This window comes from Delphinapterus leucas, chromosome 4 (assembly GCF_059928025.1).
Source record: "Delphinapterus leucas isolate spDelLeu-1000000601 "Yukka" chromosome 4, BTC_Dleu_Yukka2, whole genome shotgun sequence".
In the NCBI taxonomy this organism is placed as follows: Eukaryota; Metazoa; Chordata; class Mammalia; order Artiodactyla; family Monodontidae; genus Delphinapterus; species Delphinapterus leucas.
Genome location: NC_143132.1, coordinates 52,470,273 through 52,758,630, shown reverse-complemented (window position 1 = coordinate 52,758,630; position 288,358 = coordinate 52,470,273). Strand labels below are relative to the sequence as shown.

The following is a 288,358-nucleotide window of genomic DNA, read 5'->3' as shown; positions in this document are numbered from 1 at the left end:
ACCTGAATAGGTCTATACTGAGACGCATTACAATTAAATTGTCAAAAGTCAAAGACAAAGAAAGAATTTTAAAAGCAGCAAAAGAGAAAAATTGCACACAAGTGAACCTCTACAAGACTAGAAGCAGAGTTTTCAACAGAAACATTTCAGGCCAGGAGATAATGGGATGACATATTCAAAATATTGAAAGAAAAAAACTGTCAACCAAGAATATTACACCTGGTGAAGCTGTCCTTTGAAATGAAGGACAGATAAAGACTTTTCTGAACAAACAAAAGCTGAGGGAGTTCATTACCACTAGACCTGCCTTAGAAGAAATGCTAAGGGGAGTTATTTGAGTAAAAGTAAAAGGACACCAATTAACATAATAAAAACAGGAAAAGGTAGTGTAAAATTCACTGGTAATGGTAAAAATAGAGTCAATGTGAGTCTCTGTAAATTGGTAATGGTGGAGCATAATTAACTTACAACTCTAGTTTAAAAGTTAAGAAAATAAATGTAAAAATAACCATAACAACAATAATCTTATTACACAACATAAAAATATGAATATTGTAATAATAGAAGTAACCTAAAATATGAGGAGGATGAGAAGAAGTAAAAGTGTAAAGTTTAGGAATTCTATTGAAGTTAAGTTTTTTTCAGCTTAAAATAGTGTTATAATTTTAAGATATTTTATGTAAGTCTCATGGTAACCACAGGGGGAAAACCTGTAGCAACTACACAAGAGAATGTGTTAAAGAAGTCAAAGCACTCCAGTACCAAAAGACATCAAAAAAAAAAAAAAAAAGAACTGCAGGATAAGAAATACGGAATAATGGGAACTTCCCTGGTGGTCCAATGGTTAAGACTCCACGCTCCCAGTGCAGGCGGGTCTGGGTTCAATCCCTGGTCAAGGAACTAGATCCTGCATGCTGCAAGTAAAGGAGCCTGATTGCTGCAACTAAAGATCCCACATGCCACACCTAAGATCTGGCACAAATAAATACATATATAAATATTAAAAAAATAAGGAATAATGGATCTACAAAACAACCAGAAAACAATTAACAAAATGGCAGTAATAAGTCCTTATCTATAAATAATTACTTTAAATATAAACAGGTTAAATTCTCCAATCAAAAGACATAGAATGGCTGAATGGATAAAAAGATCCAATGATATGCTACCTACAAAAGAGATTCACGTTAGTCTTAATGACATAAACACACTGAGAGTGAAGGGATGGAAAAAGTCACTTCAAGCAAATGGTAACCAAAAAAAGCAGGAGTAGCTGTACTTATAATCAGACAAAATAGACTTTAAACTAAAACTAGTAAAAAGAGACAAAGAGGTCATTACATAATGATAAAGGTGTCAGTCCATCAAGAAGATTTAACAATGTAAATGTTTATGTGTTCAACATCAAAACACCTAAATATACATAGCAAAAGCTAACAGAGCTAAAAGGAGAAAAAAATAGTAATACAGTATTAGTTGGGGAACTTTAATACCCACTCTTAACAATGGACAGATCACCAGACAGAGAATCAGTAAGGAAACAGTAGATTTGAATAACACTATAGACCAAATGGATCTAATGGACTAAACATAATCAGAACATTCTATCCCACTTCTGAAGTACACATGGAACATTTTCTAGAATAGATCATATTTTAGGCCACAAAACAAGTCTTAGCAAATTCAAGAAAATTGAAATCATACCAAGTATCTTCTCTGACCACAGCAGCATGAAACCAAGAATCAGTAACAAGAATAAAACTGGGAAAACCATGAACACATGGAAATTAACACTCTCCTGACCAACCAATGGATCAAAGGAGAAATTAAAGGGGGAATTCTAAAGTTTCTTGAGACAAACAAAACACGCCAGAACTTGTGGGATACAGCCAAAGGCAATACTGAGAGGGAAGTTCAGAGAAATAAACATCTATAGTAAGAAGAAAATTCCCAAATAAACAACCTAACTCTATGCCCTAAGGAACTAGATAAAGAAGAACAAACTGAGCCCAAAGTTAGCAAAATAAAGGAAACACTACAGATTAGAGTAGAAGTAAGTGAAATAGAGAACAGAAGAACAATAAATAAGATTAATTAAGAGTTGAGTTATTTGAAGCCAGGACATAGAAGCAACCTAAATGTCCATCAACAGAGGAATGGACAAAGATGTGGCATATATATACAATGGAATATTACTCAGCCATAAGAAGGAAAGAAATTGTGCCATCTGCAGAGACGTGTATGGACTTAGAGACTGTCATACAGAGTGAAGTCAGAAAGAGAAAAATATCGTATAATATCTCTTATATGTGGAATCTAGAAAAATGATACATAGGAACTTATTTGCAAAGCAGAAATAGAGACACAGACATAGAGAAGAAATGTATGGATAACAAGAGGGGAAAGGGGGGGATGAATTGGGAGATTGGGATTGACATATATACACTACTATGTATAAGACGGATAACTCATGACAACCTAATGTACAGCACAGGGAACTCTACTCAATGCTCTGTGGTGACCAAAACGGGAAGCAAATCCCAAAAAGAGAGAATATATGTATACATATAGCTGATTCACTTTGCTGTACAGCAGAAACTAACACAACATTGTAAAGCAACTATACTCCAATAAAAAAATGTTTTAAAAAGAGTTGATTATTCAAAAAGAAATGAAATTGACAAACCCTTAGCTATACTAACCAAGGGAAAAAGAAAACACAAATCAACAAAATTATGGTTGAAAAAAGATACAACTGATACCAAAGAAGTGCAAAGAATCACAGGAGGTCATTATGAATGACTATACTACAAAAAACTGGACAACTTAGAATAAATGGAAAAATTCTTAGAAACATACAGTTTAGTAAGATTGAATGAAGATGAAATTAAAAACCTGAATATACCAATTAATAGTAAGGAGATTGAATCACTAATCAAAAATCTCCTAACAAAGAAAAGCCCAGGACCAGATGGCTTCACTGGTGAATTTTACAAAACACTTAAAGAGGAACTAACACCAATCCTTCTCAAACTCTTCCAAAATATCTAAGAGGAGGGAATGCTTATTTTATGAGGCCAGCACTGTCCTGATACCAAAACCAAAAAGGACACTACTAGAAAAGAAAACTACAGGCCAATATTCCTGATAATACAGATGCAAAAATCCTCAACAAAATACTAGCAAACCAAATTCAGCAGCACGTTGAAAGAATCATTCACCATGATCAAGTGGGACTTAATCCCTGAAATGCAAAGATGGTTTGATATATGTAAAATCAATTAATATGATACATCACATTAGTAAAAGAAAATAATCATATGATCATCTCAACAGATGCAGAAAAAGCATTTGAATTTTTCAAATTCAACATTCATTCATGACAAAAACTCTTCACAAATTAGGCATATATTAGACATATATTTCAACATAATAAAGGCCATAAATGACAAACCAAGCCCACAGCTAACATCATACTCAATGGTGAAAGGTTGCAAGCTTTTCCTTTAAGATCACAAACAAGACAAGGGTGCCCACTCTCACCACTTCTATTCATCATAGTACTGGAAGTCCTAGCTGGAGCAATTAGGGAAAAAAATAAAATAAAAAGAATTAAAAAGTTGTAAAAGGCATCAGAATTGCAGAAGGCATAATTTTATATATAGAAAATCCCCAAAACTCAACCAGAAAACTGTTAGATCTAATCAATGAATTCACTAAAGTTTCAGGATAAAATTAACATCCAAAAATCAGTAGTGTTTCTATACACTACCAACAGATTTTCTGAAAAATAAAGAAATTGATCCAACTTACAATAGCATCAAAAACAATAAAATACTTAGGAATAAATTTAACCAAGGAGGTGAAAGATATCTACTCTGAAAACACAAGACATTGATAAAAGAAACTGAGGATGACAGAAACAAATGAAAAGTTATCCCCTATTCATTGACATTGTTAAAATATCAATACTATCAAAAGCTATCTATAGATTCCATGAAATCCCTATCAAGATTCCAATGGCATTTTTTTTTAACAGAAGTAGAAAAAACACTTCTAAAATTTATATGGAATCGAAAAGACCTTGAATAACCAAAGAAATCCTGAAAGAACAAAGCTAGAGGCATCACACTTCCTAATTTCAAGCTATACTATAAAGCTACAGTCATCAAAACAGTAGACCAATGAAACAGATTTGAGGGCCAAAATATAAAACCAAGCATAGAGAGTCAACAGATATTTGACAAAGGAGCGAAGAGTACTCAATGAAGAAAATAGTCTCTTCAATAAATGGTACTGGGATAGTTGGATATTCACATGTAAAAGAATGAAACTGTACCCCTATCTTAACCACGCACCACAATTAACTTAAAATGGACTAAAGACTTAAATGTAAGACCTAAAACCATAAAACCCCTGGAAGAAAACATAGGAATAAAGCTCCTCAATATGGGTCTTGGTAATGATTTTTTTGGATATGACACAAAGCACAAACAACAAAATCAAATATAAACAAGTGGGACTACATCAAACTAAAAAGCTTCTGTACAAAAAGGGAAATAATCAACGAAGTGAGAAGACAACCTACAGAATGAGAAAAAAATATTTGCAAACTATATATCCAATAAGGGGCTAATATTCAAAATATATTTCAAAACTCACATAACTCAATAACAAAAAAAAAGCAAAAAACAAACAACCCAACTTAAAAATGGGCAAAGGACCTGAATAGACATTTTTCCAAAGAAGACATAAAAATGGCAAACAGGTACATTAAAAGATGCTCAACATCCCTAGTTACTAGGGAAATGCACATTAAAACCACCACACCTGTTAGAATGGCCATCATCAAAAAGACAAAGATAGCAAATGGTGGCGTGAATGTGGAGAAAAGGGAACCCTGTGTATCACTGGTGGGAATATAAATTGGTACAGCCACTATGGAAAATAATATGAAGGATTCTCAAAAATGCCTAAACATAAATACTGTATAATTTAGCAATTCCACTTCTGGGTATATATCCAAAGAAAACAAAAACACTAACGTGAAAATATCTGCACCCCTCTGTTCGTAGCAGCATTATATTTACAATAGGCAAGACATGAAAACTACCTAAGTATCCACCAATGGATGAATGGATAAAGTAGTTATAGATATACATAATGGAATATAAAAATGAGGACATCCTATCATTTGTTACAGTGTGGACAGACCGTGATGACATTATGCTAAGTGGAATAAATCAGAGAAAGAATACAAATAGTGTATGAACGCATATACAGAATCTTAAAAACATAAAAAAACAAAACAAACTCATAGAAAAAGAGGTCAGACTTGGCATTACCAGAGGCTGAGGGTTGGGGGAGGGGAGTTGGAGGAAGGTGGTCAAAAGGTAAACGTCCAGTTATAAGAAAAATAAGTACTAGGAATTTAATGTACAACATGATGACTATAGTTAACACTGCTGTATGATATAATACAGGAAGTTGTTAAGAGAGTCATCCTAACAATTATCACAGGAGAATTTTTTTTTCTTTATTCTTTCTCTTCTTTTTATTGTATCTCCTTGAGATGACAGATGTTAGCTGAATCTATTGTGGTAATCATTTCACAATATATGTAAATCAAACCATGATGCCATGAACCTGGAACTTGTACAGTGGTGTGTGTCAATTAATTCTTAATAAAACTGGGGTAAAAAAGAACAAAACTGAGGTGTCCCTGAGTTAGAAGAAATTCCATCTATGGGCTGCAGTTAGCTCCTGCTTGAGAGTTGCCAGCCTGCTGGCCTGCCCTGCAGATCTCAGACTTTCCAGCCCTCCAATCATGGAAGCCAATTCCTTGATATCTCTCTCTCCCACCGGTTCAGGCAGAAAGAGGGACAAATGACAGCACCAGAATCAGTAAGCATGGCCGCTGTAATAGAAATCAAGTCCAGATTATTAATCAAAATCTTTTGATAATTAGGAATCATCCTCAGTGGCTTAAAATATTTGGGTAGAATATTGCTGCCAAACAGATTTTTGTATGAACCACTGTAAGGCCAGCAGGTCCGGGGAAGGGCCCAGGGAGTCAGACGGAACCCCCGCCAGGGTGGTTGATGCAGCCGAACCCACGAGGGGCATCAGCCCGGGACTTTCCACCTGCTCAGGAAACAGACCCGGGACTTTCCACTCGGTCCCGGTCTTCCCTCTCCCCGAGGGGCGGAACCAACGGCTCTGAGGCTGATGCAACCAACACCTGACATTGCCACAACACCCGAAAGATTACCAAAAAAGGGGGCTGCTTCACACAGCAAGCGCCTCCCCGCATCCACCCCTATAAATTTTGTTCGCGCCCACACCTGGGCGTGACTTCTCTGGCCCCTTTCTCTCGGACCAGTGAACCTGGCCCGGGAGCGTTCCCAAATAAAGCTTGGTTAAGCTCTTCTCCGTTTTTGGTGCCATTCCTTACATTTGGTGCCGAAACCCGGGAGGGGTACCCAGCCCCACAAATTACCGCGGGGCCACCCCTCCCCACCCCCAGGGGTCGACTAGGGACCTCTGCTCACCCACCCGATCCGGCAGAAGCGGGGTAAGTTCCTCCTTCGTTCCCCTCGACCCCCGGGGTCCCTACCCACCGGACTCCCTGTCCTTAACCGCGGCCGCGTCAGGGACTCCTCCATCCTCCCTCCGAGCCTCGGGCGATTGTGGAGACGTCCCAACCGCCTGACTGCTCTCCGATCCGCCGTGACCGACCAGAGACGTCTCTCTCTTTCTCTGTTCCCCCGGGGACAGACCAGAGGTCATGGGGACTTCAGAATCCAAACCAGATTCCAAGGCACCCCTGGGGTGTCTCCTGGCCAACTTGACAAAACTCGGCTTTTCTCAAGATCTCCGCCACAGGCGGCTCATAGTTTATTCCACCGAGGCCTGGCCACAGTACGCTCTAGACAATCAATCTAAATGGCCTCCTGAAGGGACTTTCGATTTCAACATCCTCTGGGATTTAGATAATTACTGCCGCAGGACAGGTGAATGGTCCGAGGTCCCCTACGTCCAGGCCTTCTGGTATTTACGCTCCCGCCCTTCCCTCTGCATCGATTGTTCCACTTCCCAGATCCTTCTTGCCAAACAGACATCTCCTATCTCCAAGCCCCTAATTTCGTTTGACGATGACCCCTCTCCACTAGCCGACCCACCCGAATCTCTCGCCTCTCCCCCCTCCAGAGCTCCTCTCCAACCCCCACCCTACCCTGGACCGGCCCCTCTCCCTCCTGAGCCCACCCCAGTGCCCCCCACCGCTGCCCCGCTTCCCCCGGCAACCTCTCCCTTGGCTTCCCCTTTCCCTGCTTCCTCCCCCTCCACCTCTCTCTCCTGCCCCTCTCCTCGCCTATCAGCTCACACACCCGCTCTCACCACCACGACTCCCAAGACCCAAACCTTCTCTGTCCCTTAAGAGAGGTGGCCGGAGCGGAAGGATTAGTTACGGTTCATGTTCCCTTTTCCCTCCAAGATCTCTCTCAAATAGAAAAGTGATTAGGCTCCTTTTCTGCCGACTCCTCCCGCTACATCAAAGAATTTCGCTACCTCTCTCAAGCTTACGATCTAACCTGGCACGACATCTTTGTGATCCTATCTTCTACTCTGACCCCCGACGAGAGGGAAAGAATTCAAACTGCTGCCCGAAACCACGCAAATCAGGTCCACCTCACTGATAACTCTACGCCCGTCGGAGCCACTGCCTTTCCTGGCACCGATCCGGGCTAGAGTTATCAGGACGGCCAAGACGGTCGCCGCAAACGCGATCTAATGATCCAATGCCTCCTGGCTGGTATGCAGGCTGCCTCCCACAAGATTGTCAACTTCAAAAAGCTAAAAGAGATAACCCAAGAGCCCAATGAAAATCCAGCCGTTTTCCTCAACTGCCTTACAGAGGCCCTAACTCTCTACACCCGCTTGGACCCTGACACCCCTGCAGGCGCAACGGTCTTGTCCACCCACTTTATCACCCAATCAGCCCCTGATACCAGAAAAAAACTTAAGCGGGCAGAGGACGGCCCCCAGACTCCCATCCGAGACCTGATAAAAATGGCCTTTAAAGTCTACAATGCCTGTGAAGATTTGGCAGAGTCCAGCCGACAGGCTCGGATGCACCAAAAGGGGGCCCTCCAGACCCAAGCCCTCGTAGCCGCCCTGCGGCCGGCCATCTCCCTTGGACAACATCCACGGGACCCGCCAAAGGCAACCCCACCAGGGGCCTGCTTCAAATGTGGAAAAGAAGGGCACTGGGCTTGCCAATGTCCCAATCCCCGGCCTCCTTCCAAGCCCTGCCCTGGCTGCGGGCTAACAGGCCATTGGAAGAGTGACTGCCCTATGGCCGGCCTTCCCTCAGCACCTCCACGTGGAGGGCGAACCGTCCCGACGGCTCTACCACTCGAACTCCTGGGATTGGCTGACGACTGACATCACCCGGACTCGAAGACTCCCATCACCCTCGCCGAGCCTAGGGTGACGCTACAGGTAGCGGGTAAGTCCATCTCATTCCTGCTGGACACAGGGGCTACCTATTCGGTCTTGCCTACATATTCTGGGCCAGTGTTTCCTTCCCAGATCTCGGTTATGGGCATCGACGGTAAGCCGTCCTTCCCGCTCCAGACCGGCCCCCTCTCATGTTACATCGAGAGGCTCCCTTTCACTCATTCTTTCTTAGTCATACCATCCTGCCTGGTTCCTCTGCTAGGTTGTGATGTTCTCTTCCAATTAGGGGCCTCTCTCCAACCTGCCAGACTTGATCCTAAGGCCTCCTCCTCTCAACTCCTGCTTCCCCTCCTCGGTCTGGCAGCAGAGCCCTCTCCCTCCTCTCTTCCTCCTCCCATCTCCCCCAACCGGATAGACCCCCAGGTCTGTGATACATCAAAACCCATAATTGCGACACACCACCCCGCTGTCCTAATCCGTCTAAAAGACCCCTCCAAGTTTCCATCCAGGCCCCAATTCCCCATCTCTGAGACTCATCTAAGGGGCTTACAGCCTATTATCACCAGACTCTTAGACCAGGGGCTCCTCGTCCCCACGGACTCTCCCTGCAACACCCCCATCCTGCCTGTCCACAAGGCCTCAGGAGATTACCGCCTGGTCCAGGACCTCCGACTGATCAATGAGGCAATAATTCCCCTCCACCCAGTTGTGCCAAACCCATACACTTTGCTCTCCCATATTCCCCCGTCCACCACCCATTTTATGGTCCTAGATCTCAAAGACGCCTTCTTTTCTATCCCTCTACACCCTGATTCCTACTTCCTTTTTGCTTTCACCTGGACAGATCCGGATACCAAGGCTTCCCGCCAGCTTACCTAGACGGTTCTTCCCCAGGGCTTCCGCAACAGCCCCCACCTCTTTGGCCAGGCTCTGGCGCGGGACCTCGCTTCCTGCCCTCTCACCCCCAGTATAGTCCTCCAATAACGTGGATGACCTCCTCCTCTGTAGCCTATCAGCCTCTCAAAACAACACACTGCTGACCTCCTCAATTATCTCGGCTCTCGCGGCTATCGGGTCTCTCCAACCAAGGCCCAACTGTCTACACCCTCAGTAACCTACCTGGGAGTCCACCTTACCCCCACAACAAAGAGCCTGACAGCCGACCGCACCCAGGCCATCCGCGACCTCCAACCTCCAGAGACAGCTGACCAGATTCTCTCCTTTCTGGGCCTAATAGGATTTTTCCGACACTGGATCCCTAACTTTGCTCTTCTTGCTAAACCCCTATATTTAGCTGCTAAAGAAACCCCCCAAGGACCCCTTACCTCTCCCTCCACTGTTCAACGGGCCTTTCTCACCCTCAGAGACACCCTGATATCCTCCCCTCCCCTTTCTCTGCCTAACCCCAACTGTCCTTTCCACCTCTTTGTAGATGAATGGACTGGAATAGCTACTGGACTCCTTGCCCAACCCGTAGGGCCTTCCTATCGCTCCGTGGCCTACCTCTCTAAACAACTTGACCCAACCATTCAGGGATGGCAACCATGCCTCTGAGCTTTGGCAGCAGCAGCCGAGCTGACCAAACAAACACTCAAGCTGACCCTGGTCCGCCCGCTGACTGTATTTTCCTCCCACCGACTGGCCAACCGCTTCGGCCATAAGTCTCTCTCTCGGGCCCCTCCTGCATCCAGGAATTCCACCTGCTATTCATTGAAAACCCTGCTATCTCCCTCGACCTCTCCCCGCCACCCCACCCCCCCACCCCCCACCCCACCCCCGCCTAAACCCGGCCTCCCTCTTGCCTATCTCCGATACCGGGACCTCCCCTTCCCACTCCTGCCCCCAAGTCATAGAGGCCCTCAGTCCGCCGAGGGAGGGACTCTTTGATACGCCACTGTTAAACCCGGACCGCACCCTCTTCGTAGATGGCAGCTCAATACTCGGCCCCGACGGACGCCACTGGGGTGCCTACGCGGTAGTAACCATCTCAACCATTATCAAGGCCAACAGCCTCCCAGAATGGACAACCTCTCAAAGGGCTGAACTGATTGCACTCACATGGGCCCTCAATCTCTCAAGGGCCGAAGGGTCAATATCTATACAGATTCTAAATACGCCTTCCTGATTGCGCACAGCCATTCAACTCTTTGGAGGGAGCGCGGATTTTTGACCAAGGGTTCCCCGGTGGTCAATGCTTCCCTCATTGCAAAACTCCTGGATGCCCTCCAGCTGCCTGAGGTGGCAGTCATCCACTGCAGGGGCCACCAGTCTCCCTCTAACCCAATAGCACAAGGTAACTCAAAGGCCAACTCCGTGGCCCGTGAGCTCACCAAAGAGGCCCCTCCAGCTCCGATCTTGTTCCTCACCACCTCAATCCGACCCGCATACGACCCCCATGAAGAGACAGCTCTACTATCCAAAGGGGGCCACAAGGCCAAAAAAGGATGGATTTTTATGGACAACAAAGTTGCCCTCCCTTCAGCCCAAGCGGCCAGCCTCCTATCAGACGTCCACAAGTCCCTACACATTGGCCCGAAGGCGATGTTCCGTTTCCTAGATCCCCTGTTTTACATGCCTGGACTCAGAGATGCCATCTCAAAAACTCACGTGGCTTGCCAGACTTGCGCGTCCGTCTCTCCACAAGGAGGCCTACGGCCCCGAATCCCTACTCACCAGATGGGCAGACACCAACCTGGCGAGGACTGGCAGATTGACTTCACCCACATGCCCCGCTGTAAACGCTTCCGATATTTGCTCACTCTCGTTGACACCTTTCCAGGTTGGATCGAGGCCTTCCCAGTGGCCTGAGAAACGGCGGATACGGTCGCCACCATCCTTCTCCAACATATCATCCCCTGATTTGGCCTGCCGATCTCCATCCAGTAGGACAACGGACCCGCCTTCGTCTCTCAGGTGGTTCAACAGGTATCCGAGGCTCTTCAGATCACCTGCAGACTCCACATCCCCTACCACCCCCCGTCATCCAGTAAGATTGAGCGTGCCAACGTAATCTTGAAAGACCACCTCACCAAGCTGTCCCTTGAGGTCCGTATCTCATGGCCCAACCTGCTCCCCCTTGCCCTCACCCAAATCCAAGCCTCACCTCGGACCCCTACTGGTCTCAGTCCATTCGAACTGCTCCACGGCCGCCCTTTTCTCCTCCATAACCTACCAACGCAAAACCCACCCCCAGCTTCCTACCTCCCCTACCTGTCTCTGCTTCGCCACCTTCTCCGTGAACATGCTGACCACAACCTGCCGACGGTCACTGCCTCTGAAACTTCCTCTCTCCTTCTACAACCCGGCGATAGCATCCTCCTCAAAGAATTACACCCCCAATCTCTCAAGCCACGGTAGACAGGCCCCCATATGGTGATCCTCACCACTCCCACGGCAGCTAAACTCTTGGGACACCCCTCCTGGTACCATGTCTCCCGCCTTAAAATGGCCCCAACTTCAGAGACTTGGACGGCCCTACCGCTGGGTCCCACGAGACTACGGCTTGCCTGTCACCCTGTCTCTCCTCCTGCTGCTCCTCCTGCCACCCAGGACTCACCAGATGTCCCTATGGCACTTCCATGTCCACGGGACATGGCAAGCTAAAGGTCGGACCCACGCCCGAGTCCTGGGCACGGGAGACTGCCAACCAGATGGGTGCCAGGCCCTGGTAACAGTCCAGATCCCCATCTCTAACACAGAAGGTGTTCCCCTGGGATGGTCCACCCCCACTGTCTGCTTCACTTAAGATCAGACCCGAGACTATTGTCAATGGTGGGATGAGACCTATGGGGGGTGCCCCTATCACTCATGTAACATCCATGTGGCAAAACTAGATACCAGGAGCTCACTCCGACAATCCCACCTGCTCACCACAAATGGCAAGGGTCAATTATTCATCAACATCAAAGATCCCTGGGACACAAGATGGTAAAAGGGGTACAAGGAAAAATTTACCAGTGGGCAACTGATGCCTACCCCGTGGGCTCTATCAGGGTCTTCCGCCCATACGTCAGAGTGATCCCTGAAATTATCCAGCACTTGAGTGAGCAGGCCACCATGGTCCAGGAGATGGAACAGGCCCTAGAATGCCAACTACCCCACCCTGACCACAAGACGGACCCTTTTTCTTGGTTGGCCCTCATCTGCCAGGGGGTGCAAATGCTTAATCACACCAGGATAGGCAACATCTCTGACTGCTTTCTATGTGCCTCACTTGGCAGACCACCATTAACTGCTGTCCCACTCGACCAGCCCTTCACCTCTACCCTCCTCAATTCCTCCCAAAACTTACCTTTTCCCCCTTTAAGAGTCCCCATATTTCTTGATTTAGAAAAAAAGAACCTCACAATTTGCTATGGCAGCCACCCAAACTTAACTAATGATGCACTCCCTTGCAATTCATCCCTCCCTGTAACTATGCCAATGGGGGCCCCACCAGGCTTGTTCTTTTGGTGTAATGGCTCCCTTACAAAAGAGGTCAACTCTTCCTCCCCCTTCCCATGTATCCCCGTCACCCTTGTTCCACAACTCACGTTATATGGCCAAGCCGAATTTCTCTCACTTACCACACAACTTTTTGGCTGACAAAAAAGGGCCATCTTTCTCCCTATGGTCGCAGTCATTTCCCTCACCTCCTCTCCCATTGCTGCGGGCATCGGGGGAGGAGCCCTAACACACAGTGTCTCAACATCCCGCGACCTAGAACAGAAACTCCAGCTAGCCATCGAGGCTTCTGCCGCGTCCATCACCTCCCTCTAATGCCAGATCACCTCAGTAGCCCGAGTTGCCCTCCAAAATCGACGTGCCCTGGACCTTCTGACAGCCGACAAAGGAGGTACCTGCCTCTTCCTACAGGAAGAGTGCTGCTACTACATAAATGAGACAGGGGTCGTTGAAGACAATGTAGATGCTCTCCGATGCTTAAAAGAAGAACTCCAACGCAGGCAGCGACAATCCACCTCCCCCATCCCCGACTGGTGGCGGTCCACCCTCTATACCTGGCTGACACCAATCCTAGGCCCCTTCATCCTTATCTGCATCCTATTCATGCTTGCCCCGTTTCCTCAGGTTTCTCCGCAGCCGTATACAAGAAGTCTCTCGGGTGGCGGTGAATCAGATGCTCCTCCACCCATATACCTTACTACCCACAGAAACCCCCGCTGCCGCCCTCCCCTAACCTCCAGACCGTTGGCCACCCGACTCCCTTCCAGCGACCCCGTACAGCAGGAAGTAGCCAGAGGCCAAACGTCGCCCCGTTACACCAAAGAAGTCGGGATGTAAGGCCAGCAGGTCCGGGGAAGGGCCCAGGGAGTCAGACGGAACCCCCACCAGGGTGGTTGATGCGGCCAAACCCACGAGTGGCATCAGCCCGGGACTTTCCACCTGCTCAGGAAACAGACCCGGGACTTTCCACTCGGCCCCGGTCTTCCCTCTCCCCGAGGGGCGGAACCAACGGCTCTGAGGCTGATGCAACCGACCGCTCCCCGAGGGGCGGAACCAGCGGCTCTGAGGCTGATGCAAGCGACACCTGACATTGCCATGACACCTGAAAGATTATCAAAAAAGGGGGCTGCTTCACACAGCAAGTGCCTCCCCTGCGTCCACCCCTATAAATTTTGTTCGCGCCGCACCCGGGTACGACTTCTCTGGCCCCTTTCTCTCGGACAAGTGAACCTCGCCCGGGAGCGTTCCCAAATAAAGCTTGTTTAAGCTCTCCTCCGTTTTTGGTGCTGTTCCTTACAACCACCACCAAAAAACCTATCAAACTATAGGTCTGACCTGTGTACACCTAACTTGAATCACTATCATTATAATGAAGTGTCACTGCCTCTCACCCACTTCCCAGACCTGTTTTATCTAGACTGGCCTATCTAAGGCCTTTGACTCAAGAGATAATGTGTCCCTTTTGACACCTACTTGTCACAAGGATGTAATATGAGGTTTCTTCGGCCTCCCTCCAAAGGTGCTGCACCTCTTTACTAGAGTTACAGTCAACTAGGAAAGGGCACTGGTTCTGGGAGTCTGAACACCAGGATGAGACAAGACAGGCTGAGGGCACGGGATCAGAATTTCATTAGATGAAATTAGAATTTCATTCTAAGTCCATATCAGAATAGGCTTAGTGAGTTTGCAGATACACTCTGAGGTTATTTTCCTTGTTTCTGAATGCACTGTTGGTATATACATAAACTGCAACTACATGCAACCCCACTATTGGCTCCCTGACCAATGGAGTGAAGGCTGCTAAAATAGAAAGGGCATATTTGAAACCTCTGAAGTAATCCTTACCCATAAAACACAAGACTGAATCTTTGGAGAAATTTCAGAAATGAGTACCAACGTCAAGTCTTGAGAAGATACTGGGGTGCTGTTATGGGTTAAATTGTGTTCCCCTCCAAAAGTTATGTTGCCATCCCGGCCCTCAGTATCTCAGAATGTGACCTTATTTGGGAATAGGGTTGCTGCAGAGGTAATTAGTTAAATTGAGATGAGATCAGACTGGTGTAGGGTGGGTCCTTAATCCAATATGACTGGTGTCTTTATAAGAAGAGAAGAGAGACAGAGAAGAGAATGCCATGTTAAGACACAGCTACTCACAGAGGGATGTGATGAAGGGGTCAGGGACTGACATGATGTAGCTGCAAGCTAAGGAATGCCAAGGATTGATGGGCACCACCAGAAGCCAGGAAGAGGCAAAAAAGATTCTCCTCTGCAGGTATCTGAGGAAGCATTGTCCTCCAACAACTTGATTTTGGACTCCTAGCCACGAAGACTGTGAGACAATAAATTTTCTGTTGTTTTTAGACATGCAGTTTATGGTACTTTGTTACAGCAGCCCTAGGAAACTCATATAGACGTTATCTGTTTCCCATCTTCATTTAACTTCCGTTTCATCACTGAAAAAGTTAGATGGGTGTTGAAGAATGACATCGCAATATGTTAATAGATCAGGTGGTAACCTTAATCAGAACTGACTAATCAGATACGCCTTGACTGAAGAAAATCAACAAAGCCTCTAGTAATTGGTATGAAGTTATTGAGAAGGCAGAAGATTTTTTTGAGTAATAATAAACCAAGTCTATCAGAATCAATTTTCTTTCACTTGGCAGAGCCGACAGTATTTTTTACAATCTTAGTTCATCTCTATGTTACCTTTCTAATTCTCTATCATATCTAGGTCCATAGGGATTTTCATCATCTCACATTTCCACAGAACATTACCTGTCCACTACATTAAAGACATCATATCTACTGGACCTGATGAGGATAATTGACATAATATCAGGAAGAAAAATGCATGCAAGGTAATGGGCAATAAACCCCAAGAAAATTCAAGGACATGCCAGTTCAGGAAAATTTCTGGATGTCTGTTTTTCAGGCATGTTACAGCCTTAAAGGAATGACAATTGCTGCACTTTGTCCTACGAACCACAGAGAAAAAGTTAAACATTTAGTGAGCCTCTTTGATTTTTGGATGCAACATAAATCATATTTGGATGTGCTGCTCTGACCATTTACCAAATAACCTGTACATCTTTAAATATAACCTAGAGAAGGCTCCGCAGCTGTTCGAGGTTGCGTTACAAGAGCTCTATCACCTGAGCCTTCACACCCAGCTGATCTAATGGTGCTTAAATTTCCCATGGGCTAGTTGAATGCTAAAGGGAGCCTGCCACAAACCTCCATGAGTGTTTCAGAGTTCTGAGCAATAAAATTCTCCCTTCAGCAACTACTCTCCATTTGAGACATAGCTCTGGATTGTTGTGGGTTCTAGTAGAGACTGAAGAAGTCAGTCACCATAGAGCCAGTAACCAGGAACTTGAACTACCCCTCTTACACTGAGCGTCATCCACTCCCCTAAGCCATATCTGGGCATGTGCAGCAGCACTGCACTAGCCACTGGAAGGGGTATATATGAGACTGGGCTTGAGTAGCTCCTAATGGCCCAAGAAATTTGCATAAGCAGGTGATTGATATAGCACACTTCAACCTAATGCATTGATTTCTCTCCCTCAACCCACATTTTTGGTTTCATGAGAAAGCTCCCTGTGACAGGTTGACTGAAGAATAAAGTGGCACCTGCTTTACTGATGTTCTCTTAAAAGATCTGGAAGATTTGTCCCTTTATTGTGATTTCCCCTGGCGGAGTTGTCCTGGCACGTGAGTTGTTTATGTTTGAAATACAGCAGAATCCCTTCTTTTTTTTTTAAACCTGTATTTTTTTTTAATCTTTATTGGAGTATAATTGCTTTACAATGGTGTATTAGTTTCTGCTTTATAACAAATTGAATCAGCTATACATATACATATATCCCCATATCTCCTCCCTCTTGCCTCTCCCTCCCACCCTCCCTAGAGCTCTAATTTGAGCCATAAAACACGCGTATTAACTGACTGGTAATTAACTTCTGCTCTAAAGATATTTTGATTTTGTTTTATTTCTTTAATCAAAGATGGGATAGCTGAAGTGGTGGTGCTGGGATTTGACAAATTCACAGGCAACTCTCAAGGCTGAAGGAGTCAGAGCCACATGGGAGAATACCAAGCTAAAAATAAAAGTCTAAAATCAAAGTGTGAAATTAAAATCATTAATAGAAAATAGAGAAGGATGCAGAAGTCAAGATAAGTGCCACAGATGTTCTAACACATAAGGTCAGCAGAGCAGATTTGTAGTTGTCTTGAGGGTACAATAAAGGGAGCTTTATGACAAGTAAAGTAGGTAGAATTAATTGGGGGAGGGAGGGGGATATATGGAAAGAACCTATCAGGGAGATTTTTCAGAAGAGACCAGGCAGACAAGTATTTGAAATTTGGGGTTAGGTTGGATGTTATTGACTATGTTTTATCTAGTAAAGAGAATACACACACTAAGTATTTAAACCTTCACTAAACAACCGAGCTTTTAAACATTTTCTTTAAAAACTAGGAATTCTTATTTGGAATTCTAATATTTAAAATATATAAAAGCAAAGACACTGATTGGATGGGAGACATGCTGGAAGCTGACAGTTCCCTCGCCTTGGTCTCCTTCCTACCGTTAAGCTGCCACTGGTTTAAAAACCATCAGTGTTTATGCAAGTTTTTACTGAGAACAAAATCACTGCTGCACTTTTTTTAAAAATAGCAATTAATTAAAATGGAAGACAACCTAAGTTTTCCCCCAAAATGTATTTGAAAGTTATAAAAATGGTAGCTATAAATTCTTGTCCTATATCTTTGACAACTTTTACATTTATAGAAGTCTCATTTTCTTGCAGTCTCAAAAAAGTCTCAGTGTGATTCTAGAAGCACAGAGTAATGTAAATGCTTGAAATAGGGATAAAATATTTGTTTACCAATTGTGTCTGGGCCCCATGGGGACTTAACAGTCTTATCCTACACCTACCTTGAAGTGGGAATTAACATTTCAGTAAAACCTATAGTAGTTTCTAAGGCTTTGTGAAAACAAATTTGCTTTGGGGGATTCAATAAAGATTTTGTAGAAAAAAGGAGGAGAGCGTTGTATTTGCATGCCACACAAAAATACTCAATATAATTCCCTTAGACATCTGAGTTCTATCTCCAAAGTTCTAATGCATCTAAAGTCATGTCATTTCCCTCTCACCATTCCAGAACCCAATGTTCGCAGCTCTCTTCGCTTTGGTTTTTCCCCACCACTCCTATCCTCAGGTCTTGCTATAATCCTTCCCTTACTTCTTCCCCTAGGTACAGAGCAATTGAACAGCATTCCCAGCCTCACCATTTGCTCAGCAAAGAATACAATCTCCCCATACTCCATTCCTCTGAGAAGTCAGTAAATAGCTGATTATTTTTCTGTCATTTTTTCTTTCATATTTTTAACTCACTTAGCTTCAGATAACTGGTGGAGTAAATCCCCCCCCCCGACAACCAGTTATATATTTTTCCTATCTCCTTCATTAATTCTATATTTCCTAGCTCTACCTCTACCTAGGGCCTCTCCATGGCATATTATGGCAAACTCTCTAATATTGTATAGGCTAGATTAAGTTGTAGTAACAAAGAAATCCAAAATCTTGGTGACAGAAAAAAAAATCTAAATATATGTCTTGCTCTTTCTATTTACCTATTGTGCCTTTCCACCACACTCCAGAACCTAGTCTGATGAAGCAAACACCATCTCAAACATTGCTGGTCACAGTGACAGAGGGAAAGAGAGCTCTGGCGGGCAGGTGGCGGGTGGGAGGGGATGGTCTCGCAGCAATAATTGAATGCATAGGCTAAGATGGGATCTATTTCTTATAACTCATGGCCCACCCAACAAAGGAGCCAAAAAGCACGTTATTCTATACACCCAGAAGGTGGGAAGCCAGAAATAATTGCAGTCGTCACTAGTGATTACCACACTGTGTTAATAACATCTCAACCCACCTCTCATTTTTCTACCCCACAAATGCAGAGGTATAGTTCTAAGGTTTTGACACTATTTGTGCCCTGCCCACTTATTTTATTTCTTGCAAAAACAGCTCATTCTACTCTGCCATCTGTACTGCCTTTTTCTCTTTTTAATCTCCACTTTCCTTTTTCTAAGTATTCTCAACAAAATATTTTGTCCATGCTATAGAGGAGCTGGAGGATGAAATGTGGAATTTTGCCAAATTCACTCTAAAATGTGGTTTGAAAGCTTTCCTGCATGAGAACTGTCAGAAAATAATCAGCAGATTCTCAGTCTCTTCAATTATCCCAAGAAATGATAAAAGCTAGCCATAGATTTGTGGTGGATAGAAACCAAAATTAATTTTTGTCACTTGCATCATTTTAGTCTATATGTGAGGGGGCAGCAGTAATTCACGACTGGGTTATAACTGATTCTTAAAATTTTCTCCTATTTAGATTTGAGGTGATTTGTGGCTGGTATTATAATTTATTCTTTTTCATCAGAATATCCAATACTGATTTGCACATAGTAGGTGGTTCCAAACTGTTACTTATATTGTACAATAAGACCCTGATTCCTGCTTAGAAATGTTTAAATAGGCCAGTAGAAGCAAGGACCACTTTTCTTCCTGCAAAGACCCCTTATTGATTATAATTACTGTTAATACTCTATATAATCCACTTTCATATACAATTTTACACTTAATTCTCACAACAATTTTACAAGTATCCATTATCTTCCCAAATTTGAAAGCGGAGGAACACGTTCTCAGAAAGATTAAATTACTTTCCCAGTTGTAAGTGACAACTTAGTCGTCAGGGAAATCTGCAACAGAAACTCATATTTTCTGAATATAAATCCAGGTTTTTTTCCATTGATAATCTATTATAACTCTTGAAGCCAGATGTATTAGTTAGGATCAGGTCTGGCTGCATATACCAACAACAACAGAACGAGACCGAAGTTCTTTTCCTTTTGCCTCTACGTGGAGGTGGGCAGACTAGAGCCGCTGTGGTGACCCTATGGAATCATCAGGGACCAGGCTTCAGTCTTTCTTCCTCACCGCCTAGCACATGGCTGCCACCCTCAGTATCAGTTTATGTTCCAAGAGGACAGTTGGTTTCCAGGGTTTCCAGCCATCACCTCCCTGTTGAGGGTTATGCAGAGAATTGCAGACAGTGCTAAAAATGAGTGTTTCCCAAACGAGTCAGCTCTTTTTAAGCAATGTTCTCTGAAGTCCCACACAAAACTTCCATCTACGTGTCATTGGCCGGGACATAGCATATGACCACATCTCACTCTAAGGGTGGCTGGGAAATATGGGGAATATAGTCTTTAGTTCTGAGAGGCAATGAACTCAAGGTAAAACTCAGGGATCTGTCACCAAGGAGAAGGGGAAGAATGGATATTGTATAGGACAATGGCAATCTCAGCCAGTTCGGTACCTGATTTCAATCTGAATTATCTCTCCATCTCCAACCTCCAGTAAATAACTAACCAAGAGACTTACCATGAAATTGATAGTACTGTATTTTATCATTGTGAGGTGTACTCTTCCACCAACACCTTTTCACATGATGTGACTTACTATAAATAGAATCAATAAAATCAGTGAGAATTTTGATTACCATTACTTGTCACCTGTCCTAACAGCCAGATTCTGTTTGCCTTAGTTTGTCATAGATGCTGCAGAGATGCTGCCTACATGTAGGCTTGCAAGAGTCCCAGGACCTGAGCCTCTCCTGAGGAAGGACAGTGCTCCATGCCCTGCCATGCTTGGACTCAACACATTTATTCATTAAGTTATTATTCTTTCATTTACTCAATAATTCAAAAATATTTCTTGAGTACCTAAAGCCAAGTACTGTACTGGGCCCTGAGGACACACCAGAGAACCATGCCTTTGTTTTAATGGGTATTGCACTCTTCTGGGGACAATGTGACAGAGACAACAAATTATACAAAAATATATATACAAGAAGTGCTAAGTGCAAAGAAAAATAGAACAGGGTATGGGATAAGGGGTGTGTCTGTGGGGAGTGGGGGACATTTTAGAATTTATAGTCAAAGAAAGTCCATGATAGGTGATATTTGAGTGGCTACTTAATTGAAGCAGAGTGCCGATGTGCATACCCAGAGGAAGGACATGCCAGGCAGTGTGGGATTTAGGATTAAGCTACTCTCTCAGACCCCATATTTGATCCAGTGACCCTGTGATTAAAAAAAAAAAAAAAAGAGCTATCAGACCATGAAAATACATGGAAGAAACTTACATGCATATAGCTAAGTAGCCAGTCTGAAAAGGCTATCCAATGTGTGATTTCAATATATGACGTTCTAGAGAAGGTAAAACTACAGACAGTAAAAGATCAATGGATAGATAACAGGGGTCTGTGAGGAAGGACGGATGAATGAGTGGAACACAGGGGATTTTTAGGGCAGTGAAACCATTCTGTATGATACTGAAATGGTGAACACATAGTATTATGGATTTATCAAAACCCACAGAATGTACAACAGAATGAACCCTAATGTGAACTATGGACTTCAGGTAATAACAATGTGTTGATATTGGTTCATCAATTGTAACATACCACACTAATGCAAGATGTTAATAATAGGAGTGTGTGTGCATGCAAGATAGAGAGGGAGAGAGAGGCGGGTGGGAGAAAGGGAGTATATGGGGAATCTGTTCTTTCTGCAGTTTTTCTGTAAATTCAAAATTCTCTAACAAATAGTGTCTTTTTTAAAAAGGGAAGAATGCATAACGGGACGAGAAGAATTTGTGACTGCTTTTGCAATCTACCACAGCATCAAAGACCATCTGCCAAACCTTACCCTCCAGATTCACTTCCTAATTCATCTACCCAGCCTCCTGGTCCAATGACCTACCAACCCCCAACCCAGTCCCTGATACAACTGCATTTCTATACCCAGGTGCATTTTCTGATGTTCTTCTCTTAGCTGGGGGGGGGCTCTGAACTCCTCTTCTCTGTGTATTAAAGTTCTGTTCATTTCTTAACCAGACTCTCTTACTTTCTCCATGAATCTTGTCAGTATCCTTTAGTCAAAAAGAATCCCTTCTTCCTTTGCATTCCAGCAACACCCTGCAAGTACCTTATTACTGATCCTGGTTGGCCTTATATTATGCTGTTTTTTATCTGTTTTCCTTGAAGGCCAGTTCCTTGTCTTAAGTTTCTTTGATTCAACTATAATGCTAAACACAGTGCAAGGCACATAACTGGAATGGAGTGTATGTTGACTGGAAACTGTAATTAAATGTAGAAGAGATGTGATAATTTAGTCATGAAGGTCCTGTTTTCTTGGCTTTTTTCTTAGTTTGGATTTCCTGGTCCTCTTTCACTGCTAATGACCCAAATGCCATTTTATTTGTAAAATATAAAGAATGGTATGGAGAGAAAGTTATTAAATCACACAAATGATAATAATAGCAAATGATTTCATGTAAAGTATGTGGTGGAAAGGGAAATTGGATCTATTGCATATAAAGAATATCACATTTAACTTATGGGCTGTGGTGAAGGAAAATACATATAAATTATTAGCTATTACAGCCAGTAGATTCCTACTGTAATTGACAATGCTAACATTATAAACATAGACAGAGTTTCACAAGAATGAATTTGGTATTCAATACTGTACCATTTGGGGGTACATTTTTCTTTATTACTTTGACAATCGGAAACAACAGGAATTTGAGTTGCTGATTTTAATTGATAAGCAGATTGCCTTTTGCCAACTATTGAGCTCTAATGGCCCAAGGTCTGTTCATTTTTTCAACATCATTTCTGTGCAACTGAAATAAAATGATCAATTAGTCTTTTAAGCACAGCATCTGTGTTTCGAGGGCAAGTTGAGAATGGAAGTAAAAATTGATTTTGTGGACGAGTCTCAGAGGGGTACTGGCTCTTTCCCTTCAGGAAAGTTCCCATCTCTGAGCAGAAGGCAGCTGCTAGAATTAGGGCACAAGTGGCAGATATGGGTAGGTTTAGTACACAACCTATGGAGCAGCTTTAAACTGGTAACAACTGACATAAGTGAGAGCTAATCTAATGCTACATTAGCTGAGAAAAACAAGTGAGCAATACTTACTCAGTGTTACACACCTGGAAGGGAAAGAAGACCATGACCCGAACTATACGTGGGCTCTACCGCTGCCACTATGAGGGACAGGTAGGGCTGGGATAGGAACCAAGGAGGGAGAATCTCCATTGATGGGAAACTCTATCTTCTCCAAAACTAGATAATGGCTTCACATAATTCCCTAGGTTTTGTAATGTACACTTATCAATACAAATGCTTGCATGGATGTGCTTAGTGAGTGCTGTTTATTTAGAAAATGGTGCTCAGAAATGTATGTATTCTAAAGTGTATATGTAGGACTTAGATAACACCAGAAGAAATAATCTGTAGTAGTCAGAAAGAATCTTAGGTTAATGCATGTAGCCCAGAATGTAGGGGAAAAAAGAGCAAGACCATGATATGCATAAACCCAACTGACCATCAATATCCTACATGACAAGCAAGACATGCCTAGTTGGAAAAGCTCCATAGATTCACCGACACCCCAAATTTTGATTAAAAAGATAGCCTCCTGTTGTTTAGTTTTCAGTGATGGAGCCTAGAGTTCATCAGATCCATTCCAGTGCTTTGAACACTAGCCTGAGCAGTCATCTCTATCCCTCCCCCTTCCAACACACACACACACACACACACACCCTTCAGACTCAAAGGGGAGGAATGACAAAGTTCATTTATCAACTCATAATAAAAAATATTTAACTCATTTGGATGTTTTGATTATTAAATGAGCCAAACTTTATAAAATGCCTTGCACATGGAAATCTCATAAAAATTGCTACTGCTGTTACTACTGCTGCTGCTACTGTCTGGCTCTGAGGCAACACATAATCTAGGTATTAACAATTATGCATAATGAGTCAGTTGTGATATAATGTAAAGAGCTGATCTTGGAATCACATCAGCCTGGCTTTGAAACCACTTACTAACAACCGAGAGTTTGGCTTATTTACTCAACTTCCCTGAATCTCCACTTCTTCCCCTGTAAACGGAGCAGTAACATTTACCTCAGGATTGTTGTAAGGAATTAATGTATAATAACTAGGAAGCAGGTGGTGATTGATAAATGTCAACGTCTTCTGAGATTTCCTCCTAAACATTTCCTGTGAGAGTCTCCACTCCAGACATGAGGATGCAGCACGGGAATACGTGGGTTGTACACCCGATATTCTTTCCGACACTAAGTGATTGATGGAAACCTGTTATCTCTTTCTGAGCAGCGGCTGCTGTTGACTGCCACACAAGTGCCCCCGGAAACATGCTGTTAGCAGACAGTGATGCTTTATTGCCCATAGTCAGCTGATCATTTCTCTGGAGGAGCGAAAATCCCAAATACAGTGTGTGAACCAATGTGGCCAAACTATTCAGAATTTGGTCCCGGATGGATACAAGAGTGATCACATCCTTAACTACCCCATTTCCAGCAACTTTGCATGCTTACAAAGCACTGAAAGCCCATTCATTATAAGTGCCCACCTACAATGCCCCAGTTTATATGTTTATCTTGAAAGCCAATTACATTCCTAAGTTTGTTTTGCAACTTTTCTCCCAGGAAATTTCTAGCCATTCTCTAGAGTTAAGCTGTTGTATGACTTTTTAATCTCCTTCCAGAATCCTTCCCCGCTCTATTTGGCACCTAGAAGTTGGCTATGAGATTCGAAGTGAATACTAATGTGACTCCTGTACTAGCCCTTCTGCAAAGAGGCAGAGTAAACTTGGAGGCAAGGGCTTTACAGTATGATACAATCCTTATTATCTCCCTGTATGGGACCTATATTAGTTAAGCCTCACTTCTCTCAATTGTGAAATGGAGAGAATGCATTCTGGTAAAGAATGGTTGATGCTTAAGTGAATGCATGAAAGGAAAATGCCTAGCAGGTAGTTGATACTCAACTTTTTAATGGGTCTTCCATTTTTATACAGATTTGTTCAATCTACCTTCTTAATCCCCCTTGTTAAAAACTTACTCTGAACCTCTTGCCCATTTCAACTCAGCCCTGTCACAACTTGAGAGAAGCAATCTGTGAGCAAGTAGCTGCAGCAATGCCTCAGTGCTTCAATCCCAAAGCTTCAGTGCTTGGTGATGGCTTGGGAAGGATGGTGCCTTCCTTGGAAGAAGTGACACTATGGTTCCACCTTCTGTGAGACAACAGGCAGCCTGACAGACAAGAACATTTCCTGGGCTCCCACTGGGCTCAAAGCACCTGATTGGGTTCAGTGAGGGATGACAAAGGAAGGAGAAGATGGGCCTCCTGCCTGGGTGCTCCCTCCACTAACTGCTTAGAAGCCTGAGAGAAGCCGGGGAGTCAAGGTTAGCTGGAAAATGTCACACCACAGTGCCCTCTACTCAAGGAGAGCTCATTTTGAGTTGGCAAGTATTCTATCTGTTAGCACAGAAAATATTCATTCCTGGCGTAAGGGAATTGGGAGTTAACCAGATCCAGGGCACCCAGGAGGCCTTGTAAATCACAGAGACGCTGAACAACCTCAAAACTCTGAGAACACTGAGACCATGTATTCCAGTCACAAAGGAGCACAGAAGCCTTTTGTAAACCAAGGGAAGGTAGATGCTGTGGGATTGCTTCGCAGAGAGGACAAAATCTAGGACAGCAGCTACAATAAAGCCACAGCTAAGCCACAGTCCTCCTGGTGTCTATCTTTACTCAGTCCTTCTTAAAATTTCTGATTTGTCTTTTGTGGATATTGCCTGATCAAAAGGAAAATCTCTTGTTTGACCAGAGAAAGGCTGGGAATGGCAGGGGAGGTGTGCAGAGGCCAGGCGGGGGCTTGTTTATCTCTATGGTGGATCTGTCCCTCCTTCGGAAGAGCAGGCTGTTCCACCCCGAGATAATGGGGAGCATAATGCCCCGCCGTCTCATTTCTGAAATTCAAACTTGCAAGGGCGGATTCATGTGTTTGCGTTTAGGAGAAAACCCAAGGCCTCCCACATAGTCGTGGGCTTTGTTCACACGGTTTTCTTCTGAGAGTTTCACTCTCCCCCGGGATAACTAGATTCTCATAGAAACTAAACTGAAGTGCAAGATTAATCCAGGTTGGTTACATGCCAGCTGTTTTCTACAAACCTTTGAAGGTGGATGTGTGACAGACATTTCTAATTATTTATAATGACACTTTTATTACTATGGCTCTTTTCTCCTAAGGACTTTGTGATTTCAGCATGCTCTAGAAGGCCAGAGTTATTCATCACAGCTTATTTATTTAAAAATTGAGGTGAGGTGAATATGGAAATAAGCAATCTAAAACTTTCTTTTAAAATATATTTTATACATCTTTCCATTATTAACAGCTTTATATTGCCAAGAGTGCTTACTTTCCTGTTCCAATTCAGTTATATATATATATTTTTTCAAGACAAATTTCAAAGTTGTAACTTAAAACAATTTAAAACAATCAAAGTCAATAATGCTTAAAAGCAACTTTAGTATAGGAGAAAAACTCCAGATTTGAGACAAAACACTATGTTTAGTTTAGCTGTACCACTTTAGAAAATGTTACTTAACCTTTCCAGCCTCAGTGTCTTTAGGTATAAAACAAGGATGAAGATGTCTACTTGACTGAAGTGTGGTTATGAGAGTTGAATGTGATTAAGTGCATGAAAGCTACCAGGTGAAAGAGTTTGATAATTAGTGTTTTCCTGGGTAATTATCATATAGAGACCAATGTTCACAGAACTGAAGAATAGCTTTGAACAGAGGTTCATATTTGAGGATCATGGATAAAGGTTCAAAGATGGGCTTCTTCAGGAAGCCCATGAATACCCTGAAAACAATGTGCACAACTTCTGGGCATCTGTGTATGTTAGGATTCTGGGCTGTGACAGAAACTGAACCCGTACCAGCTTATTTTATCAAGAAAGTACAGGTAGAAGCCTGGGTAGCTTGGGAACAGGTGGAATCAGGGCTTGGAATACAGCCAAGGTGCTCCACCTAGTGGCTCTCTTTCTTCTGCAGATGGGCATTATCTGTAAGCAGATAGGGTGAGGGATCCTGGAGAAAGACCACCAGGCATGACTTTCTTGACACAAGCCATTTTGGCCTAAACTGTTTTGTGATCTAAGCCTGGCCATTATGCTTGCCCTAGAACAGGTCTCAGTAACTAATGTTCTTAAGGGAAGTAAGGGAATGCAGGAACGAAAGAAGTAAAAGCAGTCAAGAAACTATAGTTCAGCAATAAAAAAGAGTCCTAGTTCCTCCTTAAGGGATCTACATAACAATCTGATACAAGTCTGAGCTCTGCAGGAACTAAGCCCCCCACCCAGCTGGAGGATGGAATGATGATGTTGACTCTCCTGACTTCAATCAACTAAAGCCTGGACTCTGGCAACGGCTGCCCCGATGTTACAGTGAATTCTTCTCTGCTCAAGCCCCTTCATGAGTATGCATGTTCCCTTAGCTTAGAACTTCCCCAATTTTGCAGTTCGGGGAGACACTGCTTTGGGAAAGACCCCTGGTGTTCTCCTTACTCGCTGCAGGTAATGATAAATCCTTCCTTCTCCCGACCTTTGGCTTGGTTTTGTCTTTCAGCTCAACATCCACCAAGAGGCGAACCTAGTTTTAACATATTCACTTTTACACAGGTGACCAGCTTCTTGAAAACACATTGAGGGGCATGGATTCAGACGATTACATCACCCATACTAGAGAAGAATTGGTTCTCTCTCTTCCCAAGTTAAGAAGTCTCAGGAAAGGACCTTGATCCTTCTGTCTTAATCGGAACATCACGGTGGCCAGGAGGCAGGGAATTTAAGATGCTAGTGGGGACCACTTGCATGACAGAGTAGAAAAAAAAAACATTTCCTAGGAGAAAAAGGGGCTTGAGTGTGGCTCCAGGGAGACAAAATTCACATAAATGGACTATTTTGTGGGACTTCTTTATCAGATTTTCAAATGTTTTCATTCACCGTAGGAGAACCACACATCTGCAGATTTGAGAGTTAAGAGGTTGTTTCCTTTTGTGGAAATATCTTGTGGCAGATATTTCTTAAAGAAACCCAATGTTTCTGTGAATATGTAAAAAGTTTTCACTTAACTGCAGTCCTATGATTTAAAAATTAATGCAAAGTTATTTATTCATAACCTTCACATAAATTAATATTCCACCTGAAGTGCACAGAAGACTCCAATTAAGTTTAATAATTCTCAGTGGGCATCTTAGGTTCCATAAAAATGGCTAATATCTGTAACTTGCTGTCAATTTAACTCAACAAATATTTGAATACTTATTATGCATAAGATTTGAGCTTAGATAATGTTAAAAGAGAGTTGACCACTTGAGGAAAACATCCTTAGTATCTGTGATGATTAATTTTACGTGTCAACTTGTCTAGGCTATGGTGTCCAACTGTTTATCAAACGCCAGTCTTGACGTTGCTGTGAAGGTATTTTTAGATGTGATGAACACTGAAATCAGTAGACGAGTAAAGCAGGTCAGTTTCCATACTGTGCGTGGAGACTAATCAGCTGAAGGCCTTAAAAGCAAAGACAGGTTTCCCAAAGTGGCAATTTGGCCTCAAGACCGCAGCATAATAACCTTGCCTAAGTTTCCAGCCAGCAGACTTCCAGACTGCAGATTTTGGACTGAACAATGTAACAACAGCGCTGCCTGGAATATCCAGCCTGCTCTACAGATTTCAGACTCGCAAGTCCCCACAATCATGTGAACCAATTCCTTAAACTAAGGCAGAGTCTCTCTCTCTCTCCTATTGGTTTTGCTTCTCGAGACTCTTGGCTAATACAATATCCCTAAAATATAAAGGGTATCTATAATTTAGAAGAAAAATCCAACAACCCAAGAATAAAATGAGCAGAAGAAGCAGACCTTCCGCAAGTTCACCTACCTTGGCGTGAACCTCGACCACCTGCTTGGCCAAGTCCTACCAGCAGCTCGGGCTGCGGGGCGGCGGGGCGGCGGGGTGGCGGGGTGGCGGGGCGGCGGGGCGGCGGGGCTGCGGGGCGGCGGGGCTGCGGGGCGGCGGGGCGGCGGGGCGGCGGAGGAAGCCTACTCCCGGCTAAAGCGGCTGCGCAAGACCAAGACCGAGGAGCCGCCCACGAGAAGCCGGACGTGGTAGCGCTGCACCTGAGGGTCATAATCGTCCTGCCTGAGATGGTGCGTAGCATGGGAGGGGCGTCTACAACCGCAAGAGCTTCAACCAGGTGGAAATCAAGCCTGAGATGATGGGCACCTACCTGAGCCAGTTCTCCACCACCCACAGGCCCGTGAAGTACAGTGGGCCCGGCATCAGGACCACCCACTTCCCGTGCTTCTTCCCCCTCAAGTAGCCTGACAGCCAATAAAGGAACAGCCTTCTTAAAAAAAAAAAAAAAAAAAGTGTTCTGTGAATGTTTCACATAAAAAGAAATACAAAAGATACTTAATGTTGCTCAAAATTAGGGATGTCACATTAACAGTAAGTTAAAATATCTATCTTACATATCAGAATGACAAAACGTCAAATACTTTAATTTCTTATTAAAAAACAAATGAACTCAATTGTTGATTATGTAACCACACAGAGATGAAAGTTATTTCAGGTTAAAAAAATAACTTCAAGTGATTACTTTTAGTAGTAAATACATCGTTATTTTAAAACTACAAAAGGTGTGTTTAAGATAAAACTAGGTACTTACATTAAGGTAGTTAAGGGAGTGGTTTTCATCATGAGAAAACGGAGAAAGCATACACAGGTAAAGTAAAACAAGTTAAATATAAACCTACAGTCTTAAATTTGAATTGGAAACATTTTTTTTCTCTTAAAAAAACCCCTACATTTCCTGACTCTGTCCACAGAAAAGGCCTAGTAGCAATGAGAAGTTGTGTGGTTTGTAAATAATTTTCCACTAAAATATTCTAGGACTCTTGGTGAAACAACTGTTTATAGCCAGACCTGGGGCAGACAGTGGGAAGATGAACCTGAGACATCTTATTGAAACAGGAAATAAGGAATTTATCTAGACCAATGTACTCATATCGAGAGAAAACAGAAACCAAACGGAAAGGACTCTCTCCCCAATGGTCTGAAATAAGATAATGTGAGCATCAAAAATAATAATAATAATGCCAACCATAGATTGAAACACACACAATATATAAAAACCCATTAGCTCATTAATAGTCTTAAGAAAAAAATATTCCTTGGTTACCATTTGGAGTTCATAAGACCCAATGTCATTTCTCTAAAAACTGACATCAGTTCTTCCTTTCCTGTACACACTTTATTTTAGGGTAACTAAGTAATTAATGTGTGAAGTTCTTTATAGAAGAATCTTTTCTAATATATACTGAAAGAATTAGAAAATCATTATTTGCAACCTCTAGGTTATCAGTGGAACTGGGAAAAGATCATTAATGGATATTCAACCATTTGCTAAAGGTTAATAGGGAACTTCATAAGAAGTACCCTGCATCCCCAACTCTAATCATCATTAAAGTGAGACTAACACTTAAGTGTTGGTGATGATGTGGAAAAGTTACTACCCTTGTGCACTACTGGTTGGCATGTAAAATGATACAACTGTTGTGGCAAACGGTGTGGCAGTTCCTCAAAAATTTAACAATAAAATTACCATATGGTGCAGTAATCCCACTTCTGGATATAAACCCCCCCAAAATTGAAATCAGGGTCTTGAAGAGATATCTGTACACCCATGTTCATAGCAGCATTATTCACAATAGCTAAAATGTGGAAGCAACTTAAGTGTCCACTGAAGGATGAATGGATGAGCAAATTGCAGTATACACACGCAATGGAATACTATTCATGCTTAAAAAGGAAGGAATTCTGCTACAAGACGGATAAAACTTGAGGATATAATGCTAAGTGAAATAATCCAGTCACAAAAAGACAAATATTGTATGATTCCTCTTGTACTTAGGATAGTCAAAATCATAAAGACAGAAAGTATAATGGTGGTAGCCAGGGGCTGGGGGAAGGGAGAGTGGGGAGTTATTTTTTAATAGTTTTAAAGTTTTAGTTTCACAAGATGAAAAAAGTTGCAGGGATGGATAGTGTTGATGGTTGCATAACAATGTAAATGAATAAATACTACTGAACTGTACACTTAAAAATGGTTGTGCTGGTACATTTTATGTTATGTGCATTTACCACAATTTTTTTTTTAAAGTGAGACTACCAGGTGCGTGCGTCCTGATGTGATACAAAAGGAACTATGTATTACAACCTATAAGAGATGTTTGCCTAGATAATTGCAACTAAATCTACTCAAGCATCCACATTTAACCACCTGCTTACAGGGAGTACAGAGTGACAAATGAGTTGAATTTGGAATGGTAAGCAGAACTTTGAAGTCTGACAGGAGGAGGGAGGGCTGAGAGGAAAGCATTAAAAGTAGGGATCAAACCACAGGAACAAAGGAGCAGCAAGCAGTTCCTGTGGGAAATAGGCATTGAGCTGCTTTCTGAAGACCTTGAATGTCTGACTGAGAAGTGAGAAGACACAAACAAATAAAAATAATGGCAGTCACTTGTGAATGCTTTCTAGGGACCAGACACTGGGCTTCTTGTGCTCATTTATTTCTCACCACAATCTTTTATGAGAGGCATTATTTTCATTGTTTTACAAATGAAGAACCTGGGGCTTATGAAAGGTTAAATAACTTGCCCAAGGACACCCAACACTTACAAAGAAGGGTTCAAAGGTTCAACATCATCGCTTTCTTGACTGTAGAATAGAAAATTCATTGAAGAAAGTATTGCTTATACCTCTCTAGCTAATGCAAATCACTCTTTGTGATTTGTCCTTGGCTTACTTATTTAGCACATACTATATTTAACTGATTCAAAATGCCATCAATTGCAAGACTCACAATTATTTCATGTACCCAGAAAAATGCCATCAATTAAAATAAAATACCGTGTTTTATCATTTAGAATTTTTATTTGCTACCTATTGAAGGAATCCCTATGGTATTATTTAGACATTTATTTTGAATCATATATCACTTTTATCATACATAAAATCAACAATATTAGCAAACTATGCTGGCTAAGAATTCCTAAAATTTCTTACCATTCATGACTTTTTCACATTGCTTTTCAATTCAGTCAGCAAGGTCTCTGTTCTTCCACATATTTTCCTTTGTGCCATCAAGACCCAAGATATAATCAAAGTCCACTGGTGTTGGGCTCTTAAGTCAGTTTTGCCATGATATAGAGGTAGTCTACTTTTGAGTTCCATTTGGAACTTAACCCATTTTTTTCATGTCCTTCCCACCTCCTCCTGCAATTGTTTATATCCTACGGGTTAAAAGAGTGTTTCTGATTTTCCTCCAATGTACTGAAATTTAATTTTGCAAGTTTTGAGGCTGAAATTTTCATATTTTCTTATAAAATGACAACTATGTCATGATTGGTGCCAGGCAAAATAAGGCGTTCATTGGGCATAGCTTGTATCTTGATTACAGAGGTGTTAAAATGTGACAAAGAAAAATGCAGGCCTTAGGATTGCTAAATATAGTAGTTAAAAATAACATATTTGCTTAAACATTATGAGATGTGGAGACAGAATTAGAGTAGCTAGCTGGGAGACTGCCTGGGTTTAAATTCTCTTCTTCAGTTACTTACTTCCTATGGGTCCAGGGGCAGCCTCCCTCTCTCCCTACCTTCTCCCCGTCTTCCCTTCCTTCTTTCTTGCTCGTATTTATTGAACGTCTGTCATGAACTAGATATTAGTATAGGTGCTTGGAAGTCATTAGAAAATAAAATAAGGATCACACCCTTATCCATTTTGATTCTAGTCTTAAGGAAGAGAAGTCTTAAGAAAAACATTTTAGATGTGGACTACCACAAGTAAGTCAACAAAGTCAAAATAAAAATGTGTTTTTTCCTACTATCAATTTAGACTCTTCAAAAATTACTTTTCTGATCTTCAAATTCTTTGTTTGCATATTACATGAATAAATTGTGTATGTGTGCATATTTGTATGTGTATGTTACTCTTTAAAATCAAAATACGGATGGGGCTATTTCTACAGAATGTCATGTATTCTTCAAGGTGAAGAAGAAAAACTTCTGCCTAAAATGATGATCAGTGAAACGCAAAAAAGGTAACAGCATGGAAAATGAAACATAAATGAGGTTTATAAAATTATCTTGGTTATATTTCTCTACGGTGTTGTCTGCAGCCCAGATGACCCTCTCATTTAGCACATGAGTTCTTGGTTAACTAAGTTACCTCTGGAGTTACTTTACTGTTGTTCATGTGTGTTATGAATTTTATTTTTCCTCCCTTAAATCCATGGAGAATATATATCATCCCAAATGCACACTGTCATTTTGAATTTGAAATATTTCCTTGGACTCTTCATATAGGAACAAATCTATTATTTTGTACAGGGAATATTTTTTCTTTGCTTGACATCACAGGCTAAAGAGCATATCATCTTCAGCAATTTAAATTTAAATGAATCAATGGGCTAACACTGATTTGCCTCTGTTCCTTCACAGCCACATACAGTAGTTTGCATTCATTAAATTAGTAATAAAGGAATTAAAATTGCTAGCTTCTAAGGGAGGGACATGTCAGTGGTATTAAATGTTGCACTTGGAATGATTGTCCTTGCATGTTAATTCTTTGCTGCCTGAGATGCAGAGGAAGTTCAAGGAAATGATACTCTAACCACGTGTTATCTTAATTTGGGAAAAGTTCCTTTAAAGGATGAATTGCATTGCAATGGATTTTCTAATCAGACCATGCACTAATTTAGAATCAATGACCTCTAATCCTTTAAATCCACTATCACTGGCAGTAATTGGGAGGCTTCTGTAAGGCTGTTTACAAGTTACCTATCTGGACACAACAAAAGATGGATTTGTTTACAAATTTGAATTTGTAATTGTGTGCGCTAGAAAGCTCATCTCTTTAGTTGCAGTGGTGATCAGATCATTTGTGGCATCGTGTTATTGGTGTGTGCGCAGCCTTGCGAAAGAGGAGAAAGAGGAAGAAAGAATAAGAAAGAAATGACCACTAATGTGGTTCTTATCAATTGCCTAATTTCTTTCGGCAGCCTAACCGCTGCCACTTTTGGACTGCACAGTGCAGATGACCATTTTTCCTTTGTTAAGCCTAGGTATACAAGCAATAATGGAGCAAGATTAGCAATTGTTTGGTTGCTGTAGCATCCATTCAATGACTTTCGGTCTAAAGAACAAGACACCTCAGCAGAAAAGTTTTCTTTCTGAGTTCCTTACCCCTGGTTGGAAACTTGGGCAGGACTCATGGCTTTTTGGTTCACTGAGAGATAATAGACAGTTTTGTAATTACTTGAAATCACAAAACACAGTCTCAATTCAATCTTCATTGTGAAGTAAGGCTTTCATTTTCCATTTTGCTCTAACTAAATCTTGACCACAGAAGTGCAGTGAGAATGCTTTTTTCCCCATTCTCACCACACCCTTGCTTTGTATCTGTAGCTTCGACTCTGGACCTGGAGTATGGGAAAGGAGGTGGGAAAAGGCTTAGGGAGGTAGGCTTCAAGGTCTCTGGCCTTGGAGGATATTTAAACCTGTGTCTTCTGATTATTTAATTTTTTTCCCTCCAACATAGCATAGTGGGTCACAGTTGCAATAGACTAAGAAACAAAGGAAGCAAGTAACTAACCTGATTGAATTGGAAGACTTGATGTCACCCCAAACTTCACTCCATCAATCTTAGCTATACTGGGTCACCTAAGTCCATGTGGCTGTAAACTGCAGTAGACAAGGACAAAGTAAGATGAACACACATACAACATCCAATATCTCCTATACAGCAGGTGCTGCAGTCCTTTTGACTATGTCAAACCTTGACATTGCCATCGAGCCTGCTGACAGCGGCACAGACCTGACTTGAAGCTAGAATGAGGACAGTTCTGTATGTGTGGAGACCATTTCCAAGAGTAACTACAAACAGGTAGGCCAGCGTTTGCCCAAGAGCTAATCTATTGGACCAGATACCACCAGCAAGTCAGCAGTTCTCAGAGACTTTGTTTTCCCAATGTGGGAAAAGATACTGCTCGTTGTTTTCATATTTAACAAACATATCTATTTCTTTGCTTACTGCCTCCATCTTTGTAACCTATACTTTGTTGAACTGGGCTTCCCTGCCCTGCAGAAATCTCCAATTTGCACTCAATAGTCCATGCGGAGTCATTTTCTTCTTAACATGTGCATTTTATTCTTTAAAGGACAACAGGCTCCAATGTAATTAGTATTCCTGACATTTTACAAAGGAGGCAACTGAGGCTCAGGGGTTTGGTGTTGTGCTCCAGGCCTTACTGCTAATAAGTTACAGATCCACAGATCCTACATTCATTTAGGAGTCCATTCAAGGTCTGCTTGTTTTTAAAGACTATAATTTTTCCATTAAGCCAATAAGTACATCTGTCCCTCAAGAATGCCCTGTGCCATTTGGGGAACACAAAAAGCAAAGTAACCATCTCTCCCTTCACACCATCGCCACCATAACTTCATCTAGGATGTGGTGGATAGTCAGGTCTGCTGGATCTGTGAAGGATTTGGTGAGGGTACGTACATATGTACATATGTATATGTAGGTCTGTTTAATAACGCCCTCCTAATTATTTGTTATGTATATAGTCCTATCCATATTTTCCTCTCCTTACATTGAACCTTCCTGCTGAGCAGTTTTATGTCTTCAGAACTTGTGCCTGAAATGTGAAAACACAAGGAAAAGGTTAATGAAAGCAGTGAGAAAACTTTTTGGATATCTTTCAGGATGTTGCCTGTGATCTTTTAGATTCATATTCCGATTTACTGCCTGGATACCTGAGTGCTTACTGATCAGTATGATTGTCCAAATGACCAATGACATGAATTAATGAAAACTTAATTAGGCCTTTTGAGCTAAGAATATTTTTTAAGAGACTCTGACATTTGGTGAGAAATGTGGTGTCAGCGGAATATCTAGCCTGAATATAATTTCTAATTTGGGGAAAAGTATTGGCATGTAATTATGTGAGCATATAGAGAGAGCAATTATATGAACCTGCCTTGAGTGCTGAACTTTGGAACAATGAAAAGGGACAAATGTGGGCCAGAGACAGACAGAACCCATAATGTGCCCAGTCTGCCCAGAAACTTGTATACAGGCTTAAAATTTATACGCTTAAGATCTCTAAATAGCTACCTGGCATTACTACAAATAATTCTTATGTGTTGATGCCAAAGAGTATTTAATACCATACAGAGGGATTCGAGGTCCTGGGGGAGGGGTGAATGTTGGTCCCAGAAAGGTCAGAGAAGAGGGAAGCATTTCAGAAGCACAAAAATCTAATCATTGGGGTTTTAATAAAATGTCTCTGATTTTTTGAGGAAGGAATCGTCTTGATATTATCCTGACCTAATAAGCCATCCAGGAACTCAGAGTTGCCTCTGAAGAGGTGTACCAGTTCGTTACTGTCACATAACAACAATCTCAAAGCTCAGTGGCTTAAAACAACCCTCATTTATTACTGTAACGCCTGTGTCTGTGGGTCACAGCTGATGTGGGCTGTGCTCAGGTGATCTTGTCTGGGCTTGCTCATGTGACTGTGGGCTGGGTAGGAGCTCTGCCCTGGCCTGGTCTTGTCTGAGGCACCTTACCTGGTGCAGATCTGCTCCATGGGTCCTCAACCTCCTCCTGGCATTAACAGGCTTGCCTTGGCTCATCCTTCTCATGGTGATGACAAGAGGGCAAGAAGAAACATGGTAGGCCACTTGAGAGCTAGACTCAGAGCTAGAAAATGGTCACTGGTCACTTCTACACAATCTCATGGGCCAAAGCAAACCATAGGGCTGAGTCTAGTGTCAAGGGGTGGGAAAATATGCTCTGACCCTTTTCTGGGAAGAGCTACAAAGTCACATGCAAGGGGTATGAAGACAGGGAAGGGTAAGTAATCAGGATAATGCATATTATAATATAATATGCATTATATATATAATATATAATGCATATAATGCATATTAGCTACTAATGCAACAGATGGACCATAAAAGAAACAGAAACAGGATGCTTGCAAAAGCATTTAATTTTAGGAAACGTCTTCTGAAACATACAAAGAGGGGAATGGAAGGAAAGGACTTATCCTACCGTATAGCTGTAGTTGCTTCTTCTAAGAAGAAAATATGAACCAAGGACAAGATCAAAGGCTGTACAAACTGTTGTGATATGCTTCATCACACAAAGTCATCTTTTAGAAAAAGATCAGTTAACTGCAATTATAAATACAAGTGCTTTAAATCTGGAAACTCGAGCTGATCGGGAAACCAAATCATAACTGAACGCTCCCTGTGCTCATCAAAGTTTCCAAACGTCTGCTGCTCTGTTCTTCTCTTCCATGTCTAAATTGGAATATAAATTATTTTGGTAAAGCCCATTTGACTTTGCTCCCAACCACATGGTTTCCCCATTGGATCAAATGTCCGGAAAAATCATTTTAAAGAAGAAACTGAGAAGTTGATTTCCACCCCAGCCTATACACATACATATCCTACTTCCACTAGTAAGAGTGGGGAATAATGGAGCCAACCCAACAAGAAGTGTCTACTGCCAGTTTCTCTTTGGTGCAATGCAAGAGTCACGGGGCAACGATGCTGAGGGGATCAATGTAAATTTCACTTCACTGATGTTGCAGAAACACCATAAATACTACAGCATTACTATTTTTAAATCTGTACAACCCTTTGAATTGAACACTAATTTCATATATTGCTTTGTCATCAGGACAACAAAAAATATAGTGAGTCCTTGGTGATAACTATAAAGTACGTATTTCATATTTTAATGACTTTATTTTATTATATTCAAGAAAAATTAAACTTAAAAAATGAAAGTAATCACTACACGCAACTTTTAAATTGCATTTCTCTGAAAACAGATTATCTGTTAGGAATATGGAGGAAGGTCTATTTGTTGTTTTTGTGGTGTTGCCAGTGTGACAAAAACCCATCATCTTTCAAGTAGCTTAATATGCAACTATTATATATGAAGAACAAAGCTCTCTAGATTAAGAAAAGTCACAGACGATTATTCCTGTAAATGAACCTGAAAATGTTTGAAAAAATCAACTTTCCTTTTGGAATCAGACTCAACAATAGGTAGTGTCTATTTGTCTGTCAATGCAAATACTATCTTAAAGCTTTTGGTGGCCATTCTAATCAAGGTAAGAAAAAGGAACTTAGTTGTTACTGCCAACAATGTAGAAGCCCAGAATTTCTGGGTAAATTGGGTTTTTACTAACAGTTTAGCATGTAAGGAACGACTCTGATGCTTAAACATAAAACTTTTCTTATCAGAACCATTCCATTTCCTTAATAAGCCATCCCAGGGAGAGTCCCATGAATCAATTTTCCAGCAGTAAATACATCTCATTTCACTAATAACATGTTTTTTTCACCGATGAGAATTCAAAGAATTATTCAGGGTTGCCCAAATTTCAACTATTATTTCTGTGGAAGTGAACATCTCGGTATATGAATCGAGCCATTAATTTAAACTTCTAACTGAAGCTCAATTTATGCTGGCCTAGCTGGGAAAACATAATCAGAAAGAAAATATGTATAGAAAAAGTTGAGATGACATTTTGATTATTTATCTCACAAATAGTCCAAATTGAGCTGCTGTCAGCTTCTGAAGGCATGTTTTGTCAAATGCTATACCTTCTGGAGACCATAGCCTGTGCTCTCTGATAATACACATTTTCTTAAAGAATATAATAATTTATGTTGAGCCTCTAGATGTTGAGGGCCTCATTTATTTCTTGGTAGTATAGAGTTTATGCAATTAGGTTTACTCATACAAATTTCATTGCAACTATTGAGTCTAACATGTGCTATTATACCTTTTGTTACAATTATGAATGCCTCCCATCAAAGTACCATGAATATTTTTACCCCGTAGCTGCTTCCTATTTGACAAATATTTTGTAGCTCTTCAAACAATTCCTTTTCTGATGAGCAAATCCTATATCCTCCCTTACAGGTTTATGGGGTAAAGTAGCCCATAATGTGTGTGTGTGTGTGTGTGTGTGTGTGTGTCTGTGTGTGCATGTGTATGCATGTGTGCGTGTAAACACCTATAAATGTAATTGAATATCTTTGAATTCACTCAGCTGCTTGGCCATCACAAGGTAAAACCTTTTGCTGAGCTAGCTAATAAAAAGAGACAAGACAGGTAACTTGAGAATGCCATCTGCCTTTGCAGTCTTATGCTTGTGTGTTCATTTTCCAATGAATATTTGTGCATTTGAGGAGCATTTATAAGAAAAAATGAGATGGATATTTGCTGAAGAAAAAGAAATTGGGTTGGAACAGGTAAAGAGGGGGAAAAAATGAACTCCAGTATTCTGACTTCATGTTTCTAGTGTTTTTAAAATACTTTTTATTCAGAAGCTTAGATAAGAAATATACATTCTACGTTTAACTGAAGTAATTTTTATTGTTAAAGTATGATACTTGTAAAGCCAAATCTACTGCATTTTTTAAAATAGTACACTTAATTCCTTAGACATGTAATAAAAAACTAACATTTATATAATAATTTATTGTTTTCAAAGCAGTTTTCACATATTTCTTATCATATTACTCTGAATATGAATGGCATTAGTTACTAGGGGGAACAAGTAGGTTATTCAATGCAAATCTATCTTTTGGCACTCTCCCCAAGCATAGATTTAGATGTATATTCAATACAACAGGGATGATAAACAATGTAGTGAATAGAATTTAAACTTGGTCATCTTGAGCACCGGTCCTAGGTTAGTCACTCCTGGTGTCTGTGATTGTAGACAAACTTATTTACATTGTCTTCATGTGTAAGATAGGGACAGCACCTCCTGTAGCAGAATGGTGGGTGGATTCAAACAAAGCAGTGTAAATAAAACACCAATATAGTCCAGGTCTCACAATAGGTAACTGGTATCTGAGAGCAGTATGTGTGTTTAATATGTAACGTGGTATATATATATATATATATATATATATATATATATATAGTGTATGTGTGTGTGTGTGTGAGATTTATATATATATATATATGTGGGGGAGGTATTTAAGTGTGATGTGATTGATATATATATGTCACATCACATTTTTAAATACAGAAGTGTTTTAATCATATATATAATGTCTAATACTCCAAATACAGTTAAAATATTATAATATTTGCCTATTAAGTGATTTGAATATCTTGGAATAATCCTTTATAGATGGTATAACCAGTTCATGTATCAATTAATGTTTTTCAATTTTACATATTCTAAAAAGGAAGATTTCTTTATTAAAGAAGTGTGGGAATTATAGTAGACTGGGGTGAGCATGACCTTTAGAATCAGATCGGTTTGATACCTGACTTATCTTCTTAGAAGCTAAACGTACTTGGGAGTTATGGAATCTCTCTAAACCTTAATTTTCTGCTGTGAAACGGGGGATATTTAATACGATTTATAACCGTTCAGGATTAAAAAAGATAACGTATAGATGGCCCAAGCACACAGTATGAGCTCAATAAATATTAATTACTTTCTCTGACGCACATAGCTGGCTTTACCTTACTTGGAGGGGGAAGCATTTCTAAGTTCATGCCTAGGTAACTCCAGATGGTACGCTGAACAGGCAAGGGTCCTCTTAAGTCAGTTCCCAGGACAGCCACGTGGGAGGCCCACAATAAGTGTGACTCTATGGCTGAAAAGGGAGATACACGCATTATAGAAATTACCCCTTGTGAAATCGGGGACTAGCTGAAGTGGCTTACCTGACATCATAGGAGGGCATGGACAATTTTATTTTGCTGAATTACTTCTCCAGGGAGATGGGGAGTCACAATGAGTTTTCCACTCTTTAATAAAGACAACTACTTTCTATGCATGAACATCCTAGTTTAGACAAGAGGCAGACAGCTGTGAGAGATATGTGAAGACATATTTCAGTTTTATTATCTTTTAGGCATAGACGGGTATGTTAATCCATTTCCACATACAAGTCCTGTAATCACAGATAGGGAGTGAACCTTGAACTGGCAAAACCTGTCTCCTGTTGCCAAAGAGTTAAGTTTGGAAAGATGAAACCTCAAAGGTTGAGGATTGTGCATTATATTCCTTCCCAGCCTTGCTGTGCTTATGGCTGCAGTTGCACACATAAGCTTTCCGTTTTATCCAGGCATTGATTCACTGGTAACAATGTTGTCTCTTTTTTCCCCAGGCAAACTTTCTGCTTTCAGTCCAAAGCTCAGAGTTTCCCATGTTCTGCTCTCTAGGTTCTGACAGCTGTTTTTGGACTTAGTTAACCATAGACGCCAAGAAATAATTGCAGTAAAAACCTCTCTTTCTATTGTTGCATTGCTTCTTTATGTAAATGTCTCTTAGGAATTAAACTTTGAACCTTTGATCTCTCACACCAAAAGATAAAAAGAAAAAATATTTATATGCAAATAAGTTCATTTTAGTGTTCATGGTTTATTGTGGAAAGCAGGTGTTTAAAAATTTTAGAATTTTTTTAACAAAATTCTAAAGATAAAAGAAAAAAAATCACAGTATTTACAGAGATAACAGAATGGCGTAGCCATGCAAAACAAATAACTTTGGTTTTTCCCCTTTCACTTTGGTTTAAATATTGACCAAGATTCAATTTTTTCCTGCCAAATAAAACTTCAATAAATCAAAGTTTAGAGGCAAAATAACATATTTTCTTTTTTCCCATAATATTTTATACAGCATCGAGTCTAATAGGATATTTTATGTATTTAATTCATACCAATACACTATAGGAAGCTTTTATTAAACTGAGTCACTATTGCTCAGACAGCAAATGGTTTACAAATGTACAACAACGTGTGTTTCTAAATAATGCAGAAGTGACAAAGTATTTATTCCTAATCTTCATCTGACTTTAATCTTCAATTTATTTTTCATTGCCTTCCTAATTTTTTATTGCATCATTCTAAAAAACGAACACCAGTTTTCCTTTCCTCCAAAAGAACACAGTTCTATACCTGGAAATCTGATGTTCATTTTTCTTCAATAAAGTTATGTAAATCCATGACAAAAATGGCCATGCCGTGTTCTCCCAGAAACCAGGCTTCTGCTTGAAAGAGCAAAGTTTAAAAGTCTAGTCCCAAGTAGCTATTGGCCCATATCTAGCCTACTTCAAAAAGTTTCCATTTACACTACCACCCTATAAATTTCCTCCAGCATAAAACATGTTTATAAAGTTACAAATTTGAATGTAACTAAAGGTATATAGACATTTTATTATTATACTTTTTGATGTACTGCTTGATAAATTATGTACCAGTTAAAAACACTAAATGATCTCAAGGTGCATTCAATATCTGTAGCGTAGTTAACAAAGACACACGAAAAAAATATATATTCTATATTCTGTGGAAAATAACACAGCTTTGATAATGATCACTGTTAAAAATCTCCAATTCTGACTGATATCTTGTTTTTTTTTAAAGGAAATAGGTATAATTTTAAGGCAGTGGATAACCCAAAGGATTTAATTCCAATTTTCAATTACAGTGATTTACATAGTGACCTATGAAAATGGGAATGTTATCCATGATATTTTCAAACTGTCTCTCATTCATTGATTTGTTTTCTTATTTTGACAGAAAATAATTTACTAGCAGGTGTCTCTAAAGGTAAATGCTACCCAAATTCTACGTGATGTTTTTTTCAGAATAGGCAAAATTGTCAGTTTGGGAGCACCATTATTATGTGTGTGTCCATACGTGCGTGTGATTTCCTTGAGAGTCAGCTGGTGGCACGTACACAGAAGTAGTTCATCTGGTGCTTATCAACCTCACTCTTTGCCTCCTCTTCCCTAGTAATAAAAATCAGTTTTTGATTAGGGCAACGTGTGTCCCCAATCTTCACAAGCTGCCACCTTTGGGATTTAGGTGCTTGTGAGAGAGTCTGGGGGCATTACTGATAGCAATCAGAATCAGAAATGTACCTGCTCAGATTATCCATATAAACAATTGAAATAAAAGCATCACATTATACACCAGATTAACAGCAACTCCCAGAACAAAGCTTACAGTGTATAAAAATAGCTACGTAAAAAATTTACATAAAAGGCAAACCAAAAAGGAATTCTCAGTGCAGACATTTACAGAAAAGAAAATCAAACCAACACAACATATGACCTATTATCATGGCTGCCAAAACTTGTTGTTATTGTTTGTAATTTCATTTCATTGTTTTATTTGAGATAATTCTCTAAAATCCTGTGACAGCTTGGTAGAATGAACTGCTTAACACTTGAACCATGAATTGCCGTCAATGTCTTTGTATATGTCTTAAATACAATCCACGTTCATGCTTCAATTGGTCTATATAGTTTTCTTTTCTCTGAAATGATGAAAAAAACCACAATTCAGATAAGTTACCATAGCAATCACTTTTCACAATCAACATATGCTTTGTACTGAAAGTGATACTTCATAAGAGCTTTTTTTTTTTTTCATAAGAGCTTTTTATAAAGCTCCACTGTCCCGGAACCTAACTGTTATCCCAGGTATTGCTGCAGCTCTTCAACTAATAATCTTTTTGAATTGTTGAAAGTATTTTTGTGAAAACTGCTTAATTCTTATGAAAATTATAAGGTTTTTCAGGAAAATATTTCATTCTGTTTCTCTTCAGGTTAACAAACTCACTTATCCCTTCAAATCACACTCCATTTTGTGGGCTTTGTCCTCAAGCTCAATTTTCCTTTGAGAATTTACTCTATCTGATTTTGAAGAAAAAAGACGGCAAACTCTACATTTACAGAGGATTGAGGAACGAATCCTAGAGAAGCAGAAATAAGAATCAGGTGGGAATGCTGTGTACTTGGTCTCCAGTGGAAGGCAGGATAAGGGAAGGAATTCAGATCTCACTCCTTTCACCCAATCATTTTGAGATTCTGGTTTCCAGATTATAAAAATGTCTTATTTCAATCATTCTTATTTTTCTTTCCTGTGTGCATTCTTCTAATTGCAATTCTTTCCCTTGCTCCCTATCTCCTCTATGGGATTAATTTAGGTGACCTACTCGAATCATAACTTGCAGTTTATTTATAATGAACCAAAGTTTTACTATGGCTGTTGGGGATTTTTATATATTTGAGTAAACTACAGTAACACTATTCTCAAGGACACAAAAAATAATTTGTCCAAATGGCTTCTCTGTTTGACTGGCTCAAGAGAACATAAATAAAAATAAAAAGTTCAAATTGAAAGTGGCAATACCATGGAAACATACCTCTTTTGGAGATTATCTTAAAAATCACACTCATATAGCTATTATATATTGATGTATTCAATATATATGCATGCATATATATTATATTGATATATACGTAATACACACATACATATATATGCACATATAGATACATACACACATATATAATATATACACTATTTGGAAAAGTGTGTGTGTGTACACACACACAAATTTGTTTGTTCATTAGAATGATTTGAGAGATGGCTGTATAAATATGCTGACACTTTTAAGTATATTAAATCCTTGGATTAAAATTTTTATATTTTAAAATTATTCTCATAATTGCTTTTAAAAATAAAGTATGAGAATTTCTTCTCATCTAATCAAAATATCAATTTATAAAATTAAGATTTTTGCACTCAGCAAAATTTTTGGCATTAGAATAAAAAATGCTCATTGAATGTTAAAATCTCAAAATTGATTTCAATTATTCTGAGGATAATGATTTTTATTCAGAGGATGGGGAATCCGTTGAGATTCCATACTTCTGAGAATACCTTTCTGAGTAACCAAAGTTTCCTTTTGAAAAACTCTCTCCTGTTTGAAAGCTGTAATTATAAGGTATCTTAATGTCAAGGCTTTCCCTTTCATCTCTAGGATGTTTCATACTTTCCTGGAATTATTTCTATAAACCTCAAACAGCCTACCCACCTGGACAACAAGTGGAACAGTTTCTCTCTTAGGCTTCTGTTTTGTGATTGTTTTCTTCTAACTTTTTGTTTTCTTCCAGATTACCAAGATCCTTGTTTACATGTTTTGATGCAGTCCTATGAGAGAATTAAACATTATCACATTGACACACACATATTTAATCTTTCTTATTTTTAATTTTAGGGTTCACATTAATGTATCTTTGAAAAGCAAATGTTATACATCTAATACAGGTAAGCCCCTAGGACAAACAATTCCACATCTGTGAGCCTTGACTGGTAACAGAACACATTCCACTGAAATTACCTTGGTTGTAGGGTTGCATTAAATGTATGCTAAGAGAAAAAGAAGCCAGTTATTTTGAACACAGACTATACATACCTAGTTGCATCATGTTTTTGGCTGGGTTGATTTTCTTTCTACTTTCCGGGAAGTAATTATTATCATTTGATAGTCAAAATTTTCATTCTGGGAAAATACGTCCTACAAAAATTTTCTGAAGAAGTTTCATTAGGGGTTTTCAGTTTCTGCATTCCCTATTATGCATCCATGTTGAATCAATGTCCTGTATCCTAGCAGAAGATAAGGCAGCTCCAGTGTGGTGGTTCTCAAACTGTGGCCCCAGACCAGCAGTATCAGCACCCCCTGGGAACGTGACAGAACTGAAAATTCTGAGGCCCCACCATAGAAGCATGTAAAAGAAACCTTGGGGATGGGGCCTGCAATCTATGATAAACAAGACCTCCTAGTGGTCCGGCTGCATGTAGTTTGAGAACCACAGCCCTAGTGGCTTCCAGGGTTACACACGACTACTAGATTCTCTCTTTTAAGAGCTGAAATCAGGTTTTCTTAAACACACAGCTAAATTCCTTGGTTTTGTGACCACTTGAGAGAAATCATAACTGTATTTCCAAGAGTGTACTATTTCCTTACCTCCTTCCTCCCTCCCTCCCCTCTCTCTTCCTTCCTTCCATTCCTCCTTTATTCCCTAACTCTCTCCTTGTTATAAGCACATCAGGGGAATCACAGTGATATGGTACTTCAAATTATTACTGCTATATAATTCCTAGTAATACTTCTACTTTTATATAAAAATTATATAGTACCAGACGTGTCTCTTGGTTAAGGAAGCTAGGGTAGAAAACTCCATTTTTCCCTAAAAGTATTTCTATGCTTTAAATAGAACTCCTTAACTCATTTGCTAAGAATCACAACTTAATAGTGCGATAGTGTTAAGAGTGTCATAGTGTTAATAGTGTGTAACTGTGTATGATTTATGTCCAAGTGAGATAAAGACATATGGCTCATTCATACTGAGACATTCATTATATTTAGCCTAAATTTAATTTAATTTGTGATTTTAAAATTCTTAATTTAGCTTAAACTACAGCCTTCTAAATTGATTCATAAGCAGGAGAGCAACCTCAAACTCTGCCAATATGATTGAGTCCTATAATATGTGACAGTATATATATATATATATATATATATATATATATATATATGAATTTACATGTAGAAAATAAAGGTATATATGCCATCTACATTATATATATCACATTATATATATATATATATATACATATTTACATACCACAGATCTTTTGAGGTCGTCTCTTTTGCTAATAAGTTACTTAACTAGTAACGAATAAAATCTTAGTAACCTCAATAATATCCACACAAGATAATGTACCTATCATAAGAGTACAGTTCAATGAATTTTCAAAAACTGGGTGCATGAATGTAACTAGTACCTAGTTCAAGAAATAAAATAGTTGCAGATGAAGAAATCCCCAATTATATTCCCTTCCAGTCACTTCTACTTCTCCAAAGGTTACTATAATCCTGATATCTCACAGAATGGTTTTACCTGGTTTTATAATTTGTTATAAATGGAATCATACCACATGTATTCATTTGTCTGCCTTTTATTTAAACTCAACTTTATGTTTGTGACATTCATATATAATGTTGCATGTGGTTGTAGGTTGTTTATTTTCATTGCTGTATAGCTTGTTATTGGGCTTATTTATCTATTTTACTGGTGACAGACATTCTTGCTCTGTATTCTTTCTGGGATTTCACTTATACATAAATTAGATCTTTTGTGTGTGTCCCACATGTCTCTCATTTTCTTGTGTATCTTATCTATTCTTTTTCCTCTCTGTGCTTCAACTTGGATGTTTCCTATTGATCTGTATTCCAGTTTACTTCTCTTATGTTCTGCTGTGGCCAGTCTGCTTTTAAATTTATCCACCAAAGACCTATTTTTTTTTTAAAAGGTCAAGTCTTTTATTTATATATTTATTTATGGCTGCATTGGGTCTTTGTTGCTGTGCACGGGCTTTCTCTAGCTGTGGCAAGCAGGGGCCACTCTTTGCTGCAGTGCACGGGCTCTAGGCGTGTGGGCCCCAGCAGCTGTGGCACGCAGGGGCTCAGTAGTTGTGGCTCGTGGGCTCTAGAATGCAGGCTCAGAAGCTGTGGCGCGTGGGCCCAGTTGCTCCGTGGCATGTGGGATGCTCCCAGACCAGGGCTCCAACCTGGCTCCCCTGCATTGGCAGGCAGATTCCTAACCACTGTGCCACCAGGGAAGTCCCCAAAGACCTATTTTTTAATATTATCTGAAGTCCCCATAGACCTAGTTTTTAATAGTATCTTTTTCAAGTCTAAAATGTCAATTTGATTTTTAAATATTTTAAAGTACATTTCTATTTTCTATTCCATTCATCTCCTTTGGCCATCTTTTCTTCCCCTTTCAATATCTTATTTATAGTTATTTTAATATCCTTGCCTGTTAACTACAATACCCAAATAATGCATAGATCTGCTTGTCTATTTTTCCTCTTGATTATTGATTATATTTTCTTGACTCTTTGCATATCTAGTCCTCTTATTTTTGCATGACACCATATATAAAATAACAGAAGAGACTACATATGATGCTATTTTCCATCACATAAGGTCCCCCCTTTACTGCAGATAGGTGAGCAGATAGGGTCTGAAGCTCAGTTGCAGTTTTAGTAAGACTCAGTCTACATCTGGTTTGTCCCTACTCCTAAGTCATGGACCTCTCAAGTTTCTGATTGAGACTCTGGCATGTTTTGCTTTCTTCAGATCTTAAACACAGAGAGATCCAGCTCTTCCATTCAGTGAGTCTCTACCCAGACCTCCAGCCATCTGTCCAATGACACTTCAAATGTGGCCAGTCTCTTTAGTCTCCCTGAGTTGAGTGTAAGCTCCTTGATAATAAGGACCATGTTTTATTATATCTTACTGTCTGATTATGGTAGGCATCCAAAAGATTTTTTTTTTCCTGCATTGAACTAACTGACTTTATTACAGTTTATATCTAATCCCTTTTACTGTTCCTGATGATATTAGTGTTCAGCAATATGAAGTCAATACTGACCCAGCTGCTTTTTTACAGATAGGTAAAATAGAGAAAATACTACATTGAAATGGCAGAACTTGAGTGACGTCTTACTCCAATGTTTTCAGGTAAAACTGAACAAAATTATATGCATAAACATGTACCTTGATTATTCTAATAGCACCTTGCTATATATTCTAATATATACTAATAACTATAATTTCTATAAATCAGTAAGATATTGTGGCAATCAAGGAAAACTACATGACTCTTGAAACCTTTTTCTTTTATTCTCCTTGCATCCTCTCACCTCCCTGACTTTTCCTTCATTCCTTTTCTCTCTACTTTTCTTTTCACTCCCTCTCTTTCTCTTTTATTCTTTCAAAATCACTTCATTAAATAATATTCTTTCCTCCAAAGTAAAAATTCCAACTTGCAGGGAGCCAGTAGAGAGAGAGACAAATAAAAGAGTCAATGTTGTATAAGTATAAAAATAAAATAAAATAAAATAAATTTAGCAATGTAATAAATCAATTTTGCAATTGTGGTTTTTTTCAACCTACTTTGACCAGTATGGGAAGAAGGAAGTTATAATAAGTTTGAGGATATAATATTTTCACAACTTAAAAATAAATCATGGACCAGTCCCTCCCATCAGGAAACTTGCACAAGCCTCTTAGATAGCCTTATCCACCAGAGGGCAGACAGCAGAAACAAGAACTACAATCCTGCAGCCTGTGGAACAAAAATGACATTCTCAGAAAGACAGACAAGATGAAAAGGCAGAGGGCTATTTACCAGATGAAGGAACAAGATAAAACCCCAGAAAAACAACTAAATGAAGTGGAGACAGGAAACTTTCCAGAAAAAGAATTCAGAATAATGATAGTGAAGATGATCCAGGACCTTGGAAAAAGAATGGAGGCAAAGATCAGGAAGATGCAAGAAATGCTTAACAAAGACCTAGAAGAATGAAAGAACAAACAAACAGAGATGAACAATACAATAAATGAAATGAAAACTACACTAGAAGGACTCAATAGCAGAATAACTGAAGCAGAAGAACAGATAAGTGACCTGGAAGACAGAATGGTAGAATTCACTGCTGTGGAACAGAATAAAGAAAACAGAATGAAAAGAAATAAAGACAGCCTAAGTGACCTCTGACACAACATTAAACGCAACAACATTCGCATTATAGGGGTCCCAGAAGGAGAAGAGAGAGAGAAAGGACCAGAGAAAATATTTGAAGAGATTATAGTCGAAAACTTCCCTAACATGGGAAGGAAATAGCGACCCAAGTCCAGGAAGCACAGAGAGTCCCATACAGGATAAACCCAAGGAGAAACACACCAAGACACATAGTAATCAAATTGGCAGAAATTAAAGACAAAAACAATTATTGAAAGCAGCAAGGGAAAAACAACAAATAACATACAAGGGAACTCCCATAAGGTTAACAGCTGATTTCTCAGCAGAAACTCTACAAGCCAGAAGGGAGTGGCATGATATACTTAAAGTGATGAAAGGGAAGAACCTACAACCATGATTACTCTACCCGGCAAGGATCTCATTCAGATTCGATGGAGAAACCAAAAGCTTTACAGACAAGCAAAAGCTAAGAGAATTCAGTACCACCAAAACAGCTCTATAACAAATGCTAAAGGAACTTCTCTAAGTGAGAAACACTAGAGAAGAAAAGGACCTACAAAAACAAACCCAAAACAATTAAGAAAATGGTCATAGGAACATACATATCGATAATTACCTTAAACGTGAATGGATTAAATGCTCCAAGCAAAAGACACAGGCTTGCTGCATGGACACAAAAACAAGACCCATATATATGCTGTCTACAAGAGACCCACTTCAGACCTAGGGGCACATACAGACTGAGAGCGAGGGGATGGAAAAAGATATTCCATGCAAATGGAAATCAAAAGAAAGCTGGAGTAGCAATACTCATATCAGATAAAATAGGCTTTAAAATAAAGAATGTTACAAGAGACAAGGAAGGGCACTACAAAATGATCAAGGGATCAATCCAACAAAAAGATATAACAATTATAAATATATATGCACCCAACATAGGAGCACCTCAATACATAAGGCAACTGCTAAGAGCTATAAAAGAGGAAATTGACAGTAACACAATAATAGTGGGGGACTTTAACACCTCACTTACACCAATGAACAGATCATCCAAAATGAAAATAAATAAGGAAACAGAAGGTTTAAGTGACACAATAGACCAGATAGATTTAATTGATATTTATAGGGCATTCCATCCAAAATAGCAGATTACATTTCCTTCTCAAGTGCGCACAGAACATTCTCCAGGATAGATCACATCTTGGGTCACAAATCAAGCCTCAGTAAATTTAAGAAAATTAAAATCATATCAAGCATATTTTCTGACCACAATGCTATGAGATTAGAAATGAATTACAGAGAAAACAACATAAAAAACACAAATACATGGAGGTTAAACAATACATTACTAAATAACAAAGAGATCACTGAAGAAATCAAAGAGGAACTCAAAATATACCTAGAGACAAAAGACAATGAAAACACAATGGTCCAAATCCTATGGAATGCAGCAAAAGCAGTTCTAAGAGGGAAGTTTATAGCTATAAGAGCATACCTCAAGAAACAAGAAAAATCTCGAATAAAATATCTAATCTTACACCTAAAGGAAGTACAGAAAGAAGAACAAACAAAACCCAAAGTTAGCAGAAGGAAAGAAATCATAAAGATCAGAGCAGAAATAAATGAAATAGAAACAAAGAAAGCAATAGGAAAGATCAATAAAACTAAAAGCTGTTTCTTTGAGAGGATAAACAAAAGTGATTAACCATTAGCCAGATGCATCAAGAAAAAGAGGGAGAGGACTTAAATCAATAAAATTAGAAATGAAAAAGGAGAAATTACAACAGACACTGCAGAAACACAAAGCATCCAAAGAGACTACTACAAGCAGCTCTATGCCAATAAAATGGACAACCTGGAAGAAATGGACAAATTCTTAGAAAGGTGTAACCTTCCAGACTGAACCAGGAGGAAATAGAAAATATGAACAGACCAATCACAAGTAATGAAATTGACACTGTCGTTAAAAATCTTCCAACAAACAGAAGTCCAGGACCAGATGGTTTCACAGGTGAATTCTATCAAACACTTAGTGAAGAGCTAACACCCATCCTTCTCAAACTCTTCCAAAAAATTGCAGAGGAAGGAAAATTCTCAAACTCATTCTATGAGGCCACCATCACCCTGATACCAAAACCAGACGAAGGTACTACAAAAAAAGAAAATTACAGACCAATATCACTGATGAATATAGATGGAAAAATTCTCAACAAAATACTAGAAAACAGAATCCAACAACACATTAAAAGGATCATACACCATGATCAAGTGGGATTTATCCCAGGGATGCAAGGATTCTTCAATATATGCATCTCAATCAATGTGATACACCATATTCACAGATTGAAGAATAAAAACCATATGATCACCTCAATAGATGCAGGAAAAGCTTTTGACAAAATTCAACACCCATTTGTGATAAACAGTCTCCAGAAAGTGGGCATAGAGGGAACCTACCTCAACATAATAAAGGCCATGTACGACAAACCCACAGCAAACGTCACTCTCAATGGTGAAAAATTGAAAGCATTTCCTCTAAGATCAGGAACAAGACAAGGATGTCCACTCTCACCACTATTATTCAACATAGTTTTGGAAGTCCTAGCCACGGCAATCAGAGAAGGAAAAGAAATAAAGTGAATAGGAATTGGAAAAGAAGAAGTAAAACTGTCACTGTTCACAGATGACATGATAATATACACAGAGAATCCTAAAGATGCCACCAGAAAAGTACTAGAGCTAATCAATGAAATTGGTAAAGTTGCAGGATACAAAATTAATGCACAGAAATCTCTTGCATTCCTATACACTAATGATGAAAAATCTGAAAGAGGAATTAAGGAAAAACTCCCATTTACCACTGCAACTAAAAGAATAAAATATCTAGGAATAAACCTACCCAGGGAGACAAAGACCTGTATGCAGAAAACTACAAGACACTGATGAAAGAAATTAAAGATGATACCAACAGACGGAGAGATATACCATATTCTTGGAGTGGAAGAATCAATATTGTGAAAGTGACTATACTACCCAAAGCAATCTACAGATTCAATGCAATCCATATCAAATTACCAATGGCATTTTTTATGGAACTAGAACAAATAATCTTAAAATTTGTATGGAAACACAAAAGACCCTGAATAGCCAAAGCAGTCTTGAGAGAAAAAAATGGAGCTGGAGAAATCAGACTCCCTGACTTCGGACTATAATACAAAGCTACAGTAATCAAGACAATATGGTACTGGCACAAAAACAGAAACATAGATCAATGGAACAAGATAGGAAGCCCACAGATAAACCCACGCACCTATGGCCAACTAATCTATGACAACGGAGGCAAGGATATACAATGGAGAAAAGACAGTCTCTTCAATAAGTGGTGCTGGGAAAACTGGACAGTTACATGTAAGAGAATGAAATTAGAACACTCCCTAACACCATACATAAAAAGAAACTCAAAATGGATTAGAGACCTAAATGTAAGACCAGACACTATAAAACTCTTAGAGGAAAACATAGGAAGAACACTCTTTGACATAAATCATGGCAAGATCTTTTTTGATCCACCTCCTAATGTAATGGAAATAAAAACAAAAATAAACAAATCGACATAATGAATCTTCAAAGCTTTTGCACAGCAAAGGAAACCATAAACGAGAAGAAAAGACAACCCTCAGAATGGGAGAAAATATTTGCAAATGAATCATCGGACAAAGGATTAATCTCCAAAATATATATATAGCTCATGCAGCTCAATATTAAAAAAACAGACAACCCAATCCAAAAATGGGCAGAAGACCTAAATAGATATTTTTCCAAAGAAGACATACAGACGGCCTAGAAGCACATGAAAAGCTGCTCAATGTCACCAATTATTAGAGAATTGCAAATCAAAACTACAATGAGGTATCACCTCACACCAGTTAGAATGGACATCATCAGAAAATCTACAAACAACAAATGCTGGAGAGGGTGTGGAGAAAAGAGAACCCTCTTGCACTGTTGGTGGGAATGTAAATTGATACAGTCACTAAGGAGAACAGTATGGAGGTTCCTTAATAATCTAGAAATAGAATCACCATATGACCCAGTAATGCCACTACTGGGCATATACCCAGAGAAAACCATAATTCAAAAAGACACATGCACCCCAAATATTCATTGCAGCAGTATTTACAATAGCCAGGTCATGGAAGCAACCTAAATGCCCACCTACAGACGAATGGATAAAGAAGATGTGGTACATATATACAATGGAATATTACTCAGCCATAAAAGGAACGAAATTGGGTCATTTGTTGAGACGTGGATGGATCTACAGACTGTCATACAGAGTGAAGTAAGTCAGAAAGAGAAAAACAAATACCGTATATTAGCGCATATATGTGGAACCTAGAGAAATGGTACAGATGAACCGGTTTGCAGGGCAGAAATTGAGACACAGATGTAGAGAACAAACCTATGGACACCAAGGGGGGAAAGTGGCATGGGGGTGGGGGTGGGGGTGTGATGAATTGGGTGATTGGGATTGTCATGTATACACTGATGTGTATAAAATTGATGACTAATAAGAACCTGCTGTATAAAAATAAATAAAACAAAATTCAAAAATTATAAACAAACAAATAAATAAAATAAAATAAAGCATGGACTATAAGAAGCTCTTGTGATAGTAATGATTAAAAAAGCAACCCACTTCTATTTTGTCAATCCTTACATTTATAACATTATAAACTCTCAGGAAAATACAGAATAAGCTATATGGCTATACTTGAGAGTAACAAGAAGAAATTAGAAACTGAAGGAAAGTTGACCCCTATACTGGGTGACCTCTACTTTTGCATAAGCTTTCCTCTGAGGGCATCTCCTATTTGCAGAGGCATAGGCTAACTAGAACTAAACCTTGAAATCAAGGGTAATAAAATCTCAAAAAAGGAGAGAGCCAAAGAGTGGTGAGGAGCCCAGATTTGCGTGTAAACTACAAAAATGATCTCTAAACTGCATGTGTGGAAGAAATTTCATGTAGCCCAGAAGAAAGCAACACCTGGAAAGCTTAAAAACCTGACATAGATTTTAGCTGTTACCCATACAGAGGAAACAGAGTTTGTAGTTGAACCTCACCAAGCCAGGAGTTATTGGCAATCATGTCAATCTTTCTATTGAAATCCCAGAAAAACTTAGTAAAGACTATGTGTCAAGATTCAGCATTCACCCTAAGACAGATGTGAAATATAAAATGTAACAGTAACTGTGACATGATCAAGGAAATCAGCCAGTAATCTAATTCTTTGCCAGGAAAAACAATCCATATCCTTTAGCCTATACAGTAGAACCTAGGATCTCTACAACATATCACCAAACAAAGAATAGTTATGAATAAGAAGTTACCACACATAAAAATGAAGAGTAAAATAATGTAACACAAAGTCCAGAGAATGTCCTTGGATAATAGAGACTGGAAATAACAGTTAAGAACTTTAAATCAGTATTACATAACATGTTCAATGACTTAAAGAAAAGTGTGGTAACAATGAGAGAACAGATAGAAATCTCAGTACTGAAAATGTAAACGAAAGTAATTCTACAACTTAAAACCACAATATTGGAAATTAACAATTCACTAAATTATCTTATCGCCAGATTGGTGGTGCAGAATAAAGACTCAGTGAACGTAAGGACAAAAAATATAAATTATATATTCTAAAAAATTGAGAGAAAAATAATAGAAATAAAAGAAGCAGATCCTCAGTGACCTGTGGGACAACAGTGAGCAATCTAACAAATGTGTAATTGGAGTCCCAGTAGGAGAAGCAAAAGAGAATTGCGGCATAAAATATATTTGAAGAAACAATGAAAAATATTCCTAGATTTGTTGATGTCCATTAACTTGCATCCAAAATGGTCAGCAGCTCCCAAGGAGGAATGATAAAAAGAAAAACACATCTAATTACATCATACTGAAAGTAATTGAAAGCAAATATAAAGACAATGATTTGAAAGTAGCCATAGAAAATTTGTTCAGGGGAACAATGACATGAAGAGCAGCTGATGTCTCATCAAGAAAACAATGCATAGCAAAGTTAATTCAACATCTTTAAAATGCTGGAAAAAAACCCTCAAACTAGAATTTTATATCTAGTAAAAATATATTTTAATCAAAAGCAAAATAAAGATGTTAAATTGAATAAAAGAAAACTGGGAAAAATTATCACTAGCAGACCTGTGCTAAAAGAAGTATTAAAGAAAGTTCTTTGGTTGAAGGAAAATGATACTAGATGGAAACCCAGATATATAAGAAAGAATGAATATAGATTGTATATGTGCTAAAATATAAAATACTATTAAAATTTTTTTACAAAGACAACCAACTATTTAATGCTATATATATAGTATTATATATGACCTTTGAAAAATTGTATTTTCATTTAACCTCTTCCATCTTTTTTGCTCTTGTTGTCATATCCATTACAACTGCATACATTATAAACCTCACACTACAATTATATGGAGGAGGATAAATGAAGTTATAATGTTTTGGGGTTTTAGACTATTACATAAGTTGACTGTTATAAACTGAGTTCTTATTGAAATTCCTAGAGCAACCACAATAAAAGAATACAAAGACAGAGAGTTAAAAGGCCAGTAGATAAATTAAAATGTAATACTAAAACTTATTGGAGTGTCTCAAAAGGCGGCAGGAAAAGAGAAACAGAGGACAACTAGAAAACAAATAGGGAGCTGGTGGTCTTAAATGTAAATATATCAATAATTAAGTAAAATGTGACTTGGCTAAATCCTCCAATTATAAAGTAAAAATTGTCAGACTATAATAAACAATCAAGACTCAACTACATGCTGTATACAAGGGGTTAAGATTTTTTCTGAAAGGTCCGGATAGTAAATATCTTAGTCTTGCAGGCCACATGGATTTGTTTCAACTCTTCTGGCTTTGCAGCATAAAACAACACAGGTAACATGTAAAGAAATGGGCACGGCTGTGCTACCATAAAACTTTATGAAATTAAGCAGCGGCCTGGGAGTCATAGTTTGATCAGTCTCTCTGTACATGAGATGCACTTTAAATATAAAGAGATAACTGAAAATAAAAGGGTAGAAAAAGATACACATGTACACTGTAAGCATATGAAAACAGTATGGCTATATTAATATCTGGCAATGTAAAATTCAACACAAGGAATATTACAACCATAATGAGAGACATTTAATAATTATAACAGGTTCAATACATAAGCAGGTCACAACAATTGTTAGTGTATGTTCCTAATGAAAGCCTAAAGCAAAAAGTGACAGAACTAAAGGGAGAAATAGCCAAATATACAATATTAGAGAATTTAACAGATCTTTCTCAGTAGCTGATAGGGTAAATGGACTAAAATTCAGTAAGCATGATCATAATGAAATAACTAGTACTGGGCTCGCTCTAGTACTGGAAGTGTATGCTTGTAACCTTCTTATCAATGCATTATATGTGAAGTGATTTCATATAATTTGAAAAAAATCTATAAGAATAAGAGAATTTAAACAAACTATTATCTACTTTAACATCATATACTATAGAACACTCTACCCATCAGCCACCATGTAAGTATTTTCAAGTGTTGAGTAGCATCCACCTGGAAATACTGCATGCCTGCATGCTAGGCCAAAAAAAACAAAAACAAAAACAAAAAAACCCTCAGTGCATTCAAAAGACTAAAAGCATACAGACTAGGCTGTCTGAACAAAACGGAATTAGATGAGAAATGTTTTGAAGTTAATAGAGTTCTAGTTACATGGCTCCAAAGTAGAAACCACAAGAGGAATATATTTTGAACTGAGTAAATATGAAAATATAACATACTGAAATTCGTGGAATGCAGCTAACCCATTGCTGAGAGGGAGATTAAAATTTTAAAAGCTTAAGTTATAAAAAAAGAAATGCTAACATCAGTGATCTAAATTTTTCATTTACTTCATGAAATTAGAGAAAGAAGAGCAAGTCAAACTCTAAATAACTAGAAGAAAGAAAATAGTAATGACAAGAGCAAAAAAAAGTTTAAATTGAAAATAAGCAATAGAAACAAAAACAAAGCAAAAAGTTAGTTATTTGAAATTATCAAGAAAATTGAAAGCTCCCTAAAAAGACGATACATGATATATGATATATGATAAAGGAACAAAACATAAATTAAGAAAATTACAGAACAATATTCCTCATGAATGTAGACAAAAAAATCCTTAATGAAACATTGGCAAATAGTATCCATCAATATATATATAAATTATGATACATCATAATAGAGTGGGATTTTTTCCAGGAATGCAAGATTGGCTTAACATTCAATCATCAATCAATGTAACTTACCATTGTATCAGAATAAAAAATATGAGAAAACAATATGATTATTTTTAGAAATAATGTAGATATAGATAGAATATAATATAGATGTAAATATAGAAATGGCATTTGAGAAAATTCAACAATGATTTGCGATAGAAACTCTTAGTAATCTAAGAATATTAAAAAATTTCTTCAACCTGTTAAAGGACATTGTGTTGGAAGGAATTTGGCCTTGCCCAAAGAGAGGTTTGGCCTTCGTGCTCAGTTCCTGGGAGATAACCTCTAAATAGTTAGAATTTTCTGAGTGATAGGAGTGGCTTTCTTATTTGTGGGGGGCTTCTTGGATCACACCTGATAGTTTATGCTGAGGAGATGTCTCAGGGCAGGGCCATCAACACCCAATCATCTTGGGGTGGAGACTGGCCACACCTGAAAGAACAATCATACAGTTTAGGATGGGGGCTTTGGGCCATTTGATATCAGCCTGACATCTGGGGAAGGGAGAGGCTGGAGATTGAGTTCAACCACATGGATAATTAATCAATCAATCATGCCCATGTAATGAAGTCTCAACAAAAACTTTGGACACCAAAGTTCAGGTGAGCTTCTCAGATCAGCAATACTCCATGCTTTTGCCACTCATTGAGGCCAGTAGAGTAACAGGTCCCTGAGGACAAAGGAAACTTCACATTTAGAATCCTCCCAGACTCTGCCCTGCATTTCTCTTCTCTTAGTCAATTTTAATGTATCCTTTACTTGTAATGAATATAACCATGAGTTCTGTGAGTATTCTAGCAAATTATCAAACCTCAGGGTGGTTTTGCAAAACCCCAAGCTTGAGTTGATAGCAGAAATGAGGGTAGTCTTATGTGAACTCTTCTCTCTAACTATGTATTTGGACCCTAACTCCTTGCAGCTGGAGTCAGAAGTCTTGGGCAGACATGGCAGTCTGGAGGACACTACCCTTAAGTAACTCTGAGTAGGCAAATATGAAAAACGTACAGCTAATATCATACATAATGGCAAATACTGAACAATTCAATCTCTAAGACTGAGAATATGTAAAGATGTCTGCTCTCCACATTTCTATTCAACATTGTATTGAAAGTCTCTATGAGGGCAAAAAAAATAAATAAATAAAAAGCATATAAAATGGAAGAAATGAAGTAACATTATTTCTATTTGCAGATAAAATGATTGTTTACATAGAAGTCTTAAGGAATTCACAGAACAACTGACAGAACAAGTGAATTTAGGAAGATGGTTGTATGCATCTCAACAGCAAAAATTAATTATATTTCTATATACTAATATAAAAATGGAAAATGAAACTCAGAATAATTGCATTTATAATAGCTACAAAGTACATAAAACATAAGAATGAACTTTATAAGACATATCAAATGTCTACATTAAAATTTATAAAATATTGCTAAGAAAAAAAGGAAAATATTTAAGTAAATAGAGATATATAGGATGGTCATGTTTGGAAGACTAGATATTTTTAAGATGTTAAGTATACCCAAGCTTATGTAGAAATTCAAAGCAACCATAGTCTCACGAAGCTTTAAAAATTGGTGGGGGGGGAGGTAGAAAGTAACAAGTTGCTCAAGTTTATATGGAAACACAAAGATATAAAATTACTAGCAGAAGCAGAACATCAAAGTTGAAGGACTATTATGATGATGAGGATGAAGATGAGGATGACAAATATGCCAAGGCCAAAAGGAAGTTTTTTTAACCAATGGTGCTAGAATGACTTGATATGCTATATATATATATAGCATAAAACAAGCAAATAAACGAACTTTATCTTGCACCACACACAAAATAGCAGATATATACTCAAATGTAAAACTATAAAATTTCTAGAAAAAGACATAGAAAAATATCTTTGCCACTTTGGAATAAGCAAAGATTTTGTAGAGTGGACACGAAAAGCAGTAAATATAATAGGAAAAAATTGGTAAGTTGTTATCCATCAAAATTAAAAACTGCTCGTCAAAAGACAGCATTAAGAAAGGAATAATCAAGCCACAGACTTCGACAACATATTTACAATATATAACAAAGGTTTTTGATATAGAATATGTAAAGAACCCTTACAGAGCAATTACATAAGACAAATAACAATAAAATCATAGGCAAAAGATTTGAATAGTCGCTGTACAAAAGAAGCTCACCAATAAGTACATGGAGCTTAAAATCATTAGGTCTCAGGGAAATGCAAGTTAAACCCAAAATTAGATATCATTTCACACCTCCTAGAATGGCTAAAATTAAACAGAACACCACCACCAAATTTATGCCAAGATGTAAAAGAACTGAAACTTTATATATTGCTGGTGGGGCTGCAAATAGGACAACTACTTTGAGAAAGCTATTTGGCAATTTCTCATGAACAAGTATCTACCCTACAGCCTAGCAGTTCCATTTCTAGGTATTTGCCCAAGGGAATGAAAACATATGCCCACGAAAAATGCTTATATAGAAAGTTGGTTTTAGCCATATTATTCATGACAGCCCATACTGGCTTGAAACTATCCAAGTGTCCATAGATAAGAGAATGGATTAAAATAATGTGATATATTCTAACAACGGACCACTACTCAGCAATTCTAAACAAGTAAATCATTAATACATGTATTGATATCTCAGAAACACTGTGTTAAAGGAGAGAAGCCAGATACGAATACATTCTGTATAGTTCCATTTATATTAGGTTCCAGATTAAGAAAATGTAATCTCTGGTGATAACAATCAGCATAGTGGTTGCCTAAGGGAAAAAGGATGGCAGGGCTGGACAGGAAGGAATTCCAAGGGAACTTTCTGAGGTGATGGGATGCTCTATATCGTGACTGGAGTAATGGTTACAAAGGTGTATAAATTTATCGAAATAGATTTAATTGCATATTTAATGTAAGCGAGTTTTACCTTAATATAAAAACATTATACCGCGAAAAGCTAAAGCATGATCCTTATGACCAGGGATTGAAAGAACCAGACAAAAAGTACAATGAGAATCTGGATACCTTTTCCATTTCCAATACTATTTACTTTCTAGGTGGATTTAGTATTTTTCTAGGGATGAAAAGTTGTTTCTGTGATTTTACCAAATTCTATGAAATAAAAGAAGGAGGTATTCAGAGGAAGGGAGTGACTAGAATTCCCTCGAAGGAATTCTGTGGTATTCAGGGCAAATCATAATATCTTTCTGCATATCTGTCAGGTAGAATCAGGCTAAGAATCACTGCTCTCAGACTGGCATTACAAAAAAGCGTTTGTTAAGAGCAACATGAAACATATTTGTAGAATAAGAGCTGAGTAACTTCAAACTGATATTTTTCTTATTTTAAAGTTACAAAACAAAAGTAAAAACAATCTCCCTTCTTTTCTTAATCTCACTCTCCAAAATCATAACTGCTAACACTCTTATAATGCCTTAATGTGCCAGGCACTGTTCTAAGTGCTGCATAGGTATTAAATTATTTTAGCCTTAGGATATCTCTGTTTTACATTGAGACTAATAAACTTGCTTGTGGTCAAAGAGCTAGTAAGTAGCAAAACCAGGATTCAAGCTCCAGCAGTCTGGCTTCCCAGCGGGTGTGCCGAGTTATACAAATAAGCTAAGTGTTAACCACTGTGAAATGTACTAAATAGGAATAAAGATAGTGTTGCTGCTGGAGGAAGGGGTATTCACTGAGTCTATGTATATAAGATTTACTTGGAATTTTTAATGAATTTCTCCATTTTTGTTACTGAGAGTCCACTCTCTCTTGCAGGGAAAAGCCTCTAAAAATTATTCTGATTACTTTTGGGCTCAGTTTTGAGATTGATGTGGTAAAAATAATATAATTTTATGGAAGTGTCCTTTTTAATTTGGGGAAATTTCAGAGATTTGAAAGCAGGTTAGATTTCCATCTACTACCGGAAGAGAACAAAAACTTATTTAAAACATTCCCTTTAGCAATATTTTCAGTCAACATTTTTTTTTTCAGTCGACTGATTTGAGGTTAAGGCATTTATAAAGAACGAGCACTTGGGTTAAAATAAAAATTGTTATAGTTATTTGCCTTAAATGTTCTCAATCAGTCAGCTTTTTTTATAACTTTAAAATGAGATAAAATTTAAATAATAGAATCACAACAAATTAATATTGGAAGACTCTCTAATTAGTGAGGCAGAGAGAAGAGTCTTGACCTTGGGGTCAGTGAGTATGGGTTCTCATCCTCATGTGTCAAGTCTTAGCTGCAAGTCCCTGGACAAGTCCCTCCTCTTAAGATGCTTGCTCTTCTGTAAATAGGGGACAATAGGATCTACTCACAGGGCTGGTGTGAGGATAAATGTATAGTGTATGTGAAAGCCCCCAGCAGGTGACAGGGACTCACAAAACTGATGGTGAGTAATGGACAGCTGCCCAGGCCACATAGCTACTGAGTGGCCAAAGGGAGTTCAGTCCTCCCTCTCAACTCCCCTTCTGTGTTATTTCTGTAAGTGCAGGGCTATTAAGGGTTCAAGTTGCTTTTAAATAACTTTTTAGAAGATTCTTAAACATTTTTGTGAGATTTTCCCCAGTACCATAAACTTGTTTCTAGATCTCCTTGAAAGGAAGTAGGGAACTAATCTAGTGATGTCTTCTAAGTGTGCCTTTATTTTTTTTTATTTTTTATTTTTATGCGGTACGCGGGCCTCTCACTGTTGTGGCCTCTCCCGTTACGGAGCACAGGCTCCGGACGTGCATGCTCAGCGGCCATGGCTCACGGGTCCAGCCGCTCCATGGCATGTGGGATCTTCCCGGACCAGGGCACAAACCCGTGTCCCCTGCATCGGCAGGCGGACTCTCAACCACTGCACCACCAGGGAAGCCCAGTGTGCCTTTATTGTAATGCTTCAGAGTTGCTAAGAGACTGGATGGAGGTGTTACTAATGCTACAGTAGAAATCATATTGCAATATATGAATGTATCAAATCAACATGTGGTACACCTTAGATTTATACATTGTTATACGTCAATTATATCTCAGCTAACAAATAGGTTAGAGGGGGATGAAGGAGATAGGAAAAGTGAAGGAGGATAGGAGTTGCACACATAACCAGTACATCACAATCTTGGAATGGGGTGTCATTTGAAAAGATACATAAAATGTTATAACAGAAATGTATATTTGGAAAATAAAAACAATACCCATGTAAAATAATTCACACATGAAAGAGTTCATAAGACTTTAGGTTTCCCAAGTGTAGGCATATGTATAACAAATTTGAAAACTCAGAGGCAACATGAGGAATTATTATCACTTCCTTGTTTAGAGGGGCCTTTTCTGTGATTTCTAATTTATAGCATGCCTGGGACACAGCACAGAAGGGCACCAGGACTATGGGTATTTAAGACTGGGACCCTGGCGGTGTGGAATTGCCACTTTCAGCAAACCGGTCGTTGATACCTGTGCAGGTAATTAGGGTCATACCCATGAGAATAGTTATTTTTCTTTCTTCCCTGGTCACAGCTCTCAGCAAAGTAAGTTGCCTCCTGGGCCAAGCTTAATAAAGAGCTACAGGAGGAGAGGAGGGCTCTAACCACTGCATCTTAGAAAGACAGTTGTCATCAATTTCTGGGTTTGAAGAAGGAAACAAAGAAGAATAAATAGTTGAACTTATTACAAGTTTCAATTTGATATCCTTAGCATTTCTAAGACTCTCCAAAGAAACTCTCCATTAAAATAGATTTCCTAATGTCCTCAGTGAAAAATAGAAAATGGCTTTCACTTGGGCAATAGTAAATATGGGAACCACCATTATGTAAAGTATCAGTAGATCAAAATAAATGTAACAGTACTGAATATGCATGAAAGCAGGATGCCACTGGCATGTATTCAGCATCATCATTCAAAGTGTTTCCTTTAGGTGGGTAATGTGCTAACACAGCCTGGGCAGAGGCAGATGCTTGAGGAACAGGATTTCCCTTCACCTTTGAAACAATAATTAAACCAAACACATGAAATTAAAAAAAAATAAAGTGAAATGCATACATACAGACAGGTAGAAGAGATAAAAATTGAAAACATTATGTTTTGATGCTATCTCTTTCCTCTGGAAATGTTTCAGTTCACATGTAGTAGGAGAGGGCAGGGCCATGAATGGTTCTGCCCTTTGGGTGGCCAATGACCTTGTGATTGACTAAAGGGGGACTCCAGCATTTCCACATTATCTTATTTCCCCTCTAGTCTCCCCTGTTATTTATGCTTTGATAGAATAATTTCTTCCTTCTTTTGGCTGCCTGCCAGGCTATGGGTAGGGAAGGAAAAAGAAACGAAAACTTGGATTAGCTTGACGTCTAATACAAGGTGAGAGGCCACATCAGCCCTGCACTTGAGAGCACACCCTTCCACCCCTAGCACTATATTAAATGCCAGCAGGCAATCAAAGTCAGAGACGAAGTTTCAATTCCAAAGAAGTCCTGGTGAGGCAGCAAAATATATTTCAAAGTTTATATGGTATATGGAATAAGATATCACATGTGTTATCTTAGGCAGATTACACTCACTGAGCCTTAGATAATATGAAATATGGTTACCTTATTAAATTTACCTCATTAAAATTTGAGGATTTGAGTAAAAGTACAAAAAGAGAAGAAGATGCTTACATAGTAATAAATGAGGAAAGTCACTCAAAATGTGCTATAAATGGTCCTTCAGCACTATATTTTCAACTGATTCAGCAGGGAGTCTGAATAAGTTCCCTCATGGGAACATATATTTGATTTTAGACAGAGTATTGATTGGAAATAGAATTCAGTTAAAATCAACTTTCTTGCAAGATCCTGTTCCATATATTAAGAGATACTAATAAGAAGGGTTTTAGAAAGCCTTAATTTAACAGTATTTCTTGAAGTTTGGGGGTTATAGGCAGTCTTCTTTAGTCTTTTGCCAATTTAGGACTGTCTTTTTTTTTTTTTTTTCCCTAAGACAGTAGTAGAATAGTAAAGCATTGTAAAAGGCAAAACTGACAAAAGATATTTGTGATTTTTAGACTTCCATATTGCCTACATATTGTACAAAAACTTCATGAAAATAGTCATGAGTTCCACAGTTGCAAAAGATAAATCTCTTGGTAAACTTCCAGTATTCACACAATGTGTATTTTGAGATTACAAATGTCTGGTTACTGCTTACTTCCAGTTTAGTGATAAGAAGTATGGTGGTGGTCAAGGGTCTCTTAAGTGCAACCAACCTGGAAATTATGGTTTTAATACAGTTCTGAATAAGTTTGTGGCTACATCATGCTACCTTACATTTTTCCTTTATCTTTGACTCTTTTAATTTTTCATTAGTTCTTGTAATATAAGATATGCAGGAGAGAATTTCGAACTCAAATAGTAACATTCAACTTCCTGCAGATATAAAAACAATGTTCAGAGAACAGGATGGAGAGAAAGGGAGTAAATAATTTAAAAAGTCATTGAATTATCTCTAGGTCTTTAATGTTTCCTATCTGTTAAACAACTAGATATGAACTGGGTTTAGTCAATTAATACCTTTTGCCTGGAACTGTCAGTTAATACCCTACATACACAGGAAATGATTGGAGTCATCCATTCTCACTATCAAAATATCTCAAATTAAAAAAAAAAATTCCAGTGAGAAGTTATATGAATCAAAACAGCAGAGGAATCATGAGCCCTTATTCTGCAATGAATATACCATATCACAGTGTCAAGCGCAACTGCTAAGCATATCCTTTCCATATTTAAAATAGATATAAAAATATGTATCTCATATTAATGGAATGGGGAGTGCATGTTATTTGAGTAGCCACTAGGTATGTTAACAAATGTATTCTTAAATTCTACTTGGGTATAAAAGATTGTTTCCCTCATTTCTCTCTCCACTGGCTTTTTAAATTGCAAATGCAAAGAACTAATATAATTGTGGCTCAAAGTTGTTTGCAATAATGGGTGACTCACTAAGATTGTTGATGGTATTATTTTGCAGGATGATAAACACAAGGGTATATTTCTTTAGGTATCTGCGGAAAAAGTATGGACCATATCTTTATTAAAAATCTCTCATATCCACGTAAAATGGTGATGAATTAAGCTAAGACAGAAATGAAACTCTCATATTGATTTGTAAAGGTGAAGTTATCTAGAAGAAAAAAAAAGAGAGTATAGTAGACCCAAAAATAGACTTAGCAATTCTTACCCTGAAGCACTTACTCTGGATACAGGTGTTAACAATAACTCATATAGCAAAAGTGCTTGCTTATCTCAGAGGGCAGTAGAAAGAATAACTAGTTAGAAATGTGAAGCACTTAGCAAATCTGAAAAGCTCTGCAAATTCTTAATAAAAACATTTTGATGCTTGGGGTAAGAATTGAAATTTATTATTTTGATTACCAATAATACTGACACTAGAAAAGTTGGTGCACTTTTCAATTAAATAACAGTTATTTAGACAAATGTTCGTGTCAGATGGTAAAATAAGCACTTAATTTAATGAAGTACTTTAAAGGAAATGCATGAAGTCTTAACCCTTAACCTAAAGACACTATGAAGCTAAATGTCCAGCATTTTTTTACCCATGATTTTAATTTTGGGTTACCGTATGGTAATGACAAATGACATAACAAAAAAAACAAAACACACACACACACACACACACACACAATTTTTTTCTATTCATAGAAGGACAAACAGGGTATGATGAGACATTGGCAATCAGAATAGGATGATTAAGGACGCTGGGGGAGCTCCAAGAACTTAACATTCATTTGAACATAATGTAGAGGACTGCTGTTTATTTTTCAGCTCAATTCCAGGATACAGAGAAATTTTATTTTCATTCTTTTAAGAAATAAAATTACTTTGGAGTGCTTCAGAAACCCTAAATAAATAAAACCAAAATACCCTAGAGGCCAAGCTGTTAGATTTGTGAGCACCTCACTGTGGATTATAAAGGTAGGATAAGATTTTGATAGTCAGGAAACACACACAGAAGGAGAATTTCTGTAAGATAGATACCACCTCTGGGCAACTGTTTGCACTTCCTTTCTTTTACGTAGTACAGGCAATCTTCTAAATTTTCCATGGAAATCATGGGCACAAAGCAACATGAAGTGTTTGTAGGTAAAATTTTCGCTGAGAAAAAACCCACATTTGTTATCAAGTGATAGTGCAGACTGTTCAAGATTGAGGACTGAAGTGCCAAGATTAGAACTGACTGTGCCCTAGTGTGAGTGGACATGTATATCAACTACAACACACAACAGCAATGTGTTTCTGCCTTATGTGACTGAAAAAGAGAAAAAGTAAAGCATAACAAGAGAAAATAAGAACTAGTAATTAAGCACAAAGATTCTAAAATATCACTGCCTTAAATCGAATATAATTATCCCTTACAACTGTATAATCTCAAGCAAGTCATTTAACCATTCTTTGCCTTAGTTCTTTCCAATGTAAAATATGTATAATAAGAGTACCTACTTCAGAGATGGATTGTGAGAACGAAATATAACTCAGTACATGCTCACATTACGTGACTTTAAAAATTCTGAGCCACTGCCTCCATTTGATGGCAGCTCCATTCAAATGTTACTTCACTGACATTTGTATCTTTACAGGGTGAGATCATGGATCTGATTGAGTCTGTTTTTTCTTTTGATTTTCTTTTAAGTTAACTTACCTGAGTTGTTGAAAGGGGTTATTATCAAGACATCAAGAAAATATAAAATAAAGTCTAAAGTTGCCACTAGCTATACATATCCCCTTGCAAAATTCAATTTCCTCATTTATTAGATACAGGAGTTTGAAACCCATGTTTGAAACCAGGGGTACACCACATAATCACCAATGGAACTTTTAAAAACTGCAATGCTAGAATTGCATCTCTGACCAGTTGCATCTGAACCTAGGGTCAGAGCTGGGGCAATGAGGAATACTAGGCATGTGTGTATGTTAAGAATCTTCATTGGTCAACCGGATTTTCATTATAAACCACTGTTAGATGATTTGTGAGGTTGATACCATATGTATTATTTCATGACTCTAATAATCTTTAAACATCATCTAAATCATTTTTAAAGTAATCTTGGTACTTTGTCTAATCATTGTTTTAAAACTCAAGACAACATAATGATGACTTTTTCCCTGAATTAGATTCTTCTATGGAACAAAGTGACCTAAGTAGCATAGAGAAGTAGTGACAACAAGATGGCTCTACCTCACCAACACTTGCACTGCTGGCCAGACCTGTCACTGCAAAGACACCCGGCTGTCCCTGCAGGATGTACTAACCGCTTTTACTTAATCTCCAGCAACCTCAGCCAAACTGTTTAGAATGGCTGACTTTTAGGCACTACGTGCCTTTTAAAAATCTACCTAAGCATTGAAAAAAAATCAGATAATTGAATTCAGGCTACTGACGGAGAAAAATAAGGGGACACAGGTGAAATCACTCCAAGCCATGTCCCCAGTCTTGGTAATATAGTCACAGTGAGCTGAAGACAAAACATGATCAGCCTGATTTGGGAGATATGTCTTTCCTATTATAGAAATTACATGCCCAGCTGAAATGAGCATAATGAACACACTATTTTCTCCCAGTGAAAGTCAATGAACAGCGAAGATCTTTTTTCTACAACTTACTTTGATTTCTTCATGTACAGCCAATAGACGACACCAGCAACTAGGGCAGCAAGGAGGAGACCAACAACGATTCCCACAATTAGTTTTGCCTGGTCATTCACCTTTTCTTTATTTTCATCTACAACAAAAAAGAAAAGCCCATGCAATTACAGACAATGCCAAGCATTTGTGAAAATACGTCAATCTAGTTATTATTTCTTATTAAAAATGACTGAGGCTCACTACTAAGAGTAACATGCAAACTTGTGCTTTTAAAGGATTAAAATTTTAGCATTCTTACTCTCTTGTCTCATTTGCTATTTTAATTCAAGTCAAAATTGTGACAGCTAAGAAAATTACTTATACAATGACACTTCATAAATCTTGAGCGGATAGTCAAGGAAGAAGAGTCGGCAGCATAGTACCTACCACTTATCTCGTCTGCCTCATCGTGTTCTGGAATACTTACTGAAATGAAAAATGTTAATATGAAATTAAAAACAAAATTTGTTGATATATGAAAGTCACCTTTACCATTATAGTATGATGTAAAAATACTCAAAGATAAAATATCTATTCTACAGCTAAGGGTAGAAAAAAATTTACACTTAATAGAGTGTGAACTTCCCTACAAAGAAATTCATCTTGTTTTAAAGAAAGGCGAGTAGTTAAAACTGCAAAGGTATTAATCTACCACAGATAACTTCACAACTGACAAGCTATAGTATTGATCTGAAATCCATATTAATTTCCCCACTATCTACCACCTTTTAATAGGACTTCTTTTTTTAAGAGAAACAAGTTGCAGTGTATGAAATCTTCAATGTAGTGTTTCTCAACTTTTTTCCAATTTTCTGACCTCAATGGAGGAGAATTCATTTTCATCCTCTAGCGTCAGGGATTTGCCACTAGAGACATTCTCAAAGTGGTAGGGGTGGAGGTTAAAACTGGGGACGTGGGCTTCCCTGGTGGCGCAGTGGTTGAGAGTCCACCTGCCGATGCAGGGGACACGGGTTCGTGCCCCGGTCTGGGAGGATCCCACATGTCGCGGAGCGGCTGGGCCCGTGAGCCATGGTCGCTGAGCCTGTGCGTCCGGAGCCTGTGCTCCACAACGGGATAGGCCACAACAGTGAGAGGCCCGTGTACCGCAAAAAAAAAAAAACACAAAAAAACAAAACTGGGGACGTCTCAGAGGTGAAGGGGCAATGTATGTGATGCTTGTAAAAGCCCTCCAAATGACTCTGATAGTGCCGTGCTCCTGGCCCATGTTAAGGATTGCCACTGTGGTGGATTATCATCTAATATTAGACTAAATAAATATCCTTCTATGCACATGGGCTTGCATCAGAACTTCCAGTGATGTTTGTTAAAATGCAGATTCCTAGACCCCTCCTCATACATACTATATTGGAATTTCTCGGTGCTCAGTGAACTTGAAAATGATGGTATTAGATGTTGATCAAACCACTGCAAGGTCTAGAAAACCACTATTCGATGGGTTAGAATAAAAAGAGAGACTTGTGTTCAGGAGGAAAGGATAAGTTCTCTTTGTAGGTAGGACAAATCAATACTCACTGAATTGAATTCAGAGAAGTCAGTACTCCTATTTTAGAGTTATGTTCGTTTGGTTCTTTTCTCCTGTCAATCCAAAAGGCTTTTAAATTCCAGTCATATTCTGTTAAGGACCATTATCTTTAGATAATTATTTTCTCCGAGCTCCAGCTAATTCCTAGCTAGTATATCTCTATCCTGCTAATGTCACATACAGGATTCCAACTGACTGAAGAATGAAGGTTTGGAGGGTCAGTTAGCATCTTGTCCAGAACTGAGCCTTATTCTAAGCCAGCCCTGATTTAAGACTGACATGGCAAAAAAAGAATTACAGAATTGAAGATGAGAGATAATTTCAAACTAAATAAAGAAGCTGCTACTGGTATGTTTCCATTACCTTGATTTCAGCATTGACAGATTTTTTTTGTCACTTTCTCTGAGATAATCTCATTTGTTTGTTTTTGTAACCTATGATTCAAATATGATATTCAAAAGCATCAATTTTTGAAACTAGATTTCAGGAATTCTGATATCAGTTTTACTACCAACTTGCTGAATGACTTTAAGCATATGGCATCCCTGTGCAAAATAAGAATAGGATAAATACTACAAAGAATTGAAATGCAAAATAATAGATTAAGGGGAATTAAAAAATTACCAAAATTAAAATTGTTACAGAAATGTTTTCAGATAATCTTTGAATTATCTGTACTCTGAACACAAAACATGGATTAAGAGCAACTTAATCCTTATCCTCTGTTGATCTTGGAAATATTCCTATACAAGATAAAGTCTCTGACCCATAAAACATGAAATGATTTAACTGTCAAGACAAGGATCGTACAAGAATGGATACCAGGAAAAAAGAAAAAAGAAGAACCTTATGATGATGATACCAAATGCAAAATAAATAAATAAAACTTACCATAATGCAGCACAGGAAGATGGAATTGAAGATTTTAAACTAATGAAGAATAACTTCAAATTTTCTTACATTTTTAATGCCAGAAAGGAAATACTCACTAGCAGAGACATTCAAGGAGTTTACTGTTCTCTCCAGCTGGTTTTCTGCTGTGCAAGTTAATGTAACATTCTCTTCAGGGGAAATGATAATTTTACTATAATACCTGCCATTGACATAAGGAGATTCCTCTGTCTGGAAAAAGAAAAGGAAAATGGATTTAGAAATGGAAATGAATTAAAAACATGAGAAAGAGTAATACTGAATGAAATGGGATAGGTGTGGTGTTCCGTCGTGTTATCTGGCATTCAAGGGTACATGTAAGGTCATAGATAAGACCAGTTTAGGTTTATAACCACAGCATGGAGGAAAAAGAGTAGCGAATCCATACCTGGATTTCTGTTTATGCTTCTATTATTAATTCTAATAAGTAAATCAATTAAACTCTTCTTTTTCAATAGATGCTCAGGTTAGTCATTATTTTGACATGATAGTACCTGTCTCAAAATAATTAGTTAGAGATTAACTCATCACCAATTTTCTCCTAATAAACATGAATTTAATTCTATTTGTAAACTATGTCATTGTTCTTCACTACAGGGGTGAATCCCTTTACCTTAAGCCATGATATCTAAGTGCATAGGTATGTATGGTTTTCTCATGGGAAGAAGACTATTTTTTTCCTCAATTTTCTTGAGCTAAATACAGAGGGTAGGTTATTTTTTCAGTGACTGGTAAGTTCATTTGGTTTTTGTGAGGTATTAATGAGGATCATCACCGCCATTTAATTCCTTCAAACATAAGAGAAAATTCACTTTAATCTCTTCCCCAGGACATGACTCCTAAGTCCAACTCCACTAAAGCAAGCATGTACTTGTATTCTTTTCTGAGACATATTATACACACCACATCCTGTATTGTTCTCTATGTGCTTTCTCCTCAACTACATCTTAAAGGCCTTGAGGACAGGAGAGAGCTTCATGCTTAGAGACATCATGGAGCCCCTGGGGTAGGGTTGGGGCACAAGTAACAGTAGTTGTAAAATAATAGATTCACCATGTGATTGAGGAGGGAACAAATAAAAAAATATGGATGTATCAGCACAAACCTAGGACAAGAAAAATAACATATCACCTAGTGGGCCAGAATCAGTCCTTCTTGACAATGAAGAATGGCATTATTATTTTTATCCTCATAGTAAGTTCACCTGCTTTTTTTCCATTTCCCACTAGTATTTTTCACATAACTTTCTCACTGAGTCTTTGTTTTTATTATGTTTATCTCTACAATACATTTGCTTATTTCTAGGATGGCCTTTTAAATCTTTGTATCTTTTTATTCATCAAATATTTACCAGATGCTTATTTTTCTATTTTCTTTGTTTGCATTACCCAGTACCAAAAGTTATTTTTGCTGTAATTATTACTAAATTGAACTAGAAAGAAAAAAGAATAGAAAAGAAACAGTCATTTTTTATGCCAAAAAATAGATGAGTACATTGTCAGCAATTCAGGTCTTTTTTCTGAAATCAAGAGCCTTTTTGTCCTCCTCAGGCATGTTCTCTTGCTTGTGTGTCCGCATCACACTTAACCAAATCAGGAGGCATTTGCTTGTGTCCACTCCTTTGGGGACCTTCCATACTTGAGCTATGCAAATTTATATCCATCACCCATAGGTGAAAGAGCCAAAATTCACCTTGCTCTGCAAAACTACATTGCATAAGCTGGACCAGCTGCCCAACTTCCCCAGACAGAGAAAGAATGGACATTTTAACTTTATATTGAAACTCTGGTTTATGCATGCCTTCTCAGATTTCAACTGGGTCTGAAGCTGGGAAGAAGGCAGCACAGAAGGTTCAAACAATCAAATGGCACATCTGGGTATTCCTGAAGAGTCTTTAGGTGGCTGCACTGAGAAGACGGACATGAAGACTGTCTTAAAGAAAATGGAATTAACAAGTATGTCAGTAACTCAAGCTGACTGGCAATTTAATGGAATTACAGCTCTGAACTGTTAGTGATAGACCATATTCTCATCTTTGTGTGTGTGTGTGTGTGTGTGTCAAAGAAAATTAATGGTAGTGTTCATAAGTTCTTAGCCCTTTACTACTACCAACTAAAATGGTGTGACAAAGGTACAAATATTACTGTTTATTTTATGAATACTTTATGAATATTTTTGTTCAGCAGGAACCAACCTAGACACTATATATTTAGCTAGCCTTACTCTGGCCCTGGCACACGCAAATCAGACCATATGTTCACAGTATACTATGTTCTTCACCACAACCCAGGGCCCAGTTTCAAGAAGAAATAACACTTAATGTATATAAGTAAGTAAACTATTAATGAGGCCACTTATACTCAGATGTGGAAGTTCATGATGCAGGAAAGCATATACGTTAGTGCTTTAATCACCCAAGTTTCAGGAATTAATGATCATGGAACAACACTTAATTTATTTCCTTTTAAAAACAGATATTGACCACAACAAAATGATTCTTCCATTCTCCATGGCCCTATGATTTTAAATTTCTCTTTGAGTTATGGTCTTCCTTTGGGAAGATTAAGAAGTTAGCAAAAGCTTCTTCTTAAAATATACTGCAAATTTCATGTTGATAACAAGCTAGCCTACAGTTTAGGTACCTAAATAAAACCCCACATTGGACCAAGTTCAGCACATAACAAGAAGACAAATACTTGCTTGATTTATGACGCTTCCACTGCCAGTAATTGTCCACTGTATAGCTGGCTTCGGAAAACCTTCCACATGGCAGATTATTGTTTTAGACAGTCCACTGGGATCAGTTTTCTTTGTCATTTTGATTTGAGGTTTTCCTAAAATGTCATTACACTTAAAATAAGATGTTGAACTGAGATCATAAAAGAAAGAGATATTAAATTCTCAAAGAAAAATTTAAATTGGTGCTCACGTATTTTATTACCTTCTACAATCAGAGTCAATGACTCTCTTTTCTTTAGTCCTTCAACCTCTTGCAGAGCAGTCTCACAGACATAGTTTCCAGCATCTTGATAATGGAGACTAGAAAATGATGGGCTAGATCGAAGCCTGATGTTATCCTGATTAAATAAAAAGTTAATTATGTCACATGGTACAATTATAACTCTCCATGTATTTATTACATAATAATGAAGCCCAAAATTATACTTCTGGGTCTAATGAAAATGAAAGCTTCTTTTTTTAACTTCAAATTCTTTCAAAAATAGATTTCCTTTTTCCTCTGTACTTTTAGAGTTAGACATATCAGAGTTTTATGTCAGACTCTTCTATTTACTGAATTTATAATTTGGAACAAGTTCATAAACTTCTGAGACTTGGTTTCCTTATTTGTAAAATGGGGTAGTAATCTTACCATATTGAATTGTTATGAGGACTTAATTATATGCATAATATAATGTGTTTACATTAAGGAGAATTCTCAGTTGATAGTAGCTACTCCTTATAGTAAATGTAGATGAATTTGAATTGACAGATATTGGAGACTTGTGCTACATAATCAATGATGGATATAAATACCTGAAAGTCATTTTATAGGAGACAGTTTTCAAGACAGGGGGTCCATTACACAGCCATGGCAGTTATGACAAAAATGATTTTTAAAGAAACCTTTAATAACAGATTACTATCCTAATTCCTATGAACAAAGGAAACGCAACATTTGATTTTGAAAATCATTTTATAGACAGAAAATAATGCTATTTACCAGAAATTGAAATGCTCCTAAGAAGACAACTAAACACAATCTTAAGATTATGTGGTATTTGTTCACTACGAATTTTTTTCCATTTCCATCAACTAACCAATGGCCAGGCAATATTGATTGGCACCACTGACACGAGGTATTTAATCAACAGCAGTGACTGCAGCTGATGTGGAAACTGGCTTAGCCAAGTAAACTTAGTTTCTCCAGTCCTGTAGTAAAACACACTATGAGTGTTCATATGCCTAGAACTTCTCTAGCCCTTTGACCATTAACTACTACAAATACCTCATGCTAAATATGCATTTTAACTATCTGAGTAAATAAGAAGTTGTGATGAGGTTGTGTTTAAAAGAAAGTGAAAGAAGAAACTGAGCTTTAAGAGTAAGATAAGAAGTAACAGAGGATCCAGCATGAAAAGAGATAAGAAAGCAATAGAAAATAATTAACATTTTCATCAAGAAGAAACTCTAGCAATAAATTTCCCACAATTTTTTTTACAAAGATAATTCTTGCCAACCCCTATTTTAAGTGGTTTGTATGTGTTTTGTCAACACATCACTGGTTAAGTGCTTCTGTTATATGCCATGTTCTAGTAATAAATGGACTGGGTGTTCAGATACACTAGCCAAGGATTCGAGTGGAGGGAACATAGTTACAACCTTTCCCTTTGGTGATAACCTTGTCTCAAATCACCAATTACCAATTCTACTTTCTCACTCTAAAAAGATAATACCAATGGTTGGGTCCCCAGGTAATGGCCTACATTTCAGACAATTACAAGAATATAAGTACTCAGGAAATACAGACAAAGCTCCTAGTATGTTCCAGGTGTTCTACTATGGCCCAGGGGTGAAAAGAGATCTCTGCCTTCAAGGAGCTACTAATTCATGGAACCCACATTCAGACACTTAAGGTCAGTTTCAGCAGAAAGGCAGAAGGTTATGTGACTAGAGTGCAGTATTTATGCTGGGTATGGCCTGAGCTCGTCTCCACTCTGTCACCTGTGGCTCTTTGATTTCTCCTCCCTCAACTTCTTTTGAATAATGTGGGGAAATAATCATTTTCCTACATATTTCACATGGTTGTTGTAAACACACTGTTTATAATGTTGTGGATTAAAACACATTGGAAGTTGTTAATCCCTAAAGTATATAACTGTATATGTGTGTGTAACCATGTGCATGTGTGTATGTGTATAATTACTCAGTAGATACACATAATTAAATTAATGCCCCAAACTAAGTTTCAGAGAATCAATTATGGATGCCATAGTGATGCTGAGTACCTCTAAAAAAGTTTATTGTGGTATGATTTGTATTATATAGAGAGAAACAGAGTATGAGTGTGGGTGTATAAACATATTGTATAAATATATGAGAAGCCTAAAAAGAAATCAGTTCAAACAGTGGAATATTACCAAGGAATATTACTTACTTTCATCCATACCACAGTTGCGTTCCTACTAGCAGATATTGTGCATGACACAGGCAGAGCATCGCCAATCTGCTTGGTCACTTCCCCACTTGGGTTTAAGGACAAATCCAAATCTGTGAAGCAGAAAATATGCTTGAAATGCAACTCCAGAAAGATAGTCAAAATATTTTTTGAGAAAAAAATAGATGAAAGAAAAAAAATCCTTCTAACTGCACTTGAAATTCAGAAGCGATTTATGTGACTGAAATAACTGAACTGTAGCATAATCAGTCTAGCTTTTCAAGCCAGCTTTGAGATCAGTTTGGACAAGTGAACGGTCAATCTAATTGATTATGCATTTATTTGCAGTTAACATGATTGATGTTTTGACTGCATGTAAGTGTTCACCTGGGGCCTATCACCTTTAGAAAAAAATTCTTAAATCACTTCTGGAAGAAAATAAAGAAAGATGATGACTAAGTAAATATTATAAAAAGAGTTGATAAGGCACACCATGGGAAAATCAAGTATATTTAGACAGCAGGTGATAAACTAAAAAACCATTAGGTGTCTACGTGTTTCTTCAGAGAGAATTGACTATAATGGTTAGATATTTTTCAAAAATGCTATCCCGTTTCTCATGCAGTTGAAATTTTAAATAAGATTTATTATTAGGTACACTGTCAGCAGATACCATTTTTTAAAAACAGAGTATAAATACATCTAAGGAAGTAAAATCTTTCAGATGGAAAGTAATTTCTATAAAAATCTTACTGTCATGGTATGATCTGTATGAGGAAAATCCAGTTCAAAAGAACATTTATTGTACAACTACTATGTTCCAAGCACTGACAGGAGATACTGAGATGAATAATGAGCTTACAATTTACAATTTGAGGTAGAGGTAATATGCACTCAAATATGTGATGACACTACACGGCAGCATGAAATCAGCACCTAGTGGCAAACGTGCTATAGATTAGGAGCTCAAGAAATATTTGCTGAAAAACTAGAGTAAGGGCTACAGACAGAGGTACAAGCGAAGACTTATGGGAGTGTGGAGAACAGAACCAACTTGGCTTTCAAAGCAGTAATAAAGGCATTGCATGGAGGCAGTATCTGTTTGTGGCCCCTGATGGTTGAGAAGGGCTTTGATAAGCAGAGATGTTGGGAAAACTTCTGCCACATAAGCAAAGGCAAAGAGGTGAGAGAGCTTGGCAGATTTCACAGTGGTGAGTAAACTGGTATGAATGGTTATAACACATGGAAGGTAAGCCTATACAAGTAATTAAGGCCAGACTAAGGACTGTGCTTGCCCATGCTAAGAGTTGGGACTTTATCCTATGGCAGTGGGATTTGCTATTGCATCCTGTGCTTCTCCTTGGTTTTACATGTTATAATTGTAATTTATTGACTGTTTACAGCATTATTTTCAACACTTGTTTCGCCTGCTAGGCTGTAAGCATCTTTGGGATAGGGACCATGACTTGAGTTGTCACTGTGTATCTACAGTGTCTGCCACATTGTAGGCCCTCAAAAACTATTGTTGAATGAATGAAGGGAAGAAGCATGTTTCTCATTAATATTAAAATAGGCATTATCACATAGAAAAGTGGAGTTTCCTCAGAATATTTGGTTGAATTATATTTAGATGAAAATTCAATTCAGGGCAAGTTAAAGCTTTTTCTTAGCTGGACAGTTAACTTGCCAGTGAGAAGATAAAAGAAGTGATTTTAAAGGATGATGATGGACTTTGAAAGCTTGGATGAAGAATCTATATGTGCGTGAATTGGCAGAGGACTAGTAAATGCTTCAACAGCAACTATAGATCTGTGGGCTAAAAGCCTGATGAGAGGTCTGTTCTGCTAATATGTGCAAGTACTGGTTGGTGCTTCTCTATCTACTCCCTTTAGTCATCTATGGAAAGGAAACAAATCTTTTTTGAAAGCAAACAATTTAGAATAAATGGGCAAAAATAAGATTTTTATGTTTTCATTTCATGTAATTTAGAGTAAAATCTTATTTACTTGCAATGCTATTTTAGCTTTTTCTTTTTAATAGATTTTATTGGAGTATAATTGCTTCACGATACTGTGCTAGTTTCTGCTGTACAACAACGTGAATCAGCCATATAAATACATATATTCCCATATCCCCTCCCTCTTGCGTCTCCCTCCCACTCTCCCTATCCCACCCCTCTAGGTCGTAGCAAAACACCGAGCTGTCCCTGTGCTATGCGGCTGCTTCCCACTAGCTATCTATTTTACACTTGGTAGTGTATATATGTTGATGCTACTCTCACTTCGCCCCAGCTTCCCATGTCCTACCCCTCCCACATTCCTTGTCCTCAAGTCCATTTTCTATGTCTACGTCTTTATTCCTGCCCTGCCACTAGGTTCATCAGTACCATTTTTTTTTTTTTTTTAGCTTCCATATATATATGTTAGCATATGGTATTTTAGCTTTTCAGAGCAACACAGGCCTTAAAGCCCAGTGTTAAAGCCTACCTTCCAAAACCAAAATGTATTTAAATCCAATTAAATGCACTGAAATTCAATTAAACTGTTATATGCTTTTGTTTACTTTCTTTTTAATCGCAGCTAATCATTGAGGTATTACGTAGCTGCAGCACAGCCTTTTGCCTAAACCTTCTGCCATCTATCCTTCTCTGCCTGATATACAGGTGATATAAACGAGAGTTCTCTTTCTTTAGCGTCCTGAGTAGCTAGCATCTCTTAAACATAAGCAGGGAGCTCCCCCGGTGGCACAGTGGTTGAGAGTCCGCCTGCCGATGCAGGGGGCGCGGGTTCGTGCCCCAGTCCGGGAAGATCCCACGTGCCGCGGAGCGGCTGGGCCCGTGAGCCATGGCCGCTGAGCCTGCGCGTCCGGAGCCTGTGCTCTGCAACGGGAGAGGCCACAACAGTGAGAGGCCCGCGTACCTCAAAAAAAAAAAAAAAAAAAAAAAAAAACCCAAAAAACATAAGCAGATTGTACCATCACTAAGCACTGGAGATTATTGGTTATTGGCCCAAAGATTTCATGAACAATGATATCAGAAAGTTATTCCACAGGCAATTTTATCTGCTGGTTATATTCCCTCACTTCACTTCTTTTCCCCTATGGAGAAAACTGGATAAATGTCCTCAGAGAAAAAGTAGCACAGTTGTTATCCTGACAGGTCACCGCTTTCTCTCTAACTAGCCCCTGATGGCAGACACACTCAGATATGTTCAACATGAAAATAGAGCAAACAGAGAAGTAGCTTAGCTGTGAATATTTCTTAACAGTCCACTGTAACCACAGGGCTCCCCAGGGTGTGCTCCCAACATCAGACACTCAAAAGCAACCATCTGGTTACTCTATTCCCCGATGTACCTCCTTCAAACTTCTAGCTCCTATCCTACGTGTTTTCCAAGCGTTATGGGTAGAGTAATAGATTTAGAACCATTTCCTCAGAACAGTTTCTAATATCTCTTTCAATTTTGAAACAAAGAAACACTCATATTCAGTGGGATTGTAGTGGATCATGTCTAGAGAAACCTTACTGTAATGGATCATGTCTAGGGGTGCTGTTGGGTACAAAGGACTTATTAGAAAATTTGGCTTATATTTCCAAGCAAGACTGACATTTGCCCAAAGCACTCTGTGTATTCTAGTGTCACCAGGGAGCAGTTCAAATTAGTTTCCCATTTCTACAATGCATAGGGTACATCAATAATACAGACTGTCAGGAATTACAAAATGAAGAACTCAAGTGAAGTACCTGTTTTGTATGCATATTTATTTTTTTCTATCTACTGGAGTAAATATAACTTTTGGAGTATCTGAAGTATAAAAGTGGGTTAAAAGTTCTTGGTGATTTCGAAGTGGTTCTGTTTCTAGAAAATTTCTGTTGCTTGGGCTTGGGTGTTAAGAGTACTCTGTAATTTAAAAAAGATACTTAACCTACACTTTTCTTGGCCAAATGCAAACCTTGTAAACTTCGAGAATATCCAAATATTTTCTTAAGATATAAAATAATTTATTTCTTTAAGATGCATGTGAATATTTTATTAATACCACACAATGAAGACATTTAGAAAGAAGATGGAGGTTTATCACTGCCAAAAGTTGCAATTATTAGATCCATTCAAGATTTCAATATTGTAGGGCAAATCTGGACCAAAGTTGGGCTCACGCCGATGCTCTTTAGTAAGTCTATTGAAACCACATTATTTAAGAAAAATATAGCCTGCAATTTATTTGAAGAGATAGCAAAGTTAGACTACGAGAGGCCTTTAAAGTGAAGCTGGTAATGAAGAATAAGGTGACTTACAGTGAACTGTGATGGCTGTTGAAGCAATCATGCTCTTTTTGTCTATCAGGGAGCATTTATAGTCTCCTGTTGCGTTGCGCCTCACATCTGCCAATGTGTAAGTATTTGAACTTCGTATTCCTTCGGGCTGTCCCTTTTGATAGAGGCAAAATGTCAGATGATTACCCTTGGTAGCTACAATAAGAGCAGTTATAGTTCTTGATTAAAATGACATTTTCTCAGATAAGAGAAAAAAGGAATGTATTTCTTCGATTGGACAAATGAGAGTAGAGTTTGTATTATCTGAATCCTGGAAAAATAATTGGTAATTTGGTTCTAAGGAAATTGAGAAGCTAATTTACATTGTATTGATGACATCTACTTTATTGGCAGCATGGCTTGTGTTTGTTAAGGCAGATTTTTAAAAAATGTCTAATATTTTATTTTTACATTTATCCCTCGCTTAATCTGACAAAAAGATGTGCAGCTTAAAAGAAAACATAACATATGATCCAAATTAGGAAGGAAGGAAGGGAGGGAGGGAGGGAGGAAGGAAGAAGGGGAGGGAGGAAGAAAGAAGGAGAGGGGGAAAAGAAATTTTAAAAAGAGAAAAGAAAAGAATTAATAACTAAGAATTTTAAAAATATATAGATGAATTAGGAGGATATAGTAACAAAAAAGATAATTGTTGTTAGAACTAAGACACAAATTTGGCTCTGTCATCCCTAAAAAATCAAGGTAGAAACATAATTAGTTTCAATTTTTCATTTGTGCTTTAGACAAAAACAATATGTCAGTTTATTAAGATAAACAGAATTTTCTGTCAACATTTAAGTAGAAAGGAAATCACTTATACTTGTCTTCTGAGTAATATAGTGGATGATACTCTTAAACATTACTGAACAATGCAGTGGGTGACATTTGTGAACAGATCCCTGCAGTAAATGCAGTACAGAGTTGTATATGGCTTCTCCCAGTGGAAGGTTATGTCAAACGCCAACTTGGGAAGGCTGTGGGAGAGCCAACAAGTGTCCTCAGACAGAGCTCTCTCCTAGTCTGGCTCCATAGCATCTAGAACACATCCAAATTATCCTCTAGACATCATTTCTTTCAGCTGTGATACTGATAAAAGTTGAGAAAATGGCTGTTTAAGACCACATACAATGGCAAGATATAGCCCATTGCTTTATTCTATCAAGCTAAATATAATGTGCAACAGAAGTGTCCCTATATCAGAAATTCAGGGACGTGTTCATGAATGCACTGTGTATAGATTTAGAATCCACATCAGACCATGTGCTGTCATCATTCTTCATTTTATATTTGTTTGCTTCTGAAGAGCAGATTCTTATAGTTTATTTGGATAATGAGACCTTGAGTTTCTACCATTACAGTTTCCTATGATCAGATTTTTTCCTCTTTGTCCCTGATTTCCCTTAACAGTGAATTAAAAAAAGGCAAGAGCACTGCCAGATGCCAAAAAAACTTTTAAAGGACATTCCACAGGTGTCCCTTGACTCCAAGAATAACATCCTTTCCTCACTCACGCTGCCCGAGAATATACAATTCTTAACGTCAGCCAGCTGCCAAACAACAGGACAGAATGATGGTGGTCTCATTCAAGTAATAATTCTGAAGCACTTACTGGTAAGTAAAACAAAAACTCCTCGGGAGGAGGGTTACCATTTCCCAAGCATTTAAGAGTGATGTTGTCCCCTTCTTTGATGGCATTTTTTGATGGAAGCACTTGTATTGTCACCTGCTCTGTAGGATCTGCAAGAGTCACAGACACAAGTTAACCATTTCATCAAGTACCAAATTACTCAGTACATACAATGAAAATGACTAAATTATACACAATTTTCTCAAGAAGCTAGTAATGGTAATTGCTTAAATGTATCTTTTTATAGAAGGATTGAAGTTAATAGCTACTTGACAAGTACTAATCTTGGTTAGAGCAAACTACAAAGAGACTCTGTTACATAAAAATCAATTTCTTCTTAGCAAAATGTCTTTACCTGAGGTAGGAATGACCATAATTATTTTATGTGTACAAGACCAGTAGGAACAATCTCACTGTATAATCTCATTATAAGGACATATAACTATATTATATGTATCTTACAGTTTGGAAAGACTGGAGCAGCTAGCAAAGGAGCTAAAACTATTAGCCCCTCCCCCACACTTATTACACAATAATACCTTATATTAAATAAAAAGGGACATGAGCCAAACAATACTAGCAAGATTTTTGGCATGCCGGAGAGTAGATCTGCTTTCAAAAAGATAAATCCATGAACTGAGGAAGGCCCTTAACACAATCAACAGAACTGTGAATGTATTGTAATTTTTTTCTGTTCATTGGAGCCAAGATGCAACTTTCATTCCATTTTGGTCATTTTTATGGTGAAAATAGGGCTAAAGCATATTCTTTAGTTGAAGCTACCGCTCAACAGTAGAATGCTAAAGAAATTAAAAGCTGAATACACAGTGGACCATATCCAGCTAATAGGAAAGAAAAGGAGGTGGTGTTGGCAGTTATAAATGACCCACTTTCTAATGTATCCAGTTTTTATGTAGCTGATGATACAATGAATTTTGAAATCATATAATGCAAAGGTTTATTTTAGAGAACCTCTTCCACAAGGCTTAATAACTACTGAGGCATGTGTCTATATTTCCAAACCGGCAGCACCAGAAATTATCTATGGAGACTTATTTTGCTATTAGCTAATAAAATGAGACGAATAAGTGGTAGATTTTGAGGCTTTTTTCTATCTCTTGCAGTCATTTACTTACCTTTCTAAGATTAAAGTGAAGCAAAAACAACCTAGAAGGATTGTTATAGATTGCTTCTCTGACTTTTTCCCATGCTTGGGCATCTCTGAATATTTGCCCAGAATGTTCTGAGTCTAATCAAAGATTGGTTTAATATACTTGTTCATTTTTCTGAATTTGCCTGAGGTAGTTCCCTGACCAGCAGTTCTCAGTTAAGTCAGAAAGTAAATAAAGTTTGTCCTCCACTGGCCTTCCATTTCTAGGCCTCCCTCACTCGTTTTCATGGCCCTTCTCTGACTAGCTTGGTCTGTAGCACGTCACTGCAGCACATCTCTGACCAAAGCTGATGCCAGAACAGCTAGGAATCATAATCGGTCTGACTTCATGCTTTATTTTAAAACCCCCCTTCTCTGTGTCCCCTTTGCAATAGGCTCTGCTCTGTACTAGAGAGTTGAAGAACTACACTGGGGTCAGAGGTTAATGTAACACATTTGAGTTTTAACAGTAGCCTTCTGGTTGCCCACTATTTTTGTTGCGTCCAACAAAACTAAAGATCTCTTGCTCTCCCTTTGACTTTCAGTTTGACTCTATCAGTAAATCATCAGTCTGCCAGTTGCTCTGGCTTTCTCCTTTGCCCTCTCTTATCCACTCAATCACCCATTCTTAATGATTAATCCTTATATTTTGCATCTGATTCTCCCCTTCTATTCCCACACTTCTCTAGCACAGGCTCTAATTAATCTACACCTGAAACATTGCCTTCAAATTCATTTGGTCCTTCACTGTGAGCCTTTCTCTTTTCTACATCTTTATATATATATATTTTTTCTCTAAATAAGTTTTTGAAGTAGTGCTTTGAATATTACAATGATATTTAAAATTCTTCACGCATTCCCAATATGTAAAAATTGAAATAAAAATGTCTTAAACTGGTATCCACAATTGCCTTGAACTTAGTTCAGGTAAGACTCTTATAGCTCACTACTCCATAAATACCCCTACATAATGATCAAAAGAGTCTACTCAATTTTTCTTTCTCCCTTCTCCCCATTTACCCTCTGTCCACTCATTTATTCACTCATTTGGGTAATATTTGTTTTGTGCAGGCACTAAGTGCAAGAGTTACAAAGTCAAAAACAGCAATTCCCTGCCCTCAATGAACTTTCAGTTTATTTATGATGACACCAAACTTATCAATTAAGACTGTAACAACACAAAAACTGCCTAAGATGCATAAGCATAGTAATCACTGGTAGCTTACAGATCCGCCAGACTGGGAAGCTTCCTGTAGGAATTGACCCTGGAGCTGGGTTTTGAAGAATAAGGAGGTGTTTGCTGGATAACAAAGGTAAGATAGTGACAGCATATGGATAGGAATGTACATAGTATTCTACAGGAGGAATCCGGAAAATAGAACAGACTACAGAAAGTAGTTAAATGATGAAGGTTGAGACATGTCAGGACCATGGCTATAGGCGACTCAAGGCATTTTGAAATTGGGAGTTTAAAGATTAACCTGAGAGATCTGGGGAGTCGCTGTAGAGTTTTAAGCACAGTAGTGACATGTTCACATTTGTGTTTTAGAAAGATATTTCTGGCAGGAGCTTGCAGGGCAGTTTGGCGTGAACAGACAGGAATACTATTTTAGAAGTTGTTACAAAAATACCAGCAATGAGGAATAGTGGCATAATCTTAGGCAGTGTCAGAAGGCAGAATCAGACACATACAAAGATGAAAGAGCTAGATTCTATAAAACTTCTGACTGGATTCTATAAAAATTACTGACTGGATAGGGTAAAGGAGTGGACCAGCGCGTCTTTCTCAGGCTTCCTCAAGATGAACTGATCAAATTTCTTTTTCTTGAATGTACTCTTCTGTACTTTCCATTTAGCTCCCCCTTCACTTCTCTAAAGTCACCCTAGAGCAGTGGCTCTCCAGCTGTGGTCCTCAGATGATTAGCATTAGCATCACCAAGGAACTTGTTAGAAATGCACAGTATTGGGCCCCTCTCCACAACTACTGGATGAGAAGCTATAAAGCCAGGTCCTGTAACTTGTTTACTAACAAGTCCTCCAGGTGATTCTGATGCACATCCTGAAGTTTTGGAATCACTGTCCTTGGGCACCTGAGCTTTCAGGACTATCCACTAAGTCCCTGTGGCACTTACCACTTGCAACTTTGCATTGACAATTTCCTTCTGATGTACATGTCTTACTTACCTATTGGAATAGTAAACCCCTTGAATGTCAGGACTATATATTAAACACTTTTGGGTCTTTGCCATGAAGCCCAGCACTGCATACATTGTGCCTTCTCAAAAGCTGTGCCCAGTGCTCCCCACACAGCCAGCCACAGTAAAATCATTTCCTTCTTCCTCATCCAAGGATTTTTCTGCCCATCTATCTGCCCATGCCTGACACTCACATACATTTCTGTTCTTTCTTAAGCCAATTTCCCAATCCTTTTCACTCATCTTGCTGTTCTTTCCTATCTTGTACTCCTGTACTTACACCAAGATAGTTTATTTCCAACTGAATATCTTTGAACAGAGTTCTGCTTCCACATACAGAAATAATAGTTTGATTTTAGATAAGCTGTACAGGATGAAATCCTTTCAATCCTTGCTTTTAAATCAAGTTGAAATTTATTTACAAAGTTTAAGGCAAAACAACCCATTATGTTTAGGGCATGTGGAACTTCAGTTCTGTTCTTCCATAAGGTTCTGCACTTCATGGAGCCAAAATAAAAATGTAGCTGAGATAAAACTCTTTGAAGGTTCAGTGGGCATTTCTACCCTTTCTCTCAAATAGACATAGAAGTACTAGGTTATTCTACAACATAAGGCAGTATTATGAGAATTTCTGATTCACTAAAAAGTAATAATAAAGTTTTCTTGCATCTTTCCCCAAAATCTATCTCTAGCCTATGCTTATGAAGTAATAATGATTATATCGTAATAATGATGATAGTATTTAATAATGAGCATTTAATGTGCTATATATTGTGCTGTTTTAGATTTTTGATTTTACTTAATCTCCATAATAACACCATGAGTTAAGTATTACATTAATATTTTTCCTATTTCAAAATAGGAAAACTGAGATCTAGAGTAGTTAAGCTTCTTTTCTAGAAATACAAACTAACAGCACTGGGACTGGATTGCCAGCATCTTTGCTCTTAATCATATTATCTTGGCTCCTGTCTTACAGGAAAGAGCACAGCATTGGAGAAAAGGATTCTAATCCACTTGCCACAGCTAAGTTAGGGCAAGTCTCTAGGTCTCACTTTACTGCTAGCTAAAATAATGGACTTACATCAGATGATCAAAAAAGTTCCTTTGTAGTCTAATATTCAAATCTATTAAGTTAACCAAAACATGTTGGAATTCAAAATCCTATTTAACTTTTATGCAATTGATCTCATTATTAAAATAAATTTCTTTATTAAAATGGAAATTCCATATTTAAAAAAACCAATCAGTCATAAGCTTCTATTCATCTGTCATTCATTCAGAAAACCATCAGATGGCATTCTGAACTCCTCCAAAATCCAAGGCTGTGCGTCAGGGCTGAGGACTACCAGAAGAAATCAGACTAAGTTAGAGATCTTGTGTTTAAGGAACTTAGTGTCTAGTGGAATACAGAAGAGATGATTATAAATAACAAAATAGAGAGTGAAAGATATCATAGATGGATAAGCATTTATTCTATAGGTCTTGCAAAGAGGAAGAGATTATTTGGGTACCATGGAATGGGGATGGGGGTTTGGAAGTAGATTCCAAAGAGCTTTTGGATTGGGACTTAAAATAGCATTGGAATATTTTTCCTAATACATAAAAATTGCATAATTTTATATTGAGTTACTTACAGTAAATATCAAAGACTGCTTGTTCAGAGTAAACTGTTTTCTGGCCAGATGGTCCATAATATGTCACAGAGCAGGTGAATGGCATTTGAATGTCAGCCTTGGTTGTCTTGTACTCCAGGGATGAAGTCATGGTATAGAGCTGAGTCACTGGGTCCATTTGCTTTTTAAAAATTATGACCACCGCTGAAGAAAATAAAGAACACTAATGGTAGGATCTTTCATCGGAAAATCACAGTCCTTAATTAACTGTCACAGCAACTTTGAGAAGTGGTTTTGTCCTTCTTACTGTATTTAACAGGAGGGAAAATTGACATGTAGTGAGGTAGATGTCTTTTCAAAAACATGAATCAGAGACATGGACAGAAATAGAATCCTGGAATTCTATCTCCCACTCACTTTAATTAACTTTTAGAACATGTCATATAGAGAAATAATTTTCTCTGCTCTTGATTCTTCTGCACAAGGCCTAAAATGATGTTTTAAAAATCCCTTCTGATTTAATGGATACTTAAAGTAACAAAGTATAGAGTCATAGATCAAAAGAGGGCAATGCATTTAGACTCAGGATAGTCTAAGGAATGCTTAGACAAGAGAAAGGCAAAACATGTCATCTGAATTTATTGCCCACTTCTTACCCACCTCCTTCAAGGGGTTGCAGAACTTTTCCATTCCTGTACCACGTGATGTTGCCATCCGGATAACTGTCTTTTGAAATGCACTCACCCAACTGCAAAATAAAGAGGAAATATTACAACCTTGGTTCCATCAGTGGTTGTCCATTTGAAAGCCCCTGACTCCTCAAGGGATGCAGAGTTACTCCAACGATTTCCTGACCCATTCATTTTCCAAGCCTTGACTAAGGACTGAATGAATGCACTCTTGTATAAAAACAATGTTTTGTGCTTAAAATTATGGTCTTGCCCATTTTAAAATGTGCAATAGATGCTGCCACCATTAATGAAATCACATTCATTTAAATGCATTACCCAATTCATTTTGACAGTATTCAGTTTTAACATTAACTAAATAACATAACTATATGAACATTGGCTATTACCATGGTTCATAGCTCTGTGTATTCAAGAATCATTAATGGTGTTAAAATGAGGCTGCCTCTCCAGCTTCATGCTACATTTATTTCAGATGACATATACTTACCACGATCTATAATCCCCACCACTTTATTTCACATGTGTTCTTAATATTTAGTGTTGTTTATGCAGTCAAATTCATTCTTATTCAAATAATTCTGAACTTGCTTTTTCCCCCAGCCAAGGAAAATTTGGCTATTTTAGTTAGTGAAAATGAGATTATGAATCAAGTGATGTGTTCATATTTGGAACTCCAGTTTTGTCCCTCCTTCAGTACAGACTTCCTTCAAACCTCTGCTACTGTGATTGTTTAAATCTGATCTTATCCCTTAACTTCAACTTTTCAATAGTTTAATTTGTCAATAAGATGGAGACCAAGCACTATACATGACAGAAGGCTTGTCATAATCCAGCTTGTCTTTAACTCTCGAGATTTATCTCTTGTTGCACTCTCTCGCCCACTGGCTAAGCACCCAAAATTCCAGCAACGCAAATAATGTGTTTCCCAAACACGCCGTTTTCTTTAACATGGTATTATTTCATATTGTTGGAAAGCCCTTTTTACCTTTGGTCTGGAGAAAATCTACTCATGTGTCGTTACTTCATTAAACATCCATTTCGTTCAAACAGGAAAGACTTATGCCTCTTTTTACTCTCATCTCCCTCTCCTCCCTTCAGAAATGACCACGCCTTCCTCTGTGTCTCCTCTCTACCTTGTGCAGACTTTCTGCCTGGCACCTGGAACACTGTCAGCTGTCAGCTCCACTGAGCAAAGTCTATCTTATTTGTCCTGGCATCTGAGGCCAGGAGAAGGCATTCAACACTAGGCTAAGGAAAGGCAATTAATCAAAAACAAGTTCTTACCTTTTTAAGCTGCTCTGTTTCAAGAAATGGGGCTTTGCTTACAATTTCGGGTTTAGATGGTTGCTCTAAAGTTAAGTAGAGAAAGATTTTAAGTGCATGTGGGAGAAGAAAATGAACTTTTGTGGTTTGGTTTATAGAAAAATAATTCATTTACTCAAAGTAGAAAAATAAGCAACAAAATAAAAAGTAGATTTCTCATATAATCTATAATTAAGAAATCTGGTTAATTTACCCCTTCCAAATATTTGCTTTATTATATTAAATATTATTTTAAGTGCTTATTATTCCTGTGAATAAAATATTGGTAATGTTTTCTGGATGCTTTATAAACAGTGAGTATGGTTTAGATTGTAAACAGAGGTTAATATACTAAAGAGGATATGTTATCTGCAATTGGTTACCATGTGCACTTTCTACTTAATAATTTCCATCTCCTTAGATGAAAACCTGAGCCCACATGAATCTAAATCACAGGGATGCCTATTTAAGATGCAGATTTCTGGGCTCTACCTGGCCAACTAAATCAGCGTATCTGGGGAAAATCCTATAAACCTACTTTTTAAACAAGTTCCATTGGGGATTCTTGGCCACAGTGGAGTTTAAGAATCACTGCTCTAAAATCATGGGAAATGCAAAGTGGCTAAGGGATGTAGAAGCCCAAGTTTCCTGTGTATCTCACACCTTATCTTTTAAATGAAGTTATATTATGAAACTATAAATGTGAGAAAATCTTTCAAATTTGGAACCTGAGATAATGGACAGAAGCGTTTTAAATATAGGAAGTTCTGTAAGCATAAATTCTAATAGAGGCTTCGGGAAAAATTGATTACAAATTGCAGCAAGAAGGTATTATTTAAACTTATTTTATTCTTAGCTATCAGTTATCTATCATTGATGGATTTTTAAACTTTTTAATTAGCTCTAACAATTAGTCTATAGAAAATGGATATTGTCTCATTGTCATTGATTTTTGTGAGTCTCATGGAGAACTAGCTATTCTATTTTCAAAGAAATAGACAAAAACAACTAGCTATTCTCTCTTCTATAGTCTTATTGTCTACCATCTCTATACTTTTAATTTTGATTACCAAACTAAACTAAATTGCTTTTGTATAATTATTACTCAATTTGGAATTCAGTTATCGACATGTTACCTACGCAGACCATTATAGAAAACAAGGATGAAGACAAAAAGTCTTTGGAACAGCAAGATGGGTATCACCAAGATTGTATGCAAAAATAATGTAGGCTTCTTCAGGTTAACATCCTGAGTTAATTTTCCCTTTGCAATTGTTTTATATTAGAAATTAGAATAATTAATAATAATAGTGAATCTGCCTATCTGTTGAGCTTACACTTTAATTATAAGAGGCTTATTTACTATTAATTCTAGAAGTATAATTCTCTTGATACAATTTTCTGAAGAGCGATTATCTATATTCTAAATGCACAGATTGGAAAGAAAATATAAGAAAGATAAAAAAATGGAAAAAAGAAACATAGAAAAATAGGAAAGCATAACAGACAATTATATTAACACAAACAAGAAGTGGCACCTGGCTACCTGATTGTTAGGAATGTGACCAAAAATATAAAAAACTGACAAAATATAAAAAACTGATCCAGCAATTTCACTCCTGGCATATATTCAAAGAAAAGAAAAACTCTAATTCATAAAGATTCATGTACTCCTATGTTTTTAGCAGCATTATTTACAATACACAAGATACGGGAGAAACCTAAGTGTCCATCACACATAAAGAAGATGTTACATGTGTGTATACACACACACACACACACACACACACACACACACACACCCCTAATGGAATACTAGTCAGCCATATAAAATACTGAAATTTTGCCATTTGCAACAACATGAATGGACCTGGAGGGTATTTATGTTTAGTGAAATAAGTCTGACAGAAAAAGACAAATACTGTATGTTATCACTAATATGTGGAATATAAAAAATAAAACAAATGAATGAAAATAACAAAACAGAAACACATTCACTGATATATAGAACAAACTAGTGGTTACCAGTGGGGAAAAGAAAAGGGGTAGGGACAAGATATGTGCAGGGGGTTAAGAGGTAAAAATCACCATGTATAAAATTAATAAGTAACAGGTATATATTGTGAAGCACAGGGAAATATAGCCATTATTTTGTAATAACTTTAAATGGAGTATAATCTATAAAAATATTGAATCACTATGTTGTACACCTGAAACTAATATAATATTGTAAATCAAGTATACTTCAATTTAAAAAATGTTTTCAATTAGAAAAAATAAATTATAAAAATCAAAACGACATAAATAGCAGTTCCTGGGAAACATGTGGTAGGGGATTAAAGCCTTCTCCAATACACATCAGTAAGTCTTGGTTTTACCATTATCTGAATGTAACATCATTAATGTTCATAATTACAACTCTGAGTTATTGATAAAACCTTAAATTATGTTCAGAATTCAATGTTTTATGGCAAATGTCTAATACCTTTGAGAGAGGGCTACATCCAAAATATTTAAACAGAACAAAAATCTTGGAGCTTGAGTAAATGTAAGTTCTCTGGGAACTAAAATCAGTTATTCAGTGACACCTCTCTGAAAGCTCAAGAGAGGTAAGATATTAAATTAATTTTTGTGGTTGATCAAGTGTCAAGATTAACAAGAAAAAAAGAGCAAATAGTTTTTTGTTTCCTCAGTACTATCTACGCCTGGAATATATAGAGAGATTTGAAAAAAATCCTCCAAAAAATTAGGCTCTTAATAGAAAATGAGGATGGGCAGTTTTGTTAAGTTGTACTAATTTCTAGTTCACCAAAATCAGATACCATTTCAGTTGGAACATACTTCCTCTAAAGTCAAATATATTCCTCTACTTTGACTTATAAACCCCATATAACCATAAATACTGATGTGTTACAATTGTTGGTCTTTTCCAACAATGGCCATGTGTGCTTTGTTTCCATAAACACTTTCTAAAATTTATTCTTATTTCAATAAAATAAAACTGCAGCAAACCCAGGAAAACCTGATGAAAGTATGCTTAAAATTTAGTCCTCTTTGTACTGTTATTCACTTTTCCATTTAGAAGACAGAGTCACAGTGGGTATTGAGAAAGTAATGGTAATACCTATTGCATTTCTCTGAGTTATTTTCTCAAACTTTTGTTTCAAACCCTCTATATTAAATACATATTTTGTATGTAACTTTCTCTTATATTAGCTTGTAACAATCGATGAGTATTAGTTAGAAGACCATAAAAGAGGAGGTGCACTATTTTAGCAAAATTGCATATTGATTCCAAAGTGTTTTAAAAAAACTTTATGTGAATTATGTCTTAATACGATTCAAGGATTCATAACTAAGTATAGAATTGAAAGGGAAAATCATACCACAAATTTATTTGCATTAGTAAAATAATTTTGTCAAGAGTTTCACAGCCAGGTGAGGATGGAGTGATGAATGCAAAACTGCTCTATATCACCCAGATGCATGAGTGTTATTCTCAATAACCTCACACAGAGGATGTGGCTCAATTGGATATGGGAGGAGAGCAAGAAAAGTCAGGTGCACTGGTTACATTGAGTCAAGGGTGCTTCTCTCAGTACTGTGTCAGCAATCAACTCTTGATGTACTTTAAGTAAATCACTGTGAGCATGAAATCATAGTTTATTTTCCTTATGAGATGGGAAAAGGTATTTTTTATATTTAAAGAATCAAAATGAAATATACAGTGTAGATCTCATTTGTTAAAAAGGTATCTTTTGCTTCCTTCATTCTGAAAAAATAAAAATGACTTGCAGTTGAAAGTTGAATAACTTTCACAGGGAGGGTGGGAGGAGGGATGCTCAGTTTTGATAAAACATTGAGAACAGTGTCCCAATGAAAGCTCAAATAACTGTGATGTCAACCATCACTAGAAGAGCTGGTTGGTCCAGGTGGAAGTCGCGGGAACAATCTTCCTTTTAATACCACACACACCAGTGCAGAAGATTAGGCTGGATTGTGGTTTTCAAATGCTTTTTAGTACACAAACCCTTCTCCCTTTTTTCCCCCTGAACAAAATATCATGAAAAAACTTCGAAATATTGAGTGGGCGAATTATAGCTAATCAAGTAGAAGCAGCTCCTCACCCACCTCAGCCCTCTTAGCACGTCAAGAGGATCCTAGGAACAGAGTGGGAAAACCACCGCCTAATCCAAAGTACTTATTTACTGATGATGAGGGAATCGAAGCCCCTGCCCTGACTGGTGAAGTCATTTGCCCAAGGTCAGAAATTAGCAGCACATCTAACAAAGCCAGATCTCCTGATGACCAGTTCAGTGATTTTTCCATTGTACCACCGACAGCCATTTGGCTCTCTGGGCAAGCATTCAACCTCTAAGATCTACTCTTCGTTTTATTACTACTCTTGGTTTTATTAACTTCAAATGTGCATTAAATGCAAACAGTTTGATTTTGATGCCATTCAACTACTAACCAACCAACCAAACAAAAATGCCTCATTAGTGGTGACAAAGCATGGGACTTACGTGGATCTGGTCTGCTTTATGGGCATGACTTCTTGCATCTGAGATATAGCTTAAAACCGAATAAACAAACTTACATCAGAAGTAATAAAGTCATCAGTCATGGCCTCTAGTTTGAATAAAAACAGTTTGTGCTCATCAGGAGGACACCGCAGCAAACTGATCTGGGATTAGCTCACGTTAACCACACTCATTGTGTGGTACACAGTGCATGTTGCTAGGTGCTAGGTGACTCGACAGAAGGAAACAGAGGACTGATTGATGAGCCTAGTAACTCTTAAGTGATTGCAATATATACATGTGTAGAATGAAAGCCTCCATGTCACAGCTGCTATTTGCTTCACAAATAATGATCCAGTGTAAATTCATTATTTTTAAAAAAGCAAAGCCCTTATATGCTCTTGCAAACTCTTTCTTTATCATGAGCTGTGCTGTTTATTTAATTGGACTCGGAGGGTCCCACAGTTTCTAGTATAAAACCCCATTTTCAAAAGTGTGTAACTTGTCTATTTAAATTCTCTCTGGCCCAGAGCCTGGAATGCAAATTCTGTTTCTGAGAATCACTTTGTTTTCAACAACATTCAAAAGAGAAGCGGGTAGGGGGAGCTGATGGTATGCAGGGTGTAAGTTTGTTTTTATAGCCATAGAAATCCTCTGTATTCCAAAACAGCTTACAAATTTTATCAAATTAGGCCAAATGAACTTTTATGGCATTTAAAAAATTATATTCTGAAAATTGTCACAAATGTTTCTTCGAAATGGAACAACCTGAATTTTCTCAACTTTCTTGTAGACTGTCTTGATATTTGGTAATTTTAACATAATAACAAAGAAACATGTCAATGACAAATCAATACACATACTTTAAAATGCTGTGACTTAATCTCTGTACCTACTGCAGTACATTCTTGTGTACTTATATTTACGATGTCATGGCCTAATAAAAAGATTTTGGTTGCTCTCTTTAGAAAAAGTGTTTTTAGCAGCACACCATCCATCTTCCTAATAACATCAAAGTGAAATAAAAGACAAGAAAGAAAAAATACATGGGACTTTGGCAAATACAGGATGGAGATTATCCGGGGTGTTTAATGGAAGGGGGCATAACTGGGAAACGCTTGGTACTTCGTTTGATCCATAAAATGATTGAGTTGAGTGGATGGTTTCTGGAAAGTACCTTCTAAGCTGAAAGGTAATAAACTGAAACATGTACCATGCTTTTACAAGGTTCTTCGGGAGAACAAAGGTCTCCTTGATAGTATAAGCACTCTTTGAATCCTTGTCATGAGTCCATAGGAGCACTGAAGTCCATATAAATGCTTAAGGGACAGTCCTACTTAGTTGTATAGGCTATTACGAGAGAAACAGGAAAAATCCACGGTTAATTGCTGTAGTAGCAAGGCCCTCTGGGTTTCTTTCTTCCCTGTTTATTTTAATAATTTCTAGGTGCTGTCAAGTTATCAGAAAGCAGAGGAAAAAACTGAAAAGTGAGACCTTCTTCCCTAATTAAAAAAGACTGGCATTCTGAAACTTTTGAGACCTATTTTTCTCCCTGTAATTTCTAAGATATTAGGATGTAATGAAGGTGGGATATTTTATTAGAATATTAAAAGATAAAAAGTTTTAATTAGAACTTCTCAAGTCATTCATTTGCATAGCTAGTTGTACACGCACATTAACTATATATTATCATGAGGAAAAGTAACCTCCAGTAATTATTCCAAGTTTCTTCTACAACCTTTTCTTGTTCCAACCCTCCTCTACTTTTTCCCCTTGGTGGATTCCATGTACACATTTAGAGTGGGGTGAACTTCTTTATTTTAGGGCAATTTTCTAAACCGCTTGAACAGTCTCAAGAAGTAAATCAACAAGCATTAAGCATTAAAGGTCAAAATGTGTGTGTGTACACACACATGTATATACATATATAGAAAACTTAGGTCTCCTGTTTGTATTTTATTGTTTTTACATATCAAATGGCAACTTTTATATGGTTTAGCCAAATGCATGTATATGTAAGCATGATATGCATGAATATGTGCATGTATTATATATCTATGTATCAATATTTATCACAGAACATTGATTTGTACGTCAGTGAAAGTAAAGGATCACATGTCAGTTTTCATTTAGCAGTACTTCATATCACAGAAAATTTTACCCAACAAAACAACAGAATATTCTTTTATTTCCTCATTGTAAAGCTCCTATTTGCATTTCAGGTTTTTTGTTTTCCTCACTGACAGCATGCACGAGCAGAATGAAGATCTCTAGAAGTCCTCTTACATAGATGCCTACTGTGGAGACACTACAGAGAGTTCAGTCTTCTTTCTAAAGAACATTTTCTAGTACCAGCCATCAAGCCCACTTAGCAGTTACACTGTAGACTACTTACTGAACACCTTGACTACTGTAGGTGCCTCAAACACGTTGTCCTCAGTTACGAGCATGCACACAAATCTCTTTTCATCACTGATCTTTGCGTTACTGATAGAGAGAGTGTAGTTTTCTGAGAGGTTCAGTCTGTCTTTGTATTCTGGTACATCGTCGTACTGCACACTTTTCTTTGTAGAGGACCTGAAGGCAATAAATACTGGGGAGCCATCAGGCTTTTCCTAAAAATTGAAATAACAATACATTTTTAAAAAACAGGCATATTTAGATGTTTCAGGATTACAGCCAGAACAACAAAATTTTCTTGGCCGTATTATTCCACCAAAATTTGTAGTTTGGTCCAAGAAGAATAATTTTAGGTAAGTGCCTCATATAAATCTTTGGTTATAGAAAATTACTCTTCATAAGAAGAGAAGCTGTTAAGTTCTTTTACAGGTATCAATTTAAATATACAAAAATGAAAGGACAGAACTTTAGGAATCCAAGCTTTTCTTGCATCTGGAGGACAGAATTAGTAACTGTTTTGAAAATGACAAGGGTTGGCCTTATGTCTAATGTAAAAGAAAAAATATAGATGAAAACAAATATATAAGTATTATGTTACGAAAGGATTTTCAGCTAACTATCAGAGCAAGCATACACTTGAGCTGCAAACACTCATTTAGAAATCCTGGGCATTTATCTTTAGATGTTCATTACTTTAATCCACATACTTTCTGTGTCCACACTTTTCAGTTTCAGCCAGAACTGGCATAGCTGACCTTTACACCTAACATAGCTCAATGAGTCTTCATAGAGGAACAGTATTTGCCCTTGTGAAATGATCATGTCCATTAAGCAATAGAATTAGATTAATCACTAAAACCCATAGTTTTGCTATCTGAATCTTAAAACTTAGCTCGAAGGGTTTTCATATAAAATCTGGCATATACAATTATGCCAAGAGCACTGAGACATAATTCATTTCTTTCTCTGCTCCCACAAACATTCTCTTACCTACTAACAATAATCTAAAATAAGGGCCAATCCCTCTTCTACTTACCTCACAAGGCCTTTGAGAAAATAAAATATGATAAAACATTCTAAAATGCATGACAAATTTCAAGGTGCTATAAGGAGTAACATTTTAAAAATTATTAATATTTACTAATGTTATGGACTAAATTTATATGCTTAAGCCCTAACCCCCAATGTGGGATTAGTGGAGGTGGGCCCCTGAGAGGTGTTGAAGTTTAGATGAGGTCATGGGGATGGTACCCTCATGATGGGATTAGTGCCCTTATAAGAAGAGGAAGAAACGTGAGAGCTCTCTCTCTCAATGAGAACACAAAGAAGAGGTTTTGTGAGCACATAGCAAGTGGCAGCTGTCAGCAAATCAGGAAGAGGGCCCTCCGCAAGAGGTGAATCAGCTGGCACCTTGATTTTGGACTGTCCAGCCTCCAGAACTGTGAGAAATAAAAGACTGTTGTTTAAACTATCCAGTCTGTGGTATTTTGTTATAACAGCCCAAGCTGACTAAGACAATTACTAAGCTAATCTTGGAGTCCAAAAGGTTTAGCTGGTTGAATATCTGAATACATCAGTAATATTCTCCTTAAATCTTTCAATTTTGCCACAGGTTTACAATGCAAATCCTTGTACTAAATCATTCCTTCATTAAGAAAAATATGTTAGACCAGTTAGACCAGTATCTTAAATTTCTATAATATATTTGTTCACTTATGCAAGAAATAATAGTTATTGAATTTCGAGCACTTAACTGTATGCCAGTGTACTTTCTTTGGGCTTTCCATGCATTAATGGATTTAATATTCATAACAACCCTGTAAATTACACATAATATTGTCTTCATTTTTAGACAATGGAGACAGAGATTGGTTAAATAACTGGTCCATTGCCCCAGCCAGTGTATCTCAGCAGGGCCAAGACTGGAGCTCCACAGCCTGGCTCCATTATAACTACACTATATCATTCTCGACAGCCGTTAGATGCCTCTTCTGTACCAGGCACAGAGGCAGATGCTGGTGAAGAGGTGGTGGGAGTAAGGTAGGGCGGGGTGCACAGGGAGCTATGATCTCCATTCACAGGGAGATTATGGTGCAGTAAGAGAGAAACTAATCCATCTTTCCTCTGTGTTTGCTCCCTTTCACTCTTTCCAAATCTGCTCTTTGTCTTTCAGGTTACATTAAATTAGAGGTTGTATAGTATGTCTGCGAATCAGGACTGCTTTTAGAGCATATGGTACTTCAAATGTATCTCATCAGTTTATTACTGAAGGTTTTTGTTTCATTAACAATTAGAAAATTGCCATTATTATTTGTTTTCATTGCTACTGTGCCAGTTACATTTAGGTGAAAATTATTTCCTGGGCATCAGAAATGTCTATAATCACAGAAGTTTTCACCACTGTATTCCATTTATTTTAGCATTAAGTTTGACTCAATGGTGAATGAGGTGGTAGTCTCCCAGACCCTTGGAATTTTAGGGGTGCTAATAGACTTTGTCCTCATAGGCCTTAACTTCATATTTCCATTTTTATAGGGAGCCAGAAATAGTTAAAAATTACCCAGTGTGAGCTGGATAACAGGAGGAGGGATCAGGGAAGTGCTATGCTGCCTCACCTCCTTCTTTTGCCTTCACCTGACCTTCACACAGTGTGTTTAGAGCTTAGTAGCCCCACACTCATAACAACTTACACTTTTCGTGCAATTACCATGTGCCAAGTACTAGGTAAGTATTCTGATATGAGTTACTTCATGTAACCTTCACAACACTATAAGGAATATTATTATTATTTCATTTTTTTTCTATGAGAAAATGGGGATTAATTCACTCATCCAGAATCCCACAGCCAACACATGGTAGAACATGTCAGTCTGACTTCACAACCATATTTTAAAAGATTGTGTTATACTACCCCTGGGGTGCAACTTACGTACATTTCTATTCTGCACAACATTTGTTCTTGCAGATATCTGAGAGGAAAATTTGTGTGGTTCAATAAACTTAAGAAATGAATGAACTCAGACAATTCATCATGTATCTTAATATAGGAAAGGCTCTGAGAAGTACTGCAGTAAAAAAACTTTTCAAAAATTACTGGACCATCACAAGAACTAAAGTAATATAGAAGTGTGATTGGATTTGAAGTAATTCAGAAGCGTAAGATGCTTTCAGGAATATATCAACCAATTAATTCTGCTTTTTTTTACGTGTGTAAGAATAATATATAATAAAAATCTATGCCCAAAGTCAAAAAAAAAATTGGACCATCAAATCCTTTTCCTATTCAAATACCTTTTAACATTTCATGGACCTAGGGAAAATTTGCCAGTTGTGTTCAATGAAACATATGTCCTCTTTTTAAGCTTGCAAACCATTGTGAGTCTCATGTGATCTAGCACTGGGAAATTGTGCAACACAGACACCTTTTGTTGGTCTTGGTAATGAAATGGAGATATTTTACCAAAGTTACCTAGCCTTTCCACATCACCTACCAGGATATCTACCCTTCATTTCCAGACCCATCGGTACCTTGATACCTGAGAAAATATGATTTTGCTACCTGCAAAAAATGAGTAAAATCAGCAATGTTAAATTTTAAAAGGACCTACCACTTCGACTGAGTTCTAAGACCAAGTACCAGTAACAGGCTTCTAATACTGATGACTAATTTTCAGTGAACATTTGAATGCTCTGGCTTCTGGTGCATCTTGCCTTTGCAGTAACCACACCAAACAAAACATGAGTGTGTAGAGAAAGGCTGCCATCTTCCACTAAGCTCTGTCCTATACTCCACTGATTTTACCCTGGAACTCTGCCTTTTCTTCTGCCTCAAACACTTCAGGGTGAATCTTTCAGACTAATTTGAGCTAAGAATTACCTGTTTATGGGCTTTATTTTAAAATAGCATTTGTTATGTAAGACTTAGGGATTATTCTTTTGAAATATTCGACACATTAATTTCACCTTTTTACATTTATATCCACAGTTGAATATTGTCATTACGTTAACTTGAAATTCACATCTACTCACAGAAGGAATTTTATTTCAAAAACTAGAGGCAATTAACCAAGTCCAAGGTAGGTCACACTTACATATTTCCATTTGCCAAACATGAGATTCTGAGGTACACTGAGTCGGCAAGGCATGACAATGGTATCTCCATATGCTGAGTTTACAGTATACCATCCAAGACCTTTAGAAAAACAGGAACACAAGAAAGAGAAGAGTTTAAATGTTTTCTTGAAATAAAGTAAATAACTTCAGTTCAAGATGCATTTCTTTTTTTTTTTGCAGTACGCGGGCCTCTCACTTTGTGGCCTCTCCCGTTGCGGAGCACAGTCTCCGGACGTGCAGGCTCAGCGGCCATGGCTCATGGGCCCAGCTGCTCCGCGGCATGTGGGATCTTCCCAGACCGGGGCACGAACCCGTGTCCCCTGCATTGGCAGGCGGACTCTCAACCACTGCGCCACCAGGGAAGCCCCAAGATGCATTTCTTAATGAAGGTTATGTATTATAATTTTATCTTAAATGACATACAACAAAGTATGTAGTTAGAACATATTTCCTATAAATATCAACAGCTCTTATTTAGCTACTAAGGCTTCAAATTTCACATAATTCAAATCTATAAACCTCTCAGTTTAGCGAGGAATAGATAAGTAGTATATGCCAAAGGAACAGTGTGGAATCTGAGGGTTTATTTTCACCTTCACTATATTTCATAAGAAAAAACTTCACTATATTTCATAGAAATGTGGGACTATACAAAGAGATTAACATGCTTAAAATTCTCAAAACTAGCTTTAAATATGTTTGTGTTTTTCATTTGAAAATATTGTTAAGCTTAAATTTGGAAAAATTTAAAAACTATTAAAAACTAAGAACTAATACATATAAGGTCACAACTGAATCTTAAATATAAGTGGCAAAATGAGCATGAAAATGGCCTGCTTTACAGTATTAATGGTTAAAATACTAGTTTTCATTTTAATTATACATAAAATATTAACAGGAAAAGAATTTGTAAGGAATTCCCTGGCACTCCAGTGGTTAGGACTCCACGCTTTCACTACTGAGGGTGCGGGTTCAATCCCTGGTCGGGGAACTAAGAACCTGCAAACTGGGGCTCCCCTGGTGGCGCAGTGGTTGAGAGTCCGCCTGCCGCTGCAGGGGACACGGGTTCGTGCCCCGGTCCGGGAAGATCCCACATGCCGCGGAGTGGCTAGGCCAGTGAGCCATGGCCACTGAGCCTGCGCTCTGGAGCCTGTGCTCCGCAACAGGAAAGGCCACAACAGTGAGAGGCCCGCGTACTGCAAAAGAAAAAGAAAAAAAGAACCTGCAAACTGCGTGGCAGCCAAAAAAAAAGAAAAGTATTTGTAGTATGAAATTTCTTCATGAAGTGATTACACTGCTTTTTGGGTAGACAATCCAACTTAAGCAATAGTTTGCTACTAAGGTAAAGAAAACTTCCTGGTCTTATTTAATTCTTTATTGAAAAGAATGTGACGATCAATAATTAAATTATCAACAATACCCACATTTTTGCATATGTATGTAACATACTATTCAAATCTGTATATATTTATGAAGTTTAAAGAAACATAGGCATTTAACTTGGCAATTGTATAGTACTTAGGAAATATATCAGATCTTTTTACCTTATTTTGTTTACAACTATCTTTAAAGTTAGATACATTTACAATTAAATACCTGTTAAGATATGTCATAGTTGGATACAGAGTGTTAAGGGGCTAACTTTATTTTAAACTGAAAAGAAAAAGAAATGATATTTTGTCCACCAGGTGGTGCTAAAGTGCAAAGCTAAGGCAATTTACAACACATGAATAAGACCATCTTATGACTTTCTGAAGAAACAAGATACAGTGGATACTATCTCTCTGTTACCCATCAACCACAACATATAAAAATTTCATATAGGGATAAAAATCATTAACCTTAGTAAAGAAAGAAAAGGTAAAATTCCTATTTTAAAATTCTGTCAATTGAGGAATCTACTTTCCTCTAAAGCAATTTTGCTCCAGTGAACAAAAGCATTACAAAGAACACAAATTTCATGTAAATATACTGCACAACTACTTTCCAGCATTTTTAACATTGTTAAAATAAAGAATACAAAGTATAAGCCATGAGAATGTGTTTTTAACTTGCTATTAGAGACAAAATTTTACTAAAATTTTTATTACATTCTGTTTTATAATGAAAAATTACCGGGTGGGAGGGAGGGAGACACAAGAGGGAAGAGATACGGGATATGTGTATATGTATAACTGACTCACTTCGTTATAAAGCAGAAACTAACACACCATTGTAAAGTAATTATACTCCAATAAAGATGTTAAAAAAATTACAATTTTTCCATCAATAATGTTTAATTGTTTAGTGTCCACCATACTTTAAATTCCTTTTTACTATAAATCATTGAAGAGCATAAGACTATAAGGTCTCTTCAGCCTTGTTAAAATAAAACTTGTGAGGATTTAGATATGTGGTGGCAGACAGGCAAAGTGATGACAGTTAAGAAATTGCTTTATTTCACAATATAGTACTTGTTTTCTACAATACTTGGGATATTAAATATGGAACTTATATCATGTATTTTAGGATCTGTTCATGCAGGTTTGCCAAACCATGGAAACCATTTTGTGATTTAATATTTTGTTTTTTTCATCAATATATAGCAAGACACTTGAATATGTAATGACTCTAAGATAATGTGAATCTCTTCTTAAATTATGGTAAGACATGCACCTCTAATTATCTACTATAATTATAAAAACACACCTTCTTTTGACAACTGACACTGCACCCATGGTTGGTCAAGGAGTGAAAACAGTTTACACAGCTTAGGTACCAATGAGGTGGATCCTTCGCTAGGCACAGGGAAATAAAAAATTCCTTTTCCGAAAAATGTAATGATTTGCTCTTTCTTACAGACCAGTTTTCTTTCCTCTTCTCTAAAGAACATTAATATACACCAAATTTTATAATTTTATATTTTATAATTGATTTAAAACTTTTATAATTGATTTTAAAGCTGTATGAATTTTAAGTACATAATGTATTAGCATGATGAAAGCACAATCATAGCAGGAAGAGAACCATATATATATATTTTTTAACATCTTTATTGGAGTATAATTGCTTTACAATGGTGTGTTAGTTTCAAGTTATACATATGTTCCCATATCTCATCCCTCTAGCATCTCCCTGTCTCCTTCCCTCCCACCCTCCCTATCCCACCCCTCTAGGTGGTCACAAAGCACCAAGCTGATCTCCCTGTGCTATGCGGCTGCTTCCCCCTAGCTATCTATTTTACGTTTAGTAGCGTATATAAGTCCATGCCACTGTCTCACTTTGTCACAACTTACCCTTCCCCCTCCCAATATCCTCAAGTCCATTCTCTAGGAGGTCTGTGTCTTTATTGCTGTCTTGTCCCTAGGTTCTTCATGACCATTTTTTTTTCTTAGATTCCATATATATGTGTTAGCATATGGTATTTGTTTTTCTCTTTCTGACTTACTTCACTCTGTATGACAGACTCTATGTCCATCCACCTCACTACAAATAACTCAATTTCGTTTCTTTTTATGGCTGAGTAATATTCCATTGTATATATGTGTCACATCTGCTTTATCCATTCATCTGCCGATGGACACTTAGGTTGCTTCCATGTCCGGGCTATTGTAAATAGAGCCGCACTGAACATTTTGGTACATGACTCTTTGAATTATGGTTTTCTCAGGTAGTGGGATTGCTGGGTCGTATGGTAGTTCTATTTTTAGTTTTTTAAGGAACCTCCATACTGTTCTCCATAGTGGCTCTATCAACTTACATTCCCACCAACAGTGCAAGAGGGTTCCCTTTTCTCCACACCCTCTCCAGCATTTATTGTTTCTAGATTTTTTGATGATGGCCATTCTGACTGGTGTGAGATGATATCTCATTGTAGTTTTGATTTGCATTTCTCTAATGATTAATGATGTTGAGCTTTCTTTCATGTGTTTGTTGGCAATCTGTATATCTACTTTGGATAAATGTCTATTTAGGCCCATTTTTGGGTGGGTTGTTTGTTTTTTTGATATTGAGCTGCTTGTAAATTTTGGAGATTAATTCTTTGTCAGTTGCTTCATTTACAAATATTTTCTCCCATTCTGAGGGTTGTCTTTTGGTCTTGTTTATGGTTTCCTTTGCTGTGCAAAAGCTTTGAAGCTTCATTAGGTTCCATTTGTTTATTTTTGTTTTTATTTCCATTACTCTAGGAGGTGAATGAAAAAAGATATTGCTGTGATTTATGTCAAAGAGTGTTCTTCTTATGTTTTCCTATAAGAGTTTTATACTGTCTGGTCTTACATTTAGGTCTCTAATCCAGTTTTAGTTTATTTTTGTGTATGGTGTTCAGGAGTGTTCTAATTTCATACTTTTACATGTAGCTGTCCAGTTTTCCCAGCACCACTTATTGAAGTGGCTGTCTTTTCTCCACTGTATATTCTTGCCTCCTTTATCAAAGATAAGGTGACCATATGTGCGTGGGTTTATCTCTGGGCTTTCTATCCTGTTCCATTGATCTATATTTCTGTTTTTGTGCCAGTACCAGACTGTCTTGATTACTGTAGCTTTGTAGTATAGTCTGAAGTCAGGGAGCCTGATTCCTCCAGCTCCATTTTTCTTTCTCAAGATTGCTTTGGCTATTTGGGGTCTTTTGTGTTTCCATACAAATTGTGAAATTTTTTGTTCTAGTTCTGTGAAAAATGCTGGTGGTAGTTTGATAGGGATTGCATTGAATCTGTAGATTGCTTTGGGTAGTAGAGTCATTTTCACAATGCTGATTCTTCTAATCCAAGAACATGATATATCTCTCCATCTATTTGTATCATCTTTAATTTCTCTCATCAGTGTCTTATAATTTTCTGCATACAGGTCTTTTGTCTTCTTAGGTAGGTTTATTCCTAGATACTTTATTCTTTTTGTTGCAATGTTAAATGGGAGTGTTTTCTTAATTTTACTTTCAGATTTTTCATCATTAGTGTATAGGAATGCAAGAGATTTCTGTGCATTAATTTTGTATCGGGCTACTTTACCAAATTCATTAATTAGCTCTAGTAGTTTTCTGGTAGCATCTTTAGGATTCTCTATGTATAGTATCATGTCATCTGCAAACAGTGACAGCTTTACTTCTTCTTTTCTGATTTGGATTCCTTTTATTTCTTTTTCTTCTCTGATTGCTGTGGCTAAAACTTCCAAAACTATGCTGAATAATAGTGGTGAGAGTGGGCAACCTTGTCTTGTTCCTGATCTTCGTGGAAATGCTTTCAGTTTTTCACCATTGAGGATGATGTTGGCTGTGGGTTTGTCATATATGGCCTTTATTATGTTGAGGAAAGTTCCCTCTATGCCTACTTTCTGCAGGGTTTTTATCATAAATGGGTGTTGAATTTTGTCGAAAGCTTTCTCTGCATCGATTGAGATGATTGTATGGGTTTTTCTCCTTCAATCTGTTAATATGATGTATCACATTGATTGATTTGCGTATATTGAAGAATCCTTGCATCCCTGGGATAAACCCCACTTGATCATAGTGTATGATCCTTTGAATGTGCTGTTGGATTCTGTCTGCTAGTATTTTTTTGAGGATTTTTGCATCTATGTTCATCAGTGATATTGGCCTGTAGTTTTCTTTCTTTGTGACATCCTTGTCTGGTTTTGGTATCAGGGTGATGGTGGCCTCGTAGAATGAGCTTGGGAGTGTTCCTCCCTCTGTTATATTTTGGAAGAGTTTGAGAAGGATAGCTCTTCTCTAAATGTTTGATAGAATTCACCTGTGAAGCCATCTGGTCCTGGGCTTTTGTTTGTTGGAAGATTTTTAATCACAGTTTCATTTCAGTGCTTGTAATTGGTCTGTTTGTATTTTCTATTTCTTCCTGGGTCAGTCTCAGAAGGCTGTGCATTTCTAAAAATTTAGAACCATATATTTTTAATCACTGTATCCCAGGGACAATGTCTGGCATTTACTGGGCATCTAATAAGATGAGTTTTCATTTGAATCTTGTGCCATCCTTTCCATTTTGGTTATCAAATTAGCATCTTTAAAAACCAGGGAGGAGTTGACCACACTGGAACTTTGAGAATTCTTTTTCCTACCAAATACTGCAAAGTCTGTCATACACTGTCTTCGATGTGTAAGGAACATGGATTCGGGCTTGGATGGCCCTCTCTTACTTGAAGAGAAACAAACACAAAGCCAACATTCTTACGAGTTTACGGATTAAACTACAGGAGAGGGCATTTCTCCCTTCCCTTTCAAGAGAAATTAAGGATTGTTTGCGCTATGTGATCTGCAAATGACACAAAGAAGTGACTTTTTCCTTACTTGTGATGAGCACAAAGCAAAGAGTTGTTTTTAAAAAATATTTGAAAATTCATGGATTGAGTCTTGTAGTGACAGCTCGATATCCAAAATTATCCAGGACAGGACTCTTCAGAGCACAGCAAATGCAAGGGAAATAAGAGATCTGACAAGAATGAGGGCAGTGGGTAAAAAGGCAATAGTTACAGATAGAAGCCCTGGTCCACAGACTGAGGGCAGAATGCAGGATAATCATTTGCATTATCACTTGTGGCATTAGGAGCCACAGTCATGATGATTTTAGAAATAATTTTCAAGTTTGTTATAATCATCAACTTTCCTCTTCAGGTAAGAGTATAAGGGCTCCAGGTTCCTCAAATAGAAAGAGTAAGGCTTACACATGTGGGAGGGCTAATATCTCTAACCCCCTAGGGATAAAGTAGCTACAAAGACTACTGTGATTTGGTGATGAATTAGCATCCTGGTTTCTAGCGACGTCTCAGTCTTTGAGAGGAAGTGCCAGGGAGACCCAAAGCACCTGTCAACACAAATAATTCTGTTTATACTTTTCATAGAAGCAAGAGATTTTTATCTTTGAATTGCCAAGTCTGAATTAAATTTAACCTACTAGAATTCCCCTGCAATTCTCTCCCTGTAATATCAGTTGGTTAAATTATTCATGGTTTTGTAGCATAGAGATTATTGGATACAATTGCAAATACAGAATGCCTATGATGTCCTTCCTCAAAGAGGCAAAATATAAAATATAGAAGGAAATGTGTGTGTGCACAAGGGTGTGTATTTCTGTGCTATACATGTTATGTCTATGTGTATATTGTATGTCATAAGATACTTTAACCTGGGCTAAATCACCTTTTGTATTAAATGTGTTTTAAAATTTTAACATAGTGTTATGAATTATTATCACTGTTGCTATCAAAATGTCCTGACATAAAGTAAAACATAAATATGTTTGGTAGTGTATATATGTCAATGCTACTCTCTCACTTTGTCGCAGCTTTCCCTTCCCCGTGCCCTGTAAAATAGATAGCTAGTGGGAAGTAGCTGCATAGCACAGAGATATGAGCTAGGTGCTTTGTGACCACCTAGAGGGGTGGGATAGGGAGTGGGGGAGGGAGATGCAAGAGGGAGGGCACATGGGGATATATGTATACATATAGCTGATTCACTTTGTTACACATCAGAAGCTAACACAACATTGTAAAGCAACTATACTCCAATAAAGATGTTTTAAAAAAAATACATGTTATATTTGAGAAGCAGTGTGTAATAATTTAATGATTCTTATGAAGAGTTATTAGCTAAAGATAAAGAACAATAGAACCTAGAAAGGCTATATAGGAGAATTCAGTGGGAATAAAATGAGATAAGCACAGCATAAGAAAAATCTCTTGACCAAATAATTCTCACACGTAGAATTCTCAGGCAAGTGATCATAAAGTACAAGATAATTATTGTTACACATTTTACATTGCAAATAATTTAAAGAGGCACTGAAACAGACTGGCAACCTTTTGAAGTTAGGTGAACACTTTATATTTCTAATTAAAATAATAAAACTGTAATAATTTTGGCAATATTGATGAGAATTCCTTTTTCTGTATAAAGTAATTCTTAAGGACTATCAAGGTCAGAGTAATCATTCTCTTTGCATTGCTGACAACTAGACATTTGAGTTGAGGTCACTTAAACATCAGAATCTGCTACCACGTTTCAAGCAGAAGTACAGCAAATAATATATAATAATATAGGACCAGAGTTCATCAGAGTCTACTTTACATGCTGTAATTTAGCATGGTTAATTATTTTTTATTGCACTAATACTTTAAAAGCATCATCATCCTTGAAAGCTTTTTCTCTTTTTAGCTCTGTATCCCTGTTAGGTGCCATAGAAGAGTTAATCACATTATAATTGGCTCAGAGCTTATAAAATAAAAACTAAATTCCAGTTCTACAGAAATTTTAGAGATATATTTGTGCAAATGAATTGTTGGGGAGGAAGTGGGTAAAAATGAGAGTTATCCTTAGAAATTACGTTCATATTTATTTGGCTGATTTTGACAGATAAACATGCTAGTGTCCTTGTTTGCTTTATTAATGAATTAAGATGTACAACTCTAATTAAAACATGTAAAACATGTAGTGTTTCTCAGTCTCATTACTATTGACATTTTGGGCTGAATAAATCTTGATTGTGGGGCACTGTCCTATGTACGTTTAGCAATATCCCTGTCTCTGCCCATTGGATGCCAGTAGCACCTTCTCCTCATTATGACAACAAGAAAATCCTCAGACATGACAAATATCCCCTGGGAGGAAAAATTGCCCCCTGAAATCCCATCTAGTTGAGAACTACTGATTTAGACCTTCACTCATTTAATAAAACTGTGGTTTCCAATAAAGGGATCATTGTTGTAAAATAGAATCTTAGTGTAGGACTAAATAATCACTGAATATGAATGAAGGGATGGAGGAAGCAATGGCACATAGTAACATTGGTTATTATCAAATTTGTTTTCCTCACAGAAACATATTATATTAAACTATAATAGGAGGATTGATTTCTAACTTTGAAATATTGGGATCCAATCCAATCCAAGAAATTACAAAAAATATACTGTTTTAGCAAATCTACTTCATATACTATAATCAAGCACAAATTATACCTACTATATATGCTTTCTAAAGTGTACATATCATATATATTTTATTTGATATGATAAAATATCATAGTTCTACTGATAGAGAATAAAGCTGATGCCTTTAAAGAGTCTTCCAAACCTTATTTTATGATTCAATGACACAAAGTTATCTTATCTCATAATTCCTCCCATAAATTTATTATATGAAACAAGAGCTTAAAATTTTTGTCAAGGTCGTATAATATATAACAAGTAAGATTTGTTTGTGTTTGTCTGTGTGCGTGTGTGTGGTACAAGGGTCTATAATTCCCAAGTAACTTGGACTGCATGGCAGGTGGGAGAAGACATCTGAGGGAATCGAATGTCATTTTGAGAAATACTGAAAACAGTTATTCTATTCCCCCCCCCTTTTTTTTTTTTGTGGTACACGGGCCTCTCACTGTTGTGGCCTCTCCCATTGTGGAGCACAGGCTCCACACGCACAGGCTCAGCGGCCATGGCTCACGGGCCCAGCCGCTCCGCGACATGTGGGATCTTCCCGGACTGGGGCACGAACCCGTGTCCCCTGCATCGGCAGGCAGACTCTCAACCACTGCGCCACCAGGAAAGCCCCTCTATCCCCTTTTTCATTTTCAATTTCTCTTTATAAACTTGGGTACTTGGGGGTCAAGTTGGGTTTTTGCTGAATCAGAGGTAGGAATACATTTGTTCAAACTTTACTTTCTACCTTGCCTTTCACAAGTGTTATATATTATAATGTAGGTATAATTGTGTAATGCCTACATATAAGAAAAAGAGTAATTCTTCTTTTCTCTTTCTCTCATCAGTTCCTATAATTTATAAATGCATTATATTATATCTTTTAGATAAATGTTATTCCACTGTGGAATAACATTTCGATGGAAAAAAACATCTTACCAAATTATTATTGCTAGTACTCAGGAATATGTTTTAATATATGTGTTCTTTATATTACTTCCAAGTTTGGCATGTTACTTGGAAGTGCTCAAAATATTTATCTTTTTTAGTGATGTATAGGTCAATGTAATAATCCATATTATGCCGTAGAAGGGAGATCTATAAAAACAATACAACTTTTAAAATACAGTACCAGTATTTGCTGTGCTGAAAATTATCTTCTCAATTTACCACATGCTGCATTATACTCTAAGCATAGAATGATCTATGAGGCTGGATAAGTTACAATTCTTCTCAATTAGTTTAGGCTTTACCCCATCTCTGCTTCATTTTTTATCACTGTTCCTTGGGACCATCTGCTCTGGCTCAATTCCTACATATCCTTCAAGGTCTATCTCAAAAATCATCTATTCATACATTCAAACATGCATCAAGTATTTACTGAACACCTATTATAGGCAGAGTGCTAGATGTTCTTTGTGAGAGAAATATATAAATAAGATACTGAGGCCTACTCCTGAAGGAACATGATGGAATTTGTATGAGCTGCTTATTAGGTAGAGAAAGTGGTATGGCAAAGCAGAGAAGGGAATCAGAGCAAAAAGCTTGAGGGTATTGGTTTAGGATTCTTGGAGGAAATTTCATCTGCTCTGAACACTGAACTTCTATAAATGGGAAGATGAGAACTACTTCACCAGTCAGTCATAGCCAGGGACCAACCAGGCAGAGGCACTGAGTGATACTTGGTTTTCTCTCTTACGGCAAACTCCATTTTTTTTTTTTTTAACATCTTTATTGGAGTATAATTGCTTTACAATGGTGTGTTAGTTTCTGCTTTTTAACAAAGTGAATTAGATATACATATACATATATCCCCATATCTCCTCCCTCTTGCATCCCCCTCCCACCCTCCCTATCCCACCCCTCCAGGTGGTCACAAAGCACTGAGCTGATCTCCCTGTGCTATGCGGCTGCTTCCCACTAGCTACCTATTTTACATTTGGTAGTGTATATATGTCCATGCCACTCTCTCACTTCGTCCCAACTTCCCCCTCCCCTTCCCCATGTCAAGTCCATTCTCTATGTCTGTGTCTTTATTCCTGTCCTGCCCCTAGGTTCTTTAGAACCATTTTTTAGATTCCATATATATGTGTTAGCATATGGTATTTGTTTTCCTCTTTCTGACTTACTTCACTCTGTAGGACAGACTCTAGGTCTATCCACTTCACTACAAGTAACTCAATTTCGTTTCTTTTTATGGCTGAGTAATATTCCATTGTATATGTGTGCCACATCTTTTTTATCCATTCATCTGTCAATATAGACACTTAGGCTGCATGTCCAGGCTATTGTAAATAGAGCTGCAATGAACACTGTGGTACATGACTCTTTTTGAATTATGGTTTTCTCAGGGTATATGCCCAGTAGTGGGATTGCTGGGTCGTATGGTAGTTCTATTTGTAGTTTTTTAAGGAACCTCCATACTGTTCTCCACAGTGGCTCTATCAACTTACATTCCCACCAACAGTGCAAGAGGGTTCCCTTTTCTCCACACCCTCTCCAGCATTTATTGTTTCTAGATTTTTTGATGATGGCCATTCTGACTGGTGTCAGGTGATATCTCACTGTGGTTTTGATTTGTATTTCTCTAGTGATTAGTGATGTTGAGCATTCTTTCATGTGTTTGTTGGCAATGTGTATTTCTTCTTTGGAGAGATGCCTATTTAGGTCTTCTGCCCATTTTTGGATTGGGTGGTTTGTTTTTTTGATATTGAGCTGCATGAGCTGCTTGTAAACTTTGGAGATTAATCCTTTGTCAGTTGCTTCATTTGCAAATATTTTCTCCCATTCTGAGAGTTGTCTTTTGGTCTTGTTTATGGTTTCCTTTGCTGTGCAAAAGCTTTTAAGTTTCATTAGGTCCCATTTATTTTTGTTTTTATTTCCATTTCTCTAGGAGGTGGGTCAAAAAGGATCTTGCTGTGATTTATGTCATAGAGTGTTCTGCCTATGTTTTCCTCTAAGAGTTTGATAGTTTCTGGCCTTACATTTAGGTCTTTAATCCATTTTGAGTTTATTTTTGTGTATGGCGTTAGGGAGTGTTCTAATTTCATTCTTTTACATGAAGCTGTCCAGTTTTCCCAGCACCACTTATTGAAGAGGCTGTGTTTTTTCCATTGTATATTCTTGCCTCCTTTATCAAAAATAAGGTGACCATATGTGCATCGGTTTATCTCTGGGCTTTCTATCCTGTTCCATTGGTCTATATTTCTGTTTTTGTGCCAGTACCAGACTGTCTTGATTACTGTAGCTTTGTAGTATAGTCTGAAGTCAGGGAGCCTGATTCCTCCAGCTCCGTTTTTTTTTTCTCAAGATTGCTGCGGCTATTCGTGGTCTTTTGTGTTTCCATACAAATTGTGAATTTTTTTGTTCTAGTTCTGTGAAAAATGCCATTGGTAGTTTTCCATTTTTTATTATAGAAATTTCTACAGATTAGATCTTTTATCTTCATAAGGAACATGTCCTAAGACTGGCAGTTTTCCCAAATTCATAAATGCACATAAAATTTTCCTAATAAAATGCAATAAACTGTAACACCTTTTTACTTTTTCTTTACTTTCATCACCAACACTAGCATTGGATTCCATTTGGGGTCACTTTTTTTTTTTTTTTTGAGGTACGCAGGCCTCTCACTGTGGCCTTTCCCATTGCGGAGCACAGGCTCCGGACGCGCAGGCTCAGCGGCCATGGCTCACGGGCCCAGCCGCTCCGCGGTATGTGGGATCTTCCCAGACGGGGGCACGAAACCATGTCCCCTGCATCGGCAGGCGGACTCTCAACCACTGCGCCACCAGGGAAACCCTGGGGTCACTTTTAAATTATAAGCAAAAGCTTTATTTAGAGATGATTTAAAAGTAACAGAAATGATTTAATTTGTGGACCCTTATTTTTATTTTTTGAGAAATGCCTCGTGAATTTTACATCAGCAAATGTACAGATTTTACTGTGCTTGTTAGAATTTCTTAACTTAGGATCCATGAATGGACATTAGGGCATCTATGAACGCTCTAAGTTATTTTAAAAACTCCCAAATTGTTGTACACTGAAACATCTGTTTTTAAAGAAAGAGAATTCAAAGCTTTCATCAGGTTGTCAAAGGTAACCTTGAATTAAAACATAAAATGTTTAAGTTTCATTCTAAATTGAAGAGAAGTTGTGGAAGTACAATTTGATGGTATCTATCAAATTTTAAAATGTTAATACCCTTTGATCCAGTAATTCTACCACTGAGACTCTATCCTACAATTAGTTTCTGCACAAGTGCAGGACTGTATATAAAGATAACGGCATTAATTTGAATACTAAAAAACTGGAGGAACCTAAATGTTCATTAATGCAAAAATATAAACTAGAGTGTGTATCCACACAATGCTCTACACAAACCCACTGAAGAGAAATGAGAGCCAAATACATTGTTTCCTTTTTTCTATATATATTTCAGTGTTTATAATTTTTTATCATTCATTCGTTGGCTACTGAGTGCCCACTTTGTGCCTAGTGCTGTTCTAGGGTGGGCTATCCAAATTGATAAAAGGAAAAATCCCTGCTCTCATGGAGCTTAAATTCTAGACATTTATATTTATTCATGTATTTTAAAATTTAATTTCTTTCCAAAAAGAGAGAAATTATCAGTTTAATTTATCCACTATGTTGCAACCTATTTGAAGGAAAAGCCTACATTTCGCTCATTTTGAAATTCACTGCAGCACCATGAAGGTTGCAGGTGCTCAATAATAATGCATAAAATAAAGTCCCACTGCAGTACACTGAAAGGAACTCTATCAGATCATATTCTCACGGCCCATATTCTTTAGTCTGCATTTAACATTCCAGAAAACCATATACTATTCTTCGAAATTCTAAGGAATCCAGGATGGTGGGGAGGGGTGGCACTGTGGTGATTAAAAATCAATACCTTAACATTGTTCCCTGCCAAAAAGCTATTTTTGCTTTAAAAATATTTTTAATGGAATATAACGTAAATGCAAAATAGTGCACTGATCTAGATTTACATTTGAAATGTCACTAAAAGCATCAGGATTTAGGGTTTCTTTGGCAACTCTCCTCACATTCTTTGTTCTGAGGATGAGACTGGGATTTCCAAAAATTTGTCCCACAGGGGAGCTCTGTGTCACCAAGTCCTCATTCCTCAGTGATGAGTTTTTGACTGGGCTATGGGGTCTCTGTCAACAAGCCAAGACACTGGTCTTTTCTTAGGGATAAGCTCAAATAAAAACACTTCATGCTCTGTGTGTGTGGGTGGCAGGGGGTGGGGCAGGGAGACTACACTGAACCAGAAATTTCAAATTTGTATATGAAAAGAACAGTATTCTACATTTTATTTTAAAATAGATTTTCATAGTGAAGGAGACTAAACAAGAGAATGTTTAAACATATTTTCCTTTATATTCTACAGTTTACTCATTGTAAAAATTAAAAACATTTATGTATTAATAATTTATGTAACTTGAAGTGCACAAAGTTGACTCTTTTCTACTATCATGCTTCTCTCCTAATTATCTAGGACTTGATGCTGTGTCTTTAAGGAGAGTCCACTCAGACAATTGATACAATGAAAAGAATCAGTAAAATATTATTTTCCTTTTGTTTCTCTCCCCCAATTCAATTTCTTGATTAGTTCTTGCATTGTCTCTAACCAGATCCTGAGGAACCTGGATCATTTGGAACCAGCTTAACCAAAGAGGTAGGTAGAAGGAACCCATATTTGAATACTCCCCCAGGTTAAAATACTGCAAAGGAAAGATGAATACATTTATGCTCCACATTTAATTAAGAGTATCAGTTCTATTTGAATGGTGAAAAATTACATTTTCCCCTGCATTTTGCCACAGAAGTTGTACTGAAATTGTGAATATGATTTAATTATTTTAGCAAAGACAATAGCTGTACTGTATTCATGAAAACACTATCAACAGGAAAGCAGGCGCAACGATTCACAAATGACTTTTAACTGCATCATCTGAACTAATGGAAACTTTTTGGAATTTAGCTAGAGCCTGTCTTCAGAAAGAGTTCATAGTTATTGTGACATTATTAAATTTGTTTTCTGCAAATAATTTAATGCCATGACAACGAAAAGACCTCTTGATTTGAGATAATCAAAGATGTCCTTGAAAACACTCCCCAACCCCCAAACAACAAATTCCTAATAGCTTTGATATTCCTCAAAATGCCTTAGAAAAAATATATCACAAAGATTTTTAGCCAATAAGATCATCATTGTTTTCACAGAGAGCTTCTGTTAATAACAGCTTGTGCTAAATTGTATTGCTTTAGCATTTAAAGTAATCAACAGCATTAGAGAATTTTATCTTATAATTGAGGTAGTGAATTACCGGGGATAGCAAATAAATTGTCAGGGCTCCTCAATGAGCAGAGTAGTAAACTCTTACTTCTGAATTGGTTGAGTGATCTTGTCCAGTATGCCTGCTTCCGGAATATTCCCCGTTAGGTATTTAACTAGGTACCAAAAAATGTTTACATGGGTTGAAATAGCTTTTTGGTCTTTCCTTCACACGAATCCCAATTAGCATTGCCTACGTCTCCTGAGGATATAGATTTGTACAATAAAACATAGTAAGTAATAAAGGTTAAAAAGCGATTTAGTAGGTTTTCCCACATATTTGGTGCAGATTGCTGGCTGATTTCCAAGACTTAGATTTGTGAAATTCCAAGCTTTTAATTGACAACTCCCCACAGGGGTTGTAATATAAGTTAAGGTCATAGGAAGAAAATGATGGCTTTCTATGGCATTTTCCCTTTTTTAAGAACTAAACTCAGCTTACTATGAAATCTAGTTTTCTAGTTCTGAGGGGGAAGGAGAAATAGAAACATTCGTCCAATATAATTTTTGAAAGAGATTAAGAACACAGGAAAGATAAACTTTTCCTTAAAAAATTTAAAAGTAAAACAAATAGTTGCATAACAGGAAACAGAATAACCTCTTATATGAAAATGAAATAATCTTTCAGCCTTAAGAGATTTTGTGTTGCCTCAAGGACCAGGTAAGCATAGAAACCGGTACCCATTGTAGCTTGTCCACAGTGGGAACTCAATGGTGTTGCTCTGAAATGCATGAACTTAGACAATACTGTCATCTATTAATATTAACTTTTCATAGATGCCACTTTCCCTGGCAGTCATTATTTTTAATTGATGAGTGGGAGGAAAAGTGGGAAGGAGAACAAGATAATTTAGGAAGGCAGTGAGTAGGAATAAGAAATATAGGAAGCTGTATTGAAAGGTAGTTTTATCATTTCTAAGGATGTCAGAATGGAGGAATGCTTTTAAAGATCTTTTAAGATCTGGACCTGAATATGCCTCTAGCTTTGAAATTCTCCCTTACTCCCAAAGATTTTAACTTGCTGAACACTTTGTCTTACACCCTCAGAGGCCCATCGTAACTTTAAAATGTGCCATATCTTTGCTCTGATTTAGGAAATGGTTTAATAATCTGCAGGATTTCTGGAAGACTAGCCATCATGGACAAAGTGGCAAAAAATAAAAACCAAAAAGCAACAACAACAAAAAAAACATCTAGAAAGGGAGAACAAGTTCTTACAGCAGGAAAATGGCTCTTCTGCATTCAGTTGGTTTTCTGTGCTTGTTAAGGTTTGCATCATATCTCACCTGCCTTTTTCACATCTTCATATTCTTATATAAGCATCAACTAAATAAATGCTTTCTCTTTATTATTCAAGCAAAAAAATGTTTGTGAAGCGTGATGGACATTAAAATGCACCTCACAGACCCCCCAAATGCTGGGAATGTAACTTACCAAGGACCCCAACTGCTGCGCTCTAATCCATCACCAAGTTTGTTTTGAGGCCACACTTTCCAGGAGTTGTTCCCAGCTCAGGACTGAGCACAGCAGGGATACTAAGGCAGACAAGGTTCTTCCCTGAGGGCTGGCTATGGCTCAAGGACTCCCTGCCAAACCTTCTTTAGGCTGCAGGACAGTCTGGGACGTGTCCATCCAACCTTCCATCACTTTCTCTTTTCCTTTGACCATTTTTTGGGGGGGCTGCACCATGCAATATGCAGGATCTTAGTTCCTCGACCAGGGATCGAACCCGCGCTCCCTGCAGTAGAAGAGCAGAGTCTTAAACATTGGACCGCCAGGGAAGTCCCTCTTTTCCTTTGAAAAGATTTATAATGCCATCTGACATTTCTTCCAGCCCACTAGCTCCTCCTCCATTGTTTTCTCACACTGATGTTTCCCCTAATACAATCCTGGCATGTTAATCCATTCTGGTATAGTATCTGCTTCTCAGAAGATCCTAACACATGACTGAAATTAGAATATAACTATATTGACCCTCCAGCATCAGTAGACTATTGGATTCCAGAAAATTCAGATCGCAATAGAGATGTAGTGAAAAAAAGAAAAACCCTACAGCTTGATTTAGTAAGGGGTTAGCCAAATTAAAAGTAAAAATACACTAGAACAATAATCGTAATAATAATGGACATTTTATGGTGCTTATAGTTTGCAATACTCTTTTATGTACATTGTACATTTTTGCATTTGAGTCTCACAAAAGCCCTGTATGATGAGCAAATAAATGTGTGAGGTGAACAGATATTATGATGCTTCCTTTGACTGATAGGACACTGTTCGCCCTGCAAAGCCAAGAGACTAAACTAACATCACCAAGCCAGTAGGTAGTGCAGCCAGAGCTCAAAATTAATTCTCAACTCAAGTCCAATACTCATCAAAATGATGACATGTTCTTATTTCATTTTAAATTGTGGTTAAGTTAGGAATATCGTTTGAAAAGTATTAAAATGTTTTCCATATTTAGTATTAAATAAAATTTCCATATTTAACATTAAAAAGCCTATAGATCAGGAGGACTAGAAAGAAAATAAACTATTAAGTTTGATCACCTCTTTCTCAGTGGGATGTAATGTAGCAACTGAGCATTTATTGCCAGGAAATATACAAAGTCCTGTCCACGATAGCTCATCTGATTCTCAAAACACAGTAGAAAACTGCAAATAGCTGAGGAAGTAGGCATCTTTCAGATAAGGAATCAGAGGTATAATAAGGCTCTTTAATATAGACAAGGCACACAGTTGACAGGCAGAGTAGCACTTTATGCATTTCAAACACCCAGCACTGTAGAGATAATACAGTAGACTACCAAGAAAAATTTATTGGATGAATAAAATGAAGGTTAGGATTCAAATCAAGTCCTTCTAACTTCAAAACCTATACCTTTCCTCTCCATCAAAAATACTTTTCACAATTACAAGTTTTAGGTGAGTTGAAAATGTAAAGTTTGCAAGAAAACCTGAACATGAATGTTTATAGTATCTTTATTCATAATTGTCAAAATTTGGAAGCAACCAAGATGTCCTTCAGTATGTGAATGTATAAACCAACTGTGGTACAGCCATACAATGGAATATTCAGCAATAACAAGAAATGAGCTATCAAGCCATGAAAAGATAAAGGAAACTTAAATGCACACTGCTAAGTGAAAGAAGCCAATCTGATTAATATTCTGTATCAATCTGTATGACTCCAACTATAGGATAATATAGAAAAGGCAAAACTCTGGAGACAGTCAAAAGAGGGGTTGCCAGGGGTTTGATGGGAGGAAGGATGGGACAGATAGGCAGAGCACAGAGAATGTTTTGGGTAGTGAAATTATTCTGATACTATAATGGTGGATACAAATCATTATACATTTGTCAAAACCCATAAAATATATAACACAAAGAGAAAAACCTATATAACTTATAGATTTTACTTAATAATGTAGCAATATTGACTCCTCAATTGTAACAAATGTGCAACACTTATGCAAGATGTTAATAATAGGGAAACAGGGATGGCGAGTATTGAAGGAGTATATGAGAACTCTCTACTTTCCATTCAACTTTCTTATAAACCTAAAACAGATAAAAAATATTCTATTAATTAAAAAAACTGATACACATGGTTTCTTCAGCCTATGGAATGCATTCTCTATTTAGACAATCTAATCTAAATTCTCTTGGTTAAGATGGAAGGAAGGACATAAAATCTTCAAGGGCAAAGCTTTGCATTTACCAGCAAAGGTAATCTCCCCAGGCAGATCTCTGCAGGTGCTGACAATTCCAAGACCTCTGCTGAACGGTGTCCTGGGTGGCCGTGCTGCAGCCCAGCAATTGCTGTTTTATGATTATGTTTCCCACATATTCCCAATCCTACTGAGGTGCTAATACATTGGTTCATCTTTCCATTTAAAAGAGACAATGTCTTTGACAATTTGTTCATGGTTACTGCTCAGGAAGATAATGACACTCAAAATTTCCCTAAACTGCATATTATAATATTACCTCTTTGGCTCTGCTATTTTTAACAGCTTTTAAAGACAATAGTGTCATTAAGGTTAAAAAAAGTTCACCATCCCTACACATTAAAAGAATTCCATGTTACAGAGATGAGCTGTAAGAGGGTTAGCAAGGCTTCAGATTGTATTATGCCTTTTGTTTATGAATCTCATTTAAGTTCTATAACTGAAAAAACTCCTAAAGCTTCCCCCCACAGGAAGAAATTACTTAAAAAACAAACAAACCGAATAGAAAAGATTGAGATGCTTAGACTGTGTCCCTGTCTGAAAATCTAATGGCAATTTTCAAGTTAATTCCCCCTTAAGAGTTCTACCAAAACATGCTGTAAGTGTGCATTCTTCAGCCACAATTCTATCACTCTGTGTATATAGAATAGATGATAAACAAGTCTCTGGAATCAACTTTAAAACGTTTTCTTCTTTATCATTTTTGAATTTCCAGCAGCCTCAACATACAAATATGATTATTGGTGCATGTTCAATCTTTCTGTATATATTAAATACTTTCCAGGTAATCAGTATGATTTTAGAGTGTGTTATTCAGAAATCCATTGATTCTTAAACCTCTAATTTTAAAAACTGGAAGCTATACTACAAAGTAAATTTCCAACCCAACATCTTACTTAACAGTCACCTGGAAGTGTGCTATTTATTCTAAAACCTTTATAGCTAAGACAATTTATAATGATGTACATGGGAAAGCCAGTGCAATCTACTGAAAATGTAAAATTGCACGTGCCTGAAGAATAGTCGATAGTAAATATGGGTTAAACATTTATCCAATATTGTTGATGTAATTGAGAAACTGTAAAAGATATATGCTAAACTCCAAGAGCCATAGGATGTATCTCAGTATAAGTTTTTAATTAGTGATCTGTGCTGTATTTTCCTTAATTTTTCTAAGAGTTTTTTTCTATAAGCTTTTGAAAATAAAATTTCCCTTAACCCAAAAGATTCTATTTCATAATAATTTAAATACATTGTGCCATAAAGCAATCGGTTGGCTACAGTATGTCAGATACTATATTCCTGTTTGGCACACAAACATAAATAAGTTATCTACTCAAAGGAGATTAAAATCTAGAAGAAGAGGCAACAGACAAGACTGCATGGGTATGATTCCAGCCCTGCTACTAATAAGGTAAGTGACCTCCAGAGTTACTTGACCTTTACGTGCTCATGTTTCCCAACCATTAAATGGAAGATAACAGCAGTATCAACCTCAAAGGGCTATTGTGAATATTAAATACATTAATATGTATCAGCTGCTTAAAAGAATACTTTTCATACAACAAATGCTCAATAAATGTTAGCTATTATGAAAAGATGCTCAACGTCATTAATCGTTAGGGAAATACAGATCAAAACCACAAGATAGGGCTTCCCTGGTGGCGCAGTGGTTGAGAGTCCGCCTGCCGATGCAGGGGACACTGGTTCGTGTCCCGGTCTGAGAAGATCCCACATGCCACGGAGCGACTAGGCCCGTGAGCCATGGCTGCTGAGCCTGCGCGTCTGGAGCCTGTGCTCCTCAACGGGAGAGGCCACGGCAGTGAGAGGCCCGCGTACCGCAAAAAAAAAAAAAAAACCAAAAAAAAAACCCCACACAAGGCATCACCTCACGCCTGTTAGGATGGCTCTTACTAAAACAGTCAAAAGGTAAGTGTTGGTGAGGATGTGGAGAAAAGGGAGTCCTTCCTTCTACACTGTTGAGGAGAATGTAAATTGGTACAGCCATCATGGTACAGTACAGATAAAAACAGAACTACCATATGATCCAGCAACCCCATTTCTGTGTATATATCCAAGGAAACAAAATCACTATATCTAAGTTATATTACACTCTCATGGTCACTGCAGCATTATTCACAGTAGCCAAGATATGCAAACAACTTAAAGGTCCATCAACCAAGAAAATGTGATATAGGCACATGAACACACACACACACACACACACACACACACACATAATGGAATGTTATTCAACCTTAAAAAAGAAGAAAATAAGGAAATTCTGCCATTTGTGACAACATGGACGAACCTAGACATTACACTGAGTGAAATGACAGACGCAGAGAGACAAGTACTGCATAATCTCATTTGTATGTGGAATACATATACATATATATATATATATATATATATATTTTTTTTTTAAAGCCCAACACATAGAAACAGAGAGTAGAATGTGATTGTCAGGGCTTGGGTAAGGGGAGATGGGGAGATATTGGTCAAAGGGTACTAACTTTCAGTTAAAAGATGAGTAAGTTCTGGCAACCTAATGTACAGGTGAATATAATTAATAGTAATGTATTGTACACCTGAAATTTGCTCAAAGAGTAGATCTCAAAGTTCTCATCATCCCCCCCACCAACACACAAAGGGAAACTATGTGAAGTGGTGGATACACTGATTAGCTTGAATGTGGTCATCACAATGCATATGTATATCAAAGCATCACATCGCACACTTTGAATATATACAATTTTTATCTGTCAATAGTATCTCAGTAAAACTCAAAAAATGTTAGCTATTATATTATTTAGTGGAATTAAAGAGATTATGTGCCAAATGTTGTAGGAGCAGAGGAGAGATTAATGGATAGACTGAAAAAGGCTTTACCCCAAAAGGACATTCATAATGACCTTCACAGACAGGGATTTCTTCAAGTGAAAAGGAGAATGAAGGAAAGTCCATGCAGATGAAAGGCTGGGAGCAAGAGTCATGATCTCGTTCAGGCAGTGTGGCTGAGACTTAGGGCATGTGAGAAGCAATGGAAGGAAACATAGCTGGGAAGGTAGCTTTGGGAGTGGTACTTGGAAAGCCCTTAAATAACCGCTTAAAGAATTTGGGTTTTATCCTGTAAGGAATGTGGAAGCAATGAAAGGTTTTTGGTGAATTTTAAGGATGGCAGTGAAGTGGTCAGATTTCTGCTGTTGAAAATTATCTTTAGCAGTAGTGTGGAGGATGACCAACTGGATAAGGGACTAGGGGAGAATAACCTTGTTAGAAAGTTAAAATGTTAGGAGGTCATGTAATCATAGCAAAATAGGGCCAGGGAATGAAGAAGAGAAAGCACAGTGAATAGGAGACATTTCCAAAGTGGAGTCTACGTGAGCTCCAGTAAGTGTGACACATCATGAGACTACAAAGTTCACATTTCCCAACCTAGCTGAGTACACTGTTCACGGGAAGAAAAGCTAATACTTCGTCTCTGTAGAAGCACATCATGCACTGTGTGTGAAATCACACACTCACTAGGCAAATAGGAAAGCAGCCTTTTAGTGTTAGCTCTTTGGAAAAAACTTGAGACTAAATAAGCAGAACAGTCCAAAGCAAATATTAACTCTGGTGGTGTTAGGTGCCTGGATTTCTAAACGCAAATTATTAATGTAACATGCATTTTGGTTTTAACACATGCAAACCCTTTTTGGTTATCACTGCAAAATACAGAAAGAAAAAAGCCCAAGGTGCTGGAACTTAAATAGTCCTAAAGAAATCTTGCTGCTTTTTAAAGACTTTGTGCTTACCAATTAGCGCTTTGATGAAAAAAGCACAAAAATGGAACGTAAAAGAAAAAGACCTACACTATTGTGCTTTTTAGACACCACTAATTTTTCTCTTTTAGAGCAGTTTCTGAATTCATTTGGGACTCCAGAGGTGTTTCTGCAAGCACAGATGAGTGGGCAAGGACCTCATAAAGCTCTGATATGAAGTACAAAGCCATTGTACTATTATTGTTTAAACATTCCAATTCAAGTGATAGTGTGACCAAAGATGGTTACCAAAGACTCTTCCTGCTAACTTTGGTTAACAGTAAATTTCAGTCTTGACTTGATGTACAATGTCCCTCCCACAAAGGGAAAGGGTGGAAAATATTACTTATATATCTTTCAAATAGCTCTTTCCAAAGTCGTTGGTAGCTGGGAGTTAGCAGCCTCTGCTGTTGTCTTTCTTTCCCTGCTGTACAAAAGGGTAATTGAGCAATCTGTGCTCTGGTCTGCCGGGAAGTCAATCCATCCAACTAACCTGCACCTGCCTGGCTAATGTCCTTTCTCTTATTCAGGATACAGTTGCTTTTGTGTGCTCTCCTTAAATGCCCTGACTTTAGGAAATGATTTCCAAAATTATGGCTTCAAGACCCCAGGATCATGGACTGTCAAGTCCATCCAGTTTTTCATTCTTAAAATGTCTGCCATTGATGTTATGTAGATGATAAGAAAACTTTATTAAAAATTCAGTATAAAATATCAGTTCTGCAACTCATAGTTGAAAGAACTCTGGCGTAGGAGTCTAGGAACGTGAGTTCTTGTCTCATACTTACCTCAAAATCATTGAGAACTTGCTTTCCTGGGCCTCCATTTATTCATGTATAATATGATATAAAACAAGGCTTAAATATTCTAGGATTAACATTCCCCTATATGGGAAAAGCATACAGTTAATTTTCAGCTGGGATTTGAAGCCATATTACTTTTGTGTCTGGACTGGCAAAATCTTAAAAAAGAGAACATGTCAGATTTCTTATTTTTGCTGCATAACTTAATTTGCTGTTGGAGTTTCCAATGAATATTTTGGGAACTTGACACTGAACAAAGTTTGGTTTTGGTTTCTAACTCTGTATGAATTGATGGGTGTTTTTAGATGTAGCTTGAGTTTGCTTTAGATTGGTTACCACTATCACTTAAGAATTATTAAAAACTTTTATTACATTGCCTCAGCACGTAATATGTTTTAAGTATTGACATATACCATGTTTTGTATCTCTCTAATAGTACTATCATAATAAGCTCATGAGGTTAGAAACAGTGTTTCAGAAAATTCTGAACCAAGCATAGAATAATTTTGTTTAAATATGGAGCGAAATGAATTAATATTATTTTATCTTAATTACTTCCATTATGGATAATAAAAAAATTAACTGCCTTTCAAAATTAGAGTAGTACTTCATAGATTCAGTATTATTTAGATATAATTTTCTAAGTAATTGAAATCTAACACCTTATGTACCATATAGCTTTTAAAGTTTTAATTCTTTTAGATGGATAACATTTGTACAACATTGCATATTGTCTTGACTTTAAATCAAATTATATGATAATACCTAACATTTATACAGTGCTTAAAAATGCACTTTCCAAGAACATCATCTCTTAAACCAAGTATCATTCAGAATATAAATGAACTTTCTTGTGATAATTCAGTTATTTCTACAAGCATATACTGTGCTATAATTCAGAGAGGATCTTGGGAACTACTGAAATGACTAAACCTATTTGCCAGTATACTAAAGAGCACAGCCCAAGAGGATTTGGACATCACTATGTTTGTCTGAAATTATTTATCTTTTCTCTCACTATTCCTGTCAGTTGTCACTCTTGCTAATGATAACAGCTCACATTTGCACGGTACTTGAGAGCCTACAAAGCACTTTCCCATACATTGCTCCATTCTGTGATTGCCTCCTAGTCCCTTTCCAATTTGCCACCAAAGTGCCAGGCCTTTGAAAACAAGATAATCAGACTTAAAAAGAGATTCTATTTAAAGAGTAAACAACCTCTGAGTGAGGGTCCCAAGGAGTTTCCTAAAAAATAAGGTTTAGATCATGGACAACAGCATTTATTTTGGCTGCTCAGAACCTATGTGTTTCCCACAGATTCTTGGCTGGGCTCTGAATGGTTGAGGTTGGCGGATAAGAAGCCTCTGGCTCTACAAAATATTTCTGTTATTGCACTTTACAACGAATTGTCTAGTGATTTAAAAACACTGCATATTGGAATGAGAAATAACCTTGGAGATTACTTACTGCAGGTTACTCATCATATAACTAAGGAGGTTGAAGACCAGAGAATTTTTAGTGCTAAAGGCAGAACTGACTTAAGGAAACAATCCTTCTGACTCTCAATCAATGTCCTCTCTATTAACATGACACCATGCATTTGTTCTAAATGACCTTGGTATTTTTAAGATACTGAGTTTTTGGAAGTTTGGCACAATTGATATGATGAAGATAATATATTTTCAAGTGTATGTACTATGACATGGACTGAAGCAGGTAATAGAACGACTGCCTTTCCTGCTATTAAACTGTAAATATTTTATCAGTATTTTCTCCATAGTTTCAAAAGTTGAAGAGAAAACATTTTAAAAGAGATACTGATTTTTTAAAAATGTTATCTGACTACTCCCCCAACATACAAACCCTGTATCTTGAAAATATGAAATCCTAAAAGAAAAGAAAAAAAAAAAGGAAGGAGAGAGGGAAGGAAGGAAAAAAGAAAGAAGGAAAGGAGGGAGGAAGGAGGAAAGGAAGGTGAAGAGCTGGGGAAACTGAAATCATTCTTTGCATATTAATATTAAGGAAGCTTAGCAATTTTTGTGTTTCAATAATTTTCTCCTATCCTAATATTAACTATAATTAGTTTGTGGTTAAATCAGCATAGGTATTTCAATTACCTTTGTGGCAGCAGGGCTAAATTGGTCACTTCTAAGTGATGGTGTGTGAAAAAACTTATTACTATTCCCCCTAAATTCTTCACTTTCAACTAACCAACACAATTAATACCAAACATTTTGGTGTTCAAGTGAATGACAGCTTTGACTTAATATGTAATTCTTCTTAGGGGTTGAGAGTAGGAAGAAAACAGTTGCCTAATACAAGCTAGTTCATGCTCTTGTTTGTCAAATGACCACACTGGAATAGAAGAAAAATGGAACAAGGACTTTTAAGATTATAGTATTTCATCTCAATAAAAAAATGCATAATGAAATAAAAGTACCCTATATATCTCACTGTAGAAAAGCCAGATTTTTAGGTTTTTATTACCTAACAATTTTGCACCATGTTTATACTTAACGACAACAAAAAATGAAGTACACTTTTCCCCTTAGTTAGGAGAAATTGGCTTTGAATATTTGCAGATTTATTCTCATGACAAATTTATGATGATTCACATATTTAGCTTTGGGAGTAGAATTCTAGGGAAGAAATTCTACTATCAATTAATGTGGAAACTGTGCTGGTAAATCAAGTGTAACATCTAAGAAATAAATTGGAGGATTTTAATTGGTCGATATGTGCCCTAAACAAAACCTATAATGAGGACCCTGAGTAGACTGTGTGAGTGAAGCCAATCCACAGCACCCTGACCTTCTTCAAAGAGGCTCTGAAAACAAAGTGGTTGTTAGGTAACATAATTTGAAATAAAAAACAGGAGATACCATATTAATTTAAAGAACCAGTGTTCATCAGTGCAGCAATTCTAAAATTCCTATTTTAAAAAGCAGCTCTCCTGGGGATTCCTAGAGTTAAGTGGAGATGCAGCAGTGAAGAATGTAGCCATATTTGAACTGAGATGATTTGGGTAAGCTGTTCTCTCTAGAAATCACATCAGCTTCCCACCAGAGGATCCTGAGGATATGTGTTTGCTTCTGCCTGCCATCCCTGCCAAAGTTTACCCTATTTAATCATGTGTTTACAGATGTAGAGAAGAAACATATGGACACCAAGGGGGGAAAGCGGGGGCAGGGGTTTGTGGTGGGATGAATTGGGAAATTTGGATTGACATATATACACTAATATGTATAAAATAGATAATTAATAAGAACCTGTTGTATATATGTATAAAAAAAGGTGCATTGTGAAAAAAAATCATGTGTTTAAACACGATAGGCTAATTACATCAAAAAACCACCTCACCACTCCCAATGGATTTTAACCAATGAATAGAAATTAATTGGTATGTAGAAGGATAGACATGAACTAATTTATAGAATACATATTTAAGGGAAAAAATATTTCTTTTCTCTAGAAAGATAGGAGGCTTTTCTGTGCATGGTTGGAAATCAAAACCATGTTAATGTTATATGAGTTTTTTTGGCTGGGAATTTGGGAAAGAATTAATAAAACATATCTTATCACTGGGCCTATTGACTAAACTGGTAATATTATAGTATGAAGAAAAAACTGCATAACTTCTAAATTCTTTTTTTAGCTATAATTTAACATTCTAGTCTGATCTTTTGTCTTAACTGGTAACTCACTTATCAATTTTTGGTTTCCTCTTACCTAAGGTCTTTTACTCTTAGAAGGTATGAAATACAAGCACATTTTAAATTATTTTCTAGCTCTTAGATGTTGAAGATATGAGATCTCCACTCTGAATGGCTGTGAAAATTCTACTTTGCTCAGATATTTACAGTGATTTAAACATCATTTCTATTCAACTGGTACATTTTAACCACTTTCATGAACTCACAAATAATTTTGTGACAATATACTATTGTAATTTATTGCCATTCATTTGCTTTAAAAAAGGTGAGATAGGTTGTGCCCTTCCTATTGCTAAACATATACATTATTTTGAATATATATCAATAAAATTTTAAAAACTCCAAAAAAATTAGTATTTATATAACATATTGAAGAAATTGTTTCACTTTGTTTTAGAGCAGTTTGTGATGAACCACACCTTCACTAATGGAACAAAGTTACCATCTAATGTCACATTGACCAGATGACAGCAAGACAGATAAACACATACTATATATTATACTAATAAGCAGGTAGATATTTAAGGCACCACACACACACACACACACACACACACACACACACACAACACACAGCAGGCTGATAAACATAACATGCTGGTAAAAAGGTTACCAAACTTAAGAGAAACTGCATTGTGATTCTTCTCTATTTAGTATGGAGACCTAAGACCAGAGCACACTATTCACACATTTAATATTTAGAAAACTTCTCAGTAATGCTGATGTTTCACATTTAGTCTGCCTGGTCAGAAAGTACAGAATAGTGAAGCAGAATATTACAGAGCATGGGGGAAAAGCCCAGAGGTTTGCTATTCAAATGTTCTGGTTTGAACCCTAGCACCATGACTTCCTAGATGTATAGTCTTTAATATATTGTTTATCCTCTATGCCGCTCTACTTCACAAACTGTAAAATGGGAATAATTGTACCTGTCTTCCAGCATTAAGTAGATAATGAATGTAAGACAACAATCACTCCACACATGGTGGGTGCTTCACAAAGGATAGCCCAATTTTCACTTTCAAACAATAAGAGCCAAGGAAATCCTGTTTGGCAACATATGAGTTCAGTGACCACATCTTCCAAGTGAAAAATTGAGACACAGTCTGCCAAGAATGAATGCATTTTTGGTGACAGCAGGACAGAATATTTGAAACTGGAAATGTCACTGCAAAACCTTGATGGGTATTTATCATGCTATGAGAAATGTAGCCATCAGGACAGCATCCAAGAACATTCATTTTTAAAGGAATTTTATTTAACAAACTTTGGTGTTTTTACTTTAAAAAGAAAGGAGACTTACTAGAGCACAACACCCCAAAAGTCATTATCTCTGAAAAAAGATACCTGCATTATACTTTTCATGTTCTTATAAATTGTAGTGGTGTCCAATCCTGATATATTACATATAGGTTCAAAGACAAAGAGAACTTAAAGGAAGTTCCTTATCATTTAGGTTAGCTGGGGAATGCTCTTCCTCCTTCTCTACCTCCTCTATCTATTTAGTGTCTAGAGAGAAATCACTTCTTATCTTCAATACATTCTGTGACCTTTTAAAAGTCCCCCTTTCCTAGTGAGAATGAGTCAATGTTGCTTAAAGATAAATAAAAAGAAAACATTCTCATGGTTTTCTGGGTTTAGGTGGGAAGTACACTTTATTTGAATTTTTTCCTTAACGGATACCATAAAACTTTCTGTTCTTCATTGACTCAATTCAAAAATAGAGTAGAGGACTTTTCTTCTTTAGCTACTAAGAATAGTTAGAAGGAGGTAATAGGTGAAAGAGGAGATGTAAAAGGCCTATTCATTTCATATTTGAGGGCTAGTCTTTACTGCACTTCTTCACTGCTCCCTCTTGTCTCTTCCTTACACTTCTGTAATAAACACACACACGGACATTTTTTTTTTTTATAAAACCACATGGCAAACAAGCCAGAAAACTTTATTTTCAATTTACATAGCAAAGAATTAAATATTTTAATATGTAAGAAGCTCTTACAAATTAATAAGGGAAAGACAAGGGCAAGACTAGGAAATTTACCAAAAAATAAACCCAAAGTCATTCAACATATAACACAGAACATAAATTAAAATAAAACACTATTTTTCGCTTATAAGATAGGCAGAAATGAAATATATATACAGAATTCGACTTGGTATAGGGAAATAGCATCCTCAGATCTTTTCTGAAAGGCATTTATAAATATAGTATTTTCAAAACACCAAAATGAGCACATTTCCTTAACCAAGCAATTCCACGACAGAAAATTTATCTTAAGGAAAAAATATGACAAGCTTGTAAAATGTTTGTACAATGATAGTCCATGTAGCACTGTTAAAAGCAACAAAATAAATTCATATAATAAATTACATATATATTTTAAAATAGCTACTATTTATGAAGCATATATGAGCTAATTATATTACCTCATTTAGTTTTCACAAGAATTCTGAGAACTATTATTCCCATTTTTATCTGCAGATGAGAAAATTGAAGTTCAGAAAAATAATGAGATTTGCTCAGCTCAACAATCTAGTAAGTGGCAGATACAGAATTAGAACAAAGTTGGTCAACTCCAAAAGTCAATGTTCTTTAATTTAGATTATATACCATATGACCCAGCAATCCCACTAGTAGGCATATACCCCGAGGAAACCATAATTCAAAAAACACATGCACCCCAATGTTCATTGCAGCACTATTTACAATAGACGGGTCATGGAGACAATCTAAATGTCCACTGACAGATGAATGGATAAAGAAGATGTGGTACATATATACAATGGAATATTACTCAGCCATAAAAAGGAATGAAATTGGGACATTTGTAAAGATGTGGATGGACCTACAGACTGCCATACGGAGTAAAGTAAGTCAGAAAGAGAAAAACAAATATCGTATATTAACACATATATGTGGAATCTAAAAAGAATGGTATAGATGATCTTATTTGCAAAGCAGAAATAGAGACAGAGACACAGAGAACAAACGTATGGATACCAAGGGGGAAGGAGGGGTGGAATGAATTGGGAGATGACATATATACACTACTGATACATGTATAAAATAGATAACTAATGAGAACCTACTGTAAAGCACAGGGAGCTCTACTCAGTGCTCTGCGGTGACCTAAATGGGAAGGAAATCCAAAAAAGAGGGGATACATGTATACATATAGCTGATTCACTTTTCTGTACAGTAGAAACTAACACAACATTGTAAAGCAACTATACTCCAGTAAAAATTTTTAAAAAAATAGAAGACTGATTACAAGAGTAACTGGTTTTGACCTTATTTAATTACAGTGATTCTAGAATCTCATAAGTATAATGCCAGTTATTACTTTTAGATATACTTTATCATGTTGATGATACAGTCATTCAGATCTAATTTGTCATGAAATGCTTAAATAAAGAATGTTTTAAAATATTTTCTTTCACACACACACATTTTAAATAATTGGACAACCAGAATATCTAACCTCACCGAGTACGGTGAAAAGTAATCTCTTCAGAAACAACCTCTTGTAGTAATAATAAATTACCCCACAACTTTACCTAAGATTGTCCTATCTACCTCAATCACCCTGTTCTGTTAATGTTCTTAACACCAAGAATGTCAAAAGACCTTGCAGAAAATGGAAAATGAGAGGGGACATGCAGAATGATGTCTGCAAAGTCTAACAAAACTGAAGACAATCAGGGAGGTAGGAAATATATATTTCCTCTTCAGTGACTGAGGAGGACAGAAAGCTTTATTAAAAACTCTGTTTGGATGATAGTGTGTAAAACATTAATTTTTCATCTCCTTTCCCTCCATCCTTAGCCCATATTTCCTGCTTTCTTTGCACACACAAAATAAGAAGCAAAGCTCTTTGTAAATTCTTGGAACAGAATTGACTTTTTCTTAAAGGCTATCAATCCATATTGAATGACATTAAGACAATAATACGAAACGTTGTTAGGTAATGAAGATATACTAGCAGCGTCACGCCTCTATCTAAACTAAAAGAATAGGCTAAGAAATCATTCACCTGATTTGCAAAGTCTAGATATATCCCTCTATGTGACAAACATTATTTAATGTTAAAAAATGCATTGTATTGTTGCAATTTGTTGTCATGATGTGCAACGTTTCACATGTAGAAAAACTTTTCTGATCATATTTCTCTTTTCACAGGTCCCGTAAGTTTTTCTTTTAAAAATTAATTAATTAGTTAATTAACTTTTTGGTTGCATTGGGTCTTCATTGCTGCACGCAGGCTTTCTCTAGCTGCCCTGAGCAGGGGGCTACTCTTTGTTGTGGTGAGCAGGCTTCTCATTGTGGTGGCTTCTCTTGCTGCAGAGCACGAGCTCTAGATGCGTGGGCTTCAGTAGTTGTGGTGTGTAGGCTCAGTAGTTATGGCTTGCGGACTCTAGAGCGCAGGCTCAGTAGTTGTGGCGCACGGGCTTAGTTGCTCCGCGGCATGTGGGGTCTTCCTGGACCAGGGATTGAACCCGTGTCCCCTGCACTGGCAGGCGGATTCTTAACCACTGTACCACCAGGGAAGTCCCAAGTTTTTCTGATAGAAAAAATAATTGGGTAATTTCAAAATCCACATATTTTAAAGAAAGATATTGCCATTTCTCATTTTTTACGGAACTAGAACAAAAAATCTTAAAATCTGTATGGAGACACAAAAGAGCCCGAAGAGCCAAAGCAGTCTTGAGGGAAAAAAATGGAGCTGGAAGAATCAGACTCCCTGACTTCAGACTATACTATAAAGCTACAGTAATCAAGACAATATGGTACTGGCACAAAAACAGAAACATAGATCAATGGAACAAGATAGAAAGCCCAGAGATAAACCCACGCATCTATGATCAACTAATCTATGACAAAGGAGGCAAGGATATACAATGGAGAAAAGACAGTCTCTTCAATAAGTGGTGCTGGGAAAACTGGAGAGCTACATGTAAAAGAGTGAAATTAGAACACTCCCTAACACCATACACAAAAGTAAACTCAAAATGGATTAGAGACCTAAATGTAAGACCAGACACTATAAAACTCTTAGAGGAAAACATAGGAAGAACACTCTTTGACATAAATCACACAAGATCTTTTTTGATCCACCTCCTAGAGTAATGGAAATAAAAAACAAAAATAAACAAATGGGACCTAATGAAACTTCAAAGCTTTTGCACAGCAAAGGAAACCATAAACAAGATGAAAAGACAACCCTCAGAATGGGAGAAAATATTTGCAAACAAATCAATGGACAAAGGATTAATCTCCAAAATATATAAACAGCTCATGCAGCTCAATATTTAAAAAACAAACAACCCAATCCAAAAATGGGCAGAAGACCTAAATAGACATTTCTCCAAAGAAGATATACATGGCCAAGAAGCACATGAAAAGCTGCTCAACATCACTAATTATTAGAGAAATGCAAATCAAAACTACAATGAGGTATCACCTCACACCAGTCAGAATGGGCATCATCAGAAAATCTACAAACAACAAATGCTGGAGAGGGTGTGGAGAAAAGGGAACCCTCTTGCACTGTTGGTGGGAATGTAAATTGATACAGCCACTATGGAGAACAGACAGTATAGAGGTTCCTTATAAAACTAAAAATAGAATTACCATATGATCCAGCAATCCCACCACTGGGCATATACCCAGAGAAAACCATAGTTCAAAAAGACACATGCACCCCAATGTTCATTGCAGCACTATTTACAATAGCCAGGTCATGGAAGCAACCTATATGCCTATCGACAGACGAATAGATAAAGAAGAAGTGGTACATATATACAATGGGATATTATTCAGCCATAAAGAGGAACGAAATTGGGTCATTTGTGGAGACGTGGATGGATCTAGAGACTGTCATATGGAGTAAAGTAAGTCAGAAAGAGAAAAACAAATATCGTATATTAACGCATATATGTGGAGCGTAGAAAAATGGTACAGATGAACCGGTTTGCAGGGCAGAAATAGAGACACAGATGTAGAGAACAAACGTACGGACACCAAAGGGGGAAAGCCGCGGGGGGGTGGGGATGGTGGTGGGATGAATTGGGCGATTGGGACTGACATGTATACACTGATGTGTATAAAATTGATGACTAATAAGAACCTGCTGTATAAAAAAATAAATAAAATAAAAATTAAAAAAAAAAGATATTGCCGTTTCTAATAAGCATTTTAAACCTACCACGAATGGAACTATTTAGGCTTTGAGAACAGTCAGTTGTTGAAAGTTAACAAAAAGCAAGAGCAAGAAAGCAGGAATAGTTTAGTTCTCATTTGTAAAAAGTTTATATGCATTGCTCATAAAACGTACTCTGTAAATCTATGATTTTCCATGCCCTTAACAGTTTCTTTATCTTTAGGTAGAATCATCAACTCATTCTCAGCTAATCATTTGTTTGCTGTCAAAGGTAGTCAATGGCACTTTGATCTTGTTTGCTAATTTTAGACATAAACTGATTCTAAGCTCTTGCTGCACTGTGTAAAATGTATCCCACCCTGCTTGCATACTTTGACTACAACCTCAGGTTCTACGAAAACAAATTTTTATTCATGTTGCTTTTTTCTTTTTTACAAGTTTGGCACCTCACTCTTCCATTGCCAAAGTTTGAGTCTGTCATTTTTTTTTTTTTTTTAACCAGGACTCTATCTTTCACAGATTCTCTTTCTGTCTACACCCATCATCATGTTTTTCTTTTCCTTTGTAAAACAAAACAGGTTTCATTCTCCCCCTCTTCACACCAAAATGTCCTTCTTGTACTGCAGTTCATATCAGAGGATTCTTCTTACAGAGAGTCTGAGATAACTGCCAACCCCTAAGTGGCCTCAAGGGCTTGCAGAACCAAAGAAGAAGAAACCAAAGGGCTAAGATACCTTTGGTTCTCCAGCTTCTTGATGTGGAATGCCGTGGTGTAGTGCCAAAGAGACCTCATACCTCTCAGGAGTTTGAGCTCATCACATCAGATGTCACTCAGACACAGAAAAAGTGGTATTTCGGTGAAGAACATATAGAATGTTCAAAGCTGCCAGGCAAAATAATCTCTCCCAACTTGAATGAGTAAGGAGGGAGTTTGGAAAGCTTTTGAAAGAAGGGGGAAAGAAGCATTAATGCATCAAAGAGAAGAGGGGCATCTGGGAATAGCAATAAGAATAAAAGAGAAGATAAATAGATGGGGGGGGCTTCATAAAAGTGAAGAGAAAGTGTTGCTTCCTGGCAAACTGACATTGAACATATTTTTAAAAATAGAGACCTAACCTTTTTTCCTTTTTCTCAGATAAATGAGTTTAGCTGCTTAGGGTGAAAAGGAAAAAAGAAAGAAGGAAAGAAGGAAGGAATGAAGGAAGGAAGGCAGGAAGAAAGGAAGGAAGGAAGGAAGGAAGGAAGGGAGTAAGGAAGCTCCATCATCAGATAAAAGATTCTTTGCTACATTCTAGAATATGTCAGACTAGTGCTGATATGCTTTATTCTTCCTTTATAAAATACTATCAAAATCATTCTGATTACAAGAAAAGTAAAGTTAATGACTTTAGAAAGAGAAATGAAACTAATTTTACACAATGAACACAGTGATTTTTTTCTAAAGGACCCCAAATCCTCACAGAGGTATCCTCACTGGCCCATTTTTCCAGCAGGCAACTGGTAAAGAAAAACTGGTTTCATTCTACAGTAGGAGAAATAAAACAGGAAACTATTACTTGGTTTTATATATAAAGGCATTTTAAATACATCATCTTTGGTTGAACAAAACAGTCCTGGGGTCAAATGCTGGCTTCATCATTTATAAGCTTTAAGCTTGAGAAGATATTCAAACACCTTAAACCTCAATTTCCTCATGTATAAACTGAGGATAATGATAGTCTTTATTTCTTAGGGTTGTGAGGCCAGGATGAATTAATTTAAATTACAGTAGCAGAGAGCCTGATACATCAGAATTTTTTTTTATTGCTGCTGTAACAAATTATCACAAACATAGTGGCTAAAAAATAAGAATTTATTATCTTACAGTTTCTGGAGGTCAGAATTCTGACCTGGGTCTCACTGGGCTAATATCAAGGTGTCAGCAGGGTTATGTTCCTTTCTGGAGGCTCTGTGGGAGCATCCATTTTCTTGCCTTCTGTTGCCTTGTAGAAGATGTGTGCAATACATTCCTCGTCTTATAGCCCCATTCCTCCATCCTCAAAGCCAGCAACATTGCATGTTTTTCTCACTGCAGCAGCAAAGCTTTTCTGCTTTTAAGAACTCATGTAATTAGGTTGGGATACCTGGACAATCCAGGATAATCTCCTCCTCATCTAAGTGTTCTTACCATTAATTACATCAGCAGTGTCCCTTCTGCTATGTAAAGAAATATATTCATGGCTTCCAGGGAACAGAAGGTGGACATGTTTGGTTGGGGTCAGGTCATTATCCTGCTTACCACAGCCTGGTACTTCAGAATGTGCTCCATAAATGTAATTAGTTTATTATTTTTATCATTATCATTACTATTTTATTGGCATTGTCATGGTCATACGCCTATAGATTCTCATAACTTAGGTATCATGAGTGACACTGACCTCCCAAACACATCCACACCACTCATTTCTCAGTTGAAGAATTAGAGACCAAGAGACAGGAAATGATTTACCCAAGGCCATCCAGCCAGTTGATGCTGATTTTCCTCAGTTCATAGTCCCTGACTCAACATAGTGCTTCCCCCATATTACCCTGCTGAGAACAGTAATCTAAAATATACACCTAATATTTATGCCTAATTTGAAGTTTATTTGCATAGAATAAAATGTCAAATTAAATTCTTAATTTGCATAACCAAGAACATAAATCAAAACAATAATTATTCTACTTTTCATAGAATGCTCTTAAGAAATATTAGGGAGAATGCTTATAATCGCTAAACTTCACTGAAGTCAGGTTAGAATTTAGATTTGGAAAAAGTGACTTTTTAGAGCACATATATTCTATCTCGAAGCCTCTCCTCTTCCTTGTTTTTTCTTGTATCTTTCTTTCCTTTCCCCTTTTTGTTCCCATAGTTCTGAATGAATATGTTGTTTGTTCAGCGGAAAAAATTAACACCTCAAGAAGACAACAAATTATTTCATTTCTAATTACAGTGACACCTCTTTTATATATCTTTCCCTGGAGAATAAAATGTTCTGGATGAGAAAATTTTCAAGATAACTAAAATATACCCATTTAATTATAAAATTATATTAACAAAACAGGCTTTGACATTTTGGGTGGCAATTTCTCTAAAATGCACTGAACACTCCACTGATTTATCCATCAAACTTGGTAGCAGGCTGAGCATAACCTATCCTATTTTAGATGACATGAGGATCAAAACTATTGTCCTGTATTTAAGAGAATGAATTGCCTGGGAGGTACCATGTAGTCTGAGTGTGTTGGACCATCAACTAAATGCCTTCTGGATTGCTGTGTTTTTCTAGATTCTGATTCTTCAATCTCCTTCATCACTGTCAACCATCAATTCTTTAGTGTGTCTGGTTTAAGGATTTTCCCTTCCTTTCCTTGCTTCTTCTAAACTATCTTCCACTAGCATGAACTAAATCATAAGAGGGAATCAGACAACTGAGATATAAAATCCAGCAGCCTTAAATATTCACACAAGAACCTACACAGTTGACTCCTAGTTTTTTTCATTAGCTAAGTCCTGGCAGTCATTTCTTCTTCTTGCGTCAGGATAGATACAGAGCTAGTTCTAGATGAATATTACTGTAATAATTGCCAAAATATGACGTATGAATAAATATGGTATACATGGATTTGCCTTCTTTCACCTCAAACCATCAGAATATAACATATACTGGGATATGAAAAAAAATGTGCTACTTATTGATATCACATGGGAGTTGGCTAGGAATAAGAAGCTCAGCATCATCCCCACCTTCAAGATCTACTGAATCAGGGGCTTCCCTGGGCTTCCCTGGTGGCACAGTGGTTGAGAGTCTGCCTGCCGATGCAGGGGACATGGGTTCATGCCCTGGTCCGGGAAAATCCCACATGCCGCGGAGCGGCTGGGCCCGTGAGCCATGGCCGCTGAGCCTGCGCGTCCGGAGCCTGTGCTCCGCAATGGGAGAGGCCACAACAGTGAGAGGCCCGCGTACGAAAAAGATCTACTGAATCAGAATTTTGACAATATCCCCACAAGATCTTTACGCACATTAAATTTGAGAAGCACTGATTTAGAACATAATACTCTCCAACAATAGGCTCTCCAATGATGGAGTTTCATTACTACCACCTGAGAAATCAGGATTTTCTGTTCTTAGAACTCAATTTTTCCCTTTGATACTCTTCAGTCTACCTTCATGAAGTATTTTCATTATCTAACATACCCTTAGCAAAATGTTATCTTCAAGAAAAAAATCTGAGTTCAAATAAATTTGTTGCAGATAAATAGATACATTATTCAATTCATTTAGAGCCATGAATCTTAGATTTTTAGATCCTTGAGGAACATTATAAATTACCAGGTTCAATCTAATCCCCTCAATTTGCACAAAAGAAAACTGAAGTCCAGAGAGATGAAGTGAGTTGGTTTAACATGTTTTCAAGTATTAACATACTTTTTACTCTGCTTTTTACTCTATCTTAATCACAGATCCACTCATTCAATTATGTCCACTCAATTCCCTTTTGTTTGTTTGTTTTTTAAATTTGCTTTCTGTTGAAATTCATGTACTCACTCTTTTTCCACACATCAGTGTCAAAGCTGTTTACTGGGTTTATCCTCCCTTAGATTCCTCTCTACATATCTTTATCAAGACTTATAGTAGGAGTCCCATTTATTTATGTCGCACACTTAGTTCAATTATTGCTACTGGGCCTGTGCCTAAATTAAAGCTTTATTCATTTTCTGCTGGAGTTCTCCTGGTCTCCATTTCTGCCTGGATTGACCTTTGCATTCAGGTTGGTGGCACTCTCTGCAAGCTCCTTAAATTTTGCTGGCTCAGCCTAGGAACTCTTCTTAAAGTAGTAATTTAATCTTCCCCTACAACATCATCAGTTCTCAGGAGCAAGTCTTGCTCTCTACCCTGTAAAGTCTTTAGTCTGGGGTTAGGATAAAAAACTCAACTCCACCTCCCTCTCTGACCTCATAACTCTTAACAATAAGTACTAAAGTTAGTCATGGCAAAGGCATGATTGTGGGAGATTATGATCTCTGGTGAAAGAAACTATTATTAAGAGCTCTTTTATTTCCGGCCTCCCTTTCTTGGGGTCTGTTATAGCTCTTGGATTACTTGTCCTCTTTGCGTTATTTTTCGCTTATTCTTTCTGTGTAGCTAATAGGGGAACATGGGACAGGAACACTTCATTTTCTTCTCACAAGCCTATGACATAAACCAGAAAAAAGGGAAGAGGAGTTGACCTCAAAATTAGATTTTAATCTAGGCCTTACTTAGATATACACTCCATTAGGTAGAAGTTCAGCCCAGCTAGCCAAGAGCACAGATTACATATGGCTTCAAGTTTAGACCCTAATGGGTAATAAAAAGATATAATTTACCTAGAATCTCCCCTCACACATAAATCTCCATGAGGATCTGGGAGATGGATGCAAGGGGAAGAAAAGAATGGGAGGAGACCTTCTGATTAAAAATGTCAATGGGCCCCAGACAATTTTTTATAGTTAGATTTTTAAAAAAATAGTTATTCTACCTCTAAAATGTATGCTCTTGAATCTTAGCTGATTTCCCCAAATGAACGCTTTCCTTTTTATAGGGCTTAGAGATAAAACTCTTGCAAAACTAGGCAAAAATCCTCTTCCTTCATTGGTAACCTATTTTGAATCTGAGCCTAGTACAGCAACTAACTAAATAAATATGTTAGTACTCTGCTCAGAGAGATAGCATAAGAATGCATAAGAATAATTCACTGTTAAAAATAACCTAATTTTTAATGCAGGTGTTTATTTTAAAAATATAATTCATCCATTTTAAAGTTAGACCTCATGCTAACCAATCTGAAAATTAATGTTGAAAGATAAATGAAGCTATTTCCTAAAGTATTTTTCATCTATATTTTTAGGAATGCCTTTGGATTGGTTAACTATCAGAAGCTGACCTTCCTAAATGCCCATATCTAGCAAATTAATTTAACAGTCTGTATATGCATCCTGTTTTGTGGTAAATTACTAGTAAACAACCACTGTAATTATAACAGGTACATACTTACTAAGATGCATAAGATGAGAATTCAAAATGATGTAGAACACATTCTCTCCTTATTAAAAACAAATGCTAATTCCCCATAATATGGACTTTGTCATGCAATTTGCTCTCTTTCTACTGGCCTCTCCCTTAAAGAAGAATTACTGAGTTACAGTTAAGTATAATATAAAGACACAATTGAAGTTTGTTGAATGCCTACTTGGAACATTTAACAACAGACTATTATTAACTGATATAACAGTCTTACTCATAAAATTGCACTTTATGTGAAAATTCAGTAAGTGCCACAACATTTCAAATAACTTGAGTACAGTAAGCATCCTCTATGCATGAAAGCATTTTTAAAGAATCAAGCTGAGCTTTAGAAGTATCTATCACAGTTTTAAGATCTTCATTCAATAAATTGGACTGGTGTCTCTCCTAGTAGGGCTATCGTAATGACACTGCCCAGCAGGATGCTGTTTTCTAATGAATAGGAAGATCAATGCTTTCATGTAAAAACATTAAATTTAAAAAGGTTCAAAGTTGCTACATATAGATTAACTCTTTTAATGCTTTAGTTAAAGGTTATTGAAACAACTGTTTAATGCAAAAAGTACTGTAAGCAGTAACTTTCTAATAAGAAATCTGATCTTGCTATTTTGGTAGCTGGTAAAACATCAAGAGAAACAAGGCCTTGCTTGACACAGATTGTAAGAATTATTCTTTTTAGTAAATTGGTATAATTTGCACTAATCTGTCTAACAGAGTCAAAGCTTAAATTTGCATGTCATTTTTTGGATTCATATTAATTTGTGCTTTTCTTAAATTGTCTTTACAAGTTGTTAATTAACATTTACCATTAGAGTACTCAGTGATAAATCAAATACTAGGTTCAAAATATGAATTAGCCCTTTTTGAGGTTAAAAATGACCACAGGTAGGTAATTTCATATTGTTTAACCTAAAACCAAGGTTGGTAGATACATAATTTCATTAATACCATGATTATTATTCAATAACCCAGATGGTTGGTCTACACTACATATTTATTGAATGAATAAATAAATAGTGAATAGTTGACATAACTCCTTCATCTATCAGTCATCTTATAGACCTAATACTTAAATCCAACTTTCTGGGTTAAACCATATTGATTTAATGGGTCTTCTTCATTCCAGGAAGCATAGAAGCAGGTGAATTTCTTCTATATTTTTTTGTTATAGGCAATGCTTTTATCTCTACCTCTCTCTTCTCTTCTTCTCTTTCTTCTCCCTCTCCTTCCCTACCTCCCTCTCTCTCTCTCTCAAACACACATACACACACGCACACACGCACACATGCACACACACACACACTGTAGTCCTGCTGTCTGGCATCTCCAAAACAATCCTAGACTATCTACCAGGATTCCTTTCAGGACTGTAACTGCAAGATTTCTTTCAAATATAAATCAGTGAAGTACTCAAGGCAAAACGCAAGGGCATTTTTTGACCAGAAGCAGTCAAAAAATGTGTCAGCATTGATGCCAGCAATTTGGATGGACCATTCACAGGCTTCTTTTCATACTGCATTAGAGATGCAATATTTGATTTTGCAAGAATATCTACTTTTATTTTTGTCTTCATATGTAAAGCAGAGTTTATTTTTGTAACTCAACATTTGATCATTAAACATTGGACAATGAATAAAATATTGTTATACATTTTAATTTTTGAGCAAATGTTTATGGGACATTTGGTAAATATTGAGCATGCTTTTGAGATTTCTACTATTTTCCAAAGAAATCCTTCCTGATTTTAAGTTTGTTTATGGGCTTAGTGAAAAGTATTTGCTTTCCTAAAGTATGAGCATGTACTGGGTCACTAGCTTCCAAACTGTTTCTCTAGTTGAGTGAAGTTTTCATTTCGGTGGCACATTTCCATGACAGCTGTTTATCCCACATGTTTATATTGAAAGAATATTAATCTGAGCACCTGGGGGTAATTAGCATCAGGTACAAATGTCTTTGGATGTTGATGATTCCTCTTCTCCCCTCTCTCTATTGTCTGAAACCTGATGTTATTAGGTACTAATATCTTTGGGTCTTTGTGGTACTGATAACACCCTAAAAGTCATCCACATTGACTTTGGTTAAGAAAGCTTGAGTTTTGGTAAAAAATTCTTCAGTTAACTGTGTATAACTCAACAAATAGATCTTTCTTTTTTTCTGCATGGAGGTATGTATTAATATTGACTTGGTAATAATAATGTGACTCACTGATCTTTGTTCATCTGGAATCATTTAGATTTAACAATTTTTTCCTTGAGACCTGGGTATGACAATCATATAAGATGTCATTTGGATTAAGCTTGTGAGGGAAAACATTGCCAATGCCCTGATTATTGATATTCTCGATTTGGTCTCCCAATTGTTATACAATGAAAGTAATTCATCCAGTAGAGCAAACACAGCAAAAGTTGCTCTTGAACTTTCCTATTTGTACGACTTCAACATTTTCTTCCATCATTGATCTTCTGATATATGATATGAATTTGACATATGATGGCTCTATTTGTCTACTTTTATCCCCTGGGAAATAGCTTCTGGTCAAGAATGCTTACCTGCTTATTTCCAATACTGAATGTAAAATATTGGCTCCAGAAGGATCATTTTATTGAGTTTCTAAATTTTACAAATAAAGGAAAAAGATATATAGACACATTGAGACTTGTTTAAGAACCCTCAGCTTGTTAGAAAGCACTTGTAACTTAATTGGGTTTTGTAAAACCCCAGACAGCCTAAGCTCTGATGTTCAGAGTAAAGCAAACTATAAATCTGATAAAAATTATTTGTTATCACATGTACTTCATTTCACCCCCTTTCACCCCAATGTAACTTGTGGTCACGTGTGTCCTATAATACATATTCTTTGTTTGGCGTCCATGGTATCTTGCTCTCCTGCTACTCTTCTATCCTCTCTGAGTAATTCTTCTTTCTCTGCCTGCCTGGCTGTTTAAGTTATATCAACTGCATCCAGTTGCCGGGATCTCTCGGTTTGTATATTCAGCCCTGACCATGCTTCTGTGATCCAGACCCATCTTTGCAATTGCTCACAAGTCTTCTTCAACTGAATGTTTTACATCTTATTAAACTTAATATGGTCCAAACGGAACCAATTATTTTCTTACTTTCCTCACTCTATCATCCAAAGGCAAGACATTTTTCTCCTGTATTTTCTACTTGGTTACTAATTCAACAATCTATACAGGCAATCAAATTGGGCAGGTGGGTGTCACTCTAGATTTCTCTACCACCCTGAGTTCCCCACACCTAATCAAACACAAAGTCCCCCTAACATCTTATATGGATGTCTGTCATCTGTCTCCTCTTCACTCTCCCCATTCTACCACAATTCATTGTAAGGCCTAACACACAGTAGGTGCTCTATAAATTTTTATGGATGAATGAATAGAACAAGAATGAGCAAATGAATGATGACTTGGACATAGTTTCTACCCTCATTTAGCTCACTGTCTAGCAAATGGAGAGAAACAAAGAGACATGTATGTGATGCATGCTATGTTCCAAGAAAAGTCATACATAAGAGGTACTTTACCTAAGCTGGGGCTCGAGGAAGTCTTTCTGAAGAATGAAAACCTAGGTAATGAATAAATTTATTTACTCATTTATAATCTACTTAGTTTTCCACTAATCTCTTCAGATTGAGTAGCAGGAGAAATTTGGATGGTGACAAAGGGAAATTCAGTGGTTTCCATAAAGACCAGTTTAGCTTTTCTACTCCCCAGGTAGCCATGACTGCTTAGATGTTCTTGGGTACAATTTTTCCTGAAAGACCTCCTATCTCTGTTTTATAAAATTAATGACTCACAGAGAAAGACTTGGCCCCTGATTTTAGTCATAAATCATGAAACATGAGGCTTTGATTAACGAGCAGGTTATATTGTTCTGTAAACTTAAATGAATTCTTATGTTTTAATATAAAGTATAGGTTAAATAAATATACTGATAAAGCTATAGGATAAGATTCAGTCTCAACCTTCTTGTGAGGTGAGCTCCATGGGTTGGTCTCAGCTATGTGGTGACACTCCAAATTAACAGGTATTTCTAGTGCTCTTTACTAGATTTATTTGCTCTGAGGTGGACGAACTATGTATTAATAATAATAATAGTAATAATTCAAATTTTCCTAATATATTCTCTAGAAAAAATTCTCCTTGAAAATTTAGAAAATTTCTTCCCATATAATATGGATTAATATTAGTAGTAAATGGTCAAGTTTCAAGCAGTATTTCCTGGCTCTACTTTAAAATTTGTTTTCCATTAAATTTTCTTTTCAGGGTTAATTAGTCTACAGTTATGAAACTTATCAAATAATAGCCTTGTTTACTCTCTAATTACCAGATATGATGCAGTAAATAGTGAAGAGGCCAATAGATTTAATTCTCATTTTGAATTTAAACATACAAATTATCTTCAATGAATTGGTCAAGCAGCTCAAAGAACACCTTTACAATTTTATAAAGAAAAGACTAAGAATACCTAAACAACAAAGGGAAAACATAGCTTTATTTTTTTTTTTCCATCAAGAAAACCTCTCATTCCTAAATTTGTGGAAGTCTATGTCTTAATTCACTTTATGAAATATGTAGAGAAATTTAACAAACAAAATATTCCCCTATTTGGTTCCTTTTGGTAAAGGCACCATTTAAAACCTGTATTTAATGTCACATAGCCAAAAGAATCTTCTGAAAGAAAAACACTGGAGGTTATCATGCTCCCTGATTTAAAACTGTAAAATACAAAATTATAGTAATCAAAACAGTATAGTATTAATAGAAAAACAGACACATAGATTAATGGAACAAAATAAAGAGCCCATAAATAAACTCACACATATATACTGAATTAATTTAAAACAAAGGAGGCAAGAACATATAATGGGGAAAGGACAGTCTCTTCAATAAATGATGTTGGGAAAACTAGAAAGATTCATGCAAAAAATAAAAATGGACCACTATATTATAGCATATACAAAAATTAACTCAAAATGGATTAAAGACTTAAATGAAGACCTGAAACCATAAAACTCCTAGTAGAAAACAAAGGTGGTAAGCTCTTTGACGTCAGTCTTAGCAATGTTTTTTGGGATCCAACTCCAAAAGGCAAGGGAAACAAAAACAAAAATAAACAAATGGGACTACATCAAACCAAAAAACTTCTGCATGGTGAGGGAAACCATCAACAAAATGAAAAGGAGAGCCTACTGAATGGGAGAAGATGTTTGCAAATCATAATCTGATAAGGGGTTAATATCTAAAATATATATAGAGCTCATACAACTCAATAACAACAAAAAAAAAAACCCAAATAATCCAATTAAAAATGAGTAGAGGATCTGAATAGGCATTTTCCCAAAGAAGACACACAGATGACCAAGAGGTGCATGAAAAACATCACTCATTGCCAGGGAAACGCAAATCAAAACCACAGTGAGATATAACCTCACACCTGTCAGAATGGCTGTTATCAAAAAGACAAGATATAACAAGTGTTGGCAACAATGTAGAGAAAAGGGAACCCTTATACACTGTTGGTAGGATTGTAAATTGGTGCAGTAACTATGGAAAACAGTATAGTGGTTCCTCAAACAATTAAAAATAGAACTAGCATATGATCCAGCAATTCCACTTCTGGGTATTTTTCCAAAGAAAACAAAAAAAAAAACAATTTGAAAAGATATAGCATCCCCATATGTTCATTGCAGCATTATTTACAGTAGGCAAGATATGGAAGCAACCTAAATGTCTGTGTATAGATGAATGGATAAAAAAGATGTGGTGTATACATTCAGTGGAATACTAGCCATAAAGAAGAATGAAATCTTGCCATCTGTGACAACATGGAAGGACCTTGAGGGTATTATGCTAGGCGAAACAAGTCAGAGAAAGACAAATACTGTATGATTTCACTAATATGTGGAATCTAAAAAACAAAACAAACAAACACAACAAAACAGAAACAGACTCATAGATACAGAGAACAGATTGGTGATTGCCAGAGGGGAAAGGGGTGGAGGAGGCAAAATAGGTGAAGGGGATTAAGAAGTACAAACTTCCAGTTATAAAATAAATAAGTCATGGGCATATAATGTACAGCATAGGAAATATAGTCAATAATATTTTGTTAATTTTGTAAGGTGACATATGGTTACTAGACTTATTGTGGTGACCACTTCACAATGTATACAAATGTTGAATTACTATGCTGTACACCTGAAACTAATTAATATTGCATGTCAACCATACCTCAAGGGAAGACCAAAGCATTTTACATTAAGTCAACTGAAAAGGGAAAAATAATAAAATAAAATAAAATCTGTATTTAGTCTGGACTACTTGTAGAATTAGCTCTTGAAAAAGATAAGAAAAAACTACTGGTGCAGAATTACACACCACATTTTACCATCATTTCCCTCACTTTTTCTTTCTTTTAATGCCAAACATTACATTTTAACTTCGTGACTTATATAACCTGTGCTATGAACGTTCTGGCTTTTAGAAAGTAAAGGCATCACTTTCATCAGTGAAAAATGAAATTTGCGTTGTTTCCCAGTATGGGAAGATGAATAGCACTAAGCTATGCATAATGTAAGTCGGCCCTGGTTCCCCTTGCAGTCACTGAATAACATTGAAAAGGTGGATTATGGACTACAGTTATGTGCTCAGTTTTTGGTTTGAGAAAACAAAATATTTTTATATGTCTTACATAAGTGCCAAGTCTGATGGCATTTGCTTTATTAGTCCCATTAAACAACCTGAGCTCGCCAATTTTCTCTTAGCTTTCTGGCTAAAAAATACATTCTGCTTTCCACTATCATGACTGCTGATGGTTCTGTTCTTATAAATAGTGTTCGAAAACAAAGTCAAAACTTCTTATCTCCCAAGGTTGTACTACTTTCAGCCTCTCTGGGGGTCAACAGATAGGGCAGTGAGAGAAGTTATGCACTGTCACAGGCTGAACAAAATCTCATCAATCAGAGAACAGGATTTCACTCTCTGGTGCCTTCTTTTCACTAGAGTGGAAGAAAAGGAAAGAATCCCCAAGCAAGCAATTCTGTTGAATTACTATGTAAGACTAGGGGAACAAATGACAGTGCTTGTATCTTGAGTAAGCAGTTTCTAACATGAATAAATTGTTCTCAGAAAAGACATTGTATCTGAAATTTTATTTCATAAACACAAGAGGCTCAAAGTAATAGCACATAAAAGTTTAAAAAATCTGAAGTCAAGCTTTATTCTATGTACGGAGAAAAGTTCTCATTCTAACAACAACCTTTTTTGCTACATGTTAGCCTAGCATGCCCCTTCAAAAACCTCAGATGTCTGGTCATGCTGAAGCCATGCTTTGGAGGGATTTGGATCTGAGCTCTATGATTTTCTGTTAAGTCAATGGCTCTGAATTCTGCTCCCTTCTCAAACCACCTCTTAGGAACTATTTCAAAAACTTCACAGTATGCACACACACACACACACACACACTCCAGCAAAACGAGGTTTAAAAAACACTAGCTAGACCAGAAATTGGAGGCCAATGAATGAATAAACTTTTAAATTATTCTCACTTCCACTATTTTTCCCAGATATCTTTGTTTGCTAATGGATTATGCCAAAATGTGTATTTCATACTGTTAGGATAGGTAGTAAGGAATACAGAGATGCTACATTCCAGATTGTGCCTGGTATGGGGTAGGAGTAGATTAGCCACAACTGAGTGTAATCTCCATATTATATGATCTGTTCAAAACTTTGCAAATACAGACATTAGGTGTAATTACATTTTATGGGACTAATTCACACTATCTAAATTCATAAAGAATGGTTACTTAATTCAAGTACAAAGAAATAGTTTCAAAACAGATATATGTAAAAAAAGATTGACCATGCTAATAGTAAACATAAGAAACATATAACATGGATATTTTATATCAGATAAAATAGACCCAAACAAAGAGTATTACTAATATAAAAGAAGCTTTTCAGAATGATAAAAGAATTAGGAAGATACAGCCATCATAAATGTATATGAACCTAATAACAGAAGTACATGAAAGCAAAAACATATAGAAGTAAAGGGGAAAATAAATAATTCTACAATCATAGTTGGAGATTTTTAACATCCTCTCAGCAACTGATAGAACAAGTAGTCACAAAAACACAGTACAAATGTAGGTAATCTAAACAACATGATCAAGCACCTTTAACCTGTTGATATTTATATAATATAACCCAGTAAATGCAAAGTACATGATCTTTTCAAGTACACATAGTATGTACTCAAGATAGACATATGTTGGGCCATAAAACAGCTCTCTCAAATATGAAAGGATTAAAATCATAAAAATATTTTCTCTGATCATTATGGAATTAAATTAGAATCAACAACAAAATATCTAGAAAAAAAATTTGTTACTTAAAGTGCCAAGCTTTTGTTACTTATGAAATATAATTATGAAGACAATAACCTTCCAAAACAATAGATATGATGTATTACTCTAGTATACTCAGTTGTTCATAGAACTGAAGAGCTGAAAAAGTGCTCAGAGGTAAGCAAAAGTCTGGGATCTTACTTCTAAATGTCTTCAAAATATTTAGATACATGTTGTCAGTGAGCTAGTTAGTGAAAGTTTTCCAGAACTTACGTGTTTTTGTTTAAGACCTTAAAAGGAAGGAATATGAATGTAAAAAATAATTATGAAATTGGGTATTTTTTTTGCTACACTTCCAAAAGCACTTTAATTTTGCAAAACTCATTAATCAGTCTTTTTTATTCAGTACTTTTCACTGATTGTACCTATTTGTAAATCTATTTGTTATTATACAATTAACCTGGAAAAGAAACCTCTGTTAAATATGTATAGTATGTTTACAATAAAAGAAGAAAATGTTTGTAAAATATTGATTCCACAATTTAAAATACAGTAATGGAAAAATCTGCAACCTGAACAAACAACAAGAAAAGTTTTAATTCAATTCTTTGTGAATAACAGAAAACTTTAAAAAATCTTAATAAAGCTCTAAACATTTATTTTTATTTGACTTATATAATCAAACATTTATTTTGTATTGTTTTAGTTTTTAAAGCACTTATGTTTTCAAATCTAATTAGAGAAGAAAATTTTCACTCATTATGTATTTATTAACTTGATAATTATTTTTAAAATACCCTCTGTACATGTGAAGCATCATGCCAAAAGTTAGGCATGTAATCATATTCTCTGTTCTAATAAAGTTTATATTCTAGTGGGGAAGTTAGAAAGCAAATAAGAATACAAAAATAGCTAACTAATTATAACTGTGCTATGAAATTAAAGCAAATAGTGATATCAAAGCATGTAGTAGATATCCTCAAGTGACAGAAAATGGAACTGAGCTTTGAAGAATGAACAGAAGTTAATTAATCAATGGAGAGAGTTTTAGATAGAGGGAGGAATAAGTGAGGCTTGAATCAGAAAGGGGAAAATGTGTTTGAAGGACCCTAGGAAAAGCCTGTTAGTGAAGCACAGAGAGAAAGGAAGATGGTCTCCAGGTAAGGCAGGCAAGGTTAGCTGAGCCTGGCAGACCAAGTAAATTACTTTTTTCTCATGTTGCAATGGATAGCCATTTAATGCACTTTAGACGGGGGATTTAAAATGGAAAGGGATAGCAGATATTCTGAATTTGGAGAGTCAAAGAGAATAGTAAACACCAGTTCTTAGGTTTCTAGCCTAAGCAACTAAGCAGATGGTGATGCCACTTGCTGAGATGGGAAAGACAGAAAAGGTAGAAATCTGTGGAAGAATTATAGAGTACTTGTTGGGACAGACTGAATTTTAGTGGAGGTGCTGTAAGATATTCAGAGGAAGAATTCACGTATACAGCTCAACATAGAATGGACATCAGAGAAGTGTTTTGGTTTAGAGGTGTAAATTTGAGGATCATTAGCACAGAGATGACAATGAATGCTATGATTATAAATGAGAACATTTAGAGAAAGAGAAGAGAATTGCTACAGAAATATGCCATCAGAGGCTCATGGAACTCCACCATTTAAAGGTTAGGTAGATGAGAATGAGCGATCAAAGGAAAGAACGAGTGTTGTGTAGTGAGGTGAAGGGCAAGAAAATAGTGTCTGGAGGAAGGAATCATGATTAGCTTGTGGTGTACCAGAGAAGCCATATAAAATAAAGAATCAAAAATCCCATCACTTTAGCAACATGGGCCACTGTTGATCTTACAAGGAATCACTTTTTTGCTAGACGGCTGAAGCTTGAAGGAAAATTAGACCCTGAGGAGAAAGGCATGCGTTGTTAAAAAGGAAGTTTGGTTGTTAAAAAAGAAGAAAGAGAAAGAAGGTGGTGGTTTGAAGAATGAAGAAAACGGGGGATATAGAAATACATTTTTTAACATGGCAAAATTTTAAGCATGGTAATGATGGCAAGGATCCAGTTCACTGGGAGAGAGTATAGACAAAAGAGGGTGTGAGGGCTTCCCTGGTGGCGCGGTGGTTGAGAGTCCGCCTGCCGATGCAGGGGACACGGGATCGTGCCCCGGTCTGGGAAGATCCCACATGCCACGGAGCGGCTGGGCTCGTGAGCCATGGCCGCTGAGCCTGCGCGTCCGGAGCCTGTGCTCCGCAACGGGAGAGGCCACAACAGTGAGAGGCCCGCGTACCACAAAAAAAAAAAAAAAAAAAAAAAAAAAAATAGAGAGTGTGAAGTTCCTGAGAAACTGGGAGAAGCTATGACAGATATGAGTTAAGTTTTCAGAGTTAGTCCAATAATCAGAGACAACATTTTACAAGAGTTTTCTCTTAGACTTATTCAAATAATCTGATATTTTACTGAGCATAAAATTTATAACATAGTTATATTTGATGCTGAGAAACTTTACTGCCAAATTATGTGTGTGATTGTCTTCTTTATTTAAAACTTATGCCCCAGTTAATGAAAAGTTATAGATATGTCTTATCTACTCAGTAAAGACTATTTTAAAGGGAAATGCTAACTTAACCAGCAAATTAGTTTCAGGAAAGTACACTACTGAAACAGATGAACAGAACACATACTGCAATTTAGTGTTTTATTTCTATAGATTTACCTGAGTGATTTCCCCTCAGAGCAACCAGAGTGTTTTTAAAATCTCATTTAAAATTTTTCTAGCATACAGGCCAACCTCACATGAAAGATGTTATATAGTTATCTGTACCATTTTAAAATGTATTCATTGGGCTTCCCTGGTGGCACAGTGGTTCAGAGTCCGCCTGCCTGCGTGTCCAGAGCCTGTGCTCCGCAACGGGAGAGGCCACAGCAGTGAGAGGCCCGCGTACCGCAAAAAAAAAAAAAAAAAAAAAAAAGTATTCATTGAGGAAACTATAAACTTAAAACCTTCTACGTTAATAGACTTTGCTTGATGGTTTAAATTCAAAATCCAGGCTTCAAAACAAATGCCCTCTGCCTACTGACAATGTAAGCAAACACCATCAAGAGAAAATAGGTTAGAAAGTTCACTGCCAGATTTTTAGCCACAACAGGGGGATAAGTAGATGAGTTTGGCTGTATCTACAAGAACATGGCAGTTGTTAGATAATCAGATATTATTTGCTATAATTGAGCTGTTGTGGGGATGATCTTCAATGGGCCAGTTGAATCAATGCACTGGCTGGAACCTGTAAAGCATTTTATATGTGACACAAATAAAAACTGGGAAGGCAAAGGAGACTGAAAAACAATAATTCTTATAAATATATTATAATGGTAAGTGAAACATTATAGTTTATAATTAAAAATTATAGTATGTCTACTGCCAATGATATCAATGTTCTTCATTGTCAAGGTAGCAGATCGGTATCACTTACTCCCAGATATGAAGAGAAAGTGACTAACTTTTGAATATAAATGATAAAGCTCCTTTTACCCCTTTTTTTAAAATAAGGAGAGGCTTAAATCTGAATATTTTTCATTTGTCATTGAAAGCAGAGCTACCTATAAAATTAGGCCAATTATGAATGAAGGTACATATGGTTGCTATAAGTCTCTTAGGTATTAATCTTATGTTTTGGGACAACTTAAACTGAACACCCTCTCACAGAGCAAGAGAAAATATACTGTCATAAAATTTTCCATATAATACTTCAATCTAGTCTAAGAATTGCAGTATGGAACAAACTGGAGCACATACATAAACACACGAAGCTGCTTCACGAACACCACAGAGAGAAGCTGACATGCAGATTGCATTCCAACAGTTCTATTTAGTGTCTAATTACATCTTTAATTCAAAAACATGGGAGGGCAAGCAACAGAACAGCATCAAAATTTTGTAACAAGGTCTACATAATTTATTTGACATTGTTGGAAAAATAGCATATGTTTTGGGTAATTGCCAAAACCTCAAAGAATACTTTTCCAACTTCTGACAGTGAAACAGAATGCTACAAACTCTAACCATTACCTGTGGTACTGATAGAATCACAGGTACATAACCACTGTGATGGATTTGATAGTTAAGTTGTCATTGACCCTTAAAAGCATGGTTTCAACCTTGAATGTAACTTTTTGAATAACTGAGTATAATAGACATTTGAAGACAACCACTTTCGCTTTTTAAAGAAAAATTGTCTTGTTCCTCATTGTTATCAGGAGCCCACATTGGCTAGTGGCTTTATTAACCTAAATACCTCTCCAGGACTTCAGAGGGAGAGGATGGGGTAGGAGATGGAATGTGCCATGAAACTGTGGGTAGGAGTAATATACATATATTCCTTAGTCATAATGCTTTTTGGTGAGAAAATGTAAGCATATAAGAAAGAAATCTGCTAACCTTTTAACAAGACAGTAATCAAGCTTTTTCAGCCAAGATGTTCTTAGAAAAGACATTGTTTCTTCCCATAAGTTTCTTTTTCATCTAACTTTTTTCCTTTTCTCAACAGTTTGGCCAGAGTAAATTTAAATTCTGGCTTCCAAAAGAGAATGCTTTAATCATCAAACAAAAAAGAATCTTATTCCCCATGCTATCAAATTTAATCTCTCCCACACTAATAAAATCTTCCAAGCAATACTCAAATTAAATGAAGATAAACCAATAAATTAACCTACATGTATAAGAATAAATGGGCCTCCTATTTCTCCTATTTTCTTCCTTCTCCTTTCCCCAGCCTCATTCTTTTTGGGGAGGTGATATTGAGAAGAAGGACAGGAAATTAGTGTAAAGGTAAATGTAGCATTTCACAGAGCAGCTTGGAGATTTGAAATATTCCTTATACACTAACAGTACAAAGCTCGGAAAATGGGACGTTCTGACTAATTAGATTTTCTCATGAACTTAAAGTAAACTAGGGAGGAAAAACATGTTTTTAAAATTTCAATCCTTCTTTAAAATCTTTTGAAAGTGATTTAATCCCCTTCTTGGCTTATTAAGTATAATCTATGGAGGAGAATGAACATATTTGATGAGTTAGATTGTATGAATCAGAATCATCATTACGAATAATAATTCTCATTGTATATTTCTGGGATGATGTAGGAGTTTGGATAGATTATACAAAATCTTCAAGAAATGCCATAGAAGGTTCTCTTCTGAATAAATCCTGTTTATCACTTTCTCTTTTTTCCTCTTTTCTCTTTCATTCAAATCTGAGTGTTATAAAATTCTGAAAAAGTGACAACTATATTTAACCGTATTTATAAAAACTTTAACTTTATATGTACAAATAATTTTCAATTGTCAAAATATGAATTATTTAAATTATATTTTAACCCCTATGCACTTGCTTTCTAACTTCCACTGACATGGTTGATTAACTAATTTTTTGACACAAATACATTCATTATTTACTGTGGCAAAGAAGAACCTGGAATAATGGTTCTTTTTAGTTATAAATTAATTGTGTAAGTTCTTTCTCATCCTGGTAAAGATATGAAGAACTTTTAAGGCGGGAGAGATTATATACCTTCTTAATATGGAGTGCACAGAAGATAGAATGTTAATCCAAAGGAGAGGACAGGAAACTGCATAGTAATCCAGGTTTTTTTAAGAATAATTTTCAGTTTATCTATTTATTAAATAATATTATGAACCTACTATGTAAAAGGCACCCTTGAATTTTGCTACCTAGTTCCTACCTTATAAGACTTTAGAGAACAATTGAAAAATTTCAATTTGGGTAAAAATTGTAGGCAGAAATTAAATCTATAATTTGCTGAGTACTTACCACATTAAAGTGTCAGCCACATTAAAATACTATATAGATATATGTATATATAATGTTATACATAGTATAATATACATATATATAACACAAAACCACACACATACAACATATCATAGTGTCCCTAGGGGTTAAGAGTTATTATTTCTGTGTTTATAGATGTAAAAACCTAGGCTCACCGAGGTTAAGTAAGCCAGAGAGTTTATGAGTTTATGTTTCAATATGAGATGGAAATCACACTGTCAGCTGGAACAGTAATGGTATATATTTTCTGCACACACCTTATTTATTTGGTCTGCAGGCAAAATCCTATAAAACCAGGAAACTTATCTGAATTTACCCAGTGCCATTCTCTATTTCTAAGTTCAACTGTCAACTACTCTCTGCTTTCTGCTTACTTTTTGTCTCTCTTCAGTGTCTTCAAGTTATATAAATAACAGTAAGACCCATAGTCTCACTGGCTTAACAAAACCAGAGTTTGGAGCTAATAGCATCTGAAGAGTGAGGGGAGAAATCTTGGAAAAGAAAGAGCTGGAGAGAGGCAGGGGAAAAATACTGTAGATAAACCCTGCCTAATATCTAGCAGAGTCCTGAACTACATATGAGCAGTGAAGATTCTAAGAAACCCAATTAAGGCTAAAAGATCTGAAAAAAATGTCAACTACTTCCCCAAGCTTGGAACAAAGTTGGAATTCATTGCCTCACAAAACAAACAAACAAACAATCAAACAAAAATCACTCTTTGGGAGAATATAACAGAACCCAGAGTCTCCACAACATATTATTCACAAGTCCAGTACACAGTCCAGAATTATCACACATATAAAGAAATAGAATGGAAATAAAAACAAAAATAAACAAATGGAACCTAATGAAACTTCAAAGCTTTTGCACAGCAAAGGAAACCATAAACAAGATGAAAAGACAACCCTCAGAATGGGAGAAAATATTTGCAAGTGAAGCAACTGACAAAGGATTAATCTCCAAAATTTACAAGCAGCTCATGCAGCTCAATATTAAAAAAAAAACAACCCAATCCAAAAATGGGCAGAAGACCTAAATAGATATTTCTCCAAAGAAGATATTCAGATTGCCAACAAACACATGAAAGAATGCTCAACATCATTAATCATTAGAGAAATGCAAATCAAAACTACAATGAGATATCATCTCACACCGGTCAGAATGGCCATCATCAAAAAATCTAGAAACAATAAATGCTGGAGAGGGTGTGGAGAAAAGGGAACCCTCTTGCACTGTTGGTGGGAATGTAAATTGATAGAGCCACTATGGAGAACAGTATGGAGGTTCCGTAAGAAACTAAAAATAGAACTACCATACGACCCAGCAATCCCACTACTGGGCATATACCCTGAGAAAACCATAATTCAAAAAGAGTCATGTACCACAATGTTCATTGCAGCTCTATTTACAATAGCCCGGACATGCAACCTAAGTGTCCCTCGACAGATGAATGGATAAAGAAGATGTGGCACATATATACAATGGAATATTACTCAGCCATAAAAATAAATGAAATTGAGTTATTTGTAGTGAAGTGGGTGGACCTAGAGTCTGTCATACAGAGTGAAGTAAGTCAGAAAGAGAAAAACAAATACCATATGCCAACACATATATATGGAATGTAAGAAAAAAAAAAAGGTCATGAAGAATCTAGGGGCAAGACGGGAAAAAAGACACAGACCTACTAGAGAATGGACTTGAGGATATGGGGAAGGGGAAGGGTAAGCTGTGACAAAGTGAGAGAGTGGCATGGACATATATACACTACCAAATGTAAAATAGATAGCTAGTGGGAAGCAGCCGCATAGCACAGGGAGATCAGCTCAGTGCTTTGTGACCACCTAGAGGGGTGGGATAGGGAGGGAAGAGATATGGGAACATATGTATATGTATAACTGATTCACTTTGTTATAAAGCACAAACTAACACACCATTGTAAAGCAATTATATTCCAATAAAGATGTTAAAAAAAAATAGGATAATGTGATTCACATGTACTGAAACGACAATCAAAGAGAACTGGCCATTGTGTGACCCAGATGCTCAAATTAGCAGACAAGGACTTTAAAGCAGCTATTATAAGTACACTCAAAGACATTTACTAAAAAAAAAAAAAAAAATCAGTAAATAAATAGGAAATGACACCAAGAAATAAAAAGAAACCAGATAAAATTTTAGAACTGAAAAATGCAATATCTGAAATAAGAGGTTGGAGTGGACATATAGCATTCATTTAGATAAATACCAATGTTTTCAGACATGCCAGCTTCACATTCTAAGTATGAACTCACAATAAAACTGAACTGAATATTATTTTATGTGCCCTTGGTCACTGTCTATGGCTCTGTTCAGCCCTGTTAGTAAGAAATTCTTTTTCAGAAAAGGAATAGAGATGGCAGAGTAAATTATATCAGCAACCTGTCACATGCATTGCCCACCACAGACATGGAACCACAGCCTTCTTCCGGTGGACATGCCTGTTCATGGATTGATTTTCCTGCAATGCTGACAGGATGCAAAAAACATTCATATTTTCTATTACTCTATAAAAAATAACATAAAGAAATGGTTTCTGGTCAAGTTTACAGATACAGTCTGTAAAAAATAAAGAGTTCACTATATGATATTGCTTAGGAAGGGTATACAGTAGTCAAAGCTATGTCATTAGATCTCTTAGCATTACTATCTACTATCTAACTACTATCAACTATCTAAGTTGATCAATGAAACTTCTTACTAACTTGCTTTTATTAAGTGGAAATTAGCAAGGTAGTTTTATTACATATTTATAGTTATCCTAGTCTGTAGCAGTGTCAGAGAAAGAGAGCAGTAAAGCCAAGGGTTTAGTAAAAGGCTGTCTTACTATTCCTTGGACAAACTTCAGGTACATGTTCAGTTTGAACTAGACACTTTCCTTCTCCTAAAACAAATTTGTTCTCCTATTACACCATATACATGGCTCAATGATGAAATTAGCCCATTCTATTTTAATTGTCCTTTTCTTGCCTACATCTTCATCATAGTCAAACTTCTTGAGAGAGGGTATAAATTACTGCTACTTTCTCATGTGGCAATAGGCAACCACATGGAAAGAGTCACAAAAACTTGATTCCTACTTCCAGACCTCAACAAAACTGAAAGATTTAAAGTGAGGGATGAAAAAATGATTAAAAGAAGTTTTACAAGTTGTCTGAGGCAGTGGTGGACAGATGTATAAGATTACAAGAAGCACAGTGCTATTTTGCAAAATGAGATCCCTCATTTTTATTGTTCATAAGTGTAATTTTTACTGGGTACACTGCAGGCACCAAATAAGTTTTCTCACTTCAAACTCAGGGTTTGAAAATCATCTGATATTTAAGCTGATAAGAACCAACATAAATCTATAGAAATGACAACCTAATCACTCCTGATAAATTTAAGGTATCTCCAAACCTCACTAAAGATCCTGAAGTATTTTCCTAATCAAAAATGCATCATAAAAGATTAGGAGTTAAATTAGCTAAGAAAGTCATCTTCTAGGAAAGACCATACTATTGGAAGTATGCAACTAATAAGGAATATTGAAGAATGAGAGGTTTATAGTAAAATGTTTTCTGTATGTCTCTTATACTCTCTACGGAAGAGGTTTTTTAAGGCTAAAGTCCAATATTAGTTATCTACCCAGAAATATTCCTAGGTTGAAGAAGATCAATTCGTCAAGCCTGTACTAGATGAAAATGTCACTCTCTGTATAATTCTATGTTTATAAAATAGCTATTTAATCTGTAGATTGACTTTCTGAAGGAACCTACCTACTAGTGCACCAAACTTTCATTAGATAAACATTTCTTTGCTCAACAGGAATGAAGAAAAATAAAGTAATATTTATTTAGCCCATAATACATTCCAGAGAAGTTCCTACACACTTTTCATGTATAGACTATATAATTCTCAGCAGAGTCCTGAATAAGTATTATATTCATTTTACAAATAGGAAAATTAAATTCAGAGGGATTAAATTATATATCCAAAGTTACACAGCTGTTGAATGGTGAGGTTGAGAATTAAACCCCATTATACATGGTTCCAAAGTCCATGCTCTTTCTTTTCCACTGTGAATTGATAAAATGCCATTTTGCTCCATAAATCAGTTTCTGATGAGCTTGCTTAGTGCAAATCACTTCTGCACAGCCTACTCACTTACCCTATGCGGTACTGATAAAATCAAAAGTCATATATTCAGCGGAATATTACTCAGCCATAAAAAGGAATGAAACTGAGTTATTTGTAGTGAGGTGGATGGACCTAGAGTCTGTCATACAGAGTGAAGTAAGTCAGAAAGAGAAAAACAAATACCGTATGCTAACACATATATATGGAATCTAAAAAAAAAAAGAAAATGGTCAGAAAAACCTAGGGGAAGGATGGGAATAAAGATGCAGACCTACTAGAGAATGGACTTGAGGATATGGGGAGGGGCAAGGGTAAGCTGGGACAAAGTGAGAGAGTGGCATGGACATATATACACTACCAAATGTAAAATAGATAGCTAGTGGGAAGCAGCCACATAGCACAGGGAGATCAGCTCGGTGCTTTGTGACCACCTAGAGGGGTGGGATAGGGAGTGTGGGAGGGAGGGAGATGCAGGAGGGAAGAGATATGGGGACATATGTATATGTATAACTGATTCACTTTGTTATAAAGCAGAAACCAACACACCGTTGTAAAGCAATTATACTCTAATAAAGATGTTAAAAAATACAAAAAAAATAAAGTGTAACTCATTTAAACAGTTGAGACTAGACCCTGGGTCTCCTGGTGGAAAAATCCAACAGCCAGGTTTGTAGCATCTGAGACTAGAAGTCAAATACCTGCTTGCTCATTTGACCTGGATCTAGATAGAATCAATTCAGCTCATTTGTCACTAATTAATATGTGCTGAAACAATGTTCTAAACATTCAGAGTTTATAACCTTTCCATTCTGCATGTCTCAGAGATACCAAAGTACAGTAACCTCTTGATTAAGCTGGATGGACAAGTTAACCTTTGAGCTACATCCTGGCACATGAAAAGAAAAAGAATGGCTTTGATAACTAATGAAGCTGGGAAGAGAAGGATTTTTTTAAATAAAAAAAGAACAAATGGATATAAGAAGAGGACTTAAACCTTCATATACAGGAGCAGAATCTTCAGAACATATGCAGCCTTAATAAATGAGTAACCAAACCATAAACAAGATGAAAAGACAACTCTCAGAATGGGAGAAGCTATTTGCAAATGAAACAACTGACAAAGGACTAATCTCCAAAATTTACAAGCAGCTCATGTAGCTCAATATCAAAAAAGCAAACAACCCAATCCAAAAATGGGCAGAAGACCTAAATAGATATTTCTCCAAAGAAGATATACAGATTGCCAAAAAACACATGAAAGAATGCTCAACATCATTAATCATTAGAGAAATGCAAATCAAAACTACAATGAGGTATCACCTCACACCAGTCAGAACGGCCATCACCAAAAAATCTGCAAACAATAAATGCTGGAGAGGGTGTGGAGAAAAGGGAACCCTCTTGCACTGTTGGTGGGAATGTAAATTGATAGAGCCAATATGGAGAACAGTATGGATATTCCTTAAAAAACTAAAAATAGAACTACCATACTACCCAGTAATCCCACTACTGGGTATATACCCTGTGAAAACCATAATTCAAAAAGAGTGATGTACCACAGTGTTCGTTGCAGCTTTACAATGGCCAGGACATGGAAGCAACCTAAGTGTCCATCGACAGATGAATGGATAAAGAAGATGTGGCACATATATACAATGGAATATTACTCAGCCATAAAAAGAAACGAAATTGAGTTATTTGCAGTGAGGTGGATGGACCTAGAGTCTGTCATAGAGAGTGATTTAAGTCAGAAAGAGGAAAACAAATACTGTATTCTAACACATATATATGGAATCAAAAAAAAAAAAACGTTCTGAAGAACCTGGGGGCAGGACAGGAATAATGATACAGATGTAGAGAATGGACTTGAGGACACAGGGAGGGGGAAGGGTAAGCTGGGACGAAGTGAGAGAATAACATTGACACACATACACTACCAAATGTAAGACAGATAGCTAGTGGGAAGCAGCGCATAGCACAGGGAGATCAGCACCGTGTTTTGTGACCACCTAGAGGGGTGGGATAGGGAGGGTGGGAAGGAGATGCAAGAGGGAGGAGATGTGGGGATATATGTATATGTATAGCTGATTCACTTTGTTATAAAGCAGAAACTAACACACCATTGTAAAGCAATTATACTCCAATAAAAATGTTTAAAAAATAAATTAAAATGAATAACCATTAAATAAAAAGGTGAAGATGCTTTAAAGAAGCATTAAAGAATGCTTTTGCCTGATCTCTGGCCCCTGATTGCTGAAATGGCTGTGATTTGCACTTAAGAGCATCATCACCCTGGCCTACTCATCCATGCTTTCTTGGAGAACATTCAAGATGACCAGAAAGGTACTTATTAGGTGTAGATAGCACTGGAAATTATGGGAATCTGGACCTACAAGGGCATGAGCTCCCTGCCAAATACTGAAGAGTTAAGAAAGTATAATCATAAAGCATGGATAGGGGAATTCCCTGGCAGTTCAGTGGTTAGGACTCTGTGCTTCCACTGCAGGCAGCCTGGATTCAATGTCTGGTCCAGGGACTAAATCCCAAAAGCCGTGTGGGGTGGCCAAAAATTTTTTTTAAATTAAATAAATAAATAAAGCAGGGATAATGAAACAGTTATCGTCATATTCTTTGAGTTAGAAATCAAGGACCAAAAAATAAATGGTGGAAGAAATTTTTAAAAAGTAGATATTAGGGACTATTTGACTGTTTTCAATAAAAGATGAATGCAAAATTAATGTTGTGGCATTGATTTGATTGTTAGTGAAACCATTGTAGAGTTGGGGTTTGAAGGACAACAACTGTCCCTCTTGCGGTATTTTTCCTGGTGTTTAAAGTCAAAACCTATTTACCTCTTTGGTAATAGGCACTGATCTAACTCTCTAGTCCAGTTTAACCTGAGACACAGATTTTTTATGAAAGATTAAAAGCTACAAAAATTCCATGTTTGGAGGAAGGATCTCATTAACAAATGCGTTTTAATGCTTACCTATAATAACAAAATGAAAAATGTCCTACATTTGCTAAAGGATTATCAACCATGTTGTGTTTAAATAAACACATTGTCTCTTTAAAGCTGGAAAAAGAAATCAGGTATAAACTGGAGATAGTTACTTTCAGATATTATGCTAAAAGTGGTCACAAGCTCTTCAAACCACAAACCACAAATAACCAGCGGGTGTAAGTGCCTTACTCATAACTGCATTCCCTTCATTTTCTTTTTGTTTTACCAATTTTTTTCTCTATGTATTTTTTACTACGCTCTAATTATCATTACACTTTTGATCATCTGCTGAACCCATCTTGCCCATAATCAATCTTGGCTAAATTATGCCTTCTCGTTCCCCTGAACCTACTCCAGCTCAGAATTTGCTGGAAAAAGTCATGTAACAGTGTTGACTGACATCATTATGAATTTATGTTTACACATCTTGTTACCTCCAGTTCAGAAAAGATATGTTTTTACTCTTTCAAAATCACGTCATTACTTATGCCCTCTCTCTTGAATCCTCTAGCTCTTTCTCTACACAAGGTCTTTCCCTGAGCCCATGAACAATGTAAACAAGTCTCTTCTATCTTGACAAAAACCTTCCTTGCCCCTTCTAACTACTAGGTGTTACTATTTTTTTCTCATTTTTTTCATTATCAAAATTTCTAAGTATATATCATATAATTTCATTTATAAGAAACTCAAGAACAGACAAAACTAATCTATGATGATAGAAATTGTAACTGATTGTCTCTGGGCAGGGGTAGGGGAGATTGACTGGAAAGGGTCGTGAGGGAATTAGCTGGGGTAACAGAGATGTTCTATTTGGTTAGGTTAGCTGAATGCATTGTCAAAACTCATTGAACTGTACAATTAAGATCTAAATTCAAATTACATCTCAAAAACATGTTCAGAAAGTGTAGCATGTATTATCATATTTCCTCCACCAAACTAGTCACATACTTTCATCTCTTATTAGCTATTTCTACCACAATATTATTTTGTAGCTACTTTTCCAATGACAACCACAGTCAGTCCTCATATTAAAACCCCATTAATCAGCAAATGTAGTCACCTATCTGGGAAGGATTATTTCTTGATAAGACTATTTTCTTTCTTTTGATGATAAAATACATTTTCCTATAAAACAGAAAATATACTACATTATTCCATGGGCATCCAATGCAATAAAATTTATTTGTCCCAGTGTGCTTACAGTTAAGAAGGAGAAAATATATAGAAAAAACTAGGCACCTCACCTGAAGACCCTTGAAATCTCTTTGTAGACTGAGATTTGCCTGTCTTGAATAACCAAAAGTAACAACAATTTAGAAAAATTTCCTTTCTAAAATGCTCACTACTTTTTTTTTTACTAACTAAAAACTCTGTATACAGAAACTTTATGTTTGGGAACCAGGATTATGAATAACATAAACAATGCAAACTTACTAATTATTTTCAATTATTGTTCTATTACGTTGCATTTCATGAGTCAAATATTCCTCTAAGTAGAAGCTTTCAGTGAAAATTTTGGTGAAAACTTCTGAATTTACCAACACTCTATAATGCACTTGGACAAGAAAATAAACATACTTAACTGTCTAAGACATAACTGTCTGTCTCTGTTCTATGCATTACCTTGCACTGACATGGAGGTTGACAGATTGGCTCTTTGAGAGCAGCAGATATTTTACAGGCACTAACTATGGCAAAAGAAACTGCACATTTTGTTAGCTTATTTTAATCTTGCTTGTGGTGAACAAATATCTGTGCATTATAAAAAACCTTCCTTAGAAAGGATGCAAATTTTATAAATTGCCAATCAGCCAGATAAAGTAATCTGCAGTCCCTGGGAAACTGCTATTCCTTCTATTGACTAAGTGACTTCAGGGAAAATACTTCAGTAACAGAACAAAATCTCCCCAATTCCTAAATAGCTTCATCTCTTCTCTGAATCCATGGCCTCAATATTCCACAGTTATATATTATAACACATTCACTATGAAAAATGTAGTCAACAAAGGATTTTTTTAGAGTAATTGCAAATTTTAAAATTTCAAGAGAATTAGTTTAGCCTTGTGATGCAGGTGGTACTCATTGAGTAATCCTCTTTTTCTCAAAACCCTCCAAACTCCCAATTCTTGTAAATGGCAAATCAAAAAACTTAACAAGAAATTTTAATTTTTTTATCAAAATGCCTTAAGAAAGTGTGTCAAGTTGTTCATTGTTAGAAAATTCTGTTTTTCAAGTTATGTCACTTAAAGGTTGCTGCACATTTACCTTCTCAGCATATAGACTTACTGGACACAGAAATAGACAAATTAGGAAATATATTTGTGAAGATAAAAGTTCCATCAGAGCAGGCAGTAAAAGGTACACAAGAGAGCCACCATTAAAGACACAACCACCCTAATAGCTGCTGCCCGAGATAATGTTGTGCTGACACAGTAGAAACAGGACTGAGGAAGGTGAAATATTACTGAAATTCAAATGCTGGGATGTTCCTTTTGGGTATATAGTTTTTAATCAAAATTATTAAGCGATATTGATTTGTATCCCTTTTCATGATTGAAATATGGTTTTCTGAAAGGTATGCAACAAAATAAGGTTAAACTGCATGTAGTATGTCAGCTATGAAGGAGTAGCTTTTAAAAATAATATCCAAGATACAGATTTAAGATGGCCATGCTGACACTTTATTTTTCTTGTACATATGGATCTGATCTCTCTCAATTTTCAAGTTAAATACAGAGAGTGCACAGCTAATATTCTGTGTGTCTTGGAAGAGTGCCAGGATAAGAAGACTGTGAGAAACGGATAGAGAGGTTAGGCGAGCAATATAGCATTTTTGAGCTGAATGTCACTATGCAATACAAGCTTTGTAAGTACATATTTTATATTAAACTACCTAGACTTTCATGCTTTTGGAATGGTTTCCAACTGTTTGATCGTGTTTTAAGAGTAATACTGAGTTTGAAACATCAACATAGACTTTTGCTTTAGCTTTATGTTCTGCAATTTATTTTGCTATGGGCAATGAACAATTGAATAAAGCTTTCCCCCGCCCAGTACTTACTCATATTCATTGATTAACAATGTAATTACTCTTTAAACACATTACATTTTACACTATTAAATATGGGTCTTTTGATATATATGTCAATCTATAAAATTAATATATATGTCAATCTATATTTTAGAAAGTACAAAGGTATTTGCTGAAGCTAGAAAGCCAAGTATCTTTATATTTATACATGTATATTGTTTTTTCATAAAATGAAATGTTATATATAATGAAAGATTTTTTGGGGGACATACCAGTATTGCTCCCACCCCCCAAAATAGTTGTTCTTTCTCTTTTAGGCTCTCTACCTATCTCTCTGCAAATCTATGTGGCACCTTCTCAAAGTGCATGAGAGGTGAGGAAGCAAAGTATAAAAATATCACTTATACTGATTTTAATATTTGTCCTGATGATAAATATTCATTTTGATGGCTGTCGAATGGAATTTATTCATTAACTGACCAAACTGTTGTTTTAGTTTGACTATCCACTTCTAATTTTTTATAAACTTTTGATGAACATGAGATTGTTTTATACCCATTTGCTTCTAGAAATATTTGACACGAGTATATTTGACATACTATAGAATCTCATATTCAAAATATTATTTTTGATTATATTTTCATAGGATTATGGAAATTCTCAAATAATTCCACTTTCTTCTAGAATAATTAAAGTGTATCTAGTGTGACTGTCCATGTAATCAATTTGTAATAAGGTTGGTTTGACCTGTGTCCATACATATGGGAGAGCATGTATTAACAGGAACTGTCATCTAGAGCCTGAACTAGTGCTTGGCACAGAGTAGGTATTCAATAAATATTTAGTTTCTTAATGAATACCTCTATTTCATCCTAAGTCAAGATAGGAGGTGACAGAGCATGGAGGAGAAAACAATGGACTAGGGGTTAGAAGAAACGGTTTTAGTCCTTTCTTTGTTCTCACTTAGCATAAGCTATTCACTGTCTTCCCAAATTATCATCTCTAGGCTTCATACTACTTTTGTTTGGAATGCTTGCCTCCCCTGCTTACTGTGACAAATAGCCACTCATTCTTTAAGTTTCAGATAACATCACACTCCTTCACATAATTCTGGTTTAACAACAGCCAACATTGAGCTCTCCCCTTCTACACTTATAAATTTGTCAACTGACGCCTCATTTTATTTAATTTAACATCTAATTATGTAATTAATAGCTTATACTTCTTTTGAATTTCTTAACACGTTGTGAGTCTTACTTCCCCAGTAAGACTCAAATCCAGAGGTCTCAAACTTGTAGCTCAATTTTCCCATATACGTGTTTTATTTGACCATCACAAAATTTCAATGTTTAGCTAGTTGCAGATATTCATTTGAGAATGCATGACAGAAAAATAGTTTTCTAGTTTCTCTTGGAAAAATACAAAGTATGGTCCCACTGGGCCTGCTTTCTCGTTTGGCAGTGACCAACCAGAGCTGAATAGCTATTGCCCATTTAGTCCAGGCACATATTCCCATTAATCCCCACATAGCTTGAACCTGTGGGATATATGAGATTTTAACCCTTGATGATACTTCATCCTAATGTACCCACTCCAACACCCCCACAAACAGCTCCCCCTACCACACTCCAAACTTACTTGAAGTCTCTAAAAAGACCCAAAGTCTCTACCTAGGTATCTCTTAGGCATTTCATATTCAAAATGTTTAAATTTTTAAAAATTATCTAAATTGTCAAGTTATCTTCCTGTTTTCTATGTATCCATACAGCAAGATTCAATTAAAAAATGGTGTTAAACCTACTTCTTATTTCCCATCTTCACTAACGGCACGTTGAGCAACTAGAAATCGAAAAGCCATTTTGACTTCTACATTTCGTTATCCAGTGATTTCCCAAGTTCTGTCAGATTTACTGGCAGAGAGAGCAGTTACGGTGGTGGAGGGGGACTCATTTTCTTCTCTCCACTCCTATTGCCTCTGCCCTCAGAGTCTGCATTTAGTGAAATGATGCTCCTTGCTCTGTGAGCGTACCTGTCCTTAAACTTAACAGAGCCGCACTAAGAGACTCCATTTAGCTTTGATTTCAGATTCCAGAAACCAAAGTCAATTTATAGTCAATAGTAAAAGAGTTGTTTTAGAGCTCAAATTTACTTTCATGGAGCTTGCAAAATGGCACTTCGAAACATTTACAATGATCTAAGAGACGATTGGTGAAATGTTTTGGCACCAGCAAGTCTGGCATGCAGCTCTCAAGACAAGTGGCATTTCAACCTATATCCTACTTGACTTTATTAGAAGCACTGTATGTGAGAGAAACAGGAAATCTGCACAGCACTTTTAAAGCAATGCAGTGAATTATAAATTCATGAAGGTTTAGTATGGGAAGGGAATAACATCTGCAGAGGAGCGGATTTCATAAAGACAAAAGGGAAGAACGTTTCCCTTAATAAAACATACCCTTTCTGCATGCACAATCAATTCTCAATTAGTCATACCAGAGAGAGTAGCCACCACAGACTGTCAAACTACCTCACTTTAACTGCTTCCTTCCCCCCACCCTGTTTTCTGATTCTGCCTCCTCTCACCCACGATACTCCTTGAATTAATATTTCCAACAATTTTCTTCAATTTGTTTCTGCCATCAAAAAATCCAATTTTCTTTTTATTTTGATGGAGTCTCTATTGCATGATATAGCTTTTCCTCCCACAGTTTCCTGGCCCTTCTCTGCCCAAGCCTAATGCTTAGTCAATCAGAGTGGTAGCAAGCCAGAAGAGAACAGGAACTCAGAGAAGAAATGATTTCCCTAGGAAGTTCTCCAATTCCTTCTTTATACCCCTTTAATGAGCATACAGCAATGAAGTCATCATTTTGGAAGTTCAAACAGACTACAGAGAAATATGTTGGAGTGCTTTCAAAATTCAATTCAACAATTATGGATTGAGTACTTACTATGTGCAAAGGCTTTTACTAGGTACATAGGAGAAAAGAACTCACTGCCCTACAGGGCCCTACTGTCTAACTGGAAGGGAAAGTAGAAGATAATTTTACAAATAACCAAGACATACAACAGGGCTTGTATCACAGTAGCACCATCAATGTATTGCCCATCTGAAGCAGGGAGGTGGCCATTCAGTAATTTCTTCAGTATACATTAACCAAACATTCACTATTTGTTAGATGTCCTGTAAAGCTCTGGGAATACCAAGATGAACAAGATAATACCCGTCTTTACAGTCTATTAGGAAAGTAATGCAAGGAAACAGTTACAAACTTCAAGATTAAAATGTTCACTTAAGTGCTAGCTAGAAAAACATGGCTATATGGGCACCAAAGAGAAAGTTTCTATCCCTGCCCAGTAATGGGCAGGAGTGCCAAGAAGGTTTTCACAGAGAAGGAGATGCATCTTGAAGGGTGAAGAGAGAAAGGAACTTCACACTGAAGCACCAGGATGTGCAGAAGCTTGGAAGTGTGAGAGAACGTTCTGCATTCTAGAAGAGTTCATAGCTCTGAATGGTGAGTGTACTCACAGGATCTGACCAGGGGGTGCTAGGAGATGAATCAAGGAAGAAATACGATCCTGGAAAGCTTTTATATGTAAAGCACCCAGTACAGTGCATAGTGTGTCAAAATTTTGTGTGAATGAATAAGTGAATAAGGAGTTTGGCTTTTATCCTAAGGATGTTGCATATGTATAGAAGGATCTGCATTTGGGAAAAGTCTCCAAAAGGTGAATGTGATGGTTGGAATGGAGGGGCTAAGTTGAAAGGTACAGAGACCAGACAGGACATTCCTGCAGTCATCCTTATAAGATGATATGAGCCCCCAATAAAGGGAGAGTTGACAAACTGGAGCAGAGCTATTTCAGAAGTTAAATGGCATAGCTTGTGGAATAACTGGATATGAAGAGGTAAGAGAGAGCTCAAACATGAAAATGTTTTTCACATTTGTAGTTTGGATAATTGAATAGCCTTTGGTGACCTTCATATAGATAGGGAATCTGAAAGAAAAGCAGGTTTAGTATCCACCTAAGCTACCACATGCTTAGTGGAAATTCCTCAGGTACCTATTTGAGGTTCATCTTATTTTATTTAGATAAGTCAAGAATAAGCCTAGGGAATTCCCTGGTGGTCCAGTGGTTAAGACTCACCGCTTCCACTGCAGGGAGGCACGGGCTCAATCCCTGTCAACCCCTGGTCAGGGAAGATGCCGCAAGGCGCAGCCAAAAAAAAAAAAAAAAAAAAAAAAATTAAGCCTACATATCTAGTTTACCAATTCATCTTAAGCTAGAAACTGAAATTTTTGAGTAGGTAGGTTTCAAAGAGCAGTAAGAAGTGATAGCCAATAGCTTAATTAGAGAAAGAGACAAAAAAACAAAAAACCTTAAAAACAAACAAACAAACAAAAAACCACACCAACTAGAGCAGTCTTTATTTCTGGCATGCTTAATGACATTTAACATTTCTCTACATGCTGAAGTAGAATTCTGCCTTGGCCCACATATGCCTGGGTTTCTGTACAAAAGACAATGGTACACCCAGTTTCACTAACTGGTGAAGCACACAGCTCCTCATTTAAAGGAGCAGCATAGGACCACTGCTTTCAAGGTACTTTCCAGGGAAAGTAACCTTGAACTTAATACTGCTTAATACATAGTAGTCCCGCCTTATCTTCAGTTTTGACTTCCTTGGTTCAGTTACTCTTGGTCAACTGCAGTCCAAAAATCTTAAATGGAAAATTCCAGAAATAATTCATACATTTTTAAAATTGCGGGCTGCTCTGAGTAGCATGATGAAATCTCGTGCCGTCGGCTCCATCCCAAGTGGGACGTGAATCATCTCGTTGTCCAGTGCATCCAGTCTGTTAGTCACTTAGTAGTTGGTCCCTTAGTAGTCATCTGAGTTATCAGATCAAATGCTGAGCTATCACAGCGCTTGTGTTCAAGTAACCCTTATTTTACCTAATAATAGCCCCAAAGTATAACAGTAGTAATGCTGGCAATTCAGATATGCCAAAGAGAAGCCATAAAGTGCTTCCTTTAAGCAAAAAGGTGAATTGATAGGAAAGAAAAAAATTGTATGTTGTGGTCGCTAAGATCTATGATAAGAAGGAAACTTCTATCCGTGAAATTGTGAAGAATGAAAGAGAAATGCATGCTAGTTTTGCTGTAGCACCTCAGCCTGTAAAAGTTGCAGTCACAGTGCAGGATACATGCTTAGTTGAGATGGAAAAAGCATTCAATCTGTACAATAAGATATTTTCAGAGAGAGAGAGAGAGACCACATTCACATAACTTTTATTACAGTAAATGGTTATAATTGTTCTATTTTATTATTGTTGTTAATCTCTTACTATGCCTAATTTATACATTAAACTATCATATGCATGTATGTATAGGAAAAAACATAGTATATACAGGGTGCTGTATATTGGCGGTTTCAGGCATCCACTGAGGGACTACTGTATATCAAGCATTTGGGTGAAATAACTTCTTAAGATTGTATAATGATTCTTAATCCAACCATTCCTCTAAAATTTATCTCCGAGTTGAGTCCCCTAATTGCAGATGTGTTGGTTCAGCTATAAAGTTGTTGTTGTTTTTCTGAACTGCATGTACAATAAGGAAGATTAAAAGAAATAGCTCTAAGAAAGTAGCTTTTTATCTTTATAATGAGTATATTGTTTAGGAAGTTCTTTAGTACAATACCAGTACCCTTTCATTCATTCAAGATATAGTTATTGATTATCTGTAATTTTCCAGACACTGCTAGGTTTTGTATAAAATATAATGAATAACACAGAGCCACTGCTATTAAGAAGCTTTCAAAACCATGGTGCAGAAAGATGATTAAAGAAATAATTATAATACACTGTTTTAAGTGCAATGATACTGATATGTCTCAAATGACAGTATTACAAAGGAGGGGCACCTAACAATGCCATTCTAGGAATGCATCACGGATTTCTGAGCAGTGTTTTGAGTAAGTCAGTGAGGAGTGGTAAGACATGCCAGGTAGAATTAGAGAGCATATGGGAACACATGGAAACACCAGAAAGTTTTTCTCAGTACCAGAAATAGTTCTGATTCTTCTGCACATCTGAACATGAGAACTTGCAGTACATGTGACATATCCCTGTTTTTGTTGGCTGTTACTCACTTGTGCCTTCCTCTAACAAATAAACAGCACTTCCTAACACACACTTTGTACTAATATCATCCCCAGCCTCACTTTATTGGTTTTACTTAATTCATTTGTGTCTTGATTGCCTCGTTTTCTTAAAATTATTTAAGACCTTAAAAATGTATTATTTTGTAAGGAACATTAAGCCCTTTAGCATAAGATGGGGTATAGATAAATAAATAACTCTAATGGGGGTCATGATAATAGTAACGTCATTTAGAACAAAGGCAAATAATCCCAAACACCTGAGTGCATCAGTGTGTAACTGATATTCATGATGTTCACCCCTAAATCATTAAGAAAGGTTTAAACTTTATATGTTCTATATAATAAGGCACATTAGTTTCGAATACTCAGATCATTTAAAAATGGTTAATTTTACATATTTGTGTGAATATTTGTGTAAATATTTGTGTGAATACACTTACAAACCTTTAGATTTGTAAACTTACAAACTTACAAACCTTTAGATTTAGAGAGAAAACATGCCTAACTGGAATCGTTTTTCCCTGAAGTCTATATTAAGCAGAAGCTTTCATATGTTTGACTTAGAAACACTTTTAATATAATGTAGCTAAAAATCTACCTATGGACTCTGCTGTACTCATTTAAGAAGAAGCATATCACCTTTCTGTACTTGAATGAGTTTGAGCTGACTATATATCCATATGTAAAATACAAACAGGAGTCCAGGGAAAACCCATTTAGTTGCTTTATAAGTCTCATTCAAGCTTGGATAAACACTTATTACACAAACTATGAATATGCTTTTGCTGAAAATGCATAGAAAAACAGCAGGTAATGATGCTTTGTACCTAATATAACACTGAAATTGTTTGTAAGGGCTCAATTTAGTGAATAACTTACCAGTACCTATTTGCATTTTGCCATTGGCAATTTATAACTTTTTAAGTCATTCAATTTACACTTTCATGTTTTTTATGTGTATCATATCTACATTGCCTTTTCTATATTTTGAACTTATCATCTCTAATACATGTTTTCTTACAGAAATCAAAACTTGGGTAAAATATCACTGTACAGCTAACAAAGATTATGAATAACATTTTAACTTAAATATCTTAAAAAACAGGGGTCTGCCTTAACCTCTTACAGTAACTGAACAAGTGTTTGTTATTACATGGTGTCATTCATTCAACAAATTTTAATGAGCACCTACTGTGTGCCAGCACCATTCCAGGTGCTATCTAGCAGTAAACAATGAGGAAGAGTGTATTCAGAATTTCTCTTTCTAATGGGATATCACTGGAAATTACTAGTTAATAAATGAAGGAGCCAGGACGGAAATACAAGCTGACTCATGGTCCACCTTCCAAGCCTTTGGGATACTCAGCTTCCCATGTTAAAAAATGAAGTTAATACAGAGGAAAGCATGTAGAGAGATAAGGAGAGACAATATCCTATGACATGTTTTAGTATCTGAATCCAGCCAGACCTAAAGTCATCTGTACCCTGTACTTCCTAGCACTCCAAGCCAATAAATTCTCTTTTTAGCTTAAAATAGTTTGTTTACTGTTAGTTGCCACTAAATGAAACCTAGCTAATAGATAATCTCTTGGATAATTCTGTGATTAGTCTCTATGAATATGAATAAGAAACGTATTATTTGATTATAGAATTAGTTGATAAAAGCAAGACACTTGTCCTGGTCCTGCTAGAATTTTCAGAATTACATTAAAAATATTATAAATATAATGTTATCTCCCTTTCAATAGGGCAGGTGTGTGCTCTTGAGCAAGTCATTTAATCTTCCAGTGCCTCAGTTTTCTCATGTGTATAATGGGTAAGATAATAGCACATAGGAATGATTTGAAGATAAGATTAAATGAAATAATACACATTTTATATAAAAATTAAAATTGTACCTGACAAATGAAAAAGTACTGAAGTATAATACAAATATTATTATTACTATTAATCTTCTCAAAGGGGCTTATGGCACCCACACAATTAAAGAATCACTACCCTATACTTTCATGACTATTTTATTTTAGAAGTTATGTGGGATAACCATGATTGATTCAAAGTATTTTAAATCCTTTTTGTAATGCTAAATGGGTCTATGTGAGGTGGTGTTGGGAGACGACAGTTGGCCTTGGGCATTGAGAAGATGAAGAGGAATGATATGAAATCTGCATACCAATTTTGGTAGAACTTCTACCAAAATGCCTCTGCTTCTGCAGGGCAAAAAGGAATGACGCTGAGGGATAATATGGAGTCTCAGTCAATATCAGGAAGGAAAGAATGAAAGAGAAGAGAGATTCCAAGCATGGAAAACAGATAAGGAGATGAAAATACTGTGACCCTGTGATTTAACTGGTGGAGTATCTCAACCACTACTTGGAGTGGCTACTCTATGTTGTATGTGAAGCACCTTCAAACTAGTAAATTTGTTGTAAATATTCATGGTACTGTAATTGGAACTATTAGTAGCATTTAGGAAGCGATAACTAGTGCCCAGAAGGCAGTAAACATGTGGAACACTTTCTTCTTCAAAGACACAAGGACCTATCATGCTTTATTTGTTAATTACAGATGTGGTAGTGTAGCATAATAGACTAGTTTGGGTTCAACCAGCAGCATTTTTAAATTCATCGTTTGGAAAAAAAAATGAGAAAACAATCCCTTTGATAAAAGTAGTATACTTCCATCGAGGTATACAAACAATGCCATCATTCTTTTGGTGATTTTCTTCCTCTATTTCTCATTAGTTTCATCCCATTAAAATTTTTGACAAATGTAAATCTTATAAGGCTGATTGGTTTGATTAACCTAATAAAGAAAAAAAGTCAGCCACTTATCAACCTTCACCTGACATTGACATAAAGTCTTTACATGGCACAGTTCCTGGGTTTTGTCATTTGAAATGGGGCGAGGGATAGCTAGAAGAATGAATAGAGTTGCAGTGCAACAGATTAATTAAGCAGCTCTCAGGAACGATATTGAGACATAACTGATTAATTGAACACTGAAACCATCTAATCAAATAGCACACACAATAAATATGTTTCTTCAGAGATAAATTATGCCCTGATTATCATATTCATTTATAGAGTTGAATTAACTCTTTATGTGCTTTTTAAGCTTTGCTTAGCTGGAAATAGTCACCTGCTACAGATTCCCTTTCAGGTTACTCTAAAAATGCCTGGTGAACATGCCTGTATTCCTTCAAGATGTGAGCAGTTTATTCATTAAATATTCAGGCTTTCTGTTCACAAAAAAGGTAAAAAAATCCACTGAGTCATTATTATTATTCCACACAACCTGCAGTCAGGCAAAGCATACAATAGTATTGAAGATGAGTCAGTAAGAACCAATTTTATGCTGAACCCAGTGTTTAATAAGGGAGAACATAGTTGTGAAAACATTAAAGCCAAAGATCCACCAAGCCATTTACATATGAAAATATATCTTTTGAGGTGTGAAAACAGGATTATTATTTTTTTCATATGCACCTATGGAAGAGATGGTCACTTTACAGCTATGAAGTTTCAGTAAAATAAAGCATGGATCTTAAATCAGGGCAACTGGGGAAAGATAAATTCACAGAGCGTAAAGCAGTTCATTTGTATTTAAACTGTCTTCCCTTTTGCTTATACTGAAGCCCTGCCCCCTATTTTTGACACCCGGGCAGGATCCAGTTGTCACAGCTGTGCAGCTCAATGAATAGCAAGAGTCTACTCCCTGTGCTTGTGGATGCTCATCATCAAAGGGGGTCTGTCACCCTCTAGTCCAGAGGCGAGTTCCCTGCCAGCCTGGAGGAACGGAGCTTCATGGGGGAAGGGCAGAAAATCCCAGAGATAAGAAACATGCCCTTGTCAGCGTCTGAGCCCTGGCAGCATCTAGTCCTAAAGCAAAGTCCTGTTTGAATTCCTGTGTCAATGATTTTCTAACAGAAATTCAAGCTCCACCCAAGGGAGAGCTCTCCAGGAGAGAGGTCTTGTGAATGCCTCTGCTGCCACAGATGTCATGTGGAAAATTGGATGGAGCCATGGTTACTCATCTCTCTGAGTTGGAATTGGCTAAGAAGGCAGTATCACGTGTAGAGGCAAGATGTCACAGAGCTGTTGGCTGAAAAGGGATTCAGAAGATTACCGGAATTGTTTATTTTAATGAAACTAAAGAAGTACAAGTGACATTTTTCCTTTAGCTTAAAAGAATTTCATTGTATCAGTGGTGAAATAATCTTATACTGCCTAATATTTTATGCATATATATGTATTTTATGCATATATGTACAGATGAAGATTGCTTAAAATTGATCAGAAAGAGCAGGTCTCTCTCTGTGTATGTCTCACTTCCTCTCTCTCTATTTTTTATTATTTATTTACCACATTTCTACTGTTTATAAAATCCTAAAGTTCAGAGTTCTGTAAACAGAAAGAAATAATATGTAAAATATATTTCATATATATGATAACTATTTTGAATTGATCAGAAAAAGAAAGTCTCTAAATTGGAACTGAAATGCTTTCAGGAAGTTACTGAAATACTTACAGTTCAGCTTCAGATGACCTTTAAATAACTAACCTCTCCTCTAAAAACAAAGTGTCTCCTATACTATTAGAACTTCATAATCACAACTCCTTTTTGTTAGTGGTAGTGTTGTCTATATACCAAGAGTTCATGTAAAACACATCCAATTGCAGAAATCTAGAAATCTATATGAAAAATAATAATCAGGACAATCAAACATCTTTCTCATGTTTTTGGTCTTCTCCTTAGAACATTATAAAGAGAAAAAGAAGTACATCTTTTCATTCTATTCATGTGTTTATTGGTAACAATGCTATGAAGGAAGACTGAACCCCATTCCACTGCCAAACACCAGCATTATCTGATAACAAAAGCAGAACACTTGTCGAAAACATGCTAGAGCTTAGAGGATTATATGTTTTAAAATTATAAACATAAACTTGTCTTCCTTTTAATAAGACAGGTGGTGATTTACCTTTAAAAATATATTCAACCTCTTTAAATTCTGAAATTCACTCCTGCACTGAAATTGCAACCCTTTTACATCTTTCCCTCTTAGCTAATCCTTCCAAATTTTATTTTTTAATTTTTTTTAGGATGAAAAATATTTTATTCAATAACTTAGCTGAAGAAGCATTAATCCTTCCAAATTTTAAAGGTAAAAAAAATTACCTGTTTATGTATTATTTAACATTTATTGTATTTGAATATGTGGCAATTGTGTGATGAGTGACTTAATTTATATATATCTTCAGTGTTAATTTCTCCAATTATTTTTGTTGTTGTTGCTCTTTAAGTTCATTATAAATACTATTATTGTCTTACAGACTAAGATGAATGACGGTCGCAAAAATAATTTGTTACATATATCATACATCAAATAAACTGTTAGCTGTTTCCTAGATGTACTCGCAATGTATGAGTTATATATATGTATATATGTATACATATATATATATATATATATATAAACTTCTTTCTAGGGTAGCTTTCAATATTCTCAAAGGAAAGGTCATTGTTCATATTTGTTAAGATCTGCATCAGTGATTACTTACCTGACTACTTGTCTTTAAAAAAAAAAAAAAGATAAAAGAGCAGAAAGATAAAAAGCATGATGAATACTTTTTAAAAGTATGTGTAAACAAAAATAATATTACCAAGCATTTTGGTTCTAATTATGAAGATGAATACCTTCGACACTGGAGGGACCTGATTTAGATAGTCACTGCATTTTAAATTATTTTTTCATCTTCAGAACAAATTTTAAGATGTGTTTTGTGGCTTTTTTAAGTTACTTTATTATAGTTGGTCAATATTGTTGTTTATTTAAAGAAAAATCCCAAATAAACAATCTAACATAACTATTAAGGGAAGAAATTGAAATCTGAACAGACCAATCATTAGTAATGAAATTGAATCAGTAATCAATAAACTCCCACCAAACAAAAGTCCAGAACAAGATGGCTTCACAGGTGAATTGTACCAAACATTTAAAGAAGAGATAATACCTATCCTTCTCAAACCATTCCCAAAAAATCGAAAAGGAAGGAATGTTTCCAAACACGTTCTATGAGGGCAGATTTACCTTCATACCATAACCAGATAAAGACACTACAAAAAAGGAAAATTACAGTCCAATATCCCTGATGAACATACATGTAAAAATCCTCAACAAAATATTAGCCAATCGAATTCAACAATACATTAAAAGGGTTATATAACATTATCAAGTGGGATTTATTCCAGGGATGGTTCAATATTTGCAAATCAATCACATGATACACCACATTAACAAAATGAAGGATTAAAAATCATATGATCATCTCAATAAGTGGAGACAAAGCATTTGAGAAAATTCAACATCCATTTATGATAAAAATTGAACAAAGTGTGACATACACCACTTTATTATGTTGGACATACACCAACATAATAAAGACCATGTATGATGAACCCTCTAAGATGAGGAACAAGACAAGAATGTCCACTATCACCAGTTTTAATCAAGATAGTACTGGAAATCCTAGCCACAGCAATCAAACACACACACACACACACACACACACACACACACACACGAAAGAAAAAAAGAAAGAAAAAAGAAAAATAAAGAGATAAAAGCCATCCAAATTGGAAAGAAAGAACAAAACTGTCACTATTTGCAGATGACATTATGCTATATTTAGAAAACCCTAAAGACTTTACCAAAAACCTATTAGAGCTAATAAATGAATTCAGTAAAGTTGCAGGATAAAAAATCAATATACAGGAATATGCTGCATTCTTCCACATTAATAATGAACTATCAGACAGAGAAGTTAAGAAAACAATTGCATAAGAAAATAAAATACCCATGAATAAATTTAACCAAGGAGGTGAAAGACCTGTACTCTGAAAAATATAAGACATTGTAGAAAAAATTGAAGCTGACACAAATAAGTGGAAAGATATACCATGCTTATGAATCAGAAGAATTAATATCATTAAAATGTCCATACTACCCAAAGAAATCTACAGATTCAATTTAGTCCCTATCAAAATACTCATGACATTTTTACATAGAACTAGAACAAATAATCATAAAATTGTATGAAACTCCAAGATCCCTAAGAGCCAAAGCAATCTTAAGAAAGAAGAACAAACCTGGATGTATTATGCTCCCTGATTTCAAAGTATACTACAAAGCTAAGTAACCAAAACTATGGTACTGGCATAAAAACAGGCACATAGACCAATGTAACAGAATAGAGAGCCCAGAAGTAAACCTACACTTATGTATTCAATTAATTTATGACAAAGGAGCAAAGAATATACCATCAGGAAGAGATGGCTATTACCATCAGAATGTCAGAATGGCTATTACCAAAAAAACAAAAATCAAGTGTTGGCTAGGATATGTGTTGTTGGTAGGATTGAATATTGGTATACCCACTATGGAAAACAGCATGGAGGTTCCTCAAAAAATTAAAAATAACATTACCATATGATCCAGCAATTCTACTTCTGGATATTTTCCCAAAGGAAAAAACCACTAATTCAAAAAGGTATCTGCATCACTAGTTTCACTACAGCATTATTTACAATACCCAAGATATGAAAACAAAATGGAATATTACTCAGCCATAAAAAAAGAGTGAAATCTTACCATCTGCAACAACATGGATAGACCTAGAAAATATTACACTGAGTGATATATGTCAGACAGAGAAAGACAAATACTGTATAATTTCACTTATATGTGGAATCTAACAAACAAAACAAAAAATGAGCAAAACATAAGCAGACTCATAGATACGAAGAACAAACTGGTGTTCGCCAGAGGGGAGGGAGGTGGGGAGTTGGGTGAAATAGGTGATGAGGAATTGAGGAACAAATTTCTAGTTATAAAATAAATAAGTCACGAGGATGTAATGTACAGTATTGGGAATACAGTAAATAGTACTGCAATAACTTGTATGGTGACAGATGGTTACTAGACTTGTAGTGATCAATTAATAATGCATATAAATGTTGAATCACTATGTTCTACACCTGAAACTAATATAATGTTGTATGTCAACTATACTTCAATTAAGATAAATTGCAATAACATTGTAAAAGTAAATATAACTACCTTTTATTTTGAATGCATTATAAAAAGCAGCATTCCTTGCTCTGTGATGAACAAATTATGCTGTTCTTACAATCATTTTCTTAAAAGGCCCTTTAAGAAACGAGTAGTGGTTTCATTTTATTTAAAAGGCATAAAATTAGTCAGCACTTAGACTGTACTATACAATTACCCCAGATTCTTTTTATCGTATTGGGAACTTTATTAAAAGTTCAGTCTGTTTTTGGCATCATGACAGCAGTCCTCCAAAACTGGGTATAGATTGAATGAAAGTAGGCATTAAAGAAACATTTGATTTATCTTTCTAATACTGTGAAAGTAGGAGTTTTGAATTCAGTTCAGAGTATGAAAGCTATAACTGGCCTGATTCGAAATTATGTATGTCAGCAAGTTTATATGCAGAACCGTTTGAAACTTGTCTAAGCCTATTTTAATAACAAAGATGTTTCAGTCTACATTTGTCCAGTGTTTAAGACCCAAGCCTCTATATATATATATATATATATATATATATATATATATATATATATAATTATAGTTTCAAGAGAAATCATTTTAAATTAGATATATCATATATTTTCTAGTTTAAAAAGCTTATTATTTTTGAAAAACCTCAGCTATGGTTTTAATTAATGAATTATTGAATTTTATTGTATACCTCTTACTATTATTCAATGTCTTTTAGATAGCCATGATTTAATTAATGGTTCTCAACATTTTTTCAGATTTTAGGAAGCTCATTTGCACAATACCCTTTACCCAGAAACACTGCAAGTCGACAGAATAATTTTCATCACAGTAGAAATGGGGGAAACAGGGAAGAGGCATTTCAAATCTAGAGAAAGCTGGGGAGGTAGGGATGCAGTTTGAAAAAAATACCTCTAAGGATCATGATTTAAACCCCATGAAATTATGTTTGTCCTCATACAAAAATTAATGATTAAATGAATAATCTTTTGATTTCATTTTCCAAATAATACATACTAACATTTTAATAGTATACTTGATATCTTAGAAAGGGTGCATTCAAAAGAGAAATAAGAAAAAAAACTTTAAGTTGAAATAACTCTTTTTATGAAAAAGAAGTATTCTACTTCTTTTAATAATGTTTTGATATATTAAATGCTTCTTCCATCTGAAAACTTAGAATTTACTCATTTTCACAAAAGTATCTCTTTCTTTAAAAAAAATCTTTTTTCCCCTTCAAACATTTGATATTTTTCTTATTTATCCTAAGGAGCAAAGTGAAAAGATATTTTCATTATTCCCTTGCAGTGGAAATAAGTTTCAATTTAAAATAAATTTTAAAAGTTACTTGGCTCACATCATTCAATGTTTTAACACACTTTGAAACCAATAAATATCATTAAGCTCATGGTATCTCTGAGAGTTAGGATGGCCCTATGTGTACCCTGGTACCTTAAACCCAGGAGACAAAAGGAGGTATAAAGGCCAAAGATAGGTTGGTTCTGGTCATAATCTAGTCCTAATTAACAATATAAAATCTCATTCAGTCTCAAATCCACTATCGACCCATTTTCAATCTTCTATTCTTCCCAATACTTTCACAAATATATACAGAGAAAAAGAATATACATTGGTGTATATTAAATCCCCTTGGTTATTTTTAAAAGCGGATAATAAAAAATCTTCACGTGTAGTAAATAATGAAAATTGAGGCTTGACTATGAAGTATCGAAGCTTGAAAATACTGAATAGGTTCTAAATGCCATCCCAAAAGAACAACAGCAATAACCTTCATGTAATGGCAACACCCTTGGAATAAAAGTATTGCCACTCAGGGTGACTCCTAAGAAATATGCAGTATTCATTTAGATATTTAAGTAGAGCTGGATTTCTTTAAATACCAATCTTGTTAACTCATTATTTTATAGTCATACCTCAAAATTGAAAAGAAATGCTAAGCCCTTCTTTTATGAAACTTACAATATAATAAGGATTGGAGCCTGTTACAGGGAAAAGAAAGAAGTTTTACAGAAGCTTAGATAACGTGTAGGAAAAACAGATATTTGAAGGTGAGTTGTGAAGGGGCTGGAATACTATGTCATTTATTGATCACAGGATTTATAAGAGGCAACTCGGGAAGGATGCATATTCAAGGTCAGCTGCACCTTTATATATAAGTTCACCCATTAACTGATGAGCTACAACTCCGTATGTTTCCTACTGAAAATCTGTGAAGGCTTTCTCTTTCAATTGATTAAAAGCAAAGGAAAGTTGACAGGGGAACTAATGAGCTATACATAATGAATAAGGTGGCAATGTTCTCTTCTAGTCAATCTTTTTATAAAAATGGGAACAGAAACTTGATTCTATGCATTTCCATAGAGGCTGATCTGTGAACTTTGGCCACTGTAGCTACTATTAGTTACCATAATTAAACGTTATGTATAAACATGAAAAACAAAACCAATTATCTGGTTCTGGGCTAAAAAATGGTGAGCCCACAAGAAAAGTCAGATTTAGAACTTATATTTTCTTTGTTTGGTCACAGAGTACATTGGGCCATTGGCAAATGGTCAAATGATATTTGGGCTTCTATTCATAATCCAGTGATTATGGTTGATGTACAGAACAAAGTCATAAATTCAGGTCTTATTATTTTACATTAGCTCAGGCCTCAGCAGCTTAGAACAAATGCTCTTGAAAGGATTTTCTAACTCATACAAAGACCCTAAGTGAAATTTTTAAAAAGAGGAAGTTTCTTTTCCATGCCCTCATTCTATTCCTCCAAGCAGATTAGAAACTCACACCTCTCCTCTACTGCCTGAAATAATATCCTGGGGCAGAAGATCTGAGATAGCATAAACAGAAAAGCAATTTGTTTGCTTATCTGATGGAGGTAATTTATGTAGAAGTGTGAATCCACTTAAATTTCCTGCCTGACTTGCTTTTTAAAAAGGGATTATTAACATAAATGAATCTTGATTACTGACAGGAGGTGGTAGGCTCAGTGCTCTTTGCTAACGTCTTCCCTAGGGCATGTTGGAGATAAGAGGTCAGTAACTTGGCAATCCTTTAAAGACTGCACCAACTTTTATTTTAGTTGAAAGTCTCATTTGATGGCCTCTGAACGAAGTACTGAAAGCAAGGACATAAATGTGACACTCCAGTCCCCGACCTTGAGAAGTTCTAACTTGAGGAAGTTGTCTCCCAGCACCATCTCTCCTCCTCTCATTCCATCACAACCACAAAAAATTAAGCAAAATAAAATAGGTATGAAAAGACTCTGTGCTACTCCAGAATAGGCAGCAGGATAATCAATAAATATTTTGCTTTTTAGTTTTAGAATTGTTCAACAAATGGTTTATTTATTTTTCCTATCAAAAGTGCTACCTCTTAGAAGGAGTTTCCCTTTCCTGTTTCATGTTCTCTTGACTTTCCTGCCCCAAGGTTGACTTAGGAGTTGATTTAGGTGCTATTCCTTGTGCATCCACAGCTAAACTACTCCAAGATGTTTTCTCTCATTCTGAATTTGTTTTCTCCTTGATCACTTTAATCTGCATCGATAAGTAGAGTTCCTTGCAAACACTAAATGGCCTTTACATATTTTGAATGAATGATATACAACTAATATTTTTCCCATAGGAAAGAAATAATACTGTGTATCTAAACCATCTTTAGAATGAAAGTTTACCCAATGTGAGACCATAACTTCATATTCTTTTAGATGCAAGATAATAAGTCAAATGCTGCAGTCTAACAAAGAAATTGTCTTAATTTGTATTAAGTTGGAAGTAGGAAGAATTTAAAATAACCATTAGTGAAAGAAAATTATTCAAGTTTTACTGAAACTTTGACTCAGTAAACTGATGAAAATTGACTCTGAGGCATTAACGTTTGATATTATCTTCACAAAGGCACCACCAGAGGAAAAGTACATCTTCTAAATTTTGTCATTCTTACCTGTTTTTTAAAAAAAAAAATTACAAATGAAACTGAAGGACAGCACTTCAATCAACCATGACAGTATTTTCTGACAGAATTTATTTTAAAAATTTCTCCTATTAAGATTAAATATTCTAGAATGATTTTACATTGTTTACAGTGCCAATGACCAATTATTAAAAAATGACTTATAAATTATTTATAGTTATAAATCATAAGGTAAAAGAAAATTACAGTTTGTCTCACTTGGTATTTTGAACTTTTAAAGCTAAACAGGGGGAGTAACTACCATCTTTATGATTAACGGTGCTATAGGTTGAGGGCTTTCATTCAAAATATTGATTTATGCCCTGAACTAAATAAGTAATGAAGTGAGAGAAGAGAAATAGCATGCACATTCAGAAATTATTCAATATAATGCACAGTTTTGAAAACAAAACTGCAAAGATGCTGAAATAAAATAATTTTCTTTTCTAGAATACAGAATAGTGTCACACAAAAGTTTATTTTTAAGTTTTCCAAAAAAGCCTTGAATGTTAATGCTAAAAAGTAAAATGAAATTCACTTTTATTCATTTCTTTCCATCATTTAAATAAAAGAATTAGAAAAAAATGATATTATCTATATAAACTTAATCTAGTTTTTCTTTTATTTATATTACTTTCATCATCATTTAATCCTGGAAACCTTACATTTCTTATTTACTTTTTAGACAGTAATAATTAATATGCATTTTTCTTATGATGATATAGCAGAGCAAGGAAAAGTAAAGAATACAAACAAAAAGAGAGTGGAAATGTTCTACAAATTCTGCTAGGGACTTTCACATGCCTAGTTTTATTTTAAGATAAATTCAAAATCAAGAAGGAGAATTACTGTCATGCACAAAAACAGGACCTATGATTTAAGATAAAATAAAGTTATAATATTAGAATAATTATTTATTAACACTTTAAATTTTATTTTTGATGATATTCACAGACCAGAACTGAACTGTAAAAATATTCCTTTAACCACACTTTTCCTCCTATGTTATAGCCAATAACAACAATGAAAACAACAACAAAATGGCAAGTTTTGCAGCCACAGGGATTCTGCTCTCTATGAAGCAACTATACTTATTACTTTGACCTTCAGCCAGGAAGACTCCTTCAGGAAATATAAAATAGACCACAGAAATTACTCACTCAGCCTTGGGATTTGGATTCATTCTGTGCTCTGAATACTTGTATCCTGATCTTACTGCACCTGACCTTTTAGATTCTAGATCAACCCTTGCTCCAACTTTCCATCTTAAAATACAACAAGCTCAGATTCTGCACTGAACCCAGATTCTTCACATCCCCAATTCCTATTCATTTGTGTTACTTATTTTATGTCTTTCTTTCCAACAGAATCACAAACTCATTTTAGAAAGAGACTGTTTCTTTACCCAGATCATAGTACGTATAATTTGTTGAGTGCTTTCCATGTGGAAGGTGAATTTCATGATTTTCTATATATATAACAAAAAAAAAACCCAAAAAGATCCCAAACATATAAGGTGTTTTTGTTTCGTTTCATTTTACAGTTGACCCTTGAACAACATGGGTTTGAACTGCATGGATCCACTTACACACAGATATTTTTCAGCAATAAATACTACCATACTATATGGTCCGTGGTTGGTTGAATCCAAGGATGCTGAGGAACCTCAGATATGGAGAGCAGACTATAAATTACAGGCAGATTAACCACTGCATTATCCAAGGGTAAACTGTGTTTTGTTTTGCCATTTTTATCGATAATGAAACTGAGGCACATGTCAATTGCATAAGGCTCTCAGATAATCTAAATGACTGATCTGGGATTCCATTCCTGTCTGCATCATCACCATTACAGGACCTTGCATTCAGTACATGTTTATAATTTAAATAATTAAATAAAATCTCTGAGACCTATTTACCCTGAGCTAATGATTCTAAAATTCTTTGACTTCTGACTCTTAGTATAATCCTCTACCTTTTAGCGTAATTCCCTTACTTGTTACCCTAGGTACTAACAACCACAGAGACATAGTTTCTGCTTTCAACCTTTGGTTACTCACTGTCTAGGACCCTCCATTCATCTCACCCTTGCCTGAAGAGCAAACACTTTCACCTATTTTGTAATTGTCGTATAACATCCCAATCCCATATACCTTGGTCAGGAGTATAACATTATTTCTATATATTTTTCTATACAGTATCTTTAACAACATGAATGGTTCATTGTAGGAACAGCAATTTGACATTTTTCTCTTTAATCTACACTTGCCAGATAGTTAAGGATTGATGGAACATCCAAGTACTGAGAATTTCAAGAAAATAATAATGCCTATTATATTTAATGAAATGTTTATGTAATAATTAAAATTTATCGTCATATAATTTTGATATCTATTCCACAATGAAATTTTTTTTTTTTTGTTACGCTGTCCTCTCACTGTTGTGGCCTCTCCCGTTGTGGAGAACAGGCTCCAGACGCACAGGCCCAGCGGCCATGGCTCACGGGCCCAGCCACTCCGCGGCATGTGGGATCTTCCCGGACCGGAGCACGAACCCGTGTCCCTTGCATCGGCAGGCGGACTCTCAACCACTGCGCCACCAGGGAAGCCCCCACAATGAAATATTTTTTAACGTTTATATATTAAATTCTCCCTAGTATATACTGAATAAATGTTATTGAATTATAGATTTTTTTTCATGTTTTTCTAAGAAATTCAAAATTTGATTAACATTTTAAAATTACATGTGCCCATCACATATAAAAATAAAAAAATAAAATGCCAAAGAGTCATAATGTTGAATAAACACACTACGTCAAAAATAAGTAAGAGTTATGTAAAAAGCAAGCATGATAAATTAATCCTAAACTAGTATATAGCCTCCGAAAAATTAGGGGTTCTCTATCAGGCCCAAGAGCAAAAGACCATTAACTGGAATATCAAGCTTCATACCATAAGGAGGATCACATTCTCTTTAAAGAATATGACAGGGGCTTCCCTGGTGGCGCAGTGGTTGAGAGTCCGCCTGCCGATGCAGGGGACATGGGTTCGTGCCCCGGTCCGGGAAGATCCCACATGCTGCAGAGCGGCTGGGCCCGTGAGCCATGGCCTTTGGGCCTAAGCGTCCGGAGCCTGTGCTCCACAACGGGAGAGGCCACAATAGTGAGAGGCCCGCATACCGCAAAAAGAAAAACAAAAAAAAGAATATGACAGAGTAAATATTTAGAAAACATGCTAGGAATGGGCAACAGACGCCAAATTCATGCCTTAAAGATGACTTTGCATTATATAAGGAGTTGTGCAGAATCATGTATTCATAAATAGGGTTTGAGTTTAGGCTACAACTTTTCTTTTAAAATTGAAATGTGGCCTAAATTTAAAATTGATAAAAATATAAAATTTCCAGCTCTGAGAGCTTAGGAATCTCTTCATATGCATGGCTGTAAAAATAGGCTGCTTCCAATTTATATACAATGGTTTAAGTACGGCATTTTGTATTCATTTGTAATTTGAAAAGGAATTCATAACATTGTAATGAATTTTGGGGTAGATTTTAAAAGGAAAACTTTTCACGCTAACTTACATCCTTTTTCCTCTTTCGGAGGAAAAAAAGTGTTAAATCAGATTCAGGGAGAGCCTCTTATCTCAGGAAGATGGTTTACTATTAGGACAGTAGTTTCTTTAATATTATAGCTAACTAGAGTTTCCTACCAGATACATACCAAAGGTTCATGTAGTAGAGTTGAATTAATTTAAATGTCCTTATGCATTAAACTTTTCTTTCTTATTAACTGTTGTGGATGAAGTGTTCTAATATTTTAACACATAAGAACCAGCTAGCACTTCTTTTGCAAAACACCTAGGATTTTTAAAAATCATTTTGCTTTTATTCCTTTAGAAAAGAAAAGAAAAGAAAAAAAAGAATCCTTGAAAAGAAAAGAAAAAAGAGAATCCTTCCAGGTAATATCAAGAATGCTAAGGAATAGTCTTTAAAAATTTTCCTTGCCTCAAGATATCTGGGGAGGCTGAGGGGTAGAAGGGATAGGAAAATAAAAACTAATTTTATCTTTGCCATGAAGTCATATATTATCATGGAAACAGGAGTCCAGAAATTGGGAAAAGCTTTCTAAAGGACAGCTAATGAGCTCCCCAAAAGGTATATGAAAAATAATCTTTTTACTAATGAAATTAAGCAAAGATTACTATAATGTATGACATATTGCAGGTTTAAAAATCCTGTTGTTAAGTTTTCAGAGGTTTGTTTCTATTATAGGCAATAATCAACTATAAGGAGAATAAAACAAAATCCTTAGCATTTGTCCTCAAAATTACAGTGGGTGGAAGTGAGAAATGAATTAATCATGCAAACCCCGTCTTGAACCAAACTTGAATCCAAATAGTTCCCATATCATGAAGTATATTGCACCAGTTACTATGGGCTGAATGTTTATGTTCCCCTGAATTTACATGTTGAAGTCCTAACCCCAATATGATGGTATTAGGAGGTGGGGCCTTTGGGAGGTGATTAGGTCATGAGGGTAGAGCACTCATGAATGAGATTAGTGTCCTTACAAAAGAAACCACAGAGAATTCCCTTGTCCCTTCCACCATGTGAGGACCTGAGAAAATGACCATTTATAAACCAGGAAGTGGGCTCTCATCTGACACTAAACCTGCTGGTGCCTTGATCTAGAACTTCCCAGTCTCCAGAACTATGAGTAACATATTTCTATTGTTTTTAAGCCATCCAGCCTATGTTATTCTGTTATAGGAGCCAGAACAGACTGAAACACAATATTTTGCTAGAGGTCAACACATATTCTGTCTCTCCCACCAGAGTAAATAACATAAGAATAAGGATTTTTGTTTGTTTTGTCCATTTCTGTGTTCTAAGTATACGGGACACGTAGCAACACTCAAAATATAGTTGTTGAAAGAGTGGTACTTTACTTTCTGACTTTGCTTCCTTTCTGATTCCTTATTGGAGTGGCTACCTATTGCTTGAGCCTGCCCAGCAGTCATTCTCTCTTCTGAGAACAGCACTCTGATTGTCATTACATCATCACTCCTCCCCAGATCCTAGCCTATGCAATTCAGGCAGGTTGACATTGTTCCCACCTCCACCCCTGGCAAGTTCCAGGTATGAGAACACACTTAATTTGGACAATAGGGAGAGTCCATCCCATTGAGCCAAATATATGGTTCAGATGGCATGTGACCTCTAGGTGGTGACTCGGGCCAAGGTAACTCAGGTGAAGAACTTTTACTGGGACAATTAAGGAAGAGAAGCTTTTTACATTGAAGTTGCTGAGTGGAAGAATTGTGATACTGGCCATCCTAACCACACACACCATGGCAAGAAGTTGTTCAAATGAAGTCAAGACAAAAGAAAACCATGCCAAGAGATGGTAAGATGTGTATGTTGGCATCATACAAGCTCTGGATTCTAGGCCTGAAGCCAGTACTATCCCACTATTTTGAAGTTATGTGACCCAGTAAATTTCATTTTTATAAATGTAGTTTGAGATAGATTCCTACTTGCTACTGAGTCATAACCTCCAATACCATTGTATTAATTACTTAAAGCTTTATACATGGAAGAAATGAACAGCACCATGCTGATGCTAGATCATATAATAACCATGGGAGGAAAATAGTGATAGTCATATGGTGTATTCTTAGAAATGTCTAGCAGTGCTTGTGTTCTTTTTTTAATTTACTCATATTAAATTTCGGAAGGAGAAAGAATAGCATTTATTTTTCCACCAACAGCTCTAGATGGTGTGTTTTTCCTTGTGTGACTTGCCACTGGTTGCTTCAGCTCGGCTGACTACAGAACTGAAGTAAGATAATTACATCTTTTTTTTTGTCAATAGCACACAACCATAAGCATGGTTTAAAAACAGAGAAAGAACAGTCCATATTTTAGAAGGAGTTACAATTTACTAAATCATATAGAGGCCTAAAATGGCTTGAGGAATCAACGTACATGCCCTCATTTCACAGTTGAAGAAAGGGGTTGGCCTAATGTCGTATCATTGCCTTGTAGCAGAGGCAAAAACTATAACACAGCAAACCATACTAGGATTTTACTTATTTTCACACTGTAATTTCTTTCCAGAGACTTGCTTTTAAATCACAAAACATAAAGAGTTTAAAATATTTAGTTAGGCTTAGAATTCTATTCACATGTAGAAAACTTGTTCACAATTTCTACATACATGTATTATCATTGGGCAGAATTTCATACTGTACACTACTAAATAAGAGCTCATTAAACAGTAATTTCATTAGCACCCTCAAAATTCCAATATAAACTTATATGAGTTAAGAAATAAACAGTTTCATTTCTAGAGAATTAGTTATCTTATAGGTCAATGGATCTTAATTTACCTAATGCTACTTTAGTGTCCCGACAAATTTAATTTATCTCTACTTACCAATAAGAACAGGTCTATGAATTACTTTAGTAATTGCCCAAGAGGATAAAAAGGCCAACGTAGAATATGTTTACATATATTAAGATATGAAATTTTTTCGTGAAAGAAACTCAAAATCTGAGACAAAATATTCTCCATATTATATTTTCAAAATAAGGACAAACCATTTAAAATTACAATCCAATTTAAAATAAATAGACCCTTTATGTAACATCCTAAATGGGAAAAGAATTTGAAAAAGAATAGATACATGTATATGTAAAATTGAATCACTTTGCTGTACATTTGAAACTAACACAACATTGTTAACTATACTCCAGTATAAAATTTTAAAAAATAAACAAATAAACAGTTATTAACAAAGCTAACTTTCCACATTTCAGTCTCATTTACCATGAACTATAGAAAACTAAGACAATTGGTTAAGATAAAATCTTAGGCATTTGAAATTTTTCCCAAAATCGTACTGTTTTTCTTAACGTTTTCTCACTTCAACATCAATCATGAAAGCAATTTATAGTCATATAAAATTAACCATAGTATGTGACAAATAAAAAGTGCTTTGAAGTTCCTGGATGAAAGGCTTTGTGTTAATGCAACACATTATTAATCCCATAAATACCAAAGAATTTAAAAGAGAAAGTCATTTCACAGGGAAAATAGATTTTGAAGTTGATATGAATCATAAGGAATTCTTAATATCAACAGCACCTTAGTCTTATATTTTAAGATCAGTTGATTGATAATTATTGAGACCCTCCATATATCCCCGTTGGTGGGACAATGAAGTAAGTGACTTTAGGGGAAGGAAATATGAGTACAAAGAAACACCTCTATCGCTCTTAATTAATCACCCAGTCTTCTTCCCGGCAACAGCCCCAGGAGCACTTTTCTGCAGTGGGATAAAGAGTAATTGGTAGATTCACTCTGACCATCTCAACATATGTCTATCACGAAACTTAAAGACACTGTCTATAATCCAGTTACAGGGTGTCAGCTTGTCTCAGAGTGTGCATACATTTCTTACTGTGATGGAAGTAATAAGCTCTGTTTAGAAACCTCCTCAGCACCCTCCAAAGAAGGTAGAGGAGGAATTTGGTAGCTTAGGCATAACTTATTCACGGACTCTATGCAAAACAATATTCAGGATCTTGCAGTGAAAAACTGCTTTGCTGGAACATCAGAATGTTTCATTGAACCGGGGAAGCTCTGATTTGAAAACTGCACATTGAACATCTATTTATTGACTGAGACTGTATCCTTCACTGACACTGGCATTGAGGACCTGGCATCAACTAGGATATCCTGTGACAAGCATCTGGCAATAGCAGAAGAATCAAACTAAGAACAGTTCTTAGAAATGTATCTAAAATACTAGCCTGATTATTATAGCTATAAGCAAGAGTTTTCATTGTCTCTGGAAGGAGGAAAAATTGATACTTAAACTGAAGTTTAATAGTTACAATCCTGTTTACTTTCCTATATGGCCATTTCTCAAAGCTCAAAGTGTTCTGAACAAAGTTCTCCAGTTTAATTTATATGTGTGTGTGTGTGTGTGTGTATTAGTGGGGCAAATTGGTTACATTAAACTGGTTAATGCACATGTTCCTGTTAAGTTTCAGAAAATGTGATTAGAATGAGAGTGTATATATAAAACCTTGTAACATACTGGTTTATACCATTGATTTGTTTTGCTCAGACTCTGCAGGAGGATTTTCTTTCTAGCATGCATTTTCCAATGCCTACTTTTGAACCAGGTTTGGTACATGGCAGATAATCTAAACCTGAGAATAGTAAATGCATGTACCCTGGCAAGTGACTGAAAACTTTTTTTAAAGGTAGTATTGGGAAGTAAGGTATTAAATAAATGTAAGAGTGTATACCAGTGATATCCAAATATTACTAATGATCTTATGTGTAAAGCACTGTACTAAGTTTGACATTTTATATATCATTAAATTTTCATTGAAAAACATGAGATAGACACTATACTTCCTTTTTACAAATAAGGAAACTGAGGCTCGCAGAGGTTAAAAACCCCAGCTAAACCAATTTTTCAAAACAAAAAATCAAGATTTCAATGCAGATCTCCTTGGATCTGAAACTTTTATCTTTTTCACTACAAAGGGCTACCTCAAACATAAGCCGCTTTCTAAGAGAAGTGTAATAGAAACTGCTTCTTTTAGGATTGTCTTTAGCATATAAGATGTAAACATAAAAGTTTATGTTTAATTACATCTCACACATTATTTTCACATCTTCTGAGAAAAAAGATACTTATTTCAGTTTGTTTCAATTTTCCTACAGAAAAAAATAGGATTTGATATGCATGAATTCTTAAAGGCATATTTTATTTCAAACAAACCCTAAAACAACAAATATTCAAGTTATGTATTTTGCAGTTGTCAATAACTCTATTTGAAAGAGCATTTCCATGGAGACCTCTTTAGAAGTATGAGTTTATCCTTTCCTGAATATTCACTAAGAATAGATTATTCATATGTCTAATTCTAGCATAAATATATATGGAGGAGATTTATAGGCTTAGCTAATTCTTTCATTTTGCAGACCTGTTCATTATTACACTTCAGATTTTGCTGCATGAACTTCTCATTCATATTGAAAATACATCCCTATTAAAAAGCTTTTGTTCAGTAAGATTTTATTATAATCCAAGATGTGTGCAGAATTGAAAAGTAAATTACTATCTTATACTTTTAAATGATTGGGTCCTCAGTTTGGAAAGAACAGCTTTTGAAATATGACAGTTCATGATAATGCTGCACTTCCATTTACTGTCATAATTTATAACAAAAACAGGGTGGAAACTTATTTCAAAAACAATCAACACACAGCTGGGAGAGCTTAGACACTTTCCCTTACATAGTTAGGCATGGTAGATTGATTGCTTTAATGGCCCTATTCTTTACCCCTTCTTGTATATGCCACATTTGCCATGTGACCGTTTAGTTCCTCTTGCTAAGGAAGCACAACCTCTTTCCCTTCTTCTTAAATTTGGGGTCACCTTGTGTCTTGCTTTGGCCACCATAATGATAGCAAATGTGATGCAAGCAGAGTCTTCAGAAAAGTACTTACACATTTCTGCTCACTTTTGCCCAGAACATGCTCAGGCTGGCCTCCTTCATGAAGAGAGACGATCTTGGACTGGAGCTAATTTGCCCCAGTTATGCTACCTGAGGCATAACTAGCGCCAGCTGATTCTCCCTGACCACTCTCCCACCCGCTGACACCTACCAATACGTGTAACAGAGAACCCAGCCAAAATCAGCCAAACTCAGCCCAGATAGGCTGAACCCCACAGACTCACAAACTATATAAATGTTTATTGTTGTCTGCTGCTAAGTTTTGGTGGTTGTTTATAATGCCACATTACTGCAGCAATATCTAAATTATATACTCTGTCTACTCTCATTTTTTTTTTCTTTCTAAGGGTATAAGTGGGTAACTGCAATTAAGGATTAAGTTTACCTTAATAAAGTACATTTTCTATTTCTTAATCAGGAAACAGCCCATGAGCATATTTCTACATTTAGATTTGCATTAAATTACCATTCATTGAGTATCTACTATGTTTCTGGCACTGTGCTAAGAACTCCAAATATAAATAAATAGTTCAAAAGATATGTCTGGAACAGTTAGAGCAACAAAATAAGCAAAGTAGTAAAGGAATATAATTGAAAGCATAAAATAAATATCCATGAGCACATACTGATATAAATGATTAAATAAATAAATAAGGGAGAATAGATAAATATCCCATGCAGAATAATTCCAAGTTATTTAGGTAGATACTTCACCCTTAAGGAGGCAGAGCATAAATACCCACTCCTTAAGTGAGGCCTGCACAGTGACTTCGTTCCAAAAGCAATGGTATAGAAAGAGGGAAAAAGAGTAACTTTACTGGGCAGAAACCTGACAAACACCAACTCAGCCAGGTGTTCAAGATTAACGACAGCAGTTGTTAATCACGTTGATAGTATGGACCTCTGATATGATGGGATGAGAATTGCATTTTGCCTCTGTGGTTTCCCTCCTCAGAGCCTAATACTCCAATCCCAAAATTATCATAAGAAAAACATCAGACAAATCCCAATAAGGAATATTCTACTAAATACCTGACCACAGTACTCCTCAAAACTGTTAAGATGAATCAAAAGGAGGGGGTGGGATCTGAGCAACTGTCATAGTCTAGAAGACCTTAAAGAGGCATGATGAATGAATGGAGGGTGGTATTCTAATAATATTAGGTAAAAACTAAGAAATACTGAATAAAGTATGAATTTTAATTGATAATTATTATTGGTTTAATTGTGACAAATGTACCATACTATTGGTAAGATGTTAAGAATAGGGGAAACTGGGGGCTTCCCTGGTGGCACAGTGGTTGAGTCCGCCTGCCGGATGCAGGGGACACAGGTTCATGCCCCGGTCCGGGAAGATTCCACATGCCGTGGAGCGGCTGGGCCCGTGAGCCATGGCCGCTGAGCCTGCGCGTCCTGAGCCTGTGCTCCACAACGGGAGAGGCCACAACACTGAGAGGCCCGCGTGCCGGAAAAAAAAAAAAAAAGAAAGAAATGGGGGAAACTGGCTATGGAGTATATGGGAACTCTGTGCTATTTTCACAACTTTTCTATAAATCCAAAATAGTCTGAAATTAAACTTTTATTAAAACTATACTGTCCCTGAAAACATGTAACAATTAGTATGTTTTTAATTATTTATTTATTTATTTATTTGTGCGGTACGCGGGCCTCTCACTGTTGTGGCCTCTCCCGTTGCGGAGCACAGGCTCCAGACGCACAGGCTCAGCGGCCATGGCTCACAGGCCTAGCCACTCCGCGGCATGTGGGATCTTCCCGGACCGGGACACGAACCCGTGTCCCCTGCATCGGCAGGCGGACTCTCAACCACTGCGTCACCAGGGAAGCCCAGTATGTTTTTTATTTTTAATGAATCATTCACTGCTCTACTGTACAGACTGAAAGTTTTGATTGATTATATACAATGTTTTTACTTATGTATTACTGATTTGTTTTCTCTTTTATTGCCTAGTTAGGTTCTGTCGAAATTTCAGGCATAGTTTCTTTAAAAAATCTGAAAAATTGTAATTTCCCAAACGGTGCTATAGAGAGATGAATTTTAACAGATTGCTAATTTACTATAAATTATTAGTAAACAAATAGTATCTCATTCTGAAAGATAAATTTTGTAAGTTAAAATAATTTTAATTCCAAAATGAGTTTAAATGAACAGATTGCACATTATTTTAACATAATTTTGAAAGTTAAATGTAAATTGCATAATCAATTAATTTTCACTATCATTTTCTAAAATTATTGTCAAATATCACTTCTTGTCACAGTCTTTCTGGAGAAGATTAATGGTAGGATCACAGAGATACCAGCTGTTTAAATATTCTTTTTATTTACGATGCTAGCTTAATAAGTAACCAACCTGCTTAGCAACTATAACCTTTTTTCAGCTGGAGAACTTTCATGGAGGTCCCCTACATATATGGAACATTATTATTTTTTAATGCTAGGCCATTATCCTTAATAATTTAATGGTATGAGACAAATGTCCAGTGCAGTGACAAAAATAACGACTAGCTCATATCTTTGGTGGCTTTAAAGAAATGAAGGATATCCAATGGGCTTTGGTAAACAGGTCTAAAAGATAAAGGAAGCAAGTGCAGAAGACATTTAATAAAACATGCCTCTCATTTTTAGTCGTTTTCTGTTTGGTTTCTTGGGAATCTCTGTTTGACAGTGAACTGCAGTGTATTTGCTTCAGGCAGATGCTTTTGTTCTTTTCATCTACTGACATGGCAACCAAGAGAAGGATGGTGGGAAGAATGGTTGACACCTAATATTAAGTTTTAAAGAGCAAAATAGACTTTTTGCAGACAGGATTATAGTGTGAAACAATTTAAGATGTTGGTGGTTTTTTTGGTTTTTTTGGCTGTGCCACATGGGGCACCTCAGTTCCCTGACCAGGGATAGAACTCGCGCTCCCTGCATTGGAAGCAAGGAGTCTTAACCACTGGACCGCCAGGGAAGTCCCAAGATGTTGGTTTAATGTTTATTATCTGAAGTTGGGCATGAAATGGAAGCATAGATTCAGATTCCAACCAAAGGTTAGAATGCAATCATATTACGTTTGATTTTTTTCTGTAACTAAAAATATCAACATAAATCCATTGAGAATGTTTCGCTTTTGTCCAGTGTGAAGGTTATATTGAGGATAAATGGAGAAATGTAAGTCACTAAGTCATAAAGATTAAAGATTCATTTCTTCCTTTCTTAAGGGTCTTGTCATGCCAATTCCCTTCTGGAGGCCAACTCCAGAGCACTCTGGCACTGGCTTGTTTTTTTGCATGCCCTCACAAACACACTTTTTAGTTTTAATAAATACTTTTGGTTAACTGTTTCAGAAACTAATAGTATTAATCTACCTTTGCTTTGTATAATGGTCCACACAACAACTACCATGTCTCCACAGGAAAGAGAAATAGTGGAATTATTAAGAGATATATAAATGCAGTGTTTTATGAATTACCTTTTAAAAGTAGCAATTCTGAAATATTTATTAAAAGTCAGGACTGTAATATCTACTCCTTGTAATTTCCTCAATATCCAATTCCATCATTAATGATATTAGCAGAAAATTTTAAATGGTGTTTGTATATACATTCCTAGTATTTATAATACATGCATTGTATGTAGTATTCCAAAAATTATGTGTAGAGTACTCAATCTCTTCCAGTGCCAGAAAACATGAATATCACAATATTTTGGAAAGAAGAACCTTTAGAGAATTTTTTCCTTTCAAATCAAGAAAAGAAAGTGGCTCAAGAATATAAGGGTGAAAAATTGATAGAAAAATACTCTGATGTCCCTGGTTTTCTTTTTAGAGTTTATTGTTTCCAGGTTCATTAAACCTTAAGAGAAACATTGTGTGAAAAGGGCCTTTTAGCCCTGGAAATCTTTTGGTCAAAAAAGTTAAGCATCTAATTCTAAGGTTGTCTGATAATATTTATACAGTCATGGGGAGTTTACAAAGGATATGAGTAGAGTGATCCCAAGAGCACATAGCAACCCATGGCCTTTCTAGGTATTCAAATATTTAGTTCAGATGCTTCAAGATTACAAATGAAGGATTTAAAAATATTTTTCTTTCTTTTTCAAAATTCTTTTGTGTATGGGGCAGGGGAGATAAAGTATATCTTACCTCAATCCAGCTTTTGATTTGTCTATCATTTTATTTTAATATATATTATAGGTTGTCTCTAATCTTAAAATTCTTTGTCTGGAAACTTCCTTTGTTTATCATTTGTAAACATTTTCCAAAGGAAAGAACTTTGTACACATGGTGTTTAAATTTTCAGGAGAACCCACAGAAGCAAAATAAGGGTTGACAAAGAGCTGGAGAGAAGACAAGGAAAAGAGTTAAAAAGCACACGTGAGTTAGGTTACACTGAACGAAATTGAAGTCCAGGCTATATCTAAGAATCTAGTCAATTCTATGCACTCTCTCTGTCCAAACCCTCAAAGACACCCCAAACTAATAATTTCATGGAGTAAAGAACATTGTGAAGCTCATTTAAGGAACCTCCCTCCCAGAAGCTTAGGATTTAAGAGGCTTTGCTCTAAGTAAGGTGTCAGACAAGGCAGGGAAATAGAAGAAGAATGGTGGATACTGAGGGAGACCAGAGTTTTCCTGTCTACAGGTTCCCCTTTCTTTCCTTCACCACTTAAAGGCAATCTTCAGCCTATGATGATGAAACAGTAGGGATAGAGGGCAAGAAGTGGCAGCAATGGAAGTTTTAAGGCAATCTAAATTTGAGTTTGCCCTTCTCCCCGCACACCCTCTTTTTTTTTCTCTGCCTCCCAGCTTTTCCTCTCCCTTCTCCTCTAGCTCTTTATTACAGATGAAAGAAAGACACAATAACAACAAGGGCAGTGGAAGTTTATCAGGAAAAGGAGAAGCATAGCCAATGGGAGTCCTCTGGTAAAAGAGTGAGAAAGATTACCTTGGCCAGCCATTCTGCTCTCCTAGTTACCCTGGCTCCCCTCTCTCCACATATTCTATCCCTCCTGTGTTTGCTTTCTTTCCATTTCCATACTGTATAAGGAACTACTAAGAACTAGAGATGGTTCTTTTGGAAAGTATGGGCAGTGGTGAAGGAAAGAGAATGATTTCCTTTTTTTCTCCTTCCTTTCCCACTCCTTAAGGATTTCTTCTAAGACAGGACAATCCCACCTGGCATTGAGGAAGGCAGCAGAATCTCCATGTCTCTCCAGAAGGAATGACTGTTCAAATGTAAGAGAAATATCTCAATAGTATATAAATACAAAACTACCCATATTGCTAAATTGTGATTTGTTTAAATCAATAATGGAAACATTAAAAAAATAAGTTTACAAAAGTCTTTCTAGTGATTCTTTTCTGTTGTAAATTCTAGCCATGTTTATAATATCCAGGAAGAATGCATTTATATGCAAATTTACATTTTGCATTTGAAGCAAGTAGTAATTCTACATTGGCTAGACCTCCTTTAACATATCCAAGGTCAGCTATATTCTTGAGAGAAACCTTTTTCAAAAACAGACAATGCTATACACTCTTAAACTTTGTTTGCCAAACTATAACTTTGTTATAGTCTTTCCTCCATTTTGTGTTAATCCTAAAAGTAACCAAAAGGATAGAAATCATCCCAGCAGAGATGTCTGGAGATTGAATCTAAGTCTTACTGAATTCTGGGTAGGCTTAAGAATTTTATGGTATTTTGCCCAATGAGATCCAAAGTCTAATTCAGAAGAATCCTAGTTGCTTAAGCAGTAACAATCTGCATAACTGGAAAGCAACTGAACCTTTTTCTTCATGTCAGAATACTGAGGGGTTGCTTTTTAAAAAATACTTTTAAGTATTTTTGACTTCTAAGATAATATTGAAAGAACTTAGGTGCCAAGAACCTTCAAAATTAGAATGGATATAGAAATATTATTTTGATTTGACACCAACCCTAAAATGAGGAACAAGTGTGTAACCTAAAATAAGCAAGAAAGCTCCTACAAAAATAGCAAAGTAGAGTTTAGTTTTGCTATGATCATAAGGCCAACATTCCCTTCTACTGGAGGAATAGGTCTCCTATGAAAATAAATAAGTGAAATCTTCCAAGGATCTCATTTTTGAAAGAAAGACTTCTCATTTTCTAAGAAATGAACAAATCGGCAACCACGTAGCAACTAGGTAAAGTCTATTGCTCACGTTCTGAAAGAATATTTTGCCACTCCAATAATCATGTGATGGATACTCCCACTCTACAGAATCCACCCCACTTTACAGTAAAATGTATCAAAACTATGACAGCAAAAATGCCTACTAGTTGCAGTATTAATCTTTTTACCATGTACCTACCAGTGGCTATTTAATTTACGCCTAATTATAAGGTACTGAATGGTAAATTTAAAATATAAGCTTACAGCTAATCAGAAGCTAATTAAAAATTTTACACTATAATTTTCTGTGCTTGCTTTCCTCTATAGTTTTACAGGAATAATTTGTGATTTTTACAGTGTAATCTATTTAATTTTTATGATAAATTGTTCTTTAAATCATTTCTGGAGAACAAAGATCAGTTCTCTAGAATCAAAAGTGTTCAGCAGAAGCCCTAAAAGAACAAGATTCCTCTAAAGGAGGCTCCTCCTTTGACAACTTGAGAGGGTCGCCTCTGGAAGAAGAGAAAATTCCTCAAGCCTAGCTAGATAATTATATACCAGGAAAAAAAAAAAAAAGGCAAAGCAAATGGAACAATTGTGTCACCAAACATACAGCACAGCCTTTACGCAAGTAGACAGTAATCTTTCCAGAGAGATACTATAAGCAGAACACCTCTTATCTAAAAATGTTTTAAATTGAGTCTGAGGATTATAAACAAAGGTTTACTAAATCATTTGCTCACAGGTTGCCAATCCTGAAAAAATTGCCCCAGATTAAAGTTACTACTAATTCATCATTCATTTCCTAGCTTAAAATGCAACCAAATTGTGTATGAAATCCCTGAATCTTTTACTCCATACTCCCACAGAGATGACAAATCTCTGTCCTTTTTCCTTCCTCTCTTCTGCACAGACACCTTCCACACCTCCACCAAAATATATTGCTCACTCATTTATGTTCCCATAGCAATATCTCCATTACAGTCCCCGTCCCAGTGCATTATAGCTAGTTGTGAATATGTTTGTCATTTTGGCTGCACTGTGAGTACATCTAGGGAAAGTACCTGGTACCTGCTGGAACATGATCGCTGAACTGAATGGCCCAGGAGCAGCATTAAGAAATAAATACTCTATGAGCTAAGGAAGATAGTACTAAAATTATTATTTGATGGGACACATAAGTTTTAAAAGTCAAATATATAATTCCAAATACTCTCATCTATCAAATCAATTCATTCAGCTCCCTGAAAGTTCAGTCTCTAGTTAGTTGATTTTGGCTGATGTTTAGCTGCAATATTTCTTCAAAGCAAACATTCTTAGAGTCAAATTTGGATTCTCTTATAGTGGAGAGCAGTGTGTGGAAACTGTCCTTGAATTTCGCTAAGTTAAAATGGTCTTCTCAATGTTTTGCAATGTAGAACTCTGAGACTATAATAAAGGGCATCACATGTCTAGGCACTGAACACTTTTGGAGCACCTTTTTTTTTTTTTTAAGAAAAGCAAGTTTTGTCTAAGCTGCTGCAAGTGTTCTATACATGGCAAGTTGGAAAGGAAAAAGCTGCTCCTTCTCGAGCAAAAAAAGGGCGGGCTTCTCATTTTTCACATTCGGGTCCTGAGTATCTTCGCTCCTTGTAACTATTTTCTAGGCTGTGTGCTACTTGTGGAATGAAGGAGCTTCAGGGACTCTTACCAAGCACAACCCTGAATCGACTCCTATCCAGTTCTTCCTAAAGTACAATCCAGAGGTCTGGAATTTGGGAGAGGCTACCACAGAGATGTGTGAACTCTCCCTTTCTCTTGGCTTTTTAGGCTTTCTCTCTATTATACTAGTTTTCATCCTTTAAGAGGTAAATGCCTTTTTGAGAAACCAAGAAAGCAATGAAAATTCTCCTCAGAAGAATGCAAGTGAGCAGATACTGCAGCCTGTCTGTGCAATCCACATCAAGAACCCCTGTACTTATGTTGAGTCATTATCACCAGAACAACATGTATGCATCATATCAGTTTAGGCGTCCACAAGCATGACTTAAATTGAGTTACATGTCAAGGAATTGTTCTGAACTTTTATTATTGAGAACCAATATAAAAATGACCACTTGAAGATCGTGTGTGTGTGTGTGTGTGTGTGTGTGTGTGCGTGTGTGTATGAAGAAGAAGAGAGTAAGAGAGGAGAACATCTAACAGTGACTCTACAATGTTAGGTAAGTCAACTGTCTATGGTAAAATTGGAGCACATACACTTTAGGGAATTTTTTAAAGTAGTTAATATTTGCTAATCTTTCTCACTTTAAAATATGAAGTAATATTTGTGATTCTTCAAAAATTCCAAAAAATTTTTTGTATTTGTGCTTATATATGTAAGCCCCATCCACCTTCCATATACATATTCAGATGGCTAAAACAGTAAACCTATAGCTGTGCCAGCCACACAGTAGGCATGCAACAAATGCTCATTTGGGGAAATAAAGTTGAATTCTACCTTCACTATGTGACCATCACAATGTGAACTATGTGATACTACATTTACTTGCATGTCATTATTATTTATTCATTCTGCAGGGAAATTAAATCTTTCATAACCACCTGTTTATGTGGACCACCACATACTGTTAAATCTCAGATCAGTAGCAGGTACTTCAACTGGAAAAACAAGACTCCTTTGGGACCACTCATAATTTCTAGTATGCTACATTTTAAGACATTTCCTATAGGAAATTTTATTACCATCTACTTTAAGGCCTAACAAAATTTGGCACTTTATATTCATTTTCATCCTTTATCTCTGGACCCTCCCTGTCAAAATTACCTTTAAAACATCACAGAGTTACTGCATTCACTGTGATGTGGTTTGGGGCACCACTTTTATCATTTCTCAAAGCGAATGTAATATAGCTCTCTTGACTTATTACCTCATTTTTCCATTAGTGCTCTAGAACCATTAGTATTTTCCCTGACTCCTGTTTTTTGTTTTCATTTTTATTAGTTTTGTCTTTAATAGTCCAAACTTAACTGTTAGACACTGCTTTCTCAAATGCAGCAATGAAAAGAAGTGGTACCAATCTGAATTTGACTCAGAAATCAAGTTGCCTCCTAAACTTAAACACTTTCCAGATTTCTTCCCTAAGTTAAGTTTCTTTGGCCTCACTGTATCCTTTAAGGAAGTAAATGACAATTCAAAACGTGATTCTGTAATGTAATTAATTCTTTTACATTATTGAGAAAAAGGAGGACAATTTACTATTCTGTATGTATAAGAAGTATATAATGATTTTCTACCTTATAGCATCCTCTTTTAGAGGACTATAAAAATCAGAGGTCCTGTAGATGCACTGGAATTGGGGGGAAAGAGAAATGATCTTAAAATAAAGCAGAATGTATCAACTGTTCAAGGAAACACAGAAATGGAAACTGATAAGGAATTTTATTTGTAAGCAGGCAAGAAGATGGCATTAATGAGCAGGTAGACGATGATACATAAGAAAGGAATGGAAATGTTTTAGGATTTGGTATAAAAAAACAGAACTCAGGAAAAATTCCATTTGTAACAAGTTGCACTTTTTTTCTGGAGTGAATATTTGGGAGACTCAAGAAGCTAAAGATATAATCGAATACCTAAAATATCAAACGCTAGCTTTTGTCCTAAATGCACTTTTTATAACACTGCACTCCTTGTTTGTATTTTGGTTATAGCTTTTTAATGCTAAAACCCTCCAAATTCTGAGGCAGATGAACCTTAATACATCAAATTAACTTAGTAGCAAAACCAGACCAAGCCAACCAACCAAACAAACAACAAAAAACACACATACGTCAGAAGAAAAACAATCCAGTTCTCAACCATCACAATCCATGGTTTTAGAAAAGTTTACTCTATGAAGTGAATCTGAACTGTCATTACTGTTTTAAATCTCATCGTAGTGCAGACTGATTTAATGAAGCGCATTTGCTTGACTGCAGAATCAAGGAGAAACGGTGTCATACTCAACCTCTCAGATGTTTCTTAGTGGAGAATTAGCTTCAAAGCTTTTTGAGCATTTAAATTCTGGCTCTAAAGATAACCAACACACACAGTGCCCCATGTGAGAAAAGGAAATCTAATTTTTAAATGGACAGCTGGTGAAGATTGTATTTTAATGTTCTTAAAACTGAAGGAGTCACTTCTTCAACCCCTTTATTCTGTTTTACCTTTAAAAACCAAGCAAGAGACATTTTCAAAACACACAAGATTTGCATTAAAGCTTATACTTGAAGAATTTAAAGACCTCTGTAAGAAGAATGAGCCCAGCCATATATCATAGGAGGAAATGAAAATGAAATACATTTATTCACTCAGGGTGAGTCAGCACCAATGCACCACATAATCAGACCACTCAAATTAATCAGCAAAAGGACAATTCCTTTTCTTCTGGTAGTTCTAACCATAGCATCATGTCCTCAACTTACAGCAAAGAAAATAATACTCACTCCTCAAGAAAAAAAGGGGGGAATAATAATTCCTCCATTCCCAAAGACACAAAAATGGCTCATCATCAATCATTTAAAGAATACTGACAAAAAGAAGGAACGAATTTTGCTCTGCATGTCCTAGGAGAATATACAATAAAAGGGCATGAATGCTTCACACTAATCAAAATTACTGCTACTACTTCAAAAAGAAAAGAAAAAAAAACCTCTAAACATAAATGGAAAAAAAGAAGTAACATTTATAGAAAATACACTATATTAAGTGCTTTACATATGTTACCTTATTTAACTTTCCTAATCATCATGAGGAGAGTATAATTATCTCCCAACTTCCTGATTTAAAACAAACAAAAAACCCCACAAAACCTGAGACTAAACAATTTGTTCAAGGTAATAGAGTCAGCAAGTGGTCAAGCTGGGATTTGAGTCCAAGTCTGAATGGTTAGCCAAAGACTATTATCTTCTCACTATAGTTCATTTCTTTCAAGTATTCACTAAATATCTATTCATCTATGTTACGTACTTGGGCCAAAATGGTGAAAAAATGGAATTGTCATGGTCCTCAAGGAGCTTAAGAATCAGCTGGAGAACACCTTGCCTGGAATGAGTAAACACAATGCAATGAATGTAGTGTAAAATCTAGAGGATTTAATAATAGATCAGCAGGGGGTGGAGTGGGGAGGGAGGGAAACATCAGGAAAGCTTTGGGGAAAAGTTCCTAGAACTAAAGGGTAAGTGTTAAGCAGGAGAAGCAGGAGCTTTAGATGCAGAGGAAGTGGTGTGTGTAAAGGCCTTGGGTGGGAGTAAGGCAGGGGGACTCTTGGGGAATAAAAGAAGTTCAGTAAAGCTGAAGCTTGGGGACAGAGGAGATGAATGTCACTAGCCCATTGTGTTGTACTTTTCCCATAGTTCATATCAAGGATTTTGGATCTTTTATAAGAGGTTATAAGGTGCCACTGAAATATTTTAAGCAGGGGATGACACGATCAGATTTGGATTTTCTAAAAATCTCTCCAGCAGTAATATGAGAATAGACTGTAGAGTTTACAAAAGGAATGTGGGGAAATTAGTTAGAAAGCTATTGTAGTAGCTCAAGGAAGAAATGAACTATGAATAAAAAATTTCTTTCTTATAGAAGTGGAGAAAAGTTATTGAGACAGATATCTAGAAGTAAAATCAACAGAATTTGTTGATTGACTGTGGCATATGACAGATGGAGAGGTGTCAAGGATAATTCAGAATACTGGTCTAAAAATTGGTTGAATGGTGGTGCTGCTTATCAAGACTGGGAACACAGAACAAGGGGCAATAAGGAGCAATTTCATAAAAATAACATTGTTACTATATCAATAATAGGAATGATGATAACCAACCGTTGAACTTTTAACTGCGCAGCAGAAACTGTGCTAAGTGCCTTATATGTATTTTCTATTTTCTCCAACTCTGCCCCTGAAGTTGTTATTCTTATTATCTCAATTTTATAAGTGAAAAAATTAAGAACTAAAAAGTTTGGTAACTTACCCAGCTAGTATGCAACAATGCCAACTGGATAGGGTGTAAGAAAAAAGTGTTAGAGAGGGATTAAATGCTATATTTGGAAAAAGATAACTTAAGACATTGTTGAAGTCTCCTCTTAGTTGTCTAAATGTCCTAAGGGGATGTCCTAATGAATTTATTCTCCAATGGAAATCATTGGTCAGAAAAGTCTATACTACATGCTTGAAAGAGAGAGAGCAAGGTCAAGGTGAGAATGACAGATGGAACAAAGAATCAGGAGCCACATAGAAGCTAACAGAAAGGGCCAAATTTGGAAACAAGCAGGATTGTTGGGAGACTACCCCAAATAGCGTTACCCAGCACATCTGCCTTGTCTGTTGGCAGGAAGATAGGGCATGAGAGTGCCTGGTTGTCACAGAGATGCAATAAAGAATATCAATAGAAGGGCTCCCCTGGTGGCGCAGTGGTTGAGAGTCCGCTTGCCGATGCAGGGGACACGGGTTCGTGCCCCGGTCCGGGAAGATCCCACATGCCGCAGAGCGGCTGGGCCCGTGAGCCATGGCCGCTGAGCCTGCGCGTCCGGAGCCTGTGCTCCACAGCAGGAGAGGCCACAACAGTGAGAGGCCCGCGTACCACAAAAAAAAAAAAAAAAAAAAATCAATAGGAAAATATACTAAAAACAAAATAAAATATACTTACTTTAGGCCCCCAAATCTGAGTTATTTTCACTATATTCTAACTATACAACCTACTGAAAAACGGTAAAACCTATGGAATGAATGTTCTCTGATGTTCATTTGTGGTGGCATCAAGGAAAAGTTGGTAAAAGTATAATACTTTTACCATTGGTAAAAGTATAATGAAGCTATATCTTTTGACATAAAATTGTAGGGATGATTTAAGAAGAAAGAGAGCAAAGACAAAAATCTTGGTGGAAAAAATACAACACATAACTCTATCAGTAATAACTAAAAGGTTTGACACTCAAGTAAAAGTAATTTATATATGGCCACTTTGATTCAACATACTCGCTCATTCATGTGGTTTCCAGAAGAGAACCAATAAATGTTTCCATGGTTGGCATTTATGTGGCCGTGGGGCTGATCGGCAGGTTGTTTTCTGAAGGGACTATCTATAAACTGTCATACGTCGGTGGGCAGAAATGTTCACTTCCTTGCAAAAGCTGGTCTTGGGTGATCACTTATTTGGAGATTTCTACTAACCTTTCACTTTACAAAATTTCTGCCTTTTAAAAATGTACTTCGAAAGCATAGGCCTAGAGACACCTATAAGATTTATTTGTTTCGGGAAAACCATATGTTCCATAGTTCTTCTTTCTAAAGAAATTTATCTCAACTAATCAGTCCTTAAAACCTCTCTGAGACCAAAGTGATGAAGGCAAGTAATTCATGTTTACTGAGAAATAGCAAATTTAGGCATCTTGCCCAGAGTAAATGGGCATCCATCAACTATTCCGACACACTCTCTAAAGAGGACTCTGCAACATTTTCAGGCTACTAGCCTGACAATGCATGCAAAACAGTACTCTACAGAGAAGCCAAAGCTTTCTAAGTTGGCACGGATCTTGCTTGTGCTTTGTCTAATATATCTCTTGAGTCAGCTCTACCAGTTCTGCTCTTACTGCTGTGGATCAGATCCAGTTTGTCTCTTGCTCTTACCTGCATCATAGCTTCCTAAATGCTCTCCCTCTTTTCAAACTCTCTCTCTCTGCAAACATATCTTAAATACTATCATCAGACTTGCCTTTCTCAAATACAAATTGGGTCTTTTCATTCCCCCAGTCAAAAAAGCTTTTAATGTGTTTACAAAATAAGCTCCACAACCCTTAGCTTAGAATTCAAATCCTTCTTCAGTTTAATTACAACTTTAGTTTTTGAACTTTATCTCCCATTACACTCTGACTCTTAGTCCATGTCTTACAAATAAACACACACACACACACACACACACACACATACACACACACACACGCTCACCCTATATTCCCTGAACATGCTCTGAGCTTCCTCAAATTTGAGTTTCTTTGCTCAAGCTGTTTTCAAAAGACTCAGACTTCATAGCAGCCTTCCCCCCCCTTTGTAGGTCAGCTACATAAAGAAGATACCCAATTCATCCCAGTTTGAACAAATCTATATTTCTCCTCCAAATTCATAGTACTCTGAAAGTGCATCTCTTCAAACACTTTCACTGCTTATCTTAAACTCTGCATTTTTGTGCATCACTGGATTTTAAATCACTAAATAGCAGAGCTTTATCTAGCTACTTACATGTATTCCCCGCTATCAGCATTGGGCATGATGTTTTACATATAGTGGGCATTGCATTTGCTAACTGAACTGAATTATGTTTGATAAATGACACCATAGCACATGTCCATTTTAGGCCTAAGTAAAGAAAACTATGTTCTAAACCATTTTCTTCCATTCAGTGAGTGCAAAACTTCATTCAAAATATTCCACATTCTATTTCTAATTACTTTTCATTTGTGTTTCTTTAATAAAAAGAGATTGTAACTAAAAGGAAGCCTACAATGATCAAACACATGTTGCAATAAAAAGGAGCTGTGGACACATTACTCATCCAGTATTAAGCCTGCTGTATATAAAATATAGAGATTCTTGACATGGTTATATCAATAATTCCAAACAACTTATATCGGTCCTCTCATTTTACATATGAGAAGGTCAGAGATGGAATAGGTGACTTATCCTGTGCCTAGCCATTAGGCTCCAGAGCAGAAAATAGAAGTCAGGTATATTTTACTATAGAGTCTAGACATGTTCTAGGCTACAGTACAAATTCCCACGTCTACAAGATTGAAATTATGTGCAAACATGTATAGTGGAGATGGAGAAACTATTTTTCATCCTGGTTTGTACAGCAAATTTATACAGAAATTCAACACCAGAAGAAACTACTAAGCAAATATACCTTTTCTCTAAATGTCCAACCTGTAATACATAACCTGAAATATATGGTGTTATTATCAGATATATTTTAAATCATATGATAATTTAAAAATATAATCTTCATGGACATATTAAATACCAGTTACTGTGCCATGCATTTAATTCACTAATTAATTTAATCTTCACAAGAACACTAAGGTAAATGCTATCATTATACACATCTTACAGATGAAGAAACAGAAACTCGGAGATGGTATTAACCTATCCAAGGTCACAATGCTAGCTAGTGGTAGGACATTGATTTAGAACCAGACCTGCTGGAATAGCAAAATGTATTTCCTAACTATATGCACAAGTTTATATAATCCAGGCAAAACGTAAGCCTCTGAAAATGTTAAATTTAGATAAACTTTTCATTATTGTTTATCATATGATAAGGAGTTTACATGCATGAGATTTATGATCATTTACTTCAAAATGTTTCCTTAGAGAAATTCTAATTAATATCCTAGTTAATACACCCCTTGGTTCTTATTGAGTATTTAATATAAAATATCAAACAGTGGATCAACATTAACTTATATTTCATATTTTTATTCACATGTTCTTGTAGTATTTTCCAAAATTAGTAGGCTAGGGAAATTTTTTCTTAAACTAGACAAAACCATCATTTGTTTTCTGTTCATGTTGACTTGTGGTGCTATATCTAAGTCATTTTTCTTCTGAAGAACATATCACTTAGATTGTAAATCATCTCATGTGTAAAAGAAACAGTATGGCAACTAAAAAAAATATGATTCTGAATTAAAATTTGAGCATTTCCCAAACACAAAAGTGTAATACAAGATTAATAACTTGCATGAAAAGAAGTGTCTATGGATCACTAATTTTACTGCTTTTAAGTACAAAATCACTCTACTTTGTTTTACCTCTAACAGTGTTACTGTGAGAGGGATATATTTGTTTAAATTTTGTGTACCACATTACAACTTAATTATAATTATACAATTTAAACATCATCTACCATTTCAGTTAACAACGAGAATAAAGCATACTTGTTTCTAATGCTTTTGACCTTTTTTTTTTTAACCACATTCTTCAAGGTTGTTAAAGTGGAACTGCTGAAGAAAACTGATGTCCTAATAATTTGGATACATTGATCTCTTTCTCCCCTTATGAGTACTATTCTGAGATACCAAAAATTTAAGAATTACTTTATAAAATCAGAGGTCTGAAAAGGACTCTAGAAGTTTATCCCTTCTTTCTCCAGGTTTTATTCATGTCATTCTATACTTATGCTATTAGTCCTGACATTAAATATCTCCAAGGGAAAAGATTTCATTTCCTCCTTCAGCAATTTGCTTCAGGTCATAAAATGCCCTAACCACTACGAGATTTTTTTTCCCTTTTTCCAATTTACAGTATAAATTTTTATATGCGATTGAATCATTTCTTATACTTTTCATCTTTAGGATAAACACATTCTGCTGCTTCACTTTAAGTTATATTTCGCTCCTAGGTTCTGAGACCCCAAGCACATAGGACTGTAGAGCTTTCTATATATTCTGCTCTTTAGCATCAGAAACTGTCCATGTCAGTAGTCACCTGAGGACTTCTGTTGCTTTAAAGGCAGCATTGCTAAGAAGCCCCTGTTCAGCTCTGTTCAGATGATAACCAGCATCTCTAAGCTTTGAACACTGCATACCAATTTGCCCTTAGTCCCTTTGCTGATTTTGATGAATAATGTTCTCATAGATAATATCCTGTAAAATGGGAATAGCTCATGTTTTAAGGGCTAATTTGAGAATTAAATGAGTTAAAACACATGAAGAGCTTAGAACAGTGCTTGGCACATAGTTAATAAATGTCAGTTGTTGCTCCTGATACCATTGATACTGTTTTAATTACTCCTATTACTTACTATTGCTGCTGTTGCTACTACTACTACTACTGCTACCACTACTATTATTATAATTATACTAATAATTATTACTAAGTAATAATACTATTACTCTTTTACTACTACTACTATTGCTACTACTATTACTTCTTTGATACTGCTTCTACTGCTATTATACCCTGACAGATGCACTTTCTTCTACCATGTGGGGCATCCAGAGTGAGCTTTAGGAGGCTAGACATCACCTCCTCCCAACTCCCAGCTCCTCTTAATTGTACAGTTGAGCTGGGCTCTCCCTGATCACATGGCTTCTAACACAATTATTATCCACAGGTGACAAAGACACTACAGCAAATTTATAGAGATCAGGGCCTCTAGGCTTTCTGGCCCTTCATCCTTCCTGAGAGCTTTCTGAAAGTCTGTCATTTTGTAAGATCTGCATTAATGTTCTTCTATTAACATGAATAACTGAAAGTTTGCCTAACAGAAATATCTTTCAATATTATATGACGTTTATCAACTCCATTAATGGGTTATGACGCTTTGCACACGAGTATGTAGAAAATTATAAGGATAAACCAAAAATTAAATTTCTTAAAAAGATCTATAATGGGAAATATTACTTCTTCTCATAAGTTGATGTCAAAGGGAATTTTGAAAATAATTAAAAATAATTTTTTCAAAACAATTTGTATTTTCAAAATGCCACACAATCATTTTTAATGTTCATTCCTCAAACAACTCCCCATGTGGGAGTATGGCATCATCAAACATATTTTCACAGATGAAGAGTCTAAACTGTGGATATGAAGCCATTTAAGGATGCATCAAAATGTGATTAGATTTCACAATCTCTGAGTTGCTAGCATGCTGTTAAGTCTATTGAAGCACAGCCTGCCTCAGAAAGGTAACAGAATAAATGAGTTAGCATTTAGATTTTCAAGTAAACCAACAAAGATCATCAACCAAGTAAATGAAGCCTATTTCCATGGAGTTAAAAATAAGATTGGGGTACACAAACACATACACACCATAAACAAACACACAGACACACACAAAGAAGAAATGGACATTAACTCCTCTGCCCTGATTTGCTTTAAACCCACTCTAATTCTCTGATAGATTTAAGGAAGCCATCACAGCAGACACTACCTCCTTCCCTCCAACGTAAGACAACTTGTCTTTGTGACTTCTAACGCAGCCTGTCCAACCTGACTTTCCCATTGTGCTAATTCTGGGTGACCCAGATTGGTGATCTTGGAGACTGAAACTGCAAATGGATGGTTGTTCAGATGGCCCTGTTATAGCATCAAAGGTGACTGTGAGGATAAAATAAAGCCAGTAGTTTAAAGTTACAAGTAGCAAATTCAAATTCATGTAGGTGTTATTATATTAAATATAGACCAATCTGACCTATATTCATTGTAATCATATAGCTCCTGTTGGCAAGGTATAGCACAGTAAACCATTTATTTTGGGGACAAGAAATTCCTATTACTATGACAAAGTGTCTAGAATTGGCACATTTCTTGACAGAAATTTCCATTGAGTATAAATGAAACCACTAGATTATCTAAGAGTAAATTGTTTCACTTGTTTTCTGTATAAGCCACATACTTGAAGTATTATTTAAGTACTTCAGAAATATTATTTTTATTATTCTCTTTGCTTGGTGTTTGTCATTATTCATTATCCCAAAATTACATAGTCGTTGCTGTTTCTCTTCTCTGTTTTTCTCTCTCAAGCAGTGGTTCTCAATCATGGCTGCACATTAGAATCAATTCCGAAGTTTTTTTACCTAATTGCCTGTGGTGAGACTCAGTTATTGGTATTTTTTAAAACTCCCAAGATGATCCTATGGTGCAGTCAGGGTTGAAAACCACCGATCTTGGTCCATTTACTTTGTTTCAGAGCATCGAATCATTATCTAATAATGATTAAAGGCAGGGGTCACTGAAAGGATAATAGTATGGGAATGGCAACTTTACATAACTTCTTCTACATAGTACCCTGTGAAAGAACTGAAATTATTAGTTTTTTAGACACACTTTAAGTTCTATGAAAGCAGGGACTATATCTATCTTGGCTACTATTGTATTTACAGGTGTAGTTCCTTATTAATAACATAATAAACACTTGATAAAAACTTACTGAATAAATGAATGAACAAACACCCATACTGATAAAACCATGAATTTACTGGGAAGGAAAACATATTTCTTATGACAAAATTCTCTGAATATGATCTCTGGAAGATTCTGTCTAGCTCCTCTACTGTGTTGCTCCTGCATCACAGTTCCTTAAAAAGCTTCTCAAGTAGCTGTATATAGAACTCAGCAGGGTTTACATGTCTCAATGGCGCTCCATCAAATACAAGATATAAATTCCAGGGAGACAGCTATTATGCTTTTAACGTCAATTGTTTGAAAACAGAAGTAGTGACAACATATAAAATTTGTATATAAGAATAAAGGTGTTTGTTAATAAGTCAGAGACAGAAAGTAGGCAATGGTAGTGAGGGATGCAGTAAGGGAATTTAAAACAATGTTTGCTACTTTTTAAGAACAGTTTTTATACAAAGAGATGCAGGCTGTCTACTAAACAAGTTAATTTTAGCCAGCGGGTAAAAATACTCTGTATTCTCAGGCCAATGGCAACTCTGCTGAGAGAGAGCCAAAGTTTTCCAAACAGAGTGACCCTTGTTGTCTTTGTGTGAACTGACCAGCTCTTTTGGATTTTCCAGGGAGGGCAGGTTTTCACAGTTTGGGTGGTCAGAAAATTCCAACCTGCAAGACTGGACCGAAAAACACAAAACTATCATGATAGATAGAACCTTAAACAATTATGAGATAGAGACGTTAACATTAATAACAATAACTAGGCATAGCCTTTTGCTTATTTCATTTACTGTTTTTCACTATATTGAAATTTGATAAGGAAATCTAAAGAGTTGCAGACAATAATTCTACTTAGGTCTAATATGTGTATATATGTGCAATACTATGTTTATTGAGCTAAATATTTAAAATATAGCTAAATATTTCTTGTTAGATATTCTGAATTGTTTTAACTAGTTATTTGGCACATGGATAATAACTAAATTAATATTCTTACATAGTGTTATATATTAGTTATCTTTTCAAATTTATAAAATTTAAAAGGGAAGATGAGTCTTGTAAATGTAGCAGCGACTATCCTAAGCCTCAGAAAAATAACAGATATGCAATTTCCTCTGAAGTTAAAACGTATATAACAAAAATAGTCAGGTTAGCAAATATTTACTAAAATGTGTTAGGCACTATAATGGATACAGAAATAAGGCGACCAGTATCCATACTTTATCTGAATAATTCCTATAAAATCTGAGGTGCATTTATTTTTGAAATGGAAAAGACCACCAAATTCAAGTAACATTTTTAAAATATAAAAGTTTATTGCTATCTGTATTTTAAGGTAGTTTCAAATATACCTTATAAGAAATTCACATTTGGGGCTGTGCTTCTATGTACTTTGGGTAAACTGCCCCAAATCACTTAAGATTCCCAAGGGAAAGGGCTGAGACTCAGAACAAAATAAAGGAAGTGTAAAGGTAATCAAAAAAAAAAAAAAAAAAAGGCTTATGAGGGCTAGAGGCCCTTTTCTTTTGCTGCTCTTGGCAGAAGGAACAAAGTGAAAGGCAATCTTCAGTGCTAAGAAAAATGCAGACATGAATTAATGGTGATTAAAAATTAGTAAATACTACCAGCTTCTTTATAAATATCTCTCCTAAATGTGCTATATTTAATGGTTTAGGATACAAAAGATATGACCAAAGCAAAAGCCATAAAAAAGGCTTTCATACTAGGAAAATAATTTATACAACAAACACAAGTGTAGTCATTCCAGCTGGCATGCTGCTATCCATCTTAATTATTGCAATAAATGAACCACTGGCCATCACTTTTAAAAGACTATGGAAATCTGGAAGCTTACCAAAAGATCAGAAAGAAAAGCTTTATGTTAAAATAAAGTGATGATTAAATTGGAAATCAAGCCATAATGCTGATGATACATTTTTATTGGGATAAACTAGGTAGCTTTGTCTTTGAAAACTGTATCTATCTGACCTTGTAAATTTCTTGATTATTTGATAAGCAACTATACAATCTGTGGGCTATCCAAACACCAGACTGCATTTACAGAAAGCATATTTACTACTGAAAATAACTACAAAGGGGGTCCTGCAGTGGGCGTGGGTCAGCAGAAGGTAGGCTAATTGGAGACTGGGTAGATAGACAACATTGCCTTCCTCTGGCACAGCCATTCTCAAAATGTGGTTCCAGGACCAGCAGTATCAGCAACATAAGGGAACTTAGAAATGCAAATTCTGGACCCCACATCAGAAGTGCTGAATTGGAAACTCTAGGCACTGGACCCAACAATCTATGTTTTAGCAAGCTAACCAGGTCACTCTGATGCATGTCCAAGTTTGAGAACCACAGTTCCAATGAAATGAAAGCTCCATGGGACCATATTGTGTTTGCTGCTGTATCCCCACTGCCCAACCTAGCACAATGGCTAGCCCATGGCCAGCACTCAAATGTTTGTTGATTGAATTCATTAAAAATAGAAACCTTTTTTCTGAAAGAAAGTAGATTTTAAAAGATATCCCAAACTATCATTTTAGGTATTTCTAGTGCTAGCAAATACATAATTTCATTTATAGAACAGAAGTTAAGCTTTTTTAAAAGCTTCATTAAAATGGATACGTTCTTATTCAAATTTAGTCAATAGTAGTTGGAAAACAAAATGTTCTTTAAAAAGTTATTGTGACAATCATTACATAAATAGTTTTGAATTTGTGAATGGGTAGTTAGTTGGTTTTTTTGTTGGTGTTGTTGGGGGGAGGATTTTTTGAGGAGGGATTGGTCTTGAAAAATAAAATCTATTACCTATTATTCTCCATAACTGGCAAAAATTATTTTTTAAATTTAGTCATCCATTTAAACTTTTAGCTATCACTTCTTGTTACTCAGCATAACAATATATTCATTAAATTTTGTGTCACAAAATAACTCTAGCACTTTGGATAGGTTCAGTTCATATATACATGTGTAAAATTTGCAAAAATTATCCTTTATTTTTCAAATTAGTGTTTACAGAGAATGAACAAAAATAAAAACTTGAAAATAATAGTAAGGATTGCATGTGTAAACTCTAAACTTATATTGCCAGTTAAATAAGGGAACAGATACCAAGAGGATAATTTATGAGCCTCAAGGGGCAGAATAATGGCCATCATCATTTCACAAAGTACAATTTTAGGACGCATTTTTATTGTATTTTTGTTTGAATTATAAACTTTACTAGAAAGTGGGAAATTGGGCAAAGTAATACATTTTAACTCTAGCACACCATTTGATATAGCCTCACAAAAATATGTTACTTCAAAAAATTAATTCAATCCATCTGCAATAGGAAATCTGTCACCATGATCTGAAAACTTGCTGAAAGCCAACAAATAGAAAGTCAACAAACAATTTAATGCCTAAAGATATACATTCCCTTTTTATAAAAATTACTATTTCACATGCTGGTGTATAACAAGAGAACTATAGAACTGCTACGAAATGAATCCAGAGGCCATGACCTTTGGAAAGGAATGATAACCTGTAAGGGAACAATCTCTTCTCCTGAATTTCTTCTGCGGGGTTAGCTATTCCAATAACTGCTGACAACAGGAGCATCCAGGACAGGGGAAAAGAACAAAAGAAACAGAGGACCAGGCAGTGAAGAAAGCAATGGTTCTATCATATTTTAACTCATAGGGAGTAGATATCACTGTAGAATGTCAAAAACTTTATTAAGTCCACTACAGATCTACTTTTAAAATTCAACTGGTATTAACGCCTTTATCCATATTTTGTTTTCACCTTTGAGGAAGAAGCCCAAGTTCCTAAGTACTCTTCTCCCATTTCTTGGCTTCTCCTCCTCCAGCTTTAACAGTTTGCTCAATCAATCCCCATTTGCTTCCCAGTTTAGTTCTGCCCCTTTGGCTTGCTCCTTCTTTTCTGTTGACCCACATACATATTTAGATCTCTTCTTTTCCAAATATTCTCAAGAGGATCAAACCTCTTATCTCCTTGACCTCCTATTTCTCTCCATTCTCTGTCTGCATTGTACTCCAATGATTTGTGTAGCTGCTCTGTCCTGTTACATCTTTTGATACAGAAACTGTATCTTATTCATCTTTATTCAACACAATAGCTATATGTAATGGCATGCTCATAATGGATGTCCAATAAACATTAGGTTAGTTAAATTAAATTAAAAGTGCTGTAGTAAGCAAGTATTATTTTGCCTGCCCAGTCCCTTCTGTTACCACATGCCCAGTTTTCATGAAACTGCACAGAAACCTGTCAACTTCCCCTCCTCCAACCTTAGTTGACTGATCCAAAGTCAGTATCTGATCCAAGCTGAGCCAAAAAGAATCCTTTCCATGCTAATTTGGAACTGAAACTAGGCAAACCATGATGGTTAGTTTATTGAGTGGAGGAGAACTAAATCCAGGAGATAGACTAGCCTTCAGCATTAGAATCAAAACAGGATAGTCTGTAGAAAGAGAGAAGGCACACAAAGATAAACAAGAACTGAGAAATGAAGACCGAGAACTGACAGCGTTCATGCCCTTGATTCTATTTAGTTCCCAAGTTCTAAGTCCTAGTTGTATCATCTCCCTTTGTTATAGAGGTTTTTTTTTTTTTGTACCCTCATTATAAATCCCCTTTTTTGCTTAAGCTAGATCAAGTAGACCACTGTCACTGCCATAAAAGATCCTAAGCAACACAGGTACCAGAATCATAGGTCATATTTAGTTAATTACTTTTGACTTAGTAAGAGAAAGCATATTTTCAGGGTAAATAATCTAAAATAGAAATCCAATGTGGAAAAGTCACTTGAAATCAGATAGAATATATAACATGAGTATACAGAGTAAGAAAGTAAGAAAAAACATCTACATGTGAGAAGTAGGAGTGTATTTGTTGTTTTGGATTTCTACATTTCTGTATTTTCTCCAAGGACAAAAAGCTCTAGATACCTATTTTACTATACAGGATGAAGGTGACAATATGTGGAACATCACTATGAAAAAGTTCCATTGAATATGATTCAACATAAAATGTAAAAGCATACTCTGTTGTGGTCACTAAATATTTTTTTTTAATGGAGAGCTATAAAAGAGTCCAAAGTAATTGTTAAAAAATTTCAATAGCACAAATCCCTTGTCAGTAAGTTGGCAGGAAGGTCACTTGATTAAAATTTAAATCACAGATACTGATTGTTAACTTATGATAAGCTTTAGGTGCAATTCTGTGGCATGAGATGCATGCTTTATTTACCTCACTTCCAGTTTATAACCTTATGAAAAACTCTATATGAACCTGGTTATTATTACCTACCATGCGTTTTTTCACCAATTATAAAACTACTCCTACTTTCCATATTAATGGAAAGGATAACAACATAAAGCAAAACCTTATAAGGCCACTATGATGGATTCAGAAAAAGTAAAGGCAATCTCTGTAAGCTACTGAATTATTAAATAATTTTCCAAAATATAGTTATTGGCCTGCCACACTTTATGTATGGCTGCAGTTAATCTTAAAATGAAAAAAAAAATCATTTTCCAGACTAAATAAGTTTGCTCATGACAATAAATTCATGAGACCCATAGGCCATAGAGCTGCGTAGTTCTAAGTGTAAACAATGTAACTCTGAAATAAGGAAAATAATAATTTTTTGGAGTACTTTGTGGAATATGCTTCATATCTTGCATTTTCTTAAAAAACAGTGATAACTTAGTAAAAATCCTCTGGGACAAAAGTCTGTTTTACAAAGTCAGCCTAGGTTGAAGGAGTTAATGGAAACCTTTGAGGCTTAGTAAATATAAATGGTAGCAACGAAGCAAAGAAATGTTGATTGACAGGCCATGTGCCTCTTCAAGATGGAAAAGCCCAAGCATCCGGGAGTGAGAGTGGTAGCTGGCTGGCCAGGCCTGTGGTGTCTACAGCAGCCAAGTGGAAATGTCTCAAGATGCCTGTGTTTCCCTCCTTGCTCATATGTCCAATTTAGGTACTGTCATCTCAGACAGATGCACACAGGCAGTGAGTCAGGTGTTGGACTACACGGAAAAGGAAAAGAGGAACTAAATACACTCAACCCACTGCCCCAAACTATTCTGTACTTTCTTAGTGGTTCAGTGATCTAAGAATTAATTTTAATTCTTTCAGCTTTAGGTGTTTTACACTCTGTTACCATACTCAGTGAAAGTGCTGTAGGACTCTGGCTACTGATGTGGCATTCTTGAGGAAATGGACTAGAACTATATTTTAAAAACACACAAAGCCTTTTTGTTTGTTCCTGTAGCTATGGGATTATTATGGCAATTTGAGGGGATTCATAATGCCTTTCATATACTATTCATCCCAGCTCATAAATTGAAAGCACTTTTACTTAAATCAGCCTTGCTTCAATACTTGACAAGTGAGGTCAGTTATAGTAGTCTGGAATTGTTGATTACCTACAGGCAGGTGTTCATTATATTTTTCAATTAAAAAAACAAGAACCTTTTACTACCTGTCTTAATTTTAGTATCTTATTCTTTCAGTTGTTTCTTTTAAAACATGTTTACATGTGTTTTAAAGTCTAATCTCTTTTGAATTAGCTCTTGACTAGCTGTGAAATAAATGTCAGATACAAAGGAGGGCCTAGAAATCAGACCAATTTGGATTTCTAAATACCAGAATACAATCTAAAAGTAAAACACCATTAGACTGCCAGTATGGAAAAGAATCATTTTATGAGTGATGTTTCTGAAAAATGCCAGAGGTAACAGCTATAGGGAGATTGTGGCCAAGTGGTGTCTCTTTGATTCAAGTGAGTTATAAACATGTTTTGTATTAATCTATACTTGAAAAGAATCATCCTTTATTGTTGCAAAGATTGCTAGGAGGGTTAACTCTACCGCACAGAATTTAGCCCTGCTAAATTCCTCCAATGAAGAGATAAGATTTAATATTCTTCCATTCCTCTAAGTGGTCCTTAAATTAGAATAACAAAAATGTTTTACGTGCAGATATTTATGCTTCGAAATTTTCTACGATTGATAAAATTAGTTTGGCAATACAAATTTTCCCTATTCTGTGTAGTAAAGTTATATCTTTGATAATCCCTGAGGCCTCTAGCTTCCATTTATGAGATGCTAAGTATTCAGCATACCAGGCAAAAAATAATAAAAAAATACAATTATAACTGGCTACTTCCCCAAATTTAAAATTAGTCATAATTTAAGTAAGCTTAAAATTAAAAACTGGATGATATAAATTCCAAATTATGAAGAAATCTTATATGCAGCTTCAAAGAAATGAACTGTAGGCTTCCTTTGCAGGCTGTTTTGCTCTTCTGTTGTTGTATTTTTATTTTTAATGCAGAAATATAGTTCTAGATGACACCAGAAATCAAATAATCCTAAATTTGGAAAATATGTTTCATTTGCATAATATATTTAATGTAATATATTTTATTTGTCAATGTGATTAAAGTAATGTTTCCTAAGCACTGCTTCTCCAAGTGTAAAGTCACACACCAGATTAAACAATGTTAAACAAATTTCTTTACATCAGGCATTAGCAAAGTTTATTCATATTCTGAATTTTAAGAGTGCGTATAAATGTGCACCATTTCACAAATGAATTTGATCATGGCCTAATTATTGGCATCATTAAGAGTCTGAGGAACATTTCTCCAGGACTACGATGCCACAAGCTTCTAAAGTTATCCATTTCATAAAACATGGTTCAACAACTTTGGTGTCAGAAAATTATTACTGATACAAAATTTAAATTCTTCTTGTATGTTTTCTTCTCATGCTTACTTTCTTGTCTACACAGGTGTGAATTCGTTAACTATATGTCTGAACAATCTTTTAGCAGGCATCATTTAGGCTTACATTTGTATTTGCAAATCACTTCAAAATGCCAGTCAACAAGCAAACTCTGCAATCTTGTCTTAAATTGATTTAAACTTAAATGTGGACTACTATTTTGTAAAATGTGAATAAAAATGAAGGGTCATTTTAATTCCAATATATTTGTAGGTTTACTGTAATAAATCAGAAAACTTTCATGGGCCTAAAGAAGAGAAAGAGAAGCGAGAAACATGCAAAAATGAGTATAACTGTTATTCTAAAATTTTATAATCATGGATAGCACTATATGCAATGAAATGTTCTAATTTCTCAATTCAAAATAAATACATTACTACTTGAGTAGATGTATCTCTTCTACAGTTTTGGTAGTAGCACTATTGTTATAATGATCTTTGTGCTAGTAGTTTATTTAAAAATAATACACAAATTATAAATATTCAAATCACATAAAAGAATATGCACTTAAAAAAAATGGCTTCCCTTTTATCTCATATCCCCAGCCCTCTCTTTCAGAGACAGTCATTACTAAATGTTCTTGTATATTTTTCAGAAAAAAATAGCTATGTGTATACAGGCATGTTAAATTTTTGTCTGTTTAAAGACATATTCCACTTTCATGCAAACAAGCATATCATATACATTGTTCTGTCACCACATTTTTCTTACTATCCTTATATTTTTAATAAAAAAGGATAAATAAAATTATAGTGGGATAACTTTCCACTTTACATGAAAATTTTTTCCTCTTATCTGTTATATTTGAATATGTGTCATATTTAAACTTTTTCATGGAAGGTACGGTATATTAAAACATTATTTAAGATGTAGATAATAATGGCAGTATTAACAGTAATAGCTAACATTTCTGAAGCCTGTACTCCTTGCCATTCAATTTGCTAATTACTTTACAAAGATTATCTCATTTAGTTCTTTCAACAAAACTCTGATATAATTATTATTATTCCTTTCACTTTACAGATAAGTAAACTGACCTAGAGACATTACATAACTTGCCCACTTAAGTAGCTTGTTTCAGCTATTCATTCTTTCTCTTTTCTTTCACAAAATCCTTAATATAACCATTCAATTTATAGTCTTTATATCTTGATTGTAAAGACTCAGGATTTTGAGCCTCCAAGAGCTAAAAGATCCACAGGGTGTGGCTAGACTCATTTGGAATCTATTGCAATAATTATTAAGTTCAAAATCTACCCATTTTATCTTTTAAAAGAAAAAGAAAGAAAAGTCTGGTCTCTTAAACTAAGTTTCCTAGAAGGATATTTCTACAATCAAATATTAAGCTAAGGTGTAGATCCAACATCCCAACACTCAAAAATCATAGACAATTTGAACCAGAAGGGATCTTAAATTACAGTTTATATCACTTTACAGATTAGAAAAATGAAGTATTTATCACCAAATTTATTATCCTTTCATAGTGATGTCTACATTGAAAGAGATATCAGAAACATCTCTGCCTTGAGTATGGAATACATATAAAACATTCCAGACAGACAATTGACTATAACATTTTCTAACACTATCAGCGATAGCGGTCGCTCAGTCGTTCTCAAAAGCAGCAAATTCAAAGTCAAGGAACTAGCTTTTTCTTTCAGCTGCTGAATCCTGTTTTGTGATTATTGGTGTGGGACAGCTGTCTGTGAAGACAGGAAATCATGGATCAGTGTTTTCACAACAGCTATTAATTCACAGTTTACACCTTCCTTCTCCAGACGTTAACTCTTCCTCACAGAACCTGTATTGTATAAGGTTTAATCAAGTTTATTGTTTTTCTCTGAACGAAATCCAATTTCTCTAAATCTTTATTTAAAATATTGAGACCAAAATGAAATATAATAGTGTATTCTTATGAAGTATGTTCAGTGTTGAACAGGGGAGAAGTTGTATCCCTCCTTGTCTATCATAATTTCACACACTGTTAATGCTTGTCTGTACTGTATTCTTTATTTCTATGACTTATTATTTTATTTATGGTCCACTGTGACTGGGAATCTCAATCTGCAAAATGTTACATGTCTAGCCCTTAATTGAGCATGCTGGTGAGAACAAAAGAAGAACAAATAATACCAAAAGATACAATGCAAAGATCCTTTTTATTTGGCAATGGAATTAAATCACACAACACATAATCACATGGAAGGAAATCCACCCAGTTCTGGCCTAATATCATCATTGAACAAGCAAAGAAATAAAGAACAAATATATGAAGTGACTAACCAAAATCCCAGGGCTGCTGACAAAGGCAGAACCGAAAATTGGGGCTCATATTCCCTCTCCAATCTTCTACATCACTCTGCCATTGACCATGGGCAGTCAAGCCCCACAGAGTAGGAAAGCTCCTGGTCACTGTTATTAACGCCACAATGATCCTGGTTACTGTTATTGATTCAACAATGATAAACCAACACTCACTATTAAATGTTTTCTAGCTTAATTACTAAATAATAAAGTTAGTGGAGTGTATGAACTGTTTGCATGGGGCCTGTTTTCTTCTTTTTCATTTTATTTTATTATTTGTGAAGCAACTATGTTTAACAGTGTACTTATGTGGTTAACCAGTACACACTGGTTCTGCTGTGAGAATCAATGTTATTTTTTTTAAACTTAGTAGTACATTCCGTATCCTGCAAACATCTAAAGAGAAAAAGCTAACAGGTTGTGCAATATTTCCAGAGGGCAAAGTAAATAACCAACAAAAAAGTAAAGGATGATCTTATGTTTGAAGCGTTTCTGGGCTTTGTTTGACGGTTTCTTAGGGTTTTTTGAGGGAGGTGGGGAGGATCATTTATTATTTTTATTTCCTCCTACCATTCCTATAGCAAGTTCATTTGGAAGCTCAGCCTGTCTGACTACTAAATACTGCTGTGGAAAATGTGAAAATGTAATTACTCCTCAGCTATTCTATTTCTCTTATGGAGAAATCTCTAAATTTCTATCTAGAAAATGATCTGAGGTGAAAGAAGAAGATAAAACTCAAAACTTATCAATTTGAAATAGCATTAACACTTAATATGATATTAACCAGAGTGAGATTAAAACTACTGGGAAAATAATGTTTATTAGATAACTTCTTCATACCACCTTTGATATTTGTTTTCATGTTCAAGGATTAAGCTCAGGATAGCATTTTAAACATTGTAGACCGTGCTTGAAAAAGGCATACAGTGATACCAGTTATTTGGTAGTTCCTGAATTGGGCTTTGTGTCCCAACAGGTATGCTTCTCGTAAATACGCCTAACTCGATAGGAAATAATAAACACCTTCCACATAGTTTTAATTTAAAAAAATCCACAACTCACTAAGAAAGCAACTAAACATATATATTTACTTTAATATGATGATAGGCCAAGTTTAGGCTCTCAGGAAGTGGGGTCTGATGTCTAGGGGTAAAGGTCACAGGGAAAAGGGGTAGGAAGGTAGGATGTAGGGAAAAGTCGTGCAAAATCTAAGCATGGGTAATAATGTCCCTAGCCAATGAGAATGGATTTGTTTGGGCTCTCTCTTTATGAATAAACCAAGAGAGGGAAGCTGTAAGTAGAACCAAATCTTCAGTTTATTATGACCTTGAATATTTCTATTCAGTTGGCCCATGCATGAACCATTGCGTAGTTGATTCCAAACAGATGTAGAGGCACCTGTTCTAACCAAACACGTTTCACTGGTTCAGTTTTGTCTTCCTAACTCTGGTTTTCTAAAATCCATTTCTTCTTCCTTCAGATTTGTTCACCCATCAGACTTCCCTGTCCAGAACTTGACTAGTCACCCACTCATCTCTCTGTTATACTCATTTCTCTAATTTTAACTTCCTCTGCACACTTGGGAAGTAAGCTCTTTATTCCAGCCCAGCCCCACTCTTTGAAATAAAATCCCAATGCTCAAGTCTTATCTCAGGCCCACTGATCTCTAGGTTTGGAGCAGATCATTCAATACTATATTAATAGTATACGTTCCATCCATCTCTTGGGGGGAGTAGTTTCAAAAACACTGTCTTACTAGATTCTCACTGGTTCAGGCAACTGAATCTGTACAGATAAGCCTTTAGCACTCACCAAAGATCTGAGTATACACAAATACGCTCAGTTGGAAACTGACAGATGTATATTTATATAATTTCACTATTAAATGATATGCCTTAGACTGTTCAGAATTACTCAACTTTGATAAAGAACCATGAATTCACATTCTGCTATTGTAGAATTTGATAAGCACTGCTAAATTTGGTCAATAAGTATCTGGATTTCAATAGAGATTTACATCAAAATTTCTCTGTAAGAAGTTTCTTTCCAGCCATTGTTCTCCCCTCTCCAAGATAAAAAATTAAGTGATTTTTAGTTATTGAGAAGAGAGATTCAAATTTGGAATTATTAGAGTGTATTATCAACTCCATGCAGAGCCGAAAATAAAAATTATTTTATAGTATGATGTTACTGGTCCATGTAAGCAATCTGTGGTTATCTCTTTTTAAACAGCAATTTCTCTTTCATGCTAGCATTCAGGTTTTGTCTCTCTTTTCTCTCTGTAGAGAGGTCCACTCATTCCCTCCTGTACCTTCCTCAGTAGTACAAGCTGCCCACTTAAGTATCACATGTCCTCTACAGCATATACAGAACACTCAACGTTTCCTGTAATTACACCCATTATAGTAAAATTTAACTTTTTAAACCTATTCACATAGAATAAAATAAGGCTCATTGATGAAGAAAATTATTTCATTGTATTAACCTTAGATTCTGCTTCCATGGAAAAGTGAAATCTCTATTATTTTTATATTGTCTGACATGTCTGTGGGAAGATTATTTTGTTGGATCACAATATCATTAATGTGAAATCTGTATTAGAACCCAAGAATCCATGCAATATTTGTCATAAAAATGGGTAACATTTTTTCAAGTAGAAGAGATAAAAAATAATAATTTTCATGTAGACTACTTGATTAATCCAAACTCTTAACAGGTCATTGGTATGGCCCAACCAGTTTTATACATTTAAAGAAAGAGAAAGTCTCATTTACTTGGCTTTATTTGATAATACCTTTGCTCTGATTACTTTTTGATACATATGGTATACTGCATTCAAAGTCTTATATTGTAAAGGCTGAAAGTGAGAGTATTTTGTAATTCAAAAAATAAAATAAAAAGTACAGTTTTTACATTTAAAATTGATTATACAAATATATTGGTCATTCTTTTGTAAAGTACTACTGTGCATGGAGCACAGCAGGTATACAATACATGGGAGCTATCAGTGACAACATGTTGCATTTATATTGGTTTATCTGGACAAGTAACTTTTATAACATATTAGAAAAATATTAGAATTTCTCTGTGGGAATTCAGGACTTGACTATCAGACCATAGAAGTAAAAATTTACTAACAATGTTTTCTATGGGGAATAAAACCATAGGGAAGTTAAAATTCAGAACTGGGAAGGATCCAAAGTAAAGTAAAAATAAAATAAAATAAAGGCTTATTAAAAAAAAAAGACTTTAATTAAAAAGATTATAAGGATTTAGATTATTTTGCCCAGAGAAAAGATGTCAGTTTCAAGAGCACAAGGTTTATTTTTCAGTAAAAACAAAATCTTTCAATTTTTTCTTAGGTTTGTGTCTGAATTCTTTTAATTCGTCAATAAAAAAATCCTTCTGCAAAAGTAACACTAGATTTTCTCTGAATTATCTCTGATATTTTACTGTTAACAGCATTCAAGGCATGGTCCACAATACACACATATTTTCTGTGGTACAAATATATTCAATATTGCCTGTGTGATTGATCAACTTCTCATGAAATCTTTTCTATACTATTTTTGCCATATTCAGGAAAATGCCCTGATCCAAAGGTTTAATCTAAGAATTAAAAACAGGAGAAATAAAAATATTACCAGTCGTTTACTGCCTACTGAGAATGTGTTCCTAGAATTATCCTAGAAAAACTTAGTTAAATAAATCAGTTTAAATAAATGTTTGTATTTCTCCGGATGATCTTACATTTAATGTTCAATGTCTATGAAAACTCAAAGAAGACAGTTATTAAGGTTTTTATTTTATGTTAATCTGGATTGACACCTGGAAGAAAAATTAGTCTAACTTTATTTCATTTCTTTTTATACTTCATTGCGTAGCTTGGGTAGAATACGGCAAATACTGTTTTGTTTATTTTTTTAAAGAACCATAATTCAGGATATTAGTCATTCTCTAACTAAATTTTTAAAAGCAATTGAAAAATTGTCTCAATACAGATATTTCTAATTCATATGTGAATATACGTAGGCTTTATAATCGATATTTCTAATTTTGACTGTGTTTATTCAATCATCATATATGTACTGGGGATATACTGTATATCAGTAGACACTGAGCAGAAAAAAGACTAAGACATAGCCCCTGCCTCTAGAACACAAGAATATTCTAAAGTAGAGAGTAATGAATAAACAGGCAATAGGCAATAAGTGAAATTAGCTCTGGAACTACGCTGAACGGACACTTTAGGACGATCAACGAAGAATTTCTGGAGAAGATGGAATCTAAACTGTGTTCTGAAGGATGGAGATGCTAGCTATTTTTCAGACAAAGGGAGGGTGATGGGGGAGGGTGCAGAGAGAGTTCTGGAAGAAGACAGTGACATGAATAACAACACAGGAAACAAGAAGGCCATGGCACACTTAGAAGTATGGCTGGAGCATGGACTTCCAAGAAAGACTGTGTTGAGAAATGCATGAAGGACCTTAAATGCTATGCTAATAAGTTTGCAGTTTATCCTTACTGCAACAGGGAGCCATTGAAGTATTTTAAGCAGAGCAGTTACAAGATTCTATTACTCATTTTAATGGCAGAGGGGAGAAGAGATTGGAGGGGAGCTAGACTGAAGTTAGGGAAAACTTTAGACTGTTTATTTTGTTCACTTCCTTAAAACTTCTTATGATCACTACTCTATTTTACTCAGAATCTAGAGTCTACATAAATCTGTTATAAGCACACACACATTTTCTTACTCCTAAGTTACCTCTGGCCAACTTACAGAAATGACCTAAAACAGCAATATGCTCTCAGACATTGTGAACTACAATCTGCAAGGTGTCTCTTTTTTAGCCTTAATTTTACCTCTAAGTTTAGATTTCAACCACAGGATCACAATGCAATGATGATTTATTATCAGATAAGAATTGTGTCATCATGAATATGATACTAATAATTAATGGATAAAGTCTAGGCATTTGTGAATGATTTATTTATTTTATATAGTGAATAGATTCAAGGTTATGCCCAATAAATAATATGACATCACTCTCATTAATATTCCACTTCTTGAGTGGGGAAAAAAGGTGGAGTGGGGAGGAGCTACAGCTATCAATTTTATGATTTTGAACAACCTGAGACCTCTCTTCTTTATGTACTAATCGGAGTAAGCTGGGTTTATATTTGTATTTGCAGGAAGGTGGAAAGATTAACTGAAATTAAATATTTCAATAATACTAACAATTTATTGAGAGCGTATTATTTGACAGTCATACGATTGGATGAGTTTGTCCCTACTGCACAAATTAGGACAGAAGACGGGTTAAGCAATTTGCCCAGCGTCACCCGACTGGGAGGGTGGAGGATGGTGATACAGGTCTCAGAACCACACAGTCTGGCTCCAGAAGCCACATTCTCAAACTCTATCACAGAAAGAAAACTAAATAAAACCAGCACTTACTTGAAAGAACGCTTAAAACCTTAATGCATAAACTACAGGCCTCAATCCCAGGCTTCCCTACCAGCACCGTCACAAGAGCACATATCTAATTTTAATATGAAATGTTTAAAATCTGTCTCTGTTTTGGAGATTCTTACATGTACCAGACAACTGGGCCGTTTCTTTAATTGATGGCATTTTTGAAATAAATTAGGAGGTCTATGTGTGAGATTATGCAATTTTCTGCAGAACTCAAAAAAATAATTTCCATTTTGAATAAAGAGTAAATGGGGATCGTCATTTAAAACCTTTTTTTCCTTAATTGGACCTCCAGTAAAAATTATTGCTTACCATTGATTCAAACCTATATAAAATATTCTAAATCAATGTATAATTTTGAATCTTAGAATTTTTAAGCTGCAAAGATCTTAGAAATCATATGAGACAATACTTCCTTGACAAAAGTGAACCTCATAAAGTGTAAATGAATTGTCAGGTGATGGATATCAACTTAGATTGAAAATATAGTTGGAGTTATCTAAATCAAGGGGATATTGGGGAAAATAAAAAAGAAGGAAAGATATGAATATAGGCCATTTCCACATAGAAATCTATAATCACTTGATTAAAAATCTAGGCAGAGTGAGAAAAATACTATTTTTCTTCTCCTATTCTAATATATAACTGTTTTCACTTAATAGATACCACAAAAGTATTATCAAAATATTCATTATTTTATTGGAAATAAACTTTGTTCTCCTTTGATGCTTTGCTATATTAAAGTATGCTTCTCAAGAGTACACCTACTTTAATTTCTTCTAGTGATTTATTATCCAAAGGGTATAGGGAACTAAGAACTAGGGTTTTAAAACAATTATTTGTAGAAGCATTTTTTGAATTCCATTAACAAGAGGAAGATATTACTCAATTTCAAAAAAACATTAATATTAAAATTACAGATTTTTAATAATTTCACCATTAAATTAGAGGTCACCAGAAAATCATAATTAATAAAGCACCCTCCAGTGCTCACAAAAAAAAAGTAGTGGAGCTCCCTCTATTGAATTATGGTTGAGAAAATATGCCTTGTATTTAAAATCACAATTTTATCTTCAAAACAATTCTATTATAATAATTGTAAATTTTTTCTCTTTCTAAGCTCTAGTACCTTTCAAATTTTAGAAGCACATATGCAATATCAATTTCTAAGAATAATATTGTAAATTACATATGTCTTTATAATTTTAGAATGTGTTCTTTCTCTTTCATGGTTTTTGTTTGCAGGAAATTACATTTTAAGCCTGCAGTTTTCAATTTGCGTTTTTCTTTTGTTTTCCTTGAGTTGGTAAAACTAAAAAGTTATTTGACAGGTACTGGGACTATGATACATCCTAATAAGAATATGAATTCCAATTTTGTTATGGAAACTCAAAAATGTAGTTTAATGGAACTAAATATATCTTCCAACCAGTAAAATGCGGTATTTCACATATTTTTCTGATATGAATAAACTGGCATTTATTATAATATTGTGATTACTTAAAAATGTGATTCATAATGATTATTATTGGTTGAGAGTCCACTGTGTGCCAGGCACTGAGACATGTGCCATACACTCATTATCTTTTTGAATATTCATATCAAATGAACTTGATAGTATTGTAATCCTCATTTTACAAAACAGAAAAAAAGACAAGAGACAGTAATCAAACTAATGCTCTGATACAGAGCCCAAGCTCTTGAGCTCTTGTGCAATGGAATATACGCTATGTATTGACAGTCTGTGAAATCTGTAAGCCTTGACAGTCTATAAAAATTAAGCAATTAGTTTTTAATACCACTGAGGTATAGCCACACTGTACACAAAAACTTACTACTCAGGTAGTTCAAATCCTTTCTAGCTGAACATTTAGGATCAATTCTAAAAAATGATCACCTCTAAACTATACCTGGAAACTCTATTCTTTTTACTGTTTTACCATTTATTTTAGAAAGAAGACATACTTCTTATCAGCAAAGAGAAAAAAAGCTGAACAGATGCAGGTTTTGTTTTAATAAACAGATACTTATTTGCCATTCTACTATGATAAGAAAAGCAATTTTATCATATGCTAATAAATCATTTCTAAAGGAAAATTTCTATTTGAGAACTAAATTACCATATACTGGGGTTGGGTTGAGTAGGGGATTAATCCAACAGGGTAAATCCAAATATGTATTGCATTTTACTCTTAGATGTGATATCAAAAGCATTATTCATATTTAGAGTCATGCTCATCTCTGCAAAAATATAAAACCTATGCCTTATGACCAACATAAACACTTTTCTTGGGAAGTGTCATACCTATCACCACATAGAGATAATGCTTGCAGAATGAAGTATAAATGCCACAAGTTTGGACGTTTAAAACTAAATGCTAAGCAGAAACTGCTTTAGTTTCATAAAATTACAGTATGTACATACTAATATTAAGTTCATTATGAGTGTTTGTTGCCTTGTTTTAAAAATATATCTTCAGCATATGCTTGTTGAAAACTCTTCATGTACATATTTTATGTTTTTTTAAATAAAAGTAACTATAAAAATATATTTTACTCCTTTTCACAATAGGTCCAAAAATTACAGGGTGAAACATGTAGTAGCACTGATTTTTAAAATAAATTTACAGAAGATGGTATTTTTATCAGCTCATAAACAATTTTGACAAGCCTGTTAAAACAAACTTGTTGGAAGAAATGTTCAAAATATGATTTACTTAAAAATAACTGAAGTCTGTTTAGTAAAACTATTAAACTGGGTTTACAAAATGGCATTAGTTAGACGTATATTGCATCTACAATGAACAAACACGAATATTTGGAAACCATTTGTGTAATGAAAAACATTATCAACTACTCTTAAGGTTCACATCTTGTTGCCTGTTAATCCACTGCTTCAGTTAATCTCATATCACAGAGTATGAATCTTCTAAAATGGAAGAAAATATGGCTTACAATTACATGGTTTATGTTCTAAAAGTTACCCGTCTTATATGGAAAGGGCAATGATAATAATTCATAATAAATGCACTTCTTTCCTGCATTTGTGGTTCCATCTCATGTATAAAAATTTAGGCACAAATCTGTTTATAGCTTTTGCCTTACATATGAGTGTGTGTGCCTATTACTCCTATAATTCTCATTTTTTCCATAAACTTTAAATAAATAAGAACCAACATATCCTGGTTTTTAAGAAGTTATAGTAATAGTACAGAGTTATGGAGGAAGTATGGGGAAGGTACATTCCCATATACTTTAGCTGGGACTAAAGATACTCTTTTTTAAATAGAGATATATTTGACATATATTTGTTTTAGGTGTACAGTATAATGATTTGATAGATGTATATATTGCAAAAATGATCACCACAATAAGTTTAGTTAACATTCATCACCACACATAGTTACAATCATTTCTTGTGATGAGAACTTTTAAGACTACTTTCTCAGCAACTTTCAAGTATACAATATAGTATATACTCTTTGAACCGTAATTTTAGAATTTCTTTCTAAACAAAAAATACACATATTCTTTGACTCAGCAATTTCACTTCTAAGACATTTTCCTGCCAACATAATTGCTCATATGGACAAGAACAAGTATTAAGATGTCCACTGCCGTATTGTTTGTAACAAATAGATTAGAAACAATCTACATTTCCAAGAGCTGGGGAAATGGTTAATTATGGTGTGTACAATAAACTCCAATACACCATGTTAAAAAATGATGTAGAGCTATATGTGCTGATATTAGATATTCTCTTAATCTCCAACATGTGCTGCAAAGTGAAAAAGGAAAGGTACAGTACGTTCTCACTAGATATGTTTAAAGGGTGGGAAGTTTATATGCAAATATGTGCTAGTATATAAGCATTTGAATAAAATCAAAGAGATCCTCTTCTGAACCCCGTAACTGGTAAGTAAATTAGGGAAATTAAAAAACAAGTATTTGAACAACTTCAAGGAATTCCTGGTCACCTCCAGGAGTTACAGCCATGTTCCTCCTTAGTGTCTTCACTCATTCCATTCTCTCAGCCCATATCTTTTGTTTGATTATTTCTCATCTCGTACTTCAGATATCACTTCCTGAAAGAACTTTTCTGAGTTTTTCCTAAACTCCAGACCAAATTTGGCCACACTGATGTAAAGTGCTCTTTATGTGCCCTTGCCGTACTTAGCAAAAGTTCTAGCAAATAATTATATAATTAGTTGACTGATGTCTGTTTCCCAGAGAGGACATAATTTCTTGGAGAGACAGTGGACCTTGGCTATTTAGTAACTAGCTCATGGCAGTATCCCCAGCACCAAGCCCAATGCTTTGCACATATTGAGCACAAGAAATATTTATTGAATGCTATTATTAAACGTTGAATGGTTAATTGACAAGAGTTTTAATTTTGGATTGGTTAACAATATGACCTTAGGCAAGTAGCTAAGTAATTTTAAGGCTCTTTGTAGCTCCAAAACCTTGAACCTATGGGTCTAAACATACATCAAACTAAGAACATTGTTGACTCTAAAAATGGTGGTTAATCTTCTACTGAATTTTAGGTAATCTCTTTACCTGTATTTTCATCTATCTCAGCTGTCAAATAAGAGAACTGAACAAGATAGACATCTAAGGCACCTTCTCATTTTTCCAATAACCCCTCTTCTACCACATTTTAGCTTCTGATCATGAATTGCATGCCTTTAACCCTTCAACTTCTCTCTCTCTCTCTCCCTCCACACACACACACACACACACACACACTTTCCATAATTTTATTCCCTCTCTCTCCACACACACACACACACACACACACACACACACACACACTTTCCATAATTTTATTCCTGGGGAAGATAAAGTTTGAGCAGTAGGAAACAGTACTCTTACTGGACACTGCTCTGTAATATATGAGCCTCTATAATATTTCTTGCCCAATAATCTGAAAGAAGAGGGTGTAGACTGTGAATATGGGGCTGAGGATCTGCAGTAAGGATCCCTGCTGTTGCCACACCCCTCACTACTATCCTGAGAGGTAGACTTCCATCAAGAGAACTAGCCTAGGGAAGCCTATTAGAAAATGAAAGACCATGGAGAAGAATTAATTTTTCCTGAACAACAACCAGCCAAATCCCAGAAGCAAAGCTTCACAGGTTGACTCACACAGCAGCCTACAGTAGAATGGCATGGAGCTAAAATCAGAAAAGCACCCAACTGTCCAGCTTAAATTGCCAAACTGCAAAATAATGAACTACATAAAATGGTTGATGTTTTAAACCACTTTATTTTGGAGTACTTTATTATGTGGCATAGTTAACTGATACACTGTGGTTCAAAATTTTAATAAGAGTAGCAAGACTTATTTTTCTGTTTTTTGCTTGATTTGGAGCTAGGCAAATTTTATAGCCAGAAACCTCCCTACTATTAGGGAAAGTACTTGGGAATATGCTGACAAGAGTTTTAGCCACAGTGTCCAATGCCCGCTCCCTTCAATCCGTCTTATTAAGGACAAATCTATGGCATCCTTTACCCGTGTGCTTAGAAAATACCCTCTCACCATTCCTACCTCCATTTGCTTTTGGAGTTTTCTGAATATCTGGGACACTCAGAGATATTTGAACCAAATAACATGTGGGTGATCAATTAGGAATAGTCAGTCTTGGCACCAACTGTTCTGGCTATATTGTTGGCTGTCCCAAGTCATGTCACCATACCTAACTGATACAACTGTAGTTCACATGTACAAAAAGACTTGAGGCCCTCCTTCAATTTTATAGACATCCTTGGTAATTTATTTTTAGATCTAAATTGATAGTGGAGCTACTGAGAAACCTCACAGAAGAACAGAATGGGAATTGTGCAGTTGGCTAAGAAAGGATTTCAGTATCAAATTGAAACAGGCCTTCCCTAGATAACTGCATGGCTAAGTATAGCTCCCAGGTGAATTTCAAACATAATTATTCTCTTGGCATCTCAGGTCAATTCGGTTTCCATTCCAATCCACGGAATCCTTAATGTTCCACACGTACTACAATATTCTGGGGTTCCAGCCATAACCTTGTATCTCTCTTATACTTGACATTAAAGAGGCATATAACCCCTTATTGATACTTCACTATTGCTGATACTTAAAAAAAAAAGGTTAGAAATATTCAGTTTGTCAGGTTGAGGAATGTCTTATAGTTAAGTATTCTATGACAGACACATAGTCAAGTCATTAACAATTATTGTGATCATCTAATTTGCCATCCAAACTGCACTTTTGAGAGTAAAAAGGGTACCATTAATAATCGAATAAACCAGGCATAAACCAGGAGTGTCTTGGATATACCAGGATGTATGGATCATGGAGTGATAGAGAACAGAGCTTTAGGGGAAAAAAGGCAAGGAAGCAAGCCAGGGAAACTGGACAGCTGTCTAATTTCTGATTAGTCTATTCTCCCACAATTTTGTTTCATTTTATTGCAATGCTAGAAGATCAGACACAGTCGTGTTCATTGAAGTACCTCAACTCAAAGTTGAATTATGTAATCCTTTGATTAGAAGCTATTTTGGATTTTGCACAACTCTGATTGCCCCTTGAATGGAATGGATAATTGAAAACTGACTGGATAAATAAGAGAGGAAGCAGTCAAAGCTAATTTCATTCTTGGAACATATACTACAATAATGGGCTATGATAATAGGTTACCATAAAACAATTACTGAATATCATAGCACAATTGGAACTAGTCCTAGCTGAAATATATATGGTATTCTGTCTAATAAGGTTGGGGGGAAAGAACATAAATTTTGTTATTTAAACAGAGAAATTAGCTGGATGAAAATATCAGTAACTCCAAATATACGATAACATTTTGTACACTATAGGGATACTTGTAATAATTGTAGGATTTAACCTTATCAAAGAGCCTATAATATCCTCTTCTTAAACATAGAAGATATATTTTAGTCTTGGCTTTGTTCTCCACAGGGAAAGGAAACTTCTGCCCTAATAAAAAAAAGCAATGAGAAATATAAATGGACATTTTTCTGGACATTTGATTGAAAATAAAAAGGAGCTGATATCCAAAAGTAATAACCAAATAAACATTAATTCATCACGCAGCACTCGCAAGAAATTTTTCTTTAGTATTCCAGTGAGTTAGCTCATCTTAATATGCCACATACACTCATGTGTGAGAAATAAAATGGGCCTTTTGAAAACCTAACAGTGAAGAATAAAATTAACACTTTGAGAAGAACTAAATTTAAGTTTCCATGTATACACACAGGTACAGAGATACTCTTTTATCATATCTGTACCTATGTTGCTCTCCTGCATATTTGGGATAACATGTTGCACGTGTCAGAGAGCTAGAACTCTTTGATGATGTTTTATGTGAAATAGATGGCCAGAACAAAAAGAGGTGTGTTTGGGAATATAAAACAAGGTGATTATAAAGCATTTAAAATACTATATGACAAAAAGCTGCCATCTTACACTAAGTAATGCTGACAACTTAGTGCTCAGTTTTACAAAGGCCTATATTTAGTGTCATGAAAACTTGAGGGAGAAAAAAAAGAAAAGAAACATTTTTGCCTGCTTTTAATAAAATGGTCAAAGTGATAATTAAGTGGAATAAGTTAAAGAGTGTTATTCTATTAAGAATATAATAAAAGTCTTAATATAGCATGTTTTACTTGAAAAATTCAAAATGCTGAGCAAGGGAGTTACTAATCTCACCAAAATCAGAACAATGTACTACATAGGGAGATAATTTTACAGATGGGAAATAAAAAGGAGTATAAAAATAACTTCCCCCAAGTTTACAACATTCTTATGCAGCACAGCTAAAAACTGAACACATGAGTACTGACTCCATTATAAAGAATTTTTTGTTGACACTTAGGAGTCTTAAAGTAGGTTTTTATTGATTTTCTTCTTTTTAATAAGTCCACAGTAGACAAGCATTTTCTTCTAAATTTCTATTTTAAAAGATATGCTAGTTTGAATTTTCTAAAAAGTCAGAAAAAGTTTGGAATCTAGTCATGAAAATATTTTGGATTTCTATAGATTTGAAAACAATGGGGAAGCATTATTATTTTCTATTTCCTTCTATATTGTACTTACAACCATGGAGCAAATCAACTTCCTTGTTTAGGAGCCTTTTTAGGGTGTACATATAAGGCTTTGTCACATAAACATATTAGCATCAACCATCACTTAACATTTTATTCTAGGAACTATATATGAAGTTTAAATAGAGCCAGTCTTCCAGAAGGGATGGGTTGCATATATATATATATATATTTTTTTTTATGACCTAAAGCCCTTTCTGACTGTTGGGGTCTCTTTTCCCAGGAGAATGGGAGACTAATTCTCTCCAGTATAAATTTTTTTAATAGCCTTATTCAGGCTTGGAGGAGTAATCACAAGATACGAGTTTATAAAAGTAGGAAAAAAGACAGAAAGCTAGCAATTGGGAGCCACTGTCATTTTTCTAGTAATACAACTTATATGAATCGTGTCTGTCCAGGCTGTTTGAAAGCATTAGAAAAATACAGTTGGAAAATGACTCTGCCTTGCCTAAATGGGCTTTTTACCCTAGGTCATTAGAAACAAATAGTTGAGCTGGCAGAGCTCTCAGAGAGCAGAGCCTTAGTCCACCCTTTTCCTTACACATGAGAATACTGAAACCCAAAATGGTGAAATGACTTGCTCAAGTGTCTGAAGGTAAGTGGTCCCAAAACAAACCTAGGAAAGCAGTCTACTGAAAATAGTGCCCCATTAAATCATAAATTGCTATTGGATTAAATAAATCATCAAAGAAAAAGCAGTATTACTGCCTACTAAGCAGTTTGCAGTTTTGAAATTATAAATTTTAATAGTCCCACATCAGTTAGTCTGAAAGGACATTATTTGAATTGATGCTCTTCCCAAGGCCTACTGAGATAAACAGATACATTCCAAACATGATAACCCACTGAAAAAAAAGCTTTAAGTGTGCTTACGTCTTGGAATGAACTTTTTATCAGTGAGCAATTAAGAAACATTCCAGAGGGGGTGCACACAGATGATCCAAGAGAAGAAACAGTTCAGGGCCCATCTCCTTGTTGTAAATAATCAAGGAAAGCCTTTTTTTTTTTTTAAAGCAATACAAAATGTTACCACAGGCTGACGCTCTTTCTACGAGAATAATAAAATTCTTGCTCCCTCGGATGCTGAGCTCATACTTCATTGCCTTCATCTCCGAATTCAGTTTCCGTGGTTCATAGATAATTCTCCTCCTGCCTTCAAAACAGGTAACATGCCATGCCTAAAATATATCCATGGCTACGTAGCGACTACAGACCGACAGACCTGCAGAGGCAGTTTCACAAACTCTAGTTTTTGTTCTCTAGGTCTGGACACACTATCAAAACCGCTCCGGAAATGAAGGGCTGCAGGCGGGCCAGCCCTTCATTCAGTCCCCTTGCCTAAGCCAGCTATTGGTGCGGCATCACCCCCGGGCTCAACGGTGCAGAAGGCTCTGGAGGAGGGGCACTTGCCGTCCAGGACTTGCACCCTGAGTCTGGACGTGGCGCTTTTAGTGCCATAATTCTTTCCTTTAAAACACACTGACGCCGCACCGAAAATCTGGCGCATTTGCCAGCCGGGTAATTTCAAGGAAAGCGCTGATCTGAGGGTCTCAGTCTCCTGACCCGCTGATCAGCAGAGGGTAGGCGGCGGTGAGAGAGCCCGCCCCGCTAGCTGAAAGAGCGCAGCTGGGTGCCGGCTAGAAACCCGCGAGCTTGCTGCGTCAAAAGAATCCCCGCGAAGATCAGAAAGAGGAACCTCTCCCTTTTTAGCAGTTACATGTGCGGAAAACCTGTCCTCTGAAGTGGCCCAACTGAAAATAAATTCTGGCACGGAAAAGGAAACTGGGCGTGTGCCTGTGGTCCGAGCGTAGTGGTGTAGGTGAGACTACGCTCTCCAAGTGGCGAGGGGGTTAAACCGAAAACCAGCTGTGGGACTGTGGGTGTGTGGATCTTCGCACTGAACAAACTACAGAACCCTCATCCTCCCTCCTCTCTCCCCTCGGCTCCAGAGTGAGTGCCCCTCCATCCCACACCAGCCACTGGGATCAGGAAAAAGTGAAATCCGTACAGTACCAAAGCCAAGGGCGTCTCTCCTTCCCACCTCCCGGGGGGTTCTCACCCCCCTCCACCTGCTTTTAAATCCTGTTCGACTCTCGATTGACAGTCCCAGCCCCAGAGCCGGCGATTTGTCACAGACGCCTCTTGCTCTAGCCTCAAAACAGCAGGTGAGCTCATTACCTCGACTCGAAATGGAACTTTAAAAATGAGAGCAGAACGGGAGGGGGCACGCACCTCGCGCGTACACCACCACTAACACACACCGCGGCGGCAGTTCACAAACACTAGGGATCTGCAGACTCTAACCCCGAGCCCCACTCTCCTCCCTTTTCTGGGAGAGCTCCAGAGGCTTTCAAACCCCCTTCTTTGACCTCAGCATGCCAACAACTGAAGGGATGTGCAGAAATTAAAGACGCGAAAAGGAAGTGAGTTTTTCTTTGATAAAAACTAAAGAGAGGGGCAAGAGTACAAACAGAAGCCGAAATAACAAGAAGTAGGAGGTTTTTTTGCAATTGTCTACGAGGGGCTAGAGATCAAAACTTCAAAGGGAGAAAAAAATTTCCCCCCAAATCTTCGTGTCTAGAGAAAAATTAACCTGCTGCTCTGTCAAGCGACGGCGAGCACACAGAATTTCCTGTTAGGGTCAACTCACTTCAGCCACCCGGCGGGTCTCAGGATGACAGTGCCAGGAAACGTCCCTAAGGGCAAGGAAAGAGATTTCCAGGCGAGATATATTCATAGTTGGGGCTTTTGCTTTTTTTTTTCTTATGAGGCTCAATACAGAACTGAGAACTGAGGTTAGGTCACAGGTCCTGAACAATCCACAACCCCCTCACTAAGGGCTCACAAACCTGGCTGCGAATTCCAGTCCAGGCTGCGTTCTTTGCCCGCCATCACCCCTACTCTTACCACCCACCCAGACAATGGGGGAGACGACGTCCAAACCACGGTCGGAGCTTTAGGAGGTTTTAAAAGGGAGTGATTGAAAGTCCTCCCTTCCTCCTCTACCCCTCCCCCTCCCTTCGCCTCTCACCACGGGAAGTTACCAGGGGATTTATCACGAAAAAGTGCGAGCTATTGCCTCCAAGAGCTAAGCGAAAGGAAAACTGCCCAGAGCGCAGTGACGTGGACTTTGATATCCAGAGACTGGAGAGGTGGTCAGAGGGCGAGAGCTCGCCGCCCAGGCTGGAGCCGCAGGGGGGAAGGGGAGAGAGCCAGATGAATCTTGCCCGTGGGCCCCACGGAGCCCCGGCCCCGGCCGCACCCAAACTTCCTGGAGATTTATCAAGTCCCCCCAGTCGCTGCCCCAACTTCGGCCAACCGGTCGAGCCCAAATATGCGGTACAGGTGAGGGTACCCAGGGCCAGCTCTGTGCCCGCACCGCCGTCCCCTTACCTCCCCCACGCGCCCCGGCGCGCCTCCCCGGGGGTGCGAGGCCCGGGCCGGGGACCTAGGAAACTGCCCTCCCTGCCCAGGTTGGCCTGGGGCTGCTCTGAGGCCCCTGCTCTTACCTGGCCGAAGGACAGCAGCGGAGATCAAGAGGCAGAAGACCAGACGGCAGGAGGAGGCCGCCTTCGATGCCATATTCCTCCTCCTCCTCGGGGACCACCGACAGAGTCCGCGCCGCAGGAGGGGGCGTCCTCCCCGGCCCCGCGCTGCCCGCGCGCTCGCGGGTCCGGACGCAGCGGGCAGCGGCTTGTCCCAGACACACCGCCCCCTGGGCTGTGGCGCTGCACCTTCGGGTGTCCGCTGCTCGCAACTTTCCACCACGCAGTGCCCCAACTCCTCCTGTCTCCCCGTCAACACCCGCCCTTGGCCCCTTCGGCTGCTCCTCCCGGGACCGGCGACCCTCTCTTCCCGGGAGACACTTGAGTAATTCGGAAAGGTATACGTGATTCTTTTTAGCTGGTCTGTTATTTTCCTTCTCTTGGAATAATAATAATAATGGTAGTGGCAGTGCGCATAAAAAGCCTGGTGCTAGGAAAGAATTGCCGGGAGGGGCGACAGGTCCAGGCGGTCTCCTCAGGTGGTAGCGGCGGTGGCAGCGATAGCAGCGGCGCCAGCAGCGGTCTCTGGGCTGCTCTGAGTGGAGGGACTGGAAGGCGTGTGTAAGCTGCCGCTTGCCTCCTCCCTTCGCCTCCTCCCTCTCTCCTCTCTCCCCCCAGCTTCGCGGGACGTGGAGCCAAGCGCAGGTGGTAGGAGCTGGATCTGCAGCCTAGAGGCGCTGCAGGACCGAGTCCGAGACGAAGTCCGCCTCAGGAGCTCCACTGGTCTGTCACGCTCACCGAGTCCCGGAGACCAAGTGGGCGGGGCTTTCTAGTGGCTCCGCCCCTGGGGCACGCCCGCCAATAGGGAGCCCTCCCAAGAGCTGCGCGCTTCTGGGTGGGCCCCCAGTACTGCCACTTCCCTGTGGCGTTATCTTTGCCATCGTCCTACGGATTCTCACTTCACGCTGCCCACGCAGCTTCGCCACGGTTCAAACTGCCCTTTTCTTGCCCCCAGGCGCCTATCCACTGGCTCACTCCTCAGGGACTTTTCGGCCGTGATATCTCAGCCTCCTTCTCCTATAAGGAGAGTAGTGGGGCAGGGAGGTGGGGGTCGGGACCTCCCCGGGGACTCGCACTTCGGGTCCAAGCGTGAGAGCGAAGGAGGGAGGAAGGGGCTGGAGGAGGTGGCAAATCGGGGAACTTGCCTCCTGGGAGTTAACAGGAACAGCTACTGGTTGGCGGGGTAGGGTGGGGGGGTAACTCACTAGGCTGATTCCTCCGCCCTACTCCCGCCACGTGCCCTTCTCGCACGCACCTTGTTTTGCAGGCAGATTACTTGAGTCGACTGCCCACTAGCAAATAGAAAATATTCACTCTTTCCCGGGGGAAATTAAATCAGGAATTTCTAGATCATACTTCGTTACACGGATTTTCCCAATGTCTACAAAAGCCAGAGCGAGTGTCTCTTTTATTTTGAATGAAGCGGCGATTTTAAGTTGCAAACAGAAATCCTCAAATTACTCAGATTAAAAGCCAAGTTTCTCCTTGTCCGTTCCAGAAAGCCAGGCATCCCAGCAGATGGACAGGCTTCTCTGGCAATTTCTAAAGATTGAACCACCTCCCAGGCGGAACGTCAGGAAGCTGTGTCGCTTTCAGATCAGGCAGAGAGCATGAAGGAATTTTTCCCTCTAGAACACCGGGGTGGAGCTGTCGGAGCCCTAAGTGGCTCTAAATCAGGGATGTGGGATCACAAGTCTCATCCACGAAGCATAATAAAATCTTGGTCCCAGAACCACTTCGCCGGGGCATTAAATAGCCTTCCGTGCATCACAGGGACACCCCTGTGTGAGACTAGTCTCCAGCAGAGAATGCCAACTAGTAATCGTCACATACTGCGCTTTCATCAGAAGACTTGAGTCACCAGCTAGATGGGGATGAGGGAAGTTTGTGGCAGGAGAAATAATAAAACAAGCGGGAGTGCGCGCGCGCGCCCACACACGCCTTTGAACTCTTTCTCTTTTCCTGCTCCAAACTATTAAGCTCCATCTTCCGCTGTGATTTTTATCGAAAGCCTGCCAGTCTTGTCCTCCCGGTTCTCCTTACATTACATTCGCAGTATTCTAGAGTAGAGCTCTTATATTTTTCCTCTCAGAATAAGTAGTTTCTCCCTTTTGGTTTTAACATTAGCATTTCATTTGCATCTTATGAACCTACAAGAAGGCTAATGCTATGAGGCAGATGCCTTTTAATTCAGTATTCCATGAGCTAAGTATGGCTGAATTGCTAGCATTCCCATGGGATCCTGTAGAATTCCTTTAGGGAATTGTTTCCCCTTTAACAGCAGCTCTAAGTAGCTCTTACTCGAACAAATCATCCTAACTATATATTTAACCTGGATCCCTCCCAACCCACCCTCTGTCTATCTGACCCCCTTTATTTTGGCGTGGGAGTTAGTACAACTTAATTGTTAAAAAGTTGATCTGCAAAGGCAGACTGTCTGATTTGGGCTTTGACATTCCCAGGGGCATGATCTTGGTGAACTCAACCCCTCTAAGCCTCAGTTTCCTTACTTGTAAAAAGTGATAACAATAGTGCTAGCCTTTTGAGATTTCTGTGATGATTAAATGAGATCACACAAATAACTGGCTAGATACAGTAGAAGGAGTGTGGGCTTTGGGGAGCAATCAGAGCCTAGGTAAAGCCCCTGTTCTGCACAAGCGAGTGACCTTGAGCAAAAGTCAGTCTCTTATAATCAAAGTATGATAAGTATGATGACACATCAGAGTACCAACTTCAAAGGTGAGCAGCTATGTCGGATCAAAATACATTCTATAAATTAAGTATATTATACTTACCCACATTTATGACAAGTATGATTGTATGTAGTACAGTCAGTTGGTCCAGAATTCCTTTTAGAGAGGAATTTGTCCTAGTGTAGGAAAATGCCTTAACAAGCCGCTTGGAGCAGTAACTTCAAAAGCTATTAGTCTTATATAGCTAAGGCCACAAAGTGATGGTGAAACTACTCTATATTAACTAACATAATAAAAATAAAATGAGGAATTACAAAATAATAAAAATAAGAATTTGGCAGGGGAGTGAAGACAGGGATGCTGAGAAAAGAAGAAGGGACAAAGACTAAGCCATACAATTATAAATTGAAATGGTGGAAGACCTTTAAATATATTATAAATAATTAGTTAATGGCAGTTATTGAACACTTACTATATGTTAGGTTATTCTAAGCAATTTATATGAACTAGTGGAATAATTCCCCCTCCAAAAAAAATCCTGCGAGGGAGATGTTAATGTTATCTTCATTTTACTCATGAAGAAACTGAAGCCCAGAGATATGAAGTAACTTTTCCAAGTTCACACAGTGATTCGTGATTCATAGTAAGAGTAATGCCACCATTCTACCAAAGGCACTTTGATATTAGAGCTTCATTTCTATCTACTTGCTCATCACTATCCACTTCACTTATCAGATATGTGCAAAAATAAATTTATGACTTCCTTTTTGGTTGAGGGGGGCTTGATTGAAACATAAATTCCTAAAACATTAATAAAGCCTCCTACTCTCAAATACATTGTCTTTGAGGAAATTAATAAGGCAGTGCACCCTATCTGCATGAGACAGATACAGTGCATATGAGATGACAAGACCATTTCTAGTAATTTAGCATAAGTAAGAGCTCAGAATTGGAAATAAACTTGAGATGTAAGCTCCACAAAATAATGTAGTAGAGAGAGTATTTGTCTGTCAAGATTTGGGGAATGGGGGGTTGGATCCACCTTACCTAGTTCTTAACAGGAAGAGCTTTTCCAGCTGCATCTGGACCACAAGTGCTTTTGTTACAACCAAGAAAACATAGTATTCCAATGATATTTACCAGTTTAATCATGCCTCAGAGCATCATAATGGGGACTGCTTATTGCAAGGAATAAAATGAATAATGTTCAGCCAGAGGAAAATGTATTTCTTGTTACCTGAAACATGAGAAGCATTTTGCATCTCCAGTATAAAAGAATTCATCATCAGTCAGGACAGTATGCTCAAAGCAGTGACAGCACAGTAGGCAGCTTTCCTGCTTAGAATCTGTTGAGGTCAGATCTCAGGATTCCAGAGGCTCAGGCCAGGAACCTTTGCCCCATCTGTACTACTTCATCAGTATGTGACAACATAGCTAGGTGGGGCATGTGAGCATTTGAAGAGTTGACGTGATTTTTTTCTTCTGATCAACATAAACAATTTCCCACTGGAGATGAAATTTCCAAAAGATAGCTTTGGAGGCTGGTGGCATTTGTTCTTTACCACATTTATCATAGTGTTTTGTGTGCCTTCCTAGTTTTTGAACAAAACATGTATGCAGTTCAAGAGCATGCAACAAATCTGACTCACTTTCTCCCCGACCCCACCTCTCCATCAATGATTACACATTTCTAGCCAATACTTTGCAAATACACTGGGTACTCTGTAAGTATTTATGTATGAATGATAAATAGTGAGGAAAATTTTTTATAGAACATAGACCCTGAAACAAACTTAACAGGGAGAATGAAATAAGGAGATGAAAGCTGTTTCCACTGAGCCTTCAATGATTGGACTAGTATGATTCTGGTACCAGTTCCAACGTGTGGGTTTTTTTTTTTTTTTTTGCATACCACCAAAGCAATTCTTGGACACTAGGTTGATGTTCTACAATTCAACTAAATTCTCACAGTATCAGCCTGGTTATAGTGTCAACCAGATAGAAGAGATACCTAGGGCAAGTCCTGTGGGAAGGAGAGCAGAGCATCCATGCTCTCTGAGCCTGCCACTCTCCCCAAATAACCACGTGTTTACCAACCAGGAAGCTCTTGGAGCACAGACCTTTCAAGTTTTTATGGAGGCTTCATTACATAGGCACTGTTGATTACATTCTAGGCCATTGGTGATTGAACTCAATCTCCAGCCCCACTGCTTTCCCAGGAGGTCCAGAGTTGGGACTAAAAGTTTCACACTCTAATCACAGAGTCAGATTGGATCTCCTGGCAACCAGGCCCCATCCTTAGGTGACCTAGGGACTTTCCAAAGTTACCTCATTAACACAGCAAAACGCACCATTATGTTACCACTGTACTCACGTAGGAAATTACAAGGGTTTTAGCAGCTCTTACCAGGGATGGAGTCAAGACCAAATATTAAATTTCTTAGTATAACACACAGTATCACAACTAGGCAGAACTAAGGTTTAGGGAAAGCAAAGAGAATGAGTCAAGACCTAGTCACCATAGTGAAAAACTTTGAAATATAAACTGAGGAAACCTAATCTACAGGAAGAAGAGAGTGAAAAAGAAAACTATTTGCTATCAGTGAGAAGAAAACAGAGCCACAGGAGAATAGAATCCTGACTAGTAAAGGTTTCAAGTGACCAGGATGGGAATGGGCAAGGGCCTTGCCTAATGCACTGATGAGAAAATTGAAATAGATGGCTAAGTGGCATTTATATTAAGTCTAAGAAGATATAACTATTTAAAGAGGCACAGAGATTACACAGGTATAAGATAAAGCTCTGTTTTATTTCTGGACCCTAAGGTTTTTAAGTCAATGATTCCTAAAATGACTCTATATAAGGCCTGGGGAACAGATGGGTATCTGTCCTCCTAAGAAATATTCCCTTGAAGTTTATTTTTTAATTTTGATTAATAGTAATATCAGTCACGGTTTTGAATAAAATTTTGCAACTCACATCTTCAATAACATCAGCTAATAAAGCTGTATCACTGGAGCTCAGGAGCGCAAAAACTTTCAAAGCCTATGGTAAACATTATGTTCTTATTTCAGACTGTAGCTCGCTCAATGTCTGGGTACAAAAAGAAATTCATAGTTATTTCAGTCGAAGTAGAAATCCACTTAGTCGTTTTCCTTCCTGTCTTAGACATGAGGAATGGAGAAAGAATCTAGCTAAGCCCTTTGACCGTGAAACATACACCATAACTATAAAATAGATTCCCAAAACTCTTAGTGTATTAAACACTCATAATTCATTAGCGCTTTCGGTAGGTGCATAAAATTTACTCAAAAATTATAACATTCTAAGTTCCTCCTACAACTTGAGAGTTTCTCCTTAGAGTTCTCTATGTGTTTTCAACTTTTAACTGAAATATATGGTTCTTTCAGTTTGGGGTAAGTAAAAGTGATTCAGAGCGTAGTTATTCAAATGTTTGATACCTCAAAAGAAATTTCAACTTGATTACCCCTCAAAAAGTTCTCCAGAGTTATCGCTACTTGCTTTGTCATATATCTGCTAGCCATTCTGATCTATGATAATTTCATTCAGGAATTTGAAGTGGACATGCAATGACTATAGAAGTTGAAAACAATGTATTTTTGATTTCCTAAAACAGATCACCATGGATTTAATGGACTTCTGGAAAACCAAAATGAAGTATTAACTAAGCCCAGGTTATCTATACTAGTTTTCCTTAAAATAAGCAAGATAGTTGCAAGAGTTTACAGGAAAGTATTAAGAAGAAATTCTTACGTAAATGCATAATCCCTAAGGAGTGATATTAATTAGCAAAAAAAAAGATGAATAACACTGAATGAAGTCTCATTGATTATGTAATATATGACAGAATCTTATAATTTTAATGTTTCTTAGGGCCTTACAATAATTTAGATGAAGAGTTTTCAATCTTTATTTAAATACAAACCTTTTTCTTCTAATGAAGGCTCACTCTGAAGTCAAATTTCCTATTTCCCCGTTTGACCCATTCAAACCGTACGGGTCTCCTCATTATTCCTAAATATACCTACCATATTCCCACATCAGGGCCTTTGCACTTGCTGTTTCTAATCCTCGGAATTCTTTAACCCAGTTATTAGTGTAGCTTACTCCATCACCTCTTTCAAGGTACTTGCACAAATATTACCTTCTCACTGAAGCTTTCCATGAACAACTATTTAAATTTTCAACCCCCATCCCCAGTACTCCTTATCTCCCTTTTGTGCTTCATTTTTTTCTCTGTTGTCTCTATCCCTATAGAGCATAATAGATTGAAAGCTCAATGAGGGCAGAAATGTGTGTCTGTGTTACTCTCTGCTATATGCCTAGAATAGACAGACACATTAGTAGACACATAATACTACTTGACCAATGAGTTCATCAATTCTTGAATACTTGATGAATAATAAATTATAGTGCAAGGTAATTAATAAACTGATACAGGTGAGGCTGCTTTGACTGAAGTTTGATAAGTAGCCTGAAGTTTCACTTCCCCCTTTAGATACTTCAAAGCTTTTTAGCATAATTAGAAAACCCACCAGGTCAGTATCATATGACAGATGAGGTCATTGAGGTCCCAGGATCCAGAAGTCTTAACCAAAATTTACACAGGTATGGGTACCACTCTTGCTTAAATGAAAATGGACCACTTTCTGGTGGAGTAAATACACAAGATACTCTGTAAATTTTTAGTCAAATTCTCAGAACAATAAAAAATTTTGGATGCATATAAGACATTATTAATCAATTTTAAATACAGTATATTTGCCCAAACTCTTTTCAGAACAGACATTCTGAATAGTGTTCTGTATAAACTTTCTCTAAGGCATGATTATGGATGCAGTATCAATATTGCAAAGTCTACAGTGGTGGTTCAGTATTCAGGGTTTTAAGCCTCAGTGTTCTTTATACTTTGTTCTTTTCTGGTGGATTTGGCAACATTATAATTCAAAGCATTGTATTCCACGAACATAGATGATTCATAACCTATTCAGCTAACAGTGCTATAGGACAAATATTTGATTTAATTTGATGCCCAACATTTTAACGTTACATGGAGGTGTTTAATGTGTTTACTTTTCTTTGTAAGGGCAAGAAATTCACTTAATAATTGTACCTCAAGGTGAAAAACTTATGAGAAAACACAATACATTTAAAAACAGCTATAAAATCCAGTGCACAAAAAGATTTATAAACATGTATATGCTTTCATTGAAATCACCAGAATCTGTGATGTGTCAGAGCCAGCAGGGAAGTAGATTAAATTATTTTTGGCCATTGCTTCCAGTTTTGAAATTCTATTAAAACCAGTTAATTGATACATCTCTTAAGGAAAATGATTTGCCTTTTTATAAAGAATGACATCCAAGTTATAGAGTGAAGCATACTGTCCATGTGTTATTAACATATCAAGTTAGAAGAGAATCCCCAAATAACATAACTCTCGACTATTTTTCCTAGACTCAAGGACATTTCAAAAGAGGGCAAGGTCCATGGTGATTTCTCAGGTTTTGAGTTTGAATCTTGAGTTCAGGATTAAATGAACTCTTAATTCAACCTTTAAAGGCAGAGATACGTCAAAAGGCAGCTTGAGAAGTGTGACTAGAGGGGGAATCATACATATTTAGCCTGACTGAGAAGATGAGCCTTGGTTACTCAGGTCTTTCTTCCACACCAGCATTATCTATTCTCACTTCACCTTCTGAGATCTTCCCAGAAAGTCTAAGAAAAACTCCCAAGTTACCCTATCTTGAGGTGATTTTTCACCATCTGCTCGAATTCCTGCCATGAAACTTAAGATGTGAAGACCTTTTTTCTAGTGCTGATTTGTCCTTCCAGTTCTAAAATGATCAGCCTTTCCTTCTCCTTTCTTTTCCTCTCAACTTAGTACCTTGTCTTTTGCCTATTCAGTGAAAGCTCAGCATTTTGAATCAAATAATAAAGCCGTGATAATTTATGAAAGGAGAAATGAAAGTATTGTGGCCTGTGTGCCAATGAAAGAAAGAGACGTTTAAAGAGAGATGAATCATAGGTCAGGAAAACACAAAATTAAATAAGCATATCTTAGAATATAGGCCCAAAAGGGAATTTAGTTCTTGGTATTTCCCCACCCCCTTTACTCTGCTAGTTTTTTTGTTTGTTTGTTTTTAGCTAGAAAGACATTATTTTCATAATCTCAGTCAGCCAAAAGGAGTTTGTCATCAGGTCAGGAAATTTTTACTAAAGTTTTTTAATGGTCAGGATACTTTCAACTGAAAGTGACAAAAACCCAGTCCAAAGAGTTTAACCAAAAAACAAAAAAAAGAAAGAAAGAAAGAAAGAAAAGAAAAGAAGAGGGTTTAAATGATTTACTTACTAGTTTAAATTTTTGGGAATCCCCAAAGTATGTATATTTTTAGGCATATCACGATCAAAGCATTTGAGCAAAGTTGTCAAGGCTCTTTGTCCTTTTTTCCATATTCCAGCTCTACATGCCTTTGCTTGTCTTGGACTGTTTTCTCAGTTTCTCTACTGCAGCCCAACTTCCTTCATACCAAAAAGGTACCTTCAAACCTACTTTTGACCAAAAAGATACTTTCAAACCTAAGCCTATATCCACAGAGATTGAAATCTTAGAGGTAGCCTCTCACTCTTAGAAAAGATATGATTGGCTTTGTCCGTCTCTTGAGATGGACATGACTGGCCAGGCCTGAGTCATATGTCCACCCCTGAAGCCAGAGGGCAAGTGGGCATCGTGCTTGACAGTACCTCAGAATCACAGAGATGGGTGCCATTCCCCAAGGAGCAGACAAAAACAGTAGACAACCATTTCATTTCCTTTATGTCATTTTTTAATTGATTCTTAGGACCAATATGCTTTCTGTCCAGATTGTGTACAACAAGAGCTTTGATTATGGAGGGAAAAAATAGAAATATTCTGCAACATAGGAAACCTAAACTTATTTTCGTCCTTGCTTCTTTCAAAGGGCTAGATTATTGACACAAAGGGAAAACAGGCATTATTTGCAGGTACTTGCTAATGTTTTTTCTCCTCACTGTCCTATGCACTCTCTGATTCTGTGGGGAAGGAAGGAAGCATTAGTGTTGTTCTATGCTTAGAAGGATGTGAAATAAAGTGACAAAATAAATATTCTAAAGTATTTGCAAATATGTTTATTTCCCCTGAATACAGGTCAATATAAAGTACATTCAGAAAGTCTGCCAAACAAGCAAGTATTTCCTCAGGACTTCTTTTGAAAGTGAGCACTGAGTAATTCTTTTCAACTTTATTGTCCATATGTTTGCTAAAGCTCATTTTCCATCGATTTATCACCTTCATCAGTCTGCTGTTGTCCTTACATAAAGAAAAAGTAGATAAATAGCCAGACATTCATATTGGCCAATCTTTATAATTCATCTAGCCCCAGTTTCAGTCTTTTAAGTATAGTTTCAGTTTTAGCAGTGATTAAGACAAGTGCCTGTAGAAAGTTTTGAATGAAATAAGTCAACATTTTGGTCTTTTATTTTCAAGCAAATTGCCACCCTTCAGGAATGGTGATTTTAAGCAAGAAGCTTTCTGCAGCCAATCATCAATCACACTTTCTACTTGATCCAACTACAGTTAGCTCAATCTATCTACCTTCTTTGAATGTAACTAAACTAATCCCCATTCCAGCCTTCATGCATTACTCCTTCTTTCTCCAAGAATTACCCCTAATCTTTCCCACTTCTCCTCTAACACACTGCCCGAGCATCTCCTCCTCTGTGGTACGGTTGTAGGCTGCAGGCTCTCCAGAGCTGCTTGTGCCCATCGCTTCCAAATGCCACCTTCAGTGATGTCACGCTGGTAGCTTGGAGTTGCCATTGTGGAATTATTTACACACTGTGGGAATCGGAAATTGGCAAACACTACGAATCCAGACTGTTTTTGGCTTAGTTTTTGAGACGTGGTTCTTAAACTACTAGCATACCATACTGTCCATGGAACTGACTTCATTCTTCACTAACCACTCTAATAGTGTTTGGTGTCAGATAAACTGGAGCTTGAGTTCTGGCTCATTGATCTAGTATTTATGTGACACTGAGCAAGTTATCTCACCTGTCTACATCGGTTTTCTTAAGTAAAATAATACATGTGAAGCCCCTGGCACAGGAAAGTGCTGAATAAAAGTAGCTATTTTTTCAATAGCCCTTCATGTGTATTCCATGTGTATTCCATTCATAGTTTTGATTAGCTATGTTTCTGGCTGTATGTTGATGTCATTTGTATTTGCTCTTTCTTGTATCATAAAACCCCCAGTCTTAAAGAGGATCATCAGGGTATCTTGCCTCGTGTGTTTGGTAGATAGTGAGTGCACAATAAATGCTACTTCAGGGCATAGTCATGCAGAAGACAATCAAACCGTCGAAAATGTGTGGCCAGTGATGCCTGAGAGCACTAGATTAAGAGTAAGATGCCTAATGGCAGAACGCAGCATACAAAACTGTAAGAAATCCTGGATCAAATATCTCTAGTTTTGAATCCCAGTTCTGCCTCTAATTATTTGTGCAGACTTCATCAGGTTACTGACCTCAGCTTCCTTATCTGTTAAATGGACAAAAGAGCAGCTTTGCACTTAGCTTCATAGTTTAGGAGGGTTGCTTGTATTAAAGGATGCTAAATGTGTGGGCAGTCTTCTCTTAATAAAAAGTGGCTATTATTCTTCCACTAGTTGATTGTGTGGTTTAATCTTCCAAAGCTTCATAGACTTAACTATATCTGTAAAAGTAAGAGGGCTAATTTGGTGCTCTCTCAAGAGGCCTTTTTTATTTTGAATAAAATTCTTTGTGCCTAAAGCCCTTTATTCTAGAAACAGATAAAGTCCTAATGCCAATTTTCTTTGGTGAACAAAACCTCTCCTTTCCAGTCTCAATACTCCTAGCCCAGGTCCCCATCACCTGTACAGCAAGTTTCCAACCAGTCTCCCATCACCTGGATGGCTCTAAGCTACTTTCTCCAGACTTCCCTGTGGTCATCTTAGACAGACAGACACACACACACACACACACACACACAGAAATTTGATTATGTCACTCCCTTTCTTTAAAATCTCTGCTGGAGTCATTTTACCTACAAATGAAAGCTAATCTTCCTAGCAAGATCTCTAAAGTCCTTGACATTCTCATCCCAGTTTCATATTTCCCCATCTTAGTTTCATTTCACAACCCTCCCTCATGAATACTATGCTTCAATCAGGTTGAACTCACTGTTTCCTAAACATACCCTGGCAGTCTTTCTCAACTTGTGTCAGTACATATATGTTTCCCTCAGCCTGAAATGCACCTACTACATCTATCCCTTTGTTTTCCTGGGATACTGCTCCTCATATTTCAAGACCCACATCACATGTCAAGTTGTCTTTTAAAAAGCCTTTCCTGATTCCCCTAGGCAGTGTTAGTCATGCTGTCTCTGTATTTCTACAGTGCTAGCACTTACCTCTTTGAATTATATTTATCTGTTTACAAGTCTGGCTCCTCCACTGGAACAGTGACTTACTAGTGATGTGCCACAAGTCTGGAGTCAGACTGTCTGGTTTGTAAACCCCTGCACCAACACATACTAGATGAATGAGCTTGAGAAAACTACTTAGCTTCTTTAATCGCCAGTCTTCTCACCTATAAAATAGAATGTTCCATTATCAGGGTCCTTATAATAATTAAAAGAGAAAATGCGTGTAGAGCTCCTACCCATATGCCTGGCATAAATTAAGGGCTCAATAGCTCAATAACTCTCAATGTTGATGGAGATGACAGAGGAGATAGGACAGCAGGAGAGGGAGAGAAAGTGATGGAAAAAAAAACACATCATTTATCTTTTCAGTTCCTGGACCAGTTCCCAGAGTCTGGCATCTAGTAAGTACTCAATGCGTGTTAGTAGAATGAATGGTTGTGCTACTTTACAGTGCAGCTAAAATGACAGATACCAGCTCTTTTCTCATATCTAAGTCCACGATGTTGAATTAGTTTTTGAGATGCCAACAACTGAGGTGCTGATAGAGAGGGAGAGGAGTGGAGAAAAAGGATGGTAGGAGAGGGAGAAAGGAAGTACTGTGTTGGGCTTGCAGAGAACAGCTCTTCAGAGCCTGTCTAAGCATTTCTATCATTGTTATTATCGAGAACTGAAACAGTTTTTTTCTTTTCTTTTTTAAGGAGTTAAATGGTGAGGATTCCCAGTCTAGGGAGCAGCCCCACCAGTAGGCACCACTTGGGTTGTAAGGGCAGTCAAAGCAAACTCCTTTGATGTGCTCTGAGAGCCTGAGGGCAAAACAGCAACGCAGCGAGGGGTTGGAATGCACGGAGCTTAGAATGAAAATGTGTTCCTGCAAGGAAGCGGGTAGGGAGGGACAGAGCTCACTTCATGATGAAACCCCTGGACTAGAAAGGACTGGAACATTGAGAGTGGAAGTCCAGCTTAGCGGAATAGTAAACTCTGAAGGCATTTACACAGATTAAAACAAAAACAAAAATCGAAACAAACCCTGATACACAGGACGTAAAAACCGAGACAAGTTCGTTCAATTGGTCCCAAAGACACCTGGTAATTAGACCAGAGATGCTGTGGGAATGGTATACCAGAGAATAAACTGGGGAAGAAGAAAAACCGAGGTGGTGAAAAGAGAAGCAGTGCTGCTGAATTTATTTCAAAGAAGAAAAAAATGCTCTTGTTTTCATCAAATGTTGGGTGCTCCCCAGGCCAGAGAAGCGGCTGATTCCCTTTTGCGCTCGGTAGAGAAAACACACAAGCAAAAACAGAAATAAAAACAGAAAAAAAGAGGCGTGATTTCGTCTTCTCTTCCTCCTCCCTTCTTCCAACCTAGTCCTTCCTTCAGGCCCAGAGCCCGCGCGCGAAGGTTCGCCTTTGCTGTCCACCGCCGCGTCCTGCCGGACCCCCAGAAACTGGCCGTGGTTTCCATTCTCCAGACCCGAGTTGGGTTTGGTCCTGAGAACTCAGGCCAGGAAGCAGATCCCGTTCTCCCTCCTTCTCGTCTTCTCTCCTCTCCTCCCGCTTCTTCCCTTCGCTTTCCTCTGGTCCCTCCGCTCCTGTGCTCGGCTGTCACCCGCTCCCCTCCCTCCCCACACCTATGTCCCCGAACCCGCGGCTGGGAGGAGGGCCCGCTGACGCTCCGGGAGAGTTGGCAGGGTCCCAAGGGGAACCCCCGCTCTTCCTCTTTAGCAAAGCACTGTCTTTCTGAGCAGCAACTGATTTCCATGGCCGAGGACTGTCCTGTCTACATCCCTCGGGACAGACACCGTGGGCGGTTCTTGGCTCCTGACTCGGGACCCGAGAGAGCCCGGCTGGCGGCGCCCTGGCCGCGGAAGTGCTCGTGCTCCGCTGCCCCAACCGGCTGGGGCATCGCCACCCGCCAGGGGCGGATCGCTTGCTTCCAGCCTCGCACAGAAGAGATCACGGTCAAGGTGTGGTCCGCTGCAATCGTCCGGGGATTCTGTTCCTCTAGATGAAGGGCCGCAGCCTGCCTCCTGGGTCAGAAGCCGCTAATCCACCGTTTCCGGGAAGTGGATGGACTGATATACATAGAGGAACAAAGGCCACAAATAGGTTAAACAAAATAAGCAAGTGCGTGCCTCTGTCTTGTCATTATCACTGGCCAAAAGAAGTCCAAGATTTTCCCAAGTAAAATCTTAGTAGCTCCACTCCCCCACAAACTTTCATTTTAAATGACTCTATATCCCATAAAATGTTTAGAAATGATGATTGCACTTAAATCAACACCTGACCCTACTCAGATTAAATACAACTACTTTTACTGGAAGGAATTCCTTACCAAGGAAGAATGTGTGACTTCTGGAAGGCTACTACTTGAATTCTCCTCTGGAAGCCCAAGACAGGATTGTGAAATAGCTGACAGTACAGCTGAGTTGGTTGCAGGAAGTGAAAGCCCCGCTCAGGTTTTAGGAGTTCTGGGGGACTGTTTTATATTTAGGTGAGAATGCTGATCTGGGCATAATTGACACATAGGAAGTTATTGAATTGAGGCAGGAAAAAAAATCATAAGAAATCCTTGGGCAATATCTGAAAGAGCATTTAATTCTCTGTCACTCAAGAAAAAGGAACAGTTCAACTTTCAAAATGTATCTACATTATGCAGTCAGCCAATAAAACATAATCTCCACTCAAGCAATTAGAGGAGAGCGGGAGATTGCAGTTGGGATTTTTAGCTTGGTTAAAGCAAATAAAATACTATAGAAGGAATGAAGTCAAACTTGTTGAAACTTGGATTTGCAGAAATATAAGGTAGCTTGGAGAAGATGAATTCAGGTGGAAAATGACCTTTCTATTATGTTCAGGAAGGCATTAGAATGTCAGGAGAAATGCTGGAAAGGAGATTTATTACCATAAACACAGTCGACAAGTTCCATTTTGTTGAGTATCTTGAATGGAGGAAGGAAACCAGCTTTTCAGGCGGTGATTAAAAAAGCTCTGAAAAGAGTGTTCAGTAATCCAAGGAGAACTGAGTGGAAGAGGAATGTGATGCTCTTGGTCTGCTGAGAGGCTCCCGGGAGCCTCAGAGTCCCCCGGATTTGCTTATTCCTTGTCTGAATATTTGTAGTAGATGAATTACATGCGATACGAGATGGGTTGGATACAACATGTGTGTGTGTATGTGTGTATCCTTCTCATTCTCTACAAAAATTGCTCCCCCCTCCCCTCCCTCTCTATGTGTGTATTTGTGTGTATGTGTGTACATGTGTGTATGTGTGTGTGTGTGTGAATATATCTATCTCTCTCTATATTCAGAGATGAGGAGGGGATACTCAAAAATAGAAATAATATTTTTGTAGTAAAGTCATACAATAGATTGTTTTACATTTTGAAGGCCACATTCATTTGAGACATACACACACCTTATGTAGCCTATAGGGCTAATATTAGGATTCCATTTGAACGATGAGGAAATGAGGATAAGTAAAGGGAAGTCATGTATATATTGTTTTACATTGTGAAGCCCACGTTCATTTGAGACATACACATGCCTGCCTCATGTGGCCTAGATGGCTAATGTTAGGAGTCCCATTTTAAAGATGAGGAAATGAAGATAAAAGAAGGGAAATGATTTTCTCAATGTCCTTTTCACTTTGCCATGAAATCTTTCACAGTACTTGTGATTCATAAGCACGAACTTAAAACCCACACTGGACCTCAACACATCCTCTTTTCTTGAGCATTTTTCCTCTCTCCTTTTTAGTTTGAATAAGCAGTTAAAATCTGATCAAAAACTTCAACAGTTCTCCATACGTGCTCACTTCCTATTCTTTTTCCTTGCTTTGTTTTTCTCCTTAGCACTTCTGACTCTTTAACACACCTTACATTTATATATTCATCTTGTTTTTTTGCATGTGGTTTTCTGCTCCAGAGAATACACTCAGTGGAGACAGGGAATTATTTTGCGGGGTGAGATGGTGACTACTCTTTTTCTGCTGGATCCTCAGTGCCAAGAAAAGTGACTAGCAAATAGGAGGCACTCAGAAAATATCTGTTAAATGAATCCCCACATGCATGAATGAATGAAGGCTTGAAAATAGTCCATGTAAATCTAACTAGCATCTATCTGCCACTGCTTTTTTGTAAGGGAGGGGTGCTAATTAATTATCTGCAAGAAGAGTAATGAAAGGAAGCTCGCTGCAGGTCTCTGGACACTTGATGTAAAGATGATATCCCTTATTTGTTTGTCTTAGTTCTTTCTGACTATCAGCAAAATGCGGTGTTTGGAACCTCACTTCTGATGTCCAGATGATGCCTCTGCTATGGCTGGGAAAGTTTTTTGTATGTCTTATGTCTTTGCTGTCCTACTCTCCCTTCACCTTTCTCTCACATGTGCACAGCACACAGGAAATGCCCCTTGTCTACACTCAGCCAGGAAAATATTTTTCCTGGACCAGTGCCTTTTACTTAGGATCTTTCCAGGCCTTTTCCTCCCTCATTAAATTTTACCTACCCTTTTTCCCATTCCCTCTGGTGTCTACTTTCCATACTGGTTTATGCTTCGTAGTTAATACATTTGTATTTTGTTAGAATCAAGTAGTAGTATTTCAAGACCACATAATACAGCTTCTCTTCTGATGAACCAAATCTTTCTATAGTATTGACATGTAAGAATCAGTGTGAGTGAAAATTCAGTCTCTGGACATAAGACAGATGTGCTTTCTGCCTTTCATGAATTATGTGACTTTGGGCAAATTACTTAACCTCTCTAAGCTTCAGGCCCTTCATTTAAGAATGATGACAAAATAGATTTCATCTCCCAGGGCCACTGTATTAAATAGAATACGTGGAACAGTGCATCGAATAAATCCTTGCCAGTAGTAACCACTAATAAATATTAGCTATTCCTAGTAATGTCCTTGATAAATGGCCTTCCAGATTCCATTTCAATGCCAACAGGGTTGGGAAAGAGATCACTACTTTCTTGAGTCAATCAGTTCTTTTTGAAGATCCACTGTCCACCTCCTGTAAAGATCCTTTTCAATCAGCCCAAACCTGCTCCCTAATAGCTTCTACCCATTGGTCCCCAGTGTTTACTTGGAGAAACATGGAGTAGGAATGTGCTGCTATGGTCTGAATGTTTGTATCCCACTCCCCCCAAATTCATATGCTGAAGCCCTAACCCTTAATGTGATGGTATTTGGAGATAAGGCTTTGGGGAGGTAATTAAATGTAGATGAGGTCAGGAGAGTGGTTCTCTCATGATGGATTAGTGCCCTAAAAAGGAGAGCAAGAGACAAGAGAACTCTCTCTCCATGAGCATGCACTGAGGAAAGAACATGTGAACATAGAGCAAAATGGCAGTCATTGCAAACCAGGAAGACAGCCCTCACCAAGAACCAAATCTACTGGCACCTTGGGCTTGGGCTTTCCAGCCTCTGGAATTGTAAAAAATAAACATCTGTTGTTTAAGTCACCCAGTCTATGGTATTTTGTTGTAGTAGTCTGAGATAAGACATGTGACTTCTCTTTCATAAATTTTTTTTTAAGTTTCTAAAACAGTTTTTATAGCCTAGCTACATCTTCTCCGTTTTAAGCTAAGATTTTCCAATTCCTTCAAGTGCTGTTCATCTGTAGTGATTTCTCACCCCATCACCAGCGGACTGCTCATGGTGATGTCTAGTTTACCTATGTACCTCTTCAAGAGCTGCACCAGAAAGATATGCAATAGCCTAATTATTGTCTAACTAATACAAATTACAGGGGAGATAATTATCTCGCGTTGTCTGTACATTCTATTCTTGACGATGGCCGAGATCTCATTAGGTTCTTTTGCAACCATGTCACACAGTTGGAGGCATGTCTATCTTGCCAAACACAAGTTAGAAACAGGGTAAGAACTCCAGGTCTTTTTCACATGAAGCATTGATAAACCAGATCTAGCATGGTCTGTACCTGATCTAGGAGTGTGTCTAACAGCAGAGTTTATTATTTGTTCCTATTAAGTCACACTGAAGGAACTTCTGGAAACAATGTCTTCAACCTGTTGTTCCCAATCTTTTTTTTCCCTCTCAGTACACATTAATGATGGCATTCACATGAAATACAAATGCCCATGGGCACACCCATGATTATCTGAAATTTCCATCTGCCAGTTTTAACTCCACCCTTATTCTTCTGTGCAGAAGAGCATATTGGAACTTGAGTGAGTAAACCAAAGAACTAAATGTGAAAAACAATAACCTAAAGCTTTTGGAAGATTACATTGGTTAATATCTTCACGATATTAGGAAAAAAAGAATTTCTTACACAATGTCGTAAAGAAAGAAAGCAAAAATAGTAAAGGAAGATGTTGAGACATTTGGTTTTATTAAAACAAACAAACAAACAAAAAATCACCAATCCCCATAAACAGAATGAAAGTATTCGCAACACATATATTTGACAAGGGGCCAGTATGTTCCCTTCAATTATAAAGAATTCTGACAAATTGTTAAGAAAAAAGACAATCAATAGAAAAATCGGTAAAAGACTTAAATATGTACTTCACAGAAGAAGACACCTGATTGAACAAAAATCATATGAAAAAAATTAGCAATAGTAATTAGGGAAATATAACTTAAATCTCAGCAAGCTAGCATTTGATTCCTGCTAGAGTTGTAAAAGTTAAAATGATTGACAATACCAAATGTGGGGAGGAATTATGGTAATGAGAACTCATACTCTACTGGTGGAAGTGCCAACTGATACAACCAGTTTAGAAAAAAACATTTTGGCATAACCTAGTCAAATCAAATGTGTGCATATGTTATATATTACACAGGTTAGAGGTCAAGATGCTGTAAAATAAAATCTCAGTGTTATTTGCCTCTCATATAACAGTCCCAAGTGACTTTGGAGGATTCTCCTATCTCATTAGTTTATCCTTTCTTAGGTCACTGTCCATGTTTGCATGGTCTGTAAGCTGGATTGCAGGCACATCAAAGTCCCAGAGTATGCGTGGGAAGGGGAATGAGAGCATAGAGAAGTACACATCTATTTTTTAGGCCTAGACTAGGAAGCATCTTACTTTCGTTTCACTTAGACTCCATTGGCAAGGACTTAGCCACATAGCCACAAATGGCTGCAAGAAAGCTGGGAAATGTCTTCTCTAGTTCTCTATTTTTGTGGAGTAAGAATAGGGTAGATAGTAATAAACAATCTCCACCACACACTATGACACAGAAATTCTACTCCTAGGTATGCACCTAGAGATTTGTTTCTAAATACACACCAGGAGACATTGTACAAGAATATTCAGAGCAATGTTGTTTTAGTGACAAAAATTCTGGAGTTTTTGGATTATCTATCTGGACTATCCATCAACCATACACAGAATAAATGAATTGAGGTGTACAATGGAATACAAACTAAGGCTACACATCAACATAGATGAATGTCAAATCATTGCTAAAAACATAAGCGAGTCATAGAATGGTGCATGAAGGTGCATGATGTTGGTGCATGAAGGATGGTGCATGAAGTTAAAAAAGGGAGAAACTGAAAAATGTAATGTTTGGGGATACCTAACATGGGTGGTAAATTGATGAAAAATAAGAGAATGAAATCTCAAAAGTCAGGATAGTAAGTAGCTGTCTTTCATGCAAAAGGAAGTTGATGAGTTTGGGAAAAAGCACTCAACAGTACGGGCACTGCTCTATTTCTTAACGAGGTGGTGATTACAAAAATTGCCCCTTTTCTGTGTGTATATGTTGAGCAACAAAACCTGTCCTGAAAAAGCAAATTTAAAAAGTAAATAATTTTTTAAATTCTGTACTTTAAGTGTATAAGTATCTAATTATCTGTGACATGTAGTTTACAACACATGTGTCAAGATGACACAATCATCATTTTACCCAGAGGACGGATTTGGAAAGGGAATTTCAGCCATCCTGGGACCAGACTTTGGGGAAGATACTGTGGGGATGTTGGGGAATGAGAGCTTCTTCTATAGTATAATGCAGGCTCCATGTTTCTCTCTTCTGTCCTCTGGAGGTCAACTAGTTTGGTGCCCACCTGTATGCAAATCATACAACAGAACACAAACTCCATACTAGCCACAGTTCTGATTTTAGCAAGTAACAAACCTATGTCAGTGTTCTCGTCAACTCCTTCAATGCAACACAGTGATGAGAACATGGTTCTAGAACCAGAGTGTCTAGGTTAAAAGTCTGATTTTTCCCAGCAACCATAGACAATCTTCTTAACAGCACAGTCTGTCTGTTTTTTCATCTATAAAATGCAAACTTTAATAGTACCTACTTTACAGGGTAATTGTGGGGGTTAAATAATATAATGAATAATAATTTTACACATGCTCATTATATAGTAGGTGCTTAAAAATGTTAAGTTAAAAAATACAATGATAAAAACATTTTTTTCAGTTAGCAATTAGTTAATACTAAGGGATATAGAAATGTAACACACTGTCTGGCCAAGTATAGAGTCTTTTACAATTTGTTACGTATGTGCAAAAACTAGTTCTAACATGTGATAGTCCTCGCATGTAATGGGTACTCAATAAATCTTAGATTCCTTTCGTTTTTTGGATATTTGGAAGCTTTGTCCTGTTTCTTTCAATGTGTTATTATCCATGAATCTACTAATCAGAGTCGTGAGCTGTAATTAGGACGTAGAATATCCTACAACCTCTCTGAAGTGTTGAAAATTTTTGTTTCAAAATTTTTGCTTGTGTCTGGAGGTCAGAACCTCAAGGGGTCAATGATGTAAAATATAATAATGTAAAATGAGATAACTATATGTAAGCTTCTAGAACTGTAATGGTATGTAATAGGAACTTAATACACTTGAATTTTCTTTTCCTCACTTGGACTTGCTTTAGATGCTGTATAAAACACTAAAATAAATCCTTAATATATCTTTGTCTTTGGAATTTGAGTCTGATTTTTGAAAATAGCTCAGAGCCACTCAGAACCAACTGTCATGAATAATAAAAGTGAACAAGTTGTATAATACCATTTTTGGTCAAAAATGAGTTGTGATAAAATTAATGAGACTTTTTTTACTTGTACAAGTTTGTAAACGTGCTCTGAAGGCCATTCCAGAAAGGAGTTCCACACGTGGCTTAGGCAATGACAATATCTTTGGAATACATTTTGACTCCTATTCATCTCATCAAGTCATGTTGATTTCACCCATGTATACTACAGTCATATCAGTTTTAAAAACATTGAAATAATTCTGTAACTACTACTAATAGCCCCGACCTAAATTCCCTTGAATACAGTTCTCCCCACTTCCCAGCAGCCACTGCCCATACACTAGGTTAACTCATGGTATAGCAAGGGGTCTCGAATCCTGCTTAAGCACTACAACCGGTATAAATTCTGATTGGCTGATGCCTGTGCCATTCACTCTGCTAATTATTTTGAATGTCACTACTGCTTGTCATGCTGTCCGACCAGCAATTTCATGGTCCTGGCAATGCTCATTTCGGCGTTAATCTTGGGTATGTATGACATCAACAGCAATATCTTTCTGAGATGACTAGAACAGAAAATTAGTAGTTCTTCTTTGGAATAACTAATCACCCAGAAAATTCTTTCCTTAATAAAGTGCTACAGGCATCAGATTAAGACTTCAGATGTATTTACCTTCAACAGATAAATGCTTTATTGCTTTACTGCAAAAATCTGTTTGCAGTACAGACAGAAAAAGATCCTAAATAGATCTGGTTAATTCCAATGCCCTTACAGATGTTAAGGCATAATTAATTCTGCCAATGATAATTCCATGGAATTCCTGTGTATGATAAAAATAAGTAGAATAAAATCCTAGATGCTTATAAAGCAAATAGTACAGATCAATCAAATCTGGAGACATGATAGGAAAAAAATCTTTGAAAATCCATTTAGGTTTTTATGGTCCATTTATTTTCACAATTTTCAGTTGTTCCTCATTGAACTCACCTCATCGATATTGTTACTGGTCACAGAATGGTGATTCTTTCATTTTTGTCATAAATAACCCCACCTTATTGGCAATTTTCTATTACGTTTTAATTTGGCATTAATTGTAATTGCCAGCTATTGACATCATGTGATCATACATTCATGTGATCATACTGCTGTGGCTGCAGTTTACATCAACTAATCCCAAAGAAGCTGTATGATGAAGTGAGCTCTGTTTATAAATGTAATAAATAAAATATGTTATAAAAAGTTTATCCCATTTTTTATATTTTTTTGTATATACATTTGAAAGTAATTCTGCTTTCCTTTTCTGTTCCTTGTATTTTACAAGAAAGAGAAAAAAGAAAAAACAAGGAAAAATAAAACTAAAGAATCTGAAGATTGCCAGGATCTCCAGCACCCAACACAGTGCCTGGCACATAGGTGTTCAATCAATGGTGAGTGAATGGAGAACTATCTAAGCATAGAAATCAAGTGTCTTAAGTACTTTCATCAGTTATTGGCTGCAGCCCTGTGGTAGCCAAGAGTGGAGTCTGGAGCAGTCAAGGCCATTGACCCTCCCCCAGTTAATTTTTAACTTTAGAGAACTTCCTGGTAGATGGTATGTGGGAGGTTTCTGGGCTCTGTTGTCAAAAGCTTTCTCATTTTGAAAAAATGAGACACTTTGCAAGCTATGGAATGAAACAGTATGATAAAGATGTCCAATTTGAGACCAATAGACTGATTTGCCTATAGTGCTGTGTTTGAAATAGCTAGAGTAGGCTAATGAAACAAGAGGAAAATGGAAACTGGAAGATGATTTTATGTTTATTACCAAAGGGGATAATACCTTGAGTTCTTTGTTACAGAGTGACAAATTGTAGGGAGTAAATGGTTCTCAACACAGCAGCGTGTTGATATACTATGAAGCATTGTATAATTTCTTTCATCTCCTCTATGAGGATGCAAACTTAGTGTTGATTTTAATAGTTGGCTATGGTTTTATTACTTGGAAAAAATCAAACTAGAATGGTGTATTAGTTATTTATTGCTATATAACAAATTACCCCAATACTTAGTAAAAGCAAACATTTGTTATCACTGTTTTTGCAGGTCAATAACTGGAGAGTGGATCAGCTCAGCAATTCTGGCTCAGAGTTTCTCATGAGACCAAGTGAAAATGTTGGCTGGGGCTACCATCATGTGAATGCTTGACTGGGCCTGGAGGACCCACTTCCAGGATGACTCATTCACATAGTTAGCAAGTTGGTGCTTGTTGTTAGGAAGAGGCCTCAGTTCCTCCCCATGTTAGCCTCTCCTCAGTGTTGCTTGAGTGTTCACATGACATGGCTGCTGGCTTTCCTCACACTGAGAGATAGGAGAGTTGGTAGCAGTGATGTCTATAACTCAGCCTCAGAAGTCACATATTGTCACTTCAATATTCTGTCAAGCAGATCAGCCTTAATCACTGTGGGAGGGAACTACATAAGGACGTGAATACCACAAAGAGAACATAATTTGGGGATCATCTTGGAGGCAACCAGAAATGCTAAAAGCTTAAATGTAAATACTGTGCACTGGAGGACTAGGAAATGGTTGTGTCCTATCCTCAGTTCCCCATCTCTCTAAAAGTTTTTATTAATTTTTTGTCTACTAAGACTATCTCATTTAATTCACACCATAAAATTGTAAATGAGATATATTATTGGTCCCATTTTTAGGTGAGAAAATGGAGGTCTAGAGTGATTAACTAAATTATACTATGTTATACAACTAGTACATAATTGAGTTAGCATTTCAATGCTAACTCAAAACCAACAAATAGATGGAAATACTGTAGCTATTTAACTAATAAAAATAAATAAAAGATTAGATGAGAATTTGCCTGAATTTCTATCAAAACTAGATAACCTCTCTTAATCATTAAGCTAGAATGTCTTTGCATGCTGCAAACGTGATTTCACCTGATTCTTTCACTCGTTATTTAAGTGTAGGAACAACGGATTTATACATTAAAATTCTAGGTAATTCACTTATAATATGAAATTTAATTGCCAGAACAATTAGGTGTTTACTTTGATCTGATTGGCATATTCTCCCTCTGTAGGGAGTTAATTAGTTAATTGTATCAGATGTGATAATCTAGATTATGCTGCTGTAACAACCTCACAATTTCAGTGTTCTGAAACAACAAAGATTTATTCTGTGCTCAGGCTTCTCCAACCTTTGTCAGCAGGGTGATCTCATTGTAGTGCATCAGGGAACTAGACTGATGCAGGCTCTGTGTCACATGCTTCCAGGGCAGATCCAGGATATGCGGGGTCTGAGGCCTATACTGTTTTGGGTGCCCTTCTTAAGAAATATATACAAAATCACAAATACAGAATTAGATACGGAGCTTTGAAGTGGGCCTATGCAAATGCAGGGCCCTAAAACTTAAGTTTTTTTTAATTAGCTTCACAATAGATCAGCTTCATCCTTCAACAATTTCCAGGGCAGGGAAAAACAATGCAGTGAATCACACAGTGTTTAAGTTTCAATCTGGAAGTGACATAGGCCAAGTTCAAAGTGGGTTGGGAAGCATAATTCTACCAGGTGTCCCCAAGGAGGAGAGCTGGGAATATTTGGTAAACAGCAGTAATAATTACTACAATAACCAAGGAACAGAGGCAGGAGAGAGACATGATTTGAATGCATGGTCATATTACTTTTAAACTTGATGCATCTGCTTGTCCACTTGTACAAAATGTCGTTACCTATCTCTCAAACAGAGTGGAACCACAGGTTAGCTTTCTTGGGTCTCCATCCCAAGGGTAGCACAGAGAAGGGTACAGGCAATGTTTGTTTCATACATTTCTATTTTTTTTCCTTTTCTTTTTCTTTTTTTTTTTGTGGTACACGGGCCTCTCACTGTTGTGTCCTCTCCCGTTGCGGAGCACAGGCTCCGGACGCACAGGCTCAGCGGCCATGGCTCACGGGCCTAGCCGCTCCGCGGCATGTGGGATCTTCCCGAAGCAGGGCACGAACCCGTGTCCCCTGCATCGGCAGGCGGACTCTCAACCACTGCGCCACCAGGGAAGCCCCTCCCTTTTCTTTTAAAAGTGATCAGTTCCTTTTCATATTGATACATTCTTTCTTAAATATAATATTATCTTCTGTCAAGTTAAATGATATGATATCTATAGATACATATACAGATATAGTACTATAGATATAATACTACAGTATACTATATATATATGTATATATATAGTAATATATTCTCTCTATATTACAGTAGACCCTTGAACAATGTGACGATTAGGGGCTCCCATCCTCTGCACAGATGAAAATCTGGATAACACTTATAGTTAGCTCTCTGTATTCATGGTTCCATACCCGTGTGGAACCAACTGTGGATCATGTAGTAATGCAATATTTAGTATTGAAAAAAAATCTGTATATGAATGGACCCGTGCAATTCAAACTCGTGTTGTTCAAGGGTCAAACGTATACTATACATATATAGTATGTAAATAGATATATGTATAGTTTAGACAGTATATATAGATTTGTGTATATATATACACACAGTAGAGCTATATATAGTATGCTATATAATGGCATATATACTATAAATACTATAGATACATAGATAGATGCTAGGGGCTTATATAGTATTCAATAGATATGTGCTATATATTATAGATATATAAATATATAGGTATACTATATTTTACCAAGGTTTTTTGGTCTCTTTAATGTGGTTTTACATATAATCTGTGTTACTATATATTGATTTTCTAGTTTGTTGCAGAATCACTTTACTTTCAAATTCTTGGAAATGTACTGCCTAAAATAAGTTCTAGCCTTTTTATAATGATGCCCATACCCCAAATTAGCAAGTATGATTGCTCCGAGTAATAGCTGCAAATGTGAGGATCTGAAATAATCAGCAGAATAAGATTTAGTACAAAGAGAAGAGAAATATGTTCATCAAAAGTTTGGATTTTTTGTTTTTTATTGGGTATTCTGGGAAAGTAGAGTACAGAGATAGAATTCACAGTTAACTACTGTTTTTGAAATATGGATGAATTGGTGTCCTGTTTTATATTTGTGTATTGATAATTCTTATAACATTATTTGGAAGACAAATCATTGTGTTCACTTGCTGTTAATCTGGAAATATGCCAAAAATTCATGTATATACACATGTACATGTTAATCAATCGAAACAATTATAATACGCCATTTGCTTTCTCTAATGTGATTTCTTATACTCAGCTCTTAACCATTTACCTTAACAAAAAAGGGGCTGTGGCTTAAATAATTTTTAAAATAATGACAACAAAAATCTTAAAATGTATTGAGTTCCTATTAATATACTAAGAAATGATTTAAATTCATGCTACTTATCTATGATATTTCACTGCATTTTATTTTAAAAATATATTCTCTCTATTGTTTGAGTTGAATTGTACTAAACTTTCAAAGTCCACTATAATAAAAAGGAGCATTGGCATAAATAATATTTGAAAAAATAATGACAATGTTTAAAATGTATTAAATGTGCTTTGTGTGAGGCATGATGCTACTTAATGAGTGTAATCTCATTTCATCCACTCACAATGACTCTATGAGGTAGATCTGATTTTCCCCATTTTACTGACGAAGCTGAGACTCTGTGAGGATAATGAATTTGGGATCACACAGCTAATGAGTGATAGAGTAGGCCAGCTTAATTCAGAACTGCAATATATGGTTTCACTAATTGTATTATCCTTGCACTATTCAAATCCTGAATAAATGAGTTGTCAGTAAGAAAGAGGTAATTAAGAGCCTTTATAAAAAGAAAATGGTTCATCTCTAGATAATCTACAAACGGGGGTTGATTTTGTGTTTTTGTAAAAAAGCAGAAAAAAAGAAAAGAAGGAAAATAGAACAAACAAGTAAATAAAGATCAGTCAAATATAGTAATTTGCGGATGTTAGAGGAGGTCATCAAGAGGACATGACCACTGGTTGACCAGAGGTCTGGACTTTCACAAACAGAGGCACTTCACTTCCTCCTCTGTCCTCAGAATGTATGCTCTGCCCACCCTGTTCCCACAGTGGGAGCTGCTCCAAGGACATATCCTTGAGAGGATAAGATGTCATTGAAACCCTCTGGACTGAATACGTCACTGAACTCAGCTAAGGTCTCTGCATAAATTCTTAAGATTCTGGTAGGCAGGTGAGGAGATCTACAAGTCTCATGTGTAAGTTCCCTTGGTTATTAAAAGTGCCACCTACCAATCTGAAGTAGTCTGTTTCTTTCTTTGGTCTCTCCTTGGCCTCCATGTGCCCCTGCCAGATTGTGAAGCAACGACTGGCAAGCCAGCCAGGAAATTGAAGAGATGGGTCTTTGGAAAGAGGCATCCGAGGGGAAATCCTGGGTTGGCCATTGACTTCTGTGTAGAGAGGGATGACGCCTATGTTAGGTGCTTGTGGACTGCTGTGTGAGTGTGGTGAAGCTCTGAAGACACAGGCTGGTTTAATGCACTTGGGTGAGGAACTGTACATAGTACACTGTGGCAAAGAAGAGAAACGAACAGCTGCCACAGTGTGCTAGCCTCCGATGCCCAACTAGACACTGAAGCTCAAGTTAGAAAGTTGGAAGGAGAGCTGAGGTTAGAGAAGGACATGCAGTGTCCACTGCTCTGCTAGCTCGGGGCTGGCAGACAAGGTGGGAGAGCAGGATAAGAAGTTGGAGAACTTAGTGTGCATTTTGCAAAGCTAGGAGGGTGGAAACTGCCACAGATTAAGGCCACAGTGCTTGTGAAGAAGCCTGATTGGGATGATAAGAGGTGGAACCCCTGGGAAAGTGAGGAGAGTGAAGAGGAGGTTACCACGATTGACAGTGAAAGGGAAAAAATACCCCCTGCCATCTGACTCCTAATACACAGAAAAGGCAAAGTACAGTAACCATAGCCCCAGCCAGCAGGGCAGACCCCCATGAGAGGATTTACTCCCACTGAGCTTATTGATGTAGCTGCCAAGCTCCAGGGACAGGCCAGGAGAAGTATCTAGGCATAGTTGGTGCAGTGGTGGGACATGGGGTGTGATGGCATTTCCCTGACTGGGCAAGAGGCAGAGAAAATGAGCAACGTCACCACACTCCCTGCCCTCTGGCAGTGCCTGTGTGGTGATCAGGCGGTTCAAGGAGCTCACTCACTTATAGGTTGGATTATTCTAGCTGCAGGGAGGCTTGGCCCAATGAGGGGGATCTCCCTGGGCATGTGAGGCCCTGGAAATCTACAGAGGAGATATAACAAATTCTTAGGGACTTGAGAATGAGACAGGCCATATACACTCCTGTCTTTGAAGGTTCTGATCCAGTCACATTCACTGCAGGAATGAAAGCCAAGATACTCTAGTCCTCCCCCAGCACCTGGCATGGGATGGTGATATCCATGCTGAGCCCAGTCGTGGGATAAGACATTTATGAGGTTGGGCAACCCACTGCTGATTTGGGGGAAATTGACAAATCTAGGGAATGGCTTGTGGGAAAGGCCCTAGACAGAGTGGGAACTCAAAAAGCCAAAAGGCTATCCCAATAGAGTCTGAAAGATTCAATAAAAATAACCTGGAAGCAAATGTGGTTTGATTTCAAGGCTGCTAGGACCCTACCTGAACAGGTAAACTGATAATCCAACACTATGTTGGTTGAACCTTGACCAGTCCTTTCAGAGGATTGAAATTGCCTCATATTGTGATCCTAAAGTTTATATTCACTATATTCCCTAAAGTATAGCTTAATAAATATTTTGTGACCAGAAAAAAAAATTAAAAAACAAAACAACACAAAAAAACTGCATCATTCTTAGAATGGTGAGGTTCATCACTCTCTCTTGACTCTGTGTTGATTTAGCTGTGGAAAGCCTTAAAACCTGAACAATGGTTCAGAGCTGCCCCACCTGCCCCTACAATTTCCTACTCGGGGTGGGTGCCTCCACAGTCCAGGAATAGGATGCAGGCCAAGATAGCCTCCAGGGAGGCTGTTGGAGGTGATTGAAGGACTCCTGTTGAGCCCACTATTCACTGGCCCCCCAGAAATAAGCAAAAGGTGATGACTCTGTTAATACTGGAGCTGAATGTACTCTAATACCTGGTCACCCCCAGAAGTTTTCTGGCTCCCTCAGTGCCATCAGTAATTACAAACAGCAAAAGGTTATAGTCAGAAAGGTCCCTTTGACACTGCAAATTGGGCGTTCTCCCCGATGAGAACACCAGGTTTTTATCTCTTCAATACCAGAGGATATACTGGGCAATGATATCCTGCAAGGTCACACTCTGCAAACCTCTGTCAGTGAATTCTGCCTCCGGTGAGTAATCAAACCAGCACTGAGGAGAAACACCAACTGGGAACCAGTAATTGTACCACTCTCATGAAGAATGGTATCTGTCAAACAATATAAATTGCCTGGGGGCCATAAGGAAATAGGAGAAACTATCCAAGAACTGCACTGAGTGGGCTTTGTACATCCTGCCCATAGCGCTTTCAAGAGCTCAGTGGAGCCGGTAAAAAAGCCAGATGGCTCATGGCGGATGACTATGAACTACAGAGAACTGAACAAGGTAGTGTCCCCATCCATGTGGCTGTGTTCAACATTGCCACCATCTTAGACGCCTTGGCCCTGGTCCTAGGAGTGTATCCTACTGTACTGGACTTAGCAAATGCTTTTTTTCAGTATATCCCTTGTCACTGAGTCACAAGATCGATTTGCCTTCACATTGGAGAGACAACAATGGACCTTTCAAGTGTTCCCTGAGGCTACCCGCCTAACCCCACCATATGTCATGGAATGGTAGCCTGAGGTGTATCTGTTCTCCTTCCCCACCTTAGTAAAATGGGCTCATTGTGTTAATGATAAACTGTTAACACGTAAAGCCTTGGCTCTGCTGCAGGACACTCTGCAGATTTTGCTGGAAAATCTTTGAGGGAGAGAATGGAAGGAGGTGAATTCATAGAATTATCAAGGCCCAGAAACTGCTGTAAAATTTTTTGGAGTCATTTGGTTGGGTAAGATGCCTGTTGTTCCAGGAGCTGTAAATGATAAGAGGTAAACTTATCCAACCCCTAAGAACATGAAAGAGATGCAAGCCTCTGTGGGGATTTTGGGGCTTTGGAAGACTTTTATTCCTCACTTGGCACAGTGCCTCTGTCCCTTACACCACCTGGTTAAGAAAGGGCATGTGACGGGCTGAGGATCAGAGCATCAATTCACCTTCCAGAAAGCAAAAATACCAGTGAAGCAGACTAAAGCTCTGGGCATCTCCCAAGCAGGGTACCATCTGGGTAGATGTGTCTGTGACTCTGGAAGGGATGGGCTGGGCATTGTGGCAGAGACAACAGAAGGAGTGAGCACCCCTAGGGTTTTGGTCCCAGCTCTGGAAGGGGACAGATACCCCATATACCCCATAGAGCAACAGCTCCTAGCAGGGTACACAGAGCTCCTCCAGATAGAGCCTCTCATGAAGGAACAGCGTATTATGGTAAGAACTTCCTTTCTTATGAAGGGCTGGGTTGAGGATACATTCCGTCCACCCACCTCTGCCATGGCTCACACTCCCAGGTTGACTGAGTGGCCTACTTGCAGCAGACAAGCACCCTGTCCATCAGCCACTGTCTCTAGAATTGTGAGTGCTATTAGACCCTGTGGAGTGTGTGGATCCTCCAAATGCCCCTGCCCCTGTTCTTGCAGAGGCCCCTGCAGCCTGTAGAGAGGGAGTGAAGAAATTCCCCCTAACACCTGCTATACAGATGGTCCTAGTAGGGGCAACACTTTCACACGGACTAGCCGCCATTCAGTCCAACACTGACACCATCTGGATGGAAAAAGGAACAAACCACAGCAGTCAGTGGGCTCAACTTAGAGGGGTTTGGCTAAAGATCACTCTTGACCCCTGGCCATTAACTCTTTGCATTGACAATTGGACTGTTCTAAAGGCATTAACCCTATGGCTTAGACAATGGGAAGCCACGGGGTGACTGATCATGAATAAACCATTGCAGGGTCAGGGTATGTGGGAAGACGTTTGGGTTGCTCTGCAAAAGCCTGAGGCAGTCCTCACTGTCTTCCATGTCCCGGCTCATAGGATGCTGACACCTCCTGGCAATCAGGAAGCTGATGCTGTAGCTCAGGTACAAATCCTAGCAACTGTATTGCCAAGGATGACAGATTGTTCTAGAAATACAGTAGCTTGGTTAACACAGTCCAGCATGCCCTGTGTGTTCTAAGTAATGCCCGAGGCAAATTCGCAAGGATGCCAAAGGCCATTCCCTGGAGTCCCCAACTGGTGAGGGATTGGCCCCCTCCCGCTGAGTGAGGGTTCTAAGTTTGCCTTTGTTTCTGTGGACACTGCATCTGGCTTAAGCCAAGCTTGTCAGCAGGCAAGCCTGGCTGCCCTCGTTAGAGGATTAGAGAAGCTGAGTACCAGGTACAGATACCTTTGCTGAATAAACAGTGATTATGGGTCACATATCAAAGGTCATGGTGTGCAAGAACATGACATTAAATGGAGGTTTTATCTCTCCTGTAACCTGTAAGCAGCAGAGTTAATAGAAAGGAAGAATGGAATATTAAAACAGCAGATTAATTACTAATAGGTAACCCCCCACCCCCGCCCCGGCCTGGTGGACTAAAGTACTGTCTCAGGCTATCGTATATTTAAATGATTGACCAGCAGGGCCTGTTGCTCCCTACACCAGACTGAGAGCGCCTCTGTTGCTGCTGGGACTCCAGCGCAGCCAGATAGCCACCAAATGAGCCATCTCCAGGCTAGTGACCCCTCAGGGCACATTGTGGAAGAGGAAGGGCGTGTGAGCTTGTAAGAGCCGGCAGGAGGGTGGAGTGTTGGAGGAGGTCATCGAGAGGACATGACTGCCGGTTGACTCCGACTCCAGAGCTGGACCCGGGCAACTGGAGGCTCCTCTCCCTCTCCACTGTCCTTGGAATGTATACCTCTACCCACCTTTCCTACAGCTGGAGCCATTTTCAAGGATGCAGCCTTGGGAGAGCAAGGTGTAGTTGAGACCATCTGGATTGCATACGTGACTGAACCCCGGTAAGGTGTCTGTGTAACCTTTTAAGATTCTGGAGGGCAGGTGGGTGCGGGAATCTTTTGCAGCAGCTGCTGCCAAGCCTCTCAAGTAAGTTCCGTTGCTTATTAAATCTGCCACCTACCAGTCTGGAGTGGGCTGCCTCTTTTTTCCGTCTCTCCTTGCCCTCCGTGTACAGGGCCAATTTGGGAACCGACAGTGAAATATTTAGAACTTAACTTTCGTAGGAATTAAAATCGTGTTTGAATTCTTTCCTAACTTTACCAAGCTACGTTTACAGAAGCCTGATATTATAACATGGAAGTAAACATGGCAACTGTGTTTTTGAGGTATTGCTTGTAATTACTGGTAAAGATGGGGATATTAGAAAAAACAGCTGCAAGATTTATTGCTGTTTCACCATGCATGGAGAAACTAAGTACAGATTACATAAAGTTTGCCGAAAAGATCTATGAATTAATGTTATTGTATATTGTTTATTTTTCCTGTGTTCCTTATATTAATGTGATGAAAAAATATTCAAAAGGAGTAGGGAAATAAGAGGAGAAAGACAAATTCAAAACTACAGGATATGTCTTATAAAATTAATTTCTCTCCCACCAGCTCTCCTATCTTATTTACCTAAGTGCCTGCTACTTGGTTTCCCATAACCTCAGATACCTAATAGTAGAATATATACAGACTGTAGGTTATACAAATATTTAGTTTACAGGAATGTGCTTAATACTATTACCAATTCACTTATACATATTCTCAGTGTGTTTGAGATTAAAGCATGAACATTTATAAAAAATAGTATCAGCCTATTACTGTTTCAGGACCTATAATCATGTGACAGATTATTTGGACTCCCAACTTGCAGTTAGAATGTCTTTTCAACTGTGTTTATGCTATTCACACTTCATGTATCATCTTCCTTCTCTTCAGTCCATAGTCGTATCTTACTCTAAACTTTTAAAGCATGCTTATTTGTAACATTCATTTGTGTGACATCCTGCTTTTTATTTAAATTCCCTAAATGGGTTTCCACAGTTCCAGTCATCAGAAGTTAATTGATGTAGCGAAATGTATACTTTTTTAAAAAAAACTTCACTGAGCCTAGCAATTAATATTTGTTGAATGAAGTTATAGAACACCAGTTATTCAACCAATAAAAAGCAATTAATATTTGTTGAATGAAGTTATAGAACACCAGTTATTCAACCAATAAAAAGCCTCTTTAGAACTTGTGTTGACATTATGCACTTTAGTAGAAAAGAATAAGTACATATGTTAATTTATTTAAAATATTTTTATTATACTCCAATAAAGATGTAAAAATAAAATGCAGGTGAAATAGCATTTCAACCTAGAATATATATCTTACTTATGTCATTATTTTAAAATTTTATAGAGCACCTACTATGTACCAAGCACTTGCTGGGTACCCTTACATTTAAATCAACTCTATTCTTGTCAAGTAAATTATCCCCATTTGGCAAGGCTAGGAAAATAAAATAAATAAATAAATAAATAAAATATTTTTAACCAGAAAAACTATAGATTAAAAAACAAAATGCTTCTTTGGCACTTCCACCTCTTACAAAGCAAATGAAAAACAGTACGTGGTAAAATAATTTCAGAAAACTAATTATTAAAAGAAGACAGCATAGAGTTGCAGCAGTGGTAATTTCTGTTCAGTGTTCCATAAAGCGCAAATATAGATTCCTTTAATATAAAAGTAAAAGTGGAAAAACACAAATGTCAAAAACAATTATTTATGTCAAGGTTGAGATCTGATAGCTAGATGACTTCCTGCATATTATTAAATTAAGTCACTTGTTCATTTTCGAAAATCCATTTTCTAGGTGGTTCAACAGATGTTTACTAGCCAGTTTTAAATGGAAATGAATATTAAAATAGTGCAAATTATTAACATGCAACACAATTTGTCCGAAGATGGAAAAGATTCGATGGAATGGCGATCTCAGTGTATTTCTTTGAAAATAGGATTTTAAAAGTGTATAAGGCACTCAAGGAAGTTGTGAGGGAGGTCTTACTATTTGCCGGACACTTTTCTAAGTGCTGTTTCACGTATTCCCTCATTTATTCTAGATAATACTGTGGGGTAGACATTATTATGATCCTCATTTTAGAGCTAACGAGAGTGAGGTCTATAGAAAGATATTTTAATCAAGCACCTTGCAGTGTGTGAGGACACAATAAGCTCTTCTAGGTGCTGTTTCCTGCCAACACTTCCGTGCTTTTGTTTACCGTCACTATTTTCTTTGCTTGCAATATACTTAACCTGCTGGTACTTTGTCTGTAAACACTTTTTCATTCTTCAAATCTTACTGATCTTGCTTTGGGCCTAGTTCTGGTTCATGAGGGCTCACAGAGTACTTACTGCCCCCTCACTGAATTATCTACTGAATTTACCTGGGGCAGCTTTCACTTGGCTGTTAAACTGCTGAGGGCAGGGACCTCGGCTTACCTTTAGTCTTAGCTGCAGCTCCCTGCAAAACCGAACCTGTTATGTGCTATACTTTATAGAAAGATGCAATTTCAGGGCAGAAAGAATGTGTGAAAGGGGAAGTGCGACAGGGAAGGGGGGAAAGAAAACATAAGGCCATTGTTCTGAGCTGGTCACAGCTTCACAGGACAATGCAGCTGGTTGCTCAGCCACATGGGATGTCTTCCAGGGCGGCCATGTGGAAACACTACACCTTGAAGAGTCACGTAGGAGGAAGAAGGATTGAGAGTTTGTCTACTTCCTCCTTCCTGTCTCTTGTCTTTCACTGGTTAAAGTTAGACCCCTTGGATGTTACCACACTCTGCGCTTCTGAATTGTTCTCTGGCACCCATAGGGCAGCACTTCACCTGATCTTCAAAGTAGTGGGAGAAGCCATCATTTAACATTTTGATTTTTTTGTTCATTGTGGACTTTGCATTAATTTGATTTTTAAAAAATATTGCCTTAAACTGTACTTTTTCTTGATTACTGAATTTTTTGCAACCACTTAAATTTTGCTTCATCCTAGTCCCAAACCTTCTACATAAGCATATATTCCCACAGGTCTAGGCTGTTCAACACGGCACTAGTTTAAAGTGGACAATTTTCAAATCACCAACCAGATGCAGGAACTCAAAGATCCCCAGGCTCCAGACAAAGCCAGAAACACCTTAAGGCACTTTCATCGATTAATAAATCAATTCATTAATTCAACAAATATGTATTAATATTAAGGTTCTACGTGCCAGTAAAGGTGTTAGCAGGCACCTGTGAAAATGACACTGAACCTATCATATCTAAAAGTTTGATTTCTATTGTGATAACCTTTAATTATTCTTCTGGAAATTTGCATTGGTACATAACTAGTCTGTTTGCCTTATGTAATTAAAATATATGACATATCCAGCACTTTTCAAGGTGAACAAATGCATCATGCTCCATTGTTTGCTTTCACATCAAAATTACTGTTTTATGGAAAACCATTGAAAACAAAGTCTATAAGCATGCCCTACTCAAAAGCACATACTCAAATAACTTTCAATTAAAAACATTTTTTTGGTGGACAGGAACTTCATATTCAATTATATATACTATTGCAGGATCTTGAGTGCTGACGTTCTAAATTTTCCTTTATACTTGATATATGACTTCTATTAAAATTTACATTTTGTTGAGTTTGGATATTTGTATAATCCTTCACTTTTTTCTTACTGCTTATGTTACAGGACAGAAAACAGGAAAAATATATTTATATACTGTTATATTTATATTTCAAGGATAGATAATGATCAAATAGTATAGAGTTCAGAGAAGGGAATGGTAATGAATTTCCTTGTAGCTGAACTTCCGAGGTTGAAACACTATGTCCCAACTCACTAATATACTGCTTATGCACTAATATACTAATATAACTCACTAGTATACCAAGTATACTGCTGTCATTTTCTCTAAGGAAAAGAAATAATTTGAAGCAGAAACTGATCCATTATTGCAACACGTAATTACATAAACAAAACTCCAACTGTTTTGGAGTTGATATTGACGACAAGCTATACTAGATAATGAGCAGATGCAGACTTGAATGAATGACTAAGAACATATGGTAAGAAGAAATACAGAAAGATGAGCTAGATAACATTGGGAATTTTAAATGAGTTGAGGGAAAAAAACTGAAAAATAATAACTGAATTTTTACAACAAAGAATATATCAAGAAGGTATTGTGATGAGATAAATAGGAATACCTGCAACAGAAAGCTGCTTTCCCTTTTGTTAATTGAGGTCTCGGGCTCCTATGGTTTTGAAGACCAGTAAATAAACCTGCAAGACTGGGGTAGCTGACGGTGTAGAGGACACAAAAGGCAACTTTTTTCTACCTATTTTATTTTCAGGGCAATAAAACAAAAATTGAGGCGTTAGAAAAAAAGGCAGTAAAAAGATCCATTCCAAGCTGGCCTACCACTTTGGCCTTATGAAGGAGAAATATATTAAGGTGTTAAAATAGGAGATTGAGTATAAATCCCCACAACATGATGAACACAATTAGAAAATAGATTATCACCATGGCAAAAAGGTAGCAGTAATAGTGTTTGCTCTGTTACAGACACTGTGACCTAAGGAAATCTAGGATAAAAATGTGCAAGAGATGTTGCTGATAACCTGTATCTCCTGAGTATGTTGCATGTTTCCTAATTTTCTTTTATTTTTAAGATTTTTTTGATGTGGAACATTTTTAAAATCTTTATTGAATTTGTTACAAGATTGCTTCTGTTTTATGTTGTGGTTTTTTTGGCTGCAAGGCGTGTGGGATCTTAGCTTCATGACCAGGGATGGAACCCGCACCCCCTGCATTGGAAGGCAAAGTCTTAACCACTGGACCACCAAGGAGGTCCCTCTAATTTTCTTTTGATGAGTCACTTTGTGTTATAAACTATTATTTATTCTAACAAGACAATGCATGACAATTACCTGTATATTTTCTCACGCTATTAACATTCTTTGAACATTGTTGATAATCAATCCTGGTTAATCAGAATAAATTAGTGAAGTTAAATTTGCTCACATAGATCACCTCCTGTTTTCATATTCATATTGACAGGAATCAGGGCACAAAATAAGCCTTTAAGTAATCTTCCATTCAGTTGCTCTTTTAAAAATAGGACTCTAGTCAAATTAGTGGATAGGTAAAGCCTCATCAATTTTTCTATAGAAATACATCCAGTTTTTATGGACTATTTTAGATATTTATTAAAGACAGTAACATTTAGTAAAAATTCCAGACTTCTTGAGGATTTCTCATTTTTCAATGTATTTATGTCTAGTGTATTATAAAACAAGGGCATGTAAGATACTCACACTGTAGTAAGTAGCAATGAATATAAGTCTATATTACTTCATTAGCAGGATGTTTGTATTAATTGCAAACATTGTTAAGGGGAATACTCAGAATATGTATCACTGTGACTAAAAATTCCATGATTGTTATTTTATTTTTTTAAGTGATTTAAACTGTTTAGGAAACAACATTAATTATGATTATTTCTTTAGTCGCCTTCATTTAAAAAACAATTTAGGTAGAACATTTTTTTCTTTAACTGTTATGAGTTATTTCAATTTCCCCCTACCATCATTACAGCAAAACACTTGGAAGTTAGCATTATTATACCACTGATGAGTTTGTGTCCCTGCTGTACACACTATAGTACATCTCACCCACAAGATTAGTGATAGCTTGTAAATGAAATGCCATCCATGCTTCTTGATATCTGTGTAGTATGCTAAAGAGTCTGAAAAATTCTTTTAGACAATATTTTACAGTTATTTCCATTTAAATCCCAGGTATCTTACCATGGCTTCAGAGGACTCCTTTTTAAAATATAAATTTTGAAAACTATTAACATCAAACCAGAAGAAATTTATAAAAAAGTAAATTAATAGTCATCCCAGGGACATAATCTTAGAAGCAGCTTTGTGGTTACTCAGGAGTAACAGTGTGATAGACACTATCTTGGACACTTGGAATGTTATTGTAATTTCCAAAACTCAAAAACGGGAAAAATCTAGCATAATAGAAAAACTAGCACTGCAGATATAAGAGATGATCACTGCGCTGTGCTTGGATAGGACCTGGAAGTGAAAGCTTAGTTCATGTGGCTCAGGGAAGCAATAGATAATGGAGTTTGGCATGACCTGCGGAGCTAAGGATTACTGCCTTTGAAAAGCAGAATATTGACCTAATTATTACAGGCCAAAAAAAAAAAAAAAGGCATGTTACGTTACCGGTCTCACATACAGGAATTTCCCGTCTCAGGTAGACAAGAGGATGACATTTGAAACAGAGGCTTGTAAAGACTGTTATAACACCCATCTCTATTTTGTTGAAGATTGTTTTTGCGTGTGTGTGTGTGTGTAGGTGGAGGTGATGGTACAGAGGCAGAATTCCCCTTTTCTTACTGGTGAGAAGATTTACATGGCTCTCACAGCTCACTCAGATAAGAAGGAAAAGGCCCATTCTTTCTGTCACACACAATATCCTTATCTGTCTCTCTGAAAGATCTGTCTAGTCCAGTGGGTTTGTGTTCTCGCTGTCGGATGAGCTGCTGTATCAACGTTGAAGAGGAACTCTACTTAGCCAGCCTGGGGCCAGGGAGACCACCACTTAATTACTCCCTGAAACACAGAGGTTTAGAAAAAGTAGTTTCCCAAAGGAAGGGATAAAGAGAAAATGAAAAAGTAAAAGGTAGGTCTTCCAAGGATGACCAAAAACTCCTCTGAAAGCAGCTAAAATTTAATGATTGAGTTGTGAGAATAGAATTATTTTTCTCTTTCATGCGGACAGCCTGTTTTTTTCAAATATTATTCCTTACCAAATATTGCTCTGTTGAACTATTGTACAGTTTTTTTCATTCAGAAAAGATGAAATATTGTCATCTGTCTTACTTTCTTCACCCTAAGGATAAGAAGCTGCACCATTCGGTGGGGTAAAAACAACTCAGAGCAAGAGGTTTGAAAGGCAGCCCTGGCTGATTAGTAACCTGTGGAGGGTAAACCTGAGTAAATCACCTCCAGTTAATATCTTCTCCAGTATCTGCAGCCTAGTCAAAGTTGTATTTGATGCCAGGAACTTGTGGACAGATTGTATGGATCGATGCAGGAAGTAGTGTTAGAGTCTTGGGAAGAACAGAGATATATAAATTATCCATGAGCAAGGAGTAGTCTGAATGGTGTACTTAAATTTCAGTTCTGAGCTTTCATGAAAGATTTGCAAAAGAGCTCCTCTATACAGGTCACTTCTCTTAGAAACACGCTCATCCTTATCGGTTCCCATCTTAACTTTCTTAAACTGGACTTCAGTTTTCAACAATCTACTGAAACTGTTGTAGTTTCCTTCTTGCCAAACCTAAGAACGTTTCCTCTGTTTTCTTTGTCTTGACCCCTTCGATCTCTTCAGATTATTATTTCTTATGAAAACTCTTCCTCCTTTTCCTTTAGTATCACTAATGATTTCTTGCTTTATTTCTACAACTTTGAGCCAATTCTTACCCTCCTTTTGTGGCTCATTATTCCTCATTCTCTAGTTAGGGGTATTAACAAAGACCTAACTTTTAGACTTACGGTTTCTTCTTTCTTTCTGTACATTTCTAAGACAGCTGATTCCTTCCACTCTCTCCCTCCCTCTCTCCATCTCTCTCTTTCATTCTCTCTCTCTCTCTCCTTCCCAGCTCCCTTCCTTCCTCTCTTTCTTTCCTTTTTCCTCTAGCTCCTTCTCATCCAACCTCCCTGTGACTCTAATGTTTTTTTCCTTTGTTTTGTTTCTCCTGGGAGAGTGATCTTTCTTTAAACTAATGTCCTTGTGTTGACCATGGCTCACACATGTTTAAGTATTTCCAAATTACATTATTGGCTCTACCTTCTTACTTATTGGCCAGTCCTATTTGAATGTTTTATTATTACTTCAGTATAAACATGCTTAAAACTAACATCACTGTCACTATCAGTCTTCATTTTTGTCAGTCACTTACCTCCAATCAGATTCTCAGCTCTAAAGAAGTCTTCTATTCTATTCTAATATATATTATTTTGCAAAACAAGTGAGCAAACAAACAAACCCATTGGGCTAATCCTTTGAAATGTCTCTCAGATATGTTGCTATCACCTTTCTCTGATACTTGACACCTCAGCATGGTACTAACTGCTACAGTTTCCTGTTCTTCCTGACTTTAGTTTCTCTTTTTTTCCCACCTTACATACATTATAGGATTTGTATAACATCTAAATGTAAAAACTGACCATCTGACAATACTGAATTAATCATGCTATTTTCAATTGTTATATATTCCAGTAATTTCTCTTTGAATCCACCTTTCTCAAGTGGGTCATTAAAGGCGGTCCACAATATGATCTCAGATTGTAATTTGCTTCTATAGGTTGGCCCTGTCTTAGTGTCAAATTCTATTCTGGATTTAAAGTCCAGTAATAATATTAGCTTTTAATGATATTTTTCTCATTAATTCTGGCCTATTTGGTCTCTGTTTCTCTCAAATCCTAGAATTTGTGCCACACATTTAGTAGCTCTCTCTCTCTCTTCATGTCTGTCTCTATCTTTCCATCTATCATCTATTGTATAGTATCAATTTCATGTTTATTATAGTATACTAAATTATACATATATAATTATATGCACATCTCATCTAATCCTCAAAATATCCCTATTATTATTCCTATTCTAAATAATAGAAAACTAAGCCTTAAAATTTTAAACTATTTCCCCAAATCACATGTTGAGACAGATCTAATATTCAAAAATCTTTGACTTTAAAAGTGTAATTTTCCACTAAACTATATTGAAGTACTTTGCCTTGTCTTATTTTATTAGTACTTAATAAAATCCTTAACTAAGTGGGGGTACCAAGAACATGGATACAATGAATGAATTGATGAAAGTTTAAGGTTTTAAGTCTAAGACTCCTAAATGGATGATAAGCAGCTTAAAGCCCGGGTTCATGACTTATACTAATGTGAATGTCCCTAACGTCACTGTAATTGTAGACTCTATAAATACTAGTGCTTGTTAAAACTTCACCATCAGCCATACTGTACATACATTTTCTTATTTAATCATCAGAAAAACCTAATTAGATAGTAGTTTTTCCAGCTTACCCATTGGAAGAAACAGAAGTTCAGACAAGTTAAATAAGTTGCCAAGGACACACAAGTGCCAGAACCAAGAACAATATGCAGGGACCTTCACTTCATATTCTTGTTTACTTCACTGTGCAGCCTCCCAGTCAATACTTGGTATTAAAATACATGTATCTTCCTGAGCTCTCCATGGGGCTTGAAAGAGCAGAGTCAAAACAAGCGTGGGCATACTCTTTACCATGTACACTGAGGCTGCTGGCTCCAGTGCTATGACAGTGCCATCTTGCATCCGGAGGTGTACCCCAGGTAGTGCTTCAAGGTCTCTTTTTCCAAGTGTGTTTGTCTGAGTGGCCAATTAGACTTTTCTAGGTTTTCTTCTTGGAAGAATCTGAAGACATTATTATTCTGCAGTGCTCTGAGTCTAGAGTGAGTTGATAATCACAGGAAAACATGTGCATCCAGAATCAGATTGAGAACATTTTGGATAAATGGATGAAATGAGTACCTATTTATATATTTATATATATAGACCATACTTGTTACAATCAAATTGAAAACATAACCTACATTTGTGAAATTTTTACTTTGTCGTTAAGTTATTACCATTTAGTATTCTTTTGAAAAGAATATAGACTTCCATTGGCTTTTGTTTTAAAATGTGCATGATAGATTAGGATGTTGAGAAGAAATAGAAAATATTATAAATTATTTGTAATATTACAAAGCTTCATATAGAATCTTAAGAACATTACAAAGTTCTGGGATGCAACTTGCTACCCTGTTCCTGATTCAGGGACATTTTAGATAATGAATGGGGCCAAGTTATTGACCAAAAATAGGGATTTTCTAAACATGAAAAAAAAATCATTTAAGAGAATGATGAGGGCTTCCCTGGTGGCGCAGTGGTTAAGAATCTGCCTGCCAATTCAGGGGACATGGGTTTGAGCCCTGGTCTGGGAATATCCCACATACTGCGGACGAACTAAGCCCATGTGCCGCAACTACTGATCCTGTGCTCTAGAGCCTGTGAGCCACAACTACTGATCCTGTGTGCCACAACTACTGAAGCCTGCATGCCTAGGTGCCATGCTCCACAACGGGAGAAGCCACCGCAATGAGAAGCCTGCACACTGCAACGAAGAGTAGCCCCCGCTCACTGTAACTAGAGAAAAGCCCGAACGCAGCAACAAAGATCCAATGCAGCCAAAAATAAATAAATAAAATTTATATATAAAAAAAGAGAACGATGATTGAGTGGAAGATAAATAATATTGTCCTTAGCAAAATAATTTATTGAAATTTTTGGCAAATTGTATGTCAGCAGGTAATGTTTTGTATTCAAGGCATTTTTCCCTACCTTAAGCACAGTAAGTATATATTTTTATTTTTATTATCACATAGTTACTGATATCTAATATTAAAAAGATCACAACTATTATATCATCACTTTCACATCTCTATTTCTAGTTCAGTGAGTAATGAAAGTAAATAACACTGTGCTCAGTTAAATGTTAAAATTCAAAAGAAGTATGATACATGCAAAATACTAGCACATCCAGTATTTATGAGCAAAAGTGTTTGGCTGGTCTACATGGCATTAGCATTTTTCAATGATCACATAATCTCAAGCCAAAAGAAACAAACAAAAACTGTTTAATGCAAATCAAAGGATTTCAGTCAAATTTAATAAACTTAATATTGGCAGGCAGGTTGGGGAAGTTGTGAAGGATACTTGAGGGCATGGTAGGTTAAGAAATGCAACTGTTTTGAAATAGTATGGTTTCTTATCAGTTTATTTCAACTCTACCTCTACAGTTAATGTTCTGTGTTTCATTTCATGAGTCTACATTGTAAGGAGTATGCCAGAGCTTGTTTTCAGATAACTGATGCCAGTAAAAGCTGTGTTAAAGGGACACACAGTGAAAATCTATATAACAGATTTGTAAATGGATGAAATATTTTGGTATACGTTATGTTTAATTTCAATACAAATGTTGTTCAGGGGTCTTCTGTGGCATAAAGATGACATACTTTTAAAGACTTATTGCATGTCAGGAAAATGCTAAATGTTTCAAGTATGCAGTTCTGCAAGTCCAGATCACTGTGGTGAAATGAAATATAAGGGGGGATATGTCTACCCAGTTAGGGCGCCAGGGTAAAGAGATGTTGATTGAGTCCAACACAATTAACTATCTCTCCTCAGCAAGAGGTCAAGCTGTTCTTTATCCCAGGATTGTATAATGGCAACAAAAGGTTTTTATCAATTATATAAAACTGGAGTGTTACCATAAACAAAAATATATGAAATAGATTATAAATACAGTTATAAAAAATAAGGTATATCTAGAGATGTCTGGTTATTAGTACAAATATCTAATGATGAAATAACATCTTAATATGTGCCAGGACCTTTCCAAATATTACTTTTTACAGATAGAGTAACTAAAGTTCAAGGGCAAAAAGAACTTTGCCAAAGATCACACCACTGATTGGCCTGAATCAAATTTTGATCCTACGCCTGTTTCAGGATTAAGGCAAACTTATGTTCAGTTTTTTATACTGATTTGCGTAAAAAATCATTCCCACTTACTTGGTGAATCTAGTAGTGTTTCTGTGCAGCTCTGTCACCTCATATATTTTTTGGTCCTTTTATTTCTTCAGTCCATGCTGTTCCTGCTATATCTCATGTTCTCTATTCTGGTTTAATCCAAGTCAATACGTTCACTGTAATGAACTTATTTTCTCTATTTACTAATGCTTAGAATTCATTTCCTAGAATAGTAGACTTTTGACTTTAGCAATTGAGGCCATGGTGCTATTGCTATTTTTCCTTCTTTTTCTTATGTTTTTACTTAAATCACAGCAAACAAAGAGAAGGAATATATATTCCATATCCCTGAAAGTTTTCTTCTGGACTGAGCACTGGTTGCGCTGGAAGGGTTCGGTAGCAAGAAGGCTGCTGATTTGGTTCTTTTTTCTCTTTGTTTCATTTTTCTCTCTCATCCCCTCATCTGAACATGTCCTCTCTTGTACTGTCCTCCTTTTATTACGCAGGGAACTACAGCTCTTGTTGCCTAGGCACCCTCATTTTTCTCACCTTGAAAGGCCCACCATGGCTCATCAAGGGTTTTTCCTCAACAAAAGTGTCTGCCATCATCTTTTCACTTTTTCCTTTCTGCTATGCTGTGAAAGCAGTATGTCAACCAACTTCTCTTTGTTTTCAAGCTGAACAACTGCAGAGCCTTGCCCTGGAAAGAACGAGAGTCCCCAATGGCTTCAGCAGTGTTTAGGTTGTGTCTGTGAAAAAGACTGGTTTGAAATGAAAGAGCTAGAAGTTAATGAACATAAAATAATTTTGAGAAATACAGTAAGTGGCTCAACATCTTATGTGTCCCTAGTCCTGTTACAAGGCTGAGAAAAGAGTCTATGACTCGATGATTCACACAGATATATAAAAGGAGGAAGGTAGTTTAAAGGATTAGTGACAGTGAAAGAGAAGTGGAAAACTGTTCATTATACTGACTCGGTTCTTGTATTCTTTTCTAGATCTTCCACAGTTTATATTCCTTTTGAGGGTTTTGTAAACCACAGGGAGAAAAATTAAAATGGAATACATGTTATAGCTTTTGGCTTGCTCACGATGAAGGAAGCAGGGATTGGGGCTAGCAATAAAGTCACCTTCCTTGAGCACATGGCTGCATGGTAGGAGGTTGAAATTCAATGAATTTGGATCTTCGAAGTGACGAAGGTGGTGCTGGTGAGTTAGGAGTTGGGGCTTAGATGATGAATTACCAGCATGTACTGAAAATTGTATCTCTCCAACACGTGGTCTACAGGATAAATCAAAGGGCAATACCCAACTAAAAGTCTTACATTATTTCTTAATAATAATCATTCTTTTTTTGTTTAGTTCAATTCAAGAAATGGATATTTTAGTCAAGATTGAAAATGATTACAGTTCCCATACTCTTAATCCATTCTCCATATTGTGGTCCCTGAATCTGACCAAAGGACATGAGAAGGTTAGAATAAACAAATGGTTGCTTTAGTTTTGCAAATAATATTCTGAGTCGAAGGAATTATGACAAATCCTCTTAAGCTGTTTTTTAGAAAGAGCTGTTGATAAATTAATTTTGACTGCTCTGAGCTTAAACTGTGCCTCCCAACCCCCATTTCTTCATCTAGACTTCTAGGAAGTTAAAAAAAAAAAAAATTGGCAAAGTTAGAGAGACAACACCTCACATGGAATTTAGATGAAGTCACACATAAGTGTATTAGGTTCAAATCCTTTTATAAGTAACTTATTCTTTAAAAAATTGAATTAAATCAATGGGAGTTCTGGGCGCAAACATCAGTTCCAATCCAATAATAAAGGTAGAGCAGGGAATGCTGTTTCTCGTGTAATTACTTCTGTAACATAAATGACTGACTGAAAAAAAAAAAATGACTGACTGAAATCATCTAATGAAGAAGACCAGGCATATTACTTCTCTAGGTTTTACAGTTTTATGACATACTCATTTGCATTTTCTAACTTCCAGGATTTTCTTAAAGCTTGATCCAGCAACCTCATTGATTTAAAAAAATTTAAAGCTAAAAAGGACTTAAAATTTTTTTCAAAAGAACTTCTCAGCCTCAACACTGAATGATTGGATCATATTGATGTTACTAATAAAATTTAGACATATTTCCTCTGGATGGACTCAAATTGTAATATACTTTATATTAATGAAAAGTCCTTTCACCACCCCAAATTAGAAAGCTGTTTTATTCCAAATACTCTCACAGAATTCAATGCTAATCTTTCTCAACAAATTTTAAGATTGAATTTTAATATATTAACTTTCACAATGACTATGTACATATAATCCATAGACTACTGACACACTGTGAATGAATAAATACAGAAATTTTTTATAATACAAGAAAATGTATAGAGCTATGTTAACAGGAATGTAAGAGCAGCTTAGAGGTTTTTTTAAATATAAGTTTATTAATATGTAGCTAGGAAATATCTACTGATTAATATGTGTGATCTTGACATGAGTTAATTATAACATTTCAGTTAACTCTATACTTAGTTTGTATCTTCTTAAAATAAATTTGGATTTTTTAGTTTGTTTGCCAAAGGGAAAAGAGCTTTCCTATCATATGGAAAGGTTTAATAGATTCAAGAAACAAATATATTGTTAAAAGCTCTTGTGTACCTTCTAATTCCCTCTATTGGCGTATGGCTGTGGTCTCAATTTATTGTACTTTTTTAAAAAGTAGCATTAAATGAATTTTATTGGCAGGTGTGGTAGGTTGAATAATGGCTTCCCTACAATGGCCACATCCTAATCCCTGAAACCTGTGAATACATTTTGTTAGCTGGCAAGGGAGAATTAAGGTAGCAAATGGAATAAACATGGCTCATCAATTAACCTGGAGATGGGGAGAGCTTCCTGGATTATCCAGGTGGGCCCAATGTAATCACAAGCATCCTTATGAGTAAATGAGGGAGAAGAAAGTCAGTGGGCAGCTTCTAGAAGCTAAAAAAATGCAAGAAAATAGAATATCCTCCAGAGCCTCCAGGAGGGAATGCAGCCCTGCTAAAACCTTGACTGTAGTGCAGCGATGCTCATTTTGAACTTTTTTTTTTTTCTTGCGGTACGCGGGCCTCTCACTGTTGTGGCCTCTCCCGTTGCGGAGCACAGGCCCTGGACGCGCAGGCTCAGCGGCCATGGCTCCCGGGCCTAGCTGCTCCGCCCCCATGTGGGATCTTTCCGGACCGAGGCACGAACCCGTGTCCCCTGCATCGGCAGAAGGACTCTCAACCACTGCACCACCAGGGAAGCCCCATTTTGAACTTTTGACCTCCAAAACTGTAAGGTAAATAAATTTGTATTGTTTTAATTCACTAAATTTGTGGTAATTTGTTAGAGCAGCAATAGGAAACTGGTGTAGCAGGCATTACTCTGAGTAGCCTTAAAATTTTCTCCTGCTAATTTTAAGTATGTTCAAAAGATATTTGAAGCTTATAATTCTTACCTGTCCTAATAAGATTTTATTCTGGAAATAATATGACTTTTCCATATTTCCCAGGGGTGGATGTGGTGGTGGGGGACTTGGTGTTGATGGTTATGGCTATAGTTTCAACTGAATATTTCTTTCAGATTTTGTTTAAGCAGGCTTGCCATAGCTCCAAATCCATTTCTTCAAATACACTAGGCCTGGGGAGATTTGAAAATAAGCCTTGGCCCCAGCATCTCCTACTTATAGTTCGGAATCCCTTTATCCACTCTGGCAACTTTGCCTGCTGTCTTGCTGACTTTTCCTAGCATTCTGCTTCTCTGCTGAGCCCCTCTGATGGAAACCTCACTGGTTCTTTGATTGTGTTTTACTCTAGGGCATTGTCTGTCATACCATCTTTAGTTCTACAATCTGCCCCTTTGGGGTCAGTTTCATCCAAATTTAGGCTCAAGATCCAGGGCTATTTCTTGTCTACAGGGAAATTTAGATAGATTCAATATCTGTCCCTCTGAGAGAAAAACAATGTGGCTAAACACCAAGGCATGCCTGAGACTTAACTTAGGTATAGTTTAGGATGTTTCTCTTTCTGAGAATACAACAGGCTTCTAAATTATTAACACAGATTTGCCAGCTGCCTGAACATTTGGCATCTAAGGCATAGGATTTCTTTCTAATAAACCAAACATAACCTCACTTCTTCAGGCAATGTCAGGAAGTCTAATCAAGAGTTGACTGTGGGACTTCCCTGGTAGGTCAGTGGTTAAGAATCTGCCTGCCAATGCAGGGGACACGGGTTCAAGCCCTGGTCCAGGAAGATCCCACATGCCGCGGAGCAACTAAGCCCGTGTGCCATAACTACTGAAGTCCGCGTTCTCTTGTGCTCTGCAACAAGAGAAGCCACGGCAATGAGAAGCCCGTGCACCACAATGAGAAGCCAGTGCACCGCAATGGAGAGTAGCCCCCACTCACCACACTAGAGAAAGCCCAACCACAGCGACGAAGACCCAACACAGCCAAAAATAAATAAGTTAATTAATTCATTTTAAAAAATGATTTTTTTTAAAGAGTTGACTATGAGCCAACACTTTCCATCTTCTCTGTTGAGACATAACAACGGAGGCTAAGACTATATTAACTATTCATTTCTCTAGGTTTTCTAAATTGAGTCTCTGTATCAAGTTAGATCAGCCAGGATAACAAACCTGAGTGAGATTAGCTTGGTTCCTTTCAGAAATACTTGCATAGATATATGATTTAATGCTGTGCTCTAAGCTTTTATAGAGGGTTGATGTAAGAAATGCCCATTTGAACACTTTATTTGCTTGGGAAATGGTGGTTGAAGACATTGTCCATTATGTAGCCTAGAATCTCTCATATAAGACTCCACATAATAAGGACCTCCTTAAATTTTGTGTTGGGGGAAAAATGTCTTACCAGACAAACTTTTATGTTTCTTTTAATCAATAAGTAAAAGTTATATAAGACAAATTTCATTTATAATTATGGTATGTAAACAAACGAATAAAACTTCATGAAATCATTCAAAATAAAGCTCCTATCATAGCTTAACAAAAATTGTCTCAGAATAGTTTCTCTATGTTATAAACATTGATTTTAACCACAACCCCTTTTCCTACCCCATCCTTGAGGGAAATGTGACTTTGACAAAAACAAAATGGCAAGTGAGGCCTCTCAGAATGATGTTCATTAATCCCCCTGCACATAAACTGGATAGGAAGCAGTGGAGCTTCTCTGTTGAGTGGTTAAGACCTTGGTTTAATTAAATCCCAGATCACCCCACTTATTAGCTGAAGCCTTGGGCTATTTATTTAACCTTTCATTTTCAATTTCCCATCTATAGAGTGGAAATAGTATAATATCTGCCTTCTAGGATTGTGGTGAGGATTAAATGAGGTAATTCATTTGAAGTACTTAGCACAGTGCCTGGCATATAAGGTACAAGACTCAGTAGCTATGGGTGTTGTATATATGGATGTGGTAGGTAGTAGGTTGCTGATAATTATGACAGTGATGATAACATCAGTGAAGGTAGACCTAGTTGAGGACAGTTCTCTCTTTCTTCACAATATTTTTTGCATCATATCATGGTGTTTCATTATTAGCTTTCTGCTGAGGAAACACCTGCCCTCAAGATGAATATGCCCAGTAGGGAGAATGGAAGCTTCCTCAGGAAGAAATCTGCATGATCTTTTCACGGAGAAGTATAAAAGGTGTTGGTGGTTTTCCTTCTCTAATTGGAAGTATAAGATTTAGATTGAATAGCCTTTTTTTTTAAAAGCTTCTTGCCAGCTCTGCAAAGACAAGCATGGTTGGGTTAATCTTGAGGAAACTAAGGGTCAAGCTCTCTTTTTTGTTGGGAGAAAGAAATATAAAAGGGGCTCTTTGAAGTTCATGCTTGCTCTAGCTCACATCATAAGGATGGGTGACTACATAGGAATTTGTGCAGAATCCCCAGCCAGAATAAAAAAAGTGTATATTTCATGGAGCAAACTTTTTGGCCTTAGGACCCTTATACTTAAAAATTACTGAAGGTGAAAAAGAGTTTTGTTTATGTGGATTATAGTTATTGATATTTACTACACTAGAAATTAATATTGAAAATATTTAAATATTAACTCATTTATAAACAGCAATACTTAACCCATTATGTGTTAGTATAAAACTATTTTTTATGAAAAAAGTATATTTTTCCAAAGCAAAAAGAATTTAGTAGAAGACAGCTGAATTCACATGTCTGCGTCTGCAATTAGTCAGTTTTGATGTGTTATTTTGGCTGCAGTAAACAAAGTAAATCCAAATTTACAAAGATAGGAAGTTGGAAAGGAGTATTTTAATGGCTTTTTGAAACAATTTTGGATATTCTTTTTCACTCTATCCCACTTACAAGTGGTCATTTGTTAAAGGTTAGTTGCAATGTGGAAACAAACCATACCAATGAACTTTTCAACTCCACGACATTAACATCATTAGATAATCTTTGTATGTTCTACCATGCTTGACCTTGTAACATCATGC

General features: G+C 36.9%; 1 protein-coding gene and 1 pseudogene across 2 annotated transcripts; one reads left to right on the top strand and one right to left on the bottom strand.

The window, feature by feature from the left end:
* Positions 1–22,736: 22,736 nt before the first annotated feature.
* On the top strand, positions 22,737–31,964 carry LOC149749308 (small ribosomal subunit protein uS19 pseudogene; annotated as a pseudogene).
* A 12,925-nt stretch (positions 31,965–44,889) lies between these two features.
* ALCAM (activated leukocyte cell adhesion molecule) lies at positions 44,890–238,708 on the bottom strand. 2 transcript variants are annotated; one of them, XM_089910512.1, is made up of 15 exons: positions 237,942–238,707; positions 99,952–100,052; positions 95,856–96,075; positions 88,920–88,984; positions 87,604–87,691; positions 86,965–87,147; positions 81,965–82,092; positions 80,341–80,473; positions 76,047–76,159; positions 73,833–73,968; positions 73,588–73,725; positions 70,951–71,079; positions 68,806–68,844; positions 68,398–68,515; positions 44,890–45,005 (listed from the first exon to the last, which is right to left on the bottom strand). In XM_089910512.1, exons 1-15 carry the CDS (start codon positions 238,012–238,014, stop codon positions 44,918–44,920), a joined length of 1,752 nt encoding a protein of 583 aa, XP_089766638.1. In that variant the 5' UTR covers positions 238,015–238,707; the 3' UTR covers positions 44,890–44,917. The 2 variants fall into 2 exon arrangements, with proteins under 2 accessions (XP_089766638.1, XP_089766639.1); XM_089910513.1 differs by lacking the exon at positions 68,806–68,844 and having other exon boundaries at positions 237,942–238,708.
* Positions 238,709–288,358: the final 49,650 nt, after the last annotated feature.

Bases quoted from the DNA above. Each gene is read 5' to 3' on its own strand.
- ALCAM (XM_089910512.1), bottom strand. From the start codon at position 238,014: ATGGCATCGAAGGCGGCCTCCTCCTGCCGTCTGGTCTTCTGCCTCTTG. The intron at 76,160-80,340 runs GTAAGTCACCTT...TCTGCTTCACAG, and splicing joins AACAGCCATCACAGTTCACT to ATTTGGATTTGTCCTTAAAC. The intron at 68,845-70,950 runs GTGAGTATTTCC...TTTTCATTTCAG, and splicing joins CTCCTTGAATGTCTCTGCTA to TAAGTATTCCAGAACACGAT.